At 44.2% G+C, this 252,540-nt stretch overlaps 1 protein-coding gene across 3 annotated transcripts; it reads right to left on the bottom strand.

Moving 5' to 3' along the window:
• Nucleotides 1-21,280: 21,280 nt before the first annotated feature.
• On the bottom strand, nt 21,281-245,888 carry TULP4 (TUB like protein 4). Of its 3 annotated transcripts, XM_060283534.1 has the most exons (16): nt 245,755-245,869; nt 232,151-232,366; nt 186,539-188,767; nt 96,270-96,398; nt 87,970-88,131; nt 62,112-62,292; nt 59,617-59,751; nt 56,010-56,176; nt 46,852-47,076; nt 45,486-45,720; nt 38,281-38,425; nt 35,523-35,667; nt 33,383-33,476; nt 30,228-30,371; nt 25,284-27,793; nt 21,281-23,595 (listed from the first exon to the last, which is right to left on the bottom strand). In XM_060283534.1, exons 3-16 carry the CDS (start codon nt 186,788-186,790, stop codon nt 23,479-23,481), a joined length of 4,641 nt encoding a protein of 1,546 aa, XP_060139517.1. In that variant the 5' UTR covers nt 186,791-188,767; nt 232,151-232,366; nt 245,755-245,869; the 3' UTR covers nt 21,281-23,478. The 3 variants fall into 3 exon arrangements, with proteins under 3 accessions (XP_060139517.1, XP_030708909.1, XP_060139518.1); XM_030853049.2 differs by lacking the exon at nt 232,151-232,366 and having other exon boundaries at nt 245,755-245,888; XM_060283535.1 differs by lacking the exons at nt 232,151-232,366; nt 245,755-245,869 and adding an exon at nt 194,414-194,490.
• Between the last annotated feature and the right edge of the window lie 6,652 nt (nt 245,889-252,540).

Genomic DNA, 252,540 nt, shown 5'->3' with positions numbered 1-252,540 from the left:
CTCTAGGTTGGAAATAATTTTCCCTCTAAATTTTGAAGGCATTTCTCCATTGTCTCTCAGATTCCAATGTTTCTACTGAGAAGTCTGAAGCCATGAGAAATCCCGATCCTTTTTATGTAATTTTTTTTCTCTCTGAAAGCATACAGGAGCTTCATTTTGTCCATAGTATGATGACACTTCAAGATTCTGTGGGGCTGTTCTTATCCATTGGACTGGACCTTTGAGAGCGATTTTTCCTGCTAGCAATGCAAGTACTTCAGTTTGGGGAAAATTTCCTGATTGTTTCCTTGATAATGTTCTTCCCTCTGTTTTCTTTATTCTTTCTTTCTGAACTCCTATTAGTTGGAAGTGGTCATGCCGAACTGTTCCTCTAATTTCTTTACCAGTTTTCATTTCTTTTTCTGTTTATTCTGCTTTTCTTCAACATTGTATTCCAGTCTTTCTGTTAAGATTTTTGTTTCTATCAATGCTATGATTCTTTTAATTTCTAAGAGCTTTGATTAGTTCACTGAATATTACTTCTTAAAGAACATCCTATTCTTGTTTCACGGATGCAAGGTTTTCCCTCCCTCACTCTACTCTCCTCCCTCCTCCGCCTCCCCTTCTTCTTCTTTCTTCTCCGTCTCCTTCTTCTTCTTATCTTTCTCTCTCTCTCCCTCCTTCTCTCTCAATATCAATGATAGTTTAAAAATATGTCCTTCCCCTCTTATAATCCACTTTCTCCAAGTTGCTCTTTACTCCTTGGTTGTGTCTCTATCTTTCATGTTAGAAGTTTTCTTCAGATGCCCAGTGATTTGGTTTAAGGCTCCCATTTAAGAGTGGAACACTAACATGTTTGGAAGCCGTGTGTGTGTGTGTGTGTGTGTGTATTTATGGAGGGAGGGGGCTTTGCTGTACATAATATGGCTGAGCTACTTCCTTGATGAACTCCTGATGTCAATACGGTTAGGTCTTTCCTCTGAGGTTGGAATCTGAAGGGCACCCTTTTGTACCGTGACTGCACAACTTCTCCCACCAAGGAACAGAATCCATTTCCTCTTACCTTGAATCTGGGCTCGTTCTGTAATTTGCTTGGACAAGTAAAATGAGTTGGGAGTTACACTGAATGTCTTCTGGCTGTAGGCTCAAGAAGTGCTGTACCTTCTGTTTTCAGCCTCTTGAAAGCCAGCCTGTGTACACCAGTCTGAGCTTTCCTGCTGGAGAGAACCTGTGGAGAGAGACCTAGAAGATGTGAACTACAGAGAGAAGAACCGAGATGCTCCTGCTAACAGCCAGCACCAGCTGCCAGACGTGTGAGCAAGGCCATCTTGAACGTTCCAGCCCCAGCCCAGCTCTCAACTCAAGGCAGCCACATGAGTAACACCAATGATCAACATACGGAGCAGAAGAAACGCCCACCTGAGCCCAGACAGAATCATGACAAAATCACGATACGCTGATGTTTTGAGATAGTTCATTTTGCCACAACAGAAAATTAACACCATCAATCCCGTTTTGTAGAGAAGGATTCTTTCATTTCTTACTGGAAGGTGAAGGTCTGGTTGCCAGTATCCTGGGAGCAGAATGGAGGAGGAAGGATGGGAAGGGTCCTTATGCATTTAACGTTCATATTTACTTCATCCCCCTTGTTTTGGCAATCAGTTGCTGTGCTGCAAAATCAGTGGCTTAAAATAAGTCGCATATTTACTCACAATATTGCAATTTGAGCAAAGCTTAGCAAAGACAGTTTGTGCTTGCTCCATGTGACATCAGCCAGGGTGGCTCCTCCAGCTGGAGGATCCAGTTCCATGATGCCTCACTCACATGGCTGGCCATCTGATGCTGGGAGCTCAGCTGAGCTGCTGGCAAAGGGCCTGACTCTTCCATGTAGGCCTCTCCATGAAGCTGCTTGGGCTTCCTCACAGTATGGCAGTAGGTTCTCAGAAGGAGATAGTGTAGGCAGACAGGCCTTCTTAATGGCAGTGCCTGGGAGTCCCAGGACAGCACTTTCTTTGTATCCTACAGGTTGAAGCAGTAGAGACCCAGCCCAGCTTAATGGAATTAACAGGACTCAACCTCTTGATGGGAGCTGCTTCATGCCCATATAGGGAGGAGGGGAACTGTTTGGGGCTATCTTTGAAGGTTAGTTTCTATACCCCTGTTTTCAGCACAGTTTCCCGGCCTGTGATTTTGCCCAGTATGTCCCAGTCCAGATACCCTCAATTTCATAGTCTCTAGGGAAACAACCTCTAGCTTCCCACCAATGTTGAGGAATGGAAGTTGCCTACTGGCACAGAGTGGAGATAGATTTGGGAATTTAACTGCTTATCAGACGTTCAATCTATCTTCCTGTTTTTTTTTTAATTGAGGTATAACATACATAACATTATGCAATTTTAAGTGTATACATTATCCAACTTTTACATATATATTCATCCATGTAACCACTACAAACATGAAGATGCAGGACATTTCCCACCCCCCAGAAGGCTCTGTCATGTCTTTTCCCTGCCACTTCCTCTCCCAGTGGTAACCACTATTCTGGCTTCTATCACTATAAATATATTTTGCCTACTTTTCAATATTATATAGAATCATACAGTATGCATTCTTCTGTTTGACTTTTGTTAGCTGAATATTATGTTGTAGTTTTTTTTTTTTTTTTTTGCGGTACGCGGGCCTCTCACTGTTGTGGCCTCTCCCGTTGCGAAGCACAGGCTCCGGATGCGCAGGCTCAGCGGCCACGGCTCACAGGCCCAGCCGCTCCGCGGCATGTGCGATCTTCTCGGACTGGGGCACGAACCCATGTCCCCTGCATTGGCAGGCGGACTCTCAACCACTGCGCCACCAGGGAAGCCCTATGTTGTATTTTTAAGTGTTGTTTCATGCAGTGTTTTGTGGTTTTGGTTTCTTTGTTTTTTCTATACAGCATGCCAGTGTATAGATATAGCGTAATTTATCCGTTTTTGGTTATTCAGATTATGAACTTCCTTGTATTTTTTTGGGAGGGGCAATAAGCACTCATTTTACTTGGGTTTATACCCAGTGAAATCACTGGGTTATAGACCACACATATATTTGGCTTTAGTAGATACGGTCAAACTGTTTTCCAAAGTGATTGTGGCATTTTACATTCCCACCAACAATATGCAGGAGTTCCAGTTGCACCATGTCCTTACTACTCTTGATTTCGAGATTTTTACTTGTAGCCATTCTAGTGGTCTGTAGTGATTCATCATGATTTCTGCCCCATCTTCACTCTTTTTTTTTTTTTTTTTTTGGCTGCGTTGGGTCTTTGTTGCTGCACACGGGTTTTCTCTAGTTGCCGCGAGCGGGGTCTCCTCTTCGTTGCGGTGCGCGGGCTTCTCATTGCAGTGGCTTCTCTTGTTGTGGAGCACGGGCTCTAGGCTCTCGGGCTCAGCAGTTGTGGCTCACGGGCTCTAGAGCGCAGGCTAAGTAGTTGTGACGCACGAGCTTAGTTGCTCCGCGGCATGTGGGATCTTCCTGGACCAGGGCTCGAACCCATGTCCCCTGCATTGGCAGGCAGATTCCTAACCACTGTGCCATCAAGGAAGCCCCTTCACTCTCACTTCTAAAGATGGTGATTCTGTCGCTGGTTCCCAAAATGCTTGAGGAATCTACGGTGCAGATTGGGTTGTTTTCTGGCTTTCCTCATTGCAGGCTAAGTATATAAGGCTTTCCATATCTGCTCATTTGCTTTATGATTTGCAAAATTTTGTTGTTATTATCTTCTCCCCCATTCTTCCTGTCCTTGAGGGTGTATTAATTTTTTAAAAAATCCCTTTACTGTTGTTTTAGTGGAGTTTCAGGGGTTTTGTGGGGTTTTAACAAAAGTATGTTCAATCCTCCACCTTCATTTTTTGGACCACGTCTTATTAACAGTGTTATGCTGGTGCTCAGCTCAGATAGGTACTTAATACATGCTTGTTGAATGCCCTCAAATTATCCCGTCTACACTTCCACTTGTTAAAAGGACCATTATCTTATTGTGATGCTCTTATGCAACTGCAAGAAAGCAAGAATGTTCATTCAATTGCGGCTAAGAGCACAGGTTCTAATCAGAAAGATGAGTGACTCTACCACTTTTTTAGCAATGTGAGTTTGGGCTGAATACTTAATATCTCTAAGTTTTGGTCCCTTTCATGCGTACAAAAAGGATGATAATGCAGGCTGCCTCATGAGTTTGTGGGAAAGATTATGTAGAGCACTTAATACACGCCTGGTCCACAGTAAATTCTCATTAATGGGTTAACTCCCCTGGATCATTTGCATATTTCCTCCCCCCAGGAGTCCTGATATCCATTCTTTCTCATTATAGAAACTTATATAACAAACAGCTTAGCTAAGAAAATGAAAATCATCCATGTATTCACCACTGACAATCACTGTAAACATTTTAAAATACTTCTCTTACAATACGTGTAATACATTAAATTACTGCCCAAGTCCCTGTAATGATTGCCCCAATATTCAATTTTTTTTTTTTTTTGGCCAAGCCATGCGGCTCGCGGGATCTTGGTTCCTGGACCTGGGCCCTCAGTGAAAGCGCAGAGTCCTCACCACTGGACCACCAGGGAATTCCCCCAATGTTCAATTTTTTAAAGATCAAGATGTTAATGAGATTTTGAAAAGGTCTGAAGCCAGCAACTTTTTATACCTTTTCTAAGTGAAATACATTGTTCATTTACATGAACTTTGACTGAATATACAGTTTTGTAAATCTTTGTTTTTGATGCCTCTTTAAAAGGTGTTGGTAGCAAAAGAGGAGAAATACCCCTTAAAGTTAATCCTTTGCATCCCTGTCTTTTGAAATACGAAACCATGAGACCTCAGAGTGAACTGCATTTCATACAGGGTTCCTTATGCTTACTGGCTTGTTTATTTGCGGATTAGATTTTAAAGGGCATTGTTTCTTCTGAGAACATAAGAGACTCTGCAAAGAATCATCAAATCAAAAATACTCTTCAGATCATCTTCATCCTCTGAGTGAAATACAATAAAGGAAAGCCATAAGAAAATCTAACTAGAAGATGAGATGAGGAGTACTATGAATATGGTCGGTATAATTTATTATTGCTCAGTCACAAACAGCAACACGCAATTCTTTCTCTGCTCCTCAAAGAAACCACACAGCAAGTTTCTTGTTTTTCTGGCTCTTAGTTGAGATATTCCCTGGATACACTGTTAATGGTAGTGTTTTTTTTTTTTATTTTTAAAATTTATTTATTTTTGGCTGCGTTGGGTCTTCGTTGCTGCACGCGGGCTTTCTCTAGTTGCGGCTAGTGGTGGCTTCTCTTGTTGTGGAGCACGGGCTCTAGGCGCGCGGCCTTCAGTAGTTGTGGCTTGCGGGCTCTAGAGCGCAGGCTCAGTAGTTGTGGCGCACGGGCCTACTTGCTCCACGGCATGTGGGATCTTCCCGGACCAGGGCTCAAACCCGTGTCCCCTGCATTGGCAGGCAGATTCTTAACCAATGTGCCACCAGGGAAGCCCCAATGGTAGTTTTATTACCAACAACTATCATAATAGACCCATTTCATATTGTGTGCGAGACACTGTGATAAGCATGTGATGCCGCTGTCTCACCAGCTATCTCAACAGTTTTATGAGGTGGTGCATTAGGTTCTCCAAAGAAATAGAAACAACAGGAACCAACAGAATATATGTATTTATTATGAGGAATTGGCTCATGTGATTATGGAGGCGGAGAACTCCCACAACTGCCTTTTGCAAGCTGGAGACCTGGGAAAGCTGCTGGTGTAATTCCAGTCCAAGTCCAAAGGCCTAAGAACCAGGAAAGCCTACGGTGCAAGTCCCAGTCTGAGAACCACAGAAGATGAGAGGCCCCAGCTCAAACAGTGAGGCAGATAAAAAGTAGGTGAATTTCTTCTTCCTCTGACTTTTGTCCTATTCAGGCCCTCAGTGGGTTGGATGATACCCACCCACGTTGGGAAGGGGGCAATTTAGTTTACTGAGCCCACCAATTCAAGGGCTAATCTCATCCAGAAACATTCTCATAGACACACTCAGAAATAATGTTTGATCCGGGCACCCGATGGCCAGTCAACTTGACACATAAAATTAACTGTCATAGGTGGCTACTATTATTATTGACATTTTGAAGCAACCGAAGCTTAGAGGGATTGAGTATCTGCTCATAATTCCACAGCAAGTAACAGGAGCTGCATTTGATCCCAGATGTGTCTGACTGCAGAGATTTGCTTTTTACCCAATACGCGGTACAGCCTCTGCTGAGGCACCCCACTGAAGACCAGCTGTATTTGGAGAATGAGCTACTGCAGCTCCATTAAGAAACAGCTCTGATTCCCTGATTTCACATAGCATCATCACACAACCCATTGAAGATACACCCTCTATTTAAGGACAAGTGAGGCTAAAATGTTCAGAGTCCTGTTACAGTTGTGATAGTAATAATCGTGCATACATATTCCTCTGCCAATCTCATGCCAGTGCCTCCCACTGACCAAACAAACCTGACAGGAAGCCAGGGATCAAGGTTGCTGAGTGATGCAGTCCATCGGTGTCAGTCTCCTGGGACTCAGAACTGGACAGAGAAAGCACAGGATCTGGGGAGGAGAGCAAAGAGAGAGTCACTAGCACACACTGCTCATAGCCTTTTCCTCTGAGGTCAGTGAATGCTTGATGGTAGGGAGTAAATATGACTTACAAGAATAAAATCCAGCCCCAGGACTCGCTTTGGCTCAGAGGGAAGGTAGCTGATCCAGGACAGCACTGAGAGGTCACAGGACAGCTGTTTTTCCATTTCTTGAATGTTTTTGGTTTTTATGTTAATTAACATCTGTTCTTATCTTTGTATTCTTTTTTTTAAAATTTCTGTTATTTTTCCAATGTCCGAAGACGTATATTTTGCTAATTTTCCGTTTTTGTTCTTACGTAAAAATAAGCATTTAAGGCTACAAATGTAACTCCAAGTACCGTTTTCATGGCATTTCATTTCGATTCATTACCATCCAGTTCTTCTCTCGTCTCTGGATCACTTAGAATGCATTTCAAAATTTCAAGTATCTGGACAATTTTCTCTCTTTATATTGACTTATACCTTAATTGCATTGTGTTCCAGAAACATAGTCTCTACGGTACTGATTCTTTGAATTTTGTTGATACTTGCTTTATGGTCTCCTATGTGATCAATTTTTATAAATGTTCCACTTTTGTTTCAAAAGATTTTGTATGCTCTAGTTGTTGGGTGCCAAGTTTTACTTATGTCCGTGAACTTAGGCTTTTGAGTGTTAGATCCACCTACAATGAAAAGAACTATGATGTAAGCTCCCACCACACTGGTGGATCTGTCAATGAATCCCTGTAGGTCCATCAATTTTTGCTTTATATATTTCTTGGGGCTATTTAAAAACTTTCATTATGGAAATTTTCACACATACTCAAAAAGAGTCTAGTTGAATGAATTCCCTTACTCACTCCCCATCCACGTATCCATCATCTCTCGCCCAGCCTGAGTTACCAGTGCCCTTCTTGTTTTATCTGATCTCCCTACCATTTTTGCTGTTGGGCTATATTAAAGCAAATCCCTGATACAACGTTTTTACTTCAGTATTTTTCTCTCATAAGGACTTACAACATATAAACAAAGTGTGTTGCACCTACGAGGAAAGAATTGCTTGACCCTAGTGAGCTGAACCTAGTTTTCAGGTTTTCGTTTGGGAAGCTGACCCCTTCTCTAGTTCAGTCTTTCCTGGTAAACAGAGTCAAGGTGAGGCAGCTGCAGTGATGTCCTGTATTCAGTGGCTGCTCAGTGTTTGTGGCAACTACTTACCCACTGAGATCTTTAGGAATGGTCTTGGGAAGTCTGGCTTGCTCAACAGCTAGCAATCCTCAAGGGTAACATACTTTGGAAAGGCCCCAAAGTCTTGATATTATCCTTGTCCTTTTCCTGTCATGCTGAGCACTTGGTAGAGGCTAAGCGGGGCGCTTGGCAGTTTTGGGAAACGGGAGTACTAGGGTGAAAGAGCTGACTCTTTCAAATGCTACCTTTAGGCGAATCAGGCTTGCAGCCAAACTTTTCAATTTACACTGGAATTTTGCTGGATGAGAATTTTGCTTATGATGAGTGGTCTCACAGATGGGTCTTAGATGAGTCCTGTTTATTACAGAGATTTTACGTATACTGAGCACCCACCCTGTTCCAGGTACTTTACAAAGCACTGGGCACTCTCATGGGGTCCGCAGTGTAGACAGAACATGTACTGTTATATATTCATCCTAACCCACGTGTGAGTACAATGGGACATGTGCTCTGAAGGAACTTAACAAAATACTTGATCTAGAATGGAGCAAGGGAAGGCTTCACTGCAAACATGGTCTTGAAAGAGCTCTGAAGGGTGAGCTGAGTTAAAGGGGAAGCTGGGCGGATAAGGGAAGGTGTGGCAGGCAGTGAGATGAGCTTGGGCAAGGGCCAGCGTGGTGAGAAGCGTGCAGAGAGGAACTGGGTTCTGGAGCACAGAGCTGAGCCTGGAAGAGTAGTCAGAAGCAGGTAGGGGGTTTGGTTTTTATCCTAATGATAAGGATGGTGATGCGACATTCCGAGCACTTCACACTGCTAACTCATTCAATCCTCAAAACTACCCTATCCAGTGGGCACTATAGTATCTTCTTTCTGCGGGTGGGGAAACAGATCCAGAGCTGCTGTGTCATCTTGCCCTAAGTTACCCAGCTAGTGGGCAACATACCCAAGCAGGCTGGATCTAGAGGTGATGCCTCTCACCACCACGCTTGATCACTGTTAGGGGATTTTAAGCTGAGAAATGATATAAAAACAGGGATTAAAAAAAAAATCACCCTGGTTACTGAGTTGAGAGTGGTCCAGGGGAAGAAGCAGCCAGAAGACCAGTTAGGAGGCTCCAGAAGTCCAGGTGGAAGGTCACGAGGGCTTCAACGGGCTCGAGGCTGCAGAGGTGGAGCAGTGGGAGGGCTCCAGAGCCCTGGGAGGAGAGCTGGATGGGACCTGGCGGTGTGCCATCGTGGGAGCAGGAAGAGAGGAGTGCACCAGGCTGGCTGCACAGCTGGGAGCCCTTCCACCGGGTTCCGGAACACTAAGGCCTTGAGTGGAGAGGATGCGCTGACCTGGGAGAGGAGGGAGTCAGTAGAGTCTCGCTGGGACCGTACACTCTGTGAGGCGGGGCTGGGCTTATTTCATTCACGCTGGGATTTCCTGTCTCAACAGGAATCATGGTGACTGGCACGTAGTAGGCACTTCATTAATATGTGCTGAATTAATGGAAAAATTTTAAAAATCTAAGTCTTGAACCCACCAGCTGAATAACTTGTGGTGAAGCACGCAGCCTCCTTAGATGCAACAACCCCTACGTTGCCATGCGACCTGAGGCCGGGCTTGCTCTGTATTCTGACAAACAACGCACACGAGTGACATGCTGGAGTCGGCTCGCACTGCCTCACGATGGTTCTATTTTCAGGAATCTTGAGACCTTGTTGCTAAACCCAGTCACTTATTAAACATTAAGTTGCTACTTACTGCACATTTCCTTCTAACTCCACATTCGATGACACGTTGGTTGCTTGAAACTGGCTCTGGTGGGAATATTTACACCATGAAAATCAGCAAAAAGCCATAAATCAGGAATGAACTTGGTTTTGTTTATTGCTTCAAGTGTAAGCTCTGGACTTCAGAAAGTCAGAGACAATGTTGATAATGCAGTTTAACTTGAAAAATGTATCATGCCGGTAGCCATTACACTGTGAATAGCACCAAAAACTTGAGGAAATTTTCTTCCAGCATTCAGAAATTATGATCCGATTTATCACAGAAATTGCTCATGTCATTAATGTCCGGGTAAAGTTCTGGCGATGCACTGAACACACATCTTTGTTGTTTCACGTCTGTCTTGCTCATAACTGTAAATGAAGGCATCAACCAACATTCATGTCCGAACTGCACTCGTTTGTCAGCTGTGATCATTGGTTGGCTATGGATACAAGCGTTTGGCAAAAATCGACAGAAGCATTCCGCGAGACGCAAATGGCTCTACGGAATTATACTAGAGCACTGTACATTTTATTATTTGTGATTGTGTGCTATGCGTTCTTTATATCACGGCAATTTATAATGCTTAGGTAGGTATATTTATGCATGCAGGATTCTGCTTGTGTCCGGAGAGCTGGCTGTTAAACGTTTGCCAGCAGGTCACTGCACTCAACCCTGAGCTGAAAGTACTCTTCTCTGAGACAGGGTATCTCAAAGGAGACAAGGCCCAAGCACCAGAGGACCTGCAGGGGCAGAGGGGGAGATAACCCTGTTCGTCCAGCAGGAGGACACGGGCAGGCTGGATGATTTCAAAAGGAGTATGGAAAAGTTGGCGTTCCGATAAAGCTGTCGCTGACAGCTTTATACGTACAGTTTATACGTACCACCCCTTCTACTGAGAGGTTTGCAGGGATGGTGAGTCAATCAGTAGTGAAATTCTCCATGAATTTCTGAGAACACGCTGGCTTTAATATTCACGCGCTGCTGAGCTCTCTCGAAGTTGCTACGCCTCCCCCCTCTCCACCCGCCACCCCCGTGGGAATCAGAATCCACTTTCCTCCCCAGGGTGGTATTACTATTTAGAGGTGGGAGAATTCTTAGTCAAACACTTCAGAAGCAGGTGACCTGGTAATGGGCAGCACAGCCCTGTTTCGGGAGAGCACAGTCCCCGGGACTAACCTCCATCAGTGAAGAGAATCACTGCCCCAACTCTGCCACAGAAAACACAAAGCTTGCAAGAACTCACCGTGCGCACTGCAGGGACTGTTTTTGTGTTCCTTGGGGGTGAATCAAGGCAATAAAATAAAAATGAGGTTTGTGATAAAATGTGACTGGAACTAGGTTATGATCTGCAGAGTGCTTCCTAATTATCTTTCTCACGTAACTTCCAGTGGCGCCTAAGTGTTTATCCCCTTGTGATTATTTCCGAATGTGCCCATAGTCCAGCAGGCCATTTCCATGCTTGCATGATCAAATTAGAAACTGTGCAAGATGCGTCTCGCATGTTTTCTGGACAGCATTTCTTAGGTATTTAAAGATAGAATTGTGCGATTGTAAGGTATTTTTATTAATGTCAGTTAGTTTACTGTTCATTGGGGGAAGGTTGATTTCATTCTTATGATAAAATTCAGGAAAACTGGAAATTTGCTTTCTTAAACTGAGAGACCCAATAGATAAGTCAACAGCGTCCAGACCACATACAAACACTCTGACCTGCCTGCAACCTGCAGTAAGCACCCCAGAAGCCTGTCTGCCCGAAGTCAGACATACAGGAAGTCACACCGCCCTCTCCAGCAACAGTCTGACCCCGAAGTCAGACATACAGGAAGTCACACCGCCCTCTCCAGCAACAATCCCGGAAGCCCAACCATCACCCCTGCGACAACTGGCCCCAAACAGTCAGCACTTGACTAATAACTGACAGTTCCCCTAATTTCTGTCCCTGCTTCTAATTTAGGACCAGCCAGAGAAAGCCAATATGCACCCCTAACAATCACGGATCCCAGGCTTCTAGTCAGCCGCCTCCAGCTTCCCCGCAGCCTCCACCAGGACACACTTGAAGCCGTCCCTTTCTTCACTACGAAGCTTCCCCACTCCTCTGCCTGCCTTTGAGTCCCTGGCAATCTCAGCGATGGTGGCTGACTCCCTTGCTCCAGCAAGCTCTGAAGAAGTAGGCTTTGCTTGTCACCATTTGGTCGGTCTTTACTTCCATAAAAGTAAGACAATGAGGAACTTCCAGCTCATCTTGAGGCAACCCTGACTCCTGGGCTGTCTCCCTGGAACCAAGGGGCACAATTCAGTATCTCCCTAGGGGCCCTTTCAGGGCCCTGAGCACCAGGCCTCCCCTAGGGAGGTCCTCACCAGGGGCTCGGGATCCTCCCAGGAACACACAGTGAGGCCCAGACCCCCTCCCGCTTAGGCCATCCCCAGGTGGCTACCAGCTGTCCCCCTCCCGTTTAGGTAGGGCCCAGGTGGATGCCAGACCTCAGGTGATGGGGTCAGGGAATGGGGTCCCCCTAGGGGACATGATTTGCTCTGACTTTCAGATCAGATGAATATTCTCAGCCCTTGGCTTGTTTTTGGCAACTGAAATGACAAGAAGTCTTTTTGCAGGAGTTTAGAAGAGACGTTTACTTTTGTGTATCACCTACCCAGCCAGCTGAAGTTCTATTTATGACCGCATTTCTGGATATGAACTCCCAACCCCTGGAGAGCGCAGACCTAAGGGTGTAACGTACTGGCTTCAACCCAGATGAATGCTTGGTTGACCCTAAGTGGTTCTCTTCTCTAAACTGAGTGAAAGATGATGTCTAGGGCCCCCGGTGAAGCTAGAGAACAGAAATCTGGAAATACCAATTAGGGCCAGAAGATGAGGTAGGTCAGAATGAGTCTGACGTCCTCAATCTCAGTTACCTTAGGAAAGAGTGTATTTGTCTGAGTTAGAACTGCAAACTCAACGAGCTAAATATTTGCATCTTGGTGGGCTGTAATGGGCAAGAGCTCATTTCTGTTCCCAACAGCTCTGCTCCGTTAAGTACCCTGTAGAAACAAAACAACGCTCTACACCTGTGCAGCTCAGCAAACACACTTCACACTTGAACAAGGGTCTCTCGCCTACTTGCGCAGAAGCCAAGTAGATCTTTTATTCTATCAGAAGAGGGAGAAGAGAAACCTGCCTTAAGTTTTCAGTAAAATTCACAAAAGCACAGAATTCTGAACTCGGGAAGAATTTGGAGAGCATCCAGTCCAATTTCCCTAATCCTATCTACTCCTTGGGCCATTGGTCCTACAAGATGCTCCCTTAAAATAGGATTCTGAGGGCAAAAAAGTTTGGTATTTCCTCCTCTTGGTGGCCCACCACGCACAACACATTAGCATACTGATGTTTCCAGAAAATCCTACAGTAAAGGAACGTGTTTTCCTTTCGTCAGTGTGCGCAATTACTGGGGAAGTTTGGCCCACGCCTGGGGAATACTTAGTCCCGTCTCCATCTATCAGTTAGGTTGCGCAATTTGGTGACAGATCCGGGATAAGCTCCTTCATCTCCCAGCTTGCAGAGCAGTGCTCCTCGCCCTATACCACGCTGCCTCTCCACGAGGCCCGGGACAATGACACACCCAGCCAGGTATTCTCACTGACCTAGAACCCGTTCACCGTTAATACAGTCTTGTCACTACTCATTGAAAGAGTGCTGTGACCCAGCCTTTACCAAGGACTTTCCATTCAAGTCTGGTCTCAGTTATAACTCTGCCATCCAAGGGTGCACACAGGCATTTGTTAAGGACATGCATACTTCATAAGTTGTAAATGAAATCTGAACTGTTTCCAAGAAAAACGCCTGGGTTTTAATGCTGGAATTCTGCTGATTTGCCCCATCACTTACCTGTAACCTTGGAGCTCCACAGGTGCACAGCATGGAGCCTCTCCCAGTGGAGCCGGCCAGGCACCAGGTCTGGGCAGGGCTGAAGCGTTTAGGAGCCCAGGCCCCTGGGAGAGCACTTTGCTGCTTCTGTGACAAGAGGGAACAAAGCCTGGAACACTTCATAGCACAAGGCAGCCTAAAGGAGACCTCTGTGTAGGAAGGTTTGGGTCAGGCCCCTGCCTCTTCTACCTCTAGCAGCTCTTTGTCTGGCCCACGTGAGAGGTTTGAAAATCAACTCTTTTCTCCCCTTAGGAGGGTGGCTGGTGTACTGTCCTTTCTGGCTCTTCTCTTTGGGTTGAGTCCCTTTCTCCCGCACCCAGGCAGGTCTTTCTGCTAGCAGCTCAGGCTCTCTGATGAAAAGTGAGCTGTCCTGCAGAGTGGCTTCTCTTCTCTGAATTTTAACTCACTGAGTTTCTTGTCACTTCTGAGACGTCCTGGTCAGGGGTCTGGACAAGATGAACCTGGGTCTTTGGAGCATCACATCCCTCTTGGGAAACTGACCATCAAGGAGAAAGTAAGTGAAGGGCAAATGTTGAGGACAGCTCTCAGCCTCGCCCTGGGCTCTGGGTCTGGGCATCATTTCCCGGGGGAGGGCGGCTTTCCAGTCGCCGGGGCTTGGAGGCGGGGAGGTGTCAGTGCTGTTGTTCTCTGTCATTTACAAAGCTTCACAGGAGCCCTTTTCAAAGAGGAGTGGTGATTTGGCTGCTCTGAGATTTGCTCCTGGCTTTCTCTCAACACTGCCTGGCTTGGAGCAAAGTCACTTAGGAATTTCTACCTGATTTCCCCATCTCTAAACTGGGACCAAACCTTCCCACAAAGGGCTTGTGAAGAGGGATTTATGATGCCACAAGGGCATGCTTTCCCACTGTGGTTTGCAAAACTTGCTGTTTTTATGGGGTTGCGCTGTTGGTGTCACTTTTACCTTTGCTTTGGTTTTGGGTACTGATACACAGCCAGACAGCCTTGTGTTGCACCAGTTAGACAGGAGACCTTTAGCTTAGCTGAGTCTCTACGGTGTACTGAGGATAAAAAAAAAGTGCCAGGCTCCAAATAAAAGTCTCTTGGTACGGATGCACTTGTATCTGGCTAGTTTTAAAAAATTATTATGCTTTCAAATACAGGTTTACCAGTTCTTCTTTCCACACAGATCACATTTTTCAAGCACGAACTTGAGAGACCAACACCATGAAAACACGTTAAGAGACAGGCTGGCGTGCCCCGTGCTGTAATCCCCCTGGAGGGCAGGTCGCTGCAGGGACCCCATCAGAAGGAGGAGTGTCACCATCACTGCTTCTAGCCGCTGGCGGGCAGAATCCACCCAGTGAGTTACATGCCAGGAACTGAGCAGGTTTGGGGAATGTGACGCTCTCAGGAGGTGGGTGTGATCTAGTCTGAGGGCTTCCTGGGGACACGGGCGGAGAAACCTGGCTGATCCCCTCCAAGTCTGTTGCACTCACTCTCTCAGGCTCCCAGGAATTCAGCACCTGCCAGGAGGTATGGGTGTTGGAAAAGAGGATGCTTATGAACTCATCGCATGGGAGGGGAGCCCTGAAGCAAGGGTGAGACCCACTGGGGTGGAGCTCGTGGGAACAGAAGGAAACAGAAGGGCTAGCGGAAAGGAGGCCAACTCCACGTGGCTGAGTTGGGGCAGAAATCCTGAGGGTTCAGTAAATCCAACGTTCTGCAGTTTTTAGAGCAACTAGCCTCCCCCATTGGCTTGGGATCCGTGTCAACAAATGAACGCTTTGGCGTTGACGGGACCTTCTCCCACACTGCTGGACACCAAGCCGCGGCTGGGGCTGGTTATTCTGACGGAATGAGTGGAGACAATCTCTTCCTGTCAGAGAAATGTTTTCTCTTATGATTTAAAACAAAGGAGTCAAGCTTCAGTACTGGCAAGAAACCACAATTCTGGGACTTAAGAGCCTCGTGTAGTCAGTAAAGGCTCTTGAGGAACATGTGACCGGGACTCACAGGACCCCGTGGGGCTCCAGCACAGAAAGAAATGAGTCACTCGAGGACAACCCTGCTTACAGCGGGAATCCATCGCACGTGTGTGTCGCAAGCACTGTGGTGTCTGGGTCACTCACCTTACCAGGAGAGAAAGAAAAAGTAACACTGGTAAAGCCCAGGTTTCCATGATACCAGACGTGAAAAGAACGGGATTCAGGGATGCAAGGATTTCTCCTCTTGCAACAGGGACTGCACCACTACTGGGTCGATGCAACACTGTGACAGGCGGTTCATGGCGGGCCCTCAAGGTGACACCTAGGGAGGGAGGCAGGCAACACCGAATTAATCCACGTGAAAGGAGAAACCACAAGACCGTCTGAACAAGCTGGAGGCCCAACTAAAAAAACGCACAGCGACCTCTGGTTCCCCGTGCACACAACGGGGAATGGTGTCAGGACTGGCCACTTCTTCCTACTTTGAAGAAGATTGGAAGAGAACTCATGAGGTTCTCTCTGCACCCTGACGGCTGAAGATGGGGTAAATGACTAAGGTAACCGGCTTGACTAAGAGAAGGCAACTTGATCAGTAGTTTGAGATACTGCTATGCGGCCAGCCTTTAATATCCAAACTCCCCCCATTTTTTTGGTGGGGGGGGCAGAGGAGGGACGGAGCACAGGCAGTGAAAATGCTGCATAATCCTGGGACTTAGAAAGTGCCTGGAACAGAGCAAGAGCTAAATGGTGCATGGGCCGGAATTTCGGATCCACCAAAGGCACAGATATTTCACACGGCAAAGACAAAAATGGTATGCAAACCGTGTGCACGCTGTCCTGAAGGTGACTGAGGTTTAAGAAATTCCTCAGGCTTATTTGTCCTTAAGATAAACGCAATTAAGTTCTCTGCTATAGTTTTATAATTTCCCACAGAGCTTTTACTTTGCCTCAACAGCAAGGTTTCAAGGAACAAGGCTTGAAACTGCACTGAAAGCTCCCATCCCTATGTAAGGGAAGCTTCAAGAGAGTGGCTTTAAGGTCACCTGAAGCACAGAGAACGCACTCCCTATAGAGGGAAGCGATGTGGAAAGCAGGAAACTAAGAAAAGGGAAAGCAGAAGGGATGAGGTATAACTATTTTCACACCTGACTCAGTTTCCTGCCGGGGTCCTGCTTCTGTGCTGGTGTGCCTGTTATCATTTGAAGCTATCGTTCTAACAGGAACTTCAAGCAGATTTAAGAAATGAGTCCATTCTTCACGTGGATGGTTTCACCTTCTTTAGTGGATTGAGCAACTCTTTTTAAGATACGCAAAGAAACAAATCCACACAGACCTGCTCCTCTGGGATGCCTGGGTGAGTTAACTGTTCTATCTTCTGACAAGAAAGAGCTGTCGACAGGGTGAGCTCACCTGCTGATGGGCGAGGGTGGCCCACCTACATTGCCTCTTTTCAAGGGAGATGACTAAGTGTAAGTGGCTCAGAGCTCATTACAGGCAAATCATTACGAAACACCCGAGTGAGAAGCTGGAAATAAACTAGGCCTATTCATTAATGTGGCCTAGAAATCTTCAATTCTATTTCAGGATCATTTTTTTGTCTGTGGAATCCAGGAACCATTTCAACCTCTCCATGCTTCAATTTTCTTCTGAAAGGAAAGGAAGGCAAAAGGTAACCACCTCATAGTGGAGTTTGGAGAGTTACCTGTGCACTCTTGAAAAACTGCAATGCAGTCTGCACGAGGCAGTCATTTCCCTTCTACAATGAGTTCTGGGGACCAGGATGTGAGAGCTAAACTGATTCCCTCTTCTCTTAACACCCCCGGGAAAAGCATGCTGAGTGCCAGAATAAACATAGAACGCACGCTTTTCACAATACGTCTGTAGAAGGCAAGGGATTTGCCAAGTTTTCTTACTTAAAAAATAAGACACTTCTGGAGACACCAACGCACGCCGAACGGTCCCAAAGCTGACCTTGGGGCTGGGCTGGTGGAGAAGGTAGCCCCACTCCTACACATGGTCCTTGGCACCAACCAACACAGCCTGGCTGTTAGGGTCTTGGTCCCTTGATTTGGGGGGGAGGGGAGGAGGGGGCTGTTCCCTGCTACCTGATTTAAGTGATGAAGATACAAGGAATATGAACTGGAAGTTCACAGACTTTCACAGTAAAACGAGACGCGTTTAGATTCGCCTACGGAATTGGGGTTAGCTTCATATGGTTATTACTATTTAAAGCAGATTTATAGTCCTTTGATTATTTTAAAACTTAATGAATGATTAGAATTTGTTAGAGACGACAGTCGTTTTTGGTTCTCTTTCTCCCAAAGCCTGAGTGACTACGTGTCTATTTTTTATCCCTGAAACAAACAAATGGGTGGTTCTGTAAATGCACGTGGGAACTATGGTGTTTACAGATGCGCCTCCTATGACCCCCAGTCCCTGCCTCCCTCCCACGGCCAGAGGGAATTCTAGGGTGGAGCAAGGAGGTGCACTAAGACTCCTTAGTAATAACAACAATTAAGTGCTATATTAGCACTTGTAGTGGAATTGCTCAAAACCCGGTTTTATTAAGTTTGCTACAAATTTAAAAAGGTGTTGATGTTTCTAGCACCTCAGGTCTTGTAGGTGCTGTGACAGAAACACCGTGAATCACATCCTCTTGTTTTTGGACGGATCATCAACACTTATGTAATCAGAATACACTGAATGATATGGACCAAAGTTCAATGTTTCTACCATGACAGTGTTCACTGCAGCACTATTTACAATAGCCAGGACATGGAAGCAACCTAAATGTCCATCGCCAGATGAATGGATAAAGAAGATGTGGCACACACAGGGAGATCAGCTCGGTGCTTTGTGACCACCTAGAGGGGTGGCATAGGGAGGGAGGGAGGGAGGGAGACGCAAGAGGCAGGGAACAAAAAAAAAAAGATGTGGTACATACATATAATGGAATATCACTCAGCCATAAAAAGGAACGAAATTGGGTCATTTGGAGAGATGTGGCTGGACCTAGAGACTGTCACACAGAGTGAAGTAAGTCAGAAAAAGAAAAACAAATACCGTATATTAACACATATATGTGGAATCTAAAAAAATGGTATAGATGATCTTAGCAGAAATAGAGACACAGATGGGTCCTCTTTGAAAAAGCAAGGAAAGATAAAACAAAAACAAACACAAACTCATACCAACTCACCAAGAAAACAGCACAACCTCTGAGCTCTCAGAAAGAGCAATGATGATAAAGATCTCAGGTGTCAAAGCAACCCCTGGCAGTAACCCAGGGATCGGAGAAGCAGCTGGAGGGTGGGTCATGCCAATGGAGAGCGGTGATTTCTTCTCAAAGGACTCAAGACCGCATCTGAATTCTGCACACAAGTAACTGATTCGTTTTTGATCTGTAAAATTTTATTAAGCAATAGCTGACAACTCTTGCAACTTCAAATCATCAGGAAAAAAATAAGGAGATTAATCCATCTCAGTAATAAGGACAGAAAATACTTTGGACAAACCACGCCATTTTGAATGCAAACCATTAATGCCTTCTAGAATACCTCCTGCACAATCTAATACACAAAATACATAAGAAGAGAGGAAATAAGGGTGAGCTCATTAGAATGCAAATCAGAAATCTCAACAGATCTTGCTTGGAAAGTAAAACAAAGCAGGATGCTGAGTTCAAAAACGAACAAACCAACGTGAGAGGGATCAGGCACACGCAGCAGCGCGCCGCTCCCGAGGCAGGGACAAGAACATGCTGGTGGTCTGGTTTGGTCTGGGACCTGTGCACCTGCATCGCACACTTACAGTTGGCGGGGGGGGGGGGGGGGGGAGGAAAAAGAAAATGCCAGTAGTAATAAACTCAGAAATTATTTCCAAATTTACAGTACCAAAATAATGCATTTATAAACAAATGCAAAAACAATACCCCTTTGGTAAATAATACAGTGCCTTTTTCAGTCAAACGCATAACCCATGCTTTTCTACAACACGAAAAAAATTTTATCTACAATAAACGAGATCTTAGAACCCTCCCCCTCCCATTTAAAAGAACATATAAACAGAAAATATAGGTACAAGTAAAGTTACAAGAAAATTGCACAAAGCCAAAGAAATGAAAACCATAACCCTTCCGAGCTTCATCAGCCAGGGACGAGGAAATACACAAAAGGTGAAGAGTTTTGAGTTGTGTGCTATGACAAAATTCCAGGAACTCAAACAACATTTGGACACATTTCGTTTCAGCTAACTTTGCTCACAACCCCTGACTTGGCCAAACGATAGGTGGCCCACAAGGGGACACAACGGGTTCCTTCTCGAGAAAACCTTCTGAACGCAAAGCTCGTGCAACCCTGCACTGCACAGCACACTCAAGAACTCAAGCCAGCCTAGGCATATACCCCTTTGTTCTTTCTTCAACTCACTCTTCAGGGCAAAGTGGTGACTTACTTTAGGGCTGTTCTCTGGGGTGTCCACCGAGTAGGGCACATTCATGGGAAGGCTTCTCTTCTCTGTCTTACCTGGAATCGGTGCTTTTGTATAATTTTATGAGAACAAACATGATTCCAAATGCATTCATTGCTAGAGGTAAACCTTGCAAAGATATTATTTTAAATGCACTGGTTTACATTCAGTAGGTTGCTCATTAATACAGGAAAAAAAAAATTTCTCTACAAAGGGCAATGTTTTGAAACCTTCCTTCCAAGTTTGTAAAATGGAATTGATGAAACTGTTACATTTTGGGCCCTCAAGCCGTTCGAGCTGGTCGACAGGAGTTTAGAAAATTGTCCAGGCCATCCTTTCTTTTACAGACAAATGGAGGCCCACGGTCACCCTCCAGTTTTGTGGCAGAGCCGGCTTGATCCCGGGGTCTCCTGACTTTCGTCTACGATTACACGTCTTCGCATGCCCTCGTGGGGCACTCGATGAGGAAGTAACAGCCGTGGATGAAAACACTGCAAACGCTCTGACCTATCCTGCCACAAGAGCTCTGACACCTTCCTGCTTTCTTGGTACCGGTTTTTCTTAGGATATACATACATTCAATGGGTATATGCTAGACTCAAAGCTGTGCCTTTGGTTTGATGAAGTAAAACCAAATTTAAAACTGGTTCTCATGTCTGTTAACACACCGCTTCCCTCAAAAAGGCCTGGATTCTGTATGTGGTTGGCTATTTACTGCGCTAATGTTTTTAACTTTAGAGATTCACTGAGGTATCTTAATATTCATAAGTTGCTATTAATGGACACTAAATATGTAGAATTCTGCTGCTTAAAGTACTGACTTTGGTAGCATTTAATAAATTGAGACTGACCGAATGGAAGCATTTTTAAAGTTAAGTGAAAACGTCACCATTAAGTGAAAAGACACGCGTCGCCACGGCTGCAGACGCCTGTCTGACTGGACTGGGGACTATGTCTTCCTTCAGGCCAGGGCCGCAGAGCTGAGCGACGACCGCCGCTCACCCAGAGGCGGATCCCAGACGGAGGCCTTTGTCCCCCGGTGGGGAAAAGGTCCTTTGGGGAGGGAGCTAAGAATTCAGGAAGTTTAGTTAATTGTTCGTGACACACACTCACTTTCTCTTCACTCACGCATCTGGAGTCTTCATTCCAAGGATTTCCCTCTGTATTTTGCTCTTATTAGGAAAAGTTCTAAAATGTGGTCTTTACATCTCAAAACCCAGTCAGAACTTGAAGAACTGAAACTTACGACTATAATTCCTTTCTTGTGCTACTCTCATTCTCTTAAGTCTCATTTCATTTCACCTTTTATTTTCATTAAAAATAAAGTTTTCAACAGAAGGGGAAATAATATTTTAGGATATGTTATCTCAAAGAAATCTTCTCCTTTTATATAATTGATACCACAAAATGAAAAAAAAAAAAAAGAATTGCTTTTAAAGGATTAATAGGAATTTTTCCCAATTAGAAAAAGTTACAAATTGTCCAGTAAAAAAAACCTTCTATCACATCCTTTTTATTTCTTGCAGCAAAATATACTGCCACCAAATAAATCATTACATACTATTTTTCTAAATAAATAATAAAGTGGGCATAACTCACCAGAACATAGTAACAAAATAATTCCTACAAACACTATGAAAGCAAGATAAATAATTAACTTTTGGACAATAAAACAGAGGAACTGCATTTAAATTATTTAGAAATAGGCTATAACCATTATTGCACAGCTGATAATAAGCATTGAAACATCATGTTAAGCTACAGAAACTCATATAAAAGAATTATATAATTCTGAATACATTGCTAAATTCTTTCTGGAAATATTTACCCACCAAAGAATCTGGTTCAATATTTTAAAATATAAAATGGGAAGCTCTGGTATTAGCTGGGAGATGTCCTTCACCATATTTGAAACCTCACCTGTGTTTCTTCTGGGTCTGAAGAAAATGGTAAGTGATGTCATCTTGCATTGGGCCTGTTTCTTTTCTAATTTTTAAACTAAAACAGAAGATTGAAAACAAATTTTTTTTTGGGGGGGGAATAACGTTTCTGCAGTATCTTCCACCTGTTTGTTTTCAAACAAAATCCAAATTTAGGACCCTAAACTGGTACACAGTTCTTGTGTTCCTGCCCTAAACAACATCACAGATATCAGTAACTGAAAACGATGAACTGGGTCTTGTTATCAGGGCTGAGTATTGCCCTCCGTGGAGGGGGAGGTGGGAAAAGAGAACCTCTGGATTTTTTGTTGTTGTTGTTGAAATTAACAAAGAATAGTCAACCAACTACATTAAGTACTGTAACTTTAACCACATTCTCCCAGTGGTTTATCTCCTCAGTAAACAGTCTGTAAGTTAATAAACAACTTTTTTTTTTTTTCTAGAAAAGCTTGTGGGGCTCTTGTCAAGAGTTGATTATAACTCTTATCTTTTCATACCCTGGCAAATGCCTAACATTTCTTTTGCTACATTTCTAATCTGTTGGAAAACATCTCTAACCAACTGAATTTTAATACAGCCCCAAAGAGGAAAGGAGTGCTTTCAAATCAGTGTTGTCAGCATTTTTAGAAAGAGCAAGTATAGAACAGTGTTACCTAATGGGGAAGACACCGCCTCTGGCACGGTTCCCAGGTTCAACAATGAGAGGGGAGAGGGAGTGAAGCCCACTTCTCAGCAGCAGGTCTCTTAACGAGCCACCACCGCAGCCCAGAAAATCGCTGCCCCACACCACACTACTCGGGGATCTTTCTCCCGAAGTCAATCAGACTGAATGATCGCTGAACCAACAGAATTCTGACGTATTAGGAAACTAGGGGAGGTTTCAGTGTAAACCTCCTCTGAAGAGGAGCGTGGCCCTTGTACTGCTTCAAGTCGTGTGAGCCACCTGCGTGAAAACCTGCAGGAGATCCTTCCTTGCCCGTCATCCTTTCCCCTACGAGCTCATGAGCAAATCGTATTTATACCTGGTAATAGCACCCCCGTAAAACGCCTACTTTTATTAGTCAAACACAGTGCATTTGCCAAAATACCCCTCATTAATCAAGTCACCTCTGGGGGAATAACATAATATGCGTGAATTAAATGTTGTCCCCCCCCCAAGAGAACCTGTACCTTCAGGATTTTTTGGTTGTGTTTTTCTTAACAAGTTTTTTATATTTACACTAGTAGTGATGTTGGAGGAATAATAAAAGCTAGATGTTGTGGAGAATGAAAACAATGCACACTCCTCGTCTAGAAGAACAGCAGGTGAGAAGGCAGTCTAACCTTCCCTCTGAAGGGCCCTTTGTCCCGTCGCCGACATAAGCAAACCCAGTAGGACATTCCCACAGCGACCACGCCTCCTAAACACCACCAGATAGGTGCCTCGCACCCTTTGCTTGCAAACACCGCTCTCCTGTATTTTACTTTTGTTTAAAAAAATAAGAGAAGAAAAAAAAAATAAAGGATAATAAAAACCCAAACAAACAACAACGAAAGGTCAGTGCCCTCCCCTGGGCCTGACAGACGTTTCCAGTTTTGCCCTTGTCTTCTGGTCCCCCGGGCACCAGGCCGTGCAGGCTCCTCCAGCGTCTGCGATCAGACCGCTTTCTCCTCCCCACACCAGTCTCTTCATTTGAGGCGCTGGGTCACGTTGGCCAGGGCAACTGCAAACGCCTGCACAGCGGAGAAGGGGTACTGGAAGTCCAGGATGTACGCGTTGCCGTCAATCCTTCCAAACTGCATCACCTGGGGTGAGGGTGGGGCGGGGAAGCAAAGACGTTAAAGGAAAACCTCCTTGCGGCTCCTGATAGAAGCAGACAGCGCGGCCTGTGAGATATTTCTGCCAACAAAATCGACTCTGAAAAGCTTCTCAATCTAACTATGAGTTTGTCGGAAAAACAGATGGAAGAACACGTTAAATCGTGCAGTGGGGAGGCCACAAGCAAAACTCAGAGCATGGAAAGCTCCGCGGGTCAAAGGAAGTGGTTTCTCCACCAAGGAAACAGAAGGAGAAAGAAAACGTAGAGAAGAAAATCTACAGGCTAAAGAGGCTTAAGAGAACCACCACCTGTGATGTCAGATGTCACGCTGCTCAGAGAGGGACCAAGCAGAGCACACGTGGTCCCCCTTGCACTCCACCTCCTGCACCTGCTTTCCTGTCACCCCAGTGCTTACTGTGACCACACTGTATCATGTTATTATATGCTGTTACACATATTTGTTTATGGTCTTTCTTCCATTTTTGTAAACTCCAGGAGGACAGAGATCTCCCTCTGTTTTCCTCAGTGCTCTAAATTTCAGCACTCAGAACTGGGGTTCCCAAACTCTCTGTAAAGGGCTGATGATAAAACATTTTAGACTTTGTAGGTCATATGGACTTTGCCACAGCTACTGAACCTCTGCTGCAGGGCAAAAGCAGCGCAGACAGTACTGAAATAATGGGCGAGGCTGTGTTCCAGTAAAACTTTATATAACGAGGCTGCAGGCTGGATGGGCCTGTAGGCCGTAATTTCCCAACTCCTGGCCAAGAGGATTGCCAGGCATATAGCAAGTGCTCAATAATCATTTCTTGAGCGAATTAATGACGATGAGATTTAAATATGAGCGGTGAAGGGAATTTCCGGGATGGTGGAGAAGGGCAGTCCCAGAACGACAGCTATGCAGTGGGACCACAGCAACAATTCCAGGTTGGCGCAGGAAGAACTGACAAACTACGCAAAGTGCTCAAGTGCACCAAGAAGAGATGTATGTTCTGCCAGAGAACTGGGGAAGGACTTAACAACAGAAACACAGAAAGACAAGCAAATGAAAACTGGGTAATTATTACGTCTTGAGTAAAAAGTCTACACGATAAAAAAGGAACTGTAATTAAACCCTAATACATGGCTCAGAAATAAACCATATTCAGTGGCACAACGAGGGGACCAATGACTACTGATTTACCTGCGAAAAGGGGGAAGGGAAAGTTCACCTGTTGGGGGGCGTTTGGGTGAAGAAAATGAACCCTTATGGTGCTCAGGAAGAAGTCAGTACATGACGCCCCAAACTAAAAAATCAAGAGATAGAAGTAGGAATGTGTTCTTCGCAAGTACGGTGGCAAACACCAGAAGCAGCACACAGACTTAGTTGTTAGAGCTGGCCTCTGCAGAGCAGCTGTGGGCAGTGGGCAGGTGCCTGCTATTTTCCTCATGGGTCTCACAGAACCATCTGACTTCAAAAAATCAGGACATGCATTACTTTGGGGAGAAATAAAGAAGAGATAGCAATAGGCACACTGAAAATCACAAGCCCGACCGGTCCCAGCTAAGAGTCATCAGCCGTTTCCCACATTTCCCATCTGGCCTTCATAAAAATGCTCCCGAAGGCCAAAGTCCAGAGACCTGTCGGGACCAGACAGTGGCACTCGGGCCACACCCCAGCACATGGCTTCTTACCTGCCGCCCCTCCAGCTCGATCTGGAAGTTCTTTGCCGACTCCTGGGTCACCCGCCCCCCGAAGTCCAGCTGGTACACCTGGGTGGCCTCGTTCCAGAGAGGCTGTTTGTTGGCCATGACGTACACGAAGCCTTGGCTGCCCAGCCGCCCGTCCTCTTTCTCGCTGGCTTTCCTGCACTTGAACTCCTCCAGCTCACTGGCCGCCCTCAGGCTCCTCTTGCTCTTCCAGCCCTTCTTGCTGCCCTGGCTCTGGTTCATCAGCTCGTCCCCGCTGATGAACAGCTCCGGCTCGCTCTCCGAACTGTCCTGGAACTCATTTGTCTTATTCAACTTCTTCGACTTCAGCTGGTCTTTCTGACTCTTCACTTTCTTCTTCTCTCTCCCCAGGCGGGGGCTGGAGATCAGGGAATTAAAATCACTCAAAGTCCGAGCCTCCTTCTTCACTTTGCCTTCAGTGATGGCCTGAACATTTCCCTCCTCGGCCCGGCTGTCCAGCCGCTTCCGGTTCTTCTTTCCGAATTTCTCTGTCCGCTGGGGCACTGGGCTCTCCGTCAGGGAGAGGACTTCCTGGAAGTTGTCTGCTGTCTCTACCATCACCTCCGTACCCAGGTGGGTTTGGAGGTCCGTGGGCGGCGGGGACACGAGGGGCTTCTCCACCACCAAGTGCGCCTTGGGGGGAAGAGCGCCCTGGGGGTTCTGCACGGGCGGGCACGCGCTGTAGGAATTCCAAGGGTGCAAGGCGATGGGTGGCAGTTGTAAACTCGAGCAGGCGCTGCTTCCCGGATACATGGGGGGCAGGGGGCAGTAGGAGAGGCTGGGCGGGTAGGCCGTTTGAAGAACCACCGCGGACTCCTGTTGTGCAAACTGTGCTGAGGCCAGAGCGTCTTTCGGGGAGCAGGCAGCCTGCACCCCCGTCAAAGCGGAGGTGTTATAGCCTCCCGCATAGGGCACTCCCATGCCATAGCCTGTCTGGAAAGTGGCAGTAGGGCTGGCGGGAGGCTTGGGGGAGACGAAGGGCACTCGGGACACATCCAGGTGCTGGCTCTGACCTACCATCAGAGGGGACAGCTTCAGGGGGTTGGGCACCGCGGTCTGTGCTGTCCTTTCCTGAGGAACCCAAACATCCTCCCCCAGCACGGGGTCCCACTGGTAGGGGGGCGGCCGCTTCACGGCCACAGCGGCTTCGCTCAGCTGGGGGTGCCTCAGCGGCTTCTCGGCCTGACAGTGCTGGGCCAGCGCCTCGTCCTCTGTGAAGGCCGAGTTGACGTAGTCGGCGCGCTCGCGGGCGCCGTCGCCCGCGCTCAGGAGGCTGTAGGACGACTGGGAAGTCAGCGGGGAGGTGCCGGCCGCGTGCGCCAGGCCGGCGCCCGGCTGCGACCCCGCGCCCGGCTCCGGCCTCCCCGCCGCGCCCGCGCCGCTGCACTGGCTGCAGGTGTACAGGGCGGGCGGGGGCCGCGCCGGGAACTGCGCCGCGCCCTTGGGCCTGGGCGGGTGCGGCGGCGGCCGCGGGGGCTCGGCCAGCGGCGCCGCCTTGAGCGCCGCCTCGCGGTTGTTCCTGCGCAGTGTGGCGTGGATGAGGCCGCCGTCGGGTCTCTGCCCCGCGCCGCGGCCGGGGGCGCCCAGCGGGCCGGCGAGGTCCGGGTAGGGGGGCGGGTCCCCCGGGGGGATGGAGTAGCGCGGGACCGTCAGGCGGTTCAGGGTGGCGCTGGTGCAGGGCTGCGGGACCTTCTTCTCGGTGGCGGTGAGCCTCAGCGTGGCCGAGCTGCCCGGGCCCGGGAGCGCGTAGGTGTTCTGGGAGCAGAGCATGCGTGTCCGTGGCCGGCACACCTCCTCCACGTTGCCGCTGCTATCGAAGGTGGTGATCCTCTCGTAGCCCAGGGGCGGCTGGTAGTGCGCCGCCGTGGGGTAGGGCGAGAAGTCGCCCTTCTTCAAGCACGTGTCCAGCGGGGGCGGCGGGGGCGGTGGCGGCGGCGGTGGCGCCGCGGTGGTGGGGGCCGCGGGGATGGTTCCCGGGTAGGGGGGTGGGGGGTTCATCTTGGCCACCTGGACCTCCTGGGGGGCGCTGAACACCACCGCGTCCCCCTCGGTAGCCAACTGTGGCACCGGCCGCAGGGCCTTGGCTGGCTTCTGCAGGTGCTCGTGGTCTCGGTCCCCGTGGTCCAGCACGGACAGCTGGATGGCCCCCTGTGCTGGCGGCGGCAGGGACAGCTGAGGGGGGTTGGGGATGACGCGGCTCATCTCCACGCCCCCGAAGATCACCTGGCCAGGGCTGGAGTAGCGGCTGGCCACCGGGTACTGGGCGGCGCTGTCGCTTGCGTGCTCGGCAGCGCCCACGGCTGTGGTCTGATTGGTCAGGACATCCAGCTGCACATTCTGGTTGGCCAGCAGGGACTGCACCAGCCCGATGCTCTGCGTGGGGGACATCGCTTGAGCCGAGCTGTGGATGGGGGCGATGGGGATGTTAACGGTGCAAGGTGGGTTGTTCTCGGGCACACCAGATGCTCCTGTCACTGAAAGGAAATTAGAAAGATGAACTGCTTACAAACAAAACACTGCCATGAAACTGGGTCAGAATAAGCAACACACCTCTACTCATCCAGTCCTTCTGCATACAGAATGCAGTCGCTACAGAGGAAGGTGTGTTTGCTTAGGGAAAGCTGGACAGTTCACACAAGTTACACAACACTTCCCTAAATGTTTCTAGAAGGACACACAGGCAATCCCAGGGGGTTCTTCAGGGCAGCCTGCAGTCGTCCGTAAGCTAAGGGCACTGCCAGAGCTTTTCAATAAATACCTCTGAACCTTCTGAATTTGGTACCATGCACCTGAATGGCACCATGGCAAACGATTAAGTGTTTAAAAGATGCTTTTAACTTGTGATATTCATAAAACGGCCCCCTCTTTTGTGCAAGAAGAGGGCCCTGGTACAGTATGAAACTCCACTGAGGACTCAGTGCCTAGGCTTCTTTAGAGTGGATTCATCCAGGGTCACGGACTGGTTAGTGTGGGAAGTGTCATGCAGCAGGTGTGTGTCTGAGATCTGTACAGCAATTAAGTTTCTGTAAATAGAACCATGTGAAATGCAGTAGAGAAACCAATGAAAAGACTCCTCTAGCAAATCTGCATATGAGGGGAAGGGTCATTTCCTAATTTAGCTGCTTTTTAGCATTTCAAATGGTATATAAGGTGAGCCCCATTGAATAAACCCTGTAAATATATCCTATTTGTTCACAGTGGGGATTTAATAAAGTGTATATTTGAGCGTTGATCTGCAGACCACGTGCATGTGCTCAGAGCCACTGTCTGAACTGCCCTGTCTGAAGTGCTCACCGAGCACGGCAAGCTGAGTGCTGTGTGGCAACCAGTATCCGAGCAGGAAATAGAATTTAACAGGCTAATTGCAGAGGCCGGCTGACCGTTCACCAGAACTTCAGAACGAAACCAGCTGGTTCATGAAAAGCTAAGCCCACCCTCAGCGCCTGTAACAGACTCTCCCCTTCCGGGGGGTCCTCTTGTGAGAGGTAACTATCTCCTGGCTGCACGAATCTGGGCCCTGTCCCAAGTTTTCTACTATTCCTGTTCAGCTTCCTCTTCCAGACGTTCTCTCCTTGGTATAGAATACTGACGACAGGTGTCTTCCCCACTGAACGAGACGAGAGTCTCTGTCGCGTCACGAAGCACTGAGTTTAAACTCTGAGACCAAACGTTCCCTCCTCCACAGGGAACCACAGACGATTACAACAACAGCTGAGCATTAGCGAGAGCTCTATCAGTCACGTTCTGGGAGAATGGAAGGCGATAAGGAGAAAGTGTAAAAGATACTCCCAGATCCAAGGCTGTGAGCTAGCAGGGCACAGGCTACACGCTCAAGGGTGTGCAGCCTCACCAAACCACAGGCTAACACGGTTGCAAGACCTTGCCCATCAGGGCCGCGTGAGTCCAGAACATCTGCCCCACCCATGAGGAGAGGTAAACCGTCAGAGGACCAAAGGCGGCTACTGTCAGAAAGCATTGGGCTGAGAGAAGGCAGACAACTCCCTCACGTTCAGAGCCTGAGCTGGGATCAGTGTCTAGCCCATCCCATGGCGAGACTAGAGCCCTTCTGTCTGAGAATGACCAGGAACAGGAAAAGTCAGTGGCCCACGCAGGGTTCCTCTGGCTCAGAAACCAGAGACTTTCAGAACCTTGCTTGGTTGTAAGTAGAGGAATCTCTGTGTTCATAAAACTGTTGCAGGTGGACTTCTTTTGAGAATAGTCACAGACAATAACTGGGAGACTAATTAGAATTCATTCTAGTCTGTTAATCAAAATAGGACCCCCTGACTAGAAAGCGCTTAAATGAACCTAAGATGCTATAGATATTTCAAAATCTGTAAACTGGGATTTTAAAACCTTGTACCAGATTTTACTTTTAACTCACACCAGGCTTCTGTCCTATGCATGGAGACCTGCACTGCACTTAAGAGAGAGACGTTGAAATGCACAGGTTTTCTGCCCAGGAGACGGGGCAGGTTTGAGAAACTGGGCTTCGTGGGCATAGGGTCAGCTGCGTGACGTCATTCTCTAAACAGGGACAGAGAGGACGAGGGCTGGCCTAGGGTCCGTGAGACAGGGTTCGTTTCTGATGTCTGATTGGTCCCGTTAACTTCTCTTTATGCAGGCACGTGACTAGGAGGATCACCCTGAGGGTGAGACGAGGTGGCAGCAGCGCTCACAGCCACCTCCACCTCCATCGTCCTTACTCTGGCAACTCCCCTCCTCCCCAAACTAGTGACAGTGTGTGACCTTTCTGCCGTGACACCTCACATGCCTTCCAACCTTACTGAGGCAGCAGGCACAGGCTGACGTGCTGTAATCCTCAACTACTACCACTCTGGCCCCCAACACGACCCACTAAGAGAGGGTGTGGGCTCGTGACAAACCAGCTGACATGCGTGAACACACCTGGTAAATCATCTTCATCTTCACTGAACACATTTGGGTTGAAGACAGGTAAATTAACAAAGTCCATGGAAATCTTCCGAACCTCCGGGAGATAGATGGTCATCTGCCGCGGCTGGAGATGCAGGAGGCTGGTTTTATAGATTACTGGTGGGGAGGAGGAGGAAAGCACGGTCAACAGAGACAAGCAGAGGGCAGCCAGGGTGCCAGCAGAGTCCCTCACGGGGAGAGAAATGGGGCTGCGGTGTCCCTGCCCTCCGAAGACAGATCTGTGCGGGCGGGCTGAGAGCCTGAGGGCAGCTGCGCATCTGCCCCTGGCACTCGACCCGCCACCCTGGACACAGTGCAGATTCAGGGACAACGAATTCTCGGTCTAGCCCGGCCACTCTGCCAGTGGTTTGTCCACAGAACCACACATTTTAAATGTTAAAAACGTACACTCTTTTTTGGAATGAGCTGGAAATGATATATATTTTTTTAAACCTCATTTGCAATCAGAAGGATAATTTGGTGAAAATAGTTGTGATAACCAGAGCGCCGAGCTCAGGGGAATCTCGGGCAGTCAAGGAGCTGTTTGAAGGCAACTATGACAGAAGGGGTGACGTGACTTAGGTAGGAATGAAATGCCGCTTTTATTCAGGACCGAATTCTTATCTTACTGACTTTCAATTTCAATTTCATGATCAGGATAGACACTTACGGGGAACTGCCACATGCTTCTTTAAATACTAAGGTTTACTTTGATTAATGGGGACATTTAAGAGAAGGCCTAGATTGCAACTAAAATATTTAGAGACAAAATAAGCTGAAAAAAATAATGAATCTGAATTTAAGTTTCACGGTAGATAAGAATCAGGATGAAACTGCCCCGTCAACTTTCCCTTTACACTCTTTCCTGTGACATATGTAGAGTTGCTTTAATTATTACTATTTTAAGTTTTGTGTTAAGATAAGCCAAACCCTATCTCCACAGCTCTCACCTCCAACAGCCTGGTGGCTGGCTGGCCAGCAGCCCCAGGGCACAGTAGGCTTCCTTTTTTGAAGCACCTCTGTAAGGTGCGTGCTTGGACTGGCGTGGGCTAAGACGATTTTTCCAACCCAGCAGTCCTTACAGGTCTTTTTCATCTCCCTTGCCCACAGAAGAGAATATGCATTTCGGCCTAAAAACTCTGGATGGCCATATAGCTTAAGAATATTAATGCATGCATTAAAGTGCTATTCTTTGTCATTCAGATTGACAAAGAGAAATAAAATTAAAAATCTCAGGAGGGATTAAGACATAACATCAGTTGCCTCCAGAGGGGGGGAAGAAACCTAGGTGCTGGGGGTGAGGACGAGACAGCTTAACTATGCTCCTTTAAACCTTCTGAATTTATTCCATATTTTTAAAATTAAGAAATGTAAAAAATTAAAAATAGAAAATTTCACAGGCCAGATCATTCTAATAGAAAGAAACAAATTATTATCCAATTATCCAATATAAAGTAACCAACAGCACTCTCTTTTTCTTTTAATAACCACAGGCCAGGCCATACAGACTTCTAGCTTTCCATCCACACTGGTGAGCTTACCAGAGTATTTAATAGGGTGCCCATATGTAATATACCTTCTAAAATCCAAGAGTTAATTTCTTCTCTCTAGTAGAATCAAATGGAAAATTCTCTTCGCTTGACATATGGTACTAGCTAAAACCCTCTTTTTAAAAAGGTCAGTGGCTAGGACAGTGATTTCACCACAGTCACACAGCAGGCTTTGGTCCCGGGCACTCAGGTTCCTCGCGCTGCAGCAGCACGGGCCTCAGAGGCACCTACGGGCCCTCCCATCTTAAGGTCTCGCTGACCCACTCGCGGATCTACTCAACGTCCAAGCAATAAGGGCAGAGAGAATGAAAAGATCCAGTAAGTAAATTCCTTCATGCCTTTTTTCAACGTTTACAGTCAGCAGATGGCTAAGTTCTCAGCTTACTGACATGGGGATGGTCACAACCCTCACACAGTGGTGTAAGGACCCCGTGTACACCAGCAGCGCACTGCTGAACTACTGAAGAACAGGCTTTTGTGGTCTTCAGGGGGTGTCCAGGTTGTGGAAGATACCCTAAGAGATTTCTCTGCATTATGTACAGGGATAGTCGACTCTTATGTCCTAAGTCAGTTTTATATTTTACCTTTATTCCTCCTCTTCTTTAAGCTGAATAACTTCAAAATCCACCTGCAGCACTACTTAATAAGCCTCTGAAGACACAGACACAGCAACGTATCTTTTAACGTCTGCTTTGCAAGAATTATTTATTTTAAAGGATCTGTGTTTGACACAGCTCTAATAGGCAGATTCAGAATTTAAAAAAAAAAAACAAAAAACAAAAAACAGTTTTAGTAGGTTACACAGAGCACATTCAAGATGGGGCCCCCAGCCACAGGCTGGCCAAGGCGGCCTTCTGGAGAGGTGTGTGCGTGTCAAATGATCGGGCCACCCCACAAGGTGGGGGACACACAGCCGCTCAGCCCATACAGGGCTGAGCCATCAGGAGGAAGCCACTTGGAAAAGGACCTCTGTCATTTCCCTCCCTCACTGTCCCGGAGTAAAAGTGACACGTTAGTGCTACTCACTCAAGTCGGGTACCGAGGAGGACGCACACTCTGGGTTCTCGCCCAGCTCTGTCCTCCATTGGTTCCATTTTCCCCGATGTCTCAAGCTTCCAACAGACAGGATATTTATCTGGTACTTAGAAATGAAATCTACAAAGATTTACCACTAAGAACTGTACTAACAGTCAGCCCACATGTTCTAATAGCCTCCAATGCTCTCTTCTCGACTTTCTTGAGAAGTTTCTTTTGCCTCAAGAACCTAGAGACGCTGGTACCAAAATCTGCCCACGGTAAAAGGCTAGAAATCAAAATAACCAGAAACCTATCAGAGCTTTTGGTTATTTCTGTCATTTTTATCAGTCAGGGCTTATAGAAAAAAATCAAAGCACCACTGGCAAAAAAAACCCGATTCGAGCAATAATTCTAATTTTTACAACATCACGGTGGCTAACCTGGAGGTAAAGCACATGCTAACCTTTTGGTGTCGTAAGAGCTCGTGTTTTACTTTAGGCCACTGGAGGTCAAAACTGATTTCTCAGCCTGAGTTCTGACTGGGATGCATGCAGTGCTTACCTGCACCGAGGTTGGTTGGCAGGAAAGCAGCCAAGCCCACGATCTTAAATTTGGTTCCCCAGATATTAGACGTGACCTGAGCAAGATAGTTGTGCTGTGGGGTGGGGGGGGAAGAAAAGAAGAAAAATCACAATCTCTTTCCATATTTTCTATCAATCACTTAAGAAGTAAGAATGCCAACACTTTTTGCTTAAAAAGTCGCTGGTGGGCACTGACAGAAACATTCATTCTCTGTATCGTTCCACCGTTTTCAGTACCAGACGCCGACTACAGCATGCCAGGCCCTGTTTTTAAGTGGTGGCTCACGGGCTGTGATTCTCAGGTCTGGGAGTGAGGGGCGGACGGCGTCCCAGCGTGCCTGTGTGTGGGTAGCTTAGAAAGGCCACAGAAGTGACGTGGGCACATTTTTCTTCACCTCTCCTTTTGCCCCGGTCACTGATCTGTTACACAAGGTACCAAGCTCTGACTCCATTCTTAGCCTTGATATTTCTCCCAGAAATATCAGTTGCATTGATACCACTATGTCCTGAGACCACCCAATTACGTTTTTTCATTCAATTAAATTTCAAAAAACTTAAAAAGTTATCACTGTGCTCAAACCACACATACGTGTAGGGTGTGTGTGTACGCATGTGCAAGGGCAATAATAAAGACGAATGAAATGTAGCTCCTCAGGAAAAGGGGGCCTCCAACACTGCTGGTAGAGATGCAAACTGGTGCAGCCACTGTGGGAAACAGTATGGAGGCTGCTCAAAAAGCTAAAAATAGAGCTACCATAGGATTCAGCAATTCTATTTCTGGGTATTGTTCTGAAAGTGAAACTCCCAAGACACTAATTTGAAAAGATATATGCACCCCAAAGTTCATAGCAGTATTATTTAAAATAATTAAGACATGGAAGCAACCTAATTACCCATCAATAGATGAATGGATACAGAAGCTGTGGTACACACACACACACACACACACACACACACACACACACACACAGGAATATGGCTCAGCCATACACAGAATGAAATCTTGCCGTTTGCTAACAACATGGATAGACCCAGAGGGTATATGCTAAGTGAAGTAAGACAGACAAAGGCAAATACTGTATGATCTCACTTATATGTGGACTGTAAAAAACAAACCAAATGAACAAATACAACAAAACAGAAACAGGCTCGTGGAGAACAAACAGGTGGTTGCCAGAGGGGAGGGTGGGGGGGGATGAGTGAAACAGGTGAGGGAGATTAAGAGCTACAATTCCAGTTACAAAATAAATACATCACAGGGGTAAAATGTACAGCATGGAGACGACAGTCAATAATATTATGATAACTTTGTATGGTGACAGACAGCAGCTAGATTTACCACAGTGACCGTTTTGAAATGTATAAAAGTATCAAATCACTACATTGTACACCTGGAACTAACATAGTGTTGTAGGTCAATTACACTTAAACCTCCCCCCTGCCCACACACATACACATAGGCACCGAGAGCTCATAAGCTGATGGAGGAGATCAGGCTTGTAATTATTTGCAGACAGAGAGTCACGGAGCAATGTTATAAGGGAGCTATAAACAACATGCTTTGGGGTTACTCTGGCTGAGTCAGGGAAGGAAGGCTTCGGCGTGGAGGTGAACTTATATCTGGAAGCGTGAAGGCAGAAACAAGGGGGAGGAGATGAGAGGATGGGCCCGATGACCCGGAGATGGAGACGCAGGCAGGACAAAGGCACAAAGGTGGGAAGAGGCCAGTCAACAGCGAGGCTGCAGCCCCCGGGGTGAGGGGGACCAGGAGGGAGACAGGCAGGCCAGACTGCGGGGCCGCAGCTGGGGCTGGGCTCCCGCAGACACTGGGAGTCACTGGGGGGTCAGGAGCAGTTTGAGGGAGCAGAGGTGGACATGAGGATATGTCTCAAGCAGAGCTGCCTGAGAGAAGGTTCTCGTGGCAGCAGCAGGGATGCCCGAGGTGGGAGGGAGGCCCAGCGGGATGAAGAGGTGGCAGGGGTACCGAGGGGGGCAACCAGGGCTCTTCTCCAGGGCGCCCGGGTCGGGCACTGCCGTCCCAGGCACGGAGACGGTCCCGAGGGCTCAGCCGCTGTCATGCACGCACGAGGAGGGGTGCGTGGCGGGGCTCAAGACACTACCTGAGTGATGTCTTCAAAGGGAAACTCCCTCCGCGTCAGGCTGGGCGAGCCGATGGACGGCTTGCGCATGGGCAGGCGAGGAGACCGGGATATCTCCTGAGCCGCACGCGACAGCTTGGGGGACTTCCGAGCCTCGATGTTGATCCTGCAGACACGAGGCCACGGGTCAGGCACCCACCGGCGCTCCCGGACCCTCCTCACTTTCTAGCAGCCCCCCGTGGTGTCACTCTCTCAGAGGCTGGGCCCTTAATTTAATCAAGTCCCTCCCACCTGCTTTTGCCTTACGAACATGAGGAAAGAAGGACAGAATCGTATATCAAATAGCACATATTTAAAGCATACTGCGGTTAGATGAAGCGATTCGTTTGTAAGGAACCCCTGAGAATTAACTTTTACTTCCTATTGACGAAGAGTACGTTTAGAAATGCCTTCTGCCGGGGGTTTACAAAATGAGTCCCGGGGAAATGGTGGATGGGAAGAGTTATTTCTCACCTTAAGACCACAATGATTTCACAATTCCTAATACATAATGTTTGGAATTCAACAGACTTATCTAGCATTTCACCACCTGCAATATTTAAATTAGATCTAAAGTTTGTCTTCAGTTCCTATGCTTATGACATGGGGAACATACGTGTTTAATGCCAATCTACCCCAAAGAGAGTATTATAAAAATGAACATGGTAAGGTTGATGGCGTTCTATGAAGGAAAACCATGAAGCCTCACGTATACTGCTTGAGAGCTTGATAAGATATCTAGGGCTGAGGGGGACAGAGCTCGTTAAATCTCCGTGCGAGGACAACCAGCCTGGCTGCTGTGTGCAGGGGATTCAACGCTGGGAAAGACGGAAGGAAGGAGGACCAGCTCTGGAGACTGCCGCACCCAGGAACTTCAAATGGACATTTACACGTGAAGGATTTGACTACTTATGTGTTAAATGGCCTCTCTGCTTAAGTAACGGGAAAAGCGGAAACACTGCAGAAGTGTAGGAAAGTTCATAATCTAATTTGCAAATTAACAAGCTTAGAATAAAGATGAAAAAAGAAATCAATCAGTTTGCTAGAGCAAATGGATATCTACGCGGGAAAAAACCCAAACATTTACCCCTAACTCATATTTACACAAAAATCAATCTGTGGTATAAAATTCATCTGAGAGCGAAACATGAAAGCTACAACTTTACAGAGCATCCAGAAGAGAACAGAAGAATGTCTTCATGACCTTAGGGTAGACACAGAGTTCCTCAACAGGACAAAGAAAGAAGAAATTCACATATTAGATTGTATGACAATCCATGTATCTGCCGAAGGACTCACAGTCAGAAAACACAAGACACCCAAATGGCCAACAAACGTATGAAAACTTGCTCAGCATCATTAATCACTGGAGATAACCAGGATTAAACTACTGGGTTGGCCAAAAAGTTTGTTCGGGTCTCCCATAAGATCATATGGAAAAACCCAAACAAATTTTTTGGCCAACCCAATACAACCAAATACCGCTTCCCACCCACCGGAATGCATACAATTTTTTAAGCGACCTTCAACTGCAGGTAAGAATGGGAGCAGTGAGAGCTCTCATACACTGCTGGTGGGAATCTGAAATGGTACAGGCACCTAGGCATACTGTTTGGTAGCTTCCCATAAAGTTCAACACATGTCTACCCCATGGCCCTGCAACTCCCCTCCTAAACAAGTGCATAGGTCCCCAGAAGGTCTTGTATAAGAACATCTACAGTTGGTTTTGATTCATAATAGCTCCAAACTGGAAACTACCAAATATCCATCAATTGGTAAATGGAATACATTATAGTATATTCGTAACAAGGGAATTTCATAGAGCAAAAAAAGAGAAACTGCTGATATACGCAACGACATGCATGAATCAAAATCATTATGTTGAGCAAAAAAGCCTACAAAAAAAAAAAAAGAGCACGTATTGTTTGACGCCATCTATATGAAGTTCAAGAACAAGCAAAACGAACCTACGGCAAGAGAAGTCAGAATGGTGCAGGTATCGAACAGGAAGGGCCCAGGGAACCCTCCAGGGTGATGGAAATCCCATCTTCAACTGGGTGGTGAATACACTGGTTTATCAACTACACCGTGCTTATGTGTTTAAGATCGGGCGGGACTCTATCTGTATGTGAATTATACCTTGGTTTTGCACAGCATCACAGAGGGATCTTAGTGAAGATCTGGTCCACCCTTTAACTTCCATAGATAAGGAAAGTGGTGTCCAGGTCAGGGAGCCAGGATGGGGCACGTGGGGTTTCTTATCTACAACACCGTAGCCCCTTCCACCTCCTCTCAGCTTTCTGCCACTCCTTAGGACAAACTTTAGGATCTAATTCTTTTTAGTTCACTATTTTTTCCCTATTACATAATTATAGGCATGTAATTCTGCACTTTCTTTAACTCATTACATACACCGTAAAAACATTTTTCTTACTTTTCTCAAACTGGAAGGTAAAACAAGTGCCCTGGCTATGGCCACCCCATGCCACCCACCGTCAGTGCTAACCACCCCTGGAATTTCTGCGGGTTTAGCAGACTTGCTACTGGATGTCTTTTTCTATCCCAAAGGCAAGGATGAAGGAAGCTGTGATTACTGCGGGCAGATCTTCCAGATGAAAGGCGACGACGCCCTCTGGCTGTGCTCTTCAGCTGCTGGTTTCAGTGGGATTCTGCTGCAGACACAACAGACACACCTTCGGAGACACAAAAAAGGGAGCGCACCCCTAAAGACCGAAATTACCTTGGGAGTTTGGGTGATTTGCTAGCTCGGGAGATCTTGGGAGACTTCTTGGCAGCCCAGTCATCACTCAGTTCAATGTCACTGGAGTCTGAGCAGTTGCAGCTGTCAATCATCGTGGAAATCAGGCTGTTCCCATAGATTTCATCTGGTAAGACACCAACCAGCAAAATTTAGGGGAGTAATGTCGATTAGACCCTAACAATGGTCATTACTAGAAACCAGAGGACAGACTGACTCTGACAGGCCATCAGTTTAAGTCTAGAGATTGAAACAGAAAGGAGCAGGACATTGTTTTCCATCTACCTTTTTATGCTCTTACATTTCCTAAGCAAAAGTAGGCACTTCTACTGCTATCAAAATGGGCATGAATTTTAACGCCTCTGGAATGTACAAAACAGTCTGGCCCTGTTTACTGTGCGGAAGGCTGGAGCCAAAACGGCTGTGCTGTTGCGCCTCATGACACACCAGGCAGCCACCTGGGGCCACACAGGCTTGCGGCGGCCCCGGAACCCACGCCAAGCAAGGGGCTTGCTGACTCAGTGACTGCCCTGAGACCTAGGAAGACCCCAGTTGGTTCCAGGCCTGCTCTGGACCAAGACCCATGTCAGGTCTGTTTCAGGGACTCCCAGAAGTTTACGTCTGGATGCCAGGTGGTCTTGGAAGTGCCACAAGGTTGCCGGTGGGCCTTGGCTTTTCCACCTGCAGGAGCTGCTGGCTTGCTTCGAGCAATGGCTGGAATGAGACCCATGCAGTAGAACATTCGGCGGTAGCTGTGGGCTCCGCTGAGGTGCCTGTATGGGGGCCAGCTGGCCATCAGGCAGAAGATGATGTGCACAGAGCAGGCTGTCACCAAACCGCAGAGTAGATGAAGTTCACATTTAACATCCTCCCCAGATCCCCTCTCCTTTGCTGCCTTCCTCACCCCCTCACCCCCGAAAACCCCCCGAAACCCAGCTCTGCCCTCACTGGAAGTACCCCGTGCTTCAGAATCACTTTGCTGACAAAGCCTCATCCCTCCAGGCTCCGAGAGCCTTGCCAGGTGATAGAAAAAGGCACGTGAACTAACTTATAGAACGTGAGTGATTAGATCGTTTAAAGGGCTGTTTATACTGGAAAGGATGAGTCTGTTAATCCAAACTCGGCGCCAAGTTTCTGAGCATGTGGAGATGACATCTGTGAACAGGGGCCTCTCGGAGGCCACAGGAGGCAAAGCAGAACAACTCGGCAGGGAGGCTGCTGACGCCCAGCCCGTCACTACCTCACCCCCTTAAGCTGCTGCCTGAATCAGGAGGCACAGCTCCGGCACCCAGCGAGCCAGAGTGCTGTGCATCTGAGTTCCACCACGCCCCGAGCAGTGCTTTCTACTACTTCATTTATAATTAGTCGCAAATTATTCCTGGATCAAAGGAAGTTTGGCCATGATTCAAACAGGCATGTGACCTCACAGAACACTTTCGCATGTTCATGAGCACAGAGCCAGTCCACAGACCTGAGGAAGTTCAGTAACACAACTCAACGCTGACCTACACTTGTTAACCACTGCTATATACCATATCGTTTGCTCGTTTCCTTCACTGAAGCCTTAGTCTGTTTGGGCTCCTGTAACAAAATACCACACACTGCGTGCCTTACAAACAACAGAAATTACTGTCTTGCAGTTTTAGAGGCTGGAAGTCCAAGGTCAGGGTACCAACATGGCCGGGTTCTGGTCATGCCCTCTTCGGGACCGTAGACTGCTGACCTCTCACCGTGTCCTCACGTGGCAGAAGGGGCCAGGGATCCTCCTGCAGGCTCTTTTATAAGGCACTAATCTCTTGAGTATAAAGGCTCTGCCCTCATGACCTAATCACCTCCCCAAGGCCCCACCTCCTAATACCATCTCACTGGGCGTCAGAATTTCAACACCTGAATCCTTTCTTGGATGGGGGCACAAACATTCGTAACTACTGTATTAGCTGTCTCCCTAGCGTGTAATTTCGCCATAATAATGAAACATGAAAGGGGAACATTAGAAAGGACATAATAAAACATGAGAAGTGAGTAACAAAATTACAAGGACTTTATTGTGAAATACAAAATATGTGAATGCATTTAAGGCGTGTATTGATTCATGGCAACACTGTGCCAATAACTGATTTTGTAGGTTGTACCTAAGCACTTGTCTTCCAAGTCTTTTGTTCATAAGTTATTTTTTTTTTGCTTGTTTATTTGTCTCCTCATTTGACACCGCACTTTTTTTTCTTGCCAAATTTCTTCCTTCATTAACAGGGATACGTTGGGACTTCCCTGGCAGTCCAGTGGTTAAGAATCCGCCATTCCACTGCAGGGGGCACAGGTTCGATCCTTGGTAGGGGAACTAAGATCCCGCATGCTGCATGGTGCGGCCAAGAAAAAAGAGAGATAGTGGTTTCCAAATACTAGGCTGCGTATTTGTGGCTGAGCTTTGTGTTGCGCTGGGAATGCCCCTACACTGTTGTTCGTGTTCTTGGCATACGGTCCCACGTCTGCTGATAGATGTTGCAAAGTTCTACGAGAAACACGGGTTCAACACGGGTTCAGCTCTGCACCTTTGAGGCCCTCGGCTTCCTTCTCCTCCAACGTAGTGTGTTTCAAAATAGGAAAACAACTCTCTGGGCAAATCATCGTCATCTGTTAGCCCAATAAAGCCATCAGTAACGTCGCTAACTGGGAGAAATGCTAGTGCATTTCAACCAGCCGAAACCAAACTGTCAAACCAAAGTGTCAGTCAGTTATTTTATTTTTCACAGCAAAGGTGTCTATGGCAAGAGGCTTGTGGCAAAAACACCGGACATGGGCTTAAACAACAGAAATTTATTTTCTCAGTTTGGGAGGCTGGAAGTCCAAGATAAAGGTGCCTGCAAGGTCAGGTTCTGGTGAGAGCTCTCTTCCTTTCTTGCCGATGGTCTCCTCTGCACCGTGTCTTCACAAGGACTTTCCTCAGTGCGTGCATGTGTGTGTGTGTGGGAGAGGGAGGGAGGGAGGGAGGGAGGGAGGGAGGGGAGAGGGAGAGGGAGAGGGAGAGAGAGAGAGAGAGAGAGAGAGAGAGAGAGAGAGAGAGAGAGAGAGATCTCTTCTTTCCCTTCGTCTTACAAGGCCACCAGTCTTATTGGATCAGGACCCCACGCTTACAACAGCCTCGTTCAACCTTAATTACCCCTAAGAGCCCGAACTCCAGAGTCCACAGCATCCCATCCCTGCTGCCCCGCTCAAATTCATGGCAAGCTCCCATGCAAAATACACTCATCCCATCCCAACAGCCCCCAAAGTCTTATTACCTCACACCAGCATCAACACTCTCATCTAAAGCCCAAAGTCTCACGTAAATATCATCTAAATCAGATGTGGGTGAAACTCAAGGTACAATTCACACTGAGGCAAAATTCCTTTCCGGATGTGAACCAGTGAAAGCAGACATGTTATGTGCATCCAAAACACAGCTGTGGGACAGGCACAGGGGAGGGATTCCTGCTCCAAAAGGGAGGAGAAAAAGGAAAGAAAGAAAGGGCGATGGGTCCTACGCAAGTCCAAAACCTAGTAAGGGGAATTCCATTAGACCTTAAGGCTCAAGAATAATCCCCTTTGGTTCAATACTCTGTGTCGCCTCCGTGGTACGCTGGGCTGCGGTTCAAGGCTCTGGGCTGAGGCCGTCTTGCCTGTTGAAACTGCGGCAGTGGCCCTGCTGACCTCTGAATTGCCGCTGGGGTCATTCTCTCTCTTGAAGAACAGAGTACGTTCCTACAAACAGCTCTCTCATCCCATCCCGGCAAATCCAAGATGTCCAACAGCCTGCCTTCACCTCGTCCTGTGTGGAAAGGCTGAGAATTTTCCAAATCTTCAAGTTCTGGTTCCTTTGTACTTAACAATTCCTTCTTCAATTCGTCCTCCCCTTTCTCGTTTTATTCTAAGCAGTCCCGATGAACCAAGCCACTCCTTCCAAACCACTCAGAAATCTCCTGGGGTAAATATCCAGTTTCACTGGCTTGCAAGTTTTATCTTCCACAAAACACCAGAACACACTTCAGCCACGTTCCCTGCCGCTTTATAACAAGAGTCACTTTCCTCCAGTTTCCAATAACATGCTCCTCACTCTGCCCGAGACGTCACCAGAGATCGCCCTAACTTCCGTATTTCCAAGGTGTCCCTCAGAACTCCTCCAGCCTCTACCCAGGACCCAGCGCCAAAGCTGCTTCCACATCTTCGGGTATCTGTTCCAGCAGCACCCCACTTCTCAGTACTACAGTCTGTATTAGTCAAGGTTCTCCACACACGTACAAAAAAAGGGAGCGAGAGGAGGGGAACTGGCTTGTGCGGTAATGTTGGCTGAGAATTCCCAAGGTCAGGGGGCCAGCACGGCCGTGTCCTTGGCTTGCAGACCCACACCTTCTCACTATGTGCTCCCATGGCCTCTCCTTGGTGTGTGCACATGTGGGGGGGGGGGGTTAGTGCGTGCGCGCGCAAGAGAGAGAGAGACAGAGAGAGAGCGCGCATGAGAGACAGAGAGAGACAGAGACAGAGAGACAGACAGAGATATAGAGAGAGAGAGAGAGAGAAAGAGAGCACGTGCGCGAGAGAGCGTGAGAGCGAGAGCGCGAGAAAGAGCAAGAGAGCACGCAAGAGAGAGCGCGTGAGAGAGACAGAGATGGGGGAGAGAGAGGGGGGGAGGGGAGAGGGAGAGGGGGGAGGGGAGAGAGAGCGCTCTCCCTCCTCATTTTCTTAGAACGCTATCAATCCTATCGGATGAGGAGCCCACCGTTATGACAGCGTTAATTACCTCCTAAAAGCCCTGTCTCCAAAATGCAGTAACCCTGGGTTAGGGCTTGAACATGTGAATTTGGGGGGCACACAATTCAGTCCATCGCAAGCTCTAAGGATTCCTTTTGAGAATCCTTTGAGAACTGGTGGATTTCTGCTAAAAAAAATAATTGGGATTCATGTTATCTATTATAAAAACATACAGTGGTAATTTTGAGGAACATCTGTTAAGTTGCTTGGGGAACATCTACAACAGTGGATCACAAACTTTAGAACATAACAATCACCTGCACACCCATTAATCTGCAGATTTCTAGGCTTCCCTCCAGACCTGCTGAGTTAACCTAAGGGGCAAAAGCCCAGGAATCTCTATTTAAGTAAGTATTCCAGGTGACTTACAGGGAGGCGGCCCATGGACCACACGTGAGAAACAACGATGTGCAGGTTTGGAAGAGTTAATCCGCTTCTCACGATGAGCAATTCCTGGCTTCTCCTGGTCAGGGAGCTTTTCCTCCTCTGCACCCGTTTACGTTCACCATTCAGCTGGTAATTAGTCATATTCTGCCTGTGGTACATCTTCTATTTTTGTCTCAAGGTATTTAAATCTTGACTTTTTAAATGAACTTTTCGAGTGTTGTCTTGCCGTCCAAAAGGGATTATGAACTCCTTGAAAGCAGAGACGCCCTGGCGTTGCTTCACAGCTGCAGGAGATTCAAGGACCGTGTACAAAGTAGGCACCAAACACACCTTATTGAATCACTTTGCTTTACAACTTTTAACTTCTTTTAACTACAAAAATAAAACATCTCGTCCCCCCACCCCCCGGCTTCTGTCCTGTTCTTCAGCAGGAAATCCATGCACCCGGGGAACAGAGGCAAGCTGTGCACTCAAGTTCCCCTCAAGATGTCACCTGAGCATAGGCTCTATGAAGTCACGTGCCCGGGAGGAACCTGGGAGGCAAGAGCGCCCGTGAGAAGCCGGGACGCGTGTGCCGCTCAGCCCTTCTTCACACGTCCCCTCGTCGGCCACGCTCATCGTCAACAGCTCTCTTCTTTCCCATCCCCTGAAACGCATTTTCCTTCCAAGTTCACGTCCACTGCTCGCCTGTTCTCCTCACTTTGCCTTCCTGCCTCCACCTGCCTCCTCACCAGCCTCCACTCCTTCTACTCGCTCTCCCTGCTCCTGAAGACAAAACTGACTAAGGTAAGTACAGCTGTACTGCTTTCAATTTTATACAGTAACACTGGTAGCAGAATGTTGCCACAGATGCTGAGTGAATAAAGAAAAGCAGACAGAGGTGGATTGACTATATAAAACACTGGAGGGGCAAGGAGGCTGAGAAAGCCCACTGCACTGTGACAGGAGGATGACTCTGGTCGTCCCACGACCTGTGGCTTTGGGGACATATCAAGGGGCAGAGCCCAGCTTAATGGGCAGGAGCGTGAGTGGGAGACGGGAAGTGGAGAGAATAAAGATGAACTAATGGAAACAAACCCAATTCAGCTCGTGTCGTTTCAAGGTCAGGTGCATGCCAGGCCCTGGGGGTACCACGATGACTCAGTTCCCTCCCCGCAGGCCCCCGAGATTCGGGGGCCAGACGGAGCCCTGGCCTGACAACCACCGCGGGCCCTGAGGGACACGGCGACGGGCAAGACTCCACAGGGAGGCGGCAGCACCTTCGGGCTGGCAGGTCCTGCTGGCGGGGACACGCAGGCCATGCCAGTCACCAGGTGGGGGCCCCGGGCTAGCACACACGGTACCAACAAAAAGAACACGGTTCCTTCCCTCGAGGCTCCGAGAAAGAAGTACGCAGAGAGCACCTGGACACACCACCGAGTCAGGAAGACCAGTCTAGGAGGGTTTCTGGAAGGCAGGGGTGGTTCACCATGCCAAAATCTCTATGGGTGAACAAGCAGTTTTCCTTGGAGGTCGGCTACAAAGCAGTTAACGGTGGATTAGAGAGGAGGAGAAGCAAGGTGCTAGCGGGAGGCTGGGGGGCAGGCTGAAGGTCTGACAACTCCAGTTCTATCGTTCCCTCTGGGGGGCGGAGACAGCACCTCACTACTACTTTCCGATGGCCTCCACCAGCACACGAAGGTCCTCAGTGAACACCTGATGAGTAACCGACAGAGGAAGTCGCCATTCCCAGAAGGCCTACGCCAGCTTCCCCCGACTGGAGCCCGCGCTGCCTCTACAGACCCGGCCACACTGAAGCCGCACAAAACGCTGTTAAAAACCCATCAGAAAGTACATTAAGAGAGTCATTAACTTTAACGGGATTTTGGAAATGGAGCAGCTTCAGGGATGCTCCTCGCCAGCCCAGACAGGCTCACGTTTCATCCACAGGCTCCCCCTCCGCACAGTTCGCCAGGAAGGCTATTCCACAACCACACCCGACAGGGCTTCAGTGCCTCCGGGGGAGGGGGCCCCACCTGATCTGCCATCTGTCCGCGGGTCCATGATGACGAACTCGGGCCGCAACTTGCTGATGCGCCTCCCCTTAAGGATGGGCACGAGCCCGCCCAGGTGCTCCAGGTAGAGCGTGTAGCAGGGGCCGCCCACCTCGGGGTCGTCCTCTGTGCGCTTCATGGTGCAGTGCAGTCGCTCGCTGCCGGTCGACGGGTAGCTGACGAAGTCTCGCATGTTGCTGGGGTCTGGAATTGGGGGCTGGAGGCAGGACACAGAAGGAAGCGAGTGTGGGCACCACTGATACTCTGCACTGGCTGCAGCTCAGGAAGGGTTAACTATGTGCCGTGAAACAGGGACTCGCAGCGCTGGGTGTGTGTCAGAATGCCAGCGGTTAGGACTCGGCGCTTTCACTGCTGGGGCCCGGGTTCAACCCCTGGTCAGGGAACCGAGATCCCACAAGCTGCATGGTATGACCAAAGAATAAAAAAAGAATCTCCTGGGGGCTTTTAAAAAATACCTAAGCCAGGATCCCACCTCAGACAATGAAACTGGAATCTCCAGGGGATAAGCCTGGGCATGTGCATTTTCTAAAAACTCCCCCAGGTGATTCCAACGTGCAGCCAGGGTGGAGAATCCACTATTGCAAAACCAAGATTGTAAACCAACTAGAAAAAAAACATCATAACAGGTTCTAAAACTCTGACGTTTTAGAAAAAAAGTAACCAACAAGCCAATCTGATACTTAGAAGCAAAGATAAAAAACAAAAAAGAGAATACAGAAAAGAACCTAAGGTGCAGAGGGCCAGAGGCTAAGGAGGAAACCCACCCTTGAACAGCAACTGGCAGCTATGTTCCACACACTCCCACTGAGAACAGACTAGTTTCTGGGTTACAACCCGTATAGAGGACAGCTGACAGTGAGTGCTGGCAGCGGTCAGCTTCCTCAGCACAGTGGTGAGGAAGGCAGGCCCTAGGACTGAACTGGGCTCAATCCCGACCATTTTCGTAACTATCGATGGAGCGAGTTACCTGACTTCTAGGAACATGTTTCCCGCTGTCTCATGTGGGAACAATGGCAGCATCTGCCCGCAAGTCAGGACTGAACGGACGGACTGACCGTCGGGAGGCTACGGCAGTCAGGCTCGGAATACTGCCTTTACCACAAGAAAGCTCACGTCCATCACACAAGGCGAGTCCCCCATGGACACTAACGCTAGGGACAGACAGCACACAGGGAGGACCACGGCAGAACTCTGGGGAGCCGCACCACTTCTGTGGTACTGCTCTGGGCCTCTCGCCCATCTCCCTGACTCCGCCCTCCCCCCGGCGGTCCTTCCGGGGCAGGCAGGCAGCCAGCAGGGTGAAGAAGGAGCAGGGGGAAGGCTTTACCTTGATGGTGGGGATGAAGGCAGTGGAGAGGTAGGAGCAAAGGCGGGGGGGCAGGGTCAGCTTGCTGACGTCCTTGTCCTCTCGCAGGGCGCTGGCAATGGCCTGCTGGCACAGCAGCTGCAGGCTGGACACCCGGTGCTCCACACGCACCACGTACAGGGCCGGTCCTGACGCCATCAGCAGCCGAGAGTCCCGGTGTCCCCAGCAGATGGAGATGATGGGGCGCTGCCGGGAAGGGAAGGGAGACTGTGTGTAAGCTTCTGCTCTTGTGAAAAGCAAAGAAAGATCACGCTCTCTTTGTCGAGTGAAATAAAATGATCTAACAGATTTTTAGAATGTTGGTTTTAAAAAGCACAGACGAGGATATTAAATCCTACATTATAAAAAGTCGGCATTTTCAGCCTTTCCCTGGTGGTGCAGTGGTTAAGAATCCACCTGCCAATGCAGGGCACACGGGTTTGAGCCCCGATCCGGGAAGATCCCACATGCCGTGGAGCAACTAAGCCCGTGCGCCACAACTACTGAGCCTGCGCTCTAGAACCCGCGAGCCACAACTACTGAGCCTGCGCACCCAGAGCCCGTGCTCCGCAACAAGAGAAGCCACCGCAATGAGAAGCCTGTGCACCGCAACAAAGAGCAGCCCCTGCTCGTTGCAACTAGAGAAAGCCCGCACGCAGCAACGAAGATCCAACGCAGCCAAAAATAAAATTAATTAATTAAGGGAAAAAAAAGTCGGTATTTTCATTGAAAAGTAGTTAGATCCTCAGGCCAGAGCACAAAGCACCGGAATAGTGTTACCAAGTTCTTTTACAGGTATTATCTCATTTAATTTGGTGACATAAAACCTAACCTAGCTCCATATAATGACATCTCTGCCAGGAGATGCAAACAGCCTGCGGTACACAGTAACCCGTATTCCTTACTGAGGCTCTGGCTACCTGGATCCTCAAGTAACAGGGGTAGTTTCCAAGGCTTGGAGAGGTAGACCAGATGGCCCTTCCCTTTTGTCCCTATAAGGAACATTTCAGAGTCAGATCAACACTGGATTTGAGTCACAAGTTCATGACCCAGGGAATAATACAAGTCTCATACTTTCTCATGAGTCAAAAGGGGGCTGTGAGGATTAAAGGAGATGAAAGAAATCAGAGTGCTTCTGGGACTCATCACAGGTGATAACCCACAGGTATTCAATCACTGTTATTCTCAGCCATCCTTGAGCCAATGGGGCAGGAAAGGGGAGAGAGAGGGACACAGTTCCTGTGGCAGCTGCTCTAGGGGTTTGTGGCCATTATTGGCTTTGAAGAGGCAGGCTGGAATCCAAATATGCAAGTTAGAAACTGGCTGCACTGGGAAAAAGACTCCGAAGCTCAGGGGCGCCATCTAGGAAAGGTCAGCCCAGGAAGAGGCGGAGGGTCTCGACGGAGAAGCAGCGAGAGGATTCGCTCACTCTGGTCCAGACAGGTGGAGTTCCAATTTAATGAAGTCAAGATCAGAAGTGGGGATACCAGATCTTTTATAGGAAACAGGAAGAGAAGTTTCACAACACTTTAGTGACAGGCATCAAGATAAAAGAAACACATGAAGACACTTGCTTAAAATAGCCTCCAGGGTCAGCTAATCCTGGCTTCGAATTCAAAACAAAAATGCAAGGCTGAAGATAACTTCATTTCCATCATGGCGAGGCCGCGCGCAGCCGCAGGGTAGGACCACAGCCGCAGTCCCCTGGAGGAGGGTCACAGGGCCTGGAGCTCAGTCTGGGGGCTTCAGAGTACTTCCAAGAAGGGCCTCCTTATAAAAGGATCCCTCACAGAGGGTAGACCCCCACAGAGGAAACTGTTAGGTTAGAGCAAGACATAATCACTGCCGAAGACACGGCAGACGACACATAAAAAATATACGAAGAGAGTTTCTTCAGTATGACCGACCCCCCGTAAGCGCAGTTTAGGACAAAGCTCTATTGGTAGCATAATCATGCTTGATCTTAAAGCTGCAAATTGCCCTGCCAACCCCCAAGTCTCCGAAGATAATACTTACAACCTACAGCTCAAATCATGAAGAACCGTTTCCAATTAGCACAATCTGACTCGGTTGGAACTGGCTGCAAAAATACCAGACACTTCTTTCTTCCAATTTTCCATGAGTTTTGAATCCATCTACCTGATGTCCCAGTGGTCACAATGCAAGAACACATATATTCATCCTCTCTTCCCCTCCCTCCTCCTGGTTTGCTTTTCATAGTAATTACCTCTGTGTTAACAGCTGATTACATGTTTTGGGAGGGTCTTCTATAAGATTATCATTATGATAAGTATGCTATAGCTTTGTAAAAAGGAATTTAAACCACTTTATAGACTTTCAAGTCTATAAACAGATAAAGATCCTATCTGTTATAATTACAGGTATAATCACTACCCATCTTAACAAAAATTAACAATCAGGTCTTAAAAACTAACTACATTCCAGTTGCACATTAAGGTATCTTAATAAGCACCCGTATTATCTCATTTAATCCTCTCAACTCTGCCACACAGGCATCATTATTCCCAGTTAACATATGTGGAAACTGAGACTAAGAGAGCTCCGTAACTCACAGCTGATCAGCAGGAGAGCACATTCTCACCCATCCCCCAACCCCGCTGCTTATGCTCATCTTACTACAACGCGCTGCCTCTCTGTCAACCACAAATACAGTCACGAACCCCAATTCTCCCCACAGTTCTCCCCTTAATCCGCTTGGTCAAGGCTATTTTACTCACAAACAGACCCAACAACGGATGTGTAGAAAAGGCAACAGATAAGAGGAGAAACGAGCTGCATAAACCACGAGGGGACAATGACCGGAATAACTCGTTGTGGCAGAAAAGAGCCCCCCGGTCACATGGGCCCGCGCTCGGCGGTAACCCAGCCACGCGGCGCTGCCGGGTGAGCGCGAAGCAGCAGAAGGTGGAGGAAGGGCTGTGCCCTCCACACCCGGCATCGCGAAATGAGGAAAACTGAGAATTCTCAGCAAGGAGGAGTGAAAGGACTGAAAACTAGACCTGGGAAAAAAGAACTGGAATAATTTGGCCTGGAGAAGTGATGCCTGCAGGGTCTCAAAGGACCTGTTATCTGGAGCAAGGTGACCAGGAAACCCCCTTTTCTAAGAGCAGGACAAGACCACTACCACTAGGAATTTATAGTACAGTACAGTACGGTACAGCATTCACTTACTTGCCCAAGTCAGTGATGATTTATTTATTTCAGCAAAGGGGGAAATCACACTCATTGAATTTATTTTTACAGCATATGCCCCACGTAAGATAATAAAGTAGCAAAATAAATACTGGTGCCTTTGCCATAATAAATCTTAAAGCTGTATTAGAAAAGTAAGGAAAAATTTACAACTAGTGAAAGCTGATACTCTTGTCTGAAGATGCTGAGGTATCACTGACATGGGGAAGTTGACTGTCATAGTTACCATTGAGTCTGAGGCCAGTAAGTAGGGCCATGACCTCTCAGGATCCCTGTAAGTCCTGTAAGCCCGTAGGAAGTCCTACTACCTGGGATCCATGCACAGCATGGTGATTACAGTTAACAATACTGTACAAATACCTAGAAGTTACTAAGAGAGAAGACCTTATATGTTCTCACCACAGAAAAGAAGTGGTAATTATGTGACATGAGGGAGCTGAGAGCTAACTTCACGGCAGTAATCATACTGCCATACATACGTATAGCAAATCCAGACGTCGTAGATCTCAAACTTACAAAGTGTCCATATCAAATATATCTTAATAAAACTGGAAATAAATAAATAAGAAAATTAACAACACAACAAAATCCTTTTATACCTTGCTTATACTTTTACAGTTTTTTACATGTCATCTTACTTTTTACAAGTCTCATTTCCTGCCGGTGCTCATCTTCCTGTGCTGTTTACTGGCGCTCCAGCCTGCAAAGCCCTCAGTACAAGCTTGCCGTTTTCTCAGAAAGGACAGGAATCAAGGCGGTGGTAAACACACGTGCCCGCAGACACAGGGTAGGGGCGTCCCGATTCAGCAGCCCCGGCCCCTGGGACCCGTCGCTGCAGGTAGAACAGGAATCCCCTGCTCACTGCCCCCGGCAGAGCGCGTCCAAGCTCATCTTCCCCAGGCACATCCCACCCACCAGGATTAGCTGCAGCGGAAGAGAACGGTGTCAAACATTCTCTTCCAGCGAACCTGGGAACACGTGAGGGTGCACACAGAGGCGACTCCCGCAGATGAATGTTTTTGTTTTTGAACAGCTGCCGGTCTGCTAGGGAGAAACCCAGCTGTAAATGTGTGGACTTCATCGCTTTCTCAAATTGCACAAAATGACTATTTTTAGAACCGATGGCTAGAACTTAATTTGTGTAGGTATTCGGCACGTAAATCTAAGGCAGAAGGGCAAGACGACGAGCTGCATTTCGGGGAGTATCCGTGTGGCGGGAACCTGGTGCTTTGGTGAGTTTGCTGGCCTGATGCCAGGTGTCCCTGGGCCGGAGAGGTACGAGAGGAGCGGCCAATGGACAGTCAGGCTGTCCCTCTCTCTGTGTCAGACGCCAGCTACTTACGAGGAAAGCAGGTTAGTCTGCTCACCCTAGTTCCGCTGCCACAGCATCATGGAAGGTTAACGGCCTGTTTCAACCCCTTATGCACGCAAAGAGACGCTAAATACCTCACGACCTCATCTCCTGCTGCTACACGATCCGTGCCATGCATCCGTCCAATCACGTACTCGCCTCCTGAGCTGTCGATCGGTCAGTCAGTAAATCCCTGTCAAATGTGCGCAGTGGGCCAGACACATGCTGGGCGTTTGGGGATTGACGCGGAATAAAAGAAGCTCCCTGCCTTCACGGAGCTGACGCTCTGAGGGGGGACGGGGAGAGAGAAGTGCCTCAGGCTCTGTGACAGGGACGGACTACCTGACGGTGTCAGCTAGTGAAGAATGCTACGAGGTAACAACGGTAGAATAAGGGGCTAGAGGCAGAGCAACGGGATCGTTTCAGACAGGGGAGCAGAGAAAGCTTCCGTGCAGGAAGTTTCAGCAGAGCCTGAGATGAGTGAGTTGGTGACGCTTGGGGCCGGACCTGAAAGCCTGCTCACCACACCACCGTTTGTGTGCAGCAGTGCGCTGCGCGGAGTCCTCGAAAAGTTTAAAAGGGAATAAAAAGCGGGGTGTCCTTTCCATGTTAAAGATAAGCTTTTCAAGCAGGATTAGAGTCAAGAGACAGCAAAAGGGTCAAACCAGTTACACTGGCCCAAGAGAGAGAAAAAGAGGCCATCCAGGTACGCAGCTGCTGGCTGATGCAGCCCTGGGACGAGGAGTGAGAACCCGGGAATGTCAGAGGGGCCTCCTGTCTCCCAATTGCTTTCCCTCCTTTCTGAGCTCCCCTAGGAAGAAGGTGGGGATCTCTGTCTTAGAGGAAATGCACTTCAAATGTTTCACAGCCCCTGGTAGAAGGGGGTGTTTAATGTTTGTGCAGGCGAGTACACAGGAGGAAAGCCTTCCAGCAGAGTTCACTTTTAAATAGACCAAGGTGATGACTGTTCACCGTAAAACTGTGTTGGCTGGAGCCATGGACAATTCTGAATATTAAGTTACAATGATCTGGCCACCAACTAAGCTGCAGTAATAAAAGCTAGCTCAGGATTCAGTCGCCCAAATCTCCGTTTTGAAAGAACATGCCGTTCTTGTATTTTATAAGCAGACAGCCCAGAAGGGACTTTCTCAGCTACTTACAGCAAACAATGGGAAAAACACACCTGTGGCAGCTTTGAGAGAACAGGTACAATTAATTCTCAATTAAAAAAAAAGGCAAAAATAGTTTTGCTAAAGAATTCTCCTTCAAGAGCCGGAAGTCTATGACCGTAAATGCACTCCGTCACTTGATTTTTCGGTTCCCACACCTGCCATCTTCCTCTTTTAATTTTTTACCCAAATATCTTACATCAACACCTGAACCTTACAGAATATAAGGCAACTCCACCAACTTGCCTTTATTGCAAAAAAAGTTCATAAAGCTAAAACACACACACAAACCAACCAACCCACCCAAAAAACCCAACCATCCAACCAAATAAAAAACACACAGACCTGAATTACCGAAGCCTGTGAACTTCCGTCAGTGGTGCTAACCCTCAAAATCTGTGGTCAAAGGATCATATACGCAATTACATGTAGATGGTTACAGATAGCACCTAGTGTGATCAACTCTAGACTTTTAAATTATGACAGGAAGGAAAAGAAAATAAATTACAGTGTATTTCCTTCTGGGAGCTTCAGCCACAGGCATTGCTGTTGTGAGTAACTCAGGAGAATCAGTTTTAAAGTGAGGCTGCCGCCAGTTTGTGCTGGGCAACGGCTTTGTACGCGATAACCTACAATCTCATTAACTTGGAAATAAGTTATCCGATCTAAACTGCATTTAGTTCTTTTTATAAACAGCCCAATAAATTGCCTAACTTCCTTCCTGCTATAAAAACGTTCCTGCCTTTGGACAACTTGAATGGCACAGTACAGACATGTGATTCTAGAATCATTACAGACGACAGTTAAGTTGGTGCTACATATAAGCAGTACTGTACTTGGTTTTTAGTAGCATCGTTATTTAACTTTATATTATTGAGGCGATTTTTCCAATGGCTGAAACAGACCCTCAAATGAAAAAAGAGTCAACAATTTATTAAAATGCTGAGACACTGTGTGAATAGCTTTCTCCAAAGGAAGATGAGCCAAGCCCCTCTCTTATCCCTGGGCCTCAAATGGTTTAAATTCAGGACCTATGTTAATTTCATGGGCTAGCTGATGAGAACTTTTGCAATGGTTAAGGCCGTCAAGCTTCTACTACATTCTAAGCACAGTGAAGGTGAGAAAAATGAACAAACCGTGGCCTTTGACTTTAAGAAAATAAGGCAAATAAACAGAAAAGTGTAACACATGCCAGAGGTATTAAGCAATGCCCTGGCAGTGAGGTAACAATTACTGTGTGAACAAGGTAATCTCTCCTTCAATCCCAAATCCATAGGGACTCCAATATCTACCTTTATTTTGCCACACACCTGGGCCTCATGCTAACGGCCTCAACTCTGCTCCACTTGAGCTCTTCCTGGGTTCGCCTCATCACCTAGAACTACTTCACTCCTAAAATAGGAATCTGCATTTCCTATCCAAGCACAGCTTCCCATCCTGTGTTTATCACTTCTTCCTGAACATGCCTTATTACGACTTTATATTACTTGCCAGTCTCAGGTCATAGAGCAGATGCTACCCACCAAGGTTCCCTGGCTGCCCATTTCTATACCATCCTTCGCAGTTCCCTGAATTCCTTCCAGTTTTGGTCTCTCTGCTACATGAATCTCTCCAGTTCCTCATTTCAGGCAGCCTGTACCACTTCTGCCTCTCGGGGCTGCAGAGGCGGCCTGGGCAACGTTGACTCTCACTTTAAAGCCACGCTGTCCTGCTCTGGCCGGGGCTTGATTTCAGCTTGTTACCTTGAAGGGCTCCTGCATCGCGTTCTATGCACTAGCACGCAGAGCTCTGCGCTCAGGGCCAGCTGCGTAGGAGCCCCTCAAAATATGTCTGCTGGGTGCTTGAACAAACGAACAAACAAATACGCTTATCTGCGCACAGAACATATTACACTGTCAAAAGATACATTTAAATTCTATGACAACTCAGCAACAAAAAAAACTAGCAATCCAGTTAGGAAATGGGCAAGGGTCTTGAACTGACATTTTTCCAAGGAAGATATACAAACGGCCAACAAGTACAGGAAAAGATGCTCAACATAACTAATCTTCAGGGATATACAAATCAAAACCACCACGAGATAACACCTCATGCCCATCTGGACGGCTATCATCAAAAAACCAGAAAATAACAAGTGCTGGCGAGGGCGTGGAGAAGCTGGAATCTTTGTGCACTGCTGGGGCGAACGTAAGATGGTGCAGCCACCATGAAACAGTATGGCAGCTCTTCAAAAAGTCTGACACAGAATTACCATATAGCCTAGCAATTCGACTTCTGGGCATTTATCCAAAAGAACTGAAAGCAGCAACTCAAAGAGATATTTGTATATCCCTGTTCACAGCAGCATTATTCGTAACAGCCAAAAGCTGGAAGGAAACCAAACATCCACTGATGGATGAATGGATAAACAAGACGTCGTGCACACATACAATGGCATATTATTCAGCCTTAAAAAGGAATGAAATTCTGACACAGGCTACGATGTGGATGAACCTCGAGGACATTCTGCTAAGTGAAGTAAGCCAGACACAAAAAGACACACACTGTATGGTTCCACTTATATGAGGTACGTAGAACAGTCAAATTCAGAGAAACAAGAAGGTATAGACAGTTTCGGTTTTGCAAAGATGAAAAAATTCTGGAGATTGGTTACAAAATAATGTAATACACTTAAAAATGGTTAAGACAGTAAATTTTATGTGTATTTTACTACAATTTAAAAAAAAGATGCATTTAAATAATTAATGCCTGCAGCTAATTACAAATTTCCCCAAACCTGGTATACCTGTCTCTCTGATGAGCTGGGTAAGGTTAGGACATAAGTCCCTAGTTTATTGTCACCCCCATCAACCATCAACTCGCTCTCAGACTCCACTCCACTCCACTCCACTGTAGTGGAATTCTGCCTCCACCATAACCGATCCAGACCAGAAATGAGGCGGCCTAAAGCTTTCTGGGAGATAAAAACAAATAGAAAGGGGCCCACGTGTGCACACTTTCTTAAACACCTTTAAGCTTTTTTCCTTACTGTTTAACAATAATTTAGTTTAGTTGTAAAAGTACATTACTGGCGTAACAAACAAAATCAGAGTAAATAAATGTAAATCCAGCATTTACTTCTCCGCGAGTTTCTGATTTTTACTTCAGAATGATGATAAACACCAGCTCGCTCTGCTTACTCACTGTGCACTCGTCTGGGAATGGAAATGGGTTTGGCTAACAGGCAAAAACTTCTTTTTCCCTTACTTCTTCTGGTCTATACCCCATAATTTAATTCAGGTCAACCAAAGATTAAAATCTGTCAAAGATAATCACAGTGAGTAGAATCAGCTCACGAGCATTTAACGGAGCGTGGGTGCAAAGTAACACATCAGAGGCGCGGCCGGGTGTCTGGCGCACATCCTTACTTGCACAAGCGTGTCCAGCGTAAAGATGTGCTCCCCGCGAACATTGTAGAACTTGACCATGGCACTCTTCAGAAGAGGGCCATTGGGAAGGGCACCGAGCTGGGTCGGGCGCTCCATGCCAGCGACTGCCAGCAGGTCTCCCTGCGTGCACCACTGGGCCACCACCTCTGAAATCAGAAAGAGGAAAACAGTCAGCACGAGGGTGGGACCCTTGCTTCCCTGCAAAGATGCTCTGGCTCGGTCAGAGTCTGAATTCATGACTGAATTATTTTTCCTTGAAAGATAACAGAGTGTGCACCCCAAGATATGCCACATTGGCATGAGAATTACGTAGAGCTGATGGCGATGGAGAAGAAGCAGATAGAAGAAAAGCTCTCTCCCTTCCCCCTACTTGCCTAAAAGCAGGACATAAATCTGTGAAGGTGTCTACCCATTCCCCACCAGGAAGGACAGAAATGAACCACTGGTGACAACGCTAGACCATTATCAACACCAGCGGAATCTGCATAACAAACTTTACTAACTGGCCCTTATCTTCCGTTAGCTCCCCCATATAATTACCTGCCCACAATGTGCTGTCCTAGAAACTTCAAGTCTTCTCCTTGTCACTTCTCCAAAAAATGTATTGTTCTTTTGTTAACATGCTATCTAAACCCTCTGAGCTACTCATCTCTGTGCTTCCACAGGTAAACACAGTGCAGGTGTTGTTAAGCTTCTGTGTGTTTTTCTCTGGTCAATCAGTTTTTTGTCAGTCTAACTTACAGGGCCTGGTCTGAGAGCCTAAGATGGGTAGAGGGGAAATAGCCTTTTCCCCTCCTCCCCGCTACATCCTCAAGAAAGACGAAAGTCACAATAAAGGGTAAAAACCCCAAATGAGGTGAAGCAGTTTACAGTTCACTGTGTGATAAACAGAATTCCCCGAAGCTGGGATACTCAGCAGATTTTTCTTCAAGGCAGAACTTCCTCAGCAAACGTCAGCAAGGCAAAGTCCCCCCAACCCCATGAGTCTGCAGTGAAAATGGAGTGGGCAGGGGTGGGAAGGAGGGCTGGCCGTGGAGACCACGAGGGGTCCAGCACTGTAAGCTCTTGTGCACATGACACAGATTACAGTGTTGGTGACAAACTGGGGAATACCAGGAGTCACCTTTCTTCGCTGGAAAAGTTCCCTGATGATGTTTCTTCGAGACAGTAAAAAAGAAATACTAGACCCTTCTGCTCTACAGATCTTCCTTGGCTTACAACAGGGTTATATCTGGATAAACCCATTGTAAGCTGGAAATGCACTTAATACACCTAACCTTCCGAACACCATAGCTTAGCCTCACCCACCTTAAACATGCTCAGAACACCTACATTAGCCTACAGTTGGGCAAAATCATCTAACACAAAGCCTATTTTATAATAAAGTGTTGAATAGCTCACGTAATTCACTGAATACTGTACCGAAAGTGAAAAACAAAGTGTCCGGGTACAGAGTGGTTTTAAATGTATCGGGTTTTGACCCTCGTGATCGCGGGGCTGCCTGGGAGCTCCGCTCGCTGCCGCTGCCCAGCATCACGAGAGAGGATGGGATTGCAAGTCACTAGCCTGGGAAAAGATCCAAATTCAAAATTCAAAATACGGTTTCTACCAAAGGCATATCGCTTTTGCACCGTCATAAAGTTGAAAAACCCCAGGTTGAACCACGGTAAGTCAGGGACCGCCTGCACCTTGAGAGTCAAACGACCGACCTGTCCGTGATGGGACAGGTTACCGCAGGTGGAAGAAGCTGCGGTGAGCCATCTTTGACGGCACCTGGCGACCTGTTCCCAGTATTTACTAACATATCCCATAAAGCGGTGGACAAAAATAAACAAATTTTCAAAAAACGACTGCTGTCCATACCACACGTAAGACTGAAATATTCTGAAACCAAGACAGAAGAGAGGAACTGCCTACACGCAGCACCTACTGGATGACAGCAATCTACTGAAACATCACCTAACTTTCTGAAATTGGGAAGACAGTGCAAAAGCATCTCGTGTCATGAGGGCATAAATGATTGAAAACATTTTGAGATTAGACTGAGATTTCTAGTTAGGTCATCACAAGGATGCTAAATTTGCCTGTATTTTTAGGATAAAACTCAAGTCAAGAACGTTCACATTTGGGAGGGGTACTTTGGGTCGCCTCCCCAAGTCACCTCACCTTCATGTTCCCAATCCTCTCATGCCCATTGTGGGACTGTGTTAGAAGGGCTGCTCCAATATAATTTAGTTTGATAGAGAACAAAAGAGTACATCCAAGGAATAAAAAATAAAGTTTCCACAGGTAGTTTCCAAGATGGTGAAAAATTTGAAAAACTCACCCGACAAAGAATACAAAGGAACTGAGTGGTAATTATGATATTTTCGGTCAGACACTTGGTAGAGAACGAAGTTCAGGACGGCAGAACTAGAGGCAGGTACTGATGCAATTAATAAACTTGGTTAAAAGGTTTAAAAACAGAATTTTAGAACAAAAGTAGAGCTTGGATCACTAAATATATGAGAGAATTTATGATGACTACCTTTTTGTTTTAGCTCCATGAAAGACAGAAAATTCAGAAAAGAATTTACAGAAAAGTCCAAGGAATTTAAGTTCATCATCATCGTAAAAAGAAACTTACTCAGCTCCTAACGGGTCCATTTGTGATAATAAAGAAGGACGTCTACATGTCCCTCCGGAATTTATAGGCTAAATAATTCCTTACAATTATAGTTTTGAAACAGCAAATGGGACACTTAAAAGAGGGAGTTTAACTTGTTTCCAAGAATATCCAATAGTTCTGAAACAGAATTAAGTGCTTGTGGGGTGTGCAGGCAGGTACGATGCATTCCCGCCAATCAACAGTTAAGTATGTGGACTTGATTCTCCATATCCCTGGCATTCCTGAACAATTCAGACAAGAAGCAACATGGCCAGGACTCTGGTCTGATGGCCAGTCTCAAAGGACAGCAGCTGAACTGAAGGTTCTGGTTTGCCTCCCCACCGCCGGGCCCCGCAATGGCTCCCATTCAGATTATAGCAGGTCCCTTAACCTCGAGGACCAGAAGTAGCCCTGGAATTTCTACACTGCACCATTCAACCCTGAAGAGACAGAACTGTTTTTCCAAAGAACTCCTCAGAGGCACAACCTCGACGGTATTCCTGAATTGCAAAATTCAGAACACTGCGAATGCTTACGGGTGCCTGTCTTGCCTTGAGACAGCATTTCATTAACGTCCCTCAGGAAGGCATCAGCTCCTGACTGCTGACCTTCACACCGAGGCCTCGGCTGTCCTGTGTGTCACCTGCTGCCGCAGGCACGGCAGGTGCTGCCGCCCAACACCTGCAGTGCTGGCTGCAGGCAAGCGGCCCACACCCGAGAGGATCGCTCCTGCCGTGGGGGGAGAAGGGCAGGTGAAGATGAAGGGGACTGTCAGGAATCCCTCCTCAAGGTGAGACTAGATAGGAATCGACTTGTCGGCTAAGCAGAGGAGTGAACAGACTCCATTAAGCCTGGAAGAGGCCACTGCAGAGGCCGGGGGTCAACAGGCCTGGCCGTGACGCCCAGCTCGGAAGGCCGGCCGCTCGGGCTGATCCGTACCTTTCAGCCCCGACTGGATGACAGTAGGAGACAAGTCGTCATAGTTGTTCATCAAGCTGATGTCTCCTGAGGTGAAGCTGACGGTGAGCAGCGGCTTGATGCTCTGTACTGGGATGGGATACGCCGCCGGACCATCTGCGGGGACAGAAGCGCCGAGTGAAAAGGAGGCAACAAGCATGTGACCGGAATCCAGGCCCGCGTGCTGCAATCCTGCGGAGGGCCTTGAAACTGCCCAACAGTGCAGACCAGACTCTGGGCTGGGACATTACCAAGTAAGGCAATGCTGCACAGCACTCAGGAACTACACGGAGCCCCCTGGAATGAGAGGCGCTGGGGGCCGAAGCCCCGAGGGCACCGAGCAAGGGCTCCCTGGGCTCTGTACGCCGTGCTGAGAGCGTGCGTGCAGAGTTTATTAACCCCTGTGGTTACGGGTTTACATGGTTCTGATGATGTGCAAACGTCAATTATTTTAATGTCACATAACGTATAAGGATGGTGCGAAGAGGGATGAAAACATTTTCTTAATCCTGGTCCAATGTACAGAGAAAAGCTGCTTTTCAACACTGAACACACTTTCACTGAACGTTATAGGCAGTGAGCAGCCACCGTGAGCTCTCTGCTTTTCCCAGAAGAGACCCCACACCTGGAGAGAAGGCCAAGGTCGGATGTGGCTCACACCCAGCGCACGGCCAGCAGAAGGGAACCCTGCATCGTGCGTGCGAGGAGACTGTGCATTAAGGCAGGAGCCGTGAGGGACGACGCTCTGTACTCTCCCACCCAGGGCGGGCCAGCCTGATCTCTGCTCGCTCACCATGCTCAGCCCCGCCTGCGGAGGATCCCCAGTTATGACTCTCCTTTGCTTCACTTTTAAGATGCTGCAGGTACCTACCTCTGTGCTCAAATTCCCTAGGCCACCAAGAAACACCCTGCTCTATCTGAATGGTAAATCCCAGTCATCCTCCAAACTGGCCTCTGCTTCTGAAGAGGGCAACAGGTTAGCGTAGCAGCCAGGAACTGCGTCCTGCTCCGAGACTTACTCTGGACTTGCTTTAGCAACTTGGTCTCTGGATCTTGTTTCTTCCCCTAATAAATGTGGATAAGCAAATATGCATTCAATCTAGCAAAGTTCTGTTTTAAAAGGATGCCGAGTCCAAGGCTGAAAGACACTGGCTTCATCGCCACGAGGTGGAGGATGGATCAGCACTTCGCTCAAGGCTGGGGCCCCACGAGGTGATGGATTTCCAGGAGCGAAGAACGCTCTCCCTCCCGACACCCACCAATCCTGAAACACTACCGCCAATCTACACTTTTTTCACAGGGTCTGAAACAATCTTTCATTACCCGTCTGAACACTGCCTTCTCCCTAACTGCACGAATGGCGATGTATATGTGTACGTCTCTGGGAAGCATGACACTTTATCACGTCTGGGACAAGAGGGAGAAGACTTCAAGTACCAGTGAGGGCAGATGCTGATGGGGGAGAAAGTTAAAAATACTCTCCCTGGACCAGCCCTTCACAGGCTGAACATGCCCACAGTCACAGGGAAGGGTAGACACTGTCCAGCGTGTGCCTTTAGCCCATTAAGGGCACTCAGCCAGCGGTGTGAGCACAGCTGCCCGGAAGTCCCGCAGCAGGTGACCACGGGGAGTCTTTTCCTTCCACTACTCGTAACATATTCTCCTTTTAAAAAAAGAGGTTGGAGCAGGGGATGGGACACTGGGGAAGAGCCAGAGCCCTGAGTGGGCCAGTGCTGAGGGCTGACATTGGTGATGGCCAGCGTCGACACCAAAGGCTTCTGCTTTGGGGGCTAAGACACACACTGCAAGGGGTGAAGGAAGCTGGAACCTGAAATTATCCCCACCAAGGGTCTGAAACAATCTTTCATTACTGATCCAAATGTTAAAAAACTCCGACGTCATCTACTCTAATCTAACGTCACTGTGAGGCTTGGGGGCGGGGGGTTAGGGCGGCAGGTTCACCTAAACTGAGGAAGCCCAGACCTTCTGCCTGAAATAAAAAAGAAAGGGGCATGGATACCAGCCCAGTGTACTGGCCTTCACTACGGGCAGAGCTAATCCTTTCCCCACACAACTAAAGCTACGGGCTTTAATAACGTTAGGGATTTGAAACACCACAGATTAAGGTATAAGAATAATGGCACAGCATTTCTCATCTTCAGCTCTCTCTACTCTCACTAAGCAGCGAAGTCCCACGACACCCCAGGGACATGGAAACGGCCATAAGTCTTGCTTTATATCTAGGAAAACCTAAGCCAATGGAGCTTCATCAACCTGACCAGTGATTCTGCAAAAAGGGATGGCAGAGAGAAGACGGTCCAATCAAGAACAGAGACTGGGCCAGTTCTGCCTTGCACTTCCGTTGAGAACCCTGCCCAGTAGGCTAGGGAGCCGTGCGCACGGCGGGCCTGTCCCTTCCCCTGCGGATGGGTTCGTTCTCCTTCCACACTCTTGTCCCCACGGAGCCCGCGAGCTACCTTGGGGCGGGGAGTAGTCATCGGAGTCGGTGTCACTCTCGCTGCTGTCCTCCACTAGGAAGGCGGGGTAGTTCCAAGACATGCTGAGGATGCCGTCTGACTCATGCAGGAGGACGTGGGCCAGCATCCTGCCATGGCAGTCCATGACGATCACCTGCCCGTCAGCCGTGCCAAACAGCACCTGCAACCAAGGACCAGGACTCGTGATGGACGGGGAGAAAGGTCTGTGGTTTCTGGCAAACCTCACCACCTTGACTCGTCCACCAGGACTAAAGAAAGAGACCAGGTAAGCAACTGAGGAAATACACAAAGCAAGAAGTGGCGGAAACTTAGCTGGCTATTACTGGAAGAATTTTAGTCCTCTATTAGTGACTAATGCTATAATAAATATATTCATTATGTTATGTGGACTTTTCAAACACCAGCAAAATCACTGTTTCACCTTCTGTGGGTTGTTTTTCTTTGTTTTGCTTTTTTGGTTGAAGGAGGAGGGCTAAGAAGAGGATAATATTCTCTTATTTTTCTTAAAAAAAAAAAGCAGCAGCAGAGGTTCATTGTTAAAAATCTCTTAAAGAAAAACTTTAAGTGTATGTAAGCATGTTTGTCTCATGTTCTATTTCACTGAGACTAATAATGGTGTTGATGTATTTAAGTAATAATGTTATAATGAATTCATGATATTAATACATTCATTAAGTGCTTACTTTGGGCTAAGCACTATTCTAACCAGTTTACCTCACTAACTGTCAAAACAATCCTGGGAGGCAAGCGCCAGCGCTGCCGGCACGGAGCTGAGACAGGCCTGACGCCTTGTGTGCTGAAGGCCGCTCCGAGGGCCCCCCCCCCCAGTCACCGGCCCGCAGGCAGACACACGGCCAGGGCTTAAGCACAAGCATGCAGAGGGAGACTGGGCGGCGGCGGAGGCCCTCCATCGGAGCGGCAGAGGAGCTGCTCGTGGCTGCTCAAAGCCCCCCCCACGGACATCATCCCACTGGACGACCCTGAGGGGACCCTTGGGGCCTGGGAAGCAGGACCTCCCTGAGGAGTACACCGTGTTATCTCCTGCTTTGTGTGCTAGGCTCTGCGGTTTCTGCATCTGCCGGCATTGAAATCTTTGTATCTTTTGTGTCTAATGACATCTGTCTATCCACCGACAACTCATTGGGAGAACCATACCAGGATCTACACAAAGGGAAAGTTATTTAAGACTTTTAGGTCCATACTACTTTTTGCTTTTTAGATTTTGACACTGAGCTCCTTGAGGGCCAAGACCGTCCACAGCTGTACCCCTGGCACCTAACAGAGCTTTGGGTACAGTAGGCACTCAATAAGTATTTATGGTTACGTGAGTGAATTAAAGTCAGTGACAATCAATAGGCAATTATCCTGATGATTACGAGAGATTAATTGCAAGGGAAGATGTATTTCATTTCAGCAGTAATATGCTCACAGAATTTAGAGCTGTTTTAGATAAACCAATTGTCCATCAAATATTCCTTTAGGGCTTCCCTGGTGGCGCAGTGGTTGAGAGTCTGCCTGCCGTTGCAGGGGACGTGGGTTCGTGCCCCGGTCCGGGAAGATCCCACATGCCGCGGAGTGGCTGGGCCCGTGAGCCATGGCCGCTGAGCCTGTGCTCCGCAACGGAAGAGGCCACAAAAGTGAGAGGCCCGCGTACCGCAAAAAAAAAAAAAAAAAAAAACCTTTAAACATGATCTACATTTTTAATGATTGTAAACTTAAAAAAAAAAGAAGCTAAAACAGTTTTCCCCCAAGGCCAGTGATGAATCATCATCGAACGCTGCTTAAAGGAAAAAACAGATAAGACGTAATAGGAACACAGTAAAAATCATTTTAGAAAAAGCTGAATTCTTGGCTGCCAACAGAGAAAATAAACAGTATCCACCAGCATGTCCACAAAGACCTCATGTGACACGGGCAGAGAGAGGCAGACACTGGAGCGGTGGGTCAGAGCCACTGAAGCCCTGGCAGAGGCAGACACTGAATATGCTTCCTGAGCAGTTTGCAGAGAAGATAAATATGGAGCGTGACCTCCTGTAACTTCAACTGAAATGTACAATTTACATATTTCAGAAGAAAAAGACGTGTGGGAACCCCACTGTAAGGCAACATCCCAGGAAGCAGGCGTTTCTTCTCCCCTTTCCACATCCTCACCCATTTGTTCAAGCATGTCTGAAGGGCAGCCCTGTACCATGGTGTATGTGAAGGGGTTATTTCATCACCTGTGACTTTGTTTCTCCTAAACGTAGCTCATTAGCAGGCAAGGGCAAACAGTCATTCTTCTCAAGTACCCAGGATTAAAACGTATCAACCCCAAACAAGTTCCCAGACCCCTCCTGTTATGTCTCCCACAGTCTCCACTGGCACAATCACCACTATTCTCATAACTGACTGTGGGATTATTTGATTTGTCTGACTCCCATGCTAGACTGCAAGCTTCTGAGGACATGGACTATGTCTGCTCTGATCGCTGCAATCTCCTCAGGGCCTGTCATATCCGATGACACATGGCAGGGTTTGTGAAGGGAAGGAGGAAATGAAGCATCTTTTGAGTAACACTCACATTTTTCCATTTTGGAGAAGAACAGACACCATCTAATTCCTGAATAAAGGCCTGGTGGCTTAATGAGTTTTCAACGTTCAACATCACAGTAAAGCAAAAGAGGACAAAAAAAACCCAGCTGCCAAATCCCCCGTCATTAATCGCCTCCGACTACATCTCTCTGGAGAGATGATGCACTGTTAGGATCAGAGAGAAGGAAAAAGGCAACCCTAGCAGTCGGGTTGTCAAGCAGTGATGGAGGAAGTTACTCTGTTTTGGAACAAGTGTGTCAGATAACTGAAGAACACTGATATGACATAAAATCAGATTTTCAAAAATCTCCTCTATTACAAGTTCTTTTCATGCCTAATCATTTCCAATGAGATAAAGCTTCTACGAGCCAAGGACTTCAAGAGAACAAGACAGAAAAGTCTAATAATAATAAATACACACACTGGCAAATGCAACCGTCCCTGCAGCTTCCACTCCTTAATTCTGGTGCTCTGGACAGAATGGTGCCGGCTCCTTTTTCCCAGGCTCTGTCTCCTCTTTTAGGCTTGGCCCCAGACCTCCTTCCCTTTCTAGGAGGTCAGAGTCACATCCACAGCCCCAAGGACCCCATTCAGGGCTGGCTTCCTGCCCAGGCCATTCCCCTAAGCTCCAGACTCACAGGTCCAACTGCCTGCCAGCCACCTACCCCTGGATGTGTCGAAGGCCAGGCCCTTCAGAATCAACATGTCCCAGATGAGATTCATAACCTCACCCATCCCCTGACCCCCACACACAGCAGGTCCTCTGCCAGCAAAGACTGTGGCTTTATCTCCAGTGTCCAGTACGGTGTCTGATACGTTACAGGTGCTCAGACGAGGCTTTTGGGGCCCCCTACACAGAATTAACCTCACTCTAACCATGGCTCCCACAACACTGTTTTTGCATGTCTGTCTTTCCCATTAAACCACGAGGTTCTTGAGGGCAGGTCTGCACCCCCAGGTTCTCCCATGCTGCCTGGCATGAGCGGATGCCCAGTGACTATTAGCAAGCAAATTTCTGCCCAAAGCTTTGCCTTTGCCCAAATTTTCCTACAAATGAAGCAACAACTTCTTTCCTCTCTTCTTTAAACTAAACCAGTGCTCAAATCCTCCCATAAAATTGGCCTCCAAAACACTTTCAGTTATGGATGACATAAATTTCTGTCTCATATTTTTCCTGCTGTTTTCTCTACTGGACTGCAGGCTTCACAGAGGGGCAGGGACAATGCTCCCTCTGTAACGGGTGCACTAAGAACCAAAGAAGGTGGTAGAAACCTGCTAGGCCTCAGGCCACACCAATTCAACGGCGGTCCCTCAGGGACGGGGGACACTATTGCAGGGCAGTGTTCAGTATCAATGCAATGTTTAAAAAATTGTGGTATCCACATATAATCTCTCCATTTAAATGTACTCCATTCTAAACTAGTTTTAGATGTAATTATTTTAAAATGTAACACAATTATCACCAGCAATTAAAATCGAACCAAGCCACAGACCAAAGGAGGTAGGAAGAAGACAGCAAATCATTCAAAAGATTTATGTTTTGGAACCAGTGATGATATATATCACCAGTGATTTTTCCTTTGGAGACTGGTACGCATCTAAATTCTCAAATAAAGACCATATTAGGAGATTTCAACTATAAAAATATGTGCTTCTATAACTGTTCACCTTTTTTGTAGTAGACTTTAACCAGTAGCATTGGAACCAGCTACAAAAGGAATTGACTTTGCCCCATTTATTTGCTTTTGTGATTTAAAGCTGGGGGAGAGGATAACAAAGTGATTACAAATTCCTACTACAGGTAGGCCTTATTTTATTATACTTTGCAGATAGTTTTTTTTTTTTATAAATTAAAGGTCTGTGGACACCCTGTGCCAAGCAAGTGCCAGTTTCCCAGCAGGATTCGCTCACTCTGTGTATCTGTGTCATATTTTGGTAATTCTCACAACATTTCAAACTTTTTCATTATTATATTTTTTAGAGTGATCTGTGATCAGTGACCTTTGAGGTTACTATTGTAATTATTTTGGGGCATCACAAACCATGTCCATATAACATGGCGAACTTAACTGATTATTTAAATGGCAACAAAGGATCTAGAATATGACATAAACTTAGTTGATAAAGCAGGGTTTGAGAGAACTGACTCTGATTTTGAAAGAAGTTCTACTGTGCATAGAATGCTATCAAACAGCACTGCATGCTACAGAGACATGGTTCATGAAAGGAAGAGTCAACTGATGGGGCAGACGTCACTGCTATCTCACTTTAAGAACTACCACAGGCACCCCAGCCTTAGCAGCCACCAGCCTGACCAGCCAGCAGCCACCAACACGGAGACAAGGCCCTCCACCAGCCAAAAGGTTACGACTCACTCAGATGATGGTTAGCATTTTTTAGCAATAAAGTCTTTTTTAGGGCTTCCCTGGTGGCGCAGTGGTTGAGAATCTGCCTGCCAATGCAGGGGACACGGGTTCGAGCCCTGGTCTGGGAAGATCTCACATGCCGCGGAGCAACTGGGCCCGTGAGCCACAACTACTGAGACTGCGCATCTGGAGCCTGTGCTCCGCAACGAGAGGCCACGACAGTGAGAGGCCCGCGCACCTCAATGAAGAGTGGCCCCCGCTCGCCGCAACTAGAGAAAGCCCTCGCACAGAAACGAAGACCCAACCCAGCCAAAAATAAAAATTAATTTTTTTTAAAAGTCTTTTTAAAATTAGGGTATGTTCATTGTTCTTTTAGACATAACGCTGTTGCACACTTAACAGACCACGGTATAGTGTAAACATAACTTTTATATGCACTGGGAAACCTAAAAATTTGTGTGACTCACTTTACTGCAGTGGTCTGGAACCAAGCCCACACATCCCTGAGATACGCCTGCAGTAACTTCAGCTCCGTTGGTGGCAAATGTCTAAATGCACTACCGTGGAGGGAGGAGTGAAGGGACAGGCCGTGATGTCCCTTTGCTCTTTAGAAGGAACCTTCTGTCCTGAGATGCCACCACAGTAAAACTTTTGTTTTGAAAAGACCTCCCTGTTGGGTTTCAGAACACTAGCTTGTAAATGTGCTTCAAGGCCAGATTTGAGTATTTTGCAACTAAGGAAATAGTCATTGAAATCAGACAGTTGTAAAGGACAGAATTGCTCAGTTGATTAACACAGTATTTCCTGGTTCAAAAAAAAAGATGAAATATAATTTCACAATTGACTATAACATGCATTTCTAAAATGGACATTTTAAGACTTATTCTGATAAATATGGGAAAGAAATCTCACCCAAAATATAGAATAAAAATTTGTATCTTTGGTCCAAACATGTAATTTTGAAGTCATTTCATCTCCTCACTGCAGAATAACTGCTTATAAACTAATCCATAAAGATGAGAGACTGCTAAGTTCAAAGATTTTCAGAGAAGGAGATATTCTATCTGCCTCAGGTACTGAATTTAATGTTAGATAATTCCCATTGCTAGAACGTTCTTCCCCAAATCTTTCAGGCTCCATTTTAAAGTTTGCTCTTCTTAAAAGTTTGCACCCTTTTAAGACACCTACACATGATTTCTGGGGGTGGGGTAGGGAACAGAATGACTAGAGGACTAATTTAAAAACAGGATACCTCCAGAAGGATACACAGGTAACTGGAAACACCAATTACCTCTGGGGAACAGAAGTGGGTGGCTTGAGGATAGTGGGGAAAATGGAACTTTTCATCATATATCCTTTTGAACATTTAGAATTATATACCATATGAATATACTATTAAAATATATTTACTACACAGGGAATGAGGTAGAGAGAAAAGTTTCAGGAGCACAGCTCCATATCAGATCTCTGGAGCGGGGTGAAAACACCCAGGCCACTTACCACGTGGTCCTTGGATTGGGAAAGAGGTGCTAGGTGACGCTGAAGTCTGCTTAACCTGTTTGGTAAAGACAGTCTTAAATCTTCTGGGGAAACATCCTTTTCTTTGCGAAGAACTCAGAACTGGGAGTTGGCTGGCTAGGGGTCTGGTTCTATTTTGACTCCTAAATACTTATGTAACTTCGAATTGATCATTTACCTTCCTGAGTATTTGTTCTCTTCTGTCATCTAAAAAAGGTATATTAGATGAGCTCTCAAATCCTTTCCTGTTTCAAAATGCTCCAAATCTTCGAAACATATCTAAATATGTTTCTCAGTATACAGAAACAGTAATTTCCTCCTGTGGCTACTAATAAACTTCAACAAAAGGGCTCAGAGGAAACGATTTCCTGGTCTGAGGACAGTGACGGTCTTCTGACTCAATGGTAGCTGTCAGGGTACATGGTGATGAGGGCAGACCCAACAGCACCTGTGACTGGTGTCAAAGATCAGTGAAGCCGGACACTAGTCAAGGAGGTAAGGACAGATTTTTACCCAGTAATCACTACTGCAATAAGGAGGAGGTGAACCCAGCTTCCACTAGTGCAGACATGACTGCGCATTTTAAAGGGAGAATGAGAGAGCAGCGAGGGAGGCGGGGGCTAGGGCAGAGCCAGGGAAGTGGAAATTTTGCCAAAAGTGGGAGGTGGGGACTGTCAGTGTCATTAGGCCATCTGGGTTTTGCTAGTTAAGGTCCAGAGACTGGGAGACAGGGGCCCTAGTTTCAGGTGCTGTAATTCTTCCGGCAGCCTCGAGCTTTCCCAGGCAAGAACATCGGAAGGCTGGGGTTGTCATCTTTAGCTACACAGCCTTGCGTGGACAGGAACTATGCTAGTGTTTGTTCAAGACAGAGAGAGAGAGAGAGAATGAAACATTTGTGATGCGAATCTAGTTTGACAGGCCAAGGCTGAGGCCCAGTCAAGAAGAGCGGGGCCTGCCTAGAATTTAGTCAGGAGAGTGTCTGTCACTCTTAGAGACACACATCACCTCCCTCTAAAATGACACCAGGATGTATTCAATGCCAATGGTAGGGCTGTCAGAGCAGCAAGGCATTCGAGGTTTAGGAATGCCAAAGGGAACCCTGGGAAGCTCAATCCTGTAGTGCAGCCATCCGGACAAAGACCGCCATTCCTGCAAGGGCTCTGCGTCACAAGGCCACTGCCATGCTGCGGTATTAATATAAGCATATGAAGAAAATATAACACTAAACTGACAAGAAATTGACTTTAAAATAATTTAGACTACCAATTAAAAAAAATACATATCTTTTTAAAAAAATTGTGGTAAGAATACGAGATCTACACTCATAAATTTTTAAGTGTACAACACAGTTTTAAGTGTACAATATCGTTCACTATAGGCAAAACGCTGTGCAAAAGATCTCTAGAACTTGTTAATCTCGCATAACTGAAACTTTATAGCAACTGAACTTCAATTCCCTGTTCTCCCCTCCCTCCAGCCCTGGGCAACCACAATTTTACTCTCTGCTTCTATGTGTTTGATTATTTTAGATACCTCATATATATGAGATCATGAAGTATTTGGACCTTAGTGACTGGATCATTTCACTTCGCATAATGTCCTCAAGGTTTTTTATTATATTATTTAGCCTTCCTTTTTTTTTTTTTTTTTGGCGGTACGCGGGCCTCTCACTGTTGTGGCCTCTCCCATTGCGGAGCACAGGCTCCGGACGCGCAGGCTCAGCGGCCATGGCTCACGGGCCCAGCCGCTCCGCGGCATGTGGGATCCTCCCGGACCGGGGCACGAACCCACGTCCCCTGCATCGGCAGGTGGACTCTCAACCACTGCGCCACCAGGGAAGCCCCTAGCCTTCCTTTTTAAGACAGTATTTCACAGTATGTGTATATTTCATTGTAAGAATATATGACATTTTCTTTATCTTTTCATTCACTGATGGACATTTAGGTTGTTTCCACATCTTGGCTATGGTGAATAATGCTGCAATGAACATGGCTGTGCAAATACCTCAAGACGCTGTTTTCAATTCTTTTGAATACACAGCCACAAGCGGGATTGCTGGGTCATATGGTAGTTCTATTTTTAATTTTTTGAGGAACTTCCGTATCTGCAACGTTTTACATTCTCACTACAGTGTACAAGGGTTCCAGTTCCTCCACATCCTTGCCAGCACTTTTTTTCTTTTTTTAAGTAACAGCCATCCTGACAGGTATAAGGTGTATCGGACAGTGGTTTTGATTTGTATTTCCTGATGATTAGTCATGTTGAGCATCTTTCATATACTTGTTGGTCAATGTAAGGATTCTTTGGAGAGATGTCTATTCAAGTCCTCTGCTCATTTTTTATTCTGGCTTTTCTCTTTGTTTTTCTATACTTCATTAATTTTTCATTATTTTTAATTTTTTTTGCTATTGAGTGGAAGGAGTTCTTTATATATTTTGGATACTAACTACTTATCACATATGTGGTTTGCAAATATTTTCTCCCATTCCACAGGTCGCCTTTTCACTCTGTTAACTGTTTTCTATGCTGTGCAGAAACTTCCTAGTTTGATATAGCCCTACTTCGCTAATTTTGCTTTTGCGGCCTATGCTTTTGGTGTCATATCCAAGAAATCATTGCCAAGACCAATGTCATGAAGTGTCCCCTATGTTTTCTTCTAGGAGTTTTACGGTGTCAGATCTTGTGTTTAAATCTTTAATCCATTTTTTAGTTGATTTTTGTATATGGTATAAGGGTCCAATTTTATCCTTTTGCATGTGGATATCCAGTTTCCTAGAACCATGTATTGAAGAGACTACCCTTTCTTCATTGTATATTCTTGGCACCCTTGCTGAAGATCAGTTGACTACACATGGGTTAAATTTCTGTCCCACTGGTCTCTGTGCCATTGGTGTTTATGCCAGTACCGCAGCGTTATATTTGGTATAGCACTGTAGCGTACTTTGAAATCAGGAAGTGTGATTCCTTCAGCTTTGTTCTTTTTCACAACATTGTTTTGGTTAGTCTAGGACCTTTGTGGCTTCATCTGAATTTTAGAATTTTCTCCCTATCTCTGTATAAAATGCCATTGGGATTTTGATAAGGATTGCACTGAATCTGTAAATAGATTTGAGCAGTATGGACACTTTAACCATAATAAGTCTTCCCGTCCATGAACACGGGATGTCTTTCCATTTATTGGTGTCTTCTTTAATTTCTTTCCTCAATGTTTGATAGTTTTCAGTGTACGAGTCTTTCACCTCCTTAATCTAGTTTATTCCTAAGTATTTTATTCCGTTGGATGCAATTGTAAATGGGATTGTTTTCTTCATTTCCTTTTCAGAGAGTTCATTGCTAGTATATAAAAATGCAACTGATTTCTGTACACTGATTTTTGGATCCTGCAATTTTACTGAATTCATTTATTCTAACAGTTTTTTTGTATATGTGTAGTCTTTAGGGTTTTCTACATATAAAACTATGTCATGATTTCTATTTGAATGTCTTTTCTTTGTTTTTCTTGCCTAACTGCCCTAAGACTTCTAGTATTTTGTCAAATAAAAGTAAAGAGAGCAGGTGTCCTCTTCTTCCTGATTGCAGAGCAAAAGCTTTCAGTTTTTCACCACTGTGTATGACGTTAGCTGTGGAATTTTCATGTATGGTCTTCGTTATGTGGAATTAATTTCCTTCTATTCCTCGTTTAGAGTTTTCTTATCCTGAAATGGTGCTGGATTTTGTCAAATGCTCTTTTTCTGCATCTATTGAGAACACGGTTCTTATCCTATATTCTGTTAATGTGGTGTATCACATTAATTGACTTATAATGTTGAACATCCTTGCATCCCAGGGGTAAATCCCACTTGACTGTTGTGTAAGATTATTTTAATGTGCTGTTTAATTCAGTTTGCTAATATTCTGTGGAGAATTTTTGCATCTATGTTCATCAGGGATATTTATCTGTAATTTTCTTTTCTTATAGTGTCTTTGTCCGGCTTTGGTACCAGGGTGATGGTGGCCAGATACTATAAAACTCTTAGAGGAACACATAGGCAGAACCCTCCTTGACATAAGGAGAATAATCACAGAAATATCTTTTTCGATTCATCTCCCAGAGTGATGGAATAAAAACAAAAATAAACAAATAAAATAAAAAATAAACTCAGAAACTTTTGCGCAGCAAAGGAAACCACAAACAAAACGAAAAGACAACCCACAGAATGGGAGAAAATATTCGCAAATGATGCTACCAACAAGGGATTAGTCTCCAAAATTTACAAACAGCACATGCAGCTCAATATCCAAGAAACAAACAACCCAGTCAAAAAATGGGCAGAAGACCTAAATAGACATTTCTTCTAAGAAGACATACAGATGGCCAAGAGGCACATGAAAAGATGCTCAGCATCGCTAATCATTAGAGAAATGCAAATCAGAACTACAATGAGGTATCACATCACACCAGTAAGAATGGCCATCATCAAAAAATCTACAAAAAATAAATGCTGGAGAGGGTGTGGAGAAAAGGGAACCCCCCTACACTGTTGGTGGGAATGTAAATTGGTACAGCCCCTATGGAGAACAGTATGGAGGTTCCTTAAAAAGCTAAAAATAGAGCTACCATATGATCCAGCAATCCCACTCCTGGTCATATTCTCTGGAGAAAAACATGGTTTGAAAAGATACATGCACCTCAATGTTCACTGCAGCACTGTTTGCAATAGCCAAGACTGAAAAAAAAAAAGATACAAATGAACTTATTTACAAAACAGAAACAGACTCACAGACTTAGATAAGGAACTTATGGTTACCAGTGCTGAAGGGTGTGTGGGGGGGGAGGGAAAGATTGGGAGTTTGGGATTGACATGTAGACACTGCTATGTTAAAAAAAAATTAAGTTCATTAAAGTAAAAAAAAAAAAATTATTTTTACCCAGTTTTGTTTCTATCCTCACATAAAAATAGCGAACAGTATGTGACACACTATACTATGTATACAATTATTATTAAAATAAACCTGATATGGTATTTAAAATGAAAAAAGTAAACACGTCTGTTAGGTCCACTTGGTTTACAGTGTTGTTAAAGTTCACTGTTCCTCTATGGATTTTCTGTCTGGTTGTTCTATCCAGTATTGAGAGTGGAGTAGTGAAGTCTCCTACCATTACTGTATTGCTATTTCTCCTTTTAGCTCTGTCAATGTTTGCTTTACATAATAATTTAGTGTTTTATATACTTAGGTGCTCTAATGTTGTACGCATATATATTTATAATTGTTATTTCTCCCTGGTTAATTGACCCTTTTGCCTTTATGTTTTTCCTTATCTCTTGTGACAGATCTTGACTCAACATCTATTTTGTCTGATATAATTATAGTCACCCTTGTTCTCTTTGGTTATCGTCTGCATGGAATACCTTTTGCCATCCCTTCACTTTCATCCTATATATGATCTTAAATCTAAAGTGAGCCTCCTATTGGCAGCATATAGTTGTATCTTGTTTTTTTTTTTTCATCCATTCAACTACTTTGTGTCTTTTTATTAGGGAGCTTAATCTATTTACATTTAGAGTAATTATTGATAGGGAAGGACTTATTACTGCCATTTTGTTAACTGTTTTCTGTCAGTCTTTTAGTTCTTCTGCCCCTCTTTTCCTCTCTTGCTGTCTTCCTTTGTGTTTCATTGATTTTTTTGTATTCATATGCTTTGATTCCTTTCTCTTTTCCTTTTGCTTCTTTTGCTTTTCTTTTACTTCTATAGGTATTTTCTTTGGTTACTATGGGGCTTACATAAAAGAAATTATAGTTACTCTACTTTTAATTCTCCCCTCCCACTGCATTTTATGTTACTGATGTCACAATTTATATATTTTTATATTGTGCATCCACTGGCACAGTTTTATAATTATAGTTATTTTTAATAGTTGTCTTTTAACTTTTATTATAATTAAAAGTGATATATCCATCACCATTACAGTAACAAAATAGTCTGTATTTGTCTATACCTTTATTAGCGAGTTTTGTACTTTCATACTGTTGTTTATCATCCTTTCATGTCAACTTAAAGAACTCCCTTTAGCATTTCTTGTAAGGTAGGTCTAGTGGTGATGAACTACCTCGACTTTTGTGTGTCTGGGAAAGCCTTTATCTCTCCATCACTTGTTAAGTACAGTTTTGCAAGGTATAGCATTCTTAATCGGCAGGTGTTTTTTCATTCAGCACTTTGAATATATAGTCACAACCCCTCCTGGACTGAAAGTGTTATGGCGGTTTCCTTACATGAGACAAGTTGCTTTTTCCTTGCTGATTTCAAAATTCTCTTTGCCTTTGGACTTTTGACAATTAGATTATAATGTATCTCAGTGGGGATTTCTGAGTTCATCTTATTGGGGATCCATGAGGAGCCCTGAATCTGGATGTCCATTTCATTCCCCAGATTTGGGAAGTTTTCAGCCACTATTTCTTTGAATGAACAGTCTGCCCTTTTCTCTCTCTTTTCTTCTGAGACTTCCATAATACATATATTGGTCCATGCGATGGTATCCCACAAGCCCCTCAAGCTTTCTTCATGCTCTCACTCTTTTTTCCTCCTCTGACTAGATAATTTCCAATGACCCATCTTCAAGTTTCCTGATTCCTTCCACTGCTTCATCTAATCTGCTGCTGAAACCCTCCAGTGTATTCTTCATTTCAGTTGTTGTACACCTCAGTTACTTAATTGCTAATTTTTAAAAAACATCTGAAAGCCTCGCTTGGTTCATGCTTTGTTCTCTTGGACTCACTGAGCATCTTTATGACTGCGGTTTAGAATTTTCTGTCAGGTAAATTATATATCTCCATGTCATTGGGGTCAGTGTCTGGAGATTTATCTTGCTAGTCCAAACCACTCTCTTTGTTCTTAGTGGCCCCAAGGTGTATAGAGTATGCTGGGTCATGTCAGTGCTCTAATTCAGAAGCCAGGCCCTTGGGCAGTCCTCAGGAAATCTGAACATTGGATACATGGTCCAACTCTCCCTGCCCCCCAAGCCCCCACCCAAAGTAGAAGCTGGAATCTGGGCTTTTTTTCACCAGCTCACTCTGTGTTGGGCCAGGAGGAGGGGCTGTGTTGAGTGATAGTTCAAACTGCCACCTCTGTTCTCAGTCACCCCGGTGTTCAATCAGCCCTTTGAGACAGATGAGACAGAAGCCAGTGGCTTAGGCTACACCCAGGGAAAAAAAGCAGAATATTGGATGTATGATCCAGTTCTTTCCTTCTCTTCCCAGGGAGAAGCTGGGAGTTTTCTCCCAATCATATGGCACTTTGCCAGGGGTGGTGATTATGGCAAGAGGGTATCTCAAATTTTCCTACCAATTCTGATGTGGCTGGTTTCACACACACTTGGGGTGTGGAAGCCTCTCAACTGGTTTCTGGATTTCTCACAAAGGGAACTGGTCTGTGTATTACTGATTTGGTGTGCCTGTTGAAGAAAGGAGGGTCCAGAGCTTGCTATTCTGCCATTCTGCTAACATCGCTCCTGCCCAACATAGTCTTTAAAGGGTGTATTAAGTAACAGCCATTGTACACAAAAACTGCCTCCCGCCTTTCATTCTTAACCTGAACTGCCAAATGTAAATTTCAAGGAAGATTTTCTATTTGGCATATTTTATAATTTATCTGTACTGAGTGTTCTATATAGTGATCCAACAATGATCTGAGTCTGGAGATAACAAAGAGCAATTTAATTTTTAAATGACTTAGTTGCCAATGTCACTCAACCAAAACAGCACAAAATAGTACAAACAGTAGTTTCACCTGTTTTTGCTAAAGAAAATCTATTTTCTCCTATGAAGAGCTCAGCAGAATATCCAGAACATACACGTACAAACAAAATCCAAAAACGTTGAAACTGTATTCACAGTAGTGTAAAGATAGCCACAATGGGTGGGAGGCCATCTCCTGATCTCCTTTCCTGAGCATGTTTCCATTATTTTCCTTCATCGTTACTCACATCCTCCTTGCCTATTTTGGCAAGAAGCATTCCTATATATGTTCAGTTCAAGGCTTTAAATAAAGATGAGCTTGCCTTGTACAGTACTTTTTTAGTACATGCACCACTAAAAACTCATGGGAAAATCTAATGGGAAGAGAGGGAAGAGAATCACTTTTCCCACTGGTTTAGATTAAATCTGATTTCAAAGCTATGTTTCCACAAGCCACTAGGCAGGAGCTGTACTCCACAGGTCCTTTAACCTACTTACAGTTCCCTCACAACTGAGGGTCTTCAGAATAAGAATGGTTCACTGAGTTGTTACTCTAGTGAGTTTGTGGATTAAAAATAATAATAGTAATAAATAATTTGAGTACAAGAGCTTGGGTAAGAGATTTCCATGTTCTTCTCTCACTGTGTTAGCACAATGGCTTTCAAGTCTTTCCAGGGAAGCCAAGACCTATACAGTTCCGTAATTACTACCTAAAAGGACTACAGGCAGGCTCCCTGGAGAGGTGGGGGCAGCTCCCTGGAGAGGTGGGGGCAGCACTGTGGGGGGCAGTCGGCTGAGTCACTCCAAAAACCAGCACTTACACAGCCAGCAGAGCAGAATATTTTCTTATGGTGAAGAAAAGACTCCTTGCAAATAACAAACTGGGACTCTTTTTATTTTGGTTTTGTTAAGTCTGACTTTTTTTCTATCAATGATCGGGCCGCATCTATGAGACAGTCATTTCCTGTATGTCAAATATCAGTAAATTACTTTTCATTTACAAAACTACGGTGGCAACATCACATTTTTAGCTGAGAAAGTAAAGATTTACACTGCTTTTTAAAGTTTCCTTTATAAACCATTTCCTATCTTACAGTGCAAGACAAAGAAAAACTTCAGAATGAACACCCATCTTCTTGATGTAACAGATGCCCTCCTTTAAAGCCATGGCTAATCCAAGCCCCAGACAAATCATTTACTTTAATCTGACAAGACCTTCTTCAAAGTAAAGATAAGAGGTGGTATGACAGATAACAGCACTGTGGTTATGGAAGGAAATCCCACATTTTGAAGAGATTTATATTGAAATAAGTATGGGTGAAAGGACATGCTATCTGGGATTTGCCTTAAATACAGCACAGAAAAAAAAGAATAAAGGGATAAAATAGCAAATGTGGTAAAATATCTGGGTTCTTTATTTATTTTTGACGTGTTACTGAACTTTTTATAATCAAAGTTTTAAAATTTATAAAATTAAAAAACCCTACAGAATCATTTATTACTTAAAATACTTCGAGGGAGTCAGCAAATCTACTTGAGTCCTATGTTGGTCCTTCATAACCTTATATTTCAGAATTAAATGAATAATTACTCTTTTCAACCGACTAATGTGTTAAAGCTTTAAGTGTATATTAGTACCATAACAGTTCCTTTTTCACCAATTCATATCTCTAGAAAGATGCTGTACAGTAATGATTTAAATTTTTTTATTTTTAAAATTATTTGAACTAAATGAATTAATCCTGCACTGAAGTATCCCCTTTAACGATCCTGCTACACCACTCAAGTCCTGACTCCAGTCTACTCCAAATGAGAAATAAAGGTCATGTTTCTTACGAAGCGTGTACATAAAAACAGCTTTCATTTCATAGATGTCACAGAGGCACAAAGGTACTTTTAGAGATTTTTCTTGTTGTTGTCGTTCACGTCACGGCACCGACTGCATTTAAAGTTGTTGTAAAAACGCTGGTGGATCACTGATCACATCAGCAAACATCAGACACTGGATCAGGAGGGACCACATTTTGTGAAAAACTTACTTTCAGCCGATGAGAGGAGGCTTGGAATCTACCATTTGTATCCAAAAGCAAAAAGAATAAACCTCTCTTCCTTGGTTAAAAACAACAAAAACAACACACCAGGATGGAGGCCAGAGGAGAAGATTTCACCCCACTCACATCTGCGCGTACTAAGACTTGAAAATTGGAAAGCCTTCTCTTGGGGCTGTTTAAGACGTACCAACCCCAGACCCCTTCTAGTTTATCTGAAATCATGGCTTGAAGTGTCTAAGAAAATATCAGGTCTATTTAAGTATTTAAGACTTGCTTTGAAAACGGTTTTAGTATTCAGTACCAAGTTTTAAGCTTTAGTATATAAACAAACATTACCTCTACTCCTGGAAAACTAAAGTCTGGATGTTTAGCAAACAGATGTATTAGGTGAAGAATTCCCATTTCACACCAAACTGCCTTCTAAACAAGGGCAATTTCTACAGAATATTCTTTTAAATAGGAAAGATTTCCTTACATGGATACTTGAAGTATAATTATGATTACAAAAACTCAGTTCACCTACATTTTAACATCTAGTATATAAAGTGAAGAATACCTGTATTTCTTTAGGACTATTAACATCAGTAGCAAACACTTAAATATTCCAGCTATGTGACAAACGTTTGTTTCCTAACAGAACATTCCAAAGGAGAAACCACTGGTTATTCATTATAATTGAAGGTCAAGCATAGTATGTGTCTACTGAAATAATAGGTTTCACTTGTAAGACTGTGTCTGTAAATCCTTTGGAGCAGAAAATTTGTTTTCATAGTCTACTTCTCTCTCTTCTATTGTATAGGATCGTTCTCCTGTTTTTGAAGTTCATCATCATCACACAATAACCTCTGCTGTATAATTTAATCATAGTTTGTATCTGTCGTCGCCTGGATAAACTCTACAAAGTAATTATCAGTACTTCCAAATTTTATGAAGAACAAGTATTTGCCTTTATGATTTTTAAAAATATTGATCTGTGTCCTCATTAAAGGAAAAGAGCCTTAAAGTGCCCCTCCTATGGCTATAGACTTCCTGAATGTAATTCCAGGATGTTCTTCATGAATTTTTATCGGGAATGATGTCACCAAGCTGGTGAAATCGTCATTCCTGACTTTGCTCCCCTGCACCAGAAGAACAACTAGTAACTATTCACCATACCACCGAGAGAATCCTAGTGAGGCTAAGCACCCGCCCTGCACCCTGGAGACCCAGGTCTGCAATACGGTAACAGTGGTGCATAATCCACTTGCAACTGAAGTTAAAAAAATGAGTATGTGTCATAGGCACACTGGGGAAAGAGGAGAATTTCAGAATATTGACACTAAAAGTCTGTTGGCTCAGGATAAAAAAATTCTCATTACTGTAAAGAAGAGATGGAAGAGAGGGAAAAAGAGGGGTCAGATATGACATAGGAAGAAAAAAGGAAAAAAATCTTAGGGCGGGGTGGTCTGTGAAGATGTCATCAATCCTAACCCGCCGTCCTCAGGCAGCACTGCAGGGCCACCATGCCAGGAAATGGAGACATGTAATCTTGCAAAGGCCTTCCTCCAAGGAAACCACGCGGATTTTCTTGGTACTATATCCTAAGAGCTAATAATTGTCCCTGAGTTGAATTTTCTATACCGTGAATCAAGATGAAGCTGACGATTCATATTCAGAAACTGTTTTTGGATTTGAGTAGGAAGAAGAATTCAGTTATTAGGATCCTCACTCAAACTGCTTTCTAAAGAAGGGATAACCACACAGCCTAAAAAATTAAGGAAAAAACCAACAACGCCCCACCCCACCCCTCAATCCAACCAGCCTTAAGTAATGAAAGATTCCACACAAGTATCAGGAGATGTGAAAAACCAAAAAATTAGACTTTTCTGTATGAAACAGTTATGAATGAAAAACTAATGCTGGGCCCTCCCAGGACAGCCTATGTGGGGTAAACCAAGAACTCCTCTCATGACTGTGTGGTACCTGAGGACGGGAGGAAATATGGCAATTCCTTCGGTGAGGATAAGGACTTAATCATCACCAGGCGGAGAGGAGGGGGAGGCCGGCGCTTCTAGAGAAAGCATGCTTCCCGCACTCACTGCATGACCGCACTACTACCGCACAGGGAACAATGAGGCGTGGCCCCTGCCCTCACATCCGGTAAGAAAGAAAATATGCAACCAACAGTTACAACACAGTGTGGAAAATGTTACAAAATGTGCTCTTGGTGTACAGGAGGTGCTCCTGGAACACTCCAGAGTCTAATTAGCTCCGCCTGGGCTGGAGTGGAGGAAGGTGGCAGGGGGCAGACTGTACAGAGGAGGTGATGTTTGAGTTGACCCTTCAAGGACGACTGGAAATTGACTGGACAGACAAGGGGCAAGGGCAGAAGCAACAGCACGCTCGCAAGTAGGAAAGCAATGTGAGCTTCGGAAGTCAAACTAGTCCACTAGGGCGAGTGTGAAGGGGAGACAGGGGCAGAGAGAAGCCTAGAAAGGTACGAGGGGTTGCGGGAGGGACTGGACACCTTCCCGAACCCCACTCAACTGAGGGGTAACGAGCGTGAAACTCTAACAGAGAGAGAGCGGAGAGGTCAGCAGACAGAGAAGTCAACACTTAGAAACTGACAGCACATGGGCACGAGGTAAGTGACAGAGTAGACCAGAGCGAGCTGAAGCCCAAAGCGACACCAGGAAACATAAGAGTAAGCTGATTAGGGTCACCTTCCCAGAGTGGACTGGTTGGAAGCCTTGAAAACGAATGGTTAGCCCTCCGCATCTCCTCTCCTACCCAGGCAGGCGGGTACGCATCTTACTCTCTGTGAAGGGGCTGAACAGAAGGCCAGACACAGCTCAGGGGCCTAGGGTGAAAAACCCAGCAACTGAATGCTAAAACTGAGCCCACTTCAGCCACCAGGTAAGACGCACAGGCAGCCAGCCTCCAACACAGCCACGGTCAGGAAGAAGATTGCTCAAAGACAGACTCTGATGTCCAGATGGGTCTTCCAAGTAGAAGGACAGGTCCACTAATTACCCCATTCCACAGGCTTCCAAGTACTTTTTAGTATCCACCTCTTAAATATGAGCAGACAACCAAGGATCACCAGACATTTGAGAAAAGCATCTAACATGAAAAAGAGAAGCCAAAACAAAACCAGAAAGAACCTGGAGGAGAAAGACAATGAAGAATACAAAAGAATACTTCAAATCAGGGCTTCCCTGGTGGCGCAGTGGTTGAGCGTCTGCCTACAGATGCAGGGGATGCGGGTTCGTGCCCCGGTCCAGGAAGATCCCACATGCCGCGGAGCGGCTGGGCCCGTGAGCCATGGCCGCTGAGCCTGCGCGTCCGGAGCCTGTGCTCCACAACGGGAGAGGCCACAGCAGTGAGCGTACCGCAAAAAAACCCCCCAAAAAGCCTTCAAATCAATATCCTCACGTTGTTTTGTTCTCCATGAGATAAGAATAAAATGATTTTTTTTTAAAGAAAGAACAATCAGAAAACAAAACAAAACAAAAAGAGCTCCTAATAATTAAAAATGTGATAGCATTAATTTTTTAAAAGTCAAAGAAAACTTGGAGGATATAGCTCAGGACATCACCCAGAAAACAAGATTAGGCAAAGAAAAGAAACAGGGCGAGAAAAGATATTAAAATCAAATCATCAACCTAAAAGAACATCATCTGAATAATACGATTTCCAGAAAGAGAAAAGAAAATATCACAGAACTAAGACAAGTCATTGGAGGCGAAGGACAAGTTGGAAAATGACCACCATGTCCCAGCCAAACAGGTGAGAGAGACAAAGCACAGCATCTTGAAACATACAACACCCTGAAGACACGTTCCACCAAAATGAGGGGACAAACCACAAAAATAAAGGTGCTCGTCCCAGAAACAGGAGGAGATGAGGGAACGGGTGCTCAGGATGCCAGGTGTGCTGCAGGCCAAGAGCAACCGGTTCAGGCCGGAGCAGGCGGCTGAGGGCCCAGGGAGGGGCAGCGCCAGGAAACAAGTGAGTCGGATGTACCACTTGGGGTGGTGGAACATTTCGGAGGAGATTTTCAATTTTTTGGAGAGCAGAGGGATTAATTTGTGATTGGTACACAGAAAACTAAGGAAATAAATAAAGCAACTTGACTAATTCTGGAAAAAGCAAATGACTGCATGAGGAAGGCAATGCTATCCTGGTTCTTCTGTGTACGAGTTGGGCCTTCAGCGAGAAGACAGAGCACACTGGGAGGATGGGAGGTGGGGGGCGGGCAGCCGTGGAAGGGGGCCTTCTGAGACAGCCAGTCCTCATCTCCCACGTGCAAAGTCGGCAGAGAAGACCTGAGTCCAAAGAAAGATCCAGATCTGGCACATAAGCCCGTAACTCAGAAATGCGGAGGGAAACACAAGCAAAGTGCTGGCCACAGGGAGCAGGGATCTGGGAGCGGGAGGGCGGCGCAGGGAGCTGAAAGGTGCTTGTGTTTTGTGGTTTTTAAAAAACATTCATTATAAACCCAGTAGTACTATCTGACTTTTAAAAACTACAGCTCTTTAATAAAAATTAGTAAAAATAAATAGGAAAGGAAGTTAGAGAGGAAGCAGACTGTGCAGAGAGGGAGCAGATTCCCATCCCAACAACACAGCTAAAACTAACGGAAGTGGGGCTGCCCCGGGCTCTGCTGGGTGCTCTCCGCCCCCTCCTCCCCGGGCCGTAGGCCACCCCCAGCCCCAGGAAGGCAGATGCACAACTTCCTGAGGAATGCACACCGTGTGCAAGCCACTGCGGTGGCCAAGGGGAACCTTCGAGTAACTTCAAAGAGCTGAAGAGCCACTCACTCCCTCACTGGACATGAACCAAGAAAAAGGCAGCCCAGTTGGCAGAAGCAGCCACCAGACACGACAGAAGGAACCAGCCAAGGGACGAAGCTGCAGGAGAGGAGCGGTGGGAAGAACCTGGGAGTCCCCAGATCAACCAGCCCTACTCCAGAATTCTAGGTACGTGGAGCCTTACCTACCTTCACGGACGTCAGTCTGAGCACAGTCATCTGCCACTTTTAAATACAAATAAATCAATTCCTGGCCCTGAAGTATTTAGGAAGTGGACTCAGTAGGGTTTAGTGACTATGTAGAGGGTGCAGCTAAGGAAGAGGGAAAGTCAAGCACAGCTCCCAGTCGGGGGCGTAAGTGATCAGCAATTAGAGGAGCAGGGCGGGGACGAGGATGGACCAGAGAGTGCGGACCACACGGGATTCCAGCGGGGTCTGCGGGCAGCCGGGGCTCAGTGTGAAGGACCAGAGGGAGACGTGAGCATAGCACAGAGCTGGGGAGCCTGAGATGCACACGTGGCAGTGGAAGAAATCGCCCCGAGGACAGGCAAAAAGGGGGAAGGCCAAGGGGGGAAGCCCAGAAAGCGTGGAAGGAGCTCGGGAGCCCGAGGTGGCAGCGCCAGCACAGGGCAGCTGGGGAAGGTTTCCAGGAGCAGGCGAAGGGCGGCACTGGGAAAGGGAAGACGAGGCTGGGACAGGGGCTGGATGTGGCCAGCAGCGACCAGAGAGCACGAAGCCTGGACGTGTGGCCTGGGGCCGAAGGGGCTGAGCAGTGGGGCAGCAGCCAAGGGAAGCCGCGGGCTGCTTGGAGGGAAGCCTTCACCCGAGGCAGGAGCCCAGGGAGAAGATGCTCCAAGACTGGGGGCCCGGGGGCCCGGGGGCAGGCAACCTGAGTAGAAAGTGTGGGGAAGCGGCAAGAAAGGCCAGCAGGCCGGGACTGGGTTTAGTGGGAAGGACCACTGGCTCGGGGAGGGAGGCTGCAAACGCCGGGATGGAATGAGCCTGTTTGATCAGGGGCTGCACTGACTGTGTGCAAGCAGGAGTCGCTAACGTGCCTCACGTGCACATGGCTTTGACGCCCGAGATCCCTTACAACGAATCCAAACACGGCTGGCGCACCCAGACCATACACGTGCCTCTCGTGGGAGCTGTGACAGAGAAGCGGCAACTGGGACAAGAATGAGACAAGGCCAGCAGCCTGAGACGTCCTCTGCAGAACCCCTGGTCCCCACCACAGAGGGATGTTTCTGGGAGCCGCCTTCTTGGAGTTCTCCCAGGAAGGGCGGAAAGGAAAGGAGGGAGAGTTTTCTTCTTGTGCTCAGAACTTCAACCACAAAAACCTTCTTCATCTAACCTAAATCCGTCAGATGTAAGTTTGAGGCTTTTTCCTCTGTCCTGCTCTTGCGGACACGGATCCACCAGCTGCTCACCCTCCTCCTGGGACAGCAGTGCTAACTCCTAGACACGTGCTGGCTCACGTGCCAGCATCTCTACCTTTTTTTTTTTACATCTTTATTGGAGTATAATTGCTTTACAATGGTGTGTTACTTTCTGCTTTATAACAAAGTGAATCAGTTATACATATACATATGTTCCCATATCTCTTCCCTCTTGTGTCTCCCTCCCTCCCACCCTCCCTATCCCACCCCTCTAGCTGGTCACAAAGCACCGAGCTGATCTCCCTGTGCTATGCGGCTGCTTCCCACTAGCTACCTACCTTACGTTTGGTAGTGTATATATGTCCATGCCTCTCTCTCGCTTTGTCACAGCTTACCCTTCCCCCTCCCCATATCCTCAAGTCCATTCTCTAGTAGGTCTGTGTCTTTATTCCTGTCTTACCCCTAGGTTCTTCATGACATTTTTTTCTTAAATTCCATATGTATGTGTTAGCATACGGTATTTGTTTTCTCTTTCTGACTTACCTCACTCTGTATGACAGACTCTAGGTCTATCCACCTCATTACAAATAGCTCCATTTCGTTTCTTTTTATGGCTGAGTAATATTCCATTGTACGTATGTGCCACATCTTTATCCATTCATCCGATGATGGACACTTAACGGAAACACGTCTCAAGTTCTCCACAGCCAGCTGAAAGGCTCTGACAGTGAACTGATACTCAGCTAAGACTCAAAGCGAGCTGGATGCATATTTGTAAATGTTCATGTCTGAAGAGGCACAGTGTTCACCCACACCCCCCAGAAAAAATGAGGAAAATATATGACAAACAGGAAAATGGCTAGATTTCAAACTCACTGCTTGTAAAACTGTACTGCTTACATTTTGAAGAGTTAACAGGAAGCAGCCTCAGATCCCATTACAATCAGAACTGTCTCAAGATGTGAGGAGGCGCCCTGGAGGCTGTTTTACTCTACATCAAGGGCAGAAGGTTCTCAAGGAGAAGAAAAGAGATGTAGCCGGCTTCCTGCAGCCCACACCTGAGACTGTCCCAATGTCAGAGCTCAGGGCATTAACTACAAACATTATACTGTCTTCACACTCTTTTCTCATCAATAATTTTCAAACTAAGCAAAAGATACGAAAGAATGACAGAGACGGAGGGAGGAATGTCTCAGTTCAAACACGACCCACAGAGCGTCCCACACACCTCTTCCCTGTGTAAAATTCCTCCAAGGTCTTCAATCCTTTTTATAAAGGCAATGGAGCTCTTTCCTCAAATGAAATCCCACCTGCTGGCCCTCAGTACAGAACCATAAAAACAGCCATCCAGACAGAGGTGTGGGCCAGGAGCCCAACCATCTGCAAAGCTGCTTTGGGGTCCTGCCGACAGGCCTAGGGAACCCAGTCGAAGCTGCAGCCCACCCCGCTTCCATCCCCCGCTCGACACCATGCTGTCTGCCACCTGGGCGACCATGCTGGACGCAGCACAAGGCGCTTGTGGGCCTGCCTCCTCCAGTGGCCCAAGGCCCTCAAAGGCAGGTGCTGCATCTCACACACTGTGTCCCCAGCCTCTCTGGGTCCCATGCCTGTCACACTCCAGGTGTGCAGTCTGCTGGGGACACTGTCCAGCACAGCTCAGAGGGGACGGTGACATGAGCCTCACGGTTCCGTCACTCCAGGTGAGGGAAGAATGTGAAGCTGAGACTTCCTCTGACATATTCTTAACTGCTTTCGCATCTGTTCCCTCATCCGATCATTATAAAAGCCCTGGGAATTAGGCAGGAAATAATTCACACCCCTTGTCACAGAGGAGGAAACTGAAGCAGGGAGAGGTGAAGTATGTGTGCAAGGTCACTCACTGGGCCGCGGCACGCATCTCTGAGCAGACTGCAGGGGCAGTAAAATCCTACAAAAATAAAATGCTGTAATAAATAAGTCCGAGTGCCTCACACAGAAACACACACGTGCTACTGGGCACGAAGACGCCTTTGGGGGGTGGGGAGGGGAGCAGCGCAAGAGCTGAGACTACTACCTCTCTGTAATTCTCATAACACTAATTTTGAGAAGAGAAAAAAATACTGAGCATTTTTACTTGAAAATAAAATGGAAACATGAAATATACAGTGATAAGAAGTCACAAGAAGCAATTCATTAAAAAAAAGAAAAAGAAAAAAGGTTCCCCCAAAAGTTATGGTTTCATATTACACTGTTTGATTTCACCACAATTAAACTGAAATCTCAAGGGTAAAATGTTCTGGCATTTTAGGGATTCTCCTGTACTTGGAAAACACAAATTGTACATTTACAAAGGTTTTAACTAGTCAACCCTTATATTAAAAAATGAATTATCAATATATAATTTTATTAGGTTATTATACATCATTTCATCATGAACGTAAAATAGGCACCTTAAAGAAAAACTTGAAATTAGGTTTTAAAAATGACCCAGAGGCTCACCATAAAATAACCACCTACATGCGGCGTTTTGATTAATTTCCTTCCAGTTAGTTTGACAATGTGGGTAGTTTCCTTCAGTTGTTTTATGATGTGGTAATCACACCACATACACCATTTCGTATCCTGGTTTTTCTCCTTAACATTATATCATAAGAGCTCTTTCAGATTATTACGTCATCTTTATAACCACGATCTCTAATTTATTGGACTACTATATGATTCTTTAAGTGGTTATACCACAGTTTACTTAACCAGTCTTCTATTTTCGTACTAGTAGGCTGTTGCCAAATTTTTACTATCATAAATAATGCTTTAACGACCACAACTTTTATTTTCTTCCCATTTTGTCTCTTTTAGATAAATTCCTAAAGCATATCACCAGGTCAAAGCAGATGATAATTTTTTAGACTTGCTTAAAAATTGTATCAAATCTTTGCCACCCCAAAGATCGAATGCATATTATTACCAGCAATGAATGAAAATACTTATTTGATTAAACCGTTACGAATGATAAATAAAATCACGGGTATCATTTTCTTTGTTAATAAGTGAAAATATACCCTCTCACTATGCTATTTCCCATTTTTTCCCTGCAAGTACATACTTTCCCACCATGATTACTGACTGGTTGAACTTCTTTTGTGAACGAATTATGTCCATTATCCATTTATCAATCGGCTATTTATGCAGATTTTAAAGTAAATTTGTATGAGTATTTTCTATAATTAAACTGTTAACTCAGTATTCACAGTATCGGTGGGGAATGTTATTTCCCCAATCTATTAACACATGAAATTTTGGTGTTAATTTTTACCTGGACAAGCTCAGTGTTCTTTCCCTTTGTCATTCTTTACCAGCCTTTGAGACAGCTCTCCTCCCCGCCTTCCCCCACCCCGTATTAGTACTTAACGCTTTTCCCCCTCAGCTCACGTCGTTTTAACATGACACATCATGTTCAAGAGGCGTTACCTGTTGGTCATCGGGCGTCCATATGCCACATGTGATTTGACTTTCCAAGTTGATCTCAGATGACCAGTGTCTTTGTCCACTGACAGAACCAACCAGGACAAACCCATCTCGATACGAAATAAGCGCTTGAGTCCCATCGTGGCTCCACGTGAAATCACTCACCTTTGGGACACACAGATAAAAGGAGTCAATTTGTAATCTGAAAGGGAAAGCACTTTTATCAAAGACTAGACGTAGTCATTACCTTAGCCTTTGGCTAAGATCGAGATGGCCTTAAAGAGACAATACAATATGTTGTTGCATGTATTTTAACAATAACACATAAAACACATTATTTGAAAAGCATATGCCAGCGTGGAGGTGCTAAGTGTGTCACACATGGTAATTCATTAAGCCCATGGTAATACCTCCCACAACGGAGAGAAGTAACTTCTCCTTGGTCTCACAGGGCTGGCGAGGGGCAGAGCGAGAGGCAGAGAATGATCAAGGGTTGTGCGGCTCCAGCATCCTTGCTTTTAGACACTGTTCTACGGCCTGCCCCTTATAGTACCAGATTCTCCATCAGTGTCTCGTGGTCACTTATCAAGATAGTAAAGCTCTCAGTTTCTGATTATATACGTTTCTCAGTCTTGCTAACAACATTCCCGCAATCAAAATGAGAAATAATCTCTAACCGGAACACATTACTTATACGTGGGTGTTCAGTTCTATCAAATGCATTTATTCAAAGGACCACATGTTTTTCCTCTTTTAATCTATTACTGCAGCAAATTACTTCCATGGATTTCCCAGTTTTATGCCATCCTTACATACCTAGAAGAAGCCCAACTTCGAGGTCAAGTATTGTCCTTTACACATACAGTTGAAGTTGATCACGTGTTTGGGATTTCCACATCTGTATTCACGAGTGAGGCAAACTTGTGATTTCATTTTTTATAACGTCTTTGTTTGAATTTATCAGGGTTAATGCTGACCTCTCAGAATGAGTTAGAGGGTAGTCCCTTTTCTTCCATGGCCAGGAAGAATTTGTATAAACTGGGCCGACCTGTTGCTTCAAAGTTTGGTGGAACATGCCTGTGAAGCCATCTGGCTTTGCACTTTTTTATGGGATGATTTTTAATCATTGCTTCACTTTATTTAATAGTGTTAGCAGCAGGCAAGCTTCTCTTTTTATTTCTTCTTGAGTCAGTTCTATTAAAATAATTTTTTAGGAATTTGTCCAGTTCATGTAAGTTCTCAAAACTGTTGGCACGTAGTTGTTAATAGTACTTATTATCCTTTTAAATATCACCTTTAGTGAGCTATAATTTATGTGCAATAAATAAAGTTCCCCTTGGCAGTCAATTCCCTGCCCTCACCCTGGGTCTGAGGCAACCAGTGACCTAACTTCTGTAACTAGCTGCTTATTCTAGGAATTTCGCATGAATAGAACCACACAGTATGTTCACTTTTCTTTATGATTGCTTCTACTCAGTATAATAATTTTGAGAGTATTCTGATTTCTTGTGTGCATCAGTAGTTCATTCCTTTTTATAGATGAGTAATATTCCATGGCATAAATATACCACAATTTATTCATCTCCCCAAAGGGCTGGGCGTTTGGGTTGTTTCCAGTATTTGCTTATTACAAAATTGCTATGAGTATTCACATGCAAGACTTTCTGTAGGCACATGGTTTCATTTTTCTTGAGTAAATACCTAGGAATGGAATTAACTGCTGGGTCATACGGTAAGTGTATGTTTAAATGCATAAGAAATTACCAAGCTTTTCCAAAGTGGCTAAACCATTTCACATTCCCATCAGCAATATATGTGAGTAGGTCCACACCTCACCAGCACTCGGTGTTGCCAGTCTTTTTTATTTTAGCTATTCTAGTAGGTGTGTAGTGGTAGGACACTGTGCTTTTAATTTGCATTTCCCCAATGACTAATATGCTGAGCATCATTTCATGTGCTTATTGATCATATGCACATCCTCTTTTGGAACCTTTCTATTCACATCCCTTGCCATATATATCTATTTGTATATCCATTCACGTTCACCTATTCATTATATACGTAAATACACACACACATACACATATGTATACAGATATATAGAAGTTTTCGACCTTCTTATTGTGTTGTAAAAATTCTAGATACTATCCTTTATCTGAATATGTGCTGCAAATAATTTCTCCCATTCTGTAACTTGCCTTTTCATTTTCTTAAGGATATCTTTCAAAAAGTAAGTTTTAAATTTTGATGAAGTCCAATATCAAGTTCTTTCTCTTACGTTTCATGCTTTTTGTATCCAATCCAAGAAATCTTTACCTAACCCAAGGTGGCAAACGCAAACTTTCCAGAAGAAGTGTACAGCTTTTACATTAATGTCTATGATTCATTTAATTTTTGCACAGGGTGTATGGTAAGAATCAAGGTTCTACTTTTTAAATGCAGATGTTCAGTTGCTTCTGCACCATTTGTCAAAAAGACTATTCCTTGGATGTCAAATAGACTTATCGTGGCGATCATTTCCCAGTAGATACAAATTCTGTTGTACACCTGAAACCAGTATGTTATATGTCAATTATACCTCAATAAAAAAAAAAGATGGTTCTTCCCCCACTGAATTACCTAGGCATCTTTTATTTACCTTTGACTACCTTGTAATCTCTACCTTATCTACAGTTATGCTCAACTTTTCATTCATAAAATTATTTTAGGTTTCATCTTTCTTCTCTTACTCAAGGCTTGCCAGCAGTTTGTCTACTTCATTAATTTTTTTCCAAAGAACAAATTTTTGAATTTGTTGATCTCCTCTATTGTATGATTTTTTCGCTATGCATTAATTTCTACTTTTATTTAAATTATATTTTCTTTCTCCTTTTACTGGGTTTACTCTGTTCATTTGATCAGAGTTTTATTCCTTTCTAATATACATAAATTAAGGATATATATTCTCTTTTTTAAAAAAATTAGTTTATTTATTTATTTATTTAACTTCGGCTGTGTGGGGTCTTTGTTGCTGCGCGCAGGCTTTCTCTAGTTGCGGCGAGCAGGGGCTACTCTTCGTTGCGGTGCACGAGCTTCTCATTGTGGTGGCTTCTCTTGTTGCAGAGCACGGGCTCTAGGCGTGTGGGCTTCAGTAGTTGTGGCGTGTGGACTCAGTAGTTGTGGCTCGCGGGCTCTAGAGCTCAGGCTCAGCAGTTGTGGTGCACGGGCTTAGTTGCTCTGCGGCATGTGTGATCTTCCCGGAGCAGGGTTCTAACCCTTGTCCCCTGCACTGGCAGGCGGATTCTTAACCACTGCGCCACTAGGGAAGACCCTAGGATATCTATTTTCTTATATCACCACTTTAATCCTACCTCACAAGTTTTGATATGTGGACAGTCCGTTACCATTCAGATCTAAGCTTTTATAAATGGCCGTGAACTAGTTAACAATGCGTTTAAAAATGACCAAGTGTCCAGGTATTTGGTCAGCAATTTCCTTTCTTTTCTTTTTTTCTGGCCACGCTGCATGGCTTCTGGGATCTTAGTACCCTGACCAGGGACTGAACCTGGGCCCCGGCAGTGAAAGGGCCGAGTCCTAACCACTGGACCGCCAGGGAATTCCCACCAATTTCTTAAATTTATGTTTTTGTTATTAACTTCTAACCCATTCAGAAATCATGGTCCATAATCATGAGAGCTACCGATGGAAACCTGTTTAGGTTTTATGAATGCCCTGAAACAGGCTGGCAAACTATGGCCAGTGGGCCAAATCTATTTGCCACCTATTTTTGTACAGTCCACAAACTATGGTTTTAAATGGTTAGGAAAAAATTTCGAGAGGAATGATACTTTGTTGTATGTGAAATTATATAAAATTCAAATTTTAGCATCCATAAATAAACTTTTTAACTTTATCAACAAAACGTTTTCTGGTTTTCTTTTCTTTCTTGTTAGTACTTACGTAATATCCTCAATTCTGACTCCTCGTCCACAAAGCCTAAAATATGTACTAACTTGCCCCTTCACAGAAAAAGTCTGCGAAACCTCAGAACATGATTAATTTTTGTAAACATTCTGTGTGTGTCTGAGAAAAATGTATGTTCTCTACTCGGTGGATTCAGTAACTACAAGTGTCCATTAGGTCAAGCTTGTTAACTGTGTTGCTCAGATCTTCTATATCTTTGCTGATTTTTTTTGTTGTTGAAACTTCTCAGTATATCAATGAATTTATCAGTTTTTACTCTCAGTTCTGTCAATTTCCTTCACATATCTTGACGCTACTATTAATAAGTGCACACATATTTAAAATATCATCTTGGGAAACTGCAGCTTTTATCATTATGTGGTAGCACTCTATAAACGAAACATTACTTTCTATCTTTAAGTCTATTTCATCCGAAAGTAACAGTTGCTACTCCAGCTTTCCTTTTTCCTGGATATTTGCTCAATACATCTTTTCCACCTTTTTACTTTAAACTTGTATATGTCCTTAAGTTTTAGGTGTGGCTCCTAATAGCATATAGCTATGTTTTTAAAAACGTAATCTGTCAAGCATCATCTTGATCCGTGAAGTCAGTCCATTTACATTTATTCTAATTATTGTTATACTTGGTCCTGTTTCTATCGCCTTAATTTACTTTTTCAGTTTGTATTACCTTTTAAGTATTTTCTAACTTAAAAAAATGGATTATCTATCATTTTCACTGTTGCTTATACTTGGAAATGTTCACCTTCATTGAAATTTGTAACAGTTACTGGACTTTTCACACTTCAGGTAGTAATAAAACAAATGAACAAACACCAAAAGGACATGAACTTCTTGCTGTTTTCCCAGCAGGGGTTATAGGTTATCAGTGGTCAGCACGTCCCCCTCATGACAATGGCATGGGGGTGTGAGACAGCTCCTCGACAGCTGGTCTGAAGGTACTGGAAAAAGCTGTTTGTTTTTCAACTCAGAATCTTGGTTTCTCTGACCTTATGTTTCAACCAGTTACGTTATCTAGTTTTTCTTAACTGAAAAGTTTTTTTTTTTTTACAGACAACACATTAATTCTGCAATAAACTGTAAAAGTCATTTCATTTTGCAAAGATAATGTTACTTATTTACATGGGTTTTAACTCATTTATCTTTGTGCTAAAGGAAAAACATCTCACTAGAGTAAGAAAACGTATAGCCAGTGACAAGATGCTTCTCCAAGGCACCACCCATCTTACAGTCACAAAAAATGCTAACAGAAGATGTTTACATGATCTAATTGCATTTATTAAATTAGGTTGGCATAGAGTGATAAGACTATACCAAAATTGGAAAAACAAAACCAGGGGAACTGAGTCCCTAGTGTGTTAAGGAAATAAGCAGAAAGCCCTCTGCTGTGGCCTAGTCGATGCGGGGGGCCGTGGCACTCCTGGCCCACGTTCAGGGCTCTCTCGACATGACTGACCAAAGCTGAGGAGCAGCCTGGACGGCCCGCCGCCCAAGACAGCCTTTCCTCTGACGGTCCGAGGCCTGGGCCTGGCACAGCCGGCCTGTGACCAATGCTGTGAAATAATGCAGGCACTGTTCCAGACTCATTTTGGAAATAAAGGACTCATAATCATTTCCTGAAAAAAAGAGTGTCAAAGCTTCACTTGGCTTCTGCCAAATGTCTGATTACTTCACGACAATGAAAGGCCTGCTATATAACAAAGATCACCTGTCACCTCTTCTAAAGAGTATCACTTCAAGGACGCTCCTCCTCCAGGCACAGAACTGTCCCTCCTGCCCCCAGACACCGCTCCCGGCGCGGACCCTCCACTCCCTCCGCCAGTGAGCCATCCTCACCGGTGCACGATGCTTCTCACACAGGACGCGACTCCAACACAATTAAAAGCGGCCAAATCTCCCCCAAGTGCAAGTGCTTAACGATAACAATTGCTCAATGGATTCTGAGGTCTGTAGGATCAGAGTGGCAAACAGCAAAGCTATATGAAGATCTGGATCAGATCACTAGATACAGTGATTACTCTGGTCGAACCTGAAAGGAACAGGCTTTTGGGAGATTCTAGGTGCTTCCAGATGTTCTATGGTCCATGTAAGCTCATTCACTTCCAGGTCTGAATTCATCCGTTCTTGTTTCTAACACGCTTTTTTTTTCCGCCAAACTCTCAATGAAAAGAAAGGCTGAGGGTATATGGCGGTGGCCGAGGCCACACGGCTCTGACGTGGAGATGACAGATGTCTCCCTCCTCAGAGAAGCTGCCGTCAGCAGGAGACAGTGTGGCAGCACCACCAGGCTGGGGGGGCCGGACTCGCCAATGGCAGTGAAGCCTGAGCTCTCTGGATGTACTATGAGTATATACACCTCTGCTAAAGAGAAAACAGTTTATTGTCTGGGAACAAGACAGAGTTTCGGACTCAAACCTGGGTTCAAATTCTGGCTTTACAAACCATGAACTAACTTCCCTGGGTGAGTTACTCAACCTCCCTGAGCTGGGTTTTTTCTTCCATTAACTGAGAGTAACAACATCTTCCCAACAGGGTTCCTGTGGAGGTGAGGGATGACACCTGGAAAAGGCCAGCACTGAGTGCCGTTCTGTAGGAGTAACACTCTGTAAGACCTCTTGCCGGCCAAGGTCTGAAGACATGTCTCACGTGACCACTGGGCCTTTCTAGGGAAAGGCTTCACTCTGGTGGATGGGAGAACAGCGGCACTTCAAAGACCCTCGTGGGCAAGTGCAGAAGAGTTGCTGCCTCAAGGCCTGAAGCTGGTCTTTGGTGATGACGCTACGGCGACGACCTAAGGGCAGGTGCGCCCCGTGGTCTGCGGCTATGGGTGCTGGCACCTCGTGAGTGCTTCAGGCACCGTCGCAACTTGTGGGGACGACCATCATGTGCAGACAGTGGCACAGCGTTCTCCACATTTAACCTGTTTTTTGGGGGGGGGCTGTGCCACGCAACTTGCAGGATCTCAGCTCCCTGACCAGGGGCTGAACCCGAGCCATGGTAGCAAAAGCCTGGAATCCTAACCACTGGGCTACCAGGGAACTCCCTTCCACATGGAATCTTCTGTAATCCTCCCAAGTGATCCGTGGAGGCAGGCACCATTAAACTCCCTGTGTACAGAGGAGGAAACTGAGGCACAGAAGTAAAGTATCTCCTACTGAAGCGTGACGGACCGAGACGCTGACTCCAGAGCTCATGCTCTTGACCACAGTGTCCACCTTCTAGGTGACGTGAACTTCTTACGGGCATGGAGGTTTCCACATCTGTGGCTCAATTTCAAGGTTAGTTAGTAGTCACAGCGTAGGCACCACCTCTTCCTTTTTCCACTCACGGCGGAATACAGGAAACTGGTAAGGCCTTACCAGAGTCAGTCAAAATTATGACACCGACCCTACCAAATAAATAAACTCACACAAAGAAGTATGCTCTGTTTGCACCCAGAGGTAGCTCTGCCTCCTGTGATGACATCTTACAAAGCTCCTCAGCCTGGCAGTAACTGCCAGTAAGAGCTTCATTCCCTGCAATTTTATGTCACCTCACCCATCTGCATCTTTCGAAGTTGGAGAGCTCGTAGCTTATTTAAGCAACAGATGGGAAGAGAGAGGGTGAGAATTCATTTCCTTAGGAATGTATAGAAAGGCAGTCACAGGGGAACCACCCCGGAGCCAAACAGACTAAGAAACCCCTTGTCAATGAAGGTTCCCCCAGCACTCGGGCCTGTCAAATCCTTGGCACGGGACCCGTGTCCTTAAACACACGAGACAGGAGCTCCACGCAGCCGTCCTCGCGGGGAGGGAGAGCCAGGGCCATACCATCAGCCACGAGAACCCACGAAGTGGTTTTTAAAATAGCACAGCTCGGCAGGGCGTCCCTGGAGCAACTGTTTTCCTCAGAGCAGCGACAAATTGGTACCAGAAAGGGAGAGCTGAGTGACGACAACAGGTGGCCCCGCTAATTGAAACCTGACCGAAGGGACTGTGAAAAACTCGGCTTGGGGATTGGCTGTGAGAACAGTCATGTGGAGCTCCCCGTGAGAGAACTAGGAGGATGACAACACGGGAAAATACCTTCCACGGGGCAGCAAAGAAGCGCTACGCCAGGAGCGCTTCGCTAAATCGGAATTTAACAGGTAATCACAACCCTGAGTGGTGAAAAACGACTTCACAGGTTTAATTAAAGCTTAAGGCCTGGAGCGTTCTCACAACAGCCGCAGAGTGGAAGAGAAGGAAGGACGATCCTTCTCTCGCTCTAGTGATGTACTCAACGGGCAGCACGAGAAGCAGGATGCTGTTTTCATTCATCTGCCCTCCGCCCTTCCCTGGAGGAGCGTCCTGCCCGCTCACCTGGGCCCCTCGGTCGTTGACCAGCTCCACAGACCACCGCCCTTCGTACTGGATCCACACGAATATCCCGCCGTCTGCGTCGCACGTGGCCAGCTTCTGGTACGGCTCGTTCCACCTCACCAACACGACCTAGGAAACGACCAAAAAGACACTTACTGCAGGGAAGGAGCCCGTGGGCTGCAATCACGTCTACGACGTTATCAGACCCAGAACTAACTAGAACGCACCGACAAAGGCAAGGACTCGGGGAGGATGGGGGGTGGGGAGTCCAGCAGAGAGGACACACAGCAGCGCCTCAGGGGACCAGGCCCACGTGACGTGGCCTCCTGACAAACAGCAGGCACCTGAGCAAACCACGAACCACAGCGCCGCAGCGCCCGTCGCCGTGACCGCAGAGCCGGCCCAGAGCCCACCCGTACTCGGCCCTGCCTCCACAGTGCCAGGCTCGCTCGCCTGAGGGCCCTGGGCGGTGGGGGAACGATTTCCTCGAAACCTACTGTGTGCACCTGAGTCAGGGCACTATTTGCTTGGTACAGATGGAAGAAAGGGTGCGGCCTATGTAATCTCATTTTCTCCCAAAGTGAAATTTTCTGTACCTTTGCCAGGCTACATTATTTCCAAGTAGTTCAGCATCTAAGCATGCCAATTTGGAAAAAATACACAGTTGAAATATCTAAGCTGTTCAGGATTTATCACAGAGGAAATACGAAGAAACTATAAGCTTCAAAATGGATGAGTATGAGAACTTAATTTTTAAATTTGAAAAATCCTGAACGTGGACAATCATTTTCATCTTTCTCAACTATCACTCGTTCATGTAAAAGGTGGCCGCAGGTAGGTGGTCTGTGGGATCAGCCCTCACAGAGCCCAGTAAAACCCGTAAGGGCACAGGGCTATGAAGTGGTCCCAGGAGGCACAAAACCAGAGCCGGGCTCCCCACGGGGAATGCTTCTGGAGGTCACCTGGCCCGCCCGCGCTGGTGACCGTGATCGTTTCCTTCGTTCAGCTCGTACTCATCAGATCCATGCTGCGCGCTGCCGCGTGACCAACACGGAGGTAAAGAAGACAGGGCCTGCCCTCGGCAAGCGCAAAGTCCAGCTGGAAGCCAGAACAGCCATGGGTACGTGGACACATACGGATGTATGTCGGTCAAATGAGGACTGTTACTAACCAGCAAGAGCACCCCTGCTGCTCACAAGATGCGAATCCCGTCTCCTCCCAGGACTCTGTGCCTGATAAGCTAACAACCCTCGTGAATACGTGGCACCGGTGCATAGGGTCCCCAAGTTCCACTTATGTTCTGAACCACTGACTGCGAGCGGCTGAGAGCAAGGACTGACCATCACAGGCCTCCAAAAGCACAGCTTCCTCCTCACGTCCATCTGCATCCAAACCACAGACCGACACAGAAGCCCTGCCCCTTCTCAAAGTGGTACCATGGGCACCAGGGAGCCAGGAGAGGCCCCCCAGCCTTGATCCACCACACTTGGTGGTATCAGCATTTGTTGCAAGATGCATACTAAAATCCTCAAATTGTCCAAGAGGAAATTACTACCCACTTAAAATGTAAGGATACTGTAGCTCTTTTTTAAAACTGTGCATCAAGAGCTGAAAGGCTGCAATCTTTTGAGACCTGGCACTTGTCGGCCAAATCTAAGCTAGTCAATGGCCCGTCTGCAAAACGGATGCAAGTTCCGTGGATGCGGACACTGCCAGCTGCCGGCAGCCCCATCTAGCTTTTGTCCCTCCACTGCGACTGCCTGTCCCTCTCTGGTCACTGCTCTGCAGGTGCCGCGCTCACACCACCTGCTATAACCACAGGTTTACGTGCACCCTCCTCCCCCTGAGCTGGGCCACCGGAGGAAAAGGGCAGAGGCATGCTCACCTCTGAACACTGACACACAGGAATGCTGAGCATATCATGCCAAACAGCCACACGTAAGTTACGATTCTCATTCAGTTACGCTTTGAAAACTACTTCAAGTAGGTTACTTTCGACTCCCAAAGGCATTTTAACAAGAGCCAATACTGACAGACTGCCTATTACAAACCATTAGGCTGTGAGGATAGCAAGTTAGGAAATCTCTGTCCCTGCGGAGTTCAGTTCACTAACCAGACATAATACCCTGCTCTGTATGCAAGTACAGAGCTGTGAACATACACAGGAGGGGCCTCAAAACAGGCGGACGGGAGGGCAACAAATCCAGATTCATGTTTTTAAAGTCTAGCTTTAAAAATTCTGTATTTAAATTACTGATCTAATTTTTAAAAATAGTAAAACCAACACAATTAAAGTCTTTAAACGCACCGCACTGAATGTATCATAAAATTTAGAATTTCCAAGTAGCCAATAAAAACCAACTTCATAAACTTTCGGACCCAACAACAATCGGCCTGAGCAGTGCCGCCCACAATGTGCTGCAATATGGTCCCTCAAGACAGCTGCATCACCTAAGCCCACAATCACTAATGCACTTCAGGATGGCTACAAGAGGGCGGAATACGACCAATAAGAACACTTATTTCCTAAGTTAAATACAGTGAATATTCATCTACTATGACCTTCCTTATAATATTTGATGACAAGGCATCACATTTCAGAGAACAGAGGTTAGTCACATTTTCTATACTTTTGCCTTTTTCCTTTAACAACCATCGCCACACATGATTGCATATTTAGTTATTATCAGTAACAAAACCTCTCTTCTTCATGAAGACAGCCTGCAAGTCGCAGCATGACACAAACACAAAAGAGCAGAGGCAAAAAAATGTTTTAAAGTTATTTCTAATGTTAAAAATGTCTTGGTCTTATGACAACACAGTAGTAGTTGTTGGAGAAACAAAGAGTTCACAGACTCAATGTCATCTTTTCGTAATTCCTGATCAGTTGAGATGCAGCAGTAAACAGAAGTGCAGTCCCCATACACACACTTCTTTGCTGTGAGTATAACCGGTATAACTGAATATAGGTGGGTTGCTCCCCTAAATTAGAGGCAGAAATCTTTCCAGTGATCCTTGGTTTAAAAATAAAGTTAAACTGCGATGTTGTTTCCCTGGATTAGTTTTCTCATTTCCGCTCTCGTCTGCGATTCGGAGCTGCCCGTCTTATCTCCCGGCCGCTTATTTCCTGTTCTGCGAATCCCTCCAGTCTGCTTGGCAATGTCAGGACATACCAGAGTGTTGAGGAATTACCAAGCAGGGGCCAGCTGGGTTCTCAGTTGCCCAGATGACGTGGCAGGGTGCTAGGCAGCTGCCCAGGCATTCTAAGGCAGAGCTTCCTTCCCTTTTAAAGGAAAACAGGGCTCCTGTTTGCTTTGGGCACAAAAGAACTTCAGCATTTAACATGTTAGCTGGAGTATGTGTTCCTCTACAGACAGAGGCTAAGCCAAGTTCTGACCCAGGTCTTTGATTAGTCCCCCAAAATGCTAGCCTGTCGCCCTCTCCAATGTAAGGTTTCTATCATTTTACAGCTATTCTTATCAATCAATACTTATTGAGTAAAATTAACGGCAGAGAAATCTACACTAAAAATACAGTGCAGGTCTGCTTAAGGCCTATTTGGGCTGTACTCTAATGCCCTCAATAAGTCACTTCACCTCCTACTTCTAGAACTATTTTTAGGCAGAACAAAACTCTAGTGCCAGTTAATCCAAGGCACCAGTTCATCCAAGGACGTTCATCGTTTGAGGCAGGAGCCCTTCAAATGCTGCTGGCAGATATCATTTCTACTTTACAGATATACACAGGAAACCACCGCAGTGAACAACCAGTATCACCAATGTTCAGAAGTATTTCCCTTAACCCTAAAAGAATGTAATTTGGACATACGTTAACTACAAATAGCTCAAGTTATAAATCCCTGTAAGTGATTATTACCACTCAGTTCTTATTCTGTAATTTATTAAGCGAAACAGCACTAACTTCACTTGTACAAGAAAAACAAAATGAGTGCCAACTGAATTTTAGATACATTTAGCTGTTTTTTAACAAAGAACCAAAAGCATCCTGAAACAGAGGCTGGAAGAAATTCAATGTGGACAACGGCTTCATGCCCACCAGCGTGACGGTCCCGTGAGGTCCAGAGCTCAGCCCCGGCCGCACCGCTCACCAGCTGCATGGCCTCGGGCACCCTGGTGACCCGCTTGGGTCCCTTTTCCTCATCTGCAACGGGGGTAACAGCAGCAATCCTTCTAGAGCTATTGTGAAAACTGCGATGAGAAAGGACCTTAGGGCAGCAGCAGGCACACAGCAACGTGCCCCTGCCCAGTTCTGGTGCATGCATTCACGCCCCGCACACCGTCTCTGGGTCTTGCCAGCCTGACAGTTTCTTTGCATCTGTACTCCTGAGGCCCGGCATGACGGCAGGCACACAGCAGCACTCCACAAATCTTTCTAAATTAAAATATTCCTGAAGGATGATTAACCGTATTTCTTTAGAATTTTATACTGTTCTCTTTCAACACTAAGATGTTAAAACTAGTCCAAGTGAGATTTGGGGCGGGGCGGGGGGCATCAACAGTTGTACTGAGACAAAACTGACATACCATACAACCCATTTAAAAAGTAAAACTCAATGGTTTTTGTATCATTTATAGAGCTGTGCAATCATCACAGTAAATTCTAGAACACCTTCATCAGCCTCCAGTACTCCCTTCAGCCCGAGACAATCACTGATCTTTCGTCTGTTCATATTTGCCTATTTTGGACACTGCATATAAATGCAATCATACAATGTGTGGCCTTTGGTGCCTGGCTTCTTTCACTCAGCATAATGTTTTCAAGGTTTATCCATGTTGGAGCATGTGCCCGTATTTACTTCCTTTATGTGGTCAAATAATATTCCACTGTATGGATATACCATTTTGTTTATCCATTCAGTTGATAATTATCTGGGTTGTTTCCACCTTTTGGCTATTATGAATAATACTGCTATGAACATTTGTGTATCAGTTTTTATTTTCTTGGGTATATGCCTAGGAGTGGAGTTGCTGAGTCAAACGATAATTCTACATTTAACTTCTTGAGGAACTGCCAGACTGTCTTCCAAAGTGGCTGCTCCAATTTACATTCCCAGCAACAATGTATGAGGTTCCAGTTTCTTCACATTCTCTCCAACACTTGCTACTATGTCTTTTTGATTATAGCCATCCTAGTGGGTATGAAGTGGTTTTGATTTGCATTTCCCTGATGGCTAATGGTTTTGAGCATCTTTGCAAGTGCTTACTGGGCATCTGTTTACCTTTTTTGAAGAAATGTCTATTCAGATCCTGTGCCCCTTTTTAATTGGGTTGTCTTTTTTATTAGTGAGTTGCAAGAGTTTCTCTTCCTAAGCCTTTTGAAACACTCTGTTTGAGGGAAATTTTTGCTTTTATTTCCACATAATCTATTTCTCTCATTTACATGTTCACAGATCCAGTCTTCATTCAATTCAATATGCTGATAAGAACTCCATGAAGGAAATGGTTCAGGGACAATAAGGGAATTCAGAAAACACGGATCTATGGTTTTCTAAGCCCTAGGCCAGGGACCAGGGTGCTGCTACGTGGTTCTAAACCTGAATCTGAATTTGTCTGGAGGTGACTTCCGCAGTCCTGGCTCCCCAAGACGCTTCTCAGGAAACTCACAGCTACACACTCCTTCCTGATGTTTTCCAAACCTTCTTGTTGGAAAATAATACATCTTCTTTTTGGGGAGAGTTTATATTATCAGGCAGGACTGAGTTAGGAAAAAAAGAGCTCTATCAAGTCTCCTGACACGAATGCAAAATTACCGTCCCTAGCCTTCTCATCTACTAGGTGGCAGTGAGAGTCTTCCACTAAAGCAATATATAAAATGCTTTGAATGGCTTCATCCAAAAGTACAGTCTGTAGGAAACCCAACAGTCAGTACCTTCATCTCCTGGCCATTTTCTGATTTGTGCATATCTCAAACCAGTGCAGTGAATACTCCCTGTGACTCCCACTTCCATCCTTCTCTGTCCCATCTCAGTTGCCATCTCCCAAGCAGAATTTTACTGGAAAGTATGTTCAGTCACAAACACTGTTCCCTGAGGTTACAGAGCACCTTACCAGGGCTAAGCATGTGTTCTCTATTATCACCTCCCACTTATTCTCGCACAAATACTCTTGGTATAGACAACGGTTACTGGCTTTAGCCAACTGAGAGCTGACACGACCACGCAGTCTCACAGATGAGGATGGGGGCAGCCAGCATGAGGTCACGCAGAACGCTCGAGGTAGGTCAGGCTCCAGGCCAGAGCCTCAGTCTCCTCGCTCCGGTCCAGGGCACTTGGTCTCCGCAACCAAACTGGCCCGGGGCCATCCATCCCTCAGCCCCACCAAGGCGCTGCTCACGGGACACACACAGATGGAGCAGACGTCCTGCCCTCAAGGAGCGCCTGGGGGAGCTTGGAGAAGCCGCCTCATGTTTTCTTTCTTACTCCTGCTGTCAGACTTCTGCGATGCAGAAATATTCTCAAAAACAGCTGTACCAACAAACTCTAATTCTGACAGAAGAAAACAAAAATCATATACTAAAGAGAAATAAACTAAAACATTAGTGGTGGTGAAGTAAAGGGATTTTCATCAGAATTTTTCTACGTTTTCTGATCTTCCCACAATGAACGTATTTCCAGCTTCACCTATTTCTGTAGCAAGGAAGTTGAACACTTTCTTTTCGTAATAATAATAATAATAATAATAATAATCAAGAGTCTGAAAGTCATTTTCACATACATTAGCTTATTTTATCTTCACAGATATCTTAGGAGGAGGTATTACCGTTATTCTAACCTCCCATTTCACAGATTTAAAAAGTGGAGCTGAGAGAAGGTACAAATATTTCCATAGCCTTTTTTAAAAAACTTAAAAAAGAGTTTTCACAATATTTATGGCAGACATAACAGTTTAAAGAAAAATTCACCTGAAGTAATGTCCTCATTCAGCTTAGGAAAATATCACCAGGACCATTGGAAGCCCCCGTGTGCTCCTCCCACACCTCAGCCCTCCCTCCTCTGAGGAAAAAAACACTTCCTGGGCATTTCATGTTTTTAATTCACATGCATTTTTATACCCACGTACACATCCTCACTTCAGTATTTCGTGTTTCTTTAAAAATTTTAAATATTACAGAAAACACTAAACATACACCCAAGAAGAGCAACCAGGATCATAAGCTTCCACGTACCTGCCGTCCAGCTTACACATGACCAGCCTTTCTGCCTGTTCTCAAGCTTTAAAACCTCTATGCATTCTTTAGCTCAGCATTAGGCTGTGAAATTCATCCTTGTTGACAAGCGTGGCTCCAACTCGCCCGTTCTCACTGCTTCATCGCAGTCACTGTGACGACACCACGGTTTGTTACCTCATCCCCTTGCTGACAAACATTTAGGCTGCCTTCCCTTTCTTTCCCGCTTTTATTACACTAGCACTGCTGCTTATAACCATGCTGCCACCAGCCCCCTGTGAACCAGAGCAGGGCTCCCCTGAGTCTGCACTGGGGAACAGCTGGAGCAGAGGCAGGCGCAGCTCTGCCTTCGCCAGACGGTGCCGGGTCACTTTCCAGAGCGAGCCGACAGTGCACATCCCAACAGCAGTCCAGCTGTGCCTCAGATCCTAATGCACTCGACCCTGCCAGACTTCAAAATGTTTTCCAATCAGACATGTGTAAAATCATTTCAGATTCTGCTTCTGAGTTTCTCCGTATCTCCACAGACTTTCACATTCTATTCTACTTGACACGTCTCAGTGCCATGCTCTGAGGAGACAGACCGAGGCTCTTCCTTCTCTCTGCCCCTCGCTGCTCCTCCACTGTGCTTCCGGACAACGGTTTCTCAGCTCCCGGCTGTGCACCCACCACCGAGGCCTCCCTTCATGGCCTCCTCCAAGAAGAAATCAGAGTCGTCTTATGAACCCGACAGGCATCTCTATGCACCTGCCACACAGCCACCGCCGGGCCCACCAAGGGCGAGCAGCACAGGAGGTACAGCCGTGCCCTGGAGGAGCCGGGCTGTGGGCAGAGGGAGGGGGCAGACTGGGCAGGTGGTGGGCTCTGGCGGCCCAAAGACCCGACCAGCTCAGCACACGTCACATCACTCTTGAGGCCCTCCTCTCCATTCCTCTGGGCTGACGTGCCGTGGCTCGAAAGTGGATATCCCACAGGGCCGGCGAGCCTGGAGAGCTCCCAGATGGGAGGCTGAAGCCGACAGAGCCGCAAAGGGGGCCCAGGGCCACTCCAGCGTGGATCTTGAGTTAAGCCTTGAAGCTGGTGCAGGATTTCCCTCAACGCGCAGTTCAAACGTCACTTCCTCTGTGGCAATGTCGCCACCTCTCGTGGGCAGAACTGCGTCTTCTGTGTCCCCAGCCCCCGGCCCGGCCTTCCTCCAGCTCTGTCCGCGGCCGCCCCGTCCTGCGGCGGACAGGCTCCAGGCTCCAGGAGGGAGGTCTGTGCCCGGAAGAGGAGAATGGCAGCTGACATTCACTAAGGCACTGGCCTCACCCCTCGGTAAGTCTTCTCTACGGGCGTCTTCGGTGATGGTCCCTGAAAGCAGAGCCTGGGACGGGGACCCGCGCACTGAAGCCTTTCCCTGTGGGTCCTCCCAGGACAAAGGCAGTGAGCGAGGCAGGACAGGTCTGGGGTGTAAGGGAAGGACACATGTCACTGGAGACCGGCTTCCTCAGCCTGACCCACAGGGAGCCCTGGTGTGTGGCTCCGGCATACCCGCTCTGAGGCAGGGGTGGCCTCCAGTGCCACCCCGGGCATTGGTCATGGGCTGCTGGCCGCTTGGCGGGAACGGGGACGGGGGAGTGGGGCAGGGGACCAGCTGGCAGCTGGACGCCTCAGTGGCCAACGCGCACCGCGGCTGGGGGACGGTGCACACAGCGGCCTCCAGCGCCCCTCAGTCTCCCCTTTGCCAGCTCTTCCTCTTCCGGCCTCCGAGGGGCGCAGAGCTCCAGGCTCAGTCCTGACCCTGCCCTCTTCAGTCTACTCTGACTGCCTAGTCATCTGATCTAGTCTCAGCTTTAAATCCATGGTCTAACCATCTAAGCACGATGACTTCCAAGTTCTTGTCTTCAATCCCTTACTCTAGATCCTGCCCAACATCTCTACTTGGAGGCCAGACAGGCCTGGCAAGCTCGGTACATCCCTAACAGGTCTCTTCCCACCCCTACCCCCCCCCCCCCCCGGTGCTCTTCACCCACGTGAATGACACCATCTGTCAACAGCAGGAACACGGACAGCAAAGCAGACTTCCCTCCCTGCCTCTCAGGCCCATCAGCTGGGTGGGGGGCCCGTCTGGGCAGAGACACAGTGTTGCCCCCCTGTCAAGGGCAAGGCTTCCTGCAGTGTGGGTGGTGTCCCCTCTGTGGCTGTTAAGTAACGAAGGATGAAAACCTCGGCCAGTGCAGAAAAGATTACTCTCTGCTTGATCTTCACCACCCAGTTCTATGTCTTAACTGTGGCGCTAGCTCCAACGTGTTTCTTTAGATATGGCCTTAATGCTCATGAAAAACAATCCCCTGCCTAACTGGAAACTAGAGGAGAAACTCAAAGAAAGGAACTGAGAATGTGTTTGAAGACAATGGTGCACTATACAAATATCAGCTCCTGGGGTTACTGCCAAAGGGTAAACAACTCTTTAAATTCCTAAGACTTTAAATTTTAGAATAGTCTTAGATTTACAGAAAACCGCACAGAAGTACAGAGGTCCCATACACGTCCCATACCTAGTTTCCCCTATTATTAAGATCTTACATTTGCATGGTATATTGCCACAATTAATAAATCAATATGGATATATTATTATTGACCAAAGCCCATGCTTTATTCAAATTTCCTTAATTTTAATGTAGTGTCTTTTATCTGTTCCAGGACCCCACTTCGAGTACCACATTTGGTCATCACGTTTCCTCAGGCTCCTCTTGACTACAACAAGAAAGTCTCTCAAACGTCCCTTCTTTTCGCTGACTTGGACAGCTCTGAGGAGAACTCGTAGGTGTCCTCCAATGAGGGTATGTGTGATGTTTTCCTCGTGATAGGCTGGAGTTAGGAGTTTGGGGGGACGACCACAGAGGTGAAATGCCATCAGTGGTACACTCTCTCAACATGACCTGTCGCTGTTGAAGTTTAACTCGGATCACCTGGTTAAGTAGTCTCCGTTCAGTTTCTCCACTGTGAACTGACTCTGCCTTTCCCCCTTTCCTCACCTGTACTCTTCGGAAGGAAGTGACCACGGGCAGCCCACACTTCAGGACTGGCGTTATGCTCCACCTCCTTGAGGGAGGAGTGTCTACATAAATTACTTAACAACCCTTCTGCTCAGGAGATTTGCCTTTTCTCCACTAATTTTACCAGTATGGACACTAATAGAATTAACGGATGTCTGCTCTACATTCTGGGTTATAATCCAACACCACTCCATGTATTTTGCTGCTCAGACTGTTCCTTCTTTGGCCACTGGGAGCAGTTTCAGTTGGTTCCTCCGTCCCTTTGACACACCCCCGACACTGTATGTGTTTCGTTTTGTTTTCTGAGTGCCATCTTTTTTTCTGACACCACGAGATGCGCCAGACTCATGTGTATTTCCTGCTCCAGTCCTTGAATAAGACATTTCTCCATGGAACCCTGGTTCCTTTTACTGGAAGATGGTACTAGAAACTAAGGTCTGCGTCTAGATCCAAGAAACCAAGATCTAGGTGTGCTCATTGCTACTTGGGTAGGTAAACGGCTTTTGACATTAAAAAAATCAACAAATTACAAGATGAGCCTGGGACATCTTAGTATCCCACAAGGCAAAACAGATACCAAAAGACCTCTAGACCCAACTGGAAAGGGCTCCCAGGAACCAAGGACGGAACAATTTGAGCAACAAAAAGTGCAAGGCGCTGAGACAAGTACCTTAAAATTCATGCATGCTAAAATCCATGAGTTCACGACAATCCTAAAAAGTAAAATCCTCACTGTTAACTTTTAGGGAATGGTATAGAACTTCTGCCCTGAAACCAGGCACAAAAAGGGGAAAAAAAACCAAAACCCACATTTATCCTGCCATTATTTACAAACACTACCCCAAAACAAACAAACAGTTGATGAGGCAAAGTTTTTCTTGGTGTAAGTATTCCAGTTAATAAATAAAGAAGGAACGACAAAATTAGGATATCATTTTGCAACTACTAATGGAACCATGGCTGTAGGTGAAAGGTTGATGGGACTGCAGTATGAATGGATCAAACTGACAATCCCTAACTCACCAATGTAAACATCACAAAAAGGCAGACAATCATGTATTACATGCCTCCTGATGGAAGTGCATGACGCCATCCATGAAGCAATTCCAAAACAATACCCACCCCCCCGCCCCCCAAAAAGTCAAACTTGAAGTCTCTAGACCTTAACAACTAGTTTACAAGAAATACAGAAGACAGAAAAACAGACTAAAGAACATCCTGGGGATGTAATTAGGAAAATCCACTTTTCCTACAGAATTTCTCATGTTCTGGGTTTTCCTAAAGCAAGGAAAACAATAAAGAGATGAGGAACCTATAGATTAAAAGATTTAAAGGGCATAGCAACCTAATGCGATTCATGTAACGGACCTTGTTTGGATCTGACTCTCAGAACTCAAAAAAAAAAAAACCTCAATGTTTTCTAAAAGGTAAAAGATTTCATAGACCTTTCACCAAAGAAGTTATATAGATGACAAATAAGCACATGAAAAGATGCTCAACATCATTTGTTATTAATAAATGCTAACTAGAAGCACAGTGTGACAACCCTACTGTTGAGTCATTAGAATGACTCAAATTAACTTCTGAGGATACTTATTAGCACTTGTGTTCAAGTCTCAGCTTTTTTTAAACTGATCCTTATACTCCTCTAAAAGAAACAAAGGAAATATATTACCTGTTCCCCCTGCTGTAAATTTCATTAAGTATTAAGTCAGGTCCAACAGTGTCTTTCAATAGAAAGGCTAAAGGGACTTGGGCTTTTATCCTGTTGGTAATGAAGGCTGTTGTTCTTTTTAACATAGGTACACTTTACACAGGTATCAGATCATTGTGATACCCATTATGCACAGAGTACTGAGAGCATTCTTTTTCAAGCTTCAAGTTACATTTTAGTTAGAATCCGTTAAATCATAAGATAATGTGCCAGGCAGTGTATCTCAAAGAAGGACCTAAAAACATATCAGATTTGGGGGCATGGTTTGTGGGGCTGGAATACGTGGAATTTGAAAAAAGCATATTAAGCATAATTAAAGCATACTAAGTATAATTGCTTTGATTTACTTTTTAAAAACTTGTTATTAAAGTATACTACACATGCTTTAATTGATTTTCAGTCATTTCTTTTGAAATTTCAAACAACATTAAAGGAGGATGTAAGATTTTATCACTGGCTATCATACAGAACTAAACATTTCTTGTAAAACATGATTCACACACATACACAAAAAGCTCAAAACCGGTGTCACATGCACCAAATTCGATTGAAACACTGTATTACTATTTCCTTTTACACATTTTTATTTCTTCCCCCCAAAACCGTGACTGTGAAACAACCCCACTGTATGGGTATTAATTCCCATACTTTAGAATTAATTTCTCAATAAGTAATATGTTTCTGGTTGGCAAGAGAGAAGAAGAGTGTGTGAAAAAATGGACTCAGTGCTTGATTTTAAAAAGGAAAGGGAAAGGAAAGGAAAGAAAAAGGCCGCACGTCCACTGTTTTCACAGTGGGAAGAGCACATCTTTGTGTTGTTCAGCCTTCCAGCCTGGTGAGCCTGGCTGGAAGCGCACAGAGAGGACTCAGGTGCCAGCAGCTGTAAATAAAGCAGATTGCCTGAAGTACCAAAAGAGGAGAATCAGGCAGGAACAAATGAGAAATTAAAGTATTCTGAATAAAAAGCATTAATCAGCAAAGGTCGCTAATTTCCTAAAGTCATTATTGTCTATTAGCAAATGATACTTTTTCCCCCTTGGATTTAGATCTGATTCTAATGTGGAGGTAGCAGGGATCCCAGCTAAAACCAGGATCTTCACACGGACCGCACTAAAGGTATGCAGTGTTAATTTAAGCCAACAAATATGTTAGCTTCCACAATATAACTCATACATTTTATTTCTTCTTGAATTTCTTAAAATCTCTTCCCAGTCTCTAAAATAAAAACAGAAAAGCATAAACTGAATTGTCAACCCACCACATTCATGGGGTTTAGACTCCTGAGAAAGCATCATCTATCCTTTTTTAATCATCATAACTTGTTACCTAAGCCCCTGATAAATCAAATTTATAATTCAAAATGTTCTGTTCTAAAACAAGGGAGTTAACCTCCTATATCTGTAGGGAAATGGACAGACTACAAAAACAACTGATTCGGGCTTCCCTGGTGGCGCAGTGGTTGAGAGTCCGCCTGCCGATGCAGGGGACACGGGTTCGTGCCCCGGTCTGGGAAGATCCCACATGTCGCGGAGCGGCTGCCCCGTGAGCCATGGCCATTGAGCCTGCGCGTCCGGAGCCTGCGCTCCGCAACGGGAGAGGCCACAACAGTGAGAGGCCCGCATACCGCAAAAAAAAAAAAAAAAAAAAAAAAAAAAAAAAACTGATTCCCAAAAGGGCCTGGTACCTGGAGCAGGCATTATCATCTTCACTTTATAGAAAAGGAAACTGAGGTTCAGGGAGGTTCACTTGCCCGAAGTACCCAAATAGCAAGAGGCAGAGCAGGGGCTGGGAACCAGGTACCTCCATTCCTAGTCCAGTGTGTTTTCCTACCTATCAATATAAAGTGAAGTAAGGCAGAATCACTTCATGATCCTATTTGGGGTGTGTGTGCGGGGGAGGAAAACACCTATTCACCCTGGGAAAACTACTGTATTTGTGAAGGATGCTCAACTTGTTTTTTAATTAGAAAGCTGAAATCTCTAGTCTAGAATTTTTGCCTATCCAAAATGAGCTATGAAAAATATTGAGAAAACTAGAAAAAAGTCTTGGGGCAGAACCAGGAGACATAAGTGCAAATTATAAGCCCAATGTTTACTGTGAAAGAGAACTTTCTAACAAGGAGCACGGCCAATCACTGGAAGGGGCTGTCTTCAAAAGGCAGCTGGAACACTGGAAAGGGTTTAAAAAAGAGGCCGGACAGCCAACTGCCAAGGGTACCTGGAAGCAACTCATCTAACCAGTTGTGTGTGTCTGGGGGTGCTTCTGGATTAGAACCAGAGGACCTCCACATCACCATCCACCCAACTCCAAGATGACAAATCGAAATTAAACGTGGCCTTAGTACCGGTGATGCTACAGCCTCAAAAAACAAAAAGGCTGATCTTAAGCTCTTAAGCGTCTACCTACTGATGAACTGCCACTAAATTTGCTACAGGGAAATTCAATTATTCAAGTAGTTAACTTGGCCATTTGAATTAAAAATTTGTATATTAAATATGATAGTAACCTTGTCAACCAGGTGTGTACTTTAGTCATTTACATTTAATCTAGCAGATGCTCCTCTTCAATTCTCAGAGCAACTAGTTAAGATAGCAGGATTCTCAACATCCTGCTCTTTAAGATCGCTACCTCTCAGTCACCACCTTTGATCGGTGGCCAAGTTTGCCAGACTACCAACTGAAGACAGAACGTCAGCTCACCTCCCAACAAGCTGGCTCTCAGCCCAGCCTAAAGCACGCCTCTCAGATCCAAGGGAGCAGGGCAGAGCCAGAACCGAGAAGCCCTTCTCACTGACAACAGAAAGCCCAAGTTCCACTCTGGTCTCTAACACCCTGCATCTTCATTTTGTCTGAAAAAGTAAATTGGCCTAGACCATTTCTAAAGATACTTCCAGCTCTAATATTTTGACACATTGGATTCTAATTGGTCAAGTACTAAGCAAATACAGCCTAGTCACGCCTAAGTGCAGTATCCTGCAAAACTTCAACACATTTGCCACCCAAGAAAAAAAATCTAGCACGTGGATCATGACATAACACCTGGTAGGAGGGTGGGTAGCTGATGGGAGCTGAGTGAATATGTTATAATAATTCAACCAGAGTTAGGAGCTAAATAAAAGTTTCCTCCTAAGCATTCATAATTTTAAAAACCTGAGAGATGTTACTTTTTAGGTAATTAGTTCAAGACTTACATACAGATTGAGTTTCTATGTCTAGTGATAGTTAATTTTATGTGTCAAATTGATTGGGCCCCTTTTGGATTTCAGAGGCAACGTGCTCCTAATCTGGGTGTGACACTCTGGCCTATCTACCTAGGGACCCGAAAAGCTGACGGTTTTGAGTGGGGCCCAGAAGTTAAAATATCTTACAATTTTCTCAAATATTCATATACGATTTTCCCTCTTAACCTTCCTTCTAGTCGTGTAAATATACAGTAAGTAAAATTCAGACATTACAGAAGTATGTAAGTAGAAAAGGAACATTCCCTGAGATGCTGTACTTCTGAAACAACGATCTCAACTACTTGGTGCACATTCCTTCAGATTCATACTTTCCCTTCGCTGGTGAACAGACCTGCACGACTCCTTAATCCAAATAACTGAGTATTCGTCCTCCTCTTTCCAAAAGCTAAGTTCCTCACATCGCCTCACAACAATTCCATTTCCTGTCATCATCTCTGCACACACTAGTATCTTGTTTTCGAGCAATTTCTCACTTCTGAATTCTGTATTTAAACTGAACCACAAACTCATGGGCAGAGGGAACACCCCCCGTCCCCGTCTTGTTCCCACATCACAAGACCCTGGTGCCCGGGAAGAGCAGCTCCTTAATACAGCTCGTGTTAACCAGCCAGGACTTCCTTCAGGAGAGTGAGGAGCCCTCCCTCAATGGCGCCACTGACTGACCTTCACCAGAGCCCGTGGATGGTCGTCCTAAAGGACTGTCCCACCAGAGAGCTCCTCGGGGCTCCTGGAACTGACACAGCTTTCAGTCAGATGAGAGACGGCCACAGGGAAGAGCTTCCCAACGTTCTCAACTGGCAGCAGCATGAGGGCACGAGGCAGCCCTGCTGACGGCTCAGCCTGGGGGAACAGAGGGACCAGAGCGCATGCGAGGACCGGCTTCACCACGTGCGAGCCACAGCTGAGCTGACCGCCCGTGGGGAGCTCTTCCTGCCCAAGTGCCCGGTGCCCCTGCTTTGCCCCCGCCCCCCGCCCCCGCTCTCAGTTACCCCACACGTTGCCGAATCCCCAGTGCAGCGTGTACCACACTGTGCCGTAACCCTCGGTATCTCAGTGCCAAGCACAGTCCCAACCCCGAGGGTAGTGCCTGATTGTTGTTTGGACTGAATTGAAGTGCAAAAGCAGAGAGCTCACAGATGGAATCACAGATTGGTGTTTTTTTTTTTTTTTTATTGAAATACAGTTGATTTACAATGTTGTGTTAGTTTCAGGTATACAGCAAAGTGATTCAGTTATATTCTTCTCCCTTACAGGTTATTACAAAATACTGAGTACAGTTCCCTGTGCTATAGTGTAGGTCCTTGTTGGTTATCCATTTTATATATAGGAGTGTGTATATGTTAATCCCAAATTCCTAATTTATCCCTCCCCCCCATTTTTTTCCTTTTAATCAGTTGGCAGATAGCATTGACCATGGTTATTCTTTCAAAATTATAATATTTGTATCACAAAAATTGAGGAAAGAATGGATGTCTGTGAGAAAACAGAAACGAAGACGGTGCAGTTCTGTACAGAAAACCATAGTTATATTAAAATTAGCTGAACTTTCTCTTACTTCTCAGTCAAAGGGAGGGAGACCAGTATTTTAAAAATTATTGTTGGAGAATCCTTGGTTGCATTGCACTGTACATTTGGTTGCATTTCAATTTTCTAAAGCATGGTTATTAGGAAGACAATACCACATGGGAGGTATGAATCACCTACGGGAGGTCAACTCAGAACTAGGTTTTAGGCGATGTTTGTGCTTTTGAAGCTCAAAGCCGCACCAAAGAATTCTAATTAACTTGTCCTCATAACATCCCTGGGAAACTTCACAACTTTCTCAGAAGTCGGGGGGCATTTTCACATAAGACAACATACATCAAAGTTTTATCTAAGACCTTTCCATGATTTATCTATAAGCCAGCATGAAGATTCAGGCTCCTAAAAATCGGTCCAGAATACCACACTGCTTTTGAGTGATTAATTTCAACCACATTGAGGTATAGATTGAACCACTTTTACAAAAACCAGATGGTCATTGAGCATTATGAAGAAGTCATATCCACCGAAAAAAGAAACAAACAAAAGAACAGAGAAAGGAGGTGTAGTCTCCACCTACTAGGGTGATTCCGGAGAACAGCAAAAGTTAGAAGACAGCACTCTACGTGAGACAAGTGAGAAGGTCAGGCTCAGGTAAGCTACAGACCAGGTGATGAGTCTCTAAGTCGCGGAGAGCTGACTCTCTGCTGACTGCTTGGAAGGCCCCGCCCACACCCTCTGACCAAGGCTCCACCCCACACAGGTCCCTTCAGCGCCTCCAAATGAAAGGGCCCAGCACAGCTCCATCTCTGGCACTCACCACTGTCTGACATATTCTGTTTACTTCTTTTTTTTAAAGTATTTTAAATTAATTAATTAATTGGCTGCATTGGCTCTGTTGCTGCGCGTGGGCTTTCTCTAGTTACGGTGAGCGGGGGCTACTCTTTGTTGTGGTGCACGGGCTTCTCACTGCGGTGGCTTCTCTTGTTGCAGAGCACAGGCTCTAGGCGCGCAGGCTTCAGTAGTTGTGGCACGCGGGCTCAGCAGTTGTGGCTCGCGGGCTCTAGAGCGCACGATCAGTAGTTGTGGCACACAGGCTTAGTTGCTCCGCGGCATGTGGGATCTTCCCAGACCAGGGCTCGACCTGTGTCCCCTGCATTGGCAGGCGGATTCTTAACCACTGCGCCACCAGGAAAGTCCCTCTTCTGTTTACTTATTGGGTTGTGGGACACTTTACACTTACAACCCAGAATATGTGCAACAGATGAAAGTAAGCAGCACAGGCAAACATTCACTGCGTTTTATGCGAACAACTGGTCAACCTGAACTACACCTACCTGCCAATGTTCTCTTCTCACTTGAGAGGCCTTACTGAGACCTTATTTTCTGCTTACTTATTTCAATACACAGCCGAGAACACCACGTTGTCCCATCAATGAGTCCATGTTAAGAAATGAAACGTCATTATTCTTTTAAGTTATATGATACACAGAAATACACAACATAAACACAACTTATAGGAGGGAAAAACCCAGCTGAGTTTCTTATCAAATTGATTTATGACTCTTTCACACTTTGAAAGGCTAGAAGTGAAATTCTGCGTTACCAAAACTATTACCAGGATGACTTACGTCATTTCCAACAATGCAATTATTAACAAAAAGTACTGGGGTGGCTAGCCTATAGAATTAATAGGCAAATGACACTGGGCTTACACCCCAATTAAAATGTACAAGACACAGTAGAGGACCCTGAGGCACTTCTTACACTTAGCGGGCATTTGCCCCGCGCCGGACACCATGCTGGAGCCTGAGAGACAGCCGAGGCTGGCACTTGGCTCACACGCCCGAGAGGCCCTCAGGACAGGGAGACAGGCAGGTAAGTAACTGTACAACCATGGGCTCAGCGAGGTGCCAGAAACACTCTATGCAGAGAGAACGCGTGGGGAGGCTTCCTTAGCCACAGATCCCTGCGGGAAAGACATTCTCAGGTGTCTCCAAACCCCCAGGGCCAGGGGAGCTTAGCATTCCCTGCTAAAACACTAATTATCTAGAATTCCTTCAACAAGCAAGAGACTTCCCTTCTGCCCAGTACTCCCTTTCAGAATGAAAACTGGGGTGGGCTTTTTGACAGCTACAAACAAAAAATTATAATTATATATTCCCTAATATATTTAGCATTTGAGATTTCCCCTTCAAAGTATTTCTCAGTGTTTAGTTTTCTGTGCATATGTGCTTCTGCAGTATAACTTACCATTCACTGGATCTCAGTCAATAGCTGAGATACCGGAAATGTACTTCCAGTCCTTTTTACACCTAAATTCCACTTTAGCCACTCGGTGTTTGCATCTCGCTCTATGTTCCTAGTTATTAACGCTCAACTTCTTTGCATCTTGCTGAAGGATCCACTGCTCGACACATTTCTGGAGCAAACGTTCTTTGTGAAGGGAATCATCAAAGGCAACGGTGGCCGAAGAATTCAGCCACTGTTTTACTAACCTGTAAAAAACAAGAGTCAATTCTACTCCATCGTGAGTACCGTTAACCAAAAACGGGACACACGCCTCGCCCGCCTCTGGGTGAGTCACACAATCTCCCTGAGCCTCAGTTTGCTCATCTGTAAACAGAGGCATCAGCACCTAACTGACAGGACTGCTGCAAGAGTCAACTGCAGAGAAGAATAATTACCATTCATTCTGGACTCACCATCTGCTTGGTTCTTCACACATAGCACCTCATTTAATCCTCATGCCAAAGCCCTATTGGGTATGGAGGACCATCCCACCGCAAAGATGAGGAAACTGCGGTTTCGAGGTGCTCAGCAGTTTGTCCCAAATCTCTCAGCAACTGGGAACAGAGCCAGGGACGACCCTGGTCAGTCAGACCCCAAAGCCTGTCTTAATCTCTAAACTGCCGTCTCCTTCCTGTTAGAGACGATGCAAGTACAGCCCGGGGGCCAGCGCCCGGATGATCAAGCCCCATAGACAGCATCCACAATAGTGGCTGCTATCAAGGAGCGCATCGTTTTCTAACGTTGCTGAGAAAGCCTCAGCCAGGAGAGTGGCCTGGGCATCACAGCCCACCCTGTGTTCTCGGGATCAGACAAACCCAAGTCGTCCCCTTCCTTTCAAGCCCCCAAGTCCACGTGTGCCCCAGCTTGGATCACGTCACCTGCACTCTCTCGTTCCCTCCCATCTGCTCCGCCAGGCAGTCTCCGAAATCCCACCCAACATTCCTCAGGGAGAAAACACGCAGCCCCGGGAGGTGATCTGCGCCCTCTGCCCCATTTCTCCGCTGCTGCAGGGGTGAAGCTGGACCCCGTGCTGAGTCTGGCCCAGCTTGCCCCACGCCGCCTACTCCCTCTCTCCTGAGAGCCTTTTCAGTAAACTGTTCAAACAAGAATCCCCATCTCAGGCTCTGCTTCGAGGGCACCCAGCTCACCAAAGACGCTCTGTTAAGTCTGGAAAAATGAGACTGATGAGAAACTTGGTGTTACCACAGCCAGTGGTTCTCAAAGTCTAGTCCCAGGTTCACCAACACAGAACAACCTGGGAACTTGTGAGAAATGCAAATTTTTAGGCTGCCACAGACCAAGTGAATCAGAAATTCTGGGGTGGGGCCCACCATCTGTGTTTTGGCAAGCCCTCCAGGAGATTCTGATGAAACCAGTTTGGGAGCTTACGTGCGCCGTGAAGGCAGGGCAGCAGCTGTACCCGTTTAGTGGAAGATGCTTCAGCTCCAGGTGCTGAAAAAGCAAACCCAGCTCCTACCAGATGCCCCAGGGAGGGCGCTCCCGAGAGGCCTGAGCAGCAGGAAGACACACACCCACGCCGGAGGAAGGCAACAGGGAGAGGGGTCCTTTGTACATATTCGGTACATAATTATTTCTTCAGCAGAAGCCAGAAAGGCAAGATTCACTGTGTAAAATTTTTGGTAAGAGCAAGGGATTGACTTGGAAAAGCGAGGCCATTTGTAGAGTTAAACTTTATATAAAGTCAAGAGAAACCTGAGTCTTTACATTTATGAGGCTGAAACACTGTTGTCCTGTGGAGCCCTGACTGACGGTCCTGGGGAGACTGCAGAGTCACATCACGGACACCTGACCATTTTGAACACGAGGTCATTTTTCAAGAGGACAGAAACCATCATCGACCAAAGGCTGTAGTGAAGCATAGTACGCTGCCATTACAAGGTAAAGAGAGCTGTGGTCTTGACTAGGACACGGCAATCACTGAGTGCCACTGCCACCCGAGGAAGCCTCCACGTCTGAGGACCGGATCAGAGCTCCGACAGGCAGACCCCGTAACCTCCTCCAACTGACCTGGCAGCTTAGCACAGGTGTACACAAGGCAATCCACTGGGAGGCGGGGAGAAAATACTTTTCCTTGTAACTATTTGAAGTTAAAGTAAACAAAAATGTTATCAATATTTAACATATGAACTATAGTGGGGCCCTCTGGTCCCCAACTCGGAAAGGTTACCCAGGTCAGGTACGACAGGCCAGGCCCCAGAGGAGGAGGGGGAGCTGTGCAGCGCTGCTGCCGTCCTAGGCACGCGCACGTACGCACACCCAGGGCTGCGTTTCTGAGTGTGCACCCAGCTTACCCAAGCCAACCTCACAAAGAGGACAACCAGTTTTAAAAAGACATTGCCAAGAAAACGAAGGTGAAGATAAAACTAATTATGCAAGCACAAGGGAAAACAAGAAAATGGTAGGACTGACATTTTCCCTACTGTCCGAATGGGTTCTTCACCAGTGACAAAAGTACAAGGCTGATCTAGACAGATCTGACAAGACATGGCCTGCATGTGTGTATTAAATAAACCTATATAAATATTAAATATGTATATATGTATAAACATACATATATTTCAAATTATCAAGAAAGAAATTACCGAGATGACCGTTGTAGACACTGATTTACAAGGACAACTGTGACTCAACAGAGGGCCTTCTAAGCACTACACCTTCAGACATGAATGACGGAATGAATCCACCAGATTGGCAAGACATTTAAAATTACTACTTATTTCACTATTTCACTGACATCGCATGCGTTCACAGTTTCTCTTTTGTGTTTATGTTATAAGGTACACACTTTTTATTGGTATAGTAGCCTATAATATGTAAATAAATACGCCATCTACTGGAGTACGTGCTTTTTTTTTTTTTTTAAACTGATGGGGATTGGAGGTGTTTGTTCAAGGAAAGTTTGTAGCTCATGCTAAGGTATAAAAAATATCTTTACATTATTTCACTTCAGTAAATTTTAAAAAGGTTTATAGATAAAATTCTTTAATTTTTTTGTTTGTTTGTTTGTTTCTGGTTTTTTTGCGGTTTGCGGGCCTCTCACTGCTGTGGCCTCTCCAGTTGCGGAGCACAGGCTCCGGACGCGCAGGCTCAGCGGCCATGGCTCACGGGCCCAGCCGCTCCGCGGCATGTGGGATCTTCCCGGACCGGGGCATGAACCCGTGTCCCCTGCATCGGCAGGCGGACTCTCAACCACTGAGCCACCAGGGAAGCCCTAAAATTCTTTAATTTGATAAACTTTATCAAAATGGTAACAAAATGATAACATAGTTAAATTTCATGTTTATCAGTAAACATTTTATCTTGTTAAATGTGATTTGGAGCATACAGTTCTGAGGCTAACAGACTGTTAAGCAATGGCTATAACATGCTAGCACCTTCTCTTCTTGAGTACTGGAATCTGAAAGCCCGGTCAGAATTACCCCAAGTGTCAGAACATCAGCAACGCCAGGCCCAGGGAATTAGCATCTGCATGTCAACAGGCATCTCATATGCGTGTTTAAGTCTGCGAGGCAGCGCCCTACAGGACTAAACGTCCACATCGCCAGCTATGTGGTCACATAAAATGCTGGGACACCCACTCAGCATCCGGAAAACCCACCCAGGTGAAAGCTGCTAATAAGGGAGCACATTTAAGCCCACAAGGCCATTCCTTGCCTAGCAGCAACCCCTCCTGTCTTTTCTCCTTTCTCCTGTTACTTCAGCAGTCCTAGGACAAGCTGCCAGCCTTTCAGATTCCCAGCAAACTAAGGATTACTCTGAACAGCTCCCAAACTGAGGCAGAGGAAGACATCTTTTTCCAAAGTGAACACTGGTGCCCGTGAGAGGAAGGTGCCAGCAGAGGCTCACACCCACACCTGCGCACACCTACACACACACCTGCACACACACATCGAGGGTGTTCTCTACTTAGAAACCCCCTGACCGACAGATGGATGGTAGAAACCGCCGGACTCAGATGAACACACGGCCACCACTCAGATGCAGCCATAGCAACGACCTGTGTTCCCAAAACAGAACATACCAGTCACTGAGAGGTCGCGATGGCTCTGTAATTTTGTTAAGGCATTTAAAAGTAAGAAAACTCATAATGGAAAAGAATCTGAAAAAAAATATAGAGAGAGAACTGAATCACTTTGCTGTATACCTGAAACTAACAACACTGTAAATCAACGATACTCCAACTAAAGAAAACTCAACATCAGCTGTATACTAATGGAAAATGGTTTCGCAGAGTCTACACAGGTGGTTCCACGAGTGAAAGGTGTTTTGCTTGGGGTGAGGGCAGCATATTAAACTGTGACTACAGCTGCCCCTCAGCGAAAGGCACTCTTCCTACGCAGGGCGGGGGCAGCGTCATTTGCAGCAATGTGGGTCAGTGTTGCAGGAAGCACCGTCTGGCCTCGTGGTGAAGAGGCAGCCCTCAAAAGCCTCGGGGGCCAGGCACTGGGCCGACCACCACTGGGAGCTGAGGACACCGGCGCCGGGCCCCAGCGGTCACACCGGGTCGCGAGCTGCCATCCAGGAGAGGAGCCTGCCTGCCGTGAGCCTGGTTTGGAGAAGCGGTGAAACCTTCCCCACATGTGGTGTTTACCAGGGGTAACTGGTTGACTTCCCAGATCAGATGGACTAAGGACGTCAGGCTCCACAGGGCCAGCCCTAGGACCTGGTGAGGAAGGCGGGAAGCCTTTGGCTGTGTGTCCGGGCACTAGCGACCTGTTAGGTCATCACCCTGATGGGGTTCAGGACGCACTTCCCCAACATGTGCACACGCTGGCACGCTGCATATTTTACACTGAAGGAATCTGAGAAACGGCAGGAGCGGGAAGGGCTCGGACCTTGCCCTCATCCTTCTCCCCTGAAGCAGGTCATCGACCCTCATGTGAGAGGTGGCCTCCCCGTACCCCAAGGGAAGGGGCACCATCATCTCCGAAGATGGAGGGACGTGAGAGGACTGGACGGACGAGCCTGGCTAAGCTCCCCCAGTTCCCTGCACTCAGCCACAGCCCTTCTGTCCTATCACGTTCCCACCACTTCCCAGTCCACGTCAAACCCAGCACGAAACACTCAGGCTTAAGCACTCCTTCACGGCTCATTTCCTCACGAAGGCTCTCGTGTCATGTAACACATATATTAAATAAATGTGTATGCTTTGCTCTCGCTCATCTGTCCTTTAGTTAAGAGGCCCAGCTGAGAATGTAAGACGGGTAGAGAAGAGAGATTTTTACTCCCCTTCGACCCACTAGACTGCTGGAGCCCGAGGCAGGAAGGCCCAGCGCGAACCTAACACGGTGGTTTTCTGGGACTGGATCTGCCCTCACCACCCTGCAGAACATCTATTATCTATCTTTCTAACTCTATTTTGACTTTCAAAGTTTCATGACATATGAAAAAATAGGAGGTCATCAGTATATTTCATACACCAAAATGAACCTATTCTCAATAAGCTAGGAGGGGGGCTTCCCTGGTGGCGCAGTGGTTGAGAGTCCGCCTGCCGATGCAGGGGACACGGGTTCGTGCCCCGGTCCGGGAAGATCACACATGCTGCGGAGCGGCTGGGCCCGTGAGCCATGGCCACTGAGCCTGCGCGTCCGGAGCCTGTGCTCCGCAACGGGAGAGGCCACAACAGTGAGGGGCCCGCGTACCGCAAAAAAAAAAAAAAAAAAGCTAGGAGGATAGGATTGCCAACCTAATAGAAGCAGTATTACAGTTCCACCTGGGCCCAGGAACAGGTGAACTGGTTCTGCAGGTGAGGACAAGGGCCAAGGCCACAGATCAGCCCAGAGGGGCCGTGTCTCACTGCGATAACCAGTAATGTCCCGAACCTCACAGGCTTAAAATCACACAGGCTTCTGTCTTGATTATGCTTCACAGCCGTGAGGGTGAGTCGGAGCTCTGCTCCACACTGTCTTCACCGGGGGACCTGGGCTGATGGAGCCTCTAGTGCCCGTTCCATCATCACCGGCAGTGCAGGGAAAGGGGGCGTGGAGAATCAAGCAAGCCTTTCCAAGGTTCTGCACGTATTTCACTGGCCAAGTCGTGAATTAACTGCAAACATCTAACTTGAAGGGAAGGAGAAGGGCAATCCTGCATGTCCCTGGAGAAGTCAGGGCACCAGCATGGGGAGCACAGCCAGATTCCAAGAGGCACTTCTGACTCTGACCTGGTTACTCTGAGACTCAAGTGCCCACAGTCAAGGCAAACGTTTCCATAAGGCTGTCCAACAACAGCACCCTTGCTCCCAGGACCACTTCCCGAACTTCCCTCCAGCTGCTCTCCACGTGGTTGTCAGCTAACACCTAAAGGTCATCTTATTGTTGAAAATCCCTCTTGCAGAGCAAACACATCCTCACTCTTCATAATTACATCAGCTAATCTCATCATGGTCCATATTTTCCTCAATCCCTGGTTAATGTCCTGTGAAGATAAGGAAGCTGAAGCCTTCCCACACCTCCAGCTGCCCTCCCACAGATTAGACCGAAAGCAGGCTCGGCCAGTTTCTCCAGGGTTCTGGTTGCCTGGGCTTAAGAAAAAGGCATGTACATTTCTCGTAGGGAAGTTACTACCAGTAAGTTAAAAAAAAAACACTTCTCCCACTTATGACTACTTAAGTGAAACATCTTAAGTTATATCACAACATATGTGTATGTGTATAAAAAAAAAGCCACCTAGGAGATGGGATTATAAAAGATTTTTATATGCTTCCTGCTGTACATTTTTTACAAAATAAATATATTTATATAAATTTATATATAAAAGATTACATAAAAATTAGAAAAGCTGTATTAAATTTGGTCCCTTTAGTATATTTTCAAAGGACCTATTTCATGACAATGAATTCCTTTTGTATACATTACCCCTCTGACTGCCTTTTTAAAGTATCGCACCTGATGTAAAGAAAGCAAAATTGACTATCACAGTACTTACTTGACTTGTAAAACTGGACCTCTATCTCAAAGGAGGCATGCAGAGTTAAGCTTTCTGTAAATGTTTCTTCATAGTCTGACCGAACTGCCTAAAATTAAGGATAATTTTTGCCAAGAACATGTAAGTGATGAAGTCAGCATGAGGGCACGACAAAAGGGAGGAAAGAGGCAGACAGAGCTCTGCTCTTGACACGACAGCTGTGACGGGACGGGCTGGAGGGAGAGGCAATACCGCGAACAGCAGTAACTACAGCAGCTACATGCACCAGGGCCGACACTCCGCTCGGCTCTCTGCTAACAGTATTACATGCATTTTCTCACTGAACTCTGAGCATTACTTCACTAGTGAGAACTACTTTTATCCAGACTTTCTGTGATGAGAAAACGGAGGCACAGGAAGACTTCCTACTTTGCTCAAGGTCTCAGCTGCTGCAGGCCGGGCCATGCTGTGAAGTTGGGGATCTGAGTCAAGGGCCAGCTCTGTACACCTCGCCCGCATCACACTTCAGATCAACTCCAGGGGGACTGAGCAGAGAACGGAAATATCAAACAACAGCACATCCAGCGTAAAACAGAATTGTACAGGTGTAACATCTTTGAAAACTGACCATTTTCTAAGCTTTGAAGCAACAGGAGAAAAATCAAAGAAAAACAGGAGACTCAACTACAGAAACATCCACATGCTCCTGTCAGGTCTGAGTGGACACCCCATTTCTCTGTGTCCAGCAACTCCTCATCCACCCCGTGTGCTGGTGCCAGGACTGCCATCATTGTGCCTCCCTGCCAGTTGGCCAGGACGACCATGACTCAGGCCGCCAACCAGGCCTTCCAGGTGGCTGCTGACATCACAGCTCCAGGGGTAGAGGGTTTACTTTTCACCTGGCGCTATGAGCCATTGAGGTCATGGAAGCTGGGGGCTATCAGAAACCACCTCCTGTGGGAGAAGCTGATGAGTGACTACAATCAACACATGGAGAAAGCAGAGCTGAGGACACCACCTGATGTGTGGACCGAAATACATCCAAGCCAGACCAACCCAGGGCATTTCAGTCATAAGAGGCAATAAATTCTGTATTTGGGGCTAAGTTAAAGTCAGATCTACGCAACTGGCAACCAAAAAAGATATAACTAATGCTAACTGAAATCGCTAAATTAGTAAATTTAAAAGGTTAAAACAAACTAGGAAAAATGTGTCTATCAAATACAATAAAGGATTAAGAACAGAAAATGCTAAATAAATAAATAACAGGAAATGCTCAGTTTCCCTAGTGAGCAAAGAAATGCAAATGTAAACAGATACAGTGGCAGTGTAGGACGGTGGATGGCTTACCCATTATCATCCAATCCCGACACACCCCCTTCCTTATCTGCCTCTGCTGATTTCCTAGGCTCCCCACCCCCCCAACCTCCCTTGTAGTCAGGACTGGTCATATATCATAGTTCTGGCCAATGAGATGTGAGCGGAAGGCAGCCGAAGCCACCCTACCCTGCTTCTCTTGCCTTATACTCTAATGCGGTGGAGCGAACCGCAGCAGTCATCTTACGGCCATGAGGAAAAGGCCAAGAGAATGGCAGAGATGCTGCTTCAGGCTTTTAAAAAAAACCGGCAGCAGCCACTTGCCTCTGGGCTTTCTATTATGTGATTCAAAATCCTATTTCTATAAGCTACAGTTAGGCATATGTTGTTACTTCATTCAACATATTACTGAGTGCCCACCACATTCCAGACACTATCCTAGGCTCTAGGAATACAGAGCAAAGCAGAAAGGGCCTGATCTTGTGGAGCTTCCTTACAGCACAGAGGAAAGCACGTCTAAGCACGACAGACAGCATTAAGCACCTATTCATAAGCAAAACTAATACCAACAAAAGGTCACTGTGAAATACAACATCCAATGCTGGTAAAGTCACAATAAAACTACAATCGGACTCCGAGACAGCCTGGTTCACACTGGAAAGCAAGCAGACCACATGTATCAAAGTAGCCACTCCCACTCCTAACTCGTTCTCCTTAATCCAAGAATTCCATGTTTTTTACACCAGGTATGGAAACACATTTGGAAGCCCCTGATTCAGTATTTCTGGTCTAGTTTAAATTTTGTCTTAGGGGAAACATGTAGTTGCTAAAAGAATATTTTTTTAAATACTCACCAAATTTGCTTCTCTGTGTTTAAATTTCCTGAGCAAACCCTCATAAAGTATAGCCGATTCTAAACTGCTGCTAATGATTATTTGGCTTCCATCACAGCTCCCTGGGATCCTCTCCTGTGGGCATGATGAACTTTAAAAATGCAATTATTATAAGGAAACAGAAAATAAAAGCTAAAGACCTTGCTGTATACAAGGGCTGTACTTGTTATTCAATTTTCCAAGATATATCCATATTATTCCATTTCATAATAAAACACTTCCTTATGGTTTTTATTTTAAATTTTACAAAAGGAAATAAACACCAACTCTCATCCCCTACCTGCCCCCCAGACATAAATACATCCACAAACACTATACTATCTAAAGAAAGAAATCCTTACAGTACTAAAGTTGTCTCCACGCTGCTATTTATTATTTCAAGTATTTCCATTTTATTCCTATTTTAAAATAAACATAGTACCCATACATAATAAAATAAATGTGCTAGTTGATGGAAATTCTTCACTCGAGTTTTTAATTTCCACAAAACCACTCCATAAACAGTGTGCTTCTCTCTATCATCTGACTTTTCAATTACTTGGTACACAGGCTGCGATCTTCTTAGATCTGTTTGGCTCCCTCTCCTGCTGTGATTTGATTTTCCCATCTGTTGGGCATAGTAACAACTCCGTATCTAGGAAACTGTCACATAAACACCCTATAGATGTTCTCTAACGACACTTCCAGTTACATAATGTATTTGATGAAATGAAGTATAAAGATTGATAGGCCAAACAGAAGGGTCAACCTTCTATGCAAATGAGGTTGAACACTTGGCGGGATAAAGTTAACTGCAGGAAGAAGTCAACAGTACAATAATGTTTGTAGACAGTTGCAGCTAGGAGTCCTTACTGCAGTAGCTGACAAATTGGAATCAGATTGTTATTTTTTTTAAGTTGAAGATGCTAACAAATCAATAAGGAGAAAACAACCTAAACACCCACCAATACATGGCTGAATAATTAAATAAGTAATGGCCCATCCATTCATTTGAATAACAATCTTTTTTTTTCCCTCTCTTTTTTTTAAAAAAAGTGTACTGATAAGAAAAGAAGTTCACATATAGTTACACAGAGAGAAAAGCAAGGTGCTGATCAGGTGTACCGTGATTCAACTCTGTTTTACAAAAAGCTGTGGACATTTACGTACGTGTTACGTGTCTTTCTGCCTATTCTTGAACGCACAAAAAAATTCATGAAGAATATCAGACTGCTACCCATAGCTGCTTCCCCAGATACTGGAGACGGTATTTCACTTCATGTATTTCTTTATTTCTCACTATGCAAATGAATGACTTATGTTTTAAACATGTTTTAACACTATTCAAACCAAATAAAACTACCTAGCCTGGTTGCTTATTCATGTGCACATCAATTTTTGTTCAACAACCTGAACTGGGCTATACTCTCCAACAGATACCCTAACCTTAAACCAAAGGCTCTTCCCATACTTGAGGTGTGAGGGGTACCACTGGGCTCTGGCCATCTTCTGGCCAAATCCATACTTATTAATAATAGAAATTTCATCAAAAGCATTGTTTGCCAACTCCAAGGAAAGAGGCACACCACACGATTCATATGGCCCTTTATAGCATTTTGCGATTAATAATATTATTTAAAACGTAAGAAATAATGTGTACAATAAAATCCCCAAATCCACCTCTACTGATCTCCATTCAAAACATGTATTTTTATGTATATGATAAGAAGTACAGGGAAAAAAAATGCTGTCTCACTTTTACCTCAGGGAAAAGTTGCCTTTTACTGATTTCAGTTGTAGGTTTTAGTGAGAAAATTAAATCCTTTGCCTATTAAGATACTTTCAGCAAAACCTACCATAGCTGGCAAAACTATGACACTGTTTACTTTGGTCTCATGTATCTCTTTGAAACATGAATCAGCAAACGCACATCATCCTGAGTTGGGACATTCCTCCTCAAACCTCAGATAAGGATCAGAGATCCTGAAGCTGGACAGAGTGACAACAGACCTGTGCTCTTCTCGGTAAATACTGGCAGTCACCATGGAAACGGCCCCAGGTGGGAAGTGTCACCTTTGCTATCACCACGGAACTCAGAACAACTGTGATCTAGTCTGTGCTTTACAGTTCTTAGTAAGATTTCAGTTGTGACACTGACCATAATTTACAGAGTTAATTTACTTTTGACCATAATTTACAGAGTTTACTTCGATTACTTCAGGAAGATATTTTTTAATTTAAACTAAAATTTTTTTAGGCGACTGTTTTTTAAAATAATAACATAATTATACATGTGCAGAAAAACTGTACCTTTGATGAGGGCTTTCTTTGATTCATTAGAAAAGGAGTATATTATTTTTCTCTAAGAATCTTACTTGATAGATGAGACCAAATTTTATTACCAGTCTTCTATATAAACAAAATTTCAAGGCTTATTATTTGCTAGTTAAGCAGAGAAATTACTAAGTCCTATGCCACATGAATTGGATGGAATTTGGCAATCTGCTAGAATAGAGGGAAAACAGAAAAGATGTGATTATTTATATTTACTCTAGCTAAACCATTTGAGACACCTGAATCTCTTAAAGCAGCAATTTTCTCTAAGCAACTATGTTATATGCACTAAAATAAGACAGCAGAACTGATTATAGGATTCAGTTTGGGGGGCTTCCCTGGTGACGCAGTGGTTAAGAATCTGCCTGCCAATGCAGGGGACACGGGGTTGAGCCCTGCTCCGGGAAGATCCCACATGCCGCGGAGCAACTAAGCCCATGCGCCACAACTACCGAGCCTGTGCTCTAGAGCCCGCGAGCCACAACTACTGAGCCCATGTGCCACAACTACTGAGCCCATGTGCCACAACTACTGAGCCTGCACCCTAGAGCCTGCGAGCCAAAACTACTGAAGGCCGTGCGCCTAGAGCCCATGCGCCACAACGAGACGCCATCACAGTGAGAAGCCCGCGCACCGCAACAAAGAGTAGCCTCCACTCGCCACAACTAGAGAAAGCCCATGCACAGCAACGAAGACCCAATGCAGCCAAAAATTAATTAATTAATTAATTAATTTTTAAAAATTCACTTTTGGGAGGAATGAGTTAGAGTCGTTCACATGCACATTCATGAATATGATTTAACTATGAAAACTAAGTTCAATTTGCAAAGATTCAATGAAGGCAGGTCACTTAGAAAGATTTCAGTTGAATTGAGGGTGATCCGACTGTCAAAAATCAGAGACAATACTCTAGAGAGAGCGCCCACTGTGAGCCTTCCCTTCCAAGTGGCTTTCATTCTGCTCACAATAAACGGCTGTAAACATTACACTGAACATTCAAACTTTAAACAGGTGAATTGTATGGTATGTGAATTAAAAAGAAAGAAGCGTGTGTGTGTCTGTGTGTCTGTGTGTCTGTGTGTGTGTCTGTCTCTCTCAGGGTAAATGCGGAGGGGGGTTAAGAAAGATAACCTGAAATCCCATCAGTATCTTTCTTGAGTAAAACACTGGCAGTGTGGTATTTCATGGCAAGTAGCACATGCCTTGGACAATGGAAAAAACATCATGGAATCCATGTAGTGAACATATGGAAAAACTATTTACTGGTTAATTTGCTGCTCAGAAATTATGCTTTAAGTTAAAGTAAAACTTTTAAAGTAAAATGCATCATTTTTTAATCGACTCCTTATCTTATCCAACTTTTCTCTCTCTTTTTTCTCTTTTGGATTAACCAACCACCTGCCAGTCTCAATTCCTTCAAATACGGACATCTACCAAGGCATGCTACGTTGGAGAACATCTTGAAGCTTTAAGATACACGTGTAACTGGTGGGTGCTCATTTAATATATAAGGCATATAGCAATTTTGATGTCCTACATGAGAAGTGATCTTCAAATTTCAATTTGCACTTTGGTATAATACAATGAACTTGCATTAAAAGCTTTAATTGACAACTACACAAACAGCTCCACATTTATTATACGGCAGCATGATTCCCTCTCTGCTTTAGCCCCTACCTGCTCTCCCAACTGTACTGTACAGTTTCTTCCTGATTTTATCCTCTGCTTTTACAACATTTTCCTATTTTGACTACCTTCTCCAAATTTTCCCTAACCTGTTTATTTCTGTAATCACTTTGAGATGAGAGAAACAAACAGAAAATAAACTAATTCTTCCTCAATTTTCAAAGTTTTAAAAAACAGGTAACACTGTGTGCTAGATACAATTCTAAGTACTTTCCAAGCTTTAACTCATTTAGTTCCCTTAACAACCCTATGAGACAGGAATGATAACTGTCCCCATTTTGCAAATAAAGATATAGAAAACAGAGACGTTTAGGAATTTGCCCAAGGTCATTCAGCTAATAAATGGTTACGTCAGATTTCTACTCCAGCCAGTCTGGCTTATGTCTGTGTGCTTAGATACAGCCTTTCTGAACAGGGACTGTCCTATCTGAACTTTGTAGCTATATTAAACTGCAGTCAAGGAATTAAGGGCTCCTTCTTATGCATGAAATAAGTTACGTCTGTAATATGTTATTTTGTTTTAAGAAAGAAATTTATATACATTAAATTAGTAAAACGATGGGTTTACCACTGTGTCTCTTAGCACCTACGAACACCTTATGCAGGTGTTGTTCTCTTGAAAGAGGGCTAGAGTACAAATCTCTTAGTAAATTTCACTGTGTCACCATGAAAGATTGGATGTTCTCCAAATTATATCTAATTAATGTTTTACTTTGTTAAATTTTGAAAATTCACTGTTTTCTTAAGGTCTGAGCACTGAAATTCCAAATTTATTATTCTAATTCTGAAATAAAACTTACAATTAATAGGGGCAGTGATCTGACAATTGTGGCTAAGATTAAATAAAATAATGTCTGGGGTGAATATTTCAACTAGCCAACTGCAATCTTTATAATCAAGATATTACACAGAGTATCTGTAAGCTTTTCCTTAATCAACGTAAACTGAGCTACATGGCACCATATGTGTTGGCAAGATGATTATGGGGAAGAAGGGAGAATCAAAATTAACACTGAATAAGGAGCTTTATGTACCAAGCACTATAGTAAATGATACATACAATGTATAAATTATAATGTAATTTACATAGTGTGTATATAATTATATGGGTGTATATATGTAGATACAATATATGTATATATGATATATGTGCATATTAGCTTAATCCTCACAACTCCTTGAGGCGGAGGTATCACCATTTCACAGAACAATCTGAGGTTAAAAGCTTGCTCAGGGGCTTCCCTGGTGGCGCAGTGGTTGAGAGTCCACCTGCCGATGCAGGGGACAGGGGTTCGTGCCCCACTCCGGGAAGATCCCACATGCCGCACAGTGGCTGGGTTCGTGAGCCATGGCCGCTGAGCCTGCGCGTCCGGAGCCTGTGCTCCGCAACGGGAGAGGCCACAACAGTGAGAGGCCCATGTACCGCAAATAAAAAATAAAAAAAAGCTTGCTCAGGTGACACATTTACTAAACTGAAAGGCAGGATTTGAAGCCAGAGTCTGCTGATCCAAGATCCCATGCTCCTTCTGCCACAGGGCATTGCTTGTTTTGATGGCATTGCTTGTTTTGACCAAAACCATCCCCTGTGGGCTATCACATATAGTACAACCTAATTAAAGGTGAGCTGGAAGCCCTGACTGCACAGGTGAGAAATAATAGCAGCCAGAGGCAACAGAAAGTCAGCAAGAACGGCCTTGGAATGTTTGCCGTCATAAAATCATAAGCCCCTGATAATTTTACCAAGATCACCATTTTAGTGGGTGATGGAAGTGGAAGGCCAGTAGGTGCTCATGCACCTTTTCTATTTTTCTTGGTAATTACTGAGTGACCTACTGAAATAGAGCCTACATTCACAACAGCACCTCCTGAGGCAGGTGAGGTCATCTGCTTTCCAGATGAAAGCATCCATTTGTTTATTGTCGTCAACGGGCTAACCCAATTAAAAGCCTAACTTTGGGGCTGGGTACTGGGAGATATAATCTGGAATTAATTTCAGAATTCCTAAAGCTACTGCTGGGAAGTTTTCCAAGCAGATCGTTTGATATTGCAGTCTCTTCATGTTAAACACTCTCCAAACATTTATAAGGTGAGCCCTTGACTACGTTCCAAAGCAATAAGGCCCGGGACGTCTTGCTCCTAGAGTCCTTCAGTGACAACCAACAAGGGCACATTCAGGTCCGATGCCAGATGGCTACGGAGTCAACCGCTCATCCTAGTTTGGGTGACAATGCCACTTCACCCCATCTTAGTCAGCCAGCTAATGGCCTGTCAAACAATTAAAATGCATGGCCTGAAGAAAGGATCAACCACTGCCAACTAAGAAGAAGACAGAAAGGTAAGAGCTAAACAAGCATATAGTTCTTATACTAAAAGTCACATTTTCAAAATTAAATTACTTCGTCATAATGTCTACTACATTCAGGGAATGAAAGAATTGGCTTTATATGCTAGGAAAAAAATTGTGTTCAGAATATCTGAGGTAATTTATTTTAAAGAAAGAATACTACGGTCATACAGAAGGTTAGGACAGAGCTCACGAACTTCACCAAAGTCTCCCCACCAATCCTACCAACCAGGCTCAGCCGTCACTGCTAGATCCCCTCCTCTATCCACAAGTCTTGTGATAGATAACGTCTGGCTCCACAGTATGCATCCTCATCCCTTTACTCCCTGCCAAATCCAGATACTTCTTTGCTCTCATTTTCTTCCAAAGCCTTATCCAAGCCACATCCAACTCCTACGAGACAGTCACCCCCTTTGGAACTCTTTAGAAGGGGGTTCACCGAGTGTGCTCATCTAGTCAGCCCTGCAGATCAGAACAAAGCCCCTTTGACGGTCCGCAGTTCCCACCCTGACCCCACCCTCACCCCGTCCCAGTACATCCATGGGCCATGTTCCCCGGTTTTCTCTCAGGCTCCACCTGCGCACTCAGAATGGCCAGGCTGTGCTCTCCTGCGTCCCTCGGGCCTTCCAAGTCCAGCTCAGAGCACACTCCCGGTCGCTGTGGGCTCGCCTGTCATCCCCACGCTGCTGTGGGTTAGTCAGTTATCTGTCCAGCCTATAATGCTAATGGTCCATTCCTTTTCACCTTTATAAGGTTCATCTCCAGACTAGTTGCCCACAGCCTTGAAAACAGGCACTACCCCAACCCGAACGATGTAAATCCACACTTTGGTAATAACAGCCGAAATATGTATAAAATTCCTGTGTGTGCCACGTTTACTTGAATCGTTCCATTACAATACTCACAAGAGTACGCCGAAGTAAACATAATCATTCCCGTGTTACAGGCAGGGAACAGGATACAAGATTTCACAGAATTCACCAAGTCGTGTTCTCATCATCACTGGCGCCTGCTGAACGTACCCCGGGAGGTGGTGTTACTCTGAGCAGCAGTAAGGCCGGGGTGGGGGGGCGGGGGGGAGGCGCCCGGGTCTGAAGTCACAGGACTGGGTCTAAATCTAGCTTCTACACCTTAAAGGCCATGGGACTTTGAGGCAGGTGCTGAGCAGAACGGTCCAGGGCAAGATGGGTTCAATTTAGTCCCAGATCCAACAAACTGTGCCAAACTGCTCCAGCAAATACTTCTCATGACGCACTGGGGGCTCAATCAGCCGTGTGACCTTGATTCTTCTCATTCCACTTCCAGCACCACCCCCTCTGCCTCTGAGGACCTCCTTTTTGATTTCCCAAGATTAATGGTATTTATTATGGTATTTGACTCACTTATGTGAAAAGGACATTGCTCTAATTAATATGTCAATCTTTGCTGTAATGACACCTCAACTTCTCACACAAATGCCAGAGTTCCTCTCCAAAGTCTCAAGGCACACACAGGGGTGGGGTCAATGATGGAACTTCCATTCATCCAGGCTTCCCTGGTGGCATGTCCTGCACCACAGTACAGAAATAGCTCATTTCATCCTTACTGCGGGCCTGTGAGGTTAGAGCTTATCTGTTAATCAACATTTCAGAGGTAAGAACCTAGCTCAGAGATTCATGGTAATTCCACCAAAAAGAAACTAGTAAGGAATGGCAGACCAAGGATTCAACTCCCAGTCTGCTGGGCTCCAAAGCTCTTTCTCACCCATTCTACCACCTGGAGGAACATGGCAAATGGAGAGGGGAAAAAAGAGGGATCCTGTCATCCTCGTGCAGGGAGAGGTCTACAGTGCTGAAGGGACAGGTGAAGGCCCCCAAACCTCACAGGGCACTGAAACCTCCACTTCTCAAGGTTTAGCGGGCACAAGAGGCCACGGACAGAGTCCCAGACTAAACAGATAGAGATAGAGATCAAGTGCCCAAACCGCAGAGCCAGCCAGCCAGCCAGATGCAGCCTCAGAAATCTGTTTCTGCAAGCTTTGCTCCTGACCGTCAGTTCAGTACCAAAGAGCACGCTGACACCTCCGGAGGCTTCTGAAGAACACGGGACACAGCATCCCAGAGTCAGGCCAGAGCCACGTGTGGCCCTAAGTGTCCACTATGCCGACACCAGAGCTAAAAAAGACAGCGCCTACCTGAAAAGGGTTTCCTGTCTAGTGAGGAAGACAAATAATCGCATTGCACATAATGAAATGCCATATCCAATTAACACAGATTATTGACAGTAAGAGAAAATTCATTCTACTTGCAGTTTCATGAAGAAAAGTTAAATATTCATAATTTGAGCTTTTAGAAAGATAAATGAAACTCTACTATTGCCATTATTAAAGAATAAGTGCGCCTGAATTGGTCTTCTTGGTAACAGTTTACATCTTCAGCTCAGAAGGCAGCGTTCGTCCCACACAGCGAGTCACAAGTTCAGTCACGTTACCCCCGCACTGTAAAATATGCCCCGCGGCTCTAATGAACATCGAGTCCGTAACGGAAGAAGAAAGTAGGAAGCGGCGCCCGACATTTGGAATCGGGTCAACAATCAATTATCCACAATTCTGAGCTCTAGAAATCTCTGAAAATCCGATGTTTTTCACTAACTCATTTGATGATAAAACCTAAGCTGACTTATTACTTGGCCACAAATCATGTTCTGAACTGGCACATGGCTCAGTTAGGCCTTTATTCATCCATTTAGGGAGCTGTGCTGAAATACTATGTTTGGTTACAGTGTTACCCAGCCCTGCGAGGAATCTTTCACACTCTATGGTATGTGCGTCCGATACCTTCTAAAATTCAAAATATTCAGAATTCAAGAACAGAGTCTCAGATAAAATTATGGTGCTGTATCTGCTTTCGGAAGCACAGAGGAAGTAAGAAATCAAAGAAACACTACTTTTCACTGTCAAGTAAAAAGTATCTATCTTCCTGCCTGCAGACATTCCCCCAAATCACCAAGGATCAGAGCAAAACGCACAAACGAGTCACAGTGCGCCACACCCTGGTCAGGAAACCCTCTCCGCTCCAGCCCCGCCCCCCCCACGCCGCCCCGCCGTTACAGGGCTCCGAACGGCCCTCCACCTGGCACACCCAGCGGGCCGCTGCCTGGGCCGCATCCATCTTCCTCACCAGACAAGAGCACAGCTGTCGTCGTTGTCTTTCTGTCTGGGGCCCAGCAGAGTGCCTGGGCTCTTACCCAACAGAAATTCATCTGTGTAGCCCGTGAGTCACCCCAACTCTAGATACAAACCACCCTTACCGAACTGCCCTACCCTCAGCAATGCTGAGCAACACCTGGGCCGCTGTGTTCCTCCTGGCACTCTGCTTTGCTTGAAAGCTGTGAGATAGAACCCAAAGTGAGCTATTTAAGGCCTGGCTGCTGAACACAGAAAGGCCGTTTGAGGGCTGAGAAACATCTGTTCAGCACAACTGTTTCCTAACTCTACGTTATTGCCAAAGCAAGGGGATGTGTGGTCTGGAAGGTGGTGAGGGGCTGTGCAGAGCCTGCACCCTCTGTGAGGGTCTCGTAAGTGTGCTCCATTCTCACCAGATCACAGTTTTCATATACAAGATAGAGTAAAATTTAAAACTGTCGGCTGGGACTTCCCTAGCAGTCCAGTGGTTAAGACTGTGAACTCCCAATGCAAGGGGTGCAGGTTCGATCCCTGGTCTGGGAACTAAGACGCCACAGGGCATGGCCAAAAATAAAAACAATTAATTAAAAAATAAAAATAAAAGGGCTTCCCTGGTGGCGCAGTGGTTGAGAGCCCGCCTGCCGATGCAGGGGACAAGGGTTCGTGCCCCACTCCGGGAAGATCCCACATGCCGCGGAGCAGCTGGGCCCGTGAGCCATGGCCACTGAGCCTGCGCGTCTGGAGCCTGTGCTCCGCAACGGGAGAGGCCACAACAGTGAGGGGCCCGCGTACCGCAAAAAAAATAAAAAAAATAAAAATAAAAATAAAATAAAATAAAAAACTGCTGACAAGACCTTAAGGTAAACAAAACCAGGAAGCCTGTCCTTTTTTATCTTCAAACTCCTCTTAAGATCAAGGAGGTATGTGTAAATCCTCCCTATCTTTAAGGTTTGAAATCATAACTATCACCAAGTCCTGTTCACTTTTCTTTTAAATAACTCTCGAATTTCCTGCTCTCTACTCCTACTGCCACCACCCTAACCCAGTCCCTAATCATCTATTACAGCACCCCTAGGTGATCTCATCCAATCTAGTGGGTTATTTTTTTATAGTGGCTTTAAATACCAGTTATACAGAGCTAACCCCCCAATTTTTATCTGCAGCCTGAATCTCCTCCCTGAATTCCAGATTCCTTTATGAACCTGCCCACCTGACATCACTGCTTGGATGGATAGCCAAGGAATCTCAAGCTGCAGCTCAAAGCATTAAGTCCTGAATTCTTGCCCCAAGTGTGGTACTCAATCTTTACCACCCCAGTAAATGGCAACTCTATCCTTCCAACTGATCAGGCCAGAAAGCTTTGAGTCCTCTCTTTATCTCACGCCTCAAATGTGATTCGTTGGCAAATCCTGTCACCTCTACCAGAATCCACTCTCACCATCATCACATGTGCCACCACCAGCCTGTCTCTCTCCTAGGAGGCTCCTGCAGCCCTCACTGTCTCCCTGTTCCACTCCGGTCCTCCTACGGCCACTAGACAGCACTTAGATTTCTGCCCTCCTCCCTTTTAGGGCAAAATCGTTCTCACGGCTCCTCCTGTCACCCTGGGAAGATGATTCCAAAAAGCTCTCTCTTGCCCCCTGACTTTTCCACGTCCAAATTTCCAGTTAAATACAAGTGCTTGGATAAGCCACTGTCACCTCTAACTCAACATCTCCAAACTGAACTTATCTTTCCCCCCAGAACTGGGACCCCCATCCCAATCACTCAATTTTTATACATGATATCACCATACTCCTAAGATAGAAACCCTACAGTTACTCAGCTCTCAATGCACTGGAACGTATTTCTATCATAACACTTGGGTCAGATTATAAAAATGGCCACAACTCATCCTCTTCCCCTTTGCAATGTGACTCTGCAGCTACTCCATCCATCAGGAGTCAGAGCCTAGTCTCCATCCCTTGAACCGGGCTTGCTCTGTGACCGTGGCCAACAGAAGGCCGCAGAAGAGAGGATGTGCCAGTCCCAGGTCTAGGCCTCGGAAGACCCTGCACACTTCTGCTTTCTCTCTCTTGGAATCCTGCCCAGTTGCCATGAAAGAAAGCCCAGGCCAACCTGGATGCCTGCTGGATGAAGAAGGACGTGTGGGCTGGTTGCCCCTGTCATTCCAAAGGACAGCCTACCAACCCTCAGAGCAGAGCTAGCTAGCTGACCAGCGGCTGGCCACAGATGCATGGCTAGTGTGGCTAGTGTGACTAGTGTGACTAGTCTGGTCGAGCACAGAAGAGCCGCCTTGCTCAGCCCAGTCAACTGCTTACACACAGAAGCTTGTTCTAAATAAACAGCTGTTGTTTTCAATACTTCGTTTTGAAACGGTTTGTTATGCTACAATAAATAACCATTACAGAACTTAATTTGATGCATTAAAAGGGAACATATTAAAACGTCCTAGCTCACAGAAGGCCCTCGATAGATGTGTGTCGCATTCCCAAATGTGGTTACACGGAGGTTGGCCTCCCTCTCCATTTGGCTCTTCAAAGGCGCAGGTCCCATCATGTTTTCTCTCTGTGCTCTCAGCACCCAACACGGTGTCCAGCACAAGTGCAGAGGCTCAAAATACAGGCTAAATGAATGTCAAGTGATGATCTGAAAAATGTGCACTTCCAGGGCGAATTCCTTTCACATTTAGAAAAACAGAAAACCTTACAATTAAACGTAGGCAAGCTACTTAACTTTTCTAAGCATCTGTTTCCTCATCAATTAAAAAAAAAAAGGAGATAAGAGTACCTTCCTCACATAATAATTCTGAGTTTAAATTGAATAATTTAGCATAATACCTGGCACATAAAAAGTCATATGTATGTGTATTAATATTACCCACTTGCTTTTCTCTTTTCAAGTAAACTATAAGTTACTTAGTAACAGTGATGTTACTTTGTGCTTTTTTTTATTCCCATCCTGCATAACACAGCTGAGCAGGTAGTAGACACTGATAAATACTTCAGCAACAGATTGATTTCAAACTCTACACAAGAAGCTCAAATGGCTTCCCACTGCCTATTAAAATTTCAACTACTCTCATGCAGCAGCAATAAAAAAAACTTACTACCTCTTCCATCCCATATTATATAATATCACATACTCTCTCATTAGAAAGGCATTCAGATGTGAGCAACAGAAACCTCAGAAACAGTGTCTCAGACAAACAGGAGTTTTTCTCTTCCATGAAACAGAAGCCTGGAGGCAAACAGGTGCTGTCACTTGTCCGGGGCTGTCTAAAGTTCCTACAATGAACTGAATGTGTCCCCCCCAAAAATCACATACTGCAATCCTAACCCCTAAAGAGATGGTATTAGGAGGCGGGGCCTTAGGGAGATGACTAGGCCATGAAAGTAGAACTTCATGAATGGGATTTGTGCCCCCAAAAAACCTCACCCCAAAATACCTCACCACTCCCAGGGGCTTCCCTGGTGGATCAGTGGTTAAGACTCCACCTGCCAATGCAGGGGACATGGGTTCGAGCCCTGGTCCGGGAAGATCCCACATGCTGCAGAGCAACTAAGCCTGTGCACCACAACTACTGAGCCTGCGCTCTACAGCCCGCGAGCCAGAACTACTGAGCCCACGTGCCGCAACTACTGAAGCCCGCGTGCCTAGGGCCCGTGTCCCACAACAAAGAGAAGCCACCGCAATGAGAAGCCTGTGCACCGCAACGAAGAACAGCCCCTGCTCGCTGCAACTAGAGAAAGCCCATGTGCAGCAACGAAGACCCAATGCAGCCATACAAATAAATAAAATTTTAAAAAAAAAGAAACTCACCCACTTTCTTCCAAGTGAGGTTACAAGAAGTTGGTAGTCTACAACTTGGAAGAGGAGGGTGACCAGAACCCAACCATGCTGGCACACAGATCTCATACCTCCAGCCTTCAGAACTGTGACAAATAAACTTCTGTTGTTTATAAGCCACCCAGTCTATGGTACTTTGTTACAGCACCCGAAACGACAGACAGGGCCAGAGCCAACCACTCGGATTCCCTTGGCCCTTCCCTCACGGTCACGAGATGGCTGCCACAGCTCCTGGCATAATGACCACATCTGGCAGGGTAAGCACGAGGCAGTGGCAGTCATGTCTGCTCCCGTTACGTGGAAAACAAAGGTTTTCCCAGGGCTCCCAGCCAACTCCTCCTTATGTCTTACTGACATCCCACAAGAGAGGCCAAGAAAGTGAACAGGCTCTGTGGTTCTGACAGGTTGCATTTCCCAAAGATGGCCACACTAATATACCCCATTCCACATGCTCTCCTTAAACAGACACTGAAACTCCCCCTTTGAGACACAGGATCCAAGTTCCTTCCTCTTGAATCTGGGTGGGGTTCTGTGACAGTGCAGGTGATGCTGGTGACTGTCAAGGCTAAGTCAGAGGCAGTGATACAGCCTCCACCTGGACTTCCCTTTTTCCTGGACGTATGTCTCTGGGGCCCTGAGGCTCTGTGTGAAGAGTCGGGCTGAAGAGGCCATGCAGACAGACCCCCCCCAAGGTGGGGGGCTGAGGAGGGCTTTCCAGATGACCACAGCCCAAGCCCCTCACCACTGGACTGAGGCCTCCCATCAGACCCTGATTCAGAACTGCCTGACGGGGCTGCTCCTGAGTACTGGATTCACAGAAACTGTGAGAGATTATACACGATTACTACTGTTTTAAGCTCCTGAGTTTTGGGGTGATTTGTTATGCGTCAGTGCAGACAACTAAAACAGTGGGGGCAGGCAAAAGAGAAGGGGCTTAGGAAAGGGAGCTGTCCTTCCAGCTGCCGTCCTCACTGCCCCAGATCCCGCAGCTATTTCTGGCCTCCGTGCCTTTGTTCTTGCCTCACCTGGAGCTGCAGCCCCAGCCAGCACAAGCAGACATGGCCTCACATCCTCAGGACAGGGCCCCGCCTCACACTTCCACAGTGACCGCTGTCCATAACAGACATTTAAAAAATTGAATTACATTCAGTCACATTCTTTTCCCCCATTATACTGGCTTCTTAGATCTAGTATGAGTTCTTGTTCATGGAGATCCCAACATATAACTGCACTATATACATTAGTTTACTCCTTACCAGGTAAGGAGTAGAAGTTTAATAAGTTCTTGCGGAATGAAATTGAGCATCCTGTGTTTCACACGATGCTCAGTGTCTCTCCACCACTTAGTGCTGGGCTGTGTGTCCTTTTCTTCTCCCACTCTCCCTTCTCCACACTCCTCAACTCCTTTCAGTTGTCCCGTTATCTTGGAACTGTGGGCCTGTCTCCTCACCAAGCCACTTCGTTACTAAGGGAATGACTGTACTGTATTCCGCTTTTTATTCCCCGCACCAAATGCTGACATACGGCAGGTATTCAGCAAACATTTGATGAGTGGAGGAAAAAGGAACACATACTGAATTGCTAACAACTAACAAAAAAGGGAGAGCTTAAATGAAAAAAAACACAAAACTCCCATTTAATTGCTTAAATTATGACTGAGAACCTGACTTTTTTTAACACTTAGTTTAGGTAAGCATAGCAAGGCTACTACTTTGAGGACAGAAATAAAACCTTGATAACTCTATAAACACACCAAGAAGCATCCTTAATAAGCTACTTTGGGAAAATGTTACATTTCAGACCTATTTTAAAACAAAAATATAATGAGTCCTAGGAGGTAACACTCGTGAATAAATTCACTGCTTTAGAGCTGAAACCTGGAACTCATAATGACGGCTGGGACAGTATGATGTTTCCTACGTTAGTATTAGCATTGTTGGAATGGGCAATGTGCCCTACAAACAACTTTAACCACTTCTAAGAAATTGAGTGAAACAGTAAATATCTGGAGTTATATGGAGAACTTAAGGGATAAACCCTGTCACCCAAGGCAGCAGCAGGCTGAAAGCTAGACTCCTGACCTCCTCCTTGGTCCATGCGACAGCTCCCACGATAGAATCCAAAATTGGAGAGCAGATCCTAAAAGGCTAACAAGGTAGTATCTTCTCTGAATTTCGTAATTCTTCTCCCATTTCTTTCCATTTTTGGAAAATCAATGTAAACCACCAAATACCACTCATATTTGCAATACGTCCACACTACCAGCTCACTCCTGGAAAATGTCTACTCTTTACTTCTAATCAGCATTTGCATCTAAGCAGGCGTCTGCATTGTTCTGTTATTAATAGTATCCTAATGGCACTATTAAAACAAGTCCAGAAACGGTCTGTGCAGTCAAGATTCCCAAACAGCAGGATGTGTCAACCCAGAGATTCACAGTTTCCAGGTTTGAAGTATCTTACAAAATAAAGGAAAATAAGCCTCTCTCATGGTCCTCTCTGAACAACTGCACAGGCTGTTCTCCTCTAGTAAGATCGCTTGGTCTCTCCACCCACATGGAACCTACCTAGTCTTTGAGGACCACTTTGGTCCTCAATCCCTCTCTCCAGGGACTGGAACACAGTAGGGGCCCAATAAACATCTGATGAATGCATCAACATGAAAAATAACTTTAAAAAACATGCCACAGTACTTGGCAGTTGGTAAATAATTATCATGAATAAATCCTAAAGAAAAATCTGTGTGGCCTGAGAAAGTTAAAGGCAGCTTCTTGGAGGAATTAACCATTCAGGAACCTGGGGATGCCATAACCTGTTTATTCCAAATGTCCTCTCCTTGAAAAGCATGAAGTTCATTAAGACAGTATTATCAAGAGGAGATGAACTCCATAACTGTAAGTGGACCCAACCAAATTGTTTTTCAAGAAGTACCCATACTGTCCAGCCGGGCGCGATGTTTAAGTCTGGCTCAAGGGCAAAGCCTTCAGGACGAAGGACCGCTTCTTCAGAGCTCCCCTTGGCTTTCTCAACGTGTCGCTCATCAAAGGGACCGTCCACTTGGGAAGCGAGACGGGGGGTGGTGAACAGCGTCAGTGCCCACACCTGCTAACTGGGTGCCTGGAGCAGGTCACCTCACCACCCCGTGCCCTGGCTCCCCTGCACCTGCCTCGGAGGCTGCTAAGAGGACTCAGTAGGTTAGTGTATGCAGAGCATTTAGCACAGTGCCTGGGACACAGCGAGAGCTGTGTACATATAAACCATTACTGCTGTTGTAATTCCTCTTACCACTGTGGACAGACTCTACACTTGCTTCAAAGAACTCCGTCTTTAAGAACCTGACTTCCCATTTAGTTATGGTCAAGCTCCCACCCTACTCTACTCACTACCTATTTTAATCTTCAGGTTCTTCCTCTCTGAGCAGTGGCAAGCTGACCAGACCTTGCTCACCAGTAGTGGTGCCTGCTGACGGAGTGCTAGCAACAGTTTCCATTATTACTGCGTGAAAATAATCTAAATATCAGCTTAATTTCCTAGTTCCTTATATTTATGCCTAATGTTTTCTGACTGATCTGCTATATGCTATGTGCTACTTTTTCAGAATGTGAAAGCAATGAAGCAGCAAAAACAAAACCATATACTGTGCATGTTATATTTGCTGGTAACAAAAAAGATGACACTTCAGAAACACGGTGCCGGGGATGAGATAATCACATAAAAGCCCTAAGCGGGAAAAAGTTCAAGATTATTGCAGATAGGGGACATGAGCTCCCTATGCATTAGAAATATTTTTATTTTAAAAATCAGGTTAGCTGGAGGGTATAAAATGCTTGTCATTTCAGGGTTCATTTCTATCATTAAGAACAATGATCAATCATTACTGAAGCACTCCAGGGCCTTTGCAATTATCTCTCACTCTACTCAAATTCTCAAAATAGAAACTGATTTTAATTCAATTTAATCTTTTAAAAATATGCCACACTGCACTTTTAGGAGAGTATTGAGATGTCAGAAAACCAACAATGATATTTCTGCTATTATGTAATCCAATGGGTTCTGTGGTTCAATGCTAACAACCTAAAACAACACATTTCCATCCCTATAGTTGCTTGTTCTGATTTTTCTGCCTTGGAGGACCTGGTAGTCAAAATCATCATGCCGTCATGAGGTGTTGTCTTCCGGAGACCTGATCAGTCTTTGACATTCATTATTGTTGAGTTCCTGTTTTTTTATTTTTTTTTTAAGTCACCCAACATAGCCTTCTTTTTTTTTTTTTTTAAAAGAGTAGCAGGTAGAATGGAATCGTATTTTTTTAAATCCGAAAACAACAGGGAATTCAAATCAACTCTGAAACCTGAGCAGAGCTAGTGTTTCCCGGCTGCGATACACCAAAGAGACTTGTGTTTTATCTTAACACAGTATTTGGCCTTGAGCAGAAGTAGAGTGTACCTGTGCCAGGCCTGGGAGCTAAATACCTGTTAGAGTCTCTCTTGCAGCCTCTACTCCACCTCAGAGCAAGTTAGTAGTAAAATGTGACTAAATATTCCAGAACGACCAACGTGCCAGGCACCACACTTCGTATTAATAGATACGTGTCATTTAATCAACGAGTGATCCTAAAATTCAAATGCTATTCCCCTGTACCAGCTGGGATTTTGTTTTCTCACATACGTGACAAGAAACTAACTAAAGCCAGAAAGTGAATTTATTGGCCTGAGTACGTGAAGAGCCTAGTCATCAGCTGGGACAGAATGAGCTGCCAGGGTCGCCTGATCCCACCTGTGGCTCCAGGCTCCATGCTTTCCTCCTTGTTGGCATTTTCTCTGGTTCTTAGGGTTAGAATGTAGATGACTGCTATTCCAAACCTCACACCTTTTTTTCAGTCAAGTCCAGTGGGAAAGAACAAGAATTTCATCCTTGGATGTGCTAACAAAAGTCTCTCTACCTCTCACTGACTATGTCAAGGTCATGACCCTATTCCTGAGCCAATCGCTGTAGATCGGGGAACCATAAAGCCTAGCTCCAGGTCATGGGACCACCCGCAGCTGCACTGGAACCCCAGCAAGAACCCCAGTAGGGCTGCCATAAAGGGTGCATGGATACTAGATGTCAAAAACAACAGATGTCTACTATATTCTCCTTTCCCCTCTTCTGAGAAAACTGAGCCTTGAAGATAAATTAATTCCCTAAGATAAGAGCTATTATCTGACTCCACCAAGTCTTGTCACCAAGCACAAATTACCACAACCAGAGGCAACCACGGTTACCATTTTCTTGCGTAATATCTTCTGAAGATAGTCTACGCGTATAGAAGTATACATGTATGACTTTGCAAAACCAAATTATAGCAACATCTGCTCTGTACTTTGCTTTAAAAAACATACTCAGCTCCCACCTTTGAAAGTCTCAAGTGAAGCTGTCCCAACGCCAGATGCAACAGAGTTATCCACCCAGGTGGTCTCTCTCCACTCCTGCCCTGGCCTCCTATGGCAGAGGCTAACTCGGAGCCTCTTAATATTGTCTCCTCCCTTGTAAAATGACGTTTCATCACAAGCCATTATAACAAAATAAAAGCTGCACGAAGTAAGAGTTACCTTGAGGATAAAATCATGGCCTTTCAATGAAACTCTATTTGTATTCTTAAAATTGATTCTAATAAGATATAAAGGGAGACATTCCTTGCAATCTGGCACCATATCTCCTACAGTGGCTCTTCGGCACTATAAAATTCTAAAAAGTCCCTTCAAAACAGATAAAACTACATCATAGCACAGTTTTCTTCAAGATTATGGTTACACAGAGGCCAAGAAGCATATGATAAGGATTCTTTATACCATACTGAGTGAAAAAATAATCTGCTAAATACCGTACAAATACTGCAAAGATAAAAACGTATTTAAAATTTAACTATTTGAGGGCTTCCCTGGTGGCGCAGTGGTTGAGAGTCCGCCTGCCGATGCAAGGGACACGGCTTCGTGCCCTGGTCCGGGAGGATCCCACATGCCGCGGAGCGGCTGGGCCTGTGAGTCATGGCCGCTGAGCCTGCGTGTCTGGAGCCTGTGCTCTGCAACGGGAGAGGCCACAACAGTGAGAGGCCCGTGTACCGCAAAAAAAAAAAAAATTTAACTGTTTCCTTGTCCCACAAGAGGCAACTATATAATTTTTATATACTTAAAAAAAGAGATTGTGTGTATATACATTTTAATGAAAATGGTACTGACATACACACTATGCCCTAGTCGTGCACCCTGAAGTTGTTTTTATAATTGTGATGTGAGGATCTATTCCTCTTTGGGGACCAAGGCTCTGTACTCAGAAAACTGAAAGAAATTAACTGGCCAACCCAGGGGCTGAAGCAATACTCTGTCCAACAGAGTGTTTTAACCAAATGGGCTAATTATTAGCCCAATTCACAAATGCCATTAAAGACTATTAGGGATGGGTTTCTGATATGCTTTCAACATAAGACAAAAGGCATATAGGATACTGTTCAAAAGGGCTAAGAACATTACACTGAATCCAGCAGTTAAACTAAAGAGTATAACTCAATTCTGTTATAAATCATTTTAGCATTAATGATCATAACTTCTCATGCAAAAAATTCTAATCATTTTATATAGATAGGTTTTTACTATACAGACAAACTAACCAAGAGGCAATAGAATTTCCAACAAAGGAAATTCATGGATAGCTCAAAGTTCCACTTGAGATCTGATAGGTCACTTCTGACGCCAGTTTTGAGGTCCTGATGTTCAGGTAGCGCCTGTGTGTGTCAAAGAGGTGGGGGCCACGTGAGAAGTCGGCCTGGGCATCAGGTCACAGCAGCACCACCCTCTCCTCCTGGGCTCCACTCAGGAGCCCATTTCCCCCCTCTGTTCTAACTACTTCCTTGCCTTTCTTCCTAATTAATGGCAGGCCCTCACCCCATTCTTCTCCTAGCACCTGGTTCCCTAAAAACTGCAGTCATCTGCAATTCTTTCTTCTGCTTAGAAGGTTAGCAACAGAAGAATCACTGAGAACCACTGGACTGGGATCAAATTTACATTTCCTCAGAACTTCTGCTTGCCAAATTTAACATGCTATTTGTAAAAGTTTAAAACTATTAGGTCTAATTTTTAAATTTAACCATAAATGGTTAAAGACTATTTTTATTAAAGTGGGGGAGGGTTTGGTTTGTGTTTGGCCTTTTTGTAGGTCTATCTTTTAAAATAGATTCTACACCTCCAGGTTTAAACAAATACCATATGGTTGCTTCCTTGCTAAGTTATTTTTCGAAAAATGTTAACTGCAATGTTGGCAGTTCTTCATTAAACATTATTCTTAAAACATAAACAAACAGCTCTACCAATCCTCCATCAAGAGACAGACTTCAGAAGCTTGTACAAAAGTAAATTCCGCCTCCTTCTGACTGACAATGACCCCCAATTAATTAAAGGTAATTAATTACATTTAATTACCTTAAATGTAAATGGATTAAATGCCCCAACCGAAAGACACAGACTGGCTGGCTGGATACAAAAACAAGACCCATATATATGCTGTCTACAAGAGACCCACTTCAGACCTAGGGACACATACAGACTGAAAGTGAAGGGATGGAAAAAGATATTCCATGCAAATGGAAATCAAAAGAAAGCTGGAGTAGCAATACTCGTATCAGATAAAATAGACTTTAAAATAAAGACTATTACAAGAGACAAAGAAGGACACTACATAATGATCAAAGGACCAATCCAAGAAGAAGGTAAAACAATTATAAATGTTTATGCACCCAGCAGAGGAGCACCTCAATACACAAGGCAAATGCTAACAACCATGAAAGGAGAAATCGACAGTAACACAATAATAGTAGGGGACTTTAACACCCCACTTACACCAATGAATAGATTATCCAAACAGAAAATAAATAAGGAAACACAAGCTTTAAATGACACAATAGATCAGATAGGTCTAATTGATATTTATAGAACATTCCACCCAAAACCGCCAGAATACACTTTCTTCTCAAGCGCACACGGAACATTCTCCAGGACAGATCACACCTTGGGTCACAAATCAAGCCTTGGAAAATTTAAGAAAATGGAAACCGTATCAAGCATCTTTTCTGACTACAACGCTATGAGACTGGAAATCAGTTACAGGGGAAAAAAACCTGTAAAAAACACAAATACACAGAGGCTAAACAGTGCACTACTAAATAACCAAGAGATCATTGAAGAAATCAAAGAAGAAATTAAAAAATACATAGAAACCAATGACAATGAAAACACGATGACCCAAAACCTATGGAACGCAGCAAAAGCAGTTCTAAGAGGGAAGTTTACAGCAATTCAATCTCACCTTAAGAAACAAGAAAAAATCTCAAATAAACAATCTAACCAGAAAAAAAAAAAATCTAACTCTACACTTAAAACAACTAGAGAAAGAAGAACAAAGAAAACCCAAAGTCAGTAGAAAGAAAGAAATCATAAAGATCAGAGCAGAAATAAATGAAATAGAAACAAAGAAAACAATAGCAAAGATCAATAAAACTAAAAGCTGGTTCCTTGAGAAGATAAACAAAATTGATAAACCCTTAGCCAGACTCATCAAGAAAAAAAGGGAGAGGACGCAAATCAATAAAATTAGAAATGAAAACGGAGAAATCACAACTGACACCGCAGAAATACAAAGGATTATAAGAGACTACTACAAAGAACTATATGTCAATAAACTGGACACGCATGAAGAAATGGATAAATTCTTGGAAAGGTACAATTTTCCAACACTGAACCAGGAAGAATTAGAAACTATAAACAGACCTATCACAAGTAATGAAATTGAAACCGTAATTAAAAATCTTCCAACAAACAAAAGTCCAGGACCAAGATGGCTTCACAGCCGAATTCTATCAAACATTTAGAGAAGAGCTAACACCAATCCTTCCCAAATTCTTCCAAAAAATTGCAGAGGGAGAAACACTCCCAAATTCGTTCTATGAAGCCACCATCATCTTGATACCAAAACCAAAACAAGATATCACAAAAAAAAGAAAATCAGATAACAATATCACTGATGAACATAGATGCCAAAATCCTGAACAAAATACTAGCAAACAGGGCTTCCCTGGTGGCACAGTGGTTGAGAATCTGCCTGCCAATGCACGGACATGGGTTCGGGCCCTGGCCTGGAAAGATCCCACATGCCGCGGAGCAACTAAGCCTGTGAGCCACGACTACTGAGCCTGCACGTCTGGAGCTTGTGCTCCGCAACAAGAGAGGCCGCGACAATGAGAGGCCCGCGCACCGCGATGAAGAGTGGTTCCTGCTCGCCGCAACTAGGGAAAGCCCTCGAACAGAAATGAAGACCCAACACAGCCAAAAATAAAAAAATAAATAAAAATTTAAAAAAAAAACCTAACAAACAGAATCCAACAACACATTAAAAGGATCATACACCATAATCAAGTGGGATTTATCCCATAGATGCAAGGATTCTTCAATATATGCAAATCAATCAATGTGATACACCACATTAACAAATTAAGGAATAAAAACCACATGATCATAGAATTACCATATGACCCAGCAATCCCACTACTGGGCATATACCCTGAGAAAACCATAATTCAAAAAGACACATGCACCCCAATGTTCACTGCAGCACTATTTACAACAGCCAGCTCACAGAAGCAACCAAAATCCCATCCACAGACAAATGGATAAAGAAGATGTGGTACATATATACAACGGAATAGTACCCAGCCATAAAAAGGAACGAAATTGGGTCATTTGTAGAGACGTGGATGGATCCAGAGACTGTCATACAGAGTGAGGTAAGTCAGAAAGAGAAAAACAAATATCGTATATTAACGCATATATGTGGGACTTAGAAAAATGGTACAGATGAACCGGTTTGCAGGGCAGAAACAGAGACACAGATGTAGAGGACAAATGCATAAACACCAAGGGCGGAAAGTGGTGGAGTGGGGTGGTGGTGTTGGTGTTGGGATGAATTGGGAGACTGGGATTGACATATATATACACCAATATGTATAAAATAGATAACTAATAAGAACCTGCAGTATAAATAAATAAATAAAGATAAAATTCAAAAATTCACCAAAAAACCCCCATATGATCACCTCGACAGATGCAGAAAAAACTTTTGACAAAATCCAGCACCCATTTATGATAAAAACCCTCCAGAAGATGGGCATAGAGGGAACCTACCTCAACATAATAAAGGCCATATATGACAAACCCACAGCCAACATCATTCTCAATGGTGAAAAACTGAAACCATTTCCTCTAAGATCAGGAACAAGACAAGGCTGCCCACCCTCACTGCTATTATTCAACATAGTTTTGGAAGTTTTAGCCACAGCAATCAGAGAAGAAAAAGAAATAAAAGGAATCCAAATCAGAAAAGAAGAAGCAAAACTGTCACTGTTTGCAGATGACATGATACTATACATAGAGAATCCTAAAGATGCTACCAGAAAACTACTAGAGCTAATCAATGAATGTGGTAAAGTAGCAGGATACAAAATTAATGCACAGAAATCTCTTACATTCCTATACACTAGTGATGAAAAATCTGAAAGAGAAATTAAGGAAACACTCCCATTTACCACTGCAACAAAAAGAATAAAATACCTAGGAACAAACCTGCCTAAGGAGGTGAAAGACTTGTACTCAGAAAACTATAAAACACTGATGAAAGAAATCAAAGGTAACATAAACAGATGGAGAAATATATCATGTTCTTGGATTGGAATCAATATTGTGAATCAATATTCACAAGAATATATTGTGAATCAATATTCACAATATTCACAAGAATCAATATTGTGAAAATGACTATACTACCCAAAGCAACCTTCAGATTCAATGCAACCCCTATCAAACTACCAATGGCATTCTTCACAGAATTAGAACAAAAAATCTTACCATTCGTATGGAAACACAAAAGACCCCAAATAGCCAAAGCGCTCCTGAGAAAGAAAAACGGAGTTGGAGGAATCAGCCTCCCCGACTTCAAACTATACCACAAAGCTACAGTAATCAAGACAGTGTGGTACTGGCACAAAAACAAATATAGATCAATGGTACAAGATAGAATGCCCAGAGATAAACCCACACACATATGGGCACCTAATTTACAACAAGGGAGGCAAGAACATACAATACAGAAAGGACAGCCTCTTCAATAAGTGGTGTGGGAAAAAACTGGACAGCTACATGTAAAAGAATGAAATTAGAACACTCCCTAACACCATACACAAAAATAAACTCCAAATGGATTAAAGACCTAAACGGACACTATAAAACTCTGAGAGGAAAACACAGGAAAAACACTCTTTGACATAAACCACAGCAAGATCTTTTTTGACCCATCTCCTACAGTAATGGAAATAAAAACAAAAATAAACAAATGGGGCTTAATTAAACTTAAAAGCTTTTGCAAAGCAAAGGAAACCATAAACAAGACAAAAAGAAAGACAACCCTCAGAATGGGAGAAGAAATTTGCAAATGCAACAAACAAATGATTAATCTCCAAAATATACAAACGGCACATGCAGCTCAATATGAAAAACCAAACAATCCAGTTAAAAAATGGGCAGAAGACCTAAACAGGCATTTCACCAAAGAAGACATACCGATGGCCAAGAGGCACATGAAAAGATGCTCAACATCACTAATTATTAGAGAAATGCAAATCAAAACTACAATGAGGTATCACCTCACGCCAGTCAGAATGGCCATTATCAAAAAAGCTAGAAACAATAAATGCTGGAGAGGGTGTGGTGAAAAGGGAACTCTCCTGCACTGTTGGTGGGAATGTAAATTGATACAGCCACTATGTTAAACAGTATGGAGGTTCCTTAAAAAACTAAAAACAGAACTAGCAGATGACCCAGCAATCCCACTACTGGGCATATACCCTGAGAAAACCATAATTCAAAAAGAGACATGCACCACAATGTTCACTGCAGCACTATTTCCAATAGCCAGGACACAGAAGCAACCTAAATGCCCATAGACAGATGAATGGATAAAGAAGATGTGGCACATATATACAATGGAATATGACTCAGCCATAAAAAGGAATGAAGCTGAGTTATTTGTAGTGAGGTAGATGGACCTAGAGTCTGTCATACAGAGTGAATTCAGTCAGAAAGAGATAAACAAATACCATATGCTAACACAGATATATGGAATCTTAAAAAAAAACAAAAAAAAATGGTACTGATGAACCTAGTTGCAGGGCAGAAATAAAGAGGGAGACATAGAGAATGGACCTGAGGACGTGGGGTGGGAGGGGGAACCTGGGGCAAAACGAGAGTGGCATGGACATATACACACTACCGAATGTAAAATAGTTAGCTAGTGGGAAGCAGCAGCATAGCACAGGGGGATCGGCTTGGTGCTTTGCCATGACCTGGGAGGGTGGGAGGGAGGCTCAAGAGGGAGGGGATAAGGGGACATGTGTATGCATATGCCTGATTCACTTTGTTGTACAACAGAAACTAACACAGTATTGTGAAGCAATTATACTCTGATAGAGATCTAGTTAAAAAAGAAAAAAGACTGACAAATACTCAACCATCAGAAAAAGATACTCCTGACAAAATGAAAACATGGCAAACGGAAAAGGACTGTAATATAAATGTATTAAAACCTTCAAAGAGATACAAAAGAAAAATAACCACCCCCAAATTTTTGGAACCAAAATCAGTCAGATAATGGATCAAGAGGTAGATCTGAAAACAAAGGTCTATTGGAAATCCTGGAAATGAAAAAAAAAAAAAAGGTCTTGATTAAAAACTCAGTAGATGAGTGAAACTCAACACCAGGCACAAAGAGAAAACTAGTAAACTGAAGTTTGCTCAGAGTGGAGAGAAAGAGGTAAGGTACATACAGAGAAGTTAAGTAACACAACAGGGAGACAGAGAAACACAGCTAACAGTATTTCCAGAAATGAAGCTGGAAGGAATGGTGGGAAGCAGTGTTAGAAATAATGCCAAAAATTTTCCAGAATTGAAGACATGAATCTTGATACTGAAAGCCCACAGTGAGTGCCAAGCAGACTGGATAAAAATAAATCTCCTAGATGAATTGTAGTGAGGCTGAAAAACTCAAAGAAAAAAAGGAATCTTGAAAAACAGATTGAAAAACCATGGGGGAAAAAACAAAGAGTTACAAGAGTGATAATTAGACTGGCAGCAGACTTCTCAATAACAACAATAAATTTTATGTAGAAAGCAATAAATTCATATTTTCGGTTTTGAGGGAAAACCATTGTTAACCTAGAATCTGTAAGGAGGAAGAGTGAGAATGAAATAAAGATTTTTTTTTAATGAAACATGAAGACTCAGTTTACCTTCTACAGACAGTTTCTACAAAAACTAATAAAGAATACACATTCAACAAAAATAATTTTAAAAACTGAAAGGTAATGCAAGAAGCTGAGAGAGAAAATAAAAGATTTATTTTAGGTTTCATAACTAATTAATGGCTGAGACAAATAAGAACCCTGGAATGTTGACTGCCAGTTTAGTATTCTTTCCTCTCAACTAACTCTCTGCCTCTTAATTTTTCAGTTCTAAAAACCCCAAGTTGACAGCTCCTAAATACGAGCAAAATACTTTTCACAACGTTCAGATTCTTATTTCTCCTTTTCTAAATTTAAAAACTTCCCTGGAGCATAATTATAAGGAGGAGGAATTCCAAAAGAAGTTATTTACTAGTCATTTAACTTTCTCTGCATTTCCTTGGTCAAATTACGTGGCCCTTAACAATTCATTCCATTTCCTCTATATTTAACACAAAATCATGATTTTTTTCACCTAATTCTAAAATGTGAAGTTTTGATAAATAGTTCATAATTGTCTTTGATTTGTATGAAAATGAAGAGAAATTCTGTCTATGTTGCATGTTCCTTTTAATATGACCCTAATTATTTTGCTATTTTAATATGCATTTATTAAAGTGGGTTTTGCAAATACCAACTGTGTACTGACTTAATGAAAACAAAACACACGTGACTATCATATCCTTAATTCAAAGGGAAATAGGAGTTGAAATAACAATAGTTAAAAATCTAGCTGGCACTCTAGGTGAATAAAAAAATAGATGCCCTCAAAGACGTAACAGCACTTCACATATAAACATCGGTTCCTGTGCGCAACCCTTGGTACATTCACACACTCCCTAATAAAGTCATCCCACAGTCTCCACATCTGGACCCCAGAGCAATTGTCTGCCTATTTTAGGCTCTGTAAATCACTCACAACCTTGTACAGACAGCCATTAAGAGGAGGGTCAATAGTTTTTCATGTGATAAAACAGGCAATAAAGGGAGTATTAATTTCAAAAGTGTATAGCTGGAAAACACACCCTGAACCTAATACAGAGACTGTGACACTGAATCTGACTTGAAGGTTCACTTCAAGACACTTTCTGTGTACCGGCTCAGTGCAGATATAGACAATCTTCAACCCCAGGCAACGAGACCTCAGAGAAGTATAAAAACAATTATGAAAATCCCTCAATGTTGGCAAGTCAGGCCTGGGCAGACACCAAGTGCTGTCCGTCTGCCGTGCCGTTAGTGACTACAACAGCATCAGACCGCATGGGAACAAGCTTGGTGTTTCCTATAAAGGATCACTTGGCAGGACACACTGGAAGCCAGTCTGTGGTCAGAGTCAGTACAAATAACCAAAAGAGTGTGTGTTCATATCCCTGGGCAAGAGCTGATGCTACTCAACCGTTATTTTTAGACACAGGACAGTTATGCAACAGCACTATTTCAATGATGCTATGGGACCTTCTCTGTGGAAACCAATAAAACTAATCTCAAACCAATCTTTCAACTACCAGAGAAGTTTTCAAAGCTGCAGAGCTTGAATATTCTTGAGGCAAAACCAATAAGCCACCTAAAACTTTTATGTTGATGACTGAGAAATGTTCTAAGCTATAAGGGGAGGTAGATGGAACAGACAGACTCATCTATAAGTTAACCTCTAAAATCAGGAGGAAGTTGGTATTATTTGGAGGAGTACACACTCTTTGTTAGAAAGAAAAGATGCAATGAACATGGAAGTGGTGAGAGACAGCAGCTCTCCATGTGCCACGAGACTTCCCTTCAGGGAGAAAAACTCACATTTTACTCCATACGTTTATACAGCATCCAGGTTTTTACAGTGAGAATGTACACGTATTAATTTCAAAAAGAAAATAAGCCACTTGCACCTCTAAAAGTCAGAAACACTTAAAAAGCTAACAGATTTGAGGAACAAGCTATAAGATAGGGATTTACTTCTAATTAAATGAAATATAACACTAATCCACCACTTCAGAAAAAACTAAGGAAAAGCCAAACAGTCTGGCACATTGATCAAATAGGCTTTTAAGGTTCTCTTTCAGGGATGCATCTCTCTCAATGCTAAGGAGCAACACATGCTATTTCTAAACAGTGAAAAACACTCTACTCATAGGTTTTTAAAAGAAAAAAACGTCATGAAACAAACTACAATTAAACACCGCTCTGTTCAAGTCATCAGCGGGTGTGGACACACCCCTGGCAGCAACAGCCCCTCCTGACACTTCTCTGCTCCCAACTCCAACAGCCCCAACCCACTGAGAGGGAAAGGAAAGACCCCACGGCGACAGCACCAAGGATGAGGAGAGGGAAAACGGAACGGCGCTGCTGCAGGGCGCCTGGATCTGCCAGAAGTGACTGCATATTAACTTTAAGTATACTGTGACAAATCCAAAAATGAACGTTATAATCCTTAGAGCAACCACTTAAAAAAAAAAACCCAAATATACAGCAAAGAAACAACTGAAAACCACAAGTTAAAAGAACATAGGAAAACATTCTGGTTAACACAAAAGGCGACAGGAAAGGAGGATCAGAAGAATCGAAAAAGGAGGTAAGACAAATAGAAAAATAGCAGCCCTAAGTCCGACTGTACCGATAATTCCATTAAATGTAATTCTGCAACATAAATGCAGTCACAGGCTAATTTCTGATGGGAAAATGACAACATGGGCTGCATCTTTTGCTAGACTTCTTTATCGGGGAGGGAGTCACTTGCTCAGAGCCTATTTGACCTGCTAAGAGCCTGTGAGACGGTATTCTTCTAATCTTCCATCTTCCAGCATTCAGTAAATGTATGAGCAGCAAACATCTGTAAAATAAGTATTACTGGATGTCTTTCTTCCCCTTCCACCTAATGTTCTGGTTATTGCTACTCACTCATTTTGTAATAGGACCCAATTCTTTATAAATGTCACATCTTTGTTGCTGCCACTGCAGGCCAACCATATTTTTAAATCAATCTTCTACATCACTCAGAAAAATAGCATCAACTTGGAAGAATGATTCTTAAGGCATATGCTATATAATAAGAATCCTCTTGGGCAGACACTAATAATCTCATTAGAGGCTGCAAACCCCGAAGAAGGTGAATTAAGGGTCTGTCAGTTCTTGCAGGTTTCTGTTTCCCTTGGACCCTGTCAAGCACTCCAAGAGGGACAAATGGACACCAAGAATGACAAGGGTGCACAGGAACAAAACACAGAGCTGCTCCCCAACCGGCATGAAGACTGTAATTCCTGTTATGTATGATTACCCTAACCTCACACTTTTTGAGGAAAAGGGGGCAGGGCACAAAAAAGCTTCAATTGCTTTAGTTTACCAAAATCACAACGGTAACTTTAACCCTTAGTCCAGTGGAGCCAAATAATCAGCGAGTCCCCAGGGCCAGATGAAATGAAGCAAAGGACAAGAACTGGATAGAAACCAAAAGGTAATCTGTGGGGGCCAGGCCCACAGAGAAGCTCATCACATAATAAGCAAAAGTATAAACCTTCTGTGTCAAGGTCTATTTAACTGAGAAGAGAGGACAAATTCTGGGCATTTAAAACTTTTTAACTTACCAGTTAAAGATCGTATTATCTGCCTTTGATATACCTATGAAGGAACAGAGCAATAATTACCAAAGAAAGATGTTTTTTCTTTTAAAAGAAGAGGGAGTATCTCCCCCAGTTCCATGGGCATGCACCTCCTCTGTAAACCGTGAGACACCCATTTTCTCTCAGTTTAGTTCTAGGTAAATGAGGGAGGGGAGGGCGGATGGCACAAACCTACACAAATAAAAACAATAAACTGGGGCAGAATCTTCCTATGAAAAGCTATGTTATAACACAAGCACACCACAACTTACTCCTAATTTAACATCAGAGCAGCTGAACTGAAGAGGAACGTGCACGTATGAACCCAGCTCCGACAGCTCAGACCAGCACCCGCTTCCAGCCTGGCCAGGCCCTCCCAGGCCCCAGCCAACACCAGTTGCCTGTCTCCTCACATCCCTTGCAAGGGCCGTGGGCTGGCATCACTTGTTCTCCATTCTTCAATTAGGGAACCCCCTCATTGCCTATCAAGACCCAGCTCAAATGTCCTGCTTTTGAAAGTGTTCTCTGACATCATCGGAGATGATGCCTCAGTTATCACAGTGCTTTAGTCCTTCACTTACTTAGAATTTTTCACGGTTTGTATATTACTAGCCTACAAGCATGTCTTCTGCTGTCAAGTAAGAGCCCTGTGAGTACAGAACCATTTCTCATACAGGCCTTTTTTTTTTTAACATCTTTATTGGAGTATAATTGCTTTACAATGGTGTGTTAGTTTCTGCTTTATAACAAAGTGAATCAGTTATACATATACATATGTTCCCATATCTCTTCCCTCTTGTGTCTCCCTCCCTCCCACCCTCCCTATTCCACCCCTCCAGGTGCTCACAAAGCACCGAGCGGATATCCCTGTGCCATGTGGCTGCTTCCCACTAGCTATCTACCTTACGTTTGGTAGTGTATATATGTCCATGCCACTCTCTCACCCTGTCACAGCTCACCCTTCTCCCTCCCCATATCCTCAAGTGCATTCTCTAGTAGGTCTGTGACATAAATCACAGCAAGATCCTTTTTGACCCACTTCCTAGAGAAATGGAAATAAAAACAAAAATAAACAAATGGGACCTAATGAAACTCAAAAGCTTTTGCACAGCAAAGGAAACCATAAACAAGACCAAAAGACAACCCTCAGAATGGGAGAAAATATTTGCAAATGAAGCAACGGACAAAGGATTAATCTCCAAAATTTACAAGCAGCTCATGCAGCTCAATAACAAAAAAACAAACAACCCAATCCAAAAATGGGCAGAAGACCTAAATAGACATTTCTCCAAAGAAGATATACAGATTGCCAACAAACACATGAAAGAATGCTCAACATCATTAATCATTAGAGAAACACAGGCCTTTTTATACCCTTTGCTAAGGACGTGTTGACTAGCCTTACAGAGGACACTGGTTTTACTGCAAGAACCAGTAAGTTCATTTGTTATTCCTTGTTAGAATGACACTGAGAAAGTCTTCACCCTCAAGTTCTCTTTGTAAAACAGGTGCTAACTGCCTAATAAGTAAGGCATAAGTCCATGTGAGTCAGCAAGTTTTTCCCAAATGGACCGACTCAATTAAATAAAGTGACATCATCACGAGGATTGATGGATTCAGATTTTTTAAATTAATAAAATACCTTCGTAGGGCAAGGGTAGAGCATTCTGAGCACAATTCTGACACAATGATGACAAAGCACACTTAAAATTTACACGAAGAATCACTTTTGCCTCAAAGAAGAGTTCATACAGCTCTATCATTATCTTATTTAAACAGAGTCTTTAGTTTAAAAAATTGTCAGAGTTTCTCAGACACAATCGCTCTCCGCTCCCCCCGCCTGTGCCCCCCATGCTGTTCTGAGGAGGAGACTCTGAGAAACAGGTCTTTGGGTGGCATAGGAAAGGTGGAAAGGCTGAAAGTCAAGGTCTTCTCTGGACTTACAACAACATTAAAAACTAACATTTGCGTGGTGCTTTACATTTTTCAAAGCATTTTGCTTAAACCCTCTTAATTAATGCCCAGGGCATTCCAATGTGGTGGGCGGGACAGACATAATCACGACCCAGCTCCCAGAGGTGAACACTAGATGCAGAAGGTGAAGTGATATGCCCAACCTCACCTCCTCGCTTACACTGGATCTTTAGAAACCCATGCTTTCTGAATTTAGCACATAACTGAGGTCCTAAGTTTTACAAAGGAATCAAGAGGTTACAGTCCAGTAAGAAGCAAAGGTGGACGTGAAAGCTCTCCTCCTTGCTTCACCCAACGAACTCCGCAACTGGAAAAGGCCAGGCACCTGGGAGTCCCTGGTAAAACTGGGCCATGCAGCGCTCACAGCAGGGCAGGGCCAGGCCTCGAACCAGAGAAACATTTTTGGTTCCAGAAAACATTTCCTTTTCTGGGCACAGGATCACAGAGAAAGGTGGAGCTCTCCTGCCAGTAACAACAGCAGCAGAAACCACAGCACTTTCTCCACTAAGCTGATGGAATTGCTGGCATCTGGGGTCCTGTGAGCTTGTTGTGGTCATTGCTACATAGGATCTCAGAGGTGCTTTATACACCAACATGGGTCCTGGGAAAGAGAATGTTCTCAGGGTGGTCCTCCAACCGGAAGCTAAGGTTTGCATTTCAAACGCCTGTTAGAAGACAGCACAAGTGACTCCCACCTGATGGCTCAGCTTTAAGCCTGACATAAGCCCTCTGCCAACTCTACCAGGGAACACCAACTGCTACTCCTTCAGCCTATTTTCATTAAAGAAAGCATATTCTTGGGGCATGAGGGGCAGTGTTGAAGGTGGTCAAAGTGAACCTTCACTTTGGGAGATCTGATGCACAGCATGGTAACTATAGTTAAAAGCAGCACAGCACAGGGAGATCAGCTCCATGCTTTGTGACCACCTAGAGGGGTGGGATAGGGAGGATGGGAGGGAGACGCAAGAGGGAGGGGATATGGGGATATACGTATGCATATGGCTGATTCACTCTGTTGTACTACAGAAACTAACACACCATTGTGAAGCAATTATACTCCAATAAAGATGTATTAAAAAACAAAAACTGTGTTGTACATTTGAAAGTTAAGTGAGTAGATCTTAAAAGTTCTCACCACCAAAAAAAACCCTGTAACTACGTGAGGTGAACGACACGTTCGCTAATCTTACCGTCGTAAGCATTTCACAATATATACATGAAACCAGTACATTACATACCTTAAACTCAATACACATGTCAATTATATCTCAATAAAGCTGGGGGTCGGGGAAGAGCATGCTCTCCTCAGGCAAAAGGCTCTCATTTCTAGTCAAACAAAACCTTTATTCGGAGAGGCACAAAGTCAATTACAAACACAACCCCTACCAGTCTCACGTCCAGTGCGCGGTGGTCACAGATGGGGAGGGGGCAAAGGGCCCAGGACATGCCCTCCTGGACGGCGCCGGGGGCTGCAGACGGAGATGACCTTTTGCAGCACGTAAGGCAATGCCCCTTAGGAACCAGATTAAAGGGAATGTTAATCTGGCTACCTAGTCACCTTGTGTCTTAGCGAGAGAAACCTGTGTTTCTGAAGGGCTGGGCACGGCGGGAGAAACGACAGCCCGTCCAACCCGAATCCCGGCAGTTTCTAATCTGCAGGCTTAGCTCCTCTCAGCAGCCCTGCGCTCCTCTGGGGCCACGTCCCGCTCCCGCTTCCTAGGCAGCTATTCCAAAGCTGCTCCATGCCCCTTCAGTCGGCCTCTCCACCCTGCTCCCCAAGAGGAAACGGGTCCATCTGCATCCAACCTCCGCTCTCCTAATGCACCCCACCCATTCACTCAGCCCCCAGATGACCACTGACCTGCTTTCTGACACTACAGATTGGACCTGTCTCTGCTACACTTTCACATAAATGGAATCATGCACTATGCATGCAGTTATCTGTGTCTGGCTTCTTTCACTCAGTATAATGTTCCTGAGATTCATCCCTGTTGTTGTGTGTATAAATTTGAACCTGAATTTTTAATACATATCCTACCTGATCCTCAAATGCAACACGGCCCAAAATGAAGTCTACATTGTTTATCTCAGTCAATCACATCCATTTATAAATTTGGGAGTCATCCTGGGTTCCACCCTACTTGCCATCCACATCAAACCTGTCAGCAACCCCGTAATTTGATCTCCTCCATTCTTTCAAATTTGCCCTCTTCACTCCCACTGCCATGGCCTGAGCACCCCTTTGTGCCTAGATCCCTGCAGGAGCCCGAAGTCCCAGCCCCCAGTGCCTCTTCTCCTGCAGTTCAGAACCTACGCTGCACAAACAGAGCTTGCGTAAACGCAAATGCTTCCATCCTTCAGCTGCATCCCGCCATCAACGGGGACGACATGATCCCTCACTCGGTACACAAGGTCCCACCTCGTCCGCTTCCTCTCATGCTACACTGACTCTTGGACAAATGAGTCTCCTCACAAACCTCTGTTTACCCTTCAAAACTGTTTATAGTTCATCTGGTCTGAACCGTCCCCTGAAGACTTCCCTCACATTCTCCTCACAGCTTCCAACACCTCGTACACACCTCTACCCAACTACTTCACTGTATGGAAATTTTTACTTATACTTGACAATGAGCATCTTGAGGACAAATATTTTATCCTTTATTCACACTTGTCGACAAGTGGCCTCGACAACTATTTTGGGTTTTTTAAAAATAAGCCGTGAAACAAGAAAAAACTGACACTCTACTAAGCCTGCCCATTAGACACACTCCAAATCTGTCAGAGGACAGAGTTTTGTACCTGTTCACGGTGATACCAGTCAGCAAACACGGTAACAGAAAATGTTGGTACCAGAGCACGCACCCATGGTCGCACTTGCTCAGTGATGCTGTCATGCAGTTGGACATTCTCCAGATGCCTTAGAGATGAACTAAAACACGTTAAAACACATAAAAGTTACTCACACTTTAGCTTCCAGCCTCATTAGTTCACTCGTTCTTTCTGCCAACTAACAATTATTAAATACCTTTTTCCGAGAAGAAGTGCAAATACTGGGGGAAATGAAGACATAACAATCGTCTAATAAAATCCCTAATATACAGTGGGTATATAATTACCCCCCAAATTCCAAAGGTGCTCCTTAGCAAAGAGTGGTGGTGGAGAACCCTGATGGGTGTTCAGGGTAAGGACGCAGCATCTTCTGGGTCAACGGAAATGCTCCCTGAAGATTCCAGAGCCTATTCCCACAGCGACCACTGAAGCTACTTCAGAGAGGATGCTGTTCTCTGACATCCTTAACAAGTGTCCACATTAACAAACACACAAAAAAACAAACAAAAAACACTTGAGAGAATCTCAAAGTCAAAGGCTTTACTTGGGAGGTTTTTATTGTTAGAGAATTCATAGTATTTCAACCTCCAGGAAAAAAAAGAAATGTTAGGGACTTTAAGAATGATCTATCCTCAGAGATCTAAAATTTAAAGACAGAAGATACAAGTAGTACTGTATTTGAAGATACCAACTAACAAGCAATCCAGCAATTTAACACTCTCATTACCTGTCTCTCCACAAACAGCACCCAATAAAAGAGATGTCTGAACCAATTAAAGAAGATGTAAACTTATAGCTGGAAGTTGGAAAGGTATTTTCAGGTAGAGTAAAAAAAAGAACACATTGAGAATTTTACTACGCAGACTGCTTTCAATTTATGAAGAGCATGTACTAAAATATATATACATACCGAATATGTTTATTGTTCTATGGCTCCAAATTTTTGAGAAATTATACATGACTATAGGACCGAAATGAAATTGTAAAGCAATTATAATTTGCAGTAAGAGCAATTTGGGGGAATTACCTTAAAGTAGGACATAAGCAATCTATTTAAAGAAAATTATAAAACTCTAATGGGAGATAAAGACAAATGGAGAGATACTGGAGGATTCTAACTGGAATTCTAAATACAGCAATGGAGACATGGTCCCATTTAATACACAGGTTTAAAGCATTATCAAACGCGATGAAAACTACTGGCAGAGCCACGGGAGGTGGGAATGAAAGAAGCAGATGCATTACTGGAGCCAAGCCGTCTGGGAAGCAGACAGACCACACACCACAGATCAACATCAATCCCATGTAAAAATTTCTGGCTGGCTCATCCTTACTTGGGTTTGAGGACCAATTTTTTTTCATAACTAGAACCTGCTCTCTGCAGCCCTGACAATCATGAATTTTTTTAAAATGACAGTAAAATTTGTCAGAAAAATTAAGTTGGCACAAATACGAAAGAACATTTTGAAAGGAAACATATCTTATTTGCCTTTGTTATTTAAATCATGATAAATATTTAGAAGAGATTTATGTATTTATTTTAAAACAAAGTTAAATGTGATTGTTAGAGACATGAAGGGTGTGATTAAAGATAAAATCTTTTTTTAATTTAAAAAATATTTTAGGGACCCCCCGGTGACACAGTGGTTAAGAATCTGCCTGCCAATGCAAGGGACACAGGTTTGAGCCCTGGTCCAGGAAGATCCCACATGCCACAGAGCAGCTGGGCCCATGTGCCACAACTACTGAGCCTGCGCTTTAGAGCCCGCAAGCCACAACTACCGAAGCCTGCAAGCCACAACTACTGAAGCCCGTGTGCCACAACTACTGAGCTCACGTGCCACAACTACTAAAGCCCACGCACCTAGAGCCCATGCTTCACAACAAGAGAAGCCACCGCAGTAAGAAGCCTGCACACTGCAACAAAGAGTAGCCCCCGCTCAACGCAATTAGAGAAACCCGTGTGCAGCAGTGAAGACGCAATGCAGCCATAAATAAATAAATAAATTTTTAAATAAAAAAAATTAAATTAAAATAAAAATATTTTAATGGGTGGAGAAAAGTAATAAAATACAACATACAAAAATTCACTATATCTGCAAAGTTAAAGAATCAATATTAGTCCACATAGATGGCAAGTTGATATTATTGTTAAATTTCAACCTAATTAATAAATGAAAATATAAAACCAAAAACCATAATATAGTACTTTACCCCTCAGTTATCCAAAAAAAAAAAGAATTATGACTCCATATGATCTAGAACTTCTAGACTCCAGAAGTCTTAAAAAAATCTGGTGTTCATCATTTTGCCAATCCTTCTGGAAAAACATCTTGGAATGTACAACAAAAATTTTAAATTACTCAAGTCATTAATCTTATTAATCTCACTTTTGAAACTGTATCTCCAGAAACTAATCCCAAAGGAACTTCTACAAAGAGTGTGTTAACACTATTTACTCTAAGGAAAACTTGAAAATATTTTTTAAATGCACCCAATGAGGAAATGATTAAACGAATCACAATACAGCCATATGAAAAGATGTTACTTAATTATCACAAATGACAAAATTCAGCTGGGCCAACGCAAACAATCCCTGAATTACACAGGGTAGCTAAGTCTGGGGGACCATAAATACCACACTAGGTCACAGTTATAAACGAGAGCACATCTACCAAGAGTTCTTCCTAGGAAATGCCACCAGCACTTTCTCATCTCCTAAGAACACGACACGTGTGACCATAAGTTGTAAATGAAACAACACAGTTTTCAGCAGCCTTACTGTGACAGCTGTAACAGCAGCCTTACTCTCACTGCTACTGGTTCCCCCGAGCAGGTCGCTGAGCCTTCTCCATGCAGGAGCTGAAACTCACTAAGCTGTGCTCAGCCTGGGCCTCAAGAACAGACCCGACAGGGCGCTGAAGAAGTAGGTGTAAATGCCAGTGTGAGCACATCTGGGTCCACGGGGCTGAGCAGCAGGCCAAGACAGTGACAGAACCGGCCTAAGCAAGCATCCGTTCTTCACCTCTCTCTCAGGAGCCTATGTAAGTGCAAGCACGTGTGGCTCCGTACCAGAGAATGAGTCCATACCCCTGAGTTCTGTGACAGCCCCCAAATACAGTGAAAGACCACAACATAAAGTCATGCATATAGCCAGCCTTCCCAAATGACACTTGCGACATTTATATTCAGGGTTATGCTGTTTAAATGACCAACTGTTAGAAACAGCATCTCAGCAAGGAAAGGGGCCCTAGGTTTACTGTATAAAACATAAACGTTTGAATGAGAGAGCAAATCAAGAAGAACACCCAAGTATGAGTTTGCATTTGATGAGATAAACAATTCAGAGAACACTTCTAGATTCTTAATCAGGGAGGTAATATAATACAAATGTTCTGTCAGAAAAATCTAATTAAATAGGCAAGAAAGCTAGAGAAGGGATAACTCATGACTCAGTGGTCAGGACAGGCCTCTCTGAGGAAGCAACCTTAAACAAGGTGGAACCTAAATGCAAGACAGCACTAGGCGGGCAGGCGGCGGATGTGGCTCAGCTCAGCCCCAGGGCTGTAGAGGGAGGTCAGCGGCAGGACTGCACCTCAGGAAGGCAGGAGGAAGCAGGCACTAAACAGGCAGACGGGTGACGGGATCACCTAACGCTCAGAAATGTGATTCTGGCCGCGTGTGGACTAAAGGGACGTCCGGAGGAGAAGCAGGTGAGCAGCTAGGTCAGCACAGTTCCGGAAGGGTTAGCAGCAGAATGAGAAGAAGTGACTGGATTAGGAATGTATGCACAACATTTCATATTTCTATACTTATAGCTATGTATATGTTAATGGATCATGCATTGCTTTTTAAATGAGAAGGTTCCCATATATATGAAATATGCAGATCTCTATTTTTCAATTATAATACAATAAAACGCAATGAACTAAAAAACTATACTTAAGATAATATTTCTTTAATGATTCAGAAGACACTTTGGAATATTGTAATGCCTTAGGATCATATGATCAATATCAACTACGCTTGCAGCGCAGGAGAATAGGATTTCCAATTCGTTAAAAGCTATATAAACTATATTTTATTGTAATGGCTTATTTCAAAAAAAGGAAAACAAAAAATTATTTGCCAGAAGGAAAAAAAAAACAAAAAAACTACCTGACATTTTTACATTCTGGAATTTCATAATGAACTTTATCTTGCACGTTTGCTACAGCTATGGTCATATTTTACATCCAAATTTTGATACGCACACATTAAGGTTAAAGTTCAATGTCAAGTTAGCACATAGCAAAGATCAGAGAATTATGAATCATGATTATTCCAGTCATGAGGAAAGAGCAGAAATGTAAGCCCGATTTCTATTTTAGGAAAGAAGTGGCTGAAGGGGGTTTGCTTTAGCAAAAGCTGAAACTCTAGACCAATCTTAAATCATTAAATACTCTGCCTAGGACTTCCCTGATGGCACAGTGGTTAAGAATCCGCCTGCCAATGAAGGGGACACGGGTTCGAGCCCTGCTCCGGGAAGATCCCACATGCCGTGGAGCAACTAAGCCCATGCGCCACAACTACTGAGCCTGAGCTCTAAAGCCCACGAGCCACAACTACTGAAGCCCGCGCGCCTAGAGCCCATGCTCCGCAACAAGAGAAGCCACCACAACGAGAAGCCCATGCACTGAAGAGTAGCCCCCACTCGCCGCAACTAGAGAAAGCCCACGCACAGCAACGAAGACCCAACACAGCCAAATAAATAAATAAATAAATAAATAAAATAAAAATACTCTGCCTAAATGAACCTTTAGAACCCAAAATACTGGACCTTTTAGTACTAAAAGAAGCCCAGGTATGATATTACACATTCTTTTTATATTCAGAAAGCTAAACAACAGTGATAGGAATGATTCACATACTTAATTTTATTATGATTTTCTCTATGTACTTCATTTTATTACTATTTTCATTTTAAGTCAAACTACTTGTCCTGACAGATTAAAAAAAGAAAGGAAAAGGAAAAAGGAAGCCAGTGAAGAGCCTTTAGTCTCTTCTTCATCATGCTCCCCTTCCCAGCATTAACTTGACTTGTGTTTTGTCTGGTTAGAAACACAACAAAAAGAAAAAGCATATGTACAATGATTTAACCAGGTAAAGTTTGGAGAAGCTAGATCACAACATCATTTTGGACCCAGTTTCAATCAGAATCTGACTTCTATTCCAGCTCAGCCCCTTGACAGGAACCAGAGCAAACCTCACCTTTGGAGTCAGAGCTCCTCCCCTTCACAGACAAAGCATAAAGCTCAAACTCCCTCACAAACAGCTCCAAGGTAAGCACAGCTATAAGAGCACAACCTACGCACTCCTCCTGGGTCAGCTGTGTGTGAGCCTCAGGCCATCACAGAGAAACTCCCAGTCCCGCCTCTTCCCCTGCTGCAGTGGGTCCATCTTCCCCCATCACCTGGGGCTGGTCTGGAGGAAGCACTCTTAGAGGAAGCGGGCCTGGCAGCAGACACATGGTTTTATGTGTTTGCACCGCAAAGCACTAAATTGATGGTTTTATCAGATGACAATTGTGAAGAAGTATCCCGAAATTTAAGTTTTGGTCCCAAAACATACTGTTTATTTTTCATTCCACTGTTCACTACAGGAAGCCTAGCGGTTACCATTTATTGAGCATCTTCTCAGGGTCAAACACTATACCAGATACTTTATATGTGAGATAAATATACACAGTCCTATTTAATCCTCACAACAGTCCAATATGCTTTTAAAATCCCTGCTTCATAGCTAAGGAATCATGGTGAGACTACACAGCTAGTACAGGACAGAACCAAGAGTTGCTGCAAGGTCCATCTGACTCCAGATCCTAAGATCTTTATACCACAGTGTCATTCATCCAACCCTTCAAAAGGTCAGCATTATAGGCAACTGAGCACAGGGACTTGCACTTTCACTGAGGAGTATCAAATACAAAATCTAAAACACGTATTATATAATTAGTTGTTTCATTATTCTAGAAATCCTGCATGCTTAAGATACCAAGCTGGCCATGCAGTTACTTCCCTGAATGAATCAGCCGTGCAGAGCTACTTTCCTCCACTGACAATCCAGGCTATATAAGCAAAACGCTAGTTTTTCAGGATTCATATCTAATGTGTACAAACGAACCACAAAGGTAAGATGTGACTCATGGTGATAAATAGTACGGGCTTATGTAAATTAATGTTTTCAAAGTGCAGCAGTCTCTCTACATGTTTTCAAAACAGAGGCAGCCTTGGGCTTCCCTGGTGGCGCAGTGGTTGAGAGTCCGCCTGCCAATGCAGGGGACGTGGGTTCGTGCCCCGGTCCGGGAAGATCCCACATGCCGCGGAGCGGCTGGGCCCGTGAGCCATGGCTGCTGAGCCTGCGCGTCTGGAGCCTGTGCTCCGCAACGGGAGAGGCCACAACAGTGAGAGGCCCCCGTATCGCAAAAGAAAAAAAAAAAACAAAAACAGAGAAACAGAGGCAGCCTTAAAATTCCTTAACTCTCCCAGCTGACTGTGTGCCGTCTCCAGCAGCTCAGCCACCCCTCAAAGGCTCTAACTCAGACAGTGCAAACCAGAGGAGCCCGACGCGCACACACCCCTGGACACGACAGAAGACAAGGAGGCCTACGCCTAGCGAGTGGCACGATTAGCGATGGGTGACCATAGAGTCACCAAGCGCTAAAGTGGGAGGCCCTCAGGGACCGTCGGTCCAAATGGTCTGGAGCTTCAGGGAAAAGCAGGATGAACGGGAGTCCTGAGAACGGATACCATGTATCCTGGTGATGAAAGAAAGAAGGCAGGTCCTAAGGAGGAACTCCCAAGGAAAGGTGGAGGCGGTAGCAGGACAGCACATCCACAGGAAGCGCAGGCCCAGTGCTGTTGCGGTGGATGGTTTGGGGAATGAGTCCAGGCTATCTCATTCCTCTAAGCGACGGTACCAGCAAAGCCCTTCCCACCTGAGGCTGTGTGCGTGCCCCGACTCGCCCCACATGCACACACACAGGAGTGGGGAAGGACACTCGGAAACTCAGGGACAAACTTAAGAAAATACAACTGAATTAATGGGGCCTTAATTCAGTAAACATGATTTGTACTCACTAGTTATGAGTAGCCCTATAGTTGAATGTCTACACTACTATTTGAGGTTTGTTGAATATAATGGCTAAATAAATACAAAACAATTCTGATAAACGCCCTTCCCAGAAAAATAACATTTTCACTAGTCACTGAATTACCAAAGTACATACCACCAAATGAAATTACACATCTCTGAGCATGCCTGCTAGTGGCCATTGAAGCAGCGTCTTGCGGGGGACACCTCCAGAGAACAAGCAGCTGCCCCCAGGCACCAGGTCAGACCACACTCCTGCTTCTGTCCTCACGGTGAGCCCCACTCAGGGCCCAAGAGCAGATGGACCTCAAATGCACTCAACTGGCCACTGGACTGACGTTCCCTGAGCTCTGCAATCCTCTCAGGAAGTCCTCCAGGTGAGCATGGGGAACGCTCACTCACCCAGGAATGCTTCCACCTGCATGAGAAGAGCCATCCTCAGGGACTCCAAAGAGGGCAGACGGCAGATGAAGTGAGGCAGGGCTCCCACAGTCAGGAGGAACCTTGGTCATAATCAAGGCCTACCTCAAAGCCATGCTGTCCATGAAATGTTCTGTGATCACCCCTCCACCCCCCAAAGTCCCCTCTGCCATCACAGGGGCAGTGATTCAGGTCCCTGTGCAGACCTCATGTTGCAGCACACTTGCCTCTCTCTGACTAAAGGTGCAACATAGGTGGCTGACCCACTATCACAATACTGAACCAGCCCTCATTACATGGAAACGTAGGATGTTCACCGTTGCAGGGAACACGGGATGAGAGGTCACTGCCCCGGCGGCCTGGGAAAAGTTCACGGTTGAGTCAGTCCTCTTCCAGCAGAGACCTGGCCAAAGAGAAAGAGCCGACAGGCACTGACTCAACCGGTTTGCTGCCCGAGAATGTCCAAAATAAGGTTAACTGCCACGTTCCTTCACCATATTGTGTGTCCTTAAAACATGTAATTTTAAGGGTGCATTTTTGATTGCTCTTATTTGTTACATTTTAAAGTAAGCTTTATACTGATGTGTTCCTGCCAGGTGCACCCACGGCAGCCTGTGTTTCCTCTCTCAGAGCACCACCGCCCTTTACAGTCATTGCTGTTGAAATTCCGTCTTCCTCCACTAGGCTGTAAGGTAGACAATGGTTACTGCTGACTCCATTCACTCCCTGCTTCTAGGGCAGAGCCTGGATTTCCCCCCTGGGACCACTATTCCCTACTCTCAGCCGTCGTGCTAGAAAAGGGACAACTCTCTCCATCTGGCTCAGGCCTGGCCAATCGGAGCACTGCCTCACTTTGGCCACAGTGACTGGTTCAGGTTTGGGCACATGACTAAGTCCACATAAATAAGAGTCAAACCCAACATTTTATTGGGGAAGAGCGGTCTCTCTTTTTCATCAGAGTGAGAACTAGGAGATTATTAGCTTAGGTTGCCAAGGGCAACCAGGTCAAATGAGCCTGCCTGCGAAGCCCACATAGACAGAAGCAGAGAGATGGAGAGTCACCAGGTCCCAACGGCTCAAGCCACTACTCACACCTGATATCTCTTGGATGTTCTTAGTTCCATGAGCCGGCACATTCCTTTCCCTAACTGCTTAAGCCAATACGAGTAGGTTTTCTGTGCTTGCAACCAAACATATCATAATTAATAAAACCTATGTTCATCCTGTTCACCCCTATCACCATAGCAGTTAGTATGGCAGCTAGCACACAGAAGATGCTTAACATTTTTTCAAATGAGCTGAATGAAAACCTAGGGTCAAAATATTTTACACGGGTATTTTTTATATATATAATTTATTATTTTTTTCTTTCCTCTCTCTCTTTTTTCTTTTTAGCCACACCGCACAGCTTACGGAATCTCAGTTCCCCAAACAGGGATTAATGACGGGTCACAGCAGTGAAAGCCCGGAATCCTAACCACTAGGCCACCAGGGAACTCCCTACATGGGTATTTTTACCTTTTAAAATTTCAACAGTAAAACAACCACCAAAATTCACTTTCACTAGGAAAAAAAAAAAGAAAAGTTGACTTTACAGACATAATCCACATTGGAAAAGAAGCCTTCTATTTACAGTAATTATTATAAATCCATGGAACTTAAAAGAATTTTATATTACACAAAGCTCTTGGCATTTCCTTCCTGATTAAGCTAACTCTATGATAACCACTGACTGTTAGATGGCAACATGAATTGTTTTGTACCTTTGGTCATTACAAAAGGGACATGGGCTACCTCAAGTGAACATCTGGCTCTGGGTCACAACTTTGAAAACTTAATCGGCTTTTTTTTCCCACATAAGAGAAATAAGATAGCTGCTCAACAATAGGGCCAAATGTTCTCAATAAATGTCATTCCAACTGGGAATGGATTTTCTTTTTAATAATTAAATTCTCCGTTCTTCAGACATGAAGGAAATTTTACAAGTGAAACAGCAGAACATAAGCTGGGGGGCAGGGGGAACTAATACTGAATGTGGTTTCAGTATAAATTCATTACCATATTTTGCATTGTTTTTCAAGGCACTAGGATGGATCTGCAAGGATCAAGCAACAATTTCACCCAACCTTTCTGCACCCAACAATGAACTTTCATGATCGCCGGCCATAATTATGCAAGGGTACAACGTAGGACCATGAAACAAAGATAGCTTACTGGTCTATATGGTAAAAACCTGAAACATTAAGGCCTACCTCAATATTACTAAGCCCCTAGGATTGATTACCCTTCTGAACCTAAGTCACACCAAGAAGAAATACACTATTTACCTTTTAGTTTAAGGTGCTAACGCCAAGTCCCCATTCCCATGGAGCTTACACTCAACCAGAAATGACAAAGTATCAAGTACCAATCTACTTATCTGACCAATACTCTTAAGACCAAGAATGTTCAAAAAGAAAATTTTAGAAAGAAGTGAATGGTTTAAAAAAAAAAAAAAAGACGAAGACTCAAATGTGCTTAGCAGTTTGGGGACCATATTATAAGCAGAAAATAAAAGACACTAGAAGAATTTAGAACCTTGGAGCTGGGAAGGTTCTTGGAGACCACCTGATTTTAAGATAAAGAAAATTAAAGGTCAGAAAGTACTGGCCGACAGTCATACATCGGTGACTGTCAGCCAGAACAGAACCCAGGACTCCCTCCCACTGGTTCCATCCATCACGGATCACACGGGCAGTTTCAGACACCAGGGCTCAGCATCTACTCATTGCTGCTCCCTGGCCCCCGTTTTCATACTTCACTGTAAGAAAACCAATCACTACAACATTATTTTCACTTATTCAGTAACAGAGGGAACCTGCCCTCTCCCAGCCCCTGGACTGCTGGGAGCTCATTTGCTGAAGGGGCCTTTCACACAAATCTCTCCAGAGAAAGGGGTGTGAAGACTGATTTCTGCACCCGCCCACACGGAGCTAATCACCATCCTAAGCCTCTGCTCAGTGGGGGTCACGAAGGACGGCTAAGAAACGTCACGGCCTGTAACTGCTCTCCAGATAACCTCGGCACACCTCAGCGCTATGCTAAGACAAACACAGCTCTAAGATGTCGATGAGACTTGCCAAGATGCTCTATGAAATCAGGAAATAACCTTAAACGAAAGGACCCAGTTAACAAACAAGAATCTCAGAAACGAGTGGATTGGTCTTAGGGACTAACTCAAAATAGATGAAGAATACAAAGAGTTTTTAAAAATGAGTTACATTGTCAATTCTGTCACTGACTGAAATTCTAACTTAACCTGAATGGTTCTCTCTGTTCTTTAGTTTATCTGTTTGCAGAAGCAGTTCAAAACCCAACAGCCTGGCAGGTCCGAGAGTTCATAATTACCATTTGTCCTGCTGTAAGGAGGCCATGGATGACAGATTACACAGCAAGTACAAAGTATGTGTTGATTTCTTCGAGCAGTACTCTGTTACAAGTCTTCTCCTGAACCTATAGAAAATATGGGTGAATTTCTCTATAACCGAGGTATATAAAAAGGCTTTCTAACTATGACTCAAAATCCAGATGCAATAAAAGACTGATAAATTTGACTAGATAAATTTTTTTAAACTTTTGTATGGCAAAAAATATAATAAGAAAAGTTAAAAGATCAATAACAAACTGGGAGAAAACATCTGCAATATATATTACAAATAAAAAACTAATATCCCCAATACACCAAGAACTTTTAAAATGTAAAGGTGACAAAGTAATCAAAAATCCTACAGAAAAACGGACAATGTGACTAGACAACCCACAAGACATAAAAATGACCCTTAAATATTTAAAAAGATGTTCGAATCCACTCATAATAAAGGATATCCAAATCAAAACTACACTGAGTTACCATTTCTCATCTAGAAGATTGGCAAAATTTTTAAAGCTTGAAAATACTTTTTCTGGTGGAAATGCAAAGTGGGTCAATCATCATGGAAAGGAGTCTGGCAAAATCCAACAAAACTACTTATGTTTTCACACTTGAACACAGCAATCCCACTTCTAAGAACTTATCCTGAAGATACACCTCCAACAATACAAAAATACAGGACTTCCTGGTGGTCCAGCAGGTAAGACTCGGTGCTCCCAATGAGGGGGCCCGGGTTCGATCGCTGGTCAGGGAACTAGATCCCCCATGCATGCCGCAACTAAGAGTCTGCAGGCCACAACTAAGAAGTCCACATGCCGCAACTAAGGCCCAGCACAGCCTAAATAAATAATATTAAAAAAAACCCAATATGAAAATATGTATGTACAAGTTATTCACTGCAGCATTAGTTATAATTACAAACTACAGAAAACTCTCTAAATATTCAATATTTAGAGACACTATCCAAATATTTGGACACTATCCAAATAAACTCTGGTACCTTCACACAATGGAGCACCGTGGGCTATAAAAAAAAGATGAGGACATTCTGCATGAGCTGACATAGAGCCACTTCCAGATGCTAAGTAGAAAAGCAAAAGTACAAAAAAGCATATATATACACCTAACACTAATACAATGTTGCCAATTATATCTCAATAAAACAGGAGAAAAAAAATACATAATATGCTCTCTTCTGTTGTGGCAGAAAGTAGAGGCACCCCCAATGACTGGAGTGCATCAAAAGGACACACCAGCTTGAAGGGGCTTCCACTGGCCAAACATGGAATAATTTGAGCAAAACTGGGTCTCAGCAATTTAGTACAATGAGCACTGAAGAAAAAAATTGAAATTCATAAGTTCATACTGGTAATATGTAAATGAATGGATGAATGGGGAGAATGGGGAGCTCTTGCTTACATAGAATGTCCACTGGGAACATTCTGTGGAGCGAGTACTGCAGCTGAAAATCAGCAGTTCGCAACCATCATAATAAAAACTGGCTGAAGCAAGAATCATTAATGGATGATAAACCTATGGAGAACATCCTGATAAGGAAAAGGCTATCTGCGTGGTTTTAAAGTGTCCTCCCATAAAATGCCTGTCAAATGCAAGGGGAAAACATGGTAACTACACAGCAGGGAAACTGGACAACACTTTGGCCAGGTGATCAAAATTAACATCAGCAATGAGGGGCCAATAGATACTATGAGCCTCCACACAGTATCTGAGAAGAAGGCAACATCCAGTATCACTTACAGGGTGTTCAGCTGGGGACAATTAACCTGAATTAAACCCCAAATACAGAAACGTTCTATTAGAGATGGGGAAGGGTATTCTTCTAAAATGCCAATGACATGGGAAAAGAAAAAAGACTGAAGAACTGTTCCTGATTAAAAGGGTGTAAACATACATAATAACTAAATGCAATCTGTGAGCCTAAATTAGATTCTGTACTGGAGAAACAATTTTGACAAAAAACGGAATATACCGCAGAGCAACTAAGCCTTGTGCCACAACTACTGAGCCTGCGAGCCACAACTACTGAAGCCTGTGCGCCCAGAGCCCGTGCTCCGCAACAAGAGAAGCCACCGCAATGAGAAGCCCATGCACTGCCACGAAGAGTAGCCCCTGCTCGCCGCAACCAGAGAAAGCCTGCACGCAGCAACAAAGACCCAACGCAGCCAAAAATAAATACAGAAAAAAAAAGAGCAATTATATACTCAGAATTTTAACCCAGCTCTGAAAACCACCTGTCTGGGAGACCAAGCATCAGTCTGGTATGGCTTTTGGATGTATCACGATACAGGAGGCACACTGTAATAAATGACACAAACGCTCTCCTACAGAACTGTTGACATTTCAAGATTCCTCACAGGAACTGAAAACAGAGATAGATAATCACAATCTATTTTATTCACACAATTGTTTTTATTGTAATTAAATCGGTTGTAAAATCAGCAGAAGGAAATTCCTTATTTAGTGTAGAAAGAACCAAGGTCATCTGAGGTGATACATTTTTGCAGACAGTCGGGAAGCAAGTCTGTTGTATCCCTCCTCTCACAGACACAGTGCTTTGGCTGTGTGATAATTCATGAAAGGAGAAAACAAGTACAGAATTTTAAAGTCAAATAAGATTTTCTCTTTGACTTGTGAATTATAATTGGCCAATCTCTAGCAGCTGCCTCTTAGAAACTGTATTTTCTAAATGTTAATAGGCCCCAAGTTAGCAATAAATATGAACATTTAGTGGGGAAAAAAAAGGAATATAGACAGTACATTAAAGCATCGAATCAATGTTATCAATAAATCTTCTGAAGGTGATAACTGTACTATCGTGGTTATATGAGAGAATGTCCTTATTCTTAGGATTTATACACTGAAGTATATCAGGGTAAAAAAATCAAGAAATATATTCTCAAATGGTTTGGGAGGGGAAATACACAGACACACACAGACACACACACACACAAGCAAGCACAAGTTAACAACAGGTCAATCTGTGGAAAGACTGCGTGTTTAACCTTGCAACTTTTATGTATGTTTGAAATTGTTTCCAAATAAAAAGGTTTTAGGACCTTGGACAAAAGGCCTTTTAAGTCGTACATTAATAAGCTCTCTGGGGTAAGCATGCAGCTCTGCCATAATCCTCAAAAAGAAGCAGAATCGTCCAAAATGACACCATTCAATATGGTAGCCACGAGCCACATGTAGCAACTGAGCACTTGAGATGTGGCTGATTCAAATTGAGACGTGCCAACTTTCTAGGACTTGATATGAAAAAGAATATAAATTATCCCATTAAGAGTTTCTATACTGATTACATATTGAAATGATATTTTAGACATATTGGGTTACATAAAATATATTATTAAAATAAATTTCACCTTTTTACTTTATAATGTAGCTACTAGAAAATTTAAAATTACACATGTAGCTCACATTGTATTTCTCTTACAATGCTGATCTAAAATATAATAATACCTTTTTTTGAAAAGAGGTGTTTGTTGATCTCTTAAACAAGTATTTCATTACTAGAGAAAAATGTCAAGGAACATTACAGATTCTGACTCCCCTAAGGTGATTTCAATCTTGGAAATAAAGTAGATAATTAGGTTTTTTTAAGGCATAATTAAGGGAAAAGAAAAATTTAAGGCCTAGGAGACAAGAAAGAGCTCTCTGGTCATGTTGTTTAAGTAATTGCCCGATTTGTGGCTAATCTGTAGCAAATTTCCTGAAGAGGAGAAAAAATAAAATCTAAACTCATGAAAATACCAAGCAAATGGGAAGACAAATAGATGGTTTTCACACTTCTGTTTTCAAACTCTGTATGAATAACATCAATTTCCCAAATCCTAAACATTAACTTATAGTATCTTATAAACAAAGCCTTTAAACAGTTACTTCTGCTACCAAGGAGTTTATGAAATAAACTTGACTGACAACGATGTTATTTACAACGTTACTTATTTTTCCGTTTTAAGGTTCTGGCTGACAAACTCTTCCTTAACTCTAAAGGTTTAAGAAGGACATAAAGAGGAGAACTGAGCTAAGACAGACAAAACTGGTTTTTGTTTGAAACACTATTTTAGGGATTATACACAGGGAGGAGAAAGGAAGGTCGGGCACGAACTTAAACAGGATTATTTCAGGATAACGAAAAGGTCCCTGGGCCAGACAATTTCTTCTGTATTTTAGTTATCCAAATCTAACCAGGCCAAGTGGAGAAAACAACAAATGTCAGTAAGAATTCTATACAACAGCAACAACGAGGGAGAGAAACCAAACGTGGGTTGCCAGAACGTACGATAAGAACACCCAGCAGTACCGTCTTGGGCAACGTGCATAGGTGTGTTTGTTTTGGAAGTTCGGAGTCAAGCATGTGGACGGAACCAATTAGAATCACCAAACTGACTCACAGCACAGGATCCCGGGCTCTCTCTCCTGACCCACACTCTCCCCACCCACCCCAGACCATATCCCAGAAAGAAGACTTCGATCAACTCTAGACAAAAATCTCCTACTAGAATACGATTCCCGCTGCCAGCGCACATGGATCCCTTTCTGCGTTATGTCTAACAGCCTCCCTGCTGAAGGATCAACAGATGCGCCACGCACCCCCGAGGCCACGAGTCAGGCCCCGTGGACTCAGACAGAAGCTGACAGCAGGAATGAGCTCTGCTTAAGACGAAGTCAAGAGTGCCTTGCAGATAAGGAACCAACACAGGTGAGGCGCCCTTAGTCCCAGAATCCCAAACCTATAATAAAACTACTGGCACGAGCCCAGCCTCCCTCGCGGCTGGGACACTCCCATCCTGCTCCTAACCCCTCACCTGCTTCCCACCTCACGCTCCATTCTTGTGTTTTGCCATCATGAGGCCAACTCATGCAGTCTAAGAAAAGAGGCCATGGGTCCACTGTTCTAGCTTCAGAAGGAAATGCAGACGGGTGAAACACCCAAGGATGACAGTGAGTCTAACAACAATTAAGTAAGAACTAAGACTTAATGAGCTCTTCTATGTGCATTGTCTGTGGGTCACATTTTTCAGTCAGCACAACCACTTTAGGCGGCAGGTGTTATGTTCCCTTAGAGATAATGCAACCACAGCACACAGACGGTAAGTACTTGCCCCAAATCACACCAAAAGGGGGTCAACTCAAACCCAAGCAGTCTGGCTCAAGAATCCATAGGTTCAGCTATTAATAAATCATGAACACAGATTCCACAGTTCAGGAAGTATTTCTTTGCCCAGGAATTCAGTAACAATCTCATTCTCATTTGCTCTCATTTTGACATCATGAAGCTTGAAGCTGCTTCCCTAGGAGGCTACTACCAAAAAAATTATTGTCCTGTACTCACATCCCTCTCTCACGCTCTCTAGCAAAAATACACCCAGGGCTTCCCTGGTGGCGCAGTGGTTGAGAGTCTGCCTGCTAATGCAGGGGACACAGGTTCGAGCCCTGGTCTGGGAGGATCCCACACGCCGCGGAGCAACTAGGCCCGTGAGCCACAACTACTGAGCCTGCGCGTCTGGAGCCTGTGCTCTGCAACAAGAGAGGCCGCGATCGTGAGAGGCCCGTGCACCGCGATGAAGAGCGGCCCCCGCTTGCCACAACTAGAGAAAGCCCTCGCACAGAAACAAAGACACAACACAGCAAAAAAAAAAAACAAAACAAAAAAAACACCCAAAAGATAGCTTGCCATGAGTCTAAAGTACTTTCAGATATGATCATTTATTTTCATTAAGAGAAAAAAATTAGACAAACCAAAGTGCTAAAGGAAAAAAATGAACAATGCCATTATTTTGACAAATTCTATTTTCTTAATAAAATATAATTCTATTATAGTCTGGGTTTTGTTTAGGGAAAATAAATCTGCATTTAATGCCTTTAAGAATCTTTAAAAACTATGTTAACAGGAGATTTCAGATTTAAGACGTCAAAATAAAGACGATCCTAACCCATCCCGTAGAAATCACCTCAACACAAGCAGCATGAGAACACACACAAAAGCCACCTTCGAGGTGCCCTGACCGCAGCATGTGCAGACAGGAAATGGATAAGGAACGTGGCAACTGGCTGCACAAAACTGAGGAAGGCCAAACAGGGCGCCTGCAGAGAGGTGCCTGGGAGAAGGGAGCCCGGAAAGGCTCAGGAGTGAGGCTCAGGGACTGCGAGAGGTGCAGGCTGGGCTGAAGCCAGAGGGCCGGCGTGAGCACGTTAGCGCAGGCGCCCACGCAGCCAGATGACGCTCCCGACCCCGGAGCCGTCAGAGACGTCGCCAGGCAATCCTCACCGCAGCGTCAGAGCCTGAAGGCTTAATCCCCTGGCAGAGTGAACCACAGGAAGCAGTCTCGGGGACACTGGGCACAGAGAAGACAAAAACGAGGCCTGACAACTGGGCGTTTTCCGAGAGGTTCAGAGTGTGGAATCTATCTTCCCCTACCCCTCGTAGCTTCTAATCTAGATTCTGTCTCTATGAATTTGACCACTGGAGGTAACTCCAATAAATGGAATCATAGGAAAAAAAAAAAAAGTGTGTGGAATCTGAGGGGCTCCAGGCTCAGTCTCAGCTCCATCGATTAGCAAAGGTGCGTCACCTTAGGCAAGCTGCTCAGCATCTCGGCACCTCAGTTTCCTCATCTATAAGATGGTGATAATAAACAGGTTCAAAGTCCTAGAGCCGATGTCAGGATTAAACGAGGTAAAGCTCTGACAGTGGGGCCAGCACACAGCAAGCACTCAGTAAGCATCAGCTCCTCCTCCTGCCCCTCCACTTCTACTATCACGACCTCTCGCCCAGCGCACGCACGCACGCACGCACACACACACCCCCTCCTCAGGCTCTCAGAATGCTGACAGCAGGAGTAAATTCACAGGCAGGCAACCGGAGGGGCCTTATGTAGAGAAACTGAACAGCCCCAGTGAATATGCTTGGCTGCTGGCATTTAGCAGTCACCAACAGAACAGTTGATTCTCCCCCAGGTTATTCCACAGTAAAGCCCATCAGCTGAACTACCCGCGCCCCCCACCCACACACACAGAGGTGACGAAAAGCTTTCCAATACATGACTTCTAAACATCATCATGAAACTTCAGCATAGCTGGGATAATGAGCAGATGTCAGTTTTTTTAAAGGCCACCTATAACTGACTTAGAATAATAATATAATAAGAGCCAATTTCACCAAGTCCCCATGATGTACTAGACACTGCTGTAAATGCTTTACATATAGTAGCTCATTTAGTCCTTACAACAAACACATTTCACAAATGAGAAGATTATGGTACACAGAAATTAAACACCACCCTTAAAGTCACAACACTACTGAGTGATAAAGCTGGGACTCAAACTGCATCCAGCTTCAGGGCCTGAACTCTTAACTATTATGCTTCTCAGTAATAACTCTGCAACTTTGAAGACTATGGAAAAATGCCTTCAAAATTCTGAAGGAACCAACCTAGAAATATATACCTAGCCAAACTGTGCATCAAGAGTAAAGGCAACATGGAGGTCTTTTCAGACATACAAGTCTTAAAATTTATGATTTACGAATTCTGTCTTAGGAAATTCTGACCTAAAGATCCAGAAACATGCCTATTTCTGCCTCTTTGCTAGAACAGTTCTCTGTTCAAAATAAGAATTCATAAGAACATTTAAAAGAGCTGCTTCTCAAATACCTCCAGTGTGTAAGTGGCTGCACTCCCGTCTCACTCATAACTGTCTCTCTGCTCATTGTGGTTCACCTCTTCTCGAAGCAGTGTCTTACAGAAGGAAGAACACACACGCATGAATTCAAATCCCAGTCTGTCACTGTCATCATCTAGCTCTATACTTTGGACAACTTCCATAACACCTCTGATCCTCAGGTTCTTCACCTGTATACCAGGGATAGTAAAACAAAGCTGTAGAGAGTTGTTCTGAGGGTTAAACAGTGGACATAAAGCACATAAAAAAAATCGTGGCCATATAATATGTGGCAACTGTCATCAGCAGTAGCAACATTATTTCCTTACAAACCATATCCATTCTCTTGACACGCAGGTCATCTGGGCAGGAATGGCTCTTCTTTCATCATTGCGGAGCCGAAGTCCAGCAGCTTACAGCCTAGCGTGGCCCCTCAAGTATTTACAGAACCCAAAATGAGTAAGTAAATAGAGTATGAAATACTTTAACATCACCATTTATATACACTGCGTTCACTATTTTCAGAGTCCTTTCAAAGGCAGGGATGAAAGACAACCGACTTGACACAGATATTAGCAGTACTCTGTGGATATTTACTTTCCTGTATCTGAATGTTCAACTTCTTAATTGCTAAGAACATAGCTGGCTTCACAGGGTTCCACTGCTCAGTGTGCTGCAATAGCTTACAGTATGATTGCAGATCAGGAGAACTACATAAAATCATGAGTTTAATTATGGAAATGAAAATTAACAGAAACTTATGTGATTAGGCTAATAAAATGTTCTTCAAAAAAAAACCAGAAGTCCTTTCAGAAATATACTCTCATAGATTCTCACGACAACTCTGAAAGAAAGAAATTACTATTTCAACTTAACCATGAGTAAAATAAGGACATGAACAGCTTGGACACACCAGCTAGTTAAGTGGTAGAGCTAGAACTTCTTGGAACAGAGATATAGAAAAACAGGAACAGAGCGGGGAACGGAATAGGCCATCACCACAGGAAGTAAATCACCGTCTTCCCGTCCATCTATCACTGTGATACCACAGTGGGTGACCACAAATCTACCAAAAGTCACTTTTTATGAAGAATTTAGAAGGAAGATAAAAGATTCCCTGTGTCTTCTCACTGGCTTTAATCCAGAATTTGTCAAATTTTCTCTCTGGAATTAGTGTATGACCCTTAAATATGTTGAATCCTGTACAAATGTTTATAAATCAAAAGCAGTTTTCAAATCTCTTTTAAGTTTAAGAAAGCTGACCATCACCATGCACAGTGATGCAAAAACAAGCCCAGGCTCAGCAATCCCCCCGGAGCCCTGGGGCTTCTAGAAAGGAGGGTGAACTAGACACACCACGGAGCATAACAGAAACCTGAGATTCAACTACAAGGGGAGATCATTCTTATAATCCAGAAATTCTCATTCTTTTCAGAATTGTGACCTATGTCATACAGTATTTTTAGGAAAGAGAAAAGAAAACTAAAGTACATCAGATATAAATCAGAATACTTTAACGACACCTGAGAAACTAAACATACCCTGGTAAGCAGAGCCCTCCACAATGGGTTAACAACAGAGTTTAAGTCAAAAGATCTGTGAGTAGGCTTGTACAGCATGGTGTGAAGGAGAGAGGAAGGCATGTTTCAGACATCACTTGGAAGTCGAATACAGTGGGAGGCCTTGCTAATAACTGGATCTGGGAAAAAGGAAACGGCAGGGAGGTTGCTGCGCGTACAGCGTACGGTGTGACTCACTGGCCAGCCATGGGGCCATCTCCTGAGATGGAGAAGACAGATGGAGGCTAAAGGGGCAGGGGGAAAAGGAGTTCTCTCTTAGAGGGCCTACAGTTTGGGAAGCCTAGTGACTGATGTCCAATTCTGTATCTCATATAACAAATCGTAGAACAGAATCTGGAACTAGAAGGTGATGGCAGGTGGAAGATATAAATTCGGAAACCATCAGCATATAGGTAGATTTAGCACCAACTTGGAGAGATTATCTAGAAACAGATGCATCCCTGGGGCCCTCCAACATTTATTAACAATGAGGTGAAAATAGGCAGAGCCAGCAAAAAGGGTGGAAAGTAGAGGCCAGACAGGTAAGAGGAAAATCAGGAGAGCCTGGTGTCCTGGAAAGCAAGAGAAAATAACGTTTCAACTCCACTGAAGGCTTCCAAGACAGCAAGTGCAATAAAGTGGCCTACGGGTTTAGCAACGTGGGGTCATTGGGAATGTGACCATCTCAGTGGAGTGGTGGGAAAAGAAGCCCCACTGAAGTGGGCTAACAAGTTAAAGGAAATTAAAATAAACGAATGACGTTTTAAATAGTAGGAGGTGAGGAAATTAAGACACGAGAACAGACAATCTTCACTAAGTTTACCAATCTACACAAGCAGGTAACTGTAATAAGGCATTACCAGGGCAAGCACAGAAGTCTGTTCGGTGTACAGTGTACAGCCTGGGATGGGGAGTGGGGGTGGGCAGAGGGTCAGAAAAAGCTTCTCAGAGAAGAAGTAACCAGATCCAGGAACCCAGGAGACACCGTTCCTACAGTGGATGGGTTCCTGTAATGAAACAAATCCCACCAAACACGCATGGATGCCTGTCCGCACTTAAGAAAATCTCTTTAAATGAAGAATCAGTGACTAACTTGCATGTCATCAATAATAACCGTAATGAATTGTTTTCTAAAAGAAAAACATTCCCAAGTTTTTCAGCTGTGAAACAGCAGATCACGAGACCTGACGTGCGCAGTTTGGTCATCCCATGGCCAGAAGACAGTAAAATCCTGCGACAGTTCTTGACTAGAGTTTTTAGGGTATGTCAGGGTGGGGGCAGGGGGACTTGGCTCCTCGAGTGGAAGGCCAGTGAAGATAAGGTAACTAAGCAATGGACAGAGATGACTTAAACGTCAGCCTTCCTGAAAATGAAAAAACATAAAACTCTTCAGAGGTTGCTTTTCATGATTCCCTTAAAGGAAGATACAGACTCATAATCATGTACTCAAAATCCCTGCAGCCAGGTAAGTTTTGAAATTCAGAGTTTTTGAAATTTTAGGCCTGAAAACAGGAGACACCAGCAATACACAACACCCCCAGCAGGGTCTGGGCAGCACGCATAATAAAAACATAAACATTTCTGCAGCCGACATGACAGGATGAGGACAAAAAATAGCCTCACATCAGTTCATGTCTTGCCATTAAATGAGTCATGCAAAAACTTTCCATTTTCAGAGTCCTTAGATTTCACAACTGTGGTTAAGGGACTGAGAACTTACACCTAACACAAGTTTTAAGAAAATAAAGGTACACTGAAGGAGAATGGCGGAGCTCTGGGATCCAATTTCAGCTCTCCTCCATACGAGCTGTATGAACTTAGGCAAACCAGTTAGCATCCATAAACCTTAGCTTTCTGACCTGTAAAACAGGAAAGTGATATCTATCCCTAAGTCTACTGTGAAAACCACATGAAGTAATTTGGTTGCAAGGCACCTGATACTATGTCTGGCCCTTGGCAGTAGGATGAATAAACATCCCAGTTTGCCTGTGATTTTCCAGTTTTAGCACTGACAGTCACACATGCTGGGAAACCAGGATGGCTGGTCACCCTACTTGGCAGGCACTCAATAAATAGGAACTATTCTAATGTTAAGAATAGAAATTAGCACAGGAAACGATTACAGTATCATGTAATAAACCATAATGGAAAAAAATATGAAAAAGTATGTATGTATATATAACTAAATCACTTTGCTGTACATCAGGAACTAACACAATATTGTAAATCAACTATACTTCAATTAAAAGAAAAATTAAAAGTAAAAATACAAAATGGAAAAATCACATGAAATAGCTTCAGTAGTGAAATATCCATGTCACTAGGAATTATAATCACCTCTTTTGTGGTAGGCACAATTCTAAAACAGCAGCCCCTGGTGTGCACACCCTATATGATTCCCTCACCTGGAGTGTGGGTGGGTCTGACCTAATCAGATGTACCCTTTTTCAGAGATGGAAAGTCAGACTCCAAGCTACAGCAGATGCTCTCCTGCTGGCCTTCAAGATGCAAACAGCCACGTTATGGAGAGGGCCATGTGGCAGGAGTGGTGGGCGGCCTCTAGGAGCTGAGGGCCTCAGTCCTACAGCCGCAAGGAACTGATTTCTGCCAAAAACCTGAATGCGTCTGAGGGGTACCCCAGCTTCAGAGGAGCTCACAGTCCCTGATGCCACCATGAGACCCCAGGCAGAGGACCCAGCCCAGACTTCAGACCTACACAACTGTGAGATAAGAAGTGGGTGTTGTGAGCCACTAAGTCCACGGTGATTTGTTGCACAGCATTAGAAAGATATCTCTTATCCCAGGGATGCAAGGATTCTTCAATATTCGCAAATCAATCAATGTGATACACCACACTAACAAATTGAGGAATAAAAACCATATGATCATCTCAATAGAGGCAGAAAAAGCTTCTGACAAAATTCAACACCCATTTATGGTAAAAAACTCTCCAGAAAATGGGCACAGAGGGAACCTACCTCAACATAATAAAGGCCATGTATGACAAACCCACAACAAGCATCATACTCAACGGTGAAAAACTAAAAGCTTTTCCACTAAGATCAGGAACAAGACAAGGATGTCCACTCTCGTCACTATTATTCAACATAGTTTAGCAAGTCCTAGCCATGGCAATCAGAGAAGAAAAAGAAATAAAAGGAATACAAACTGGAAAAGAAGAAGGAAAACTTTCACTATTTGCCAATGACATGATACTATATACATAGAAAATCCTAAAGATGCCACCAGAAAACTACTAGAATTAATCAGTGAATTTGGTAAGGTTGCAGAATACAAAATTAATGCACAGAAATCTCTGGCATTCCTATACACCAACAACTAAAAATCAGAAAGACAAATTAAGGAAACACTCCCATTTACCATTGCAACAAAAAGAATAAAATACCTAGGAATGAACCTGCCTAAGGGGGTGAAAGACTTGTACTCAGAAAACTATAAAACACTGATGAAACAAATCAAAGATGACATAAACAGATGGAGAAATGTACCATGTTCTTGGATTGGAAGAATCAATACTGTGAAAATGACTATCCTACCCAAAGCAATCTACAGATTGAATGCAATCCCTATTAAACTACCAATGGCATTCTTCACAGAATTAGAACAAAAAATATTACAATTCGGATGGAAACACAAAAGACCCCAAACAGCCAAAGCAATCTTGAGAAAGAAAAACGGAGTTGGAGGAATCAGCCTCCCCAACTTCAAACTGTACCACAAAGCTACAGTAATCAAGACAGTATGGTACTGGCACAAAAAGAGAAATATAGGATAGAATGCCCAGAGATAAACCCATGCACATATGGGCACCTAATTTATGACAAGGGACAATGCAGAAAGGACAGCCTCTTCAATAAGTGGTGCTGGGAAAACTGGACAGCTACATGTAAAAGAATGAAATTAGAACACTCCCTAACACCATACACAAAAATAAACTCCAAATGGATTAAAGACTTAAATGTAAGGCCAGACACTATAAAACTCTTAGAGGAAAACATAGGAAAAACACTCTTTGATGTAAACCACAGCAAGATCTTTTTTAGCCCATCTCCTACAGTAATGGAAATAAAAACAAAAATAAACAAATGGGACTTAATTAAACTCAAAACCTTTTGCACAGCAAAGGAAACCATAAACAAGACAAAAAGACAACCCTCAGAATGGGAGAAAAGATTTGCAAATGAAACAACAGACAAAGGATTAATCTCCAAAATATACAAATGGCTCATGCAGCTCAATACGAAAAAAACAAACAATCCAGTTAAAAAATGGGCAGAAGACCTAAACAGACATTTCACCACGGAAGACATACCGATGGCCAAGAGGCACATGAAAAGATGCTCAACATCACTAGTCATTAGAGAAATGCAAATCAAAACTACAATGAGGTATCACCTCACACCGGTCAGAATGGCCACTAACAAAAAAGCTAGAAACAATAAATGCTGGAGAGGGTGTGGAGAAAAGGGAACCCTCTTGCACTGTTGGTGGGAATGTAAATTGATACAGCCACTATGGAGAACAGTATGGAGGTTCCTTAAAAAACTAAAAACAGAACTACCATATGACCCAGCAATCCCATTAGTGGGCATATACCCTGAGAAGACCATAATTCAAAAAGAGTCATGTACCACAATGTTCACTGCAGCAGTATTTCCAATAGTCAGGACATGGAAGCAACCTAAGTGTCCATCGACAGATGAATGGATAAAGAAGATGTGGCACATATATACAATGGAATATTACTCAGCCATAAAAAGAAATGAAATTGAGTTATTTGTAGTGAGGTGGATGGACCTAGAGTCTGCCATACAGAGTGAAGTAAGTCAGAAAGAGAAAAACAAATACCGTATTCTAACGTATATATATGGAATCTAAAAAAAAAATGGTACTGATGAACCCTAGTTGCAGGGCAGGAATAAAGAGGCAGACATAGAAAATGGACTTGGGGACATGGGGTGCGGCGGGGGGAAGCTGGGGTGAAGTGAGAGTAGCATCGACATATATATGCTACCGAATGTAAAATAGTTGGCTGGTGGGAAACAGCAGCATAGCACAGGGAGATCAGCTCGGTGCTTTGCGATGACCTAGAGGGGTGGGATAGGGAGGGTGGGAGGGAAGCTCAAGAGGGAGGGGATATGGGGACATGTGTATGCCTATGGCTGATTTGCTTTGTTGTGCAACAGAAACTAACACAGTATCGTGAAGCAATTATACTCCAATAAAGATCTATTAAAAAGAAAAAGAAAAATATGTCTTTTAAGAGAGCATCCAGTTCAAAATTACAGGTGTGTGTGTGTGTGTGTGTGTGTGTGTGTAGTAAGGACAGAAGAATCTGTAAACCAAAATTCCTTGCATGAAACTACCTTTTTTTAATATGAAAAGTCCAAATCCAAAAGAAGTTTCTTACACAACTGAAACTTTTCATACATCCATGGTAGGGGTATCAAACGGCACAATCACTTCGGAAAACTGTTCCTGGCAATTCCTGTTACACCTAAATGCATGCCCACTGTGCAACCTGGAAACCTGTCATGAGTGCACAGGTCCACAAGAAGGCACGCACACGAATGTTCGGAGCAGGTTTCACCAAGACAGCAAGAAACTGGAAGCATTCCAAATGCCCACCATTTGAAGAATGGAGGAATGGAAAAACTGTGGTGTCCTCCTTCAGTGGAAAACTAACATCAGTTAAAAGGAACAAACTAACAGCACACACGACAAGGATGAATCTCACAGACACAATGTTGAGTGAAAGAAGCCAGACACAAAGAGAATAAAATGAATGATTCCACTTACATGAAGTTCAAGCACAGGCACAACTGATCTGTGATGACACAGCCAGAGTCTGGGTCACCTCTCAGTGGGCTGTAGGGCCTGGGAAGGGGCAGCAGGTACCTGTGAGAGGTCCTGGAAACGTTCTACACCCTGATCTGGGGGAAGGTTACATGGGTGACTGCGTATGTACATAATCACTGAGACGTACGTATGCGTACGGTTAACGCACTTTACTGTATGCTACCCTTCAAAAATACTCTTCCCCTTTATAACGACTAACCAAAAACCATCTAGTGACAATTTAAGGTGGATTCCTCATAAGAAACTAGTGAACAGTGAAGCATGAATATGGTTAACACGCTATGCAAGTACAACTCTTCTTGTAAACACACTGCTCACTAAATGCTGGTTGAAGGAATTTCAAAGATAATGACCATGGTTATGTTTCAGAAGCCCAGAGGAATCTATACGCATGTATACATATATATATAATGTCCTCAACAGAATATACCCCATAGATGTGAAAAACCATGACTCTTGTCCAATTACTCCTTTCACCTCTGTCCAATTAATTCATTTGTTTACCTCCCACTACAAGAATACAAGCTAGGTGTTACACCATCACAAAGCATGCAGATGTGAACTGTGCACGGCCAAGCCAGCACCACTTCCATGGCCTGCACTCCCCATCTGACACTGGGGCAGTGACTCTTTGCCATGGATACAGGCGACCATAAAGGCTCAGAGCATGATAGGCAGGTTAGGATCGTCTCATCCAACCTCACACCTGGTCAGAAAGCCGCCCTGGTGTCCCTGCCAGGGGGCAGCCCACCCACCGCAGGGAGAGGAGGACCAGGGACGCTGGAGAGGTGACACAGCCCGCCGGGAACTGTGTCTCCGACTGGGACACACACACAAGACAGGGTTCACGTTTGAAAAGTCTCCCTCAGCAGCAAGTCTGAGAAACTGGAATCCATGCAGGATGGGCTCAAATCCACTGCTAGTGACCAGACCAAAAGGGAAACAGAAGCCCGCTCACCTCGCTGTTGTGGCCCCGAAGGTTGAAGTTGATTCTCTGCGGAGTGTTCCTGTCCCGGCGGCAGTGACTGGAGGTGAAGGTCACGCCAACAACGCCGCGCCCGTTACCCGTGGCCAGCCAGCCCTCCTCGTAGTAGCGCCTTCTGCACACGGGCTTCTCCTTCTCACTCTTGGGGACGCGGCCCTTCCAGGACAGGCAGAGGATGTTGGAGTCACTGCACAGGACAGGCCCATGCTCCACCGCTGCATACATACTTTTTTTTGAAGAACCGTTTTACTTAAAAAGTAATGCTGAATGCTGAAAAATTGCTTCCACTGACAGATCGATGTTATTTTTGTGGTTGGCTTGCGCTGTTTTCCCTGACCCCCTTTTAAGACTGACCCGGTTCTAATTAGAAGGTCAGTATTTTATAAAGATCCACCAAATGCATAGTGAAAAAATTCCTCTAGAAAAGATGACGGCAGTCCGCTAAGAAAAGGTAATACTTAAAAACAACGTGGGGTCCATTTTTATGTTCAAGTCCTCAGAGGAAGAGAGGGCTGACCCTTTGGAGAAAGAGCATTGTTAACAAGTGGTGATAAAGAAACTGAGTGTTCTTCTTTTCACTCAACTTGGTTCTTCTTATTCAGCCTGAGATTCCAGTTTAGTGTAATGTGATTCCAGAGACAAAGGGCTGCAAATACATAGATTTCAAGTAACTTAAGGCTTTGAGAATCCCTCGAGCTGGAATCTTCTCTTCAAAAGCTCAGATGCAGAGACAGAATACATGGGGATCATCTTCCTTCTGAAGCCACCCTCTGGCTTGTTTTCTCAACTAGACAAATCTCTGCTGCTAAAGCTGAAAAAGATTGCATAAAGGGAAAAAAAGGCACACAAACCGTGCAAAACAGACCAGAGTTTGTGCAGACAGCAGTCCAAATTTTAGGAGAAAAAAGGACTCTTTCCCCACTGTTCAGAACCAGAAACCTCCAACTTCGAAGCCCAACCTGGCTTCCCAGCAGGTGGCTGCGTCCCCGGGGAGGGCCCCTCTGCAGGCAGACGCACCCCTCGGTGCCATAGAGGCGGGTGAGAAAGCCCCTTCCCTCAGCAGAGCCAGAAGGCTCTAAAGCTCTCACGGGAGGGAGTCTGAGTGTGGGCCCCCCGCGAATCCTAAATACTCCTGCTGGCAAACGGGAGCCAAGCTGGGCTGCAGGCTGTGTCTCCTCCCTTCCTACCCTAGTCACTTCTCCCCTTTCCACTCGTAAAGATTACATACTTTTCCATCTTGAAGGAAAAAAACTAATCTCAGAATTAAGTCCATCAAGTAGCCTTCCTCTTATATACAAAGATTCCTAGCCTCAACACGGAAGGGAATCCCTTAAAACGGAAAACACAGGTGAGAGTCAGCTTCCTCCCCACTGTCTCCCTACAAAGCGACCATGTTCGGCTGACGGGCACCTTCCTGATCACCTCCAGAGACCGTCTCCAAATGCCACGTGCACAGTCCAGGGAAAGAAGCTTTACTCGGATGCTCCTTGATAATTAGTTTGTAATTATCAGTTTCAACTGCTACCTTAAGGTATTATCCTATAGGTATAGGAAAGGAAAAGGGAAGTAATAAATTAAAATTTCTGGAATACAGTTAACTGAAAAAAGGCAAAGGAATCAGTTCACTGTTCAAACTTGTCCCATCATACCCTAACTGGCTTCCCTCCAGTCATAACCACACAGTAAGAGCCACTCTTCGGTCCAGAATTTTCACCTCTGTCCAAATCACCAGACCCACTGAAAAATAAAGTGCAAAAAGCACTGCATGCTCCCCTCTGCAATGCTTGAAATCACACTTCTCCCTCAGTCACCTTCTCACTTAGTTCCTTCTTTAAACTGGAGAGGTATTTTTGAGGCCTGATCTGTGCAAGTTTTTTTTTCTTCTTTTTGCAAACCTTCTTCACCCGTGAAGACCATATGGAAAACTGGCCATTACTGATGTATTTTTCTCCCCGGGCTCCCAAGCCCAGTGGTGTCAAGTTGCTCCATCTGATTCTTAAATTAATTTTCATCAGTTGTAAAACTCTTCAAGTGCACACAAGAATGAGCCTGCCTTCTCGTGTAAAGGTGTGTGCACAGAAAGAAGGTTTTAAATAGACACAGACATACACTCTTCAACTGGCACACAAAACGTCTGCTTTCCCAGTCATTTCAGGAACCATGGGATTAATCACAGCTTGAAGGCCCTGGAGTCTTACAAATCTGTAAAACAAAATAGGACATAAAAAAAAGAACTTTAAAATATTGAAGAATAAAGGTTCTAATACACCTTTTTGCATGAACATATGAATATCGTATAATAACATCGTAATCACTGTAACTGAAATCAGAGACCCGTCTGGACACTTACATATATCAAATGGAGCAACTGACTGGTAAAATTCGAATAGTAAAAGGGTGCTCCTCGCCAGCTTACAGACAACATGCGACATGAGGCATCTGAGCGCCAGGTACCATTTACTAAATTTGCCCGCAGCTGTGCAGAGTGAATGAAATAACACCTAAGACTGTCCTTCCTAGGACCGTGAGCCCTGAAGGTGCACCTTTACCATCCAGAGGTCATCAGCCTGAGTTCGGCAGGCATCTTCAAAGAGGAGGCAGGAGAGCCTCAGGCAAGTTCTCTGAATTGATGTTTTCACTTTCAGTAAAAAAACAATCCCTGAAGACACAAGGCAGCAAAGGCCTTTAACTGCCGGCAGGTCACAGAGCAAGGCACAGCTGTCTTCTCGGCTTTTACGTCGTCTACCAGAACACAGTCCTAGAGAATCTACCTCCAGCAAACCCATCCCCTCTTCCTTCCTGCTGCCTTCAGTCCAGGCCCACATCACATCCGCAAAGACACTGGACAACTTGATCCCTAACTTCCCCACACCACCCCACCTTCCAGAGGACGCTCAGAGCGATCTTTCTAAAATTCAAGGCTGCCCCAAGAGCCTGGACTGTTCTCGCCCCGCCCAGGCAGTCTCCCACCCCCACCCCACCCCCACCCCGGAGAGCTAGCTGAAACGGACAGCCCACCCCCACCCCCAAATACCTGACACGGAAGGTCAAGGGCTGGGCCTCAGTATCTGCATTTCTAACAAGCTCCTGAGAGACGCTAACACTGCTGGTCTGGGACCAGCTTTGAGAACCACTGGCCTATGAGATCAAGTCCCAGCAAGACCCCTTAGGATGTGATTTCAACCTGTCCTCTTCTGCCACAGCCTCCACGTCCAGCCTGTGCTGCAGCCGTCGCCCTCTGGCCACTCCCTGAACCATGTCCCCAAGTACTGAGTGCCCCCTCTCCTTCATGTCTCCACACCTGCTGCTCCTTTGCCCAGCCAGCCCACACCCCCTATAACACCCACCGAACACCCCCTCTCCCATGAAGCTTCCCAGAGACTCCGTACTAACCCGTGCAACAGTCTTCCTCTCGCTGTGTCTAGAGGCTGGGAGCCTACCCTTCTCGTCCCTGGCAAGGAGCTTAGCACAAACAAGTTACTCAGTAAAAGTCTGTAAGAGGATGCAGGCGGGGGCAAGGCAGCAGCTACAGATAATTTCCTGGAGATACCCTAATTCAGGTGAGTCACAGGACATATACTTCCTATGTGCCTAAAATCAAAACAGATTCTCTCAGGAAGCACTTGTACCCGAGGGGAAAAAGTGAAAACAAATGCTATAAAATTCAAATTGTGCCATGTCCTTCCTCCTGAAATTCTAATGTCACTGTATAATACTCCATTAGTCCCTACCCTGGCCTGGGGACAGCACCACAGAGGGGAAAAGCAAAAGCAACTTCTCAAGACCCAGCAATATATACACAGGGTTTAAACTATTTAAGAGCATAAGCCACAATTACTAAAGCACCCACATTAAACACGACAATGTAAACCATCAGTTCCCTCACACTGTCCTGGAGGGAGAGGGGTCTATAACGTCAAAATTATTTTCAAAATAAAACTAAGACATTATTTGTCTTCTTCACGGCATTGACAATTTCTATCAACGGTGCGACAGCAACAGTGCGTCAAACTATCAGCCAGCTCTGTGACACAAATAAAGGCCCAGCACCAGCCAGCACCAGTGCTCATCAGAGTTTTTTAAATGCCAGCTTCACTTAAGAATGTTCTTGGGACTTGGCTGGTGGTCCAGCAGTTAAGACTCTGCGCTCCCAGAGTCTTAACAGGGGGGCCCAGGTTCGATCCCTGGTCAGGGAACTAGATCCTACATGCCGCAACTAAAGATCCCGCACGCCGCAACTAAGACCCGGCACAGCCAAGTAAATAAATAAATATTAAAAATAAAAAAAGTTCTTAGTGCAGCAGTAAAAATTATTAATTTATTAAATCTCACCCCTTGAGGACATGGTTGTTTAATATTCTGTGTTTCAAACAGTAAATACACACATAGCACTTCTGCTGACTATAGCACCACAGTGGTAATCCTAAGAAAAAGCGCTTGTGCTATAGTTTAAGTTATGGGCTGAGCAAACTGCTTTTTCATGAAATGCCATGTTTACTGGAAAGAATGAATGACAAATTATGGTCATTTAGGCTTGGGTCTTTGGCAGACATTTTTCTCTAATGTGAACAAAGTGAGCTGTCACTTTAAAGAAAACAACTGATGGTATTTGTTGCTGATAATAAAAGTAGAGCTTTCAAGTTAAAATTAGAATTGTGGGAAAACCAGCATCTATCACTATGAGCTTGATAGCTCCCCAAGATTTAAAGACACTCTGCAAGCAACAGAAGGTGATATTAATAAATGTGAATTTCTGACAGTATATTTCATAGTGTGTCAATATTCGGAAGATTCGCATAATTTGCTGAAGCAATATTCTTCAAATGACCAGTGAATGATGATACCAATTATGCTTGACAGAGCCATTCAAGGTGCAAGAAAGACAAATGGATTTTAATGTAACGAAGTACAAAAAAGTCACTGATATATTTAAAATTCTCCATTGCTACTAACCTTTAAGAAACTACCATTTGTTGAGTTTAGTACAGTATCAAAGAAAAATATTCATGATTAGCTGAAAAGACTATTAAAATACTCTTCCCTTTTCCAGCTACATATCTGTGTGAGGTCAGATTTTCTTCAGACATTTCAACAAAAACAGCATATTGTAACACTGAATGCAGAAGCATAATGGGAATTCAACTATCGTTTCAATAAATCAGACATTAAAGATATTTTACCAAAATGTAAAATAATGCTACTCTTCTCAGTAATTTTTTTAGTCAGAAAATAGTCATTTTTCATAAAAAATATATTATTTATAATATTTATAGGTTTATTGTTTTTAAATGAATTAGTAATTTTTTTTAATTTCTCAGTTTTAATTTCTAATATGGTAAATATCAAGAGCTAACACCCACATAATCAAAAGCTCTTTTCGGACTTCAATAATTTTTGAGACTACAAAGGGGTCCTAAAACCAGAAAGGTTACAAATCACTGACATATGCTAACTCTCCAGAATATAAGCCTTAAATAACTGTTGAAATAAAGTATGTAGGATAAATTTCCATAGTAAAAGCACAGACAAAAGTATTTCATTTTATATATGCTGCTAATGGTTTTTAATCAAACTTTTAAAATTACAGAGTGCCATATACGCTAGACAAAATAAGGCAGATCATTTAAGGAAAAATGACATGCTCCTTTATTATTTCTCAAATGGATAACAGATACAAAAATCTAACAACAAAAAAACTACCATCATAGTCTCCTAATTACTGAAAGGCTGGTGCCTATCTTAGTGCTACCGTTAATAGAAATAGGTGATGTTGGATACTTCCCTTCTGTCTTATTTTCTCATGAGGATGAGAAAATAAGGCTCTAACTGATTAACTAGTTTCTGAGGGAAGCTGACTGTCAAATCAACACTAGTAAAGGTGTTTGGTATAAAAAGATTAAAAAGCAACTATTCAACTGAAAGCAGGGCTCGGAACAGATATTTGCACATCCATGTTCAAAGCAGCACTATTCACAATAGCCAAAAGGTGTAAGGAACCCAAGTGTCCTCAGACAGATGAATGAGTAAACAAAATGTGGAAAAACATACAATATTATTCAGCCTTAAAAAAATTGAAATTCTGTCTGACACATGCTGCAACATGGATGAACCTTGAAGACATTGTGCTGAGTGGAATAAGCCAGACACAGAAGGACAAATACATGTAAGTATGATTCCACTTATATGAAGTATCTAGAGTAGCCAACTTCATAGAGACAGCGGAAGTGGTGGCTGTGAGGGGCTGGGGGCGGGGAGACAGGAGAGTCATTATTGAATGGGTACAGAGTTGCAGTTTGGGATGATGAAAAAATTTTGGAGATGGACAGTGGTGAGGGCTGCATAATAACGTGAATGTACTTCTATTAAGGCCATTGAATTGTACACTTAAAAATGATAAAAATGGTAAATTTTGTTACGTATATCTCACCTCAATTTTTAAAATCAGGTGAGAAAAGCAACTATTCATACAAAGTTTTTTGATAACAGACTGAAAGTAAATACTCAGTTTGGCATTATGATGTTTTTTACCCTAAAACTGTAATACAGGCCCATGAGCCATCCTTGGAGGCTTTCATTAGGAAGAAACAATGCTAACCTCTGAATTCTGGCCCAAACCTGCTTCTGTTAATTACAGCTTATTTTCAGACTATTCCTATAGTAAATCACTGAAAAATCCATCCTATTCTATCAACTCTACTATAATCTGCTTTTAGAAGATTACAATCTTAAAGCAAATAATACATGTGCCTGATTGAATTAATAACCTGACAGCGATCTAGGAGACAGTAAACATGTAAGATGCCTCACACTCTAACTTCCCATACTATCCAGTCCTAATGGCAAATTAGGAGCCCGAGAATTTGGGAAAGTACAACTTAGGGACAGAATTGTACATCATCAAGAAAATTCTGTACTAATTACAGGCACTCCTGGATTAATCAACCAACAAATGTTAACTGAACATCTATTATGCAGGAGGCCCTGTGCTGCACTTGCTGCCCCTCTTGCCCCCGGTTAGATATTCTGTTTTCTAACTAAAGTTATTTCACTACAGGTTATTCTGTTTTATCTGATTCCTACTTTCCACCAACATGGATAAAATCTACTATTGGGGGGAATAAAAATGCATTTGTCACTTGTTTTAGTAGTCACCTGAAAGGGGAGAGGGGGTTGGAAACTGTGCCTGGGGAGGGCGCACACAGTGGTACTGCTGGGACGCTAGCAATATTCCATCTATTCCATGTCTTGATCTGGGTGGTAGTTATGGGGTGTTCACTCCATAATTATTCTTTACTACACCTCTATGTCTGACATATTCTTCTACATGGATGGTACATCTCACAATAAGCAGGTTTAACGCACTGTGAACTATATTAGGCATCAGTTCTCTGGGGTTTTATGATAATTTAAATCAATTATTAAGAGAGTTTTTTTAGTTATTATATACAACCTTAATGAGTACTCTCTGAATCTAGAAAATCCCAAAAAAGTATCAAAAATGCTATTTTAATTCTCAAGCTAAGAAAGTATCCACAAAGAAAAAACATATTAGGAGTAACAAATGGATATAAGAAAATTTCAGAATAAAGCTCTATTTCTTTCTAAAGGATAAAAATTTATACAGTAGTTAGGCAGAAGACTGAGATGAGAAGCGGAGAGTAGATTTTAGGAAAAAATACATAGATGTTGTTAGATAAATGCAAAACAGGAAAAAAAAACAAAGTAGAAACTTTTGAATAAAATATTCCCAACAATCTAAGCTTTTCACTACAGAGTTGTTTGCAGGTTTGAGCAAAGAAAAGGATATAAACATGAGTTTTGCTGATTGGTGATGTAAATTAAGCACACCTGCTGTCCTGGGCTGAGCTCCACGGCAGGGTGGAGGGAGGGTGGCTGCCGCCGCACCGGGGCTCCCCTGATGCCTCCTTTCCACAGACAACAACAGGTCCTGAACTCCACATTTCTTTTCTTTTCTTTTCTTTTTCTTTTGCGGTACGCGGGCCTCTCAATGTTGTGCCCTCTCCCGTTGCAGGGCACAGGCTCCGGACGCGCAGGCTCAGCGGCCATGGCTCACGGGCCCAGCCGCTCCGCGGCATGTGGGATCTTCCCGGACTGGGGCACGAACCCGCGTCCCCCGCATCGGCAGGCGGACTCTCAACCACTGCGCCACCAGGGAAGACCTCCACATTTGAAAGTAACTACACTGACCTGCCTCTAATTACAGTCACTCCTTTCCCTGGGGAATTTTCCACAACCCACAAACATCAAGGGAGTTTTAACTGGCTCCTAATTAGTTTCGATAGCTGCCTGGAGGCTAGTTCAAATCTGCCTTCCAAGACTGCCTTTAAAGGTAGGGATATTCTCAGATGGACCTAGAGAGTATTACGCTTAGTGAAATAAGTCAGAGAAAGACAAATACGGTGTATGTTATCACTTATAAGCAGAATCTAAAAAATAAAACATTGAATGTGTACAACAAAACAGAAACAGACTCACAGATATAGAAAACTATTTACCAGTGGGGAGAGGTAAGGGGGAGGGGCAAAAGAAGGGTAGGGGACTGTGAGGTACTATGTATAAAATAGATAAGCAATAAGGATATATTGTACAGCTCAGGGAAATACAGCCATTATTTTATAACTTTATATGGAATATAGTCTATAAAAACACTGAATCACTATGCTGCACACCTGAAACTAATATAATATTATAAAACAACCACACTTATTTTTTTAAAAAATCAATGTCAAACAGCCTAGGGGGCAGGAAGAGAGGGCGAGAAGGTCCAGACACTCCCAGCAATCAACTGTCACTTGGCTACTACCTACGTATGCAGGGAAACAGCTACACACATGAAACATCTACAACACCACTGCAAAGATAATGGAGTTTAATAATGATTTAACATATTTTATCGTGGTATTCTCTAGATCTTAATTCTCAAAACATGCTAGTGAGATAATAACTAAAGACACATATGCATGGTGATACCCAGGCTTATTCAAAAGATGCAATCTTACTACAATTGTGTGAGTGTCACATCACTTTCCTGTTGACTGTAAATCTTAGAGACGCTTCCCACAGAAAAGCTGTCCTATTCCGAACAGCACTAGCTCCTTTAGATGCTCGTAGTACACAGAAGCACTGCCCAGACTCACATGGCAAGGGTCTTCTCTGCTCATAGTACAGCTATTTTTCAGTATAACCCACCATACCTACTAAACCACAAACACCCGAACTCCAGTTTTTATCTCACCTGCAGTACCCACCAGTAATGCATTTAATGAAGTGTTCAACACTGTATTAAGTATGGTTCAGAGTCCCAAACAGGCGCCTATGAAAAAGGGAAACTAAATGCTGACTGAATGAGGTTCTCTTCACAAACCACCAAGTGGTCACCAACACCAACCATTCAGATCTGGGCCTTCTGAAAGCCTGAGGCCCCCAGGCACTGCAGCCCATGCAACTGCAAGAATTCAGGGAGAGGACTGCGGTCCACTGCTGTGTTCAGAGAATAGCAGAGATACATTCTCAGGGAAGGTTACTCCTATTTACTCTCTGTGCCTGATTTCTACAGCCATTTCTAAGAACATGAACATCTAATTATCTGTACAGAGATAGGAGAGCATGGAGGCTGCAAGACAAACAGACTGATTACAAGTTTAAAAGAGTGGGAACTAGATACTTCTGAGAATGAATCCACACTGGAAACTTAGACGTTAAAATACTGTGGTGAGCTTCCAGGTGTCCGCTCCTCCGGTGAGACGGGGCCGGGAGACGCTCTCCTCAGCACCTTGCCTGGGTGGGCGAGTCAGGCTCTAAGGCCAGCAGAAATCCTCGTTTGAGGGTCCCACCGAGTCCCCTGGTCAGAGTGCTGCACCTGAGCGGAGTGGCTGCTTGGGACCACTGCTCGGGAGCTACAGAAAGCCTTCTTGGATTCTGACATGTTATCACTTTGGGACCACTGGCCAGGTGCTCCTGACTTGACCACATGAAGGCTCAGACTGTCCCAGTCTCTGAAGTGAAGATAACCAACACTACTAGCATATCTCTCACCACCATGAATGCAACATATTTCAGTGAAGAGTATCAGGAGATCCCAGACTGGCAGGTGCAAGTTCTGAGGAATGGTGGAATAGCCCAATGTATCTGGGTGACCTTTGGAGACAGGTGAGACAGAGCTACAACAGGGCAGTGGCTGACACCCAACTCATAGCCCATCTTCCCCAGCCATGTGGCTGACAGGGTCTTGGTGCTCGGGCCGGCTGTCAGGCCTGAGCCTGAGGTGGGAGAGCCGAGTTCAGGACTTTGGTCCACCAGAGACCTCCCGGCCCCACGTAGTATTAATAGGCGAGAGCTCTCCCAGAGATCTCCATCTCAATGCTAAAACCCAGCTCTACCCAACGGCCAGCAAGCTCCAGTGCTGGACGCCCCATGCCAAACAACTAGCAAGACAGGAACACACCACCACCCATTAGCAGAGAGGCTGCCTAACATCATAATAAGTTCACAGACACCCCAGAACACACCAACAGACACGGTCCTGCCAGGAAGCCTAAACAACCCACTGAACCAACCTTATCCACTGGAGGCAGACACCAAAAACAACGGGAACTATGAACCTGCAGACTGTGAAAAGGAGACCCCCAACACAGTAAGTTAAGCAAAATGAGAAGACAGACAAATACACAGCAGATGAAGGAGCAAGGTAAAAACCCACCAGACCTAACAAATGAAGAGGAAATAGGCAGTCTACACGAAAAACAATTCAGAGTAATGACAGTAAACATGATCCAAAATCTTGGAAATAGAATGGAGAAAATACAAGAAATACTTAACAAACACCTAGAAGAACTTCAGAGCAAACAAACAATGGTGAATAATACAATAAATGAAATTAAAAATTCTCTACAAGGAATCAATAGCAGAATAACTGAGGCAGAAGAACAGATACGTGACCTGGAAGATACAATAGTGGAAATAACTACTGCAGAGCAGAATAAAGAAAAAAGATTGAAAATAATTGAGGACAGTCTCAGAGACCTCTGGGACAACATTAAACACACCAACATTCGAATTATAGGGGATCCAGAAGAAAAAGAGAAAGAGAAAGGGACTGAGAAAATATTTGAAGAGATTATAGTTGAAAACTTCCCTAATATGGGAAAGGAAATAGTTAATCAAGTCCAGCAAGCACAGAGAGTCCCATACAGGATAAAACCAAGGAGAAACACGCCAAGACACATATTAAACAAACTATCAAAAATTAAATACAAAAAAGTATATTAAAAGCAGCAAGGGAAAAGCAACAAATAACATACAAGGGAATCCCCATAAGGTTAACAGCTGATCTTTCAGCAGAAACTCTGCAAGCCAGAAGCAAGTGGCAGGACATATTTAAAGTGATGAAAGGGGAACACCTACAACCAAGATTACTCTACCCAGCAAGGATCTCATTCAGATTTGACAGAGAAATTAAAACCTTTACAGACAAGCAAAAGCTAAGAGAGTTCAGCACTACCAAACCAGCTTTACAACAAATGCTAAAGGAACTTCTCTAGGCAAGAAGCACCAGAAAAGGAAAAGACCTACAATAACAAACCCAAAACAATTTAGAAAATGGGAATAGGAACATTCATATCAATAATTACACTCTAAATGTAAATGGATTAAATGCTCCAACCAAAAGACACAGACTGGCTGAATGGATACAAAACCAAGACCCATATATATGCTGTCTACAACAGACCAACTTGACCTAAGAACACATACAGACTGAAAGTGAGAGGATGGAAAAAGATATTCCATGCACAGGGAAATCAAAAGAAAGCTGGAGTAGCAATTCTCATATCAGACAAAATAAACTTTAAAATAAATACTATTACAAGAGACAAAGAAGGACACTACATAATGATTAACGGATCAATCCAAGAAGAAGATATAACAACTGTAAATATTTATGCACCCAACGTAGGAGCACCTCAATACATAAGGCAAATGTTAACAGACATAAAAAGGGAAATTGACAGTAACACAATCATAGTAGGGGACTTTAACACCCCACTTTCACCAATGGATAGAATATCCAAAATGAAAATAAATAAGGAAACAAAAGCTTTAAATGACACATTAGGCTTCCCTGGTGGTGCAGTGGTTGAGAGTCCGCCTGCCGATGCAGGGGATGCGGGTTCGTGCCCCGGTCCAGGAGGATCCCACATGCCACAGTGCGGCTAGGCCTGTGAGCCATGGCCACTGAGCCTGCGCGTCCGGAGCCTGTGCTCCGCAACAGGAAAGACCACAACAGTGAGAGGCCCGCATACAGCAAAAAAAAAAAAAGACACATTAAACAAGATGGACTTAACTGATATTTATAGGACATTCCATTCAAAAACAACAGAATACACATTTTTTTCAAGTGCTCATGGAACATTCTCCACGATAGATCATATCTTGGGTCACAAATCAAGCCCTGGTAAATTTAAGAAAACTGAAATCCTATCAAGTATCTTTTCTGACCACAATGCTATGAGACTAGATATCAATTAAAGGAAAAGATCTGTAAAAAATACAAACACATGGAGGCTAAACAATACACTACTTAATAACGAAGTGATCACTGAAGAAATCAAAGAGGAAATAAAAAAATACCTAGAAACAAATGACAATGGAGACACGATGACCCAAAACCTATGGGATGCATCAAAAGCAGTTCTAAGAGGGAAGCTTATAAGTTCTAAGAGGGAAGCTATACAATCCTACCTTAAGAAACAGGAAACATCTCAAATAAACAACCTAACCTTGCATCTAAAGCAGTTAGAGAAAGAAGAACAAAAACCCCCCAAAGTTAGCAGAAGGAGAGAAATCATAAAGATCAGATCAGAAATAAATGAAAAAGAAATGAAGGAAACGATAGCAAAGATCAATAAAACTAAAAGCTGGTTCTTTGAGAAGATAAACAAAATTGATAAACCATTAGCCAAACTCATCAAGAAAAAAAGGGAGAAGACTCAAATCAATAGAATTAGAAATGAAAAAGGAGAAGTAACAACTGACACTGCAGAAATACAAAGGATCATGAGAGATTACTACAAGCACCTCTATGCCAATAAAATGGACAATCTGGAAGAAATGGACAAATTCTTAGAAATGCACAACCTGCCGAGACTGAATCAGGAAGAAATAGAAAATATGAACAGACCAACCACAAGCACTGATATTGAAACAGTGATTTAAAAACTTCCAACAAACAAAAGCCCAGGACCAGATGGCTTCACAGGCGAATTCTATCAAACATTTAGAGAAGAGCTAACACCCATCCTTCTCAAACTCTTCCAAAATATAGCACAGGGAGGAACACTCCCAAACTCATTCTACCATACCACCATCACCCTGATACCAAAACCAGACAAAGATGTCACAAAGAAAGAAAACTACAGGCCAATACCACTGATGAACATAGATGCAAAAATCCTCAACAAAATACTAGCAAACAGAATCCAACAGCACATTAAAAGGATCATACACCATTATCAAGTGGGGTTTACTCCAGGAATGCAAGGATTCTTCAATATACACAAATCAATCAGCGTGATACACCATATTAACAAACTGAAGGAGAAAAACCATATGATCATCTCAATAGATGCAGAGAAAGCTTTCAACAAAATTCAACACCCATTTATGATAAAAACCCTGCAGAAAGTAGGCAGAGAGGGAACTTTCCTCAACATAATAAAGGCCATGTATGACAAACCCATAGCCAACATCATCCTCAATGGTGAAAAACTGAAACCATTTCCACTAAGATCAGGAACAGGACAAGGGTGCCCACTCTCACCACTATTATTCAACATAGTTTTGGAAGTTTTAGCCACAGCAATCAGAGAAGAAAAAGAAATAAAAGGAATCCAAATCAGAAAAGAAGAAGTAAAGCTGTCACTGTTTGCAGATGACATGATACTCTACATAGAGAATCCTAAAGATGCTACCAGAAAAATACTAGAGCTAATCAATGAATCTGGTAAAGTAGCAGGATACAAAATTAATGCACAGAAATCTCTGGCATTCCTATACACTAATGATGAAATATCTGAACGTGAAATTAAGAAAACACTCCCATTTACCACTGCAACAAAAAGAATAAAATATCTAGGAATAAACCTACCTAAGGAGACAAAAGACCTGTATGCAGAAAATTATAAGACACTGATGACAGAAATTAAAGATGATACAAATAGATGGAGAGATATACCATGTTCTTGGATTGGAAGAATCAACATTGTGAAAATGACTCTACTACCCAAAGCAATCTACAGATTCAATGAAATCCTTATCAAACTATCACTGGCATTTTTCACAGAACTAGAACAAAAAATTTCACAATTTGTATGGAAACACAAAAGACCCCGAATAGCCAAAGCAATCTTGAGAACAAAAAATGGAGCTGGAGGAATCAGGCTCCCTGACTTCAGACTATACTACAAAGCTACAGTAATCAAGACAGTATGGTACCGGCACAAAAACAGAAATATAGATCAATGGAACAGGACAGAAAGCCCAGAGATAAACCCATGCACATATGGTCAACGTATCTTTGCTAAAAGAGGCAAGAAGGAGAAAAGACAGCCTCTTCAATAAGTGGTGCTGGGAAAACTGGACAGGTACATGTAAAAGTATGAGATTAGAACACTTCCTAACACCATACACAAAAATAAACTCATAATGGATTAAAGACCTAAATGTAAAGCCAGACACTATAAAACTCTTAGAGGAAAACACAGGCAGAACACTCTATGACATAAATCACAGCAAGATCCTTTTTGACCCACCTCCTAGAGAAATGGAAATAAAAACAAAAATAAACAAATGGGGCCTAATGAAACTTCAAAGCTTTTGCACAGCAAAGGAAACCATAAACAAGACCAAAAGACAACCCTCAGAATGGGAGAAAAGATTTGCAAATGAAGCAACTGACAAAGGATTAATCTCCAAAATTTACAAGCAGCTCATGCAGCTCAGTAACAAAAAAACAAACAACCCAATCCAAAAATGGGCAGAAGACCTAAGTAGACACTTCTCCAAAGAAGATATACAGATTGCCAACAAACACATGAAAGAATGCTCAACATCATTAATCATTAGAGAAATTCAAATCAAAACTACAATGAGATATCATCTCACACCAGTCAGAATGGCCATCATCAAAAAATCTAGAAACAATAAATGCTGGAGAGGGTGTGGAGAAAAGGGAACCCTCCTGCACTGTTGGTGGGAATGTAAATTGATGCAGCCACTATGGAGAACAATATGGAGGTTCCTTAAAAAACTAAAAACAGAACTACCATATGACCCAGAAATTCCACTACCGGGTATATACCCTGAGCTAACCATAATTCAAAAGGAGTCATGTACCAATATGTTCATTGAAGCTCTATTTACAATAGCCAGGACATGGAAGCAACCTAAGTGACCATCAACAGATGAATGGATAAAGAAGATGTGGCACTATATACAATGGAATATTACTCAGCCATAAAAAGAAATGAAATTGAGTTATTTGTAGTGAGGTGGGTGGACCTAGAGTCTGTCATACAGAGTGAAGTAAGTCAGAAAGAGAAAACAAATACCGTATGCTAACACATATATATGGAATCTAACAACAACAACAAAAAAAGGTCATGAAGAACCTAGGGGTAAGACGGGAATAAAGACACAGACCTACTAGAGAATGGAGTTGAGGATATGGAGAGGGGGAAGGGTAAGCTGTGACAAAGTGCGAGAGTGGCATGGACATATATACACTACCAAAAGTAAAATAGATAGCTAGTGGGAAGCAGCCACACAGCACAGGGAGATCAGCTCGGTGGTTTGTGACCACCTAGAGGGGTGGGATAGGGAGGGTGGGAGGGATGGAGACGCAAGAGGGAAGAGATATGGGGACATATGTATATGTATAACTGATTCACTCTGTTATAAAGCAGAAACTAACACACCATTGTAAAGCAATTACACTCCAATAAAGATGTTAAAAAAAGACAGGTAAATTAAAAATATATATATATATATATATAAAGACACATATAGATTAAAAGCTACATCTACTGAGAAAGATATACCAGGCTAACACAAATTTAAAAAGTGGGAGAACCAATATTAATTTCAGACACAGCGGACTTCAGAATAAGGAAAATTATCAGGGATAAATAATGGCTTTACATAATGATAAAGGAGTCAATTCCCCAAGAAGACGTAATACTCCTTAATGTGTATGTACCTAACAAGAAAGCATCAAATTACGTCAGGCAAAAAGTGACAGCACTGCAAGGAAAAAGAGATGAGTCCACTATCATAGTTGGAGTCTTCAACACCCCTCTATCAGAAATGGACAGATTCAACAGGCAGAAAATCCATAACAATATAGTTGAACTCACCAGATTAGGAAGGGAGAAATAAAATAGTTAAATGTTTAAAGGAATAAAAAAGCAAGCAATAAGACACTATCTAAATTGACCAGAGAGAGACAAAAGGAAAGCCTAATCACTAAAACAGAATGCAATATATGAGACATCAGCCAAAAAAGGAATTAATGAACTGTATCTAACAGCTCCAAGAAATCTCCCATGAAAGCTTCTGTAGTACAGAGGCACAAGGAGATATAAATACAAAGGAAAGATAAAGAGAAAAGGAGGACAGATCTAAGTGGAATTCCAAAAGGATAGTACAAAGAATATGGAAAAGAAATATCTGAAGACATAATGACAGAATTTGCCAGAACTGATGAAAGATCCACAGATACAAGAAGCACTACACACACACACACACACACACACACACACACACACACGCACGCACACACACACACATATATATACACACACACCAAGGCAGATAAATAAAAAACAAATCCACACCTGAGTACATTTTAGCAAAACACAGAGCCAAAGAGACAGGGACTTACAGAGCAATGACAGACTGAGAACAGACATCTCAACAGCAACAATGGCAGAGATCAATGAACTAAGATCTTCAAAGCACTGACAGAAAATATAGAATTCTACTCTGGATATGTAACACAGAATTATATACCCAGAAAAACTGTCTTTTAAGAATCAAAAGTTAAATAACAAAGATGATTAAAAAGGGGAAAAGCTAAATTTTAAAACCAGCTGAACTCACAAAATAAATTCTAAAGAATATTTTTCAGGTAGGAGAGTGACTCAGAAGGAAAGTCTAAGATAGAAGAAGAAATGATGAAAAAGAAATTGTTAAACACGTAGGTAAAATTAAACACTGTCTTTTCAAAAAAGAACAATAATAGCAGACACTTACACAGCACCTGCTAACCACCAGATACAGTTCTAAACGCTCTATAGGTACTGCATTTCTCATTCAAAACCCCTGGCCTCAGGAAAAAAGTCCTTTTACTGTCCATACTTTACAGATGAGGAAACTGAGGCACAGGGAAGTTAAGCACTTTGCCCAACTTCACTCATCTGGTAGGTGGCAGAACTGGGGTTCAAACAGGCTGTAGGTTTCTAGCCCCTGTGATTAACCACTGACCTGTGTCTATTTGAAGGGGGAAATAGAAAACTAAAAAAAGAAAAAAAAAGACAATTGGGTGAAAAGAAGAATGATCAGAGCTATACCCTAAGGCCCTTATAATGTTCAGAAAGTTAAAATACTAGTTAACTTTACACTTGATTAGCTTAGGTAAGCATGGTGAATTGTAAAGGGCAATCTCTGAAAGACCAGAAACAAAGTATGCAACATCCCGGGTCACAAGACAGAAAAAATGGAGGAGGTGGGAGTGGATTCAAATCAGTCCTCTGAAAAGAGGAAAACCAAACAAAAGGCAGAATAAATGAAAACAAGAGACCGAAGTTAAATGCAAATATATTAGTCATCACAGCACATCAATGATTAAAAGACCTAGTCTTGCCAGTTCAAAGAGTATCAGATTACACCAAAGGGAAAAAAACCCAGAAAAACAGTTAAATGCTTTCACAAGAGACATACCCAAAACCTAAGATCAAGTTAAGAATGAAAATAAAAGGATTTTAAAGTGAGAGAGTGGCATGGACATACACACACTACCAAATGTAAAATAGATAGCTAGTGAGAAGCAGCCACATAGCACAGGGAGATCAGCTCAGTGTTTTGTGACCACCTAGAGGGGTGGGATTGGGAGGGTGGGAGGGAGGGAGATGCAAGAGGGAAGAGATATGGGGACATATGTATATGTATAACTGATTCAGTTTGTTATAAAGCAGAAACTAACACACCATTGTAAAGCAATTATACTCCAATAAAGATGTTAAAAAAATAATAATACTTTAAAAAAGAAAAGGATTTTTTTTTTTTTTTTTTTTTGCGGTATGTGGGCCTCTCACTGTTGTGGCCTCTCCCGTTGCGGAGCACAGGCTCCGGACGCACAGGCTCAGTGGCCATGGCTCACGGGCCCAGCCGCTCTGCAGCATGTGGGATCCTCCCAGACCGGGGCACAAACCCGTGTCCCCTGCATCGGCAGGCAGACTCTCAACCACTGTGCCACCAGGGAAGCCCAAAGAAAAGGATTTTTAAAAGAAGATATGTTATGTATACAGAAACGAAAAGAAAGCTAGGGTTACTCTATTAATATCAAACAAAATACATTTTAAGGCAAAAGTAGTTAACATGGAGCAAAGAAGAGACCTAGCCACAGAGTGATCAACAGTCCTATTCACCAGGTGCACATCACAACTCTAACCTGATAAAACTCAAAATGAAATAACGTTGAAATACACAAAGCAAAAAGTGATGGGGAGAAATTAGTTACCCACCATCAAAATACAAGAGTTCAATTAGCTCCCTCAATTACTTATAAATCAAGCTGGGGGGAAAAAAAAGTAAACATTTAGAAGATGTTAATGTCACAATTAACAAACTTGGTCTTAATGAACAAATAGAGAATCTTGTATCCTATTCAGAGAATGCATATTCTTCTCAAGCACAAAAGAACATTAAAAAAAATTACCATGTAAAGTTGAGTCTCAACATATTTTAAAGAATAAGTGTCAATGAAATATGACTACAAAGCTAATAAGTTAACAGCAATTACACAGGGCTTCCCTGGTGGCGCAGTGGTTAAAAATCCACCTGCCAATGCAGGGGACACAGGTTCAAGCCCTGGTCTGGGAAGATCCCACATGCCACAGAGCAACTAAGCCCGTGTGCCACAACTAATGAGCCCACGGGCCACAACTACTGAAGCCCACGCACCTAGGGCCCGTGCTCCGCAACAAGAGAGGCCGCCGCAATGAGAAGCCTGCGCACCGCAATGAGAAGCCCGCGCACCGCAACTAACAGTAACCCCCGCTCGCCATAACTAAGACCAACTAAGAGATAGCCCGCACACAGCAACAAAGACCCAATGCGGCCACAAAAAAAAAAATACCCTAAAAGTAATTACACAAATATGATCATAAAACTATATACTGGAAAATTTTAAACAAACACATTTCTAAATAACTTATAAAACAAAGAAGAAATTATAATGGAAAATGTAAAATACTCAATGTGAATTAAAATACTACATGCCAAAACTTGTCATCTACAGAAAAAGCAGTGTTTTGTGGGAAATTTATTTCCTTAAATGCTTATAACAGAAAAGAAAAAGTGTTACAAATTAAGAAGATAAATGTTCATTTTAAAAGTACAGAATAAACCAAAGGACAGTAAAGGAAATAATAAAGATAAGAAGAGAAATTCATAAAAGAGAAAAAATAACATTAGAGAGGCTAAGCAAAGTCAAATGTTGACCCTTCAAAAAAGTAATGAAAGACACAAACCTCTGGCTAGACAGATGAAGAAAAGGGAAGCACAAACAATACTGGGAATGAGAAGGGGGGTAGAACTATAGATACAGTGAAGATTAAAAAGATAAAAGAATACCATCAACAATTGAATGCTTAAATATTTGATAACATGAAATGAACAAATTCCTAGGAAACATAATTTAATCAAACTAATTCAAGAAGAAAGATAAAAGTCTAAGCTGTGCCATAAACATTAAAGAAAATGACTCAGTAGTTTAAAATCATCCCACAAAGAAAACATTAAGTCCAGATATTTTCCAGATAAGTTCCACCAACATTCAAGGAAAACACCACTGCAGTATTAGATAAACTCATCCAGAGAAGAGAAAAAGTGGTAACACCCACAACTAATTCTATGAGGCTATTATACTTTGATACCAAAACCAGATATGGAGAGTACAGGAGTAAAAATTAAAGGCAACCTGGTGGCACAGTGGTCAACAATCCACCTGCCAACGCAGGGGACACGGGTTCGACCCCTGGTCCGGGAAGATCCCACATGCCATGGAGCAACTAAGCCCATGCGCCACAACTACTGAGCCTGTGCTCTAGAGCCCACAAGCCACAACTACTGAAGCCCACGCACTTAGAGCCCGTGCTCTGCAACAAGAGAAGCCACCGCAACGAGAAGCCCGCGCACCGCAACGAAGAGTAGACCCCGCTCGCCACAAGGAGAAAAAGCCTGCGTGCAGCAATGAAGACCCAACACAGTCAAAAATAAATAAATAAATGAATTTTTTTTAAAAGGGGCTCAAATGGATTGCTGAAATGCAGCCAGCAACTGAACGAGAACAGAGTCCTGGCTATTGCCCAGCCTCAGTTGGGTTCTACGGGAGGGATAACTTCCAAGTGATTCCTTCTTGGTTCCAATGGTGAGCAGGAATGCCTGACCCGCAGCCAACAGATGGACAGGGCAGACACAGAGAGCACGCCCGACTGTCCATCGAGGCCATGTCCTGGGGCAGAGGGCAGGGCAGGAAGGCAGGGGACCAGAGCTGACTGATGGCCCAGTGCCCATACAAGTGGACACATTTCCGATCCTAAACATGTGCTTAGGACTACACCGAAATGGCTGTGGGGTATTCAGTAATTTCCAACACACAGAAAGTCCGAGCTTGGTGAGCAGCACTTACACACGTGCCTGGCCCTGAATGAATGAGTAGTCTTGGACTCAAAAGGACACTGCAGCAGGAAGCCAGGTGGGAATCATCTTATCCGTCAGGGATAGAGTGCAGAATACAGATGTCTACATCATAAAGGCCAGCGAAAGTATTTTCTTACTTTGCCAAAACTCTCACATTATGACCGTAATAACTTTTTTGGACAGAAATATTTTCATTTCCTCATAACAATGGCATTACATGCTTAATCAAGCAACAATAAACAAATATTATAAAACCTCTACCAAGTAACCAGCCTGAGACTAGATAATACAAAATTAATATAAAAATACAAGATCTGGGCTTCCCTGGTGGCGCAGTGGTTGAGAGTCCGCCTGCCGATGCAGGGGACACGGGTTCGTGACCCGGTGTGGGAAGATCCCACATGCCGCGGAGCGGCTGGGCCCGTGAGCCATGGCCGCTGAGCCTGCGTGTCCGGAGCCTGTTGCTCCGCAACGGGAGAGGCCACAACAGTGAGAGGCCCGCTTACCGCAAAAAAAAAAAAAAATACAAGATCTGGTCCCTGACCTTAAACAGTTCACAGTCTAACTAATGGAAACAAAACTCACAAACATGAAATAATCAGAGAACAATTAAGCGTGAAAGTGTGGGACTCTGTACGGGCTTCAACAGTCTAAGATCTCATGGAGTTGAACCAGTAGTAAAAAAGCATTTAGCCTGAAAGTCAGGAGAACCGAGTCCGTACCATGTGTGACTATCAGTGGCACAGAAAAGGAAGAACAGGCGTATTTGTGGCAGGTGACGTGTAGGTTAACCTTTCATCATGATAGCACCCAAGAGGTAGGTATTATCCCCATTCTACAGACAAGGAAACTGAGGTTCATACCTTGGGCAGGTTACTTAACCACAGTGGTCTCAGTTTTTTCACTTGTAAAATAAAGGTCTTCAAACTGGGGATGAAAAAGCACCAGAGTTTCCTGGAAGTGACTCAGAAACCTGAAGTGGGCAGGACTCCGGGGCAAACGTACCAAAGCCTCGCCTCGGGTCAACAGCAATACCCCCTTCCCCACAGAATATTTTGCTGTTATAACCTCGGCACTGAGAAGCGCACCTAGTATACAATGACCGATAGATAAAAATTCGAGGAATGAATGGATGAACAAACGGCACATCACAATGGGCTCCGAGGTGACTCTCCTTATGGTGACTCATTTCCTTATACATCTAGTTTTTGTTGTTTGTCCGAATTTCAGAGCTCTTAATCAGTGGGTTGAGGGTGGCATTCTTCCAGAGGAGATTTGTGTTTACTTCTGCCAAGCCCTTGGGCACTTCCAACCCAGATGCACTGAGATGAGCTTCCCATCTTGGGTTTTCCAGACCATGCGGAGGGCATAAATTCAAATCCCAAATCCAACAAGATTCAAAAGAGACTGTTTTTTTAAAGCTAAGAAGACACCTCCTCCCTTTGTTAATGGATGTTCCCACCCCACGCATACTCGCAGACTAGCCCTTCAAACAGGTCCAGATGAAACCGTCTCCCTGAAATCTACGTTCCCAGAATCAGCAGAAGTCCCCTCACTGTCATGTCCCACTCTGGTTTTAGACCCTCTCTCTCTCTCTCTCTCAGAAATGTTTACTCCTCTTTATCTTTTTCCCCACCTGTGGGTTTCTCACTTTCTTATAATAAAGATAATAAAAGGGTGTTTGTTTTATTTTCTCCAGTATTTCTAGTGGAAGTGTTTCTAGCAGGAAGGTTTCCATAACATCTGGTCAGCTTCCACTTCCAGGAGGGGTTCACACACTACCACCTACCACCTTCCAACGTGGGTTTAGAAATCATCCCTAAGGTGAGCAGGAGCTGAAACAAGGTGAGCAGTCAAAGCAGGATATGCCCAGCGCAGGCGAAGGAAACGCGCAGGGCCATGTGAGAGGCAGCTAGGGCTGGCTGGGCAAGAGCAGGACCCAGGGTGTGGCGCAGAAGACCTGGAGGGCACAAGACAAAACGCAGGCGTTGACTTCATAATGATAAGGAGACCAATGTGAGCTCCAGAAATCAGTTCTGAAGGATGACTGGAGGAAAAAGAAAACAATGCTTACCTTTACCGGTACTTCCACCAGCTGAAAAGGACAATTTGGGAATATAACTCTGTCGTTTGTATATATAACTTATCAAAAAAATTCAAGACAAGCACACAGATATAAAGTTAATTCAAGTAGGAGATATGGCATAGGAAACCCCACGTACCGGAAATGAGATAAATGAAGTGGATGTTCCATTATTGGAAGCAAACTGTCAGTTGTGTTATGCTACTGTGAAATCATGAGATTCACAGCACAAGCCAAACCTTGTCACATTCCACATTAAGGTGCTGCTTTACAAAGGAATCTGGTTATAAAGACTGGGGAATAAGTGGACCAGCACCAAGGGCTTGGAAACACTTATTATTTTAATTCAATTATTACTGAATGTAGTCAAGCATACTGCTTCAAGATTTTTTTATTATTTATTTTTTTTGTAATAACCATACATGGGAGATACTCATAATTAGCAAAATGAAGCTCAAAGAAGCTGGATAAAGATCCAGTGTCACACCACCACATCTTAGCACTTACAGGCACACAACTCTGTAGCTTGTCACATAATATAACATTCTGTATATGAAATAGCTGAAAGAATTCAAAACTGAGAAAAAGCTGATATGAAATGGGATTCATCAAGGAAAGCATCTGTGTCCCTGTAGGATCCAGATACCTGCTTCCTACAGGCGTTGTTACAGTAACACTAACAAGAATGAAAAGTGTCAGGGAAAATTCAGTTAATTCATAGGCTGAGTAAGTGCGCAAATAAAACATGAGAAAATGAAGTGCAGAATTTAAATCTCCACTATGATGCTCTCTAATCACTGGAGTAACCCTTCTTCCCAGAAAACAGCATCACCTCAAACAAAAGAGAAGACACTGGGTAGCAGGAAAAAGGATAATGATCCAAATCCTCCCTTAAACTGCATTTCAATTAAGGGCAATAATCACAGCTGGAGATAATGAACATAAGTCTTGGGTTCGGGCAATGATTTATATCACCCAGGTTCTCAGAAGGGATTCAGAGTAATTTATCAAAAGCTTAAGCTTTCAGAAGAAACAGATCAGTTCTGTTTCCTTCAACTTCTTATACCACAACCTTAAGATCTTAAATAAAATAGTATAAGTATACCTAAATATGGAGATACTAAGCCTGGCCCAGGACTAAACAAGAAAGAAAAGTCGACTGGAGTTAGCAAGAAAAGAGGGCTGGAGTACAACAAGCGTAAACTCAAAGCAAGTACTTAATGAATAATAAACATGCACCATTGTTTTAATGAGTCTATTAAAAGCACAAATCTCTCCAGAAAGAATTTAAAGCACCTGATTAAAAAGTGCATACAAAATAAGATTATTTATCACCTTTAAAACAGTTTTAAAAGAAAAAAGTTAAGAAAAAGGAGACAAAAAATGTCAACACTGAGCACAAAAATCTTGGCCATAAGCATGCCTGCAACCAGGGCAGAAGGAGACTCAGGATGGCTTACATAAATCTTATTATCAGAAATGAGGAAACTGTCTATTACCCAGGAAAGAAACATTTTCCCTATTACTGTATTCTGAAAAAATTTCAATATCAAAGCACTACAGAATGGCCATCAGATGATGGAAGAGATAATGTCTGTAACAATCTCACACAAATGTAGAAGAGGATTTACAATTATTTCCTATAGTGAAATACAAATAAAAACTTAACCTTAATAGGTACAGCAGTTTTTTGAGGGCTAGGGTACTGTGGACTGAAATGTGCTATGAGGTGAACAGAGAATATGTCCGTCCCAGTCTTCCTAAAAAGCGTGACTTTTTTTTTTTAACATCTTTATTGGAGTATAATTGCTTTACAATGGTGTGTTAGTTTCTGCTTTATAACAAAGTGAATCAGCTATACAAATACTTATATCCCCATATCTCCTTCCTCTTGCATCTCCCTCCCACCCTCCCTATCCCACCCCTCTAGGTGGTCACAAAGCACCGAGCTGATCTCGCTGTGCCATGTGGCTGCTTCCCACTAGCTATCTACTTTACATTTGGTAGTGTATCTATGTCCATGCTACTCTCTCACTTCGTCCCAGCTTACCCTTCCCCCTCCCCGTGTCCTCAAGTCCATTCTCTACATCTGCGCCTTTATTCCTGTCCTGCTCCTAGGCTCATCAGAACCTTTTTTTTTTTCAAATTCCATATATATGTGTTAGCATACGGTATTTGTTTTTCTCTTTCTCACTTACTTCACTCTGTATGACAGATTCTAGGTCCATCCACCTCACTACAAATAACTCAATTTCATTTCTTTTTATGGCTGAGTAATATTCCATTGTATATATGTGCCACATCTTCTTTATCCATTCATCTGTTGATGGACACTTAGTGCTTCCATGTCCTGGCTATTGTAAACAGAGCTGCAATGAACACTGTGGTACATGACTCTTTTTGAATTACGGTTTTCTCAGGGTATATGTCCAGTAGTGGGACTGCTGGGTCGTATGATAGTTCTGTTTTTAGTTTTTTAAGGAACCTCTATACTGTTCTCCATAGTGGCTGTATCAACTTACATTCTCACCAACAGTGCAGGAGGGTTCCCTTTTCTCCACACCCCCTCCAGCATTTATTGTTTGTAGATTTTTTTTTTTTTTTTTGCGGTACGTGGGCCTCTCACTGTTGTGGCTTCTCCCGTTGCGGAGCACAGGCTCCGGACGCGCAGGCTCAGCGGCCATGGCTCACGGGCCTAGCTGCTCCACGGCATGTGGGATCTTCCCGCACCGGGGCACGAATCCATGTCCCCTGCATTGACAGGCGGACTCTCAACCACTGCGCCACGAGGGAAGCCCTGTTTGTAGATTTTTTGATGATGGCCATTCTGACTGGTGTGAGGTGATACCTCACTGTAGTTTTGATTTGCATTTCTCTAATGATTAGTGATGTTGAGCATCCTTTCATGTGTTTGTTGGCAATCTGTGTATCTTCTTTGGAGAAATGTCTATTTAGGTCTTCTGCCCATATTTGGATTGGGTTGTTTTGTTGATATTGAGCTGCGTGAGCTCCATGTAAATTTTGGAGATTAATCCTTTGTCCGTTGCTTCATTTGCAAATATTTTCTCCCATTCTGAGGGTACCATGCACATATGGTCACCTTATCTTTGATAAAGGAGGCAAGAATATACAATGGAGAAAAGACAGCCTTTTCAATAAGTGGTGCTGGGAAAACTGGACAGCTACATGTAAAAGAATGAAATTAGAACACTCCCTAACACCATACACAAAAATAAACTCAAAATGGATTAAAGACCTAAATGTAAGGCCAGACACTATAAAACTCTTAGAGGAAAACATAGGCAGAACACTCTATGACACAAACCACAGCAAGATCCTTTTTGACCCACCTCCTAGAGAAATGGAAATAAAAACAAAAATAAACAAATGGGACCTAATGAAACTTAAAAGCTATTGCACAGCAAAGGAAACCATAAACAAATGCATGACTCTTAATCAGACTAGTTACAAATTAAGATAAGGGCCCTAAGGCTCACACTCCATCTCCCCGTTTCCCTCTGTCACCTGTGAAGTGCTGCCACTTCAGTGCCTCATCCCTTTGAGCTGATGGAAGGATTAAACGCCAGGATGGGAAAAAAAGACCCCACTATTTAGGCTGGTTCTGTAAATAAGGATATTAAAGCAAGGACTTCAGCCCAGGGAGCCCAAAGTCTCAATTAACTCTCTCAGATACCAGTAAAATGCATGGAAACTAATGACGAAATTCCGTTTCTTTCTCCTGCCTTTTTGAATATCCTTCCCAGAACATTCCCAAGCTGAGGCAGCCAGCTCTGCCAGGCCCTGTGTGATCATCCATACCCCTCCCAGCCACTCGCCCAAAAACTTGGGGGCACGAAGGATGCAAAGTGGCTCTTTTTTCTCAGATATAACGTATCTGCTATTTCTTCCTAAATAAAATATTTTAAGAATAAAAATCAACTAAATTTATTTATCCATACATCTGTCCCTCTATTAGTTCACTGAACAAACACCTGCGGACTGAGAATGCCACCTGTCATATCAGCAAACAAAGGATGTTGCAGCCATCAAGCCATCAGCCACTACAGGCTCCCCCTTTTCCCCGCCTTCCCACAGTGAGTCCTGAGGGAACTCAGGATGGATACTGGCCCCAGATAGCTAAGGTGCATATCAAAGGAATGATTTCAATGAGCCCAGACTCTTGCACCTTTCCATACATAGAAAAGTGCTAAATTTATTAATTTGAGATGTCTGGTTTTCTTTAATTAACACTAGTATTTTGATGTTCCCACTACTCGTTTTTTGTTTTTTTGTTTTGTGGTACGCGGGCCTCTCACTGTTGTGGCCTCTTCCGTTGCGGAGCACAGGCTCCGGACGCGCAGGCTCAGCAGCCATGGCTCACGGGCCCAGCCGCTCCATGGCATGTGGGATCTTCCCAGACCGGGGCACGAACCTGCGTCCCCTGCATCGGCAGGCGGACCCTCAACCACTGCACCACCAGGGAAGCCCCCACTACTCGGTTTTTGTTGCACAAACCCCTATATATTCTGGCTCCTCCCATACCCTTGGGAGCAGTTCCTCAGAGCAATCTGAGAGGCTGTCTTCTGGCTTAAGCCCTCAGAAAATCAGCCGAATAATCCATAACTCTCAACTTCTAGGCTGAGCATTTCTTTTCAGTCAACAACTTGAGCACCTTACACCCCAGCCTCTGTGCTAAGCAGTGAAGAAACTATCAATAAAACACATCCCTGACTTTCTAACTTAGATGACAAATGACAGTGTTTCCCTCTCCCAATTTAAATGGTTAAAATGTGTACTGCACGATAAGAATGCACCTTTCAAACAGCATTAGAATGTAAGACTGTCTCCTGCAAACCTGATAATGGCTCGGGGACTCAAATACAAAATCACCCGACTAGGGCCACTGGGCAGCTGGGCTCTCAGCTCTGTGCCCGCAGCCAGCAGGCACTGTGCCAGGAGCTTTCCTGGCTACAGAGGCACCGAGGCAGCCATTTGAGGGGGAGATCAAATCGTGCAGGGACTCTTCCTGACCATGGTTTTCTCCTTTGGTGTGAAGCAGTTTTTAATCTCACTGAAGAATTTCTGTAAGAAACTAATCTTCACTGTAAAAATAAAATCTACGTTCAGGCAGCCACTTACTCCAAGAAGCCAAGAAAATGGGTTCCTGGTGAAGGAAAATGAACAAATGTTAAATAACCAGGGAGGATAAGGTGATAAATGACCAGTAGAAAGTATTAAAAATAAAAAAGCAATACCAAAAAAAAAAAAGATACAATGGCATAAAAGCATAGTACCGTGCACTTGGCATGGCTTCAATTATCCATTTTATAATGTATAACCATTCCTTTTTTTACATGCATTCATAACACATTGGGCTTGCTACCACAAGATTAATGTTGTACCACAGTTCTAATTAAAATTCACACCAAGGTCTACCTCTCAACAACAAACATTGAAGATGATCTATAAAAGGAAATGAAGAGAGAATATATTTTTAAAATATGCCATTTTCTCACGTACTGAATTATCCATTTTGACTCCCCAGTTACTGAGAAAGCCAAACCCTTTCATCTACTGTGATGCATCTCCTGGCTGTCCACACGGTTAATGCCTCAACGTTCAGCCTGCTCATACAGAGGCATCTCCTAATTTCAAACACCGTTCTGAAGCAACAGCCCTATGTTCTGGAGAATGACTTTCTAGGTAGAGAGGTTCACATGCTAATTCCAAGCCAAGCAAGTATCCAGTGTTCACAGTTGTCTGCTGCGTCTGAGAACTTTTTGGAAGAGAACGAAGAGGTCTGCTTGCTGTATGTCTCAGCAAGAACACAGGGTAGCCCATACCATCCCAGGGGCAGGGGAAGGAGACAGGCCAGGGACACTGTCCCAGTTACGCTCGCGTCAAATGACTGGGCTGGGAGAGGGAGATTCTTCGTTTCTTCCCTTTTTTAACATAATTATCTGAAGTTAAATACTGATGAAGTCATTTGAAACTTATTTTTCCATAGTTTGAGCCATATATTAAATGAAGGCTTTCCTCACTGATGCATATAGAATATCATATACTTAGGCTAGGAAGCATCTTCTAAACATATTACTACCAAACTCTGTATTATTATCTTCCCACGACATTAAGATTAGATTATAGCAGGGACTTCCCTGGTGGTCCAGTGGTAAAGAACCTGCCTTCCAATGCAGGGGACGCAGGTTCGATCCCTGGTTGGGGAACTAAGATCCCATGTGCCGCGGGGTAACTAAGCCCGCGTGCCACAACTACAGAGCCCACGCGCTCTGGAGCCCGCGTGCCACAACTAGAGAGAGAAAACCTGCACGCCACAACTAGAGAGAAGCCTGCGCGCTGCAACGAAGAGCCCACAAGCCACAACGAAAGATTCTGCATGCCGCAACGAAGATCCCGTGTGCCGTAGCTAAGACCTGACGCAGCCAAAAATAAAATAAATTAATTAAATATTTTTAAAAAGAAGACAATAGAAAAATAAACTTTAAAAAGATTAGATTGTAACAGAGTAAGGAAAAGAACATCTTCTATCATACCTGAGCTAAAGCATGGATATATACTAATGCAGTTTATGTGTAAATTTAACAGTATCTTTTTAAAGTTTCAACTAGATGGTAGAAAACAAACACAAGACTTAAACTCTGAACAATGATTAATTGTTCTACATTATTTAAAACTATGCCCAGTCTTCTTGACCACACCCCCTCCCAGAGTCTGTGTAAAGGAAGGCTAAACCTCACCTAACGACTCCCTAATACAGAGACTGTGACTTGGGTCTGTATCACCTAACATAGTGCCAGCAGACCCTCCAAAAGTATTTGTTCAATTAGAAGTTTAAAGGGGGGAAAAATGAGGATCAAATAAATACTTACTGGCATCTATTAAAAAAGAAAATAGGTAGAATGATCAAAAGAAATTTTCACTCCTATCAGAGCAACAGTTCTTCTAAATCCATGATGTAAAAATTTTCTCAGCCAAAAAGTATTATCAAAGTAACATCCTAGGAGAGAGTTAAGCATGTCAATAAAAGAGTTAAGCATGTCAATAAAATTAAGCATTTCAATCAATTCAATCAACATGAGCATAAACACCGTCTTTTGGTTCTAATAATAAAAACATATTTTGGAAATGCTGGATCATTTTACATTCAAAACAAGGGGCCAAAAAAAAACCCAGTACCCTACTCTACATTGCCCCCTCCAAACACTCCAAAATGTACTATATCAAAACAACTGAAGGGAGAGATCAGGGGCTGGACTTGGCTCTTTCTTTATGAAGTTGTTGTCAATAAAATTCACTATACCATCCACCAAGACTGGACACCTTGAAGAGTCTGAAAGGAGCTGTGAAAACAGACTCTACCCTTCCCCCAGAACTTTATCTAAAACAAATACAGTGCAGTCCACTTGACTGACAATCGGCAGATTTAAGATCCCTTGAAGTTGTCACTCCACAACTGTGATGATGAATTTAGCAGGAGAGGGAGGGAGCCCACAGCTGCCTCTGCCTCTTGCTGAGAAGGCCCCAGTATAAAGGAAGTGGAGGGACTTAACAGGAATTAGAGGAGACAGGGGCTGAAAGGATGATCTCTGAGTGAAGAAAGCAGAGCTGCCTCAAGCCAAGCTTGAGATGCCCCACAGAGCCCACAAAGATGACTGCTGTCAGAAAAAGAAAACGAGGGATGTTTCTGGTGCCCACACACCGGGGACTTCTGTAGGAAGGAGTGAGTGGTTTCAGGATATGTGCATCACTGACGCGAACGCTCCACAGCTGAGACTCATCCCGAGGTGTCCTGTATAAGATCTAATGCTCAACGTGCACAGCAACTGCTTCCACACGAAAGCCAGAAGTTACCCTCCAGGCCACCAAGAGGTCAGAGCCACCGAGCCTAGTGTGACAGGAGAAACAAGACCCTACGCAGCCCACCCTGAGCTCCCCCAGACCAGGACGGCGGCAGCAGAGGACCGGAAGGAGGAGCTGCTGCTGCCTGTGTGGCCCAGGCCAGTCCCCTCTTCTGGTGGCCCTGCTGCAAACTTCCCCGTTAGTCCACACTCTATGAGGTTACAGTCTTTGTGAGTGGATTGTTCGGAACTCTGAATAAATGATCCTGACGAAGTAAAGTCAAGCATTATCACTGCTACGCAGGCGAGTCCATAAGTCCCGCACCCCACAATGGACTGGGGCTAACACACCAGCACCTGCCCCCGCACGCTTTACCATCCACGAAGCCATCTCCTTTCCCTGACCCTCCCTGGCTGCGGGGCGGTTACAGGTGGCATTCGGGACCAAGAGGAGCCAGGCAAAAGAACAGCTGCAGATTCTAATAGCTTAGGCCCTATCTGCACAACAGAAACACCTTGGGGCATGTGCAGAGAAAGTGCTGATTTACACCCATCACTTCCCAGTTATTCCAAATTAAAATCAAAAGAGTGCTGTGGGAAGGGGACCCGAAGGCTGTTACCTGTGTAAATTGTGAGCTCAGGACCAGAGAACAGCTGAAGCAGTCATTAATCAGGGTCGTGTTTACTCTTCCACTGTCAACTAAGAACATGTTTTTGTTCCTTCAGAGGAAGGGTCTCCCCAGGTCATTGCAGCCACTACTGCTGCTCAGGAAGAGGTGAGTGCCCCAGTCTAGGAGTCCGTACGCCAGCACACTCCTACACCTCCCGCCGGGGCCCACCGCATCCCGTACTCTCACAGGATGTCAGTTCTTAGGAAGTTACAGGGTCTTCGACAAGCTGATCGCTTCCTGTCCTCCACAACAGAACTACAAGCAAGACTGTAATTAATTTGCTAACAGTTACTGCCTGTTTACTAATATTAGCCCAAATTTCATCTTTTTGCTTAACTACAGGAATTCTCAAAAGGCACATTTCCTTGGACCCCATCCTGGGAGAATGAGTTACTAAAGAAAGTCAAAGAACTTGCCGCTAAAGTGACCTGCACATTTAAGGTCGTTCTAGAAGAATCCCCAGGGACAGTGACCTGGAGCTGCCAAGGGACAGAGCAGCCACCCAGACAGAGCGAAGAGAGGTCATGGCTGTGGGAGAACCCGAGCTGCAGGGAGGGGACGGGGGTCTGTCGCAGGCAGGCCCAGCTCACCTGGTGAGAGCCCCCGCCTGGCTCCCCTCCCCCGGCCACAAAGTGCCTGAGGCTTCGGCAGCAGTGGTGCCACAAGGTTCAGACCCTGTGGTGCGTGAGGAAGCTGGTGGGACGTCGGGACCCTGGCGCCTGCGCCCCCCGAGACAGCAGCACAGGGCTCCGGGAGAGGCAGCTCTGCTGGGCTCAGGACACACCTGCACCTGGAAAAAGCCAGCTTTCTAAGGCAGCCAAAGTTCAATCTGCATTTCTTTCTTTCAACAAACACTTGTTGCACTCTAGGCCCTTAGGGAGCTTACATCCTTATGGAGAAACAGCAGCAAAAGGGCAGAGATAAGGAAGTTAGGGCCACGGGTGATACGTGCCGAGCCCAGGAGAGCTCCGGAGCAGCGGGGAGGACGGGCCTGGGGAGAGACTGCAGCGGAGGCCGGACAAGGCTGGCGGCGGGTGGGAGCTTCCCTGCCAAGGGGATGCCGTGCCAGGCCCCAGAGGCAGCAAGGACAGACATGAGGACACGAAAAAGACTGGGGCGGGGGGAGTGGAGACCAAAAGCATAAACAAGGTCTAGGGGGCCCTGAGGGCCACAGAAAGGAGAGCACGTCTACTTCTGAGCACAGTGGGAGCCCCTGCCGAGCTTTCCGCAGCGGGCGGAAACGTCCTGGTTTTCAGGCTCAGGCCGGAGCGGCTGCTGTGTGGAGGAGCCCTGCAGGGGACAGAGAGAAAGCAGAAAGCACAGGCAGGGGCTGTGGCCGCCGTCCAGGGCGAGCCCACAGTAGCTAAACTACAACACTCACCAGACAGACGAAGTGGAGCAGACAACTGGAGACAGGTGTGGGGGCAGGATCGACAGAAATTCTGACACACCAGATGTGGGAGAGGAAACGGAGGAACTGCCTCCCGTCTGTGAAATGGGGACAATCACAGTAAGAAACAGCACCAGCGCCAGTGCGCATGCTCAGTCTCTGCCGGACTGTACTTCCAGCTCCACACGTACTAGCTGGGGGACCTGGAGTGTGGTAGGAAGAACGGAATCTCTCTGTGTTTCAGTTTCCGACATTATCTGTCAACGAAGGATAGTAAGAGTATCTACCTCAGTGATTTGAGAATTCCACGAGTCAGTATTTACAACACGCTTACAACAGTGCCTAGTATGCGCTAGGAGCTAAATCATCTATTCTCCTTACGACTACTACTACCATCACCTACCTCGTGGTACTGCTGTTAGAACAAAACAGATTGAGTTAATTCATGCAATGCCTGTAAGGAAGTCCCTGGCACATAATAAATTCTCAATAAACGTCAGCTCTTACTATTATCATCATGGATGATTCCCAGTTGGTGGTGGCAATAACTAAAGAGCAGGGTGGGGGAGAGGGGTGCTATGAACAGGTCCAGAGGGCCTACGGAAGAGCTTCCATTTGGCATGTTAAGTTTGCAGTGTCTGTGAAACATCCAAATGTCAAGGTCAAGTAAGTAGCCGGACACATGAATCTGAACCTCAGAGGAGAAGATTGGACTAGAAGTATTAAGTTAAGAATCATCCACATCAAGATGAGTTAAGTACAAAACCTGGTGAGTCAGTGAGGGAGAGGATGAAGACGAAGGAGGAAAGAGGGTCTAGTGGTAAACCTTATGGAACCCCAACACTCCAGGACAGACCAAGGCGGAGAAGCCAGCAGGGCAGACCGAGAAAGAAGAGTCAAGAGGAGGAGGAAAGCCAATGAAGAGTGGAGTCTTCACAACGTAGCAAAAAGGTCAGCTGGGGCGTCAGGGTGGATGAAGACACTGGATCTGGTCCTGTGGAGGTGACACCAGTGATTCTGACGACGGCATTTTTAGCATCTTATGTGTTCACTTCAACTCTACCTAACTTCCACTTACAACACTACCTGTAAAAGAAAATGCGTTCCAAAGGCCAGGTACAGTGAAAAAAACTTGACCCTGGAGTCAAAAGACTGAAGTCCACTCCAGTGAGGTCTTGGGTAAGTCCCTAAACAACAAGGGTGTCCGTTCTCTCCTTAGGTAAAATGGCAAGGTTGGACCAGATTCCCAATCACAGGTCATGAGTACCCTAAGCACTAAAACCCACTAATCAAAGTCCATTCGCTAGCTTTCAATATTTAAAACATGTACTGATCACTTCCCAGCCTTTTGGCTAAGATAAAGTGTGTGGACGAAAAACACCGCCTGCCACATCAGTAAACAAAGGATGCTGCCGGCATCAAGCCAGTGGCCACTGCAGCCACTGCAGCCACCCCGAAATGGAAAAAAGCACGGGATTCCAGATGGAGAAAAGCAGGATACTGGCCGTAGACGGTTAAGGCGCATACCAAAGGAATAATGTCAATGAGCCCAGACTCTTGAATCTTCAAGTGCTAAATTCATTAACTTGAGGTATCTGGTTTTCTTTAATTAACAGTAATCCTTTGATGTTCGAACTATCTGCTTTTTGTTGCAAAAACCCCTATACACCCTGATTCCTCTCTTACCCTTTGGAGCAGTTCCTCAGAGCTATTTGAGAGGCTGTCTTCCGGGCTTAAGTCCTCAGTTTTCTCTGCCAAATAAATCAAAATTCTCAACTTTTAGGTTGTGCATTTTTTTTCAGTCCACAAATGTAAAACACGTACTGAGAGCTAGGCATCTACCTAAGATAAAGTTATACAAACTAAACTGTCACATTTCTTTGTTTCTGGGTGAAATTATAACTGGGTATGGAAACACCTGTACACCTGGGAAGCAGCAGTGCTTAAGAAGGGGGACTCCATCACTTACTCCTCAGGGCGTGACCACAGACAGCTGTGTCATTTAACCACTCAAAGTCTCAGCCTCCTCATCTGTAAGATCTTGGCAGGAACTCCCTGTTGGCTTTCCTCTTCCTTCCTGACTGTTCTTTCTCTGTCTCCATTGCTGGTTCCTCCACCCTGGCCTGACCTGGAATGTTTGGGTTCCACAGGGCTCATTGTTAAGTACCTAATGAGTAAGAACTATTAATACCATTATCTTAGACTGAGCAAAAGTTCTTAGCTATTAATCAGATTAGTCATTTCTGGAGACAAAGAGGGAAAATAATGAAAAGAAGAATATAATGGTGACCGCTGGTGACTCCCAACTCAAACATTCTTATTCTGGGTGCCTGAAATACACCTGCCATCCTATCACATGAAACTCAGCATCTTACTGTAATTAAAATCTAGTAGGGAGGGACTCCCCTGGTGGCGCAGTGGTAAAGAATCTGCCTGCCAATGCAGGGGACACGGGTTCGGGTCCTGCTCCGGGAAGATCCCCCATGCCGTGGAGCAACTAAGCCCGTGCGCCACAACTACTGAGCCTGCGTGCCACACCTACTGAAGCCCGTGCGCCTAGAGCCCATGCTCGGCAACAAGAGAAACCACCGCAATGAGAAGCCCGCACACTGCAACGAACAGTAGCCCCCGCTCGCCGCAACTAGAGAAAGCCCGTGTGCAGCAATGAAGACCCAACACAGCCAAAAATAAATAAATTTATTTTTTTTAAAAATCTAGTGGGGAAAGCTTTGCTCCCCCCTGACTGTAACCTCACCAAGGGCAGCATCCACATCTGACTCAGAGATAGCAGTTATTGAGCTAATCTCTTGGTATTCAACCCCTTTACTCCTAAATTCCACTCCTAAATTTCTAATTTAAAAATTAAAGATTCTAACATTATTTCTGCAAATACTTTTAAGGTCTCCACTGCTCAGGTGCCCTAATAAATCCTTTCAAGGAGCTCCCCCCTCCCCTGCCAACTCTTTACACACACCCTTTACCTCGCCTTAAACGCAACCCTACAGATTCCCAAATGTAGCCTTCCAATAAGCTCTCCCTGGCACAGATTCATTCTCAGTGCTTTCTAACTTTAGAATCCAACTTTTCAGTACTTTTTGTTTTACTTGGGGAGGATAGTTATACCTGAATCAAAGCTCCCTTTCAAAATTTCTAAAGGGCAATACAATAAAAAAAAAAATCTCTCTCCGCTAAGAGACAAAGCATATGTGGGTTAGATATTTCTCTGCCTATCCTCCTCATCAATGCCTCATGACACAACCCTGAGGAGCTGGACCAAAACAGCTACCCACCTGAGAAGGATTCGAATGCTTTCGTGATTACCACATGATAAGCAACAACTGAAAACAAAATAAAATAGGGCAGAGCAGAGACTACTACAAAACCGCTTACATTAAATAAACCTATTACAGCCTATGTTGACAATAAGCTGGCGTATAAGCTGAGACAAAAGTGAAGGCAGCCTCGAAAGATGCCACATTTAGGCACAATGGAGGCTGGGGTAAAAATTACCTCTAATTCAGGAGACATTTCATCAGTGAAGGATCCAGAATTTCAAGAAGCAATTTTGAAAGCTTAGGAAGGCTTTAAAAAGGGCAAGCATCAAATCAATGGCTCATGTGTGTTAATTTTAGCTGCAAGAGTCCAAAGTGAGATATGAAATGAGGAAAGCAGCCGAGGAACACCCAAACAAGAAACAAGAAGCGAGGTGTGGTCACTGGGTACCCATCACCCAGGCCCAGACACTCAGGGGGAGCCAGCACTGCGAAGTTTAGTGAAATCCAGTCCCTGCCCTGAGGAGCTCCCCACATGGTCGGAGAAGATGGGCGAAACACGTAAACTTCAACATTACAAGATATAAGCTATAACCAAGGGCCAGCAAGTGCACTGGGGCAGAGCTGAGAGCATCGTGACTGAACGACAGATCCTGGAAACATAAAGCCAGTGTAGATCTTAAGAAGATGGTGCAATAGCAAAGCAAAAAAAAAAAAGAGATTTTAACCACGGGCCAAAGCAAGGAGAATATACTGACAAGAACTATACTGACAAGACTGTCCAGATAATGACATGGAAGCAAACCAAGTATCCATCAACAGATAAATGGATAAGCAAAATGTGGTATATACATATGATGGGATGTTAGTCTTAAAAAAGGAAGGAAATTCTGACACATGCTGTAACTTGGATGAGCCTTGAGGACACTGTGCTAAGTGACATTAGCCAGTCCCAAAAAGACAAGTACTGTCTGATTCCTTATATGAACTATTTAGGTTAGTCAAAGAGAGAGAAGGTAGAATGGTGGTTGACAGGGGCTTGGGGGAGGATGTTTAACGGGTAAAGAGTTTCAGTTTCACAAAATGAAAACAGTTATAAAGATGGATGGTGGTGACAGTTGCACAACATTATAAACGTATTTAACACCACTGAACTGTAACTTAAAAATGATTAAGATGGTAAATTCTATGTTAGATATATTTTATAATAAAAAATTTTAAGAATATCCCAATAACGAGGACTTTATGATAATCTAGGACAAAACGAAACCAGGGTTCTAGAGACATAGTAGAGGGATTCAGATCTGAGTGGCAATTTCAAGGGGGGATAAATCAAATTATACTGCCTAGGTAAGGAAAAAGCCTTAACGCTACCGATTAGAATTAACATATTCAATAGATATGAATGCTCTGTATTTGACATTTGCTATCTAACTTCATAATAACTAGCCTTTTCAAAAACTAAGATTTTTTTTTCTACATACATATGTATACACACTCACACTAGAATGGGCTTCAGGAATACAGAATAAAGGGAACAAACCCTTCAATACCACGATGGCAGTCCAGAGGCAGCAGAAGTACAACTCCAGAGTCAGACTGCCAGGATGTGCAGCCTGGGTCACACTCCCAACCTCGGTGACCTGTCTCAGCCTCAGTTTCCTATGAAGAAGGACTGCTGGGACGATTAAATAAATATATACAAAATAAATAAATAAATAAATAAATACAAAGTACTTTAATTACCTGCCTGTCACATAGTTATAGTTGCTCAAAAAAATGCTAGACATTGCTGTTGTAATGTTATTTATATTATACCCACTAAGCAATTAAAAAACTGGAATAAAATAAGTTATTAAAAAGATATGTAAAAACAACCATCATTCACCCTGATTTCAATTGGAAAATTAGGGACAAAGAATCGGAGTGGTGGAGAAGTAAAACTTATCTCTGATTAAAAGTAAAGTCTACCAAAATCGTGGCCAATTCTTGCTGAATGGCCTTAGTATGTTAATAACCCACTGGGGAGAGAAGAGGCAAGGAGCAAGAATGACTTCTGCATTACTAAGAGCCCTCCTTGCAGCTTCCTCTACATTCAAAGCCACTCTGTAAGACAGTAAAATCCCTACTTCACAAATGATTAAACCAAGACTCAGAGTTTAAGTTAAGCTTATCAAAAATCATCGGGCTATTAGTCACAGAGCTATGATTTGACACCTGACTCCAAGGCCCATACTTTCTCCACCAAACTGTGTTGCCAGTAATTTCCACTCCACACCCAAGCTGCTCTGGAATAGGAAGGGAAAGCTGTGTATAAGTATTTGATGAGAACAAAATGATGTATGAATAAAGCCCAACTCTGACTGTTCTCATGGACTCCAGAATGTCTACAGGAAATAACCAATGACCAAACTCAAATTTAATGTTAAAATGACAGAACTACAGATTAAGAAGAGCTTTGGCAATACTCTGGGCACTCAACACTAGTGAGGCTGTAGGTGACATGTACACTCCAGTACTAGTCCCAGTTTCCAGAAAGCGACTGGGCAATACACAAGACAGTGATTAAAACCAACAGTGCTGGGCTTCCCTGGTGGCGCAGTGGCTGAGAGTCCACCTGCCGATGCAGGGGACACGGGTTCGTGCCCCGGTCGGGGAAGATCCCACATGCCGCGGAGCGGCTGTGCCCATGAGCCGTGGCCGCTGAGCCTGCGCGTCCGGAGCCTGTGCTCCGCAACGGGAGAGGCCACAACAGTGAGAGGCCCACGTACCGCAAAAAAAAAAAAAAAAAAAAACCAAAAAAAACACCAACAGTGCTAAAGTTTGGCTAACGTGAGGATTAAGCCAAAGATGTTCACCAACAGTATTGTTCAACACCACTGCAAAAATTCCAAGAAGTATATTATGACAGGGAAAAAAAAAGTCATATAAAAATGGAAAGAGCAAAAAATCCTTATTTATAAATAATTTTCCATCTGCAAAACACACAGAATTGAATGAAATTAGTACTATTAAGAGAGTTCAGTAAAATGGGAAAACAAAACGCACAAGAATAAATTCAAAGTGATGAATGAGCCTATGTGTTTACCTAGTCCCTCTCTCAAATTCCTTTAAAATGATCAAACAAATATAAAAGTGCCACAAGAATTTTTTGCACAAAACAGATAGGCACTACTGACAGGCCCTTGAGGAATTTCTAAAAGACATGGAGCAGATAGGTTTAGACTGACAGAAAAGTAACAAAGAGCCTTAATTCAGCCAGGAAAGGCAAGCACACCACTGAAGCGCTGTAGGCAACGTCTGGCCAAAGAATGGCTGTCTGCACTGGGTCGGTGAGACCGCACAGGCCTTCTTATTGCACCCATGGGCAGGGGAACGACACTCCAGGTCACGGTGGATGCCACAGCAATGAGCTGCCTGGGAAAGGGTGAAGATCAGCCTTGCAAAGAAGTGAAGCTCCCCAGTGATCGGAGGACTTACTGTCAGACGGCCACAAACTGTACGCAGAGGCCTAATGTAGCAGCAGCTGGTGCAGGAGGGAGGGCAGGATATCAAACTGAAGACCCTCTTCTGGAACTCTCTTAGGGCCTACCCTCCTCTCAGTCTAACAACTATCTTAAAAGCAAGGGAAGCCTGCTTTTGCTTCCTCTGTAGGAACCCAATGCCGGCTTCTCTTACCACTTCGCTGCTTTGGTTTTCTAACTGTTTGACATGGTGGTATGACAACCTGGGTGTAAGATCTCTGAGGTCAAGGATCACATCTTTCACTCCAGCTCTGTATTCACAGACATGCCAAAGATTGATAACAACAAAAACAGGAACAAAGATACCAATTCTCCCCCAACATGACCACTCCGTCTTGTAAAAATTATAGTTTCACCACTGGACTAATTCTCAAAGATCTGATCATCTTTTCGTCAGCCCATAGACTCTTCTTGAATATTGTCCTGAAATCAGTTCTTCAACTACTGAAACATCAGTCATCTCTGACATCTGTAAACCACTGCGCCATGCCCTCTCACTGAGGAGGCATTCTACTGACTGACGTAATAAGAATTCTTTAGGTGGCCCTTCCTCATTAAAACTAAGGCATAGTCAATAAAATGCAGAGTAATGCTTTTTATTTTTAGCATACACCTAAATTATTTTCATCCAAAAGTTTAGCCTAAATTCTAACTCAGTAAATGACAAACAAAACAGAACATAAGTATTTGTATAATCATTGCAAAGAAACAACCCAGAAGGATTTAAAAAAAAAAAAGTACGATGATATTTACTACATCTTTACTTTAAAATAGCCCCCAGATGGAAGCAACCCAAACAGCAAACACTGAAGAATATCATTATATGATTTATTTACTTGGTGGGATATTATACAGTCCTCAAAAATGTGTAATTACCCATGTGTCCATCAACAGGTGAATGGATAAAGAAAACGTGGCATGTACATACAATGGGATATTGTTCAGTCTTAAAAGGGAAGGAAATTTCTGACACACGCTACGACATGGATGAAACTTGAAGACATCATGCTAAATGAAATAAGCCAGTCACAAAAGGGCGAACACTGTATGATTTCACTGTAAGTGAATATAATGTGGTAACTAGAGTAGTCACACTCCTACAGACACACAGAAAAAGGGTGGCTGCCAGGAGTGGGGAATGGGGAACGAGTGTTTAACGGGTATGGAGTTCCGGTCTGGGAAGACAAGAAGTTCTAGAGGTGGATGGTGGAGATGGCTGCATAATAAGGTGAATGTCCTTCAGGCCACTGACCTGCACACTTTAAAAATGGTTAAAAGAGTAAATTGTATGTTATATATTTTGTCGCAATAAAAAGCTATAGTTATGAAGACTATATAGAAACATGAAAAATTCTTGTGCTATGTTCAATTTTCAAAAGCATACAAAGGTGTTTGTAAGAGAATTCAATATAATGCTATGCTTAAGAGTTATAATAATGGTGGAGATCGCGGGTGATTTTCCACCGTTGTATAAATGTACTGTAATATACTGCTGCTTTTTATGCTTACACTTATAAAGACACTAAGTATAACACCAAAAGAGCGAAGCTCAGGTGTCTGTAACCACAAAGCTCCCTCACGTACTACTCCTTTCTCCATTCATACAATCCTAACCTTGGGGCATGAAAAAGGTTTATATATGCTTAATATCTGGGGGCTGTGCAATGACCTAACAACTGCTGGGGAGCTCTCGGCACACAGAGAGGATTTAATTTTAACCTAACAGTTTTCCTCTTATCCCCATTTTCAAAGTTTAAGAAGAAAACGGGCCTTACTTGAGCCAATATTTTCTATCAACATAATTTCCTTCTTAGTCATTACTTTTAAGCCACCTTAACTCTTTTGTGGGAGAAGGCTGGGCTCTAAATAAGTAAGTAAATAAAGTTATCATCAAATAAAATTTCTTTTAAAAAGGAGGGTCAGAAAAAGTGAAACGGGAAAAGCATCTGAGCAGGAATTGGAAGAGGAGCTCCAGTCAGCTGTGCTAGTTAGTGGCGGGGACATGCCAGGGGTGCACAGCTGCTCGCAGACTGCTTCCCATCCGTAAATGGAGAGTCGATTTGCTGCACTCTTTACCACCTTTACTGACAACACTATAAAGATCAAAGGTGACAACGTTTATAAAAATGCTCTGAGGAATGTAACATGCTTTATAAACTAAAAGGTGGTGCCTTATCTAATTTACAATACTCATTTACAATACTCATTTACAATACTAATCTACAGTACTAACTTACAATACTCATTTACAATACTAATTTCATTTCTTCTGGGTTGTCATAAGGCACCACATGAAATCGGCCCCCTCATATGTGCTTTTGTTTTTCCATTATTACTTCTAACTTCTGTCGTTCTGAGAGCACCGAGTCTCCCCAATCCTCAGAGCTCCCCAGCTCTGCATTTCTGAGACAGAAGGACGGTTCAAGGCATTCTATTTAAGACAAGCCATGTCAGAGGCATCCCCCATGGTATGTAGAAAGAGGCCTGCACAAGGAGAGAAAGGTCATATGGAATAAAGGGTTTCCCATAACCCACATGCAGTACTCCCAGGTTTCATCCAACAGCAGGGCTCTTTCAGCACTATTTTAGAATACCAGTGGCTTCTAAATTCTTTAAAGCAGAAATGTTTCCTATCCTTCTGAGGGCAGGAAATCTAGTACAGTGAGGGGCATGTCAGATAGAGCAGCCTTCCAGAGGGTGTCATCTTCCACTACGCCAATATTTACTCAGGTGCTAACCATGCCCTTCCCCTCAAGGCCAGTGATACTCATACTTCCACACAACCCACATTTTCTGAGGAGGGAAACTGAGTTTTTAATTTTAAATACACTAATAAGTCAAATAGGTAATAAACCACCTTTACGACTGTTGTGCAAATACAACAGATCCTGCACATTTGACAACATGACCAATTCCCAAATTCTCAAATGGCACTAATTCCCAGAATTGTCAGACTGCTCTTTTCCTTGCAATCACTAAGTGATACTTTCAAACCTGCTTGGATTATTGCATACAGCTTCACAATTCAGACAGAGTGTTCAATCCCAACTTAATTCCAACTCACAGAGGAATTCTCAAATTCATACAGGGGATCTATGGGTGTAACCAAACAACTAAAAGAGGAACTGTTATTGTTCATAACCTCAGAAGTCGGTGGAGCGTTCAATCTGCCAATGAGCCAGTGACCCCGACAAGATAATGACGGCAAGGAAGGACAATCCACTGGTGCACTTTGATCTTAGGTAAATGTGATAGAGGAAGATCCAAATTCATAAGGTTAAAATTACTGCATTTTAGAAAAAGATTTACAGAAGGATTCCTTCTGATAGCAAGCAGTCAGGGCCTTAACCACTGACTCCCCTTGTATATTTAAAATATAATTTAATTTAAAATATTGTATTTATACTCAGGTTTTCAGGAATCTATCTCCCACATCAAGCTACCCTGCTCAAGGAAACTTTGGCCACAATTTCTCTGAGTTCAAACAATGCTGACATAAAAATAGGCTCTAATTTATTTCACTAAAAAAGAAATTTAATTTTAAAAAAGGTGATTCCAGAATGTGTTTGGCAGGTTCATCTCCTCAACTCACTGGATTTTTTGTTGGTAGTGGAGATGGTAGCACTTCGTTCTGATTTCGTTTGGGGTCTCACTGTTCTGTGTAATTTCTAATGCAAAGCGTATTAGGTGCTTTCACAGCCTGGTTCCATCTTCTGTGACCACTCATGAGTTCTTCCCAGGAAATTCTGGAACAGAGAAAATAGTCTCTAGACACCGGGATCATAACAATGAAGAACATGGGTGTTGGCAGCCACGTTGTGCCACATGGACCAGGGAGCAGAGGATGCTGGTCTGGAACAAAGAACTCGAAGCACTGAAGGAAGCTATGAGATGGGGACAGAGAGAAGGAAAGAGCTTCCCAGGCCCATCCACAGAGTGTTCCAGTCTCTGGCTCCTGGCCTGAAGCCCAGCTGTATCCCTGCAGAGATTTTAGGACACAGCCCAGAATCCTTCCAATAAATTGCCTTTAGTGTATAAACGAGTTCAGTTAGGTCTCTCTAACTTATAACCAGGAGTCCCCTAACGAACAGAGGGCTCTGTGGTCCTTTCTGTTGATTGTTTTGAAGGAGGCAAGCTAGAAACCTGCAGGTGGCAGATGGAACCCAGCCGGGTCTGCAAGTCAGAAAGGCAGGCAGCACCTCAGAACCTGATGCAGCAGCAGGGGTTGAACAGGGTGACTCCAACCTCACACATCCTCAGCAGGCCACCCGAGGGCAACTCCTCTAGTTAACCTACCAAGTAATGCTAGATTAAAAGGGGAGTGAGCTATTCTCTATTCCACACCCTTGCTTTAAAGAGGAATACAGGAGAGGCAGAGCAGCTTTCAGGGTACCGTCAAAAAGCACTGTGCCTGGAGGGCAGAGCTTCCCAGGTTCAGGAACAGCAAACTAAACCCAGAACAACGGGGGCACGGCACCTCTATCCCACCAAGTCAACTCCCAGGCGGAAAGGAAGGAAATCCCAGCTTAAAAACCACAGGGACATCCATCAGACAGAGCATGCTGATGATTTTTTTATACATATATTTGGTAAACAGAGAAGAAGCATCCACTATTTTTACTTGGTTAAAACATGACCCATCATGATAGTCACACAACAGCATAAATGTACTTACTGCCACCGAACTGTACACGTTACAAATAGCTACAATGGTAAATTTTGTTATGTACATTTTTCCACAATTTAAAACAACAAAAAAAACACGATACATCAAGAGTCACAGAGACTGAGCCCCCCACCCTGCGACAAACACCATGCACGGTGTTACCTGAGACAGTCTTGTCAATAACGTGTCCCCTTGCCGTGGGCAACTCAGAACAGAACCGGGGCGACGTGAGTGGCCGTTTGGGTGGGTACAAGAGAGCTGCGGTTTGGGGGAGGTGGGAGCGGGGGCTGCTGAGCCCAGGCAGCCACGTCCTGAAACCAGCAGTGATGAAAAGCCACTCCACAGGCTATCTCCCCTACCTCCTAATACCTGATCAGCATAGTCTCAGCATTACTAATTCCTAAGTATTTCAACATGAACTCCTCAGAAGTCACTGCTGGTTTCCTATCCGCCACAAACAGATGGCAACCCAGAAGAGTCCTGTTCCCATTATGCCGACTTGGCGGGAGGCTCACCTGCCGCCACCTGAAACACCGATCCCTCCCACCTGCACACAGAAGGCTCCCAAACACAACTCAAATCCCGCCCAGATGCCCACTGATCAGCATCCTTAAAAGCATGGGGGGGAGTCTCATTACAACTCCACTAATTAATAAACATAGGGAGGGACCACATCGCATTCTAACATGATTACAGGAGACTCTGCAGCTTTCGTTGCAGTTCCACTCTGCAGCTCAGGCTGGTTCCCGGCCTGATTACACTGGGACGGAATCCAGTTTTCTAATATATCCATATGTATGAGAATCACAGCAGATCTCATTACATCAAACCTGGAGGAAAACCTCTGGAGATGCTAAAAGTTCAATTTCAGCCACATTAATATATCCTTAAAATTTTACTAACAATGAAACTATCTATCCTGTTTTTATAACTCCAACACAGATTTCTTAGCTGCCATTTTTTAACTTAAATAATCAAACACTAAGAGAACGACAGACTGTTCACAAATTATGCCTAAATTAGAAAACATGAAAGCTGCCTCTGTGCATGGATATGTACATGTGTGTACACACACACACACTGGCAAGGAGGAAGAAAAGGAAAAGTAGATTGTTTACTTCACCAGATTCCAAGCAGAGATGTTCTTTCACGTTTTGTGGACACACCTGACCATCACCAGGGCCTGAACCACTGACTGATCCTTGCCTGCTCAGCAGATCCAACGGGACTCTTTGGAATGCTAAGCCAAGGTTTCCTTTAGCAGAGGCAGCTTAAGTTAACTACAGCTCCACGTTCTCCTGCCACTCTCCAGTGATGAAACCCTTCAGGGGCTCTGCTCCTGCAATAAAGACCAAAATCCTTAAACACGGGATACAAGGCCCAGCACGAAAAGGCATCTCTTTCACCAAGTCCTCTGCATTTCCTCAGGGAAACCATCTCTGACCTTCTGACCAGATTAAATCCCACCGTTATACCCTGCACTTCTCCTTCGTGGTATGAATGAATGAACGAGTTAGCATGTCTTTCAGTGCAAGTAACAGATAATCTCAACTCAGGTTGCCTTAAACAATAGGTAAATGTATTTCACAAAATAAGTCCAAAGGCAGGTGCGTGGTTGGCTCCGAGGAGTTCTCGCTGCTCTTTTCTCGGCTCTGTCCTCTCCCCTGCACCAGCTTCACGTTCAGATTGTAGAAATGCGGCTGTAACAACTCCAGGCACCACATCCAGACAGGACTGTACTCAGAGGAAAGGGACTATCTTTCCTAGTGTTGTCATTTTAAGATTGAGAAGTACTCCAGAACCTCTGGCAGACCAGAACCAGGTCTCTTGCTTATCCCTACAGCAGTCACCGATGGTGAGTGGGACCCGCAGGACTGGCTGAAACAGATCAGGACTTATCCCTGTGCTGGGGATGGATCGCCTTCCCCACAGCACATGCAGACGGGGAGGGTATCTAAACAAAACCCCAATTCCATGACGAAGGGAAGAAAGGATGTTAGAAATGCACTCAACAGGGTCGGCTAGTCATCAATCTGGGATACGTGCTGGTTGTTGCCAAGAGAAAACCCCACTAGCTTCACCCACATGCACCTATAAAACCAGCAGCAGCAGCTTGGACAGGAGGCCACAGGGCAAACGAGGGGGTAAGAGAAGAGATGCGGACTTTCGATCAGCAGGTGCAGACTTAGGTCCCAAGACGTCTGCTCAACAGTTATGTGACCGTGGGCAAACCCCCGACCTCAGCTTTCTCATAAAATAAAAAAATACATGCTTGACATGATGTGCAAGGTTACTGTGAAGACCAGATAAAACAGTAGATGTGGAAAAAGGCTTTATAAAAACAATGATAACTAAAACTTGTAAAAAGTCACAAGCCACCGAGAAAAACTCCTCCCAAAAAAAAAAAAGTTGTCTGTCTGGCCAAACTGAAGCAGGTATAATCTACTAATGGATCTCTGCTTTAAAAATTACATTTCTATTGATTTACTTGTGACTTGGTTGGAGGCTTTCCAACATGATCTACCGACTCTCTCTGAGTTGAGGTGGAACAGAACAACTCTACAGAAACTGCCTTAGGGGTCCGTAGGAAGCCAACCCAGGGTCCTCTTCACTTCTGCGTTGATCCCTCCTCCTCAGGCACGCACAGCAGTCATATTCTCACTGCCTTCTAAATCGAAAGGCGGGGGGGGGGGTGGTTTACAAGCCAGAAAAGGCTAAGAAAACCTAAGTGTTTTCAGTTAGGAGAGGGGAGACGGATTTGAATGCACAAGTAGAAGCCAGTGGTTACCCAGGAGACAGCTCAGCCCAACTCAAGTGAACGTGTGTGAGTCGCGATGCCTATGGATAATAAGTGCAGAGGTATCTAAGGCCTCCCTGCTAACGCTATTTCTGTCAGGCAGTGTGGGCATGGAGCCACCCAACATGGCTTGTGTTCTACCTAATCTCCCACCTGCCCGCCCCACCTCTTCATTCATCTGTCTCCACTTACCGTGGGGTAGAGATGGGCAAGCGAGCCACAGAGAGGCTCAAACCCATCTAAAGAGTAAGATACGCGTTCACCTACGCCAACCACATTTTTTTCTCATTAGATACATCCCCCTTCATTTGGGCAGTAAAGTGAGAAGACTGGCCGTGCCTAGTACTGTGATTCGAGAGGGTGAAAGCAGTGATATTCTGGGTTTACTTTGACGTCTAGGAACTTAAAACGCTTCCTCACGGTGAGGGTGCCTTTCTCTCCGAGACTTAAAAATCAACAACGTATGATTTTCCACTCCAGTCCAGGCAGAAGAACCAGGTAACAGTGTGAGAGCAAAAGACATGTTAGGGAATTACAATGCAGGGAAAACGGAGGCAGCAACTGGCAGTCTGGACAGTTTGAGAGGTATTTCTCTGCCCAAGTTCCCTGTGGTCGCACACATGCAGAACAGCGCCACTCCCAAGACACACACTTCCAAGGGGCAGGTGTGTCTAACAAGACCGATGATCAAGAATATTTTCCGTCTAAATCATGTGTATGTATGAAAGAATTCTGTAAACCATAAAGCTGCCATGTCCCACACCAGTGCAGTGTCTCGAGCTCAGCTTCTCCCCAGAGCACGTTGCCATGTGTGGTCCTGCCTCTTCAAAACCCACCCCATTTAATGCAATGTAGTGCCCTGAGGAAGGACATCAGTGAAACTGGTGCAATCAGAAGTAAGTCTAGAGTTTAGTTAATGACAACGTATCAACGTTAATTTCTTAGTCTTGACAAATGTTCTATAGTTTTGTAGGATAACATTAGAGGAAGCTGGGTCAGAGGAACTCTCTGTACCGAGTATCTTTGTACCTTCTGTAAATCCAAAACTATTCTAAGATACGAAGCTTATTTTTAAAAGTTTAAAACACCTGTCTGCTTAAAAAAGGAAAAAAAAAAAGAAGGGGAAAAAACACACTGCATGGGAAAAGACTTTCTAAGCAAACCATCAGAGTAGAAACTACGGGAAAAAAATTGAAAGACTTGACTACATAGAAAATTTAAACTTTTATACATAAAATATGCCATGAACAGAGTTGGAGTTGAAAGGCAACCAAGAAACTGGGAAAATATTTATAATATACATGCGAGAAAAGGGGTTGATATACATAACATAGCAAACTTCATATATTTTTTAATTTTTAAAAAAAGGCCACATGCCTAGGTACTCCATCTGCTACAACTGCTTTCACACATATCAAATCTGTATGTCCAAACTCCAATTCAGTCCCTTTAAACCACGTTTCTTCCCATTCCACCCACTGCCTCTGACAGCCCCCCACACCTGGGGGCTCTGCTAGAGAAAGCAGAGCTTCAGTGCAGCCTTCCCCACAGCGGCTAACCCTGTTCAATGTGTTGGACCACTCCTAACCAAAGTCTCCTTCTAGAATCTAGGACTCTTTTCTTCTTTATGAGCGCAATATGTCAAGCTTACCTACTTGGTGCCCACAATACTGAAAACAGGTCAAACCACAACCAGAAGTGGGAATCCTGAGAAAAGACTAAGGTGTGCGAAGACCTCGCAGGTCAAAACCAGATTCAAATTTCAGCACCAGCCAATCAGAAAAAAAGGAAGCAGAAAAGCACTCACCACAGGTGGGCAGCCGCCTCCCACCTGGAGCCCCATTTACCTGGATTTCTAGAGAGACTCACCTATTCAGAGAAAAAGCACCTTCGTAAAATAAAACACAGTTACAACTAACTCAGCAGTTTATATTAGAGCCAACCAATCTTAGTAATTTTTTGGTTGTTGTTATTTCTGTGCTTTTAAATTTAGAAGGGGACCAGAGAATCTGAAGAATATACTTCTTTCAAGGTGTCTCCATATATGTAGAGTTTATGTCAGTTAGAATTATACTAAGAATTAATATTAGTCATATTATATTAAAATTAAGAAGCAAAAAGAACATTGAAGTTCCATACATAAAACAATACAGAAGTCAAAAGATAAAATATTTTTCACACAGAATAGTGTGACCATGATTAAAACCACTAGCTAAAAATTCAGGAGCTAGAAGTTTGCACCCCAGCTGATTACATTCTTCCATTAACCTTAGGCAGACTTTCTGTTGCCCTACTTACCTGGAGTTTCCTATGCTACAAGACAGTAGTTCATGTCTTAAAATAACTCTAAGTACTTAAGACAGTACTTAAGGCCAAGTAGACACAAAACGAAGAATAGAATTAAACCCAATCTTAATTTCTTGACGCTCATTCATGATCTAATTTGTGAATAACTCCAGACTCCCCAGCAGGCTTCCTTCCTCAGACATCTCACCTTGGGTCCACCTTACTGCTCATTAGCACCAAAGGAGGTTTAACTTAAACCAATCGTGCTCGTCATTAACCATCTAGTAAAAGGTTTGAAGCAACTGGCTTATATTGACCTCTGGTGATTACTGGTATAGTTCACGTGACAGTGCCTACCTCTCTCCCACAAGTTTCAGCTGTCTTACATACACCAGAGAAATAGTTCAATTCCCCAAAGCCAAATACACGCACATCCTTCTATGTCACATGAAAGAGAAAAACTTCACCATCTGAACACGGGTGAAGGACGGCCAAGGAGATTCCATTTCTATGACCATTGATCAGCAGAGATCACTGTTCTTTGCAAATCACAGACAGCAAAGAAAGGGAAGACAATGGGATATCCCAAGGCTCTCAGAATTAAAAACAATACACCATTTCTGAACCATGGGTTAATCCTGAGACTTCTCTACTTATTTACAATAAACTTATTACATTAAATTCATAGGAGACTGATGTCAAAGCACCTCATAAACATTATTGCTCCTATGAATACCTCTGTGAAGAAAAGCATTTGTAGCCTAGGAGGGACCTACAATGGTACTTAATGTTTCTCTATCCCATTTCTTGCACATAAATACACATAAGTACAAGTCCTATTCACTGTACTGTATCACGAAATTTTTCAAAACAACGTTAATTAGTTGATCAAAAACTTAAATAAATCTATTCCATACAGCAATGTAATTGTGCAGCTTGTTAATGGTCCAGAAAAGATTTGGTGCTGATTAGTTAAAATTAAAGGTTGACATAATTAGATAAAACTGAATTATGGTGATAACTTGTGGACTTCATATATCAGCACTTTACTCTCCAATGATAACAGAGACCTGGCTGTCGTAGCTGTAAGAATGGTGAGGAGGAAGCAGATGCAAAATCAAACACAAACAGGACGCCATAAATCCACAAAGGCTGGAAAGTGATGCTCCAGTTAGCTATGACGGATGGATTGTGGGCGGGACCCCGATCCCACGCTACTTAATTTATCCCCAAGTCCCTCAAAATCAAAGCTGGGTGAGGAGACAGAACAATGTGTGTGCCACTTTCATTCTCACTCTGTCATAGTATTAAAAATTACTACTGTTGGAATAAAATAAGCAAACTGTGAGCTTTCTTTTACTGAGTTGCTGTATTTTATTCCAAGCATTTCAAATATTACAGAATTTATTTCATCATTCAGAGATCAGAAAATTCTGAAAAGTTAACTTCCTACAAAGGAAACACAGACTGGGTTTCTCATTTCCTGGGAAAAGACGGCAAGCACAAAAACAAAAAGGGTTCCAACTATTTGTAGGCACTGGAAAATGTGACCTGGGTTTAGCCATATTCATCCACCTAGCTGTCCCCATGATCCAACCTCCTTACACTTCTTTCTTTCAGGTAAGTTAAATCCAGGAATGACTTTTTGAAGGCATTCTTGTGTAATATGACAGATGTTAATACATATACTTCCTGATGATTTAACACAGCAGTAACTATGGCCACCTGAAATGTCAGCTCTGGTGTCCAGGGTTTTCATCCACAGCATCAGGCTAACTTCTTATCACGCATGTTTTGATATTCTAACCACTGGAGCTGAATTTGTCCATCTGGGTTGTGGCTAAGAGGACTGTCTGAAGCTTCAGAAACTGATTCACATGCGAAGATAATCCTGTATATTCTCAGCACATGATAACATCACTACTGATCAGCTTTTCTGGAGTATTAAAACTGTCCCAGTACTAACCGGCCTGTCCTCATGGAGGACCCCGGCACTCTGACACAATGCCGTGTGTTTCCTCAGGACAGTATCATACACTCTTAAAGCCAAAGATGAAGGAAAGGTTCGTAGGGGGCCAACAACATGGTACTCAAAGTATGTTCTACACAAGACTCTTCATTTCTCTTGCCAGAGACTGAAAATTACACACACACACACACACACACACACACCAGGTGTAACTGCCTCCAAAATTTAAACTAATCTTCCCTTGCTGATTGCAAGAAACTGGTCAAAGAAACATTCAGTTAGGATGAAAAAATTCTGAACCCAGTGATATTTGTCTCTATCAAAGGAGAATTTGAAAACACTGAGCAACAGTTTTAGAAAGTAGATACCAAAGAGCCTGTAGAACCAAGTGTCCCACACAGTAACTAGCTTGGGATCAACAGGTGAGACTTAAGAGGAAAGGTTGAGACTGTCATAAAAATTATTCACGAAAAAGGCCAATTCTTAGCCTTAACCAGACACGAACAGATCTGATACAAGAAAAACTATAACACAGTGGTTCTACTATGCCCATTCCAAACTGGGAGAAAATGTCCAAGTATTAAGACTACCAAAAAAAGACATAGCAGAAATAATTGTAACAACATAATAACTTATATTATGCATTTCCAAATCCTTTCACATCCATTAAGATCTAAATTAAGTCTTCAATTTTTAAAAAGTGAGAAACTGTAAATCTTAAGTTGTAGTGTGTGTTATCTTTCTCAAAGCTCTTTCACATCCATTTTGACTCTAATTGTGCTTTTGATTAGAAATAATACCAGTGAGAAAGATGTTCAAGTGAGTCTGTATTATCTGCACAGCACCTCTGCACACCTACAGAATAATTTTCTACACTCTACAGCCTACTACGCCATTACTAGGAGGCTTTCCATAAACACTACTTTTCCATTCTATTCTTAAAATACTTTCTCTCAAAGGTGGGTATCCTTGTCACCACATAAGCGCAATGACTTCTATTTCTACTTACTGACATCAGAGAAATATATTTGATTCTGGATTAACCACATTTAAAGGAAAAATGGTATAATTTTTACAATCCAAGAATAATCCAAAATTTTAATTTTGATCCATTTTCTATGAAAGCCAGAAATCAAATAGAGTTGACCCACTGGTATAGGTCCTAACATGAACAAAACAGAAGTTAAAAGGAAAAGAAAGCCCAAGTTTATCAGAGTGTGTAGTAATTTATGGAGATGCAGTAATTAATTCAATGTTTATGAGCAAAGAATGTATTTAATTTTAACTGAATGTGTAGTGGGCATCTATCGCCTTGTCTTCCTGGAATGTCTTCCCTTTCTTTAGTTAAAAGCACCCCAACTCACCTTGTGATTCCTCCATTCTATATCTTTGTGGGACTGTCAACTGAGAGCAATCCTACACACACACACACACACACACACACACTCACACACACACACATACAGCTAAAGGGCAAATTACCTAACAAGGCCAATCACAGTCTCTCCCCAGGAAAACTAAATCTTTCAACACAAGAATGAAATCAGTGGGTGCTGTCTTCAAGACCACGGCACCTGTAACAGACTGCCCATTAGGCGGTTCCTGAAGCCTAGCTCCTCGAAGGTCTGATTCTTGGCCTGCAAAGCCTAGTCGTTCAGCATTTTCTATGCCTATATTATATGTAATTGCTATGCCTACAGTTCTGTAACCTCTCTTTTTCACTCAATAATATATAATGGGCCTCCTTCCAGATTGGTTAATATAGATTTATATCATTATTTTCAATGGCTGTATGCAAAGAAGGTAACCTAATCTATTTAATCAATTCCTTACTTAAGGTTATTTACTAAATAACCGTATACAGTAAATAGTTCTTTACTGTATACATATACCTTTGCTAACTTTTCCTACTATTTTTTAGGATAAGTTCCTAAATGTGGGCTTGCTGGGTTAAAGGTTATGCAAATTTTACGTTTTGACACATAATAGTAGTTATTTAGAATAAGTGCATTGGACTTCCCTGGTGGCGTAGTGGTTCGGAATCTGCCTGCCAATGCAGGGGACATGGGTTCTATCCCTGCTCTGGGAAGATCCCACATGCCATGGAGCAACTAAGCTCGCGAGCCACAACTACTAAGCCTGTGCCCTAGAGCCCGCGAGCCACAACTACTGAAGCCCGCGCGCTCTAGGGCCCGCGGGCCGCAACTACTGAGACCCGCGCACCTGGAGCCCGTGCTCCACAGCAAGAGGGGCCACCATAATGAGAGTCCCACACGGCTCAATGAAGAGTGGTCCCTGCTCACCGCAACTAGAGAGAGCCCACATGCAGCAACGAAGACCCAACAAAGCCAAATTAAAAAAAATTTTTTAAAAGATTAGAATAAGTGCATCAATTTACACCTCTACTGAGACCAAAGAGTATACATGTCCCTTCATCTTCACCAGCACTGGGAATTACTATCATCCTTATTCCCACTCCAAATTAGGAAATGCCCAAATATTAAGACTACCAAGAGAATGGATACCCAAAGTAATCATAATAACATAATACTTTATATCAAGCTTTACCAAATTGTTTCACATCTAGTAAGGTCTAAATTGAGTTTAAATTACATTGCCAATATAATCATTGAAATATGGTGTCTTAGTTGGCTCAGGCTGCCATTAAAAAATACCACAGTCTGGGGTGGCTTAAACAACAGAAATTTATTTCTCACCATTCTGGAGGCTGAAAACTCCAAGATTAAGATGGCAACAAGGCAGATTTCTTTTGTGACCTCTCATCTTGGCTTGTAAGTGGTTGCCATCTAGCTATGTGCTCACATGACCCCTTCTTTGTGCATGGTGAGGGGCGGGGAGGGAAGTGTTTTGGAAGGGGTTGGAGAGCTCTCTGTTGTCTGTCTCTTCTGATGAGGGTACTAATCCCATCATGAAGGCTCCACCCTACCCCTAATTACCTCCCTAAGGCCCCATCTCCAAATACCAACACACTGGGGGATAGGGCTTCAACATAAGAATTTGGGGGCGAGACATTCGGTTCATAACAAATGGTATCTTATTTTTGCTTTTAATTTCATTTCTTCAATTACTAGTAAAGTTGAATATTTTAATATATTTATTGGTCATTTACTTTCTCTTTTATTTTTCTTTTAAAAATGGTCTGTTCTGATTCCAAACCTGGAACAGGAAGGCTACAGGATGAGCCTGGAACATCTTGTCACACCAGAAAGCAAGGAAGCTACTACAGGCTACTAGAGCTGTGTCATAAGGACTCAGAGCCAAACTGAATAAGTCTATCTGCCCAAAGATATGGCAATTTGAGCATCAAAAGGACAATAATTGAAATGGACTGAAACGCATCATATATGCTAAAACAGAGAAGTTCATAAAGATCCTCAAAAAGAAAAAAAAAAAAAGGAAAGAAAAGACCCTAGCTCCATTACCATTGGAAGATGGCAGGGAACCAACTCATGATTTTGGAGAGTGGCAAATAAAGGGAAATAATCAAACATTCCTACACAATGTATGTATACCTCAGGGTGAGTCCTTCATGCTCTTCCATACAGCAAAATATACCATTATAACATTAGCTGAGGAAAAAAACATCATCTGCATCAGCTGCAAATTTCAGAAAGATGTACCATATGTCACTATCCACGTGGAAGGGAAATTAAAGGACCCAGAAAGGATATAACATACATATTAGTTTCATCCCCCATGGTTCCCATATTTTTAAAAGGTACTGTGCGTTCTGTTGGTGGGAATGTAAATTGATACAGCCACTATGGAGAACAGTATGGAGGTTCCTTAAAAAACTAAAAATAGAATTACCATATGACCCAGCAATCCCACTACTGGGCATATACCCAGAGAAAACCTTAATTCAGAAAGACACATGCACCCCAATATTCATTGCAGCACTATTTACAATAGCCAGGACATGGAAGCAACTTAAGAGTCCATCAACAGATGAATGGATAAAGAAGATGTGGTACATATATACAATGGAATATTACTCAGCCATAAAAAGGAACGAAATTGGGTCATTTATAGAGATGTGGATGGACCTAGAGACTGTCATACAGAGTGAAGTAAGTCAGAAAGAGAAAAACAAATATCGTATATTAAGACATACATGGGAAGCTAGAAAAATGGTACAGATGAACCAGTTTGCGAGGCAGAAATAGAGACAGAGATGTAGAGAACAAACGTATGGACACCAAGGGGGGAAAGTTGGGGCGGGTGGGGGCGGGGGATGAATTGGGAGACTGGGGTTGACATATATACACTGATATGTATAAAATAGATAACTAATAAGAACCTGCTGTATAAAAAATAAATAAATAAAACTTTTAAAAAGGTACTGTGCATTAAAAAATAAAATTAAATAAAATTTTAAAACAACTAATTTGATTTTCTGTTTTAATTAAACAAATCATAGTCAAATAATTTCCAGTGAGAGCTCTTGATCAGCATGAGATTACCTCAGTTGCTAACACTTAGTATGTTAAAATTTAGAACCTTTATAAACGAAATGTAATGTATACATACAATGGAATATTATTCAGCCTTAAAAAGGAAGCAAATTCTGAAACATGCTACAACATGGATGAACCTTGACATGCAAAGTGAAATAAGCCAGTCACAAAAGGACAAATACTGTATGATCCCACTTATATGAGGGACCTAAAGTAGTCAAATTCATGGAGATAGAAAGTAGAAAGCAGAAAGGTGGTGGTCAGGAGTGTGTGGGGGGCGGGGAGGAGGACAGAATGGGAAGTTATTGTTTAATGGACACAAAGTTTCAGTTCAGGAACATGAAACGGTTCTGGAGATGGATGGTGGTGACGGTTGCATAACAATGTGAATGCACTTAATGTCACTGAACTGTACACTTAAAAATGGTTAACATGGTAAATTTTATGTTATGTATATTTTATCATAAAAAACTTAGTATTTTAATCTGTTAAAATTTAGTTGACTAAATTAACATTATCCCAACCAAACTAAAAGAAATTCGACATTTCAATTACATATTCCCTGCAGTCTCACTAAGGAGAGATGTACAATTTGGGAAAAGCTTTTGGTAATACTGAAAATACTTCACAGGGTAGGAACCAATAGAAACCAATGCAATAACTAAATCAAGACATTTCATAACAGAAGTTTTACTCAATTTTTTTTTTTTTTTTGCCATATGCGGGCCTCTCACTGTTGTGGCCTCTCCCGTTGCGGAGCAGACTCCAGACACGCAGGCTCAGTGGCCGTGGCTCATGGGCCCAGCCGCTCCACGGCATGTGGGATCTTCCCAGACCGGGGCACGAACCCGTGTCCCCTGCATCAACAGGCGGACTTTCAACCACTGCGCCACCAGAGAAGCCCTTACTCAATTTTTTAATGCATTTGATGAATCACATGCATAGTTGGGTCACCCAATCTATCTTCAATCTTTCTCCATCCACAGAAGAGAACAGGAAAGAGATCATTGATACTGTAAATGCAGTGAAACAGATGAAGAACAATGTCCTAGCTTAGTCCTGCACATGGAAAGCACTGAAGGAAGGCTGCTGTCTCTTTATTGTTCTTTCATCACTGGGGATCTCAGCATCAATGTTGGATGGTTCAATATAAAACAGGTTTCATGAACCACATATCCTTTTATGGCTTAAAAAAGTTTTTTTCCATGCAGGGTTTTGGTGGGGAAAATGTAAATAATCAAACTACCACTCATATAGCTCCATATGAAAACTAGAAAGTTCAATATGATACACACATCTTTTCTAAATGAAAAGTTGGTTTTAAAATAAACAGTAGTAAATACATTACTATTTCTCGGGCACAGGAAGTTAACTTGGGCTTTCTATTCTTCTCCCATGTCATAAAGCTTCACTGTGTTAAAAAAAATTTTCCCTATATGATCCCTCTAACTCAGTACTACATACTTCCAACTCTAGAGGTCAACAACACCTCCCCCCATCACAGGAAAACACTGCTACTTTCACAGCCCTTACTAAAATAGAGCACTTAAAATTCTCCAAAGAAATTCACATCCTCTAGCAACTCTCTCACACAAATTAAGTCCTATGGTTAAACACTAGATTTAGCTATTCACAATTTATTCATATACTCATTTCCACAACAGTAAACTATCAAGAAATAGAAAGGGACGGCTGAGTTCCTCCCAATCTGAGCGTGGCTATCATTGTACAATGTTGAGATCAGCTTCCAAACTGCCCCACCAGATCACCAGGAGTCCAGGCAGTTGCCTCTGGTTTGCGGCGTGGCTATGTGCAAGGAGCCCTGTCACTTTCCATCCATCACAACCCCAAATCCCAGCAATCAGTGCTGCAGGGCCTGGGGATGAGCATCCTCCAGGACCATAGCACCATTCCCTGTGGCCTTGCCTGAAAGAACTAAACTCCAAGAAATGCAAACCTGAGACACAGAGAGGCACAAAGAAAGGGACTCCCAAATGTTTTTTTACATTCTTCAAAACTTTAGAAATAAATTATTTTCCCTGTGTTTTTTTAAGAATCTGCCTACTGGGTATCCTTAAGGTGCTGCTAAACTACTGCAAAATACAAAGAGGAGGACAATCCCCAAATAGAGAAATCCAGGGCAGAGCTCCCTGTAAGGGGAGCTGACTGTCCACCAGGGGAGAAGTGTTAGAAGACTTTCTGATCACCACGGCAATTTAGCAGGTAAGTCACATCCATCCCCGACAGAACTGTGTCACCCTTATTTCCTTCCACAAAGCTAGATGAACCTCACCTTTCCAACCTTAAAGTGGTGTGACAAGAAAAAGTAGACACCTCTCCCTACTAATTGCCCGAGCCGGTCAAACTTCAGACGCAGCATCATGCACTTTGTTTTTAAGCAGAGAGAAAAGAGGAAGGGTTGGCATTCTGAGCGGAATCCCCGTGATTTGCCAGAGGAAACAGCACAGACCAAACAGCAGAAGCGCCAGCATTTCCATGCAGCTGCCACGACAGGTGACCGGGCCGCTTTGCAGACACCCCGCTCGGTCGGGGGTAACACGGAGGTGGGGCGGCAGGAAGGCCAGGCGGGAGGGGGACAGCCTGGAGGACGAGAAGGTGGGCAGAGGCCGGGAGGGAAATCCACTCCATCCAGACGCCGGGGAGGAAGAGGAGGAGCACAGTTTCCCCCGGGAAACCGTTTTTTCTGTCTCCACAATTAAGGTGGTTTTCTGTCTCCACAATCAAGAAAAAAAAAATGGCTCCAAGCCAAACGCCTCCTGATTTACACACAGACACACATACACTCACGCGCGCGCGCGCACACCAAGCTCCTCTATCGCCCCATTTTCTTAGACACTGAAACAAAAGACTAAAACCGCTAAACGGCAGCGAGCGCCGCCCGGAGCCGGGTGTCGGCCACCGTCTCCCCACCGCGCCCTCGGGAAAGCCCACCCGAGGGGGCCGCCCGCCGCCCCCCGCCCAAGCCCCGGCCGGGGGCCGCCCGACACACCCCCGCCCAAGCCCGGCAGAGGGGCCTGGCCGGGGCTGGGGGCTCGAGCGCCCGCCCCGAGGGGACAGGCTCCCGGCCCGGCTCCGGAGGGCGCTCCGCCCGGCGGCCGGGCCCGCCACCTCCTCCATGGGAGGGCGGCAGCGCCCGGGCCGGGACGGCGGTGACAAGAGCCCAGCTCCCGCCTCACCTTCGGGCGCCGGTGGCGGCGGCCCCGCGCTCCTCCGCGCCTCTCTGCCTCCGCCTCCAGCAGCCCCACGCCGCCGCCGCCGCCGCCGCCGCCGCCTCCCCCAGTGTCTCCGCGGAGTCTCCGCCTCCCTCGGCCGCCGCCGCCGCCGCCGCCGCCGCCGCTGGGCCCGGCTGTGCGCCACGTGATCGCGCCACGTGACCCGGCGCGGCTGGCAGGCGCCTCCCCAGCCAGCCTCGCGCCCTCGCGCCCTCGCGCCCCCGGGGACCCGCGTCCCGTCCGTTGACGCCCGCTGGCTCCGTACTGGGGTCGCGGCCCCCGCCACCCTCGCCTCGCGCTCTGCCGCGGCCCAAGCTGCTGACGCGCTCGTCACCTGCTTGCTGCCACGCGCGAAACCCCCAACTAAACAGACCCTCCAGCCACTGCACACTCGCGAGCACTCCCTCAAAGCGCACACACAACCGCCGAACACCCACTCGCGCGCCCACCGGTTCTCACGCACGTGTCACACACGCGCACCCCGCAGTCTTCGTCCCTCGGGGCAACTACACAGCCTGGACAACAGTGAAAACAGTAACTAGCCAGTCTGAACCCCACCCCCTTGAGGAATCCTTCCTACCCGGTAATGTAATGATTTGTGTGCGGTCCTAACTTAATTTGAGCCGGAAGTGGATATCACACTCTTGAAGTTGAAAGTCTGTAGAAAGCGGACGTTGCTTGTAGTGTGAACCACCGTATGTCTGCATAAAGACACTGAAGTGTCTTTGATGGTGACGATCTGATCTCAGATATATCGTATCTTTTTCAGTTGATCTTATGGGGAAAGGACTGGATAGCGTCATTTTAACTCACACAGAGGAACAAGAATTCACAGCCTTCTTCCCCCCATTAAATTGATGTCCTTCTAGGAATGGAAACTTTATGCATCCGTCCTTCATTTTCCATCACGTACACAGAAATGACACTGCTGATTGTGTGATGTGTATTTTTTAAATAATGTATGTGTATTTTTAAAAAAATAGACGAGCAGCATCCTTTCTTTCTTGATTTGAGGCATAACATGCCCTATATATTTAAGTATAGCAGCTAATCTTTGCAAGTGTTCCGCACTTTTTTCTGTTTTGCCTATTTGCCAAAATTTTCACATCAGCTTCGGCTTCAGAGTTAAGAATTCCGGCTTCCGTGAATTTCTGGTTGTTAGAAAGAAAATAAAAGAGTTGGACTAGAGTCTTTAAATCCTGAAATTACATACCTACAATTTCACCAATGTTGGCAAGTGCTGCCTAGATTGTTTTAATTTTTAAAAAGTTTTTAAACGATAATATTTGCCTCATTAACATATGCACATAAGTATAATGTGTTCAAGAGAAGTATTAATATGAGCATTATTTAATCGCATTTTATAACATCTCTAAAATTAATTTTGACACCTTTCAGAAGTAAAACTACATTCAAGTCTTAGAGTACCTTAACCATAAAAGATAATCCTCCCTCATTGCAATGTAATGAGTATTTTGCTTCAACTGCATTAACTGGGGTCAGCAATCAGGACCTGGAGCAAATTTTGAAAAATCTGACCCTGACTGTTAGACCTTAAATAGTTCGTAAACTGATGAAAGATGAAAATATGCAGTTGAAGAACTTTTCTTTTCTTTTCTTTTCTTTTCTTTTTTTTTTTGGTATGCGGGCCTCTCACCGCTGCGGCCTCTCCTGTTGCGGAGCACAGGCTCCGGACGCGCAGGCTCAGCGGCCGTGGCTCACGGGCACAGCCGCTCCGCGGCATGTGGGATCCTCCCGGACCGGGGCACGAACCCGTGTCCCCTGCATCGGCAGGCGGACTCTCAACCACTGCGCCACCAGGAAAGCCCTGAAGAACTTTTCTTGACCTAACAAATGCAATGGATATAACAGCCTAAAAATGATTTAACAAATACCATTAAGACTGAACAATGTGGGTGTTCTTTCTTCTGCAAAATATTAAATTTGAAACCACTCTTCTCCTAATACCATAGTTTTCCTTATGGCTCACATGTGCAAACTCTCTTTTATTCAAGCACTGTTTGGCACAAATGCAGCCAACTCTCAGCAAAACTGCAAAGGCTCTCGGGTCTGTCTTCCACCTCTGCAGTTTCCCACAGCGTGAGCGGTGGTGTGAATGGTCTCCGAAGCAACTATCTTCATTGAAGTCCTGCTTCTACCACTTAGAACAAGTGATAACAAGAACAACATACCTAACACCACTTCTTCTTTTTCTTTTTTGTCTTTTTTTTTTTTTTTTTGCGGTACGCGGGCCTCTCACTGTTGTGGCCTCTCCCGTTGCGGAGCACAGGCTCTGGACGCGCAGGCTCAGCGGCCATGGCTCACGGGCCCAGCCGCTCCGCGGCATGTGGGATCTTCTCGGACCGGGGCACAAACCTGTGTCCCCTGCATCGGCAGGCGGACTCTCAACCACTGCACCACCAGGGAAGCCCCTAACACCACTTCTTTAACAGTACATTCAAATAACAATATCTACCTCACAGGGCTGCTGAAAGAATTAAATAAAATAATTTATGTAAAGCACTGAGTATAGTGCCTGATACATAATAGGTACTTAACCAAAAATAAGAGCTCCAGTGTATTAAATGCTTGCCACGAGCCAAATGCTGTGCCTTGCTGGTTCTTATTTTTACTATTCTTTCTGTTCCCTGTTACTCAGGGTGGGTGCCCTTCATCCCCCGCCGTACCACCACCACCACCTTCCCTATTCCCTCTCTCTGCCTTTTCAGAAGGAAAATGGTTTCCTTAAGCCATTTTAACTTGAAGGCTCATTTACAGAAATCTATTGAATCAGTTGTGAATCAGCATTTTAAGCTTAAAAAAAAACCTTTCAAATTATGAAATAAAAATTGACTATAATTTAGAAATCTGAGGCAGCTGGGGGCCATTAAGAAGGAGATTTGGCAATGCGGACCCTACCACTGGCCTTTGAAACCCCCTGGTCCAACAATTCTAATTTTGTTGTGTTTAAAGTACATCGTTGTCTTGGGCAAACTTTTTTTTTTTCTAGTGAGGTCCTAAAACTGCCTCACTCTTGAAGGAGGAGGAGTGAGTGGAGAGCAGCGCCCCCACACACACACAGCTTCTTCCAGGCTCAGTGTCAGGGCCATGACAGGCCAGCCACAGCCGGGAGGCCTCGGAGGTGAAGGTGCCAAGAGTGCAGAGAAGATGGAATCGTGGCCTCACCTGGGGCTGGCCAGGGGCAGCTGCGCGCACAGCCGGGGCGGGGCTGGAACCAGCTTGGTCTCAAACCTCACAAGGTTGGCTGCCCTCCAGGAAGCTGCTGGGGATGACAGTCGTGGAGCTGAGAGCCGAGGGCTGTCGGTTGGGACTGAAGATGATCAGGGTGTAAGTCTGGTAGCCAAAACATAATACAGCAGAAACGACTTTACTCCAATATCAAATGCCTTAAACACTTGCGTCTCAGCTGTTACTCTGTCGTATATAACCTGTTTGTTATATCTTCTTTTTGTCTTTGCTTTAGCCACCACATGGAAGAACTAGTTGGAACTTGGGAAGAACAGACATCATCACAAGGCCCAGGGTTATCATCCGTACCATCACTTGGTGACTGGGTGAGCTTGGACACATACTCCGCCTCTCCGATCTTCACTGCTCAGCCTGTAAAAGGGGGAGGGGGTGTTGGTCCCTGATCCTTCCCCACTCTAAAACTCTATGACTCTTTCAATGAGATTTGTTAATAGAGAGAAATGCATAGGACCCTTTCCTAACCTGTGGCTTCTCTATAGTTTGGAATATTCATAACAACCCACTGTCAGGAATATTTCATTTAACTTGGCCGTGCTAAGTGAAGGACAAAATGAACTGCCAGGGGGTGGGGGCTTGGCTGCACGCAATTGTAGACCTCAGTGGACTTGTTAAAGTATAAAGTGCCAAAATGAGTTTGCAAAGCGTAGACCTCCCCCCTAACATTTAGTTTCTCCATGTCAAATTCACCCAATTTACATTTCTTAAGCTAGGAAAGCTGTAGAAGAAGAAAGAGCGAGCATTTTAAAATCAAATTTCTGTCTCTACCCATCCTCTCCTTTTCTGTCCCTCCTCCCTCACTCACCCTTTTCTTCCCTTGACCATGAATCCAAAATATACTTGGTCACCAGTATGAGGTCACGAACAGGACCAATGTTCAAGTATTTCTCCATTTTGCAGGCATCTACCATAAACTTTCTGAGGCTATAAGTACAGCAAACACGGTTGGACCAACCACCGTTCTCCCCTCTTGCTTGCTAACAAAACCCAGTGTGTTAAGCTGTCCATGTCCTCCACTGACCAGTGCTCCCGGAAGCCTGGCCACTGCCCACCCCCATCCGGGTCTCAACCACTGGTTCTCACAGTGGATCCCAGGCCAGCCACAGCAGCACCTGGGAATTGTTAGAAACACACATTCTTAGCCTCCACCTCAAACTTTCTGATGGAAACCCTCATGTTGGGGGCTGAGCATCCTGTGTTTTAACACACTCCACAGGTGATTCTGACCCACACGGAAGAATCACTGGTATAAACCAATCTTGACAATTCTATTCTCTTTTCTTAGAAATAGGCGACTGATCCTGTTCTGGCCAATTAAACCCGAGTGATAGTCTGCAAGGGAAGCCTTTTGAAAACAGCTTTTTAGCTCCTAAAAAAAATATGAGGACATTTTCCCAGGCAAGTTGTGGGTCTGATTTCTTAATAATACTAAGATGTTATTTGCATTTTTACTCGCATTCCCTCGTGAATGTACATTGGTCTTATCCAGAGGTTCCATGCTGTGCAATATCACAACAGATTGGGTGCAGAAGTAGATATGAGAACCCACTTGTTCTCTATTAAGAAAGACATTACAGGACTTCCCTGGTGGCGCAGTGGTTAAGAATCTGCCTGCCAGTGCAGGGGACATGGGTTCGATAAACTAATAAATATTTTTTAAAGTTTCTCAGTTTTAATTTATAAAATGGTAAACATCGATAGATATAACCCATATAATTATATTTTAAAAGCTCTTTGGGGCCCTTAATTCTTAAGAATGTAAAGGCTGAAGTCCTGAGAAAGTCCGAAGGCTGCTCCTTTGGGCGAGGATGCAGTGTCTGGGGCTGCTGCTGCCATCTTGTGACCACCAGAGGCGTCAGCTCACACAGCCAGGACGGCAGGGTAGCGAGAACTGGTCTGTGAGGCCACTTTGACCCTCTGAAGACCCAACCCTGGTGTGTATTCTACAGTCTTTCACTATCTTAAACTTCCTGTTCTCTGAGATGATAAATCCCCTTCTTGCTTAAGCAGTTTTAGGTTGGGTTTCCTCTTGCTAGCTGAAAAATCTTCCCAACCATTGTAATTTACATTTAGCTCTGAGGACCTCAGTGACGTTTACATCCATTTTGCTTATGTTTCCATAAACAAATCAGTGGCATTACTTACAAAATGAAGACAGTGAAGCCCCGAGACAAAAATTGAATAGAGAATAAAATGTGATAAAGTTGTCATTCATGAAAGTTAACGGAAATTATCAGCACTCTATATAGCCAAATCAGTGAAAATATACTAGAACCCACACACATTTAGGAAAATAAATCTCTGATTAAGACCATGTATTAAACCATTACAGTCTCTGTGTTGTAAAATCGATAACTTCTATGTAAATGCTAGCCATTTTCAGTTTAGCTCTGTAAAAGCTTAGATTTTGTAACTGATAATTCTGAGAATCAGAGACCCTGATGAAAGTGATGTTTACCAATAAGACCAATGAATACAAATATGAAGTCATACCTATATAATTAAGCATTGCTCCAAAGAGAATCACTTATTAGATACTCAATAATTTTTGTTATATAAAAAAAATTAGAAGGAGAGAAGCTCTGAAAGATTTAAGTATTTATGTACTGTTTAAGTACCAGGCTACAAAAGAGATGCATCCCAGCAACATTACATTGAAATAGGCAAGTGATCCCCATTGCTCACAGTGAAGTAAACTTACTCACACCTGAAAAATAATGCAAGAGTTTGGGATAGTGTCTCAGAGGTGGCTAGTTGTCTACCCTAAGATAAGGCTGTAACTGGGAAGTCTCTGCCTGGCCAGGGACAACATTTCCCAGAACCCCTCTCTACCTAATTGGGGCCATATGACTGCTGCTTGCCAATGAAATGTGAGAAGAAGTAACATGTGTCACTTCTGGCCACAGCAGTTAAGAAATGGGTGTGCTTCTCCACCCTAACTCTTCCCCTGGCTGCCAGCTCAACACAAAGAACTTGAGGCCCCAGGAAACAAAGCCACCAGATGGAAAGGGCCTGGACTTCTGAATCACTCATGATGGAGAGCTGACTGCCAACAAGAAATACCTACGTGGGACTGCTAAAGGAGTACAAAATAAATTTCATTTTGTTAAGCTTCTGAAAACTGCAGCTAATGTTAACATAGATGCTCGGCTATCTTGAACTGTTGAAGCTCTAAGTAGACATCAGAAAATTTTTTTACTTTAGGAGGAAAAAGAGCAAGTCTCATGGTTTACTATTGTATCCCCATCTCCAGTGCCTAGAGTGGTAGCAGGTAGTGATTAAATATGTGATGATTAAATGAATGAATGAATGAATGAACAAATTGATGGGTGGATGATGCATGAATAAATTGTGTTCATGTGAAAACTGTAATAGTTTGGAAAAAAATAACACTAAGTATTTGTGGGAAATGTTCACGTTAACTAGTATTTATTTCTGGATATTTTGAGTAAAGGAATAACTGGAGGTATTAAAGAATAAATA

The sequence above is a fragment of the Globicephala melas genome, chromosome 14 (assembly GCF_963455315.2).
Source record: "Globicephala melas chromosome 14, mGloMel1.2, whole genome shotgun sequence".
Classification (NCBI taxonomy): domain Eukaryota; kingdom Metazoa; phylum Chordata; class Mammalia; order Artiodactyla; family Delphinidae; genus Globicephala; species Globicephala melas.
This window is presented reverse-complemented; position numbering and strand designations above follow the sequence as displayed.

What these genes read in the sequence shown, in the direction of transcription:
- TULP4 (XM_030853049.2), bottom strand. Translation starts at nt 186,790, where the DNA reads ATGTATGCAGCGGTGGAGCATGGGCCTGTCCTGTGCAGTGACTCCAAC. An exon ending in TGACTACTCCCCGCCCCAAG is followed by an intron (nt 59,752 to 62,111) that starts GTAGCTCGCGGG and finishes CTGTCCCCGCAG; the next exon opens with ATGGTCCGGCGGCGTATCCC. An exon ending in GCCAACCAACCTCGGTGCAG is followed by an intron (nt 30,372 to 33,382) that starts GTAAGCACTGCA and finishes CCTCCCCACCAG; the next exon opens with TAATCTATAAAACCAGCCTC.